Source organism: Lactuca saligna, chromosome 1 (genome assembly GCF_052625555.1).
Source record: "Lactuca saligna cultivar CGN05327 chromosome 1, ASM5262555v1, whole genome shotgun sequence".
Lineage (NCBI taxonomy): Eukaryota > Viridiplantae > Streptophyta > Magnoliopsida > Asterales > Asteraceae > Lactuca > Lactuca saligna.
The window spans coordinates 155964787-156253144 of record NC_136417.1 but is presented as its reverse complement, the minus strand read 5'-3'; the positions used below and the strand labels follow the sequence as shown (position 1 = coordinate 156253144).

Sequence of the window (288358 nt, the reverse complement as noted above, 5' to 3'; positions counted from 1 at the left end):
TAACATAAAGGATAGATAGAATAACTTACCTTGTTGTTGCTTGTGTTCCTTGAAACCTTGTGAGCCTAGCACCTCAAGTGGTGATGCCTCAAATGCTTCACACAACACCAAATGCTCTTGGAAGAACTTATGAGAGTATACTCACTTCTTCAAATCGGCCAAGCCCTCTATTTCTTTGTTGCAACCGATTTTGGTGGAGATTATGCTTCTTATATAGTGTTGACACATCTAGGGTTAAACCCTAATGTGTCATGACTCTTCATTTCCATGACCCATGGGTTTGTAACTCCCATGGAGCATCCATGGAGCATCCTATGGGTGGAACCCAACTTGATGATCCATGGAGCCTTTTAGCCCACTATACAAGATATGGATGATTTACTTAATCAACCCATATATTTAATTAGTTATCTTTTGATCACTTAATTAATTCTAAATTAATTCTTGATCAAACTAATCAAATAATATTATTAATATATTAGAACTTATAATATATTAATAATCTCCAAGCGTTATTTCTCTCATTTAGTTTATCCAATTGCATGGTGCCATGCAACCCAAATGGACCATGCCGGGTCGGGTCAAGTACATACCAGAAATAGTTATGGACTTAGACACCTTATCCAACAGTCTCCCACTTGGATAAGTCTAGTAACTATTACTGCAAGTATGACTTCAGGAACCGATCGGCAATCGTAGCTCTTTACAAGGTTTCTCGAAACTTGAGAATATGATGGTATGCCATTTAAGATAAGTGATCATATAATCCTCTGTTCTAGATATCAGTCGGACAAATACATGGAACAATGTCTTACTTATTGTCCAACATTTGTTTCCCGATTTCCGATTTGTTTGACAAAGAACTTTATTGAACACATCAATCTAGTTCTGACCGGGCCCGGTACATAGGTCAAAACAAAATCATCGAGGGGCCCAGATATCAGCTTCTAATCCAAGAAGGAACAGATAAACTTCGACTCATATGTTTGTTCTACTACTTATTGAATTACACATAAGAGCACGATTTTATAACATCGAGTTACCAATGCGTTTTTCGTACAATCAATGCATAACCAACTCGTAAGTAACAAATCATATCTCTAGGTTTAAAGACTTATATGATATTACCGTCTCACGATCACTCGAGATAGAATTCCATGAAGTGATTCCAGTGAGCGTGGGTTGAGTCCAATGCTCAGAACTTATGAGCACTCATGATTGTTGTAGCCTTGTCCCAGACCTCTACAACCAAACATGACAGTCTTGATTCATACCTACTTCCGACATATGACCGACTGTGGAGGTTTGAATAATATGTTATACCAAACAAAATTATTCTGGAAGTCAAAACATGCAAAAGAAATATAGTAAACGATTGACAAAAGATAGCAACACTTTACTCATAAATAAACACTTTTATTCATCATCAAATGTCAATTACACTTTACAAATTTCGAGATTATCTAACTACTAAATCTAATATCATCCTTCAGCCCTATGCTCCGAGCATGCTGGAGATGCTTAACCCGAGTCAGTCCCTTCGTGAGGGGATCTGCTGGGTTCTTATCCGATGATACCCTCTTTGCCACGAGGAGTCCTTCTTCGATCCGATGTCTGATGAAATGGTATTTTCTGTCGATGTGTCTGGATCTCCCGTGATCCCTTGGTTCCTTGGCTAAGGCAACAGCACTTTCACTATCACAGAAAATTTCCATCGGCTCTTTAATAGCTGGTACAACTCCAAGGTCTCCAATGAAGTTCCTCAGCCATAACGCCTCCTTTGCTGCTTCGCTAGCTGCAATATACTCTGATTCACAAGTAGAATCTGCCACTGTCTCTTGCTTGGAACTCTTCCAAGAAATTGCTCCTCCATTTAGGGTAAAGACCCAGCCCGACTGAGAGCGGAAGTTATCCCTATCAGTCTGGAAGCTAGCATCACTATACCCTACAACTTTCAAGTCATCACTCCCACCGAGGGTAAGGACCCAGTCCTTAGTCCTTCGTAGGTACTTGAGAATATTCTTTACCGCAATCCAGTGTGCCTTGCCAGGGTTCCCCTGAAACCTGATAACCATGCTCAAGGCAAAGGCTACATCAGGTCGAGTACACGTCATAGCATACATGATCGAACCTACAGCCGAAGCATAAGGTATTCGACTCATTTCTGCTATCTCAGCCTCAGTACTAGGGCTTTGTGTCTTACTCAGCTTGGCGCTACTCTGGATGGGCAACTCTCCTTTCTTGGAGTTTTGCATTCTGAATCTCTTCAGAATCTTCTCCAAGTAGGTACTTTGACTAAGTCCAATTAGTCTTTTACTCCGATCTCTCAAGATTCTTATCCCCAGAATATAGGCAGCTTCACCAAGGTCCTTCATAGCGAAACACTTTCCAAGCCAGGACTTTACTTCCTGCAAGGTTGGAATGTCGTTTCCTATGAGTAGTATGTCATCCACATACAATACCAAAAAGCTAACTATACTCCCACTAGCCTTGACATATACACAAGATTCATCTTCACTCCTAGAAAAGCCAAATTCCTTGACCTTTTCATCAAAGCAAAGATTCCATCTGCGAGGTGCTTGCTTTAATCCATAAATGGATTTCTCAAGCTTACACACTCTATTAGGGTACTCGTTACTGACAAAACCCTCTGGCTGACTCATGTAAACATCTTCAGCCAACTTTCCATTAAGGAAAGCGGTTTTGACATCCATTTGCCAAATTTCATAGTCATGAAATGCGGCTATGGATAACAGAACCCGAATAGACTTAATCTTGGCTACCGGAGAAAAGGTCTCATCATAGTCCACTCCAGGAATTTGAGAGAAGCCCTTTGCAACCAGTCTAGCCTTATAAGTGTGTACTTTACCATCCATGTCGGTCTTCTTCTTGAAGACCCATTTGCACCCTACAGTCTTTCGACCTGGTACATTCTCAACCAAGTTCCAAACTTGATTGTCATACATGGATTGTATCTCGCTATCCATAGCCTCTTTCCATTTGGCAGACTCGGGGCCCGCCATGGCTTCCTCGTAGCTGTTAGGGTCATCTTGACTTACTAGTGTCTCATCACTAATAAGTGTCTCACCTTCTGCAGTAATATGGAATCCATAGTAATGCTCAGGTGCACTCCTAACTCTCGTGGAACGCCTCAGAGGTACAGATTCGTCAATTGGCTCAACAGGAGTTTCCTCCTCAAGTTGAGGGCTAGAGTTTGAAGTTCCTTCACCACTTGACTCTTGAATTTCTTCAAGATCAACTTGCCTCCCACTGTCTCCTTGGCTTATAAACTCTCTCTCTCGAAAGACTCCTCTTCTTGCTACAAAGACCACATTGTCACTAGGTCTGTAGAAGAGGTAACCAAAGGATTGCTGTGGGTAGCCGATGAAAATACACCTCTCGCTTCGGGGTTCGAGCTTATCATGAGTCTCGCATCTCATGAAAGCCTCGCAGCCCCAAATCTTGATGTGGTCTAGTTTAGGTACTTTACCAGTCCACATCTCGTGAGGAGTTTTGGCAACTTTCTTTGTAGGGACTAGATTAAGGATATGGGCGGCAGTCTCTAAGGCATACCCCCAGAATGAGATTGGTAGCGAAGCTCGACTCATCATGGAACGAACCATGTCCAACAAGGTTCGATTACGCCTCTCAGCCACACCATTCAACTGCGGTGTCCTGGGAGGTGTCAATTGTGAGACAATCCCACATTCCTTTAGATAGTCGAGGAACTCTGAACTAAGATACTCACCACCTCGATCGGATCGAAGCATCTTAATGTTCCTGCCCAATTGATTCTCGACTTCCTGTTTAAATTCCTTAAACTTCTCGAAAGTCTCTGACTTATGCTTGATTAAGTAGACATATCCATATCTACTGTAATCATCGGTAAAAGTCAAATAATAACGATTAGCATCTTTTGTGGCATGTTTGAATGGTCCACACACATCCGTGTGTATAAGGTCCAACAAACCTTCACCCCTTTCACATGAGCCTGTGAAGGGTGACTTTGTCATTTTTCCAAGTAAGCATGATTCGCAACTATCATTTGACTTTAGGTCAAATGACTCCAAGACTCCATCCTTTTGGAGTTGGCCTATGCGTTTCTTGCTTATATGTCCAAGACGACAATGCCATAACGATGCTTTATCCAAGTTATTATTATTAGTAGAATTAATACACAAAACATTATTTCCTAAGTTATCTACAATAGATACAGCTTCATACACACCATCACAAGGTAATGCTTTAAAATAAAGTACATTATTAAAGAAAGCATTAATCGAACCAACTTCATTATCAAACGAAAAGGTGAAACCTTGTTTGTACAATGCATGAAAGGAAATAATATTTCTTGCCATTTCTGGCGAATAACAACACTTATTCAAATCTAAATTTAACCCACTACTTAGCGATAAAGTATAAACTCCAATCTTGGTGACAGGTGTAACTTTCCTATTCCCCATGATTAAGTTTATTCTTCCTTGCTCCACATTCTCACTTCTTCCTAGTCCCTGCAAGTCACAGCAAATATGAATTCCGCAACCTGTATCAAGGACCCAAGATTTCGAATGGGTGAGTTATTAGAAATGATAGTGTAAATACCTGCATGGTTGGGTTTGACTTTCCCATCCTTTACATCTTGCTGGTACTTTGGGCAGTTCCGCTTCCAATGAGCTTTTTCGTGGCAATAGAAGCGTTCAGCCTCTTTTGGGTCAGAAGAAGGAGTAATGAAACCTTTCTTGGTTCCACTTGAAGAAGAGCCATCAAGGGTCCGAGCCTTGGTACCCTTTGAAGATCTCTTTCTCTTCCTCCCTCGACTTTGCCCGATTGCCAAGACCGGATTTGTTTCTGGAGTAGGAGTGATAGCAACCGACTTCCCCTTAAGACCTGTTTCTGCGGTCTTGAGAAGTCCCTGAAGTTTGCTGAGGGTGACTTCTTCCTTGTTCATGTGATATGTCATGCGGAATTGATCATAGCACGATGGTAAGGAGTGCAAAATGATATCTATTGCAAGCTCCTCAGGGAAGTTCACATTGAGCTTCAGCAACCGATCCACATACCTTTGCATTTTCTGCATGTGGCTCGTGACGGACTCTCCGTCCTTCATCATGGTTGTTATCATGGAGCAGATGACTTCGTACCTCTCTTGTCGTGCACTTTGATGGTATCTTTCCATCAAATCTTGGTGCATTTCATAAGGGTAGAAGTCTTCGTAAGACTTTTGGAGTTCAGCTGTCATGGTGGCTAACATGATGCAAGCCACCTTGGTTGCATCTCTTTCATGAGTATGAAAGTCAGCGATCTCCTGGGGAGTTGCAGTGGACTCGTCAATTTCCTTAAGCTCCTCTTCAAGGACATATTCTTTGTCCTCGTAGCGGGTAATCATCCTGATGTTTCTGATCCACTTATTGAAGTTGGATCCATCAAAGGTGACTTTCCCACACAGACTCATAAGAGTAAAGGAGCCATTAGGATTCGAGCCAGAAGCATTAGTTGAAGACATCTGAAAAGAAGAACAAGTTTAGTTTAGATTTAAGAGAGTCCTTAATAAACACCCAAATGTAATATTAAGGCTAGGACCCAATCACAATATAATATAACTTAGAAGAGGTATGCCGTAATCTAAGCTATACCATATTTGAAAGGTAGGTGAATGACGATTCACCAATTTCCACCACGAAAACCGAAATATTAAATATTTAGTTTTTATTGGTTTTAGAAATTCCTAGATTCTTTGAGATCCAATGAACTTTTCAAAGGCATGTTTCGATCTCGGGAGTGCCCTCCAGGTTTTGTGACTGGGATGCCGAGGATCACAAAACGAGGTGTGAAGTAACCATGCAAATCACTTGGTACCCTTAAAGTTTATCACTCAATCGATGTGCCGGTAAACCACACACACTCCACCGATACTATAATAAACCTTAAGTCACCCTTTACCTACCTTGTTAAGTCCAAGTTAGTGTGCCGGTTAACCACACACGCTCCACCAACGACTCAGACAAAGTGTAAAGTGTAATTTCATGGATTAGCACCTTATTCACATTTTTCCTAAAGTAACTAAGATTGGGAATTTAATAAAACGTTTAGTTACTTTATATATTCATCATACTTTGAATGAGAATTTATAAGTCCTTGTCTTACCCGTTCGGCTAACGACCCTCCACCAGTCAAGCAAGCGGTGGGTGAGAATATACAGCCATTAAGTCACCATTTTATAGGCAACAACCTTATACCCACCTTATAGACCGGCTTCGTGAATGAGGCGTACTAGCGGTAAGACGACTTGTTCTTATACATATATATATAATTATTAAATCATCATAATATAAGTATAAGGGTTGAATTTTAACTTTTAAAATTCTAGGGGTTGGAACTAAAGTTTTAACTTAACTTTACTTGTTCCAAAACTTGAGGGCAAGTTTTGTAACTTTCAAAACTTTTCATTTCTTGTAACTTATGAGTTTAATAGAGTCATAAAATGAAGACTCTTCATTTTTATAACTCTTGTGTTTTCTTAATGGTTTTAACTCAAGTGTGACTCTTGGTTTTTCATAACTTAAGGATAAGTTATGGACTCCATTAAAACACATTATGATCAAGAATTAAACTACCAAATAGGTTACAAATAATTCCTATGATCATCTAAAACATCATAAGAACAAGAACATGAATATGAACATAATCAAAAATTACATAAAACTTTGTAATTTTGATAACTAGTTGTTGTAAATGAATTAGCAAGACATTACACCACCAAAAACAAGTTTACAATTACTAAAACAGTTTAGGGTAATGTTTCTAATTCATTTTCCAGCAACTGAATCGAAATTCTGCACTCATTCGACCCTACTCGCCGAGTGCATGAACATGACTCGCCGAGTTGGTTGAAGATACACATGGACTCGGCGAGTCCCCCCAATGGACTCGGCGAGTCCGATCGCAGACAGCAAATTTTCGATTCTGTTTTCAACTTTTAAGAACAAATAAGAACAAACAAGCCTAGGCTCTGATACCACTGATGGGTTTTGAGCATTCTAACACTTCCTAAGTGTACATGCAACCCTAATAACCTTGGATCTATGTTTGTCTAATTTGTCATGCAAAGTTGAATTCCAAGGTTATATTCCTATCTAGCATACATGGGGAACAATTTTAACATAAAGGATAGATAGAATAACTTACCTTGTTGTTGCTTGTGTTCCTTGAAACCTTGTGAGCCTAGCACCTCAAGTGGTGATGCCTCAAATGCTTCACACAACACCAAATGCTCTTGGAAGAACTTATGAGAGTATACTCACTTCTTCAAATCGGCCAAGCCCTCTATTTCTTTGTTGCAACCGATTTTGGTGGAGATTATGCTTCTTATATAGTGTTGACACATCTAGGGTTAAACCCTAATGTGTCATGACTCTTCATTTCCATGACCCATGGGTTTGTAACTCCCATGGAGCATCCATGGAGCATCCTATGGGTGGAACCCAACTTGATGATCCATGGAGCCTTTTAGCCCACTATACAAGATATGGATGATTTACTTAATCAACCCATATATTTAATTAGTTATCTTTTGATCACTTAATTAATTCTAAATTAATTCTTGATCAAACTAATCAAATAATATTATTAATATATTAGAACTTATAATATATTAATAATCTCCAAGCGTTATTTCTCTCATTTAGTTTATCCAATTGCATGGTGCCATGCAACCCAAATGGACCATGCCGGGTTGGGTCAAGTACATACCAGAAATAGTTATGGACTTAGACACCTTATCCAACATTATCCTCACATCTGCATGAGTTGTTGGGAAAGGTGAGTTCTAATCCTTTTTGTCAAGAAAAAGGATGGTTCACACCGAATGTGCATCGACTACCCGGAGTTGAACAAGTTGACGATCAAGAACCATTATCCACTATCGAAGATGGACGATTTGTTTGATCAATTGCAGGGGTCGTCTTGGTTTTCCAAGATTGATTTGAGATATGGGTATCATCAGATGAGGTTCTGCGAGGAGGATATCCAGAAGATGGCCTTTCGTACTCGCTATGGACATTACATGTTTGTGGTGATTCCTTTCGGGCTCACCAATGCACTGACAACATTCATGGACCTCATGAACCAAGTGTGTAGGATCATATTGGAACGGTCGGTGATCGTGTTCATCAATGATAATTTGGTGTACTCAAGATCTAGGGAACATCACGAGGAGCATCTTTGGGAGATTCTTAGGCTGTTGAGGATGGAGAGGCTTTATGCCAAATTCTCCAAGTGTGATTTTTGGTTACGAGAGGTCTAGTTCTTGGGACACCTCGTTAACCAGAATGGGATTTTGGTCGACCCAGCCAAGATAGACGAAGTTATGCGGTGGAAGGTGCCGAGATCCCTATCCGAGATCAGGAGTTTTCTAGGTCTGGCAGGTTTCTATCGGAGGTTTATTATAGATTTCTCCAAGGTTGTTTTTCCTCTCACTAGATTGACCTAGGAAGGGATTACCTTAGTTTGGGGGCCTGAGTAGCAGGCTTCATTCGAGACTTTTCGCCAGACATTGTGCAAAGCACCCATGCTAGCCCTATCAGAGGGTGTAGAGGACTTTGTAGTCGTGATGCACCTATATCGAGAATGGATACCATGTTGACACAGAGAGGGCACGTGATAGCATATGCGTTGAGACAACTGAAGCCTCTCGAGACAAGGTATCCTACCCATGATTTGGAATTGGGGGCGGTGATATTCGCCCTCAATATTTGGTGCCACTATCTTTATGGTGTCCGGAGTACCATATACACAGATCATAAGAGCCTGAAATAACTTATGGATCAGCCCAACCTTAATATGAGACAAAGAAGGTGGTTGGATGTAGTGATAGACTATGACTGTGAGATTTTGTATCACCCTGCAAGGCTAATGTGGTAGTCGATGCCCGGAGTCGTAGAGCAGCGAGTGATCGGATCCAAGATGTGTGTATGAGGATGACAGTGATGACTCCGGTCTTAGATACCATCCGAGAGACCGAAGAAGTGGCCATGAGACCAGAGAACTGTAAGAGAGAGTGGGTGATTGGGCAGATTTTTGAGTTTGAGATTGATAGTCGCGGGCTTATGACCTTCCATGAGCTGATATGGGTGCCATTTACAGGTGGGGCTTGACATATTTTGATGTAGGAGGCCCATAGGTCAAAATTCTCGATCCATCCTGGGGTCACCAAGATGTCTTTGGACTTGAAAAAGGATTATTGGTGGCCATGTGTGAAGATAGATGTTGTTGGGTTTTGTACAAACAATCCTATGTGTGCATGTAACCCTAGAATTGGATCTATGTTTTCACTATTAGATACACAACATTATGAACACATAAAGAAACCATAATACTAGCATATAAGTAATCAATATTAACATATGAATGGGTTTAAGAACATACCTTGATTGTTATATAGCAATAACAATTCTAATTCCACCTTGAATTGACTTTAGAATGCTTAGAGTCACAAGTGTCACTCCTCTAATGGCTTACAAACACCAAGAGCAAATGGAGAAGGTATAAAGAGAGAGGAGAGAGGTTAGAATTCGTCCTTAGATGCTCTAGGGATCAAGTACACGAATTCTAAGGCCTTAGGGGTCTTTTTATAGGGTGTGTATTAGGGTTTTAGTCCTTATCCTTATCTAGTTGCTTGTCCACCAAGCAACCATAAGATAAGTCTTAGAAACCCTTATCCTAGTCGAATTCTAAGGCATTATCACCTTAAATTCGTTCACCATATATTTAAGATAATCCTTACCTTATTTTGTAACTATCACATAATTACAATTCAGCCCCTCTAGTTTAATTAATTACACTTGATCACAAAATTAATTCTTAATTAATTATTGACCAATATTAATTCAACAAATATGATTTCTCCTTTAATATATTATTCTTATAACATATTAATAAATCATAATAACCTCTCTCTTTATTTATTTCTCCAATCAAGTTGCTTTGGTGAAGGCAACCCAAAAGGACCATGCACCATTGGGTCAAGTACATACCAAAATAGTTATGGACTTAGACACTAATCCAACAGTCTCCCACTTGGATAAGTCTAATAACTATTCAACATATGACTTCAGATCCTGATCTGCAATCGTAGCTTTCCAAAGCCGCTGTCAACTCTGATCCTATCAGATACGCGTGTCCTTAGATAAGGGATCATATATTCCTCCATTCTATATATCATATGAGATATGATTTCTAATCATTCTCTTTGTACTACTTCTCGATTTCTACTTTATGATGACAGACTAATTGAACAAATCAAATTAGCCCTAGCCCGGCCGAGCATTTACGTATGTCATCACTAAACCATCGAGAGCCCCAAAAGATATCGCTTTTATCCTTCTTTGGATAAAAGGAACGGATAAACTTTGATACAATGCTTGCTTGCACTCACTAACCAAATCACACACAACAATATGTTTTATAACACCAAGTTACTAGTGCGTTTTCATATTATCAATGTGCAACCGATTAGCAAGATACAACTCACACATCTCGGTTTCAAGAATATAAGATGTTATCGTCTCACCAATCACTGGTGATACAATTCATGGAGTGATCCAAGTGAGCGTGGGTTTAATCCAATGCTCAAATCATATTCATAAGCACTCATGAACATTGCAGCAAACATTTTCTTATGTCTAATACTTTTCTAGACAATCCACACACCAATTCATGACAGTCTTCATTCATATCTACTTCCCACATATGAACGACTGTGGCCCGTTTGAATAATTCGATTATTCTTAATAAACTCAATTATTCTAGAAGTCAAAACATGCAAGGTGAAACACAAGAATAATACTAATCCCATATGGCCTCAAACCTTTGAGTATAAACAAAACACGTTTTATTTATCACCATATCGATTACTCATTATCTGTCGTTTTGGGTAATCAACTTCTTACTTGAATTCCAACACTTGTCCCATGCTCCTAGCATGCACACAATGTTTACCTATGGTTCTTACTTTTGTGAAATAGACAAATTGAACACGTTTCCAATCCTTCTCATTTTACAACTCCAAATCCATTTTCTTAAGTGTAAGAATATCGAATTCTCGCTACTTATAGAATATGCTAGATTCTAACACTTTATGCAACGATCCTTTCGTAATGTCACTGCACCAAGGTCACAAAGACTATTGCCAATGATATTACAAAGTCCTCTATCGGAGATTGTTACAAGACAATTCCTTAGATACGATGTCTCTCACTCAAACTACATTCCTTTGAACATCCTTTTGCATAAAGGTTTCTAATATAGACATAGATTTTCAATGTTTACTTCCCAATATGGACACGCTTCCATATTTTCCATATGACAACTCATTCTTAATAGAATCTTATCTATTTGTAATTATGTCGATATTGTCCATCCAATATGGAAACATTTCCATATTTTCCAATACTATACTTCCAACTACTCACAAGTAACCAATCCTCGTCGAACTTTGGATTGTCCTTTGATAGTTGTTTAATTATTTTAGTCAAAACCAATTCTAGTCCCTTTTCCCTCTAAATGCACTAGACATTTGGAAAATTTTAGAATGGTCAAACATTAAAGCATTTTCAATCGATCCTATACCCGAAGCGTATGGGACACGACGCACAATGTTTTATTTTCTATGTTCTCAAATTCGAATAGTGAAGAGGGATGCCGTAATCATAATCGAAATTTTAAGAACACACTATGTACCTTTGACTAAATTTATTAACATTCCACAACCTAATCCTTTAGATTTGAAATGAAGCATAATATTCTCTCCCTTAATTATAGCAAAACACCCTTTCAACTCTTACAACTTTGCAAAGTATGACTCTTGTTTTCTATAATTAATATTGCCAACTTTGCAATACGTGCCTTAATAATCATACAATCATAACATTTATGCTCCCACTATCATGATGATTATTATAAAACATAACACTTATGCTCCCACTAGCTTCGACATGTATTCATAAACATCTTAACTTTCAGAAAAACAATACTTATTGAATTTCTTAAGTTCATGTTTCTAATACTTAGTGCTTTGATAATCTTTTATCAAGGCTTCTTGAACTTATACACTTTTGCCTTAGATAGTTCATATGTGTGTCTTAACAATTAAGATTAATTGCCAAACCTCACAATTCAAATTATGGAAAGGGATGCCGTAACCATGATCGAATTTGAGAATGCAATTTTACAATCACTATCTTTTAAAATCTTTCTTAGTGAAAGCATTTTCTCACAATCATTTTCATGAAGGAGGAAATCTTATGACACTTAGATTTAAACAGTGTATGTGTTCCTATCCATGTGAATTTGTTAAAAACCAAAGTTTACGACAAATTCAAACTCATATGGATCGAACTTCCTTAATCTTGATTTCTTGCCTTATGGTAGCACAGCTGCCCACCACGTTTTCCAAGTAGTTAAGCAACTCACCTTTTCCTATCAATGTACTTTCCATTGATCAAGGTCCTTGCCTTTTATGCATTCAAATGAGAACTCATAGGACTCACATGCATAATTAACTCGATTGGATTGGCACAGAAACAAAATAATGTCTTCACGATAGGTTGTAAACCTCAACTCGTGTGCTAGTGATGATCGATAAGGTTTATTTGATTTGTTCTTGAAGCTTTTCAAGACTATTAAGACTCCCACTGACTCCTTGACATATAAGATTCTTTTGTCAATAACCATCTCTTGACAAACAAATATTCAAGAGTTAGTGTAGCTTTTATCAAAACACTTCATAAATTGGTACTAGTTGGCCTTTGTCTTATTCAAGACATCACAACTTTCCACATTTGATGAATGTTATAAACCTTTAATACTTTTCACTCAATGTCACAATCTTGACTTTAAGACTTGTTTTGGAACGAAGTATGATTGACTTCTTGATTTGACCATTTCTCCAATCTTTGATTCCTCTTCTTGGACATACAATTGTACCAAGACTTACTTAGAGGATCAATTGAGATATGGTTCTTAATCATTAAGACCTATCATAAAGCATAAAATCTACTCTCCCTTCTTCTTAGAATGGAGAAACTCTTATATTTCTGCCTATTTGATTCTTCTTATTCGTTTTGCTATTGATCTAAACCCTTTAATCAATTCAAAATTACACTTAATCTTGTAAGTATAATCATATTTACTAAACCTTTAGTAAATCATGACGAATATCTTTGTTACTCTTATGGTGAACTTGATCAACACACAACTTTGTGTACTCGATCTCCTAGTCCTTCACTTGACACTTTGTCAATGAATTAGTCTAATTTCCAAATATGAAATTTCTCAGTCATCATGCAACCAAGTTGCGTGATTCCAAGTTTCTGTCCAATTGAAACTTGGGCGATGAGAAACTCTCCCTATTTGGTAAATTTTTGACATTTCCATAAATAACATAACTAAGAATCATATCCATTCGTTGTAGAAATATGCAAACATCAATTTTCATAATGATTTCATTGTAAGGAAATAAACAAATAAATAAATAAGTCAAACAAAAATTCATTTTATTTATAAACGCAGCGGAAAAACATTTGTCCTTACAATGTAAAATCCATTGAAAACTATGTAAAAAATGAAAATTTCTAACAACTTTATCATAACTATCTAAGCTCAAAATCTAATCTTCAAGTCCATGCGATCGAGATCCATCTCTCGGTGATTAGATTCATCTTGCTTTCTCAACAAGCTTCCTTTCTTTTCACCGATCCTGCTAAACACTCAAATGCAATCTTATTACATCATGTATTAAGAATCAATGAATAGGAGCTTAACGGAGTTATATAGTGGATTTTACCTAAATTGGAGCCATACATTTTGACTCTCGCATCTCTTAGATCTCTTAGGTAATTAGGGCAACTTAGTCTCCTATGCCCCTTCTCTTGGCAATAAAAGCAAATTGAGTCTTTTGGAACAACACATGGAACTACTTCAAACATCGCCTTTCTCTTATGATCAAACTTTTCGATCATTGCATGTCTTTCATTGCCATTGTCTATATCCATAGAGGTCTTGAAGGCAGATTCACCAATCAACTTTGCTTTTCTATTGCGCCAAACCATTGCTGATTCAGCAGCAATAAGCAAGTAGGTGAGATCTATAAGTGTCACGTCGTGGTTCATCATATAGTACTACGAGTTGGGAAGTGACTGAGGAACCCAATCAACAGCCATCACTTCACTAACAACGGATCCCATCATTCTTAGTCTTTCAATGTGCGACTTCATCCCTAGGACGTGTGCACACACCGACTTTTCTTCTTTATGTTTACTTGCCAAAAGGGCTTGAGTGATATTGAACCTTTCAATTTTACAATTTTGTGGGTTAGGGAGAATAATTGGAGGAGGAGGAGGAAGTGAAACATGATTTCTTGTTCCTCGATCGAATCGTGGAATATCATCTTCATGTGGAATACTTGTTCCACGGGATTCGGGAAGACCATAGTTGTCGAACTTTGACATCTACAAAACGGGAGAAAAATGAATTCAAGTTAGTTGATTGATTGAGTCCTTGGTAAATCACCCAAATGCAATTCCAAGGCTAGGACCCAACACAATATGCTACAACCTAGAAAAGGGATGCCGTAATCTAGTTGCAGAATATTTGAAGGTAAGTGAATGACGATTCACTAATTTCCACCATGAAAAACGAAAAATAAATTTAAGTTTTAAATCTATGAAAACTCCTAGATCCTTTGAGATTCATTGAACATTTCAATGGCATGTTTAAATCTCGATATGCCCCTCTAGTTTGTGACTGGGATGCCGAGGATCACAAAGCGGGTGTGAATAACCATGCAAACTACATGGTGCCCTCACATGTTACAGTCACCTATTCGATGTGCCGGTAAACCACACACGTTCCACCGAACTATGACAAACATTGAGTCACCCTTTGCTACCTTTGCTTAGAACCATTTAGTGTGCTGGTAAACCACACACGCTCCACTAATGTCTTCGCAAGGGCACAAAGTGTAATTTCATGGAATTGCATCAATTCACTTTTGCCTAAGTAGCTAAGATTGGGAATTTGAAAAACATTTAGTTACTTTTGTACTTCATTATACTTATAATAGAAGGTTTCGTCCTATCCTACCCGTTTGGCTAACGACCCTCCAATAGTCAAGAGTGCGGTGGGTAAGAGTGGATACCCATTCAATCGCCATTTTATAGGCAATTTCCTTAAACACCCCTTATAGACTAGCTTCGTGAATGAGGCCTACTAACGGTAAGACTAGCAGTTTAAGTTATACATATATAATATTAGACTTTTAATGTTATACATAGTATAAGGGTGTATTTTATGCTTTTAAAATACTAGGTGGTTTAATTTTATAAATTACACTTTTAATTTAATTAAATGTAAACCATAACATTATGGATTTATTAACTCTCTCTTAATTATACATTTAATCAATTTGAATAAAACCATAAGGGTGAAATTTGAACTTTTCAAAACTAGGGTTTTAGAATTTAACATTTTAAAATTAAACTTTTAATCTAAATTTAAATTCCAAAACTTGAGGGCAAGTTTTTGAAACTTTCCAAAACAATTAGGTTTCAATCTCACTTTAAAATTTTTGAAATTTAATACCATTTAAATTAAAATTTCAAATATTAAAACTCTTGATTTAATAATTATCTTAAACTATTAATTTAAATTATTAAATCATAAGGGATTATCTAAATCATAAAGGATAATTACCAATTAAACAATTAAGATATCCTAATCCCCTAAATATCTCTATAGATTTCGAAAATCATGGGATAGGATAATTCATAATCTTTAATTACCATATATAACCATTAAAGGATAATTACAAGATATGGGATAATCCAAATCCCTAAAAATTAGGATCTTATCTTGGGGAGGAGGCTAATCTCGAAAATCAAGGGTTGGATAACCCTAGAATTCGAAAAATTTGGTGGCTAAGGAAAGGGTTTAGGAAACCCTAACCAATTTCGAAAATCAGGGTTCAAGAACCCTAATTTCGAAAATCCAAGCTTCCTAGGGTTTATTGGCCATAAACCCTAATTTTTCAAGTTCATACATTTGTATCATGCTAATTGAAAACAAAACCTGGCTCTGATACCACTGTTGGTTTTTATACAAACAATCCTATGTGTGCATGCAACCCTAGAATTGGATCTATGTTTTCACTATTAGATACACAACATTATGAACACATAAAGAAACCCTAATACTAGCATATAAGTAATCAATATTAACATATGAATGGGTTTAAGAACATACCTTGATTGTTATATAGCAATAACAATCCTAATTCCACCTTGAATTGACTTTAGAATGCTTAGAGTCACAAGTGTCACTCCTCTAATGACTTACAAACACCAAGAGCAAATGGAGAAGGTATAAAGATAGAGGAGAGAGGTTAGAATTCGTCCTTAGATGCTCTAGGGATCAAGTACACGAATTCTAAGGCCTTAGGGGTCTTTATATAGGGTTAGGATTAGGGTTTTAGTCCTTATCCTTATCTAGTTGCTTGTCCACCAAGCAACCATAAGATAAGTCTTAGAAACCCTTATCCTAGTCGAATTCTAAGGCATTATCACCTTAAATTCGTTCACCATATATTTAAGATAATCCTTACCTTATTTTGTAACTATCACATAATTACAATTCAGCCCCTCTAGTTTAATTAATTACACTTAATTATTGACCAATATTAATTCAACAAATATGATTTCTCCTTTAATATATTATTCTTATAACATATTAATAAATCATAATAACCTCTCTCTCTTTATTTATTTCTCCAATCAAGTTGCTTTGGTAAAGGCAACCCAAAAGGACCATGCACCATCGGGTCAAGTACATACCAAAATAGTTATGGACTTAGACACTAATCCAACAGATGTGGCATGGGTAGTCGAGAGATGTTTGACCTGTCGGCAGGTCAAGGCGGAGCACCAACGTCCCCATAGCCAGTTGCAGCCTTTGGAGATTCCCCTGTGGAAGTGGGAACAGATCTCCATGGATTTTATTACCAAGTTACCGAGGACTGCTCGAGGTGTTGATGCAATATGGGTGATTACATATTGGTTGAGGAAGAGTGATCACTTCCTGGCTATAAGTGAGAGCTCTTCTACAGAGAAATTGGTCGAGGTCTACATTCAAGAGGTGGTGGCATGGCATGAGGTGCCAACATCGATGGTGTCAGATTGTGATGTGTGTTTTACTTCCATGTTCTAGAAGAAATTTCATGAGGAGTTGGGTACCCTTTTGCATTTTATCACCGCACACCACCCACAGACGGACGGGCAGAGCGAGCGGACGATTCATACACCAAGGACATGCTACACACATGTGTTATGGATTTCGGTGGGAGTTGGGACACTTATTTTCCCTTGGCTGACTTTTCATACAACAACAACCATCACTCCAGTATGGGTATGCCTCCCTTTGAGCTTTTATACGGGAGGAGGTGTCAAACTCCTATCTGTTGGGGAGAGGTAAGGTAGAGAGTGATGGGGAGCACTGAGATAGTACTCAAGACGACATAGCAAATCTAACAGGTTAGACAGAGACTGTTGATGACCCAGAGTCATCAGAAGATTTATGTAGACTGGAGACATTCCAAGCTAGAATTTCAGGTCGGTGATTTTGTCCTCCTAAAATTATCCACATGGAAAGGGGTGATCCGATTCAGGAAGCGGGAAAGATGGGCACTAGATACATTGGTCCTTTCAGAGTGATTTCTCGAGTGGGTAAGGTAGCTGATCGGTCTGAGCTGCCTTCGGAGTTGATCCAGATCCATAACACCTTCCATGTATCCCATTTGAGGAAGTGTGTAGCCGACGAGACGACAGTGGTCCCTTCAGAGGTCATTCGGGTTGGTAATAGCTTAAACTACATTGAGAATCCAATGGTGATTTTGGATAAGAAAGTGAAGGTCTTGAGGAATAAGGAGTTGCCCTTGCTGAAAGTTCAGTGGCAACATCAGAGGGGATCCAATTGGACTTGGGAGCCCGAGTCCGAGATGCATGAGCAGTTCGAAAGCTATTTCTAGAAAATGACTTCAAGGGCGAACTCTGATTCTAGTGGATGAGAATTGTAACATCCCGACTCCCAGGTATAAATTTAATGGTTTGTATTCATTTTGACAGGGAAACTCGACGAGTTGGATAACACAACTCATTGACTAGAGACTGAGAGGGCCACATGAATTTTAAAATCAACTCGATAAGTTGGAGGACCTCAACTCGACGAGTAGGAGCTGAGTGTGAATTGCACCCTATTTAAAGAACTTATAATCCATTGTAGTCTCCCTCCTTGTCATTTCAATAAGAGAAAACCCTAGATCGAGTTCAGTACCCTCTTGGGTGTGTTTGAGAGCTTAAAAGTTGACGTTTGGGGAGTTTTGGAAGGAGACTTGAGGATTGAGAAGCTTGGATCAAGAAGAAGGCTGCATATCCATCACCTCCTGTGTATCGACGATGAAACTGAGGTATAATGTTAATACCTTGACTTCTTAATATTTAGATCTTCTTTTGGGAGTGTTTATGGCCATTTTTGGGGCATAATGGAGTCACACTTGGATTTGAGCTTGTCACAAGGACATGGTTTCACATCTAGACTCCTCTAGGTCCCCATAGTCATAAAGTCATCAACTTTATCGAGCATCGGCCCTTCTCCATGCCCTAAATCCCTTCTTGAGCTTAGTTTTGAGTGTTTTAGACTTGTGAGGCCTTGCATGCACGTAAAGTTAGCAACTTTAAGTGGTAACTTCATTCTAGGAGGTTAGATCTGAAGTTTGGAGCACTGGAATCAACTGAAATGAGTTTAATGTGTAATGGATGAAGAACTCAACGAGTTGGCCGGCAACTCGACGAGTTGAGTTGAATTTTCCTGATTTTCTGAGAACAGAATGAACTCGACGAGTGGCATAGATGCACTCGACGAGTTGGGTCAACATGTACTGTTGACTTGAGTGTTGACTTCCATTGATTTTTAGGGTTTAATCAAGTGGAGGACTTTAGAGGCCATGGAGGGGTAAAATGGTCTTTCACCCTTTCTGAGAGTTAGTAAAAGAGTTAGCTTAATGTCTTTAGAGGTGTTGTTATAAATTGTTAACTAGAGATAATTATGATATGTAGGTGGAGTCTAGACCGACCGTTAATTACGATACCTAGTTTCTTTACTTACGAGGTGAGTATTCTCACTATACTTAACTGAGTGGTAATATTGTGTGACCGAAGGGTCTTATTTGAGTTACTGATCGAAGGGTCTTACGTGCTTAAACTGATTATGTGATACTATTCATTTTCTCTTTGTGATTTATGTTGTATATTATTATGTGCCTTATTGAGTTAGGACCAGAGGGTCCAAACTGAGTTGTGAAACCAGAAGGTCTTTACTGAGATACCGGACTCGAGGGCCCATTCTGAGTTGTGAGACCGGAGGGTCTTCACTGAGACACATGACTGGAGGGTCCTTATCGAGTATAGCCATGAGAGGATAATTCTTTGTGTGTGGTATTTTGAGGAACTCACTAAGCTTTGTGCTTACAGTGTTGTGTGAAATGTGTTTCAGGTATATCTCAGGATGGTGGGAAGGCGTCAACATAGTTCTACACACATGCTAGTTTATTTGTGTTTTGAGGATTTAGGGGTATTGAGAAACAATTGATTGTCTTGGCTTTGAAACAAATTACAAATTTGGTTTGAGGAATGTTAAAAATGTGTTTTTGTGTGGATTTAAAAATGAAAATTTAATTTGAAAATTTAGAGTGTTACAGCAGCTAATGGCAGGGTGAGGTCGGGAACCTAGGAGAGCCTAAGAAGTGTTTTAGTGGGTATGGATGCACTATTTAGCAAGTATTTAGTGTATTGTTTTGAGAAGGTGACCTGGAGGAATTTGGATAATTCTTGAGGAAAGTTTGGATAGATGTGAAAGGTAGTATTGGGCTCGTAATATAGAAAGCATAGGATCCATACTCGAATCGAGGAGAGTCACGAGGAATCTTGGAAGCCTTTGGGTTGAGTTTTCTTGAGTATGTTATAATCACTTGTATGATTACTTTGCTGAATGGTAATGAGAACGTGTGGAGGAGGCTCAAGTTCTGGTTCTGGTGAAGGTACTGAGTCGATTGATGAACAGATGTAGGAGTTCATCTCATCGGAGATCACCCGCGATATTTCAGAGTAGACTCCTATGATATTCAGATCAGTCAAGGAGGGGATTATGGAGATTTTGGATGAGTGTTTGGGCGCGTTCCGCATTGAAATTATTACTATTATGGGAGATTGCACTCTTTCCTTCCACGACTTTCGTGCTTTTGGAGCTCCCGAGTTCTTTGGGGAGAAGGACCATATTGCTAGGAGGTAGCAGATATGGTGAACAATTTCCAGACAAGTTTCTTCCCCGAAGGGTCGAAGGTCAGATTTGCATCCCATCTTTTGAGGAGATGAAGAAAACAAGGTACCATGATATGTTACGAGACAATATCAGGGAGTTTGTGAGCTTTTCATCTTGTCGGACTTTAGAGGACATGATTGCTAGAGCCTGAGAGCAAGATATTGATTTGGAGCACATGGGGAAGAGGAATACGGAGCAGGGCAGGCAGCTGTGGGTCCTGCGAAAAGACCCAAGACTTTTTATCAGCGGTTGAGGGGTCAACATGGACGAGGTCAGTGCAACACGTGTGGTAAGTCGCATGATAGGGTTTTTCGATCTAGGGGTATGGTTTGCTACAAGTGTGGCAGGTTTGGTCACGTCAGTAGAGATTGTACCCAGGGGACGAGCTCGTTATGTTTTCACTGCAACCAAGTGGACCACAAGAAGACCGACTATCCAGAGTTAGGAGAGGAGAGGGCACCTACTCAACCACTTTGAGGATTACTGATGGTTACGACGATAGAGTGGAGGTTCCTGTGATGAGGAGCCGAGCATTGTAGTCACAGTTCGAAGGGATCCAAGTTTCATCAGTTGACATCGCAGCTATGTGATGTATTCAATTCCTTCATGCTCTTATTAACTGTGTTTATGGTTATATGTTTGTGTTTGAGACACTATGTGTGGTTTATCTACGTCTCCAACTAGAAATTAGAGTTTTCTTCATGATGGTCTAGACATTTTATCAAGAGAATATTCATATGCCATTTTGCATATCGAGAGCCATATTTAGGGGATATTTGGGTGATCCGGTTTTGGGTTTCGATGTGGGAGGCACTGGGCATCATCAGATCAAGCTTAAAATGTGAAAAGATCAGCAATCTATTTAATATTTGGTGGTATCAACAAGAATTCAATGAATCCATGAGGTGGGCATGTCGGGAATGAATGCAGGATATGTAGGAGTTCTTCATGGTTTTGAGGCAATGAGGAACTGGTTTGATATTGGTTGTAGGATCGATAGTTCTCAAGTTCATACCTTCGTATTTTGGTCAGTTGTAGGTTCACATAGGATATGGTCTAAGTGCAAGTAGGTCATGGAATCAGTTGGATACTCATTTCAATAATTAAGATATTGTTCTTCATCATCCGATAAGTAGCCAAGGAATTATAGTGGATTTAGTGGAAGGTGCTTGGGGATGTGAGTTCCTTGACATGTTGGGGTGTATTCATATAATTTTGGAGTGTTATGTGTATGTATGTTTACTAGAATTGGCTGGTTATGGAATGTTGGTTCTTGTAAGCTTAGGTTGTTGACAACTTCGGGTAGTAAGGTTGCGGGATGGTTTGGAAATCCACCAATCTTGTGGGTAGGAAAGCGTAGTTGGATCCAAGTGGGAGAGAATCGTTTCGACTAGGGGTTGATCAATAATGGATATTCAGGTTACCTTACGCATCAGTAGTGACACATGGTGGGTATGTGATCAGGAAGGGGTCATGGGTTGTGTTAGAGCCTCTCTGTGTAACATCCCAAAAATTCAGATAAAATTTTTATTTTTAAATTCATTCCATTTGTATGATAATCACATCAATCAGTCGAAAGTATATCATAATAGAATATTATTAGAGTATAAAATCCCAAAATCACGAGTTGCAGAAAACATAGGTGGATACAGTGCGATCAGGAAGGGCCCTTCCCTTTCGAGCTGGAAGTACCTAAAACATAAAACGAAAACTATAGGCACAAAGCTCAGTGAGATCCCCTAAAATACTCCATACCATACATATATAACAATAAAAGCATATTGGGTCTATTTCACCCCCTTCGGTATCTTTCAACCGATACTAGGTCTATTTCACACCCTTCAGTAGTTTTCAACTAGTACTAGGTCTATTTCACCCCCTTCAGTATCTTTCAATTGGTACTGGATCTATTTCTCCCTTTGGTATCTTTCAACCAGTATCCGATCTATTTCACCCCTACCACTACACATATAATCATAACAATAAGAGTCATAGAGACATTAAGCAAATATAGGCACAACAAGTAAATGTCACAAAGACAAGCATCATACTACAAACATAATCTAGTGGGCCAACATTAGTGTCTCACATCCATGGCCACAGTGAAGGAAAATCACCTCAGAATGAAGATATCAAATCACACTTGAGCTACTGACTCATGAAATCCTCTCACTCTACATCACAAGTAATAAAACCCTAATTTGAAATTAGGTCAATAACCCATCCTGAGAGTCCAAACCCTAAATCTTGGCTTTAAGGGGAAATGATTACTTAACCCTTGTTTTACTAGACCTAACCCACCAAGGCCCAAATACACTTAGTCCCAAAGCCCAAAGATATACCATTTCTAATATGGGCCTAATTCTAAAGGCCCAACACATAAACTTTCACGGCCCAACAAGGGCCCAAAGTCCTTAAGTCCCCAAAATGGCCCAAAATAAAGCCCAAGTTCCTACTGATGAGTATGCTAAGCGTACCATCAGTATACTCGGCATACTCGGATGCTTTGCATCGACGGGACCCTAAGCGCGTATGCTTAGCGTACAGATGCGTACGCCCTACGTACACCCTAAATGTCTAAATTCTTTTTTGAGGTCGTAATCAGTTAAGACCTAATGTCCAACTTCATATCTAGGCTCCTTAAAATGTATTAAACCATAAAGTTGCAAACTTTATGCATTTGTATATCTTAAGGGGGTCAAATGTTGGACTTTATTACACTAACTTCATGAAACCACCTTCAACCCTTGCGTGGTTTAACTTAACCCATCAAGACTCCATTTTTATGCTCAAGGAATACTAAAAACCCTACGATCTATCATTATAACATTCTAGAGTAGCTCATATTCTCAAGAAACACTTTAACGACCATTTAATGAAGAAATAAGTCCTAAACTAGAACTAACACATGGAGTCATCAAGGTAGGAGCTTTTTACCTCTAAAAAGCTTGAAATAGTGAATAACTTTTGGATCTACCAGCTTTCCCATGTCTAATGCTTCTCCATTAGTCTTCTTATTCTTCTTCATTAAGCACCACACACCCAAAACACACGCACATGCTCAATCTCTTTAGAAAAATGGATTAGTGTTTCGAGCTTAGCTAAAAAAGGCATGGGAGGTTGAGTTGGTGAATGACTTGAGGGGATTAATGAGATTAAAGAGGGTGCAAACCTTAAAATGTAGGGTTTTCCGCTGGCGTGCATTTTCCCTATGTACACATGGGTACAACCAACGTATGTAGGGGACACCCCGCTTCGCGTATGTGTCAGAGTGTGTCGTACATAACTTGTGTATGCCCAACATACTCAATTTTGGACCATAAATAATTGAATAATTAGCCAAGGTTTTTACCTAGCAATTCGAGTGTTACAATTCTCCCCCACTTGAATTAGACTTCATCCTCGACGCCCACTACCGCAAATAACCTAGGGTAATGTTCCTCATCTCTTCTTTAGGCTCCCATGTTCACTTAGAGCCCTTCCAGTGTTGCCACTACACCTTTACGAAACCCACAACCTTGTTCCTCAGGGTTTTCATCTTCTGGTTAAGGATTTTCATCGGTCTCTTAATGTAGTTCAGGTGGTCATCCACCTGAATTCCACTAATGGAACCACCACAGAATCATCAACCAAACACTTCCATAGCTGAGAGACATGGAAAGTGTTGTGAATCTGAATGAGCTCCTCCAGGAGATCCAAAAAATGTGCCACCCTACCCACCTGGGCTACAACCCTGAAAGGACCAATATATATGGGGCCTATCTTACCCCGCTGACACCTTTAACAACACCATATCCCTGAGCTGGAACTCCAAGTCTGACCGGTGTTCGTCTTCGTAGCTTTTCTTCCGACTCTGTGTTGTCTGAAGTCTTCCATGAACCCGATGAATCATGTCGGTCATCTTGAGTACTACCTCGGTACTCCCTATGACTAACTGACCGACCTCACCCAACCATATCGGGGTCCTACACTTCTTCCTGTAGAGCATCTCAAAAGGAGGTCGATCAATGCTAGCATGATAACTGCTTTTAAATGAAAATACCACTAATGGAAGATACGTATCCTAATTACCACCGAAATCTAGAACACATGCCCGTAGCATATCCTCCAATGTCTTGATGTTCGGCTCACTCTTCCCATCCATCTGTGGGTGAAAAGCCGTGTTGAAGTGTAGAATAGCACCCAACTCCTCATGGAATCTCTTCCAGAACCTAGAGGTGAACCGAAAATCCCTATCTGAGACCACAGAAACTGAAGCCCCATAGCGTGCCAAAACCTCCCAAATGTAGATGTCTGCCAACTTCTTCGCTAAGATACTCTCTTGGATCAGGATAAAATGATCGCTCTTTGTCAATCGATCCATGATAACCCATACTGAATCCACTCTGTGCACCGTCCGAGGCAATTTAGTGATAAAATCCATCGTAATCTCTTGCCATTTCCAAACGGGAATATCCAATTGCTCTATTTTTCCATGGGGTTGTTGATGCTCGTCCTTGACTTTCTTGCAAGTCAAGCACCTCTCCACATACTATGCAACATATTGCTTCATACATGGCCACCAGTAATCAGACTGGAGATCTCTATATATCTTTGTCGCTCAAGGAGGAATTGAGAATCTTGTCTTGTGAACCTATTCCATCAAAATCTTCTGCGCACCACCCAATTATGGAAACCACACCCTCTGATGAAGGGTCAATTGCCGTCGGATATCATAACCGAATGAAGCCAACTATCCCAAAATGCACTCACTCTTTCATTGCTTTTTCCTTCATAGCCTCAATATGAGCTTCTAAAATCTGCTCTAATAAAGGGGTAATCACTATTGTGAGAACAAGTAATCAATGTACGCTTAATGTAAGGTTCCAATCAAATTTGCTAATACTAGCTAAGACTTGAATGAGATATTTAACAAAGTATTTAAGATAATAAATGAAGAAAACTTAAATTATAATCAATTCAAAGATATTTAAGGAACAAGAAGAATGTCGTGAAAGAACTTTCACTTGAAGGAAAAGTGAAAAAGACGTGAAGAGAATATTTGCTATTTTGTGTATAAAGCTTTAAATCTTTCACTTGTCATTAACTAAAGAAACAATTACTCCTCTTATAGTGCAAGGAGGAACATACTACAAACCATGAAACATTCCTAGGACTGGATAATACTCAGTGTTTGACAAATTGATATCCAAAAATACATAAAAGTAAGTCCTATGAACTGTTACATCATTAATAAGACAAAATGGATTAAATGCTAAAGCAAGATTTTGATCTTGGAATTGCCCTTTATCTTGGAATGATCTTCATCTTGGAATTTCTACTCATCTCACACTTAGCTGGCATCAACACTTGAGTGATTACTAGAGGTTCACTTTTCATGATTCAACAATACCCCCTAAGTGAAATTAGCAATCATGTCAATTTAGATGGCTTCTTCTTTGATAAACACATAAGCTCTGTATAACTAGTTCCGGACTTCAAGATACCATTGAAGTTGATTGATGAATTTTTTCTTTACATGATCAAGAGCATCAGAATTGGCTACATTTGAGATAAACTTTTGAAGAATCCTGGAGGAAATGAGATGATTGTCCTGGACTTGGGAGAAATCATTTTGGTTGGTCTTCCTTTGTAAGTAGACGTAACCCAACACTGGTTCATCAATTAGCCCTTCTGCTAGAATTTCTACTTCAGGCAGCTTGTAGTTAATTTTGGCCAAAAAGTTCTCTGTTCCGAACAAGCGTGCAAGCTCGAGGTAACATCAACTGAACTCAGCAACATAGTCCTTAAGATAGTTTATTGCAGTACTGTAAGTGGCAATGCTCATCTGATCATTCTAGCGAGTTCAGAAGTGAGCAACAATCGTCAAAATTTCATTTGGATTGATTGAGGGGAGGTCTGCATCTGTGATGATGATCTCTTTTGATTTGTTCCAAAAGATTTAGTACATGTCAAGCAAGCAGTTGAAGTCAAATTTGCTCAAGACTTTTCTTCCCGAACCCATTAATTTTTGTGATTCCTTTCTGAGACCACTCTTCCTTTTGAGGTTGTGCGATCACGGAGTATAATGTTTGCAGTCTTTCTTTCTCAGTTTTGACAATCCTTTGAGGACCATCTTCTGGGTGGAGTGGAGAAAACTATATGTAATATCTTCTATATGGAGAAATTGGAAGATCGAGTTGGTCCGCATCTTGCATTGGTAGATCATAACACATGAATGGAACAATATCCAGATCATGAATTATCCTTACATGAAAAAGTGGTGATAATCCCAACATTGGATTAGGATTGTCTTTAAGAGCTTGAATCTGAATGCTCTCTTCTAGGGCTTGATCTATTTTGGCTTGTGACCATCTTTCGAACTTCTTGTATGTCCGATCAGGGCTATTAGTTTCCGAGATGGGCTTCTTTCCTTTGTCTTGTTGTTTGTTCAAGTCATCAATGACTTGTTGAATGTTCTCAGTGATTGTGAACTTAGGAGTTGGAAGAATCAAGGGCTTTTCCATGATGTTATCAGGCTTCCAAAAAGGAGAACCTTCATTGATGGGAACTATTCTTGGAGAGGGGATGGGAGGCAGCATGGACTGGGTAGCTCTGAATTAATTGATTGTGAGCTTTGTATTTTCCCTAGACAATTCATAGCCTCTTTTAAGAACATCTGCTAAGGATGATGGTTAGGTGACGGCGGACCATATCCTTATCTCTTCCTATGAAAGAATTTTCACTAGAAATTTTCTTGGAGCTTGAATTCCAAATACGACATTGATTATATATTCGACTTCTTTGTAATTATCATCAGAAGGGATAAATGTGGATAAAATTTGAAGTTTATCATCATCTGATTCATCTTTGAGACTTAACTCCTCGGCAGGCTTTTATGAAATGGTATTACCCCTTTTGCTTCCTTCTCCCCCTCTTGAATTGGATGACCCAACTTTCGAGGCCAGTCTAGCATCTTCTTTGACTTCGGAGAGCCTATCAAATACCTTTTGGAAGCCATGTTTATTTGCATCGTCAAGTCATCATAGGCTTTTATTGTAGGTGCTTGAGATTTTAAGTGATCGAATGGGGAGGCAAGGATAGACATCATCTCATCGAACTTGTTGTTTGGAACATTAACTATGTTCCAATAGGGTTGAAGGAGTTTGAGGATAAGCTGTTGTATGATAAGATTCATTTCTTCCTTCTTTTTAATTTCCTTCTCCAACCTCTGAATTTGCTTCTCATGCCTGACATGGGTTTGCTTGATCAGTTCGTTCATGGCATTGATCATGTCTTCATGGATTTTTAGCATTTTTGAGGTGATGTTAATGTGGTGATCTAGGCTAGAGTTATACTTTTATTCCACCTCTTCGAAGGTATGCTTGAACCTCATGGAGATAAGTTGATGTAGTTGTTCGACCATTTCTGTATCTGTGGGCCCAACTTTCTTAACTTCGGACAAGGACTAGAGGATAGCATCAAGTTTGGTTTCGAGGCTAGAGACTTTGGCGTCGATTTTGGAATCAAGCATTGTAAATAATTTGTCTAGGGACTCCACCTTGGAAATTATAGCAGAAATTTTGTCTCAAAGTTCCAACACGGAAAATGGATCAACAAGGTTTTCGGCTGATGCTTCATTGTCCGAGGTGGAACTCTCAGACTTAGACTTTTTACCACGTTTGTTGATTAGAGGTTCTAAAGGAGTATGATTTTTTTCTAATGTTTTATTTGGAGGGTTTGATTCGATTGCACCTCCAAGTGTGTTCTGGACTTGGTTGTCAATGTGGAATTCTTCATCAACAAGATCCGAAGAGGTTGAGAAAAGTACAAAATCGTAGATGAGTCTTGATGATGATAGCTTCTGTAGAGCATGAAATGAAGAGAAGACTGGAGAGATAACCTTTCCACACTACATCAGTACACAACCTAACCCCTGATTGGAAGCGTCACAATATACTACAAAGTCCTTCGTTCCTTCTGGGAGAGATAATACCGGAGCACTGCAAATAGCTTGTTTCAAAGTTTGAAAATCAGCCTCTTGTTTCTTCTACCAGATGAAAGGTACACCCTTCATAGTTAAGGTGGTGAGTGGCTTGGCGATCTTGGAGAAATTCTGGATGAACCTCCTGTAATAACCAGTGAGGCCTAAGAATTGCCTGATCTCTATTGGGGTTCTTGGAGTTTCCGAGCCTTCAATTTCCTTAACCTTTGAGAGATCCACGTGTATTCCCTCTTCACTGACCACATGACCCAGAAAATCCACTTTGTAGATCCAGAACTCACACTTGGAGAATTTTGCGTACAACTTCTCCGCCCTTATTGTTTCCAAAACTTGCCGCAGATGTTGGCTGGGTTCTTCTTTACTTCGTGAATAAACGGGTTTATCTTCAATGAATATAATCACGAAGTTGTCAAGATAGGGTTGGAAGACTTGGTTCATCAGGTCCATAAATGCTACAGGCGCATTCGTTAGACCAAAGGGCATTACTACAAACTCATAGTGACTGTATTGGGTTCGGAAAGCAGTTTTGGGGATGTCTTCTTCTCGGACCCGTAGTTGGTGGTATCTGGATATTAGATCTATATTTGAAAAGTAACTCGCGCCTTGTAGTTGGTCAAATATATCATCGATCTGTGGAAGAGGTTACCGATTCTTAATGGTGAGCATGTTAAGCTCACAGTAATCAATACATATGCGAAACGAACCATCCTTCTTTTTAACAAACAAGGTTGGAGCTCCCCATGGAGAGAAACTTGGCCTTATAAACCCCTTGTCCAGTAACTCGCTCAATTGACTGGAAAGCTCTTGCATTTCTACAGGAGCTAGTCTAAATGGGGATTTGGCAATCGATGTGGATCCAAGTATCAAGTTTATTCGAAATTCGACTTGCCATTCATGAGGTATTCCTGGAAGGTCTTCAGGAAACACGTCGGGAAAATCATGCACCTCCGAGATGTCCTTGATGTTCTTTTCTTCTTTCTTTTTATCCACCACGTGGGCTAGAAAGGCATGATTCTTCTTGTGTAAGTACTTTTATGCCTTGATACACGAGATGAGACAAATATCATCACGGTGGGGGCTTAACCAATCTATGTCGATGAACACATCAAAACTCCTTATGGTAACCGACATTAAGCCAATTGGGTAGGAGTAGCTATTTAAGGTTGGTGTGCACCCTACGAATATGTTGTTTATGTTAGGTTTTGAGCATTCTAACACTCCTAAGTGTACATGCAACCCTAAATACCTTGGATATATGTTTTCTCTATTATACATGCAATTATGAACATCCAAGGTATTATCCTAATCTAGCATACAAAATAACGAATATAACAAGATAGAATACATACCTCTTTGATGTAGAATGTCTTCATGAAGCTTGAGTGCCTAGTGCCTCAAGTGTGACACCTCAAATGGTTCACACAATACCAATACACTTAAAATAACTTGAGAGAATTCTACTACTTATGAAATCGGCTAGCCCTTCTTTTTCACACACTAGTGGCCGATTTTGGTGAATAATATGATACTTATATAGTGTGTTACAATTAGGGTTACACCATGTAAGCCCTAATTGTCATGACCTTTCATTTCCATGACCCATGGGTTATGTAACCTCAATGGAGCATCCATGGAGTATCCTATGGGTTCAACCCAACTAGATAATCCATGGAGCATTAGCACACTATATAAGTATGGATGATTTACACAATCAACCCATATATTTAATTAGTCTTCTTTTGATCACATAATTAATTCTAAATTAATTCTTGATCAATACTAATTAAATATTATTATTCTTATTATTAATATACTAGAACTTATAATATATTAATAACCATAAGTGTCTTATTTCTCTCACTTAGTCAATCCTAGTGCATGATGCCATGCAACCCAAATGGACCATGTCGGGTCGGGTCAAGTCTTACCAATTATAGTTATGGACTTAGAAATTAATCCAATAGTCTCCCACTTGGATAATGCTAAAACTATTATTGCGAATGACTTCAAGAATCGACCGACAATCGTAGCTCTCAAAAGCTTCTGTCGAACTCTAACCTTGCCGATGATCTCTGAACTTTGTCAATGACTTGTCCATTAGATAAGTGATCATACATTCCTCCATTATAAATATCATATGGACTGAGACATGGATTGTTAATCATTCTCTCTGTCCATCTATTGTTTTCCGATTTCCGATTCATGATGACTGACTGACTGAACAAATCAAATCAGTCCTGGCTTGGCCAAGCACTCCCATTTATCATCATCAAATCATCGAGGGGCCCACAGATATTGCTTTTATCCCGAAGGTAAAAGGAATGGATAAACTTTGACTCATATGGCTTGTTCTACTACTTGTTGAATTATACATAAAGACACGTTTTATAACATCGAGTTACCAATGTGTTTTCGTGAAATCAATGTACTATCAACTCATAGTAACAACTCATATCTACAGATCGGTTGTAATATAACTTGGAGTAAAGTGAACTTGGTGGTTGCATATACATGTGGTTGGTTGAGATAGCTCTGTTGGATTGAACGCCTGGGGTTATGCTTGGGCTTGTGGCCATGTCTTTCAAGTTTTCGGGCGCGTAAGGGATGGTGAGGAAAGATTTCGAGGACGAAATCTAATTTAAGTGGGGGAGAGTTATAACATCCCGTTTATTAAATAAATAAATAGATGGGGGTTGATATGAATAGAAGCCCTAAAATCATTAATGATTTAGCAAGGTGTTGGTTTCGAGGAGTTAACCGCTATAATTTTAGAAGTTTGGGGATTAAAAGTGTAAGTCCCAGATTGGCTTTGTAAATATTATGAAGATAGGGGCTGCATGGTAATTATTGGAACTTAATTTGAAAAGATTTTGAAGGCTAAAGGGTTGGTTGGTAATATATGGACTGCAGTTTAAAATAATTTATAGAGAAGGGGCTGATTGGTAATTATTTGGGATTATTTTGAAGAGAATTATAAGAATAGGGGTACAATGGGTAAATTATGGGATTCATTTGAAAAGGGTTCTATAGGGAGGGATTGGTCTTGTAATTATGCAATAGATTTTGAAATGGTCGGGTTTTATAACCCGCCACCATCACCATACTAACCCTAACCCTAAAAGTGCACCATCCGCCACTCATAGCTCCAGCTGCCACCATCTATGCCGTTGCCGGACATCGGGTATTGTCAGGGAGAACCACCGAGGCGATGCTGTCATTGGGGAGGACCGATAAAGGGTGCTAAGTTGGGTCTCATCGTTGCCATGCGGTTGCATCATCGAGTGTTGCTGCCGTCGCCACCATTGTAGAGGTTACTAACCAACCACTGGGGATCGTTGCGACTCCGACGACGAACAAGATTGATTCCACGGTTTTTGTTGCTATTCTAATCGCCATTATTATTCTCCTTCTACTCATTCTTCCGGCTACCACCTCGTGAGTTTATGAGCTCATGACGTTTCTGTTATCACTAGAGAATGGTGGCATGGTTTCGGGGTTGCGACGTGGGTGGGCTTGTGTGACATCCCCATTTTCACGGCCAGAAAAGACCGATTTTTTTATGCCTTATAAAAATCCGAGTACCTCTTTTAATAAAATTTTATGGAATTTTTTCCTAGTAAAACATGATAAATAAGCATTTCCGAAGAAAAGTATTTTTATTCACTTTAAAACATTCGGGATTTCATTGTCAATACAGAAACGTAAGCATAAATAGAACTTACATTCATTATCACTAGTGATTTATATCTCCTCAATCTCTCAGTGTAATATGATTTCATATCAACACCTGTGATATAAATAAATTGACTGGGTCAGATTGGGAAACCTGGTGAGTACATAGGGTTTTCAACCCACAATAATATAATTATTATGTTTAATCATCAAATAGTTAACCCAATTACCCATCCCCATTATCTTCTTTACTCTTAAGGATCTACCCTAAGAATCAGCTATTTCTCATTCATTCGTTCCTAAGGATTATCCTAAGGAATGGATATGAAGTCCATCGTTGTCAATGACACAACTGTCAAGCACAACTACTAGTTATAACACTTACGCGTAGCTACCAGAATTATGACATTCTATATGTGGCACAGCTGCTAGTATTGTCCTTCGAGCACAGCTACTAGGGTTATCTCATTTATTGATAGTATTGTTTTCGAGATTCTACTCGCAATACATGTCAATGGGTTTTTAGAGTACACCGGTGAAGACATCATTCACAACACCTACAGGCTGCGAGCCAGCTAGTGTTCCACTGGACTGTCTAGAATAGTCTGTGGTTGTCATCCATACTCTGCTAGATAACAGGGCAAACATTTGGGAACAAGGCTTATCACATCGTCCACCACTCACCCTTACCTCATGGTCTATATCATCTCTCAACTCATCATCCATCTCATATTTCATCTACCCATGTTTTACCCAACATATTATGAAGATATAATTCCATATACAATTTAAATCATATAAAACTTGTATAAAATCGTTCATCCAGCATAGATAGCAAGTATACAGATAATATGCACACATAGCACGTAATTTATATAAAATACTTCATATCTATGTGTAAGATGAAAGTGACCATGCACTCACTTGAAAAGGTGGTGACTCGGCACTCAGACAACACTTCATTACTCTTAACACAATTTTCCTTTGAAAAAACCTAATATCATTGCGACTAGAGTTTAGTCTATTATTCACCGAGACTAACTAATAGTCTAGCTATTATTACTATTATATAAGCGTTAAACAATTACTTATATAACCCATAATAATAGCCCAAGTATTTATTATAAGGTCCTAATAACATTACAATATTGAATCATAAGCTATACTAAAGATAGGTTAGGCAGAGCTCACTTACAGTGGGTTTTTCTCAAAACCGGGCGCCACTGGAGCAGCATTCCCGAGCCGAAAGACTCTTCTTCTCGGAGCCGTCAGGCACTTCGGGGCTTCTGCCTCGTGCTAGCAGGTTCCTTAGAGATTTCTGGGGGGGGGGGGGGGGGGTTCGGGGATAGAGAGAAGTTCTAGAGAGAGGGGGAAGTGATGGGAGGTGTGAGGAATGAAGAGGGATTCACCTCTTATTTATAGGGGCTAGAGGGTCACTCACGTCGTGAGTTTCTTGGTGCTCACGTCATGAGCCAACTAGAGACAACCAGACACAGCCTGGTGCTGACACATGGCATCGCACACAGGGTGGATGTAACATTGAAAATTATGGTATGCCTTGGAAACCCAAAGGAATGTCAAGTTTGCATATTTGGTCCCTTAAGTATGTTGCGCATACCTAAGAGTACACTTAGCGTACTGCATCAATGTGGTCGCGGGTGAATCAGGGTACGTGGGGCGTACCTTGATTTACATTGGGCATTCGCGCCAGGGATACAAAACCCTAATGTGCGGACTTTCCCCTTATTTAAACATCTCTAAGCCATTGGTATGAACCTTTTTTGACCTTAGAGCCTCATTTCCATCCCTTATCACCTGATATTCTTTATGAGAAAGAGTTTGAGCCTAAGGAGTGGGTTTTGTGGCTTTTGTGAAGTTCATTCAAGAAGAAGGGGATCCTAAGCAAGCTTGGAATGGCTTGGATTTTCAAGATTCTACACTTAGTTCACCTTGGGAGGCTTCTGGAGGTATAAAGTCATGACCTTTCCATCTTGTTATTTAGATCTTGCTAGGGTTTCCATTTTGTCCCCTTTTGTTGAATCTAGACCTTCCATTGGATGTGAAGCAGCTCTAGGTACTGAGATGTCATGATCTGAGCTTTGTATGCATGCTAAATGCGTAAAGTTACGAGCTTGGTGGGTGCTAAGACTCCATGCATGATTTGAGAGCTCTTATTTAAGGTCTTGAGTGAGAAATGAGGTTCTGTGGTCCTTCAAAGCATTCAAGGTCATAAAGTTGCCAACTTTATGACCTAGGATGTTAAGATGTGCTCAGATCTAACTTTGGGACGTGGATCTATCGAGAAATAAGTACTTAATGGAAAAAGTGCTTAATCTGTTCCTACATTGGGCGTAGCTTAGAGAACGGTGCGCGTAATGTGCAAAAGCTCGGTACGCTATGCATACCATGGTGGTACGCATGGTGTACGTACATCTAATGGACTTGGACTTGTTTTGGGCCGATAAGCCTTTTGGGCCTTAATCTATCTTTAGGCCTGACCATATTTCGAGTAATGGATCAACGGATAAGTCTTGGACTGGAAATATTATAGTTGGACCTTGATGGGCCATGTGGCCCATTAATAAATTTTGAGCACGGACTTTGGGGCCCATTAGCCAAGGAAGACTTTTGGGCCATTAGGGAGGGACTTTGGGGTTGATTTTTCAGTTTAGCCATGATCGAACCCTAATCTTAGGTTAATATTGTTATTATACAACACTAGTTGTTTCGGTCTGTAAAGAGAACATCTATTTTTATTCAGCAGTTGGAGGTGAGTCTTCTCACCATACCTATGGGTCTAGAGCACCAAGGTCGGCCCATTATGTGATCATGTTATGTGTGTGTTATTCGTTTATGAATTGATATGTTATGTGATACTATGTTGGTATGGAAGACCTCGGGGGGAGCCTGTGGCATTATATATAAGACCATGTGGGGTAGCCCATGGAATTCCTAGGTAAAGACCATGTGGGGTAGCCCATGGCATGAGATGTAAGACCATGTGGGGTAGCCCATGGTAGTCCTAGGTAAAGACCGTGTGGGGTAGCCCATGGCTTTCTTGCTGGATTATATTTCATGATTTCTGTGGCATGTTATAGTCTTATTAGCTAACAGGATATGTGTATGTGAATGTGTGTGGTATGCTCTGGGAAACTCAATAAGCATTTCACTTACAGCTTGTTGATTTGTTTCTAGTACTTCTAAGCCCAAGGGCAAGGGCATGGTGTGATGATATGGCACGCACTCTATCTCTCTCTTTTAATGTAATTGGGACCCTATGATGTTTTAAAAGGGAAAACAATAATGTAATGAATGTTATTTAAAAACATATGTTTGGAAAACTATGGTTTATGATACTGGTTTTGATTAACTTAAAAATGAAAATTTTTCTTGGTAAAATTGGGTCGTTACAAGTTGGTATCAGAGCCTTGGTTTGAGGGATCCGGGCACACCCTTGGGTGTGTCAGGACTCAAACTAAGGAGATGATAAATGTTTTCAAAAGTAACCTAAAAAGGAATATAAAAAGAAGCCCAAAAGATGAGAGTGTGACACACGTGATCAGCCGAGCCAAGTAAGTAGTTTCCGAATTTGAATAACCATGCAATACTGATATTGAGCTGTGTTGATTATATGGAACCTGCTAAGTGTATGTTATTAAAATTTTATATGGTTAGGAGCTTATAGCCTCAGAATGATTGATTTGGCCTTATTTTCTTTTCCTCGTTGGATAGAGTCTTAAGGTAGAATCTCTTATTCGAAAGTCTATTTGATCCTTTCTGTGTATAATTTGCATGCATAAGAGCAACATGTCATGATTAGTTTGCTTTATATGAGTAGAGAAAGCCTTAGAACAGCCTGAGGTTGATGTATTTGGTAAATGTGGGATGAATTGAAGTTGTCAGGTAGAGTAGTGGGGAAAGGCACAGGTAGGTGTGGAAGGTAGTATTGGGCCCGTACTACTGAAAGCACAGGACCTGTACCCGAAGCAATGCTAGACCTGACAACCTCGAGGAGGACCAGTGTGGGAAGATCCTATATAAATAGAAATCATGATCAATTTAATTTATGGTATTTCAGTTCAACATGGTGGTGACACGGCTGGGAACAGGGGGATTAGGATCGGGATCTAGATCCGGGGCTGGGTCAGGCGATACTACTGATGGTATTGATGAGGCTGCGAGAGTTGACTACAATCGAGGTTACGAGAGGCGTTATTGATGCTACTCCAGTCATCTTTGGGACGTTCAAGGAGGGTATGATGGAGATCATGGAGGAGAGACTTAGGGAATTCAGAGTTGATGTTGTTGGGGGTCAGGGTGGAACTCGAGCTCCCTCATTTTGGGAGTTCAAGGCATGTGGAGCTCTAGAGTTCTCCGGGGTCAGGGACCCCATTGTGAGCAAACACTGGGTAGCGGACATTGAGAATGCCCAGCGCACGAGTTCTTACTTAGAGGAGGAAAAGGTTGGATTTGCTTCCTGTATGATGAAGGAAAGGGCACGGGATTGGTGGGGAGAGGTTACTAGCCAAGTGGGAGCAGCCGGTGTGGCTGAGATGTCGTGGGCTAAGTTTGTTCGACGTTTTGATGCGGAGTTTGCAACACCTATTGAGGTTCAACGGTTGGTGAGGGAGTTCCATGTGTTACAACAGACCACCAAGACTATGGCGGAGATCACCGCGAGGTTTCAAGAGCGAGCTTTGTTGATTCCTCGGTATGCTACGGATGAGGAGATGAGGTGGAATCGATATCATGCTATGTTGAGGGACGATATTCAGGAGTTTGAGAGCTTTACAGGGTGCAAAACCCTGAACGAGATGGTGGAGAAGGCTCGTGAGAGGGAGATGGAGTTGGAGTCCCACACGAAGTGGAAGACTGAGCAGGTACAAGCAGCAGGGGCTCAGACTAAGATGCCTAAGACCTCTGATTCTTTAGGTAGGGGCCAGCAGGGCCAGGTCCAGTGTGCCAAGTGCGGAAGGTTTCATAGAGGGGCTTGTCGGATAGTCGGGATATCAGGATGTTACTCTTATGGCAAGCAGGGCCATATGAGTAAGGATTGCCCCAAGAAGGGCTTGATATGTTTTCACTACAACCAGACAGGCCATAAAAAGGTCGATTGTCTGAGGTTGCAGGGAGGGGGAGTAGGATCAGTGGCAGTGCCTGTGGTCGCCACTATGAGGATTGCTAACGACTGTCAAGGCGGAAGCTCCAGCGATGAGAATTGAGAAGCCGCGCTTTTCAACTGACTACCGAGGAGGCCAGGGCAGCACCGGACATCGTGGCTGGGACCTTTTTGGTCAATGGTATGTTGGCTCATGTTTTGTTTGATTTGGGTACTACCTGATCGTTCGTGTCTCTTGCGCTCAGCAAGAAGTTCCGACATGCGTCGGGGACTCTGGACACCCCGCTCGAGATGGAGATTGCAAATGATCGCACTGTGAGTGTTGCGAGGGTACTTCAGGGCTGCATCCTGAATGTGCATGGTGAGAGCTTTCGTGTGGATTTAGTCCTTATACCGTTGCGAGGACTGAAGGTGATCATTGGGATGGACTGGTTGGGGGCCAATGGGGCCATGATCGATTGTGAAAAACAGTTGGTCCGGGTTGGTACCCCAAGTGGGGGAGAGCTGGTCATTCATGGTGAAAGGGCCTCGCAGGGACTGACCCTCTGTTCAGCTGTGAGGGCAAGGAAGTTTCTACAACAGGGTTGCTCATGATTTCTGGCTTACGTTTCGGATACGAGAGTAGAGGTTGTAGCAGATTTGGGCAGTGTGTCGGTTGTGCAAGAATTTCGGGACGTATTCCCCAAAGGATTGACGGGAGTGCCTCCGGTGTGACATCCCCATTTTCACGGCCAGAGAACACCGATTTTTTTTATGATTTATAAAAATCAGAGTTCTTCTTTTAATAAAAATGTTGCAGAATTCGTTCCAAGAAAAACACGATAAATACGTTATTAAAACATTTTCGAAGAAATGTATTTTATTCATTTTAAAACGTTTGGGATGTCATCGTCAATACAGGAACATAAGCATAAACAGAACTTATATTTATTTACACTAGTGATCTACATCTCTTTAATCTCTCAGTGTAATGTGACTTCATATCAACACCTGTGATATAAATAAACTGAGTGGGTTAGGTTGGGAAACCTGGTGAGTACATAGGGTTTTCAACCCACAATAATATAATTATTATGTTTAAACAATCAAGCAATTAAAACCAATTACCCATCCCCATTATCTTTTTTACTCTTAAGGATCTACCCTAAGAATCAGCTATTTCTCGTTCATTCATTCCTAAGGATTATCGTAAGGAATCGGCACAAAGTCCATCATTTCCACGGTTTACACAACGGGCACTAAGTCTGCATAGTCGTCAGGGTTTAGGCATCAAGTCTGCATGATCACCAAGGTTTAGGCATCAAGTCTGCATGTTCACCAGGGTTTAGGCATCAAGTCTGCATGTACATCGGGTGAACACGTCGTTCACAACACCTACAGGTTGCGAGCCTGCTAGTGTTCCACTGGACTGTCTAGAATAGTCTGTGGTTGTCATCCATACTCTGCTGAATGACGGGGCCATCATTTGGGAAAAAGGCTTCTCACATCGTCCACCTCTCATCCCCACCTCACGGTCTATTTCACCTCTCAACTCATCATCCAAATCATACTCCATCTATTACATCTACCCATGTCTTACCCCAACATTATCGTAGATATAAAATACATATACAGTTTAAATCATTTAAAACATGTATAAAATCGTTCATCCAGCATAGACAACAAGTATTCAGATAATATGCACACATAGCACGTAATTTATATAACCGTTAAATAATACTTATATAACCCATAATAATAGCCTAATTACTTATTATATGTTCTTAATAATGTTAATATAATTAAATAAAAACTATATTAAAAATAGCGTAGGCGTAGCTCACTTACAGCGGGTTTTATAGAAAACCAGGCTTTACTTGGAGTAGCATTCCCATGCTGAAAAGCTCTTCTTCTCGGAGCCGTCGAGCACTCTGGGGCTTCCGCCTCGTGCTAGGGAGGTTCCCTAGGCTTTTCGGGGGATTTCGGGGCTAGAGAGAGAGAGAGTAAAGAGAAGAAAGAATGGGAAAGACGTGAAGAAAATGAGGGTATGAGAGGTGGTATTTATAGGGTGAAAATGGCTGAACTTGGTGACACATGTCACCATCTAGTGGCAAGACTTGGGGAGAAAGCAATGGCCAAGATTGTGCCATATCACCCATTTTCGCACAGCACACTTCCGACTTCTAAAATCCATAACTTCCACATACAACATCCGTTTTTGACGTTCTTCATATCCACGCGTAGGTAAAAATAATATCTACAACTTTCATTTTGACTCCATCGGCTAATTCTCGACCGATCTTAAATTTAACAGTACGAGGCGTTTAGACTGTTAAATGACCGCGAAGAATTCGTAACTCCTTCATACGGACTCCGTTTTCGTCTGTCTTTTTACCGTTGAGTTCCTATTAATGAGATCTTCAACTCTCATTATGTCGCATAAGCCAAAAACCGCTCGAACTAAAATTCGAGTTTCGGGCTTTACACTGCTAAGCCGAATCTTAGAAAAATCATAACTTCTTCATACAAAGTCAGATTTGGGCGTTCTATTTATGGATTTTCTCGGCTTAACATATTCTATGACTTTCATTTAGATCACTAAGGCTAAATCTCGCTCTATCGTAAATTCACTTTTTACGCTTCCCGGTGTCGTGCCGGTTCCGTCGCGAAACTTCGACGAGTCATAACTTCTTCGTTATACCTCGGATTTCGGCGTTCTTTATATGTACGGACACCTTGTGACATATACTACAACTTGGTTCAAATTATTTATTCTAAATAATATTTTGTCAAAAAGTCATTTTCGACTCCTATTATCTCTAAATTAACTAGCCCGGATCTACGGGCGTTACAATTATCTCCCCCTTAGGATGATTACGTCCCGAAATCATCAACGAAATAGGGCAGTATAATGATTTCATACATTATCTCTTCATCCTAGGTAGTAACTGTAACTTCTATGTTGCTTCGAACGGGTATCTACCTCTTGGACTCCTTGATTGCAGGCGGTGCTTGGTCTTGCACCTGCTCGTTAGACTTTCAGTCATGACTTTCGTGTCACAAGCTCATTCTTTATTAGAGACACCTTCTTCTTCTTAGGACAAGTTAATCTGATTGCTACAATTGATCGAGGTGTCATATTCTAATGACCTATTATCGTACGTAACAACGCTTAGACTCAGGTCTCTTAGAGTCAAATTCCATAATGAAATATGCCTTCCTTCATGGTCTAATGTGATATAATCACATTTTAACATGTAGCATTTCTAGCTACCAACTTTTTTTAACAACAAGCGCGATACTTCTATTGATCGCTTTGATTTCAATCGTTTGGTTTAAGTCGGACGCTACATCAAACTTGGTTCTCTGAACCACGTAACCTACTCATCGTAGTCGGACTCAATGTGATATGACCACTAGGGTCGGGATAACAACAATTTTCTTAGTCATTACCAAAACAATGGTAACGACATACTTGAATAAAATGAAATCAATTACTAGCTTCTTGGTAACCTTGTGACTTTCCCTGATCCAAGCGTGAGTCCTGTGCTTCCGGTAGTATATGCATCTACTACCTTTCACACCTACTCATACTCGTCCCAAGTATTGTTTCGCAGTTTTCCAAGTCACCATTCAAGAAAATCACATAACAGTTTAACACACCAGATAACAAAACGAAGATTTTATTATTTCTTGAAACTATTACATAGGTGTTCAAGTTCACTCTAGATTATGCCTCTAATATGCTACATCATATGGTTCTATCTCTTTGGCTACCTCTTAGCTAGATCTTCGGGTATGAATTCCTCATCCTTGGTTCCTCGCATTGTTTTCTGCTTCGTCGAGGATCATGTGGAATGCCCTTGGCCTTGGTGGCATGTTTGGCCTTGCTGCCTCGTTTTTCTTTGGACAATCCCTAGAAATATGCCCTTCTTTGTTACATCCATAGCACACCTTCTTGTTGGACGCACACTTGCTGGCGTAATGCCCTATCTTTCCACATTTGTAGCAAGTCACCTCCTTGCTACACTTCCCGTAGTGCTTCTTTTTACACTTTTCGCACCACTTGGCTTCACCTCCTCCTCCTTCGTCATTCTTTGAGAATTTCCTTTCTTTGTTGGATTTTGAAGATCCTTCATGCTTCCTTTTCTCGCCAACTTCAGCTCTCTCCAGACTCTTATCTCGTATCTGGGTCTCCACATTCTTAGCAGCCCAGATGGTGGCTTTCAAGGTGGTAGTTTGCTTGACCATTGGACCGAAGTCCGCTGGTAATCCAAGGGCAAATTTGTTAACCTTAGAGAGTTCAGTTGGGATGAGGTAAGGAACAAGCTTCATTTTCTCCGTAAAACTTGCAGCATACTCGATAACACTCATCCTTACCTTCTTTAGATTCTGAAACTCGTTGTTGATCTCCAGAAGATCCTGCTCAGAGCAGTACTGCATTTTTAACTGCACCAGAAAATCCATCCATGACATCTTGCTCGCTTCTCCTTTGGGCATCGAATCAGCTAGTAGCTTCCACCAGCTTAGTACTCCAGATTTCAACAAAGGAACCGCGAGAGCGGTCTTCTACCTGTTGCTACACTCGCAACTCTCAAACATCGTCTCCATCTCAGAGATCCAGTTCATGACTTCCACCGGCGTCGGGCTTCCAGATAGACTCGGTGGTTTGTACGCCATGAAATCCTTGTATTTGCATCCACGTCCATCATTTCCTCCATCCTGGTAGTTTTGCCTAACTATTGGTGGGTTGGCTTGAAAACACTCCCACCGTAGTTTCCCTTTGCAGTCTGCCCTTCATTCAACTCGGGCTGTTCAATCTGTATGGTCGCTTCCTCTCGATTTTGCTGGAGCAAACATCTGGTTTCCTCCATTTGACGATCCAACATTGCCTGGATCATCGCTTGCACTCCGGCCATCGTTATTGGCTCAGCAGTGGCCACCACAACCGGTATTTGCTCAATCACTGGGGATTGGTTTCGGTTCCCATTTGCATTCATGTTTCTGCTACAGGTCCTTGCCATCTTGATCTAAACACCGAATAAGGTGAATCTAGATCTTTATTTAGGATTAACGTTTAAATCATCCTTATCACTCCTAAATGTTTATATGCTAGTTCTAATATCGTATTCGTACGTTTAGAATCCTAAACACATAAGGTTTCCAGATCCGTTCGGCAACAGTGTCACACCCCAAAACCGATAACGGCGGAATACGTTTCGGGGTGGAGGACGTAGTGTACAGTATCATCCCAATTGCATAATAGTAAAAGCAAGAAACATACAACCATTTCATTTACGTAGTGAGTGTATTTACAAGTGTGTTTTGTAATGTTCAACAAACACCAAAAGTAAAAAAAAATAAGAGTTGGGTCTTGCATGCTCCATCCTCTCCAAAAATGTTGCAGTCGTACCTGTCTATCTTTGACCTGAAGATACAAGTTATTTTAAAAAGAATATCAGCATAGAGTTGGTGAGTTCATACGAGTTTAGTGTGAGTTCTTATATAAAAAGCATTAGAACCGATAGTATGAAAGCTGAAATTTACAGTCATAAGTAGTAGTAAAACCTAGAAAATCCTATATTTTCCAGAAATGTATAGTAAGTGAAAACGTTTAAGAAATATGTCATTTTCATCTTTGAAAACCATTTATCGTGGAAGTATAATAGTGACTCACCAATAAGTAAAGCAGTATGGTAAGTTATACTTGAAGTAAATAATAGTGGTGCAACTTCCTTTAGTATTAGATACTTGTTTACTTCGGGATATTAACTTTACCTTTTGTTTAGTATTTTAGTGCGGTTATAGTGTATTTCTTGTATGTTACCAATAGTGTGAGTAATAGCGGACCCCATGACCTTCCCGGTCATGTACAGTGTAGTGGAGTAAAGGCATCCCTGGACCTGTGCGGCTCGGACTGAAATTAACAGTCGGGATGTAATAGCGTCTGCCCCGTATAGATCTATACATATAGTGTCGTCTTCCTATCGGAAAACTTCGGGCGTAGTGCGTAGCGAATAGAGTATCTCGTAGTGGGTTAATGAGTTATCTCATGATTAGTACTTTCTCTTGTATTATAGTGTAGTAGTCTTTTGTATGACCCGTATTGTATTCTGTTATTAGTGTATAGTTTCATAATAGAGAGAATTATAGTGGTGTAGAGTAGTAGTTAAAACGAGTAATAGAGGCCTTAACTATACCTATTATAGTTAACTTAGTGTGTATGATTCTGGTCAGGTTAGTGATTTAGGCATCTAATGAAATAAGAAATACTCGTAATCTGTACTAATATACAAGATATATATAACTAAGAAATCAACAACAGTCGGACGGATAACCACTACCCTAATCCCACAATCAAACAAGAATAAGAAATAAGGCGAGCTATCGGTCCTAAGTCGTTCAAGTCTTACTTATATAAATATATCAGTGTGGTTACATTTTATAAGAAGATTTATTAAATAAAAGTATTGTACAAAAGAAACATTTAAAAACTTGTTTGTTTATCCAAAATAGTATTGAAAACAAATAATTTATTTATAAGGCACAGTGATAAATCACATGTGATTTGAACTACGGGTAGTGAATCACATGTGATTAATTCTGTAACATGAATAATTGTCTTGTATAACTTTTCAGAAACATGTATAATCAACTTGTATCCCCCCCCCCCCTAAAACATATAAAACATTTGAAAGGTTCATTAAAGGGGTATGAACTCACCTGAATTCGCGTAAATCGGGTGAATCGGGTAAATTGGGTAAAAGTGTCGGTTGAGCGTTTTGTTCCAAATAATGACTTGTGCACCTTTTAGGACCCTAATGTCATATGAAATATGCATTTTACAAGAAATTAATCATTTTATGCTTTCCATTTAAGTATTTAGGCATTCTAGCATCAATTCGGGGTTTGAGGGCCTAGAAGGGGTTCCCGGGAGTGGTACAAGGCCAAGAGAGGTTTACGGAGAAGCCCATGAGTTCACTCCCATGGAGTTTACGGCCTAAAGGCCACTCCTTGGGAGTTTATGGCCGTAATCCCCCTAGGCTTGGCCGTAAACTCATGTGGTCCTCCAAAATTGCAAGTTAAGGCCTTTAATCACTCCCCTAATTTCCTAGCAAGTGTCTTGAACTAATTTGGAGGGTTTAAACCCTCATTTAGGGACATTTTAGGGAGTTTACGGCCAAGGCTTGTGCTTAGGGTGTAAACTCCATTTTGTTCTTCAAAATGTATGTTTAAATGGTCCAAAACACACTCCAACATCTTAGATAAATTTATGAAGGCCTTATGTGGAGTTTTGGTGCATTTTGGCATAAAAATTGGGGAGTTTACGGCCCAAGTATAGTCTTGGCCATAAACTCTTCTTTTGGCTTCAAAATGAGATGCTTAATGGTACAACACACTTCCCTTCACCTTAGATAAATACTAGATGACCTTAGGTGAAGTTTTAGGGGCATATTGGCATATTTATTGGGTGTTTACGGCCAAAGCATAAGCTTGGCCATAAACTCCTCTTTTTTCCTCTAAATGGTGTTGTTTAATGTACTAAAACATTTCCAAGGTTCATAGCTAATTTACTCCATGCCCTAGATGAGTTTTTGGGACATTTATCAAGGGTTTTTGGGTGTTTACGGCCTAAGCATAAGCTTGGGCCGTAAACTCCTTTTTAGGCCTCAATTTCTTATGATTTCATGTCTAAACTCTCCTAGGTATATCCCTTAATTAGTACACAAGCTTAAAGGAAGGAAAAATGGGACTTTTGGCAAGGTTTTAGGTGTTTACGGCCTAAGGGGATTCCTAGGCCATAAACTCCTTTTTATCCACTAAATTCTTTGATTGATGGCCTCTAAATGTTATGGACAATGATTAGAACAAGATAGGGAAGAAACCCTTACGTTTGGGAGCCGGAATTCGCGGTTTTGGAGTTGGTTTCGGGTCTAGAGAGAGAAAGTAGTGAGAGAGAGTGAAGAAGTGGTAAAAGGCTTAAAAGTAGTGTTCATTTTCTTATATATGTCTCGGGTATTGCACCCGGTACACGGCTACCCGATGCTAAAGTTTAACGGGGTTAAAACTTTTTACCCGGGTGAAGTGGTTGAAAAGTAATATAGCTCTATTTAGTTAAACGGGGTTAACATTTACAAGTTATAATTACTTATGATAATATCTGGACATATAAATAAATAGATATTTGTTTATTGACGACTCCAAACATTACAGAAAATGACATATAGTGACGCATTCCATTAGTGATGATGGGATTTGTAACGGCAATATATTTGGGGTTGTCACATCATCCCCCCGTTAGGGGAATTTCGTCCCGAAATTTAGAATTCATACAGATAAGAATTACAGTGCTACTAAGCGAAGAGATGGGGGTATTTGAGTTTCATTTGGTCTTCGCGCTCCCAAGTGAATTCCGGTCCTCGTTTGGCGTTCCACCGAACTTTCACAATTGGGATACGGATTTGTTTCGTTCGTTTTACTTCCCAATCCATAATCTCCGCAGTCTCTTCCACGAAGTTGAGGCTCTCATTGACTTCAATGTCGTCGAGGGGAATTATGAGAGTCTCGTCTGACAGGCAGTTCTTCAAGTTTGAGACGTGGAAGGTAGGGTGTATGTTGCTTAGCTCGTGAGGTAGGTTGAGTTTATAAGCTACGGGGCCGATTCTGGTGAGAATCTCAAAAGTCCCTATGTACCTTGGGTTCAGCTTTCCACGCTTTCCAAAGCGTATCGTGCCCTTCTAGGGCGAGACCTTCAACAGGACTTGATCTCCCACCTGGAATTCCAAGGGTTTTCTTCGTTTGTCGGCGTAGCTTTTCTGTCGATCCCTAGCGGCTTTTAGTCGTTCACGTATTTGTACAATTTTCTCGGTCGTCTCTCGAATGATCTCCGGACCAGTGAGGGCACTGTCAGGAACTCTTCCTTTAGCTAGCTGAGTGTCACCCACCTCAGCCCAGCACAAAGGGGATCTGCACTTCCGGCCGTAGAGGGCTTCGAATGGAGCTGCCTTGATGCTCGTATGATAACTATTATTGTAAGAAAACTCCACAAGAGGTAAGTGTGTGTCCCATGATTTGCCGAAGTCAATCACACAAGCTCGCAGCATATCTTCTAAGGTTTGGATCGTCCTCTCACTTTGTCCGTCGGTCTGCGGATGGTAGGCTGTACTCATGTCCAGCCTCATCCCTAGTGCCTTTTGCAATGATTGCCAAAACCTAGAGGTGAATCTACTATCTATGTCTAAAATAATAGATATAGGGACGCCATGCAGTCGTACTATTTCTTTGAGGTATGTTCTAGTGAGTTTCTCCATCTTGTCTGTTTCTTTGATGGGTAGGAAGTGTGCGGACTTGGTCAACCTGTCAACGATGACCCAAATGGTATCTAATCCACCCGTTGTCTTGGGCAGTTTGGTTATAAAGTCCATTGTGATCCGCTCCCACTTCCATTCTGGTATCTCAGGTTGCTGGAGGAGTCCTGATGGCTTTTGATATTCAACCTTGACCTTCGCGCAAGTAAGGCACTTACTCACAAAGTTGGCGATCTCCGCCTTCATGTTCGGCCACCAGTATAGCTTTTTGAGATCCAGATACATCTTATCTGAACCCGGGTGGACGGAGTAGCGAGTGTTATGTGCTTCCCTCATAACCAAGTCTCTAAAACCTCCATGGCGTGGAGTCCAGATTCGGTCCATGAAGTAGTAGGCTCCGTCACCCTTAACCTCCAGATTTTTATCCATTCCGCGCAGGGATTCTCTCGTCACGTTCTCAGGCTTTAAGGCTTCCAGTTGAGCCTCTTTGATCTGTGTGGATAGATGCGAATGGATAGTCATCGTCAACAACTTGGTCTTTCGTCCAGTATACTCCTTCCTACTCAGTGCGTCTGCTACTACGTTGGCTTTTCCCAGGTGATATCTAATTTCACAGTCGTAATCGTTAAGTAGCTCGACCCATCGACGCTGCCTCATGTTGAGTTCTTTTTGGTTCAGTATGTGTTGAAGGCTTTTATGATCAATGTACACCACGCTCTTCGTCCCGTACAAGTAGTGCCTCCAGATTTTTAGTGCGAAGACAACCGCTCCTAACTCGAGGTTGTGAGCAGTGTAGTTCGTCTCACGGGTCTTTAGCTGCCTCGAGGCATAGGCGATAACCTTACCTCGTTGCATCAAGACACAACCGAGCCCCTGATTGGATGCATCACAGTATACAACAAAATCTTCTGTCCCTTCAGGAAGGGATAATACTGGTGCGGTGCATAGGGCTCGCTTCAGGGTCTGGAATGCCTTCTCCTGTTTCTCTTCCCAGTCGAATGATACACCCTTCTGTCTCAGCATAGTGAGGGGCTTCGCAATCCGAGAGAAGTTTTGGATGAATCTACGGTAGTAGCCAGCGAGGCCTAGAAATTGACGAATTTCCGTAGGCGTCTTCGGTGCTGACCAGTTCTCAATAGCTTTAATTTTGGAGGGATCCACGTGGATTCCCTCTTCACTAACTACGTGACCTAGGAATTTGACTCTTCGGATCCAAAATTCGCACTTAGAGAACTTTGCATATAACTTTTCGGATCGCAACGTTTCCAGGACTCGTCGTAAATGATCCCTGTGTTCTTCCTTGCTCCGAGAGTAGACGAGGATATCGTCAATGAAGACGATGACGAACTGATCCAGATATAGACGGCACACCCTATTTATCAAGTCCATGAATACTACGGGGGCGTTAGTCAGTCCAAAGGGCATCACTACGAACTCAAAATGCCCGTAGCGGGTTCGGAAGGCTGTCTTCGGAACATCTTCCTCAAGCACCCGTAACTGATGATACCCAGATCTCAGATCAATCTTGGAAAAGTAACTTGCTCCTTGTAGTTGGTCGAATAGATCGTCGATACGAGGGAGAGGATAGCGATTTTTGACCGTGAGTTTATTGAGTTCCCTATAATCGATGCACATTTGAAACGATCCATCCTTCTTCTTCACGAACAAGACCAGAGCTCCCCAAGGTGAGAAGCTCGGTCTTATAAAACCCTTGCTGAGCAGTTCGTTGAGTTGACCGGATAGTTCTTGCATTTCGGTGGGCGCTAGGCGGTAGGGAGACTTAGCTACGGGGGTAGCTCCTGGGACTAGATCGATTCTGAACTCAATCTGACGTTTGGGAGGTAGGCCGGGAAGATCCTCTAGGAAGACATCAGGGAAATCGCATACTACGGGAATGTCTTTTGGATCTTTCGATTTCTGGTTAGTATCGACGACGTGAACAAGAAAGGCGCGACATTCCTTGCGTAAGTATTTCTGAGCCTGAATACTGGAGATGATACGAAGACTCGTACTTAGCTTATCTCCATATATCAATAGGGTTTCGTGATTCGGAAGGTTCGGGCGAATGGCTTTGTCGGAGCATAGGATATCGGAGCGATGAAGGCTCAACCAATCCATACCAACAATGACATCGAAATTTTTGATTGAGACTGGTATAAGATCGATTGGAAATGAGTGATCGTCTAACATGAGAGTGCAACCTATGTAGATTTCGCTAGAGCTTTCTGTTTTCCCATTAGCCATTTCTACGACGAATGTTTCTTTTAGTGGTTGAGGGGTTTGTTTGAGTAAGTGTTTAAAGTTATGATTTACGAAGCTTCTTTCTGCACCACTATCAAATAAGACATAGGCATAGGAGTTGTTGAGAAGAAACGTACCCGTGACTACCGTGGGATCCGCTACCGCTTCATTGTGACCGATAGCGAGTAACCTTCCATTTCCCCCAGCATTTGTAGCCTTCGGACAGTTCTTCTTGAAATGACTAGCTTCGCCGCAGCCATAACACGTCGGGGTCACTCCCGAACCCGGAACTTGGGAAATAGGTTTGGGAGGGGCTTTGCAGAATCGGACAGTATGGCCCTTTCGGCCGCAGTTGGAACACTGCAATTCACGGCAGGGGCCGTTGTGGTGGAAAGGGAACTTGGGACACTTGGGTAGATTCCTGCTATAAGCTTTTGGCGGGGTTGGTGCGGATGGAGTGGCTGGGATGGTGGCAGCATGGACCGCCATGATTTGCTGGTCCTTTGAGGAGGTTTGAGTTTTCTTGCCCTTCTTCTTATCCCATCGCTTCCTCTTCCTATCAGATGAAACGGGTGGTGCAGTGGTTGTTGTGGTTGCTGTTGCTGGAGTGGAGGAGATTTCGTGGTTGATCAGACTCTGGGCCAATTCCTTGGCGCTGTCAAAAGTGGTTGGGCGTGAGGCTAGAACATTTCCCCGATACGGGGGCACTAAACCCCAGATGTACCGTTCAATCTTCTTGCTTTCGGACGGGATCATGTTGGGACACATAGCCGCCAAGTCGCAAAACCTAGCCGTGTAAGCTGTTATGTCAGTCCCTTTCATCTTGAGGTTCCAGAGTTCTTCCTCAAGTTTCTAAACTTCGCCCCTAGGGCAGTACTCCCCTCTCATGAGGTCTTTTAGAGTATCCCAGCCCATGGCATTGGCTGTGACCAAGAAGAGTGGACTGACATGTCCATTCCACCATGTCAAGGCCCTGTTAGTGAGGGTAGCAGTAGCGAATTTGATTTTGCTCTCCTCGGGGCAAGAGCACATTTCAAATACAGCTTCGGTTCTTTCTAACCATTGGGATAATGCCAGAATTCCTCCAGTACCGTCGAAGGAGGTAGGTTTACAGTTCATGAAATCCTTATAAGTGCATCCTTGCACCCTTTGATGGACTTCACCGAACCTGGAGTTACCAGCGCTCGCGTCCCCAGAGTTCATTTGGGCCATGGCTGCTGTTACAGCCGCGGTCACCGCTGTTTGGAACAACACCGGGTCGATCTGCGGAGGAGGAGGTGGTGGAGGAGGAGTTTGAGTTGCTGGTCTTCCTCTGCTTGGATGCTTTCGTGGAGGCATCCTTTACTGGAAGATCATATAAATGATAGCAATAGTAAGAGCCTATTGCGAATATGAATAAAGTGTCTCATGGATTGAATCACATAATTCAAGATTAGAATGAGATTCATAGCAATAGAGTAGTTAACTGCCAATATACTGGTATTAATGATGTAATACAGGTTCATGAAAATTGACCTAACAGTAGGTCTTACATCAAACCATAGAGAAAATGTTGGCAAGTTAGAGGTTTAACTAGAGTACTTTTAAGTTAGGAATGTTTACAGACAGGAGATCTACGGAACATAGAGAGAAAAAGGCTAGTCCTTTAAACAAAAGGGTGAGATAACTAGACGTCTTCTACTGGCGATGGTTACTTGTTGGACAAATCCTCAGATCCGCTAGTTGACGCATAACTTCTTGAAGGTGTCGATCATGAATCCTTTGGCGTGCTCGAAGTTCCCCAACTTCGGCTCGGGATGCAACCAGCTGATGCTGCAGAGCCTCGTTGGTCCTCCTTGTCTTGTCCATGGCTTCTTCGAGTTGATGGATGCGAACCGTGTTGAGATTCGAGTTGGCATCCACTTCTACAACTCAACCTATAGCAGCTTGACCTTGCTCGACATTCCTGGCAATCCTTCGGATCATGATGGGCAGAACCCGATCTGCTGATCCTCCTTCGCTTATGTTGTAGAAGCTTCGGTCTCCATTGTATGGCATGGGCTGACCCTGCTCCTCGCTCCATCTGTGCAAGGATATGGCCCACATAGGAGTGGGACCCTGAAATGTCAGACGAGGGTTGGGGTTCGGAGCTCTGGAAGGTAGGTTATTAACTTCTGGCTCGGAGTCGGAGTTATCCGAAAAGCCTTCTGCTCGGTGGTCATCCAGAGGGATTGGGTGATCATCGTCCGACTCTTCGCTGAGCCATCCTCCATTGCCCTGGTTTGGGTAGTACGGGTCGCTAGGAGGGTGGAAGCCAGCCATGATATCTATGCGAGAAAAGGGAAAAGAAGATTAATAGGCGCACTAACCTAAATTACTTATAAGATGATCGTCACGAGTTAGACCAATACTTGCATAATGCATACTAATTACATGTGACTGGGGCAGGATAGTCCGTCGAATAAGTGATCCTAACTCTAAATCCACAACCAAAAAAGGAACAGGAAGTAAAGCAAAGATCACAGATTCTAAGTCTATAACGCCCTAGTCACATGTATCCGGAAAGTATCCATTTAGCAACTATTGCTTTATCAGTAACGACCCTTTTTAGTTCTCACACATGTATATTTTAGAGGTATAGAATACTCCTATAGTATTCTTATGCTAATGTTATTGTGGTAGTGTTGGTAAGTTTTAGACTTATTGTAACACCACAACCAAGCTTAGGCACATGCTAGTCACCCCCAGGAAAACGTAGTTGATCAAGCTACATCCCCCTAAATGTGACTATATGTCTCTAAGCCCAATTGTGCTATCCAACAATCTTAATACTTTTGTTTTATTCTTGGGCGATACAGACTTCTATGTTTTATAGTGATGTGTGTATGTATATATATATACTTAGTTAAATCCTTTAGATACTTAACAGTATATATTTTTGGTCAGAGTGTTTTAGTCCCGAAGTGTTTATAGTTCGTATATCTTTTATAGGTTGATATACTTGATTCACTATAAACAATGCTCTGATACCAATCTGTCACACCCCAAAACCGATAACGGCGGAATACGTTTCGGGGTGGAGGACGTAGTGTACAGTATCATCCCAATTGCATAATAGTAAAAGCAAGAAACATACAACCATTTCATTTACGTAGTGAGTGTATTTACAAGTGTGTTTTGTAATGTTCAACAAACACCAAAAGTAAAAAAAAAAAATAAGAGTTGGGTCTTGCATGCTCCATCCTCTCCAAAAATGTTGCAGTCGTACCTGTCTATCTTTGACCTGAAGATACAAGTTATTTTGAAAAGAATATCAGCATAAAGTTGGTGAGTTCATAAGAGTTTAGTGTGAGTTCTTATATAAAAAGCATTAGAACCGATAGTATGAAAGCTGAAATTTACAGTCATAAGTAGTAGTAAAACCTAGAAAATCCTATATTTTCCAGAAATGTATAGTAAGTGAAAACGTTTAAGAAATATGTCATTTTCATCTTTGAAAACCATTTATCGTGGAAGTATAATAGTGACTCACCAATAAGTAAAGCAGTATGGTAAGTTATACTTGAAGTAAATAATAGTGGTGCAACTTCCTTTAGTATTAGATACTTGTTTACTTCGGGATATTAACTTTACCTTTTGTTTAGTATTTTAGTGCGGTTATAGTGTATTTCTTGTATGTTACCAATAGTGTGAGTAATAGCGGACCCCATGACCTTCCCGGTCATGTACAGTGTAGTGGGGTAAAGGCATCCCTGGACCTGTGCGGCTCGGACTGAAATTAACAGTCGGGATGTAATAGCGTCTGCCCCGTATAGATCTATACATATAGTGTCGTCTTCCTATCGGAAAACTTCGAGCGTAGTGCGTAGCGAATAGAGTATCTCGTAGTGGGTTAATGAGTTATCTCATGATTAGTACTTTCTCTTGTATTATAGTGTAGTAGTCTTTTGTATGACCCGTATTGTATTCTGTTATTAGTGTATAGTTTCATAATAGAGAGAATTATAGTGGTGTAGAGTAGTAGTTAAAACGAGTAATAGAGGCCTTAACTATACCTATTATAGTTAACTTAGTGTGTATGATTCTGGTCAGGTTAGTGATTTAGGCATCTAATGAAATAAGAAATACTCGTAATCTGTACTAATATACAAGATATATATAACTAAGAAATCAACAACAGTCGGACGGATAACCACTACCCTAATCCCACAATCAAACAAGAACAGTAAATAAGGCGAGCTATCGGTCCTAAGTCGTTCAAGTCTTACTTATATAAATATATCAGTGTGGTTACATTTTATAAGAAGATTTATTAAATAAAAGTATTGTACAAAAGAAACATTTAAAAACTTGTTTGTTTATCCAAAATAGTATTGAAAACAAATAATTTATTTATAAGGCACAGTGATAAATCACATGTGATTTGAACTACGGGTAGTGAATCACATGTGATTAATTCTGTAACATGAATAATTGTCTTGTATAACTTTTCAAAAACATGTATAATCAACTTGTATCCCCCCCTAAAACATATAAAACATTTGAAAGGTTCATTAAAGGGGTATGAACTCACCTGAATTCGCGTAAATCGGGTGAATCGGGTAAATCGGGTAAAAGTGTCGGTTGAGCGTTTTGTTCCAAATAATGACTTGTGCACCTTTTAGGACCCTAATGTCATATGAAATATGCATTTTACAAGAAATTAATCATTTTATGCTTTCCATTTAAGTATTTAGGCATTCTAGCATCAATTCGGGGTTTGAGGGCCTAGAAGGGGTTCCCGGGAGTGGTACAAGGCCAAGAGTGGTTTACGGAGAAGCCCATGAGTTCACTCCCTTGGAGTTTACGGCCTAAAGGCCACTCCTTGGGAGTTTACGGCCGTAATCCCCCTAGGCTTGGCCGTAAACTCATGTGGTCCTCCAAAATTGCAAGTTAAGGCCTTTAATCACTCCCCTAATTTCCTAGCAAGTGTCTTGAACTAATTTGGAGGGTTTAAACCCTCATTTAGGGACATTTTAGGGAGTTTACGGCCAAGGCTTGTGCTTAGGGTGTAAACTCCATTTTGTTCTTCAAAATGTATGTTTAAATGGTCCAAAACACACTCCAACATCTTAGATAAATTTATGAAGGCCTTATGTGGAGTTTTGGTGCATTTTGGCATAAAAATTGGGCAGTTTACGGCCCAAGTATAGTCTTGGCCATAAACTCTTCTTTTGGCTTCAAAATGAGATGCTTAATGGTACAACACACTTCCCTTCACCTTAGATAAATACTAGATGACCTTAGGTGAAGTTTTAGGGGCATATTGGCATATTTATTGGGTGTTTACGGCCAAAGCATAAAATTGGCCGTAAACTCCTCTTTTTTCCTCTAAATGGTGTTGTTTAATGTACTAAAACATTTCCAAGGTTCATAGCTAATTTACTCCATGCCCTAGATGAGTTTTTGGGACATTTATCAAGGGTTTTTGGGTGTTTACGGCCTAAGCAAAAGCTTGGGCCGTAAACTCCTTTTTAGGCCTCAATTTCTTATGATTTCATGTCTAAACTCTCCTAGGTATATCCCTTAATTAGTACACAAGCTTAAAGGAAGGAAAAATGGGACTTTTGGCAAGGTTTTAGGTGTTTACGGCCTAAGGGGATTCCTAGGCCATAAACTCCTTTTTATCCACTAAATTCTTTGATTGATGGCCTCTAAATGTTATGGACAATGATTAGAACAAGATAGGGAAGAAACCCTTACGTTTGGGAGCCGGAATTCGCGGTTTTGGAGTTGGTTTCGGGTCTAGAGAGAGAAAGTAGTGAGAGAGAGTGAAGAAGTGGTAAAAGGCTTAAAAGTAGTGTTCATTTTCTTATATATGTCTCGGGTATTGCACCCGGTACACGGCTACCCGATGCTAAAGTTTAACGGGGTTAAAACTTTTTACCCGGGTGAAGTGGTTGAAAAGTAATATAGCTCTATTTAGTTAAACGGGGTTAACATTTACAAGTTATAATTACTTATGATAATATATGGACATATAAATAAATAGATATTTGTTTATTGACGACTCCAAACATTACAGAAAATAACATATAGTGACGCATTCCGTTAGTGAAGATGGGATTTGTAACGACAATATATTTGGGGTTGTCACAAACAGACCATAGATCCTATCAAACTATAGCATAACAAATCATTTAGCACATAAAAGCAATTTTGGCATCATTCCTAAATTAAGCTAGTGCTCACACCTCACAATCATCGCTTAGCATTCTAAGTTTAAGTCTAGAAATAAATCCATATTCCTAGTTCGCTTAAACTAATGCTCTGATACCAACTGTGACATCCCCATTTTCACGGCCAGAAAACACCGATTTTGTTTATGCTTTATAAAAATCAGAGTTCTTCTTTTAATAAAAATGTTGCGGAATTCGTTCCAAGAAAAACACGATAAATACGTTATTAAAACATTTTCAAAGAAACGTATTTTATTCATTTTAAAACGTTTGGGATGTCATCGTCAATACAGGAACATAAGCATAAACAAAACTTACATTTATTTACACTAGTGATCTACATCTCTTTAATCTCTCAGTGTAATGTGACTTCATATCAACACCTGTGATATAAATAAACTGAGTGGATCAGGTTGGGAAACCTGGTGAGTACATAGGGTTTTCAACCCACAATAATATAATTATTATGTTTAAACAATCAAGAAATTAAACCCGATTACCCATCCCCATTATCTTTTTTACTCTTAAGGATCTACCCTAAGAATCAACTATTTCTCGTTCATTCATTCCTAAGGAATCGGCACAAAGGCCATCATTGCCACGGTTTACACAACGGGCACTAAGTCTGCATAGTCGCCAGGGTTTAGGCATCAAGTCTGCATGATCACCAAGGTTTAGGCATCAAGTCTGCATGATCACCAGGGTTTAGACATCAAGTCTGCATGTACACCGGGTGAACACGTCGTTCACAACACCTACAGGTTGCGAGCCTGCTAGTGTTCCACTGGACTGTCTATAATAGTATGTGGTTGTCATCCATACTCTGCTGAATGACGGGGCCATCATTTGGGAAAAAGGCTTCTCACATCTTCCACCTCTCATCCCCACCTCACGGTCTATTTCACCTCTCAACTCATCATCCAAATCATACTCCATCTATTACATCTACCCATGTCTTACCCCAACATTATCGTAGATATAAAATACATATACAGTTTAAATCATTTAAAACATGTATAAAATCGTTCATCCAGCATAGACAACAAGTATTCAGATAATATGCACACATAGCACGTAATTTATATAGAATACTTCATATCTATGTGTAAGATGAAAGTAATTATGCATTTACTTGAAAAGGTGATGATTCCGAACTCAGACAGCGCTTCACTTCTTGAAAAAAATAATTTCCTTCGACGAGACCTAGTATTATTACCACTAGAGTTTAGTCTATTATTCATCGAGACTAATTAATAGTCTAGCTATTATTACTATTATATAACCGTTAAATAATACTTATATAACCCATAATAATAGCCCAATTACTTATTATATGTTCTTAATAACGTTAATATAATTAAATAAAAACTATATTAAAAATAGTGTAGGCATAGTTCACTTACAACGGGTTTTATAGAAAACCAGGCTTTGCTTGGAGCAGCATTCCCATGCTGAAAAGCTCTTCTTCTCAGAGCCGTCGAGCACTTTGTGGCTTCCGCCTCGTGCTAGGGAGGTTCCCTAGGCTTTTCGGGGGATTTCGAGGCTAGAGAGAGTAAAGAGAAGAAAGAATGGGAAAGGCGTGAAGAAAATGAGGGTGTGAGAGGTGGTATTTATAGGGTGAAAATGGCTGAACTTGATGACACATGTGACCATCTAGTGGCAAGACTTGGGGAGAAAGCAATGGCCAAGATTGTGCCATATCACCCATTTTCGCACAACACACTTCCGACTTCTAAAATCCGTAACTTTCACATACGACTTCCGTTTTTGACGTTCTTTATATCCATGCGTAGGTAAAAATAATATCTACAACTTTTATTTTGACTCTATCGGATAATTCTCGACCGATCTTAAATTTAACAGTACGAGGCGTTAGATTGTTAAATGACCGCGAAGAATTCGTAACTCCTTCATACGGACTCTGTTTTCATCTGTCTTTTTACCGTTGAGTTCCTATTAATGAGATCTTCAACTCTCATTTAGGTCGCTTAAGCCAAAAACCAATCGAACTAAAATTCGAGTTTCGGGTTGTACACTACTAAGCCAAATCTTAGAAAAATCATAACTTCTTCATACGAAGTCAGATTTGGGCGTTCTTTTTATGGATTTTCTCGGTTTAACATATTCTACGACTTTTGTTTAGATCACTAAGGCTAAATCTCGCTCTATCGTATATTCACTTTTTACGCTTCCTGGTGTCGTATCGGTTCCGTCGCGAAACTTCGACGAGTCATAACTTCTTCGTTATAACTCAGATTTCGGCATTCTTTATATGTACGGACACCTTGTGACATATACTACAACTTGGTTCAAATTATTTATTCTAAATAATATTTTGTCGAAAAGTCATTTTCGACCCCTATTATCTCTAAATTGACTAGCCCGGATCTACAGGCGTTACAATTATCTCCCCCTTAGGATGATTACGTCCCGGAATCATTAACGAAACAGGTCAGTATAATGACTCCATACATTATCTCTTCATCCTAGGTAGTAACTGTAACTTCTATGTTGCTTCGAACGGGTATCTAACTCTTGGACTCCTTGATTGCAGGCGGTGCTTGGTCTTGCACCTGCTCGTTAGACTTTCAGTCATGACTTTCGTGTCACAAGCTCATTCTTTATCAGAGACACCTTCTTCTTCTTAGGACAAGTTAATTAGATTGCTACAATTGATCGAGGTGTCATATTTTAATGACCTATTAGCGTACGTAACAACGCTTAGACTCAGGTCTCTTAGAGTCAAATTCCGGAATGGAATATGCCTTCCTTCATGGTCTAATGTGATATAATCACATTTTAACATGTAGCATTTCTAGCTACCAACTTTTTTTAACAACGAGCGCGATACTTCTATTGATTGCTTTGATTTCAATCGTTTGGTTTAAGTCGGACGCTACATCGAACTTGGTTCTCTGAACCACGTAACCTACTTATCGTAGTCGGACTCAATGTGATATAACCACTAGGGTCGGGATAACAACAATTTTCTTAGTCATTACCGAAACAGTGGTAACGACATACTTGGATAAAACGAAATCAATTACTAGCTTCTTGGTAACCTTGTGACTTTCCCTGATCCAAGCGTGAGTCCTGTGCTTCCGGTAGTATATGCATCTACTACCTTTCACACCTAATCATACTCGTCCCAAGTATTGTCTTGCAGTTTTCCAAGTCACCATTCAAGAAAATCACATAACATTTAACACACCAGATAACAAAACGAAGATTTTATTATTTCTTGAAACTATTACATAGGTGTTCAAGTTCACTCTAGACTATGCCTCTAATAGGCTACATCATATGGTTCTATCTCTTAGGCTACCTCATAGCTTGATCTTCGGGTATGAATTCCTCATCCTTGGTTCCTCGCATTGTTTTCTGCTTCGTCGAGGATCATGTGGAATGCCCTTGGCCTTGGTGGCGTGTTTGGCCTTGCTGCCTCGTTTTTCTTTGGGCAATCCCTAGAAATATGCCCTTCTTTGTTACATCCATAGCACACCTTCTTGTTGGATGCACACTTGCTGGTGTAATGCCCTATCTTTCCACATTTGTAGCAAGTCACCTCCGCGCTACACTTCCCACAGTGCTTCTTTTTACACTTTTCGCACCACTTGGCTTCACCTCCTCCTCCTTCGTCAATCTTTGAGAATTTCCTTTCTTTGTTGGATTTTGAAGATCCTTCATGCTTCCTTTTCTCACCAACTTCAGATCTCTCCAGACACTTATCTCATATCTGGGTCTCCACATTCTTAGCAGCCCAGATGGTGGCTTTCAAAGTGGTAGTTTGCTTGACCATTGGACCGAAGTCCGCTGGTAATCCAAGGGCAAATTTGTTAAGCTTAGAGAGTTCAGTTGGGATGAGGTAAGGAACAAGCTTCATTTTCTCCGTAAAACTTGCAGCATACTCGATGATACTCATCCTTCCCTTCTTTAGATTTTGAAACTCGTTGTTGATCTCCAGAAGATCCTGCTTAGAGCAGTACTGCATTTTTAACTGCACCAGAAAATCCACCCTTGACATCTTGCTCGCTTCTCCTTTGGGCATTGAATCGGCTAGTAGCTTCCACCAGCTTAGTACTCCATATTTCAACAAAGGAACCGCGAGAGCGGTCTTCTACCTGTTGCTACACTTGCAACTCTCAAACATCGTCTCCATCTAAGAGATCCAGTTCATGACTTCCACCGGCTTCGGGCTTCCAGATAGACTCGGTGGTTTGGATGCCATGAAATCCTTGTATTTGCATCCACGTCCATCATTTCCTCCATCCTGGTGGTTTTGCCTAATTATTGGTGGGTTGGCTTGACCAACAGTCCCGCTGTAGTTTCCCTCCTCAGTCTGCCCTTCTTTCAACTCGGGCTGTTCAATATGTATGGTCGCTTCCTCTCGATTTTGCTGGAGCAAACGTCTGGTTTCCTCCATTTGACGATCCAACATTGCCTGGATCATCGTTTGTACTCCGGCCATCGTTATTGGCTCAGCAGTGGCCACCACAACCGGTATTTGCTCAATCACTGGGGATTGGTTTCAGTTCCCATTTGCATTCACGTTTCCGCTACGGGTTCTTGCCATCTTGATCTATACACCAAATAAGGTGAATCTAGATCTTTATTTAGGATTGACGTTTAAATCATCCTTATCACTCCGAAACGTTTATATGCTAGTTCTAATATCGTATTCGTACATTTAGAATCCTAAACACATATGGTTTCCAGATCTGGTCGGCAACAGACCATAGATCCGATCAAACTATAGCATAACAAATCATTTAGCACATAAAAGCAATTTTGGCATCATTCCTAAATTAAGCTAGTGCTCACACCTCACAATCATCGCTTAGCATTCTAAGTTTAAGTCTAGAAATAAATCCATATTCCTAGTTCGCTTAAACTAATGCTCTGATACCAACTGTGACATCCCCATTTTCACGGCCAGAAAACACCGATTTTGTTTATGCTTTATAAAAATCAGAGTTCTTCTTTTAATAAAAATGTTGCGGAATTCGTTCCAAGAAAAACACGATAAATACGTTATTAAAACATTTTCAAAGAAACGTATTTTATTCATTTTAAAACGTTTGGGATGTCATCGTCAATACAGGAACATAAGCATAAACAGAACTTACATTTATTTACACTAGTGATCTACATCTCTTTAATCTCTAAGTGTAATGTGACTTCATATCAACACCTGTGATATAAATAAATTGAGTGGGTCAGGTTGGGAAACCTGGTGAGTACATAGGGTTTTCAACCCACAATAATATAATTATTATGTTTAAACAATCAAGCAATTAAACCCGATTACCCATCCCCATTATCTTTTTTACTCTTAAGGATCTACCCTAAGAATCAGCTATTTCTCGTTCATTCATTCCTAAGGATTATCCTAAGGAATCGGCACAAAGGCCATCATTGCCACGGTTTACACAACGGGCACTAAGTCTGCATAGTTGCCAGGGTTTAGGCATCAAGTCTGCATGATCACCAAGGTTTAGGCATCAAGTCTGCATGATCACCAGGGTTTAGGCATCAAGTCTGCATGTACACCGGGTGAACACGTCGTTCACAATACCTACAGGTTGCGAGCCTGCTAGTGTTCCACTGGACTGTCTATAATAGTATGTGGTTGTCATCCATACTCTGCTGAATGACGGGGCCATCATTTGGGAAAAAGGCTTCTCACATCGTCCACCTCTCATCCCCACCTCACGGTCTATTTCACCTCTCAACTCATCATCCAAATCATACTCCATCTATTACATCTACCCATGTCTTACCCCAACATTATCGTAGATATAAAATACATATACAGTTTAAATCATATAAAACATGTATCAAATCGTTCATCCAGCATAGACAACAAGTATTCAGATAATATGCACACATAGCACGTAATTTATATAAAATACTTCATATCTATGTGTAAGATGAAAGTAATTATGCACTCACTTGAAAAGGTGATGATTCCGAACTCAGACAGCGCTTCACTTCTTGAAAAAAATAATTTCCTTCGACGAAACCTAGTATTATTACCACTAGAGTTTAGTCTATTATTCATCGAGACTAATTAATAGTCTAGCTATTATTACTATTATATAACCATTAAATAATACTTATATAACCCATAATAATAGCCCAATTACTTATTATATGTTCTTAATAACGTTAATATAATTAAATAAAAACTATATTAAAAATAGCGTAGGCGTAGCTCACTTACAGCGGGTTTTATAGAAAACCAGGATTTGCTTGGAGCAGCATTCCCATGCTGAAAAGCTCTTCTTCTCGGAGCCGTCGAGTACTCCGGGGCTTCCGCCTCGTGCTAGGGAGGTTCCCTAGGCTTTTCGGGGGATTTCGGGGCTAGAGAGAGGTTCTAGAGAGAGAGTAAAGAGAAGAAAGAATGAGAAAGGCATGAAGAAAATGAGGGTGTGAGAGGTGGTATTTATAGGGTGAAAATGGTTGAACTTGGTGACACATGTCACCATCTAGTGGCAAGACTTGGGGAGAAAGCAATGGCCAAGATTGTGCCATATCACCCATTTTCGCACAGCACACTTCCGACTTCTAAAATCCATAACTTTCACATACGACTTCCGTTTTTGACGTTATTTATATCCATGCTTAGGTAAAAATAATATCTACAACTTTCATTTTGACTCCATCGGCTAATTCTCGACCGATCTTAAATTTAACAGTACGAGGCGTTTAGATTGTTAAATGACCGCGAAGAATTCGTAACTCCTTCATACGGACTCCGTTTTCGTCTTTCTTTTTACCGTTGAGTTCCTATTAATGATATCTTCAACTCTCATTTAGGTCGCATAAGCCAAAAACCGCTTGAACTAAAATTCGAGTTTCGGGCTGTACACTGCTAAGCCGAATCTTAGAAAAATCATAACTTCTTCATACGAAGTCAAATTTGGGCGTTCTTTTTATGGATTTTCTCGGTTTAATATATTCTACAACTTTCATTTAGATCACTAAGGCTAAATCTCGCTCTATCGTAAATTCACTTTTTACGCTTCCCGGTATCGTGCCGGTTCCGTCGCGAAACTTCGACGAGCCATAACTTCTTCGTTATAACTCGGATTTCAGCGTTCTTTATATGTATGGACACCTTGTGACATATACTACAACTTTGTTCAAATTATTTATTCTAAATAATATTTTGTCGAAAAGTCATTTTCGACCCCTATTATCTCTAAATTGACTAGCCCGGATCTACGGGCGTTACATCCGGAGAGGCAAGTGGAGTTTCATATTGACTTGGTACCGGGTGCCGCTACGGTCACGAGGGCACCATATCGGTTAGCACCATCCGAGATGCAGGAGTTATCTACGCAGCTTCAGGAGCTGCTAGACCGAGGGTTCATACGTCCGAGTAGTTCCCCGTGGGGTGCACCAATTCTTTTTGTGAAAAAGAAGGACGGATCTCACAGGATGTTCATTGATTATAGGGAGCTGAACAAGCTAACGGTGAAGAACCGCTATCCTTTGCCAAGGATCAACGATTTATTTGATCAGCTTCAAGGTGCATCTTGGCTCTCTAAGATTGATCTTCGGTCCGAGTATCATCAGATGAGGATTAGGGATGAGGATATACTAAAGACAACTTTCAGGACTCGTTATGGGCATTATGAATTTGTGGTGATGCCATTTGGGCTCACCAATTCCCCGGCAACATTCATGGATCTCATGAATCGGGTATGCAAACTGATGTTGGATTGGTAGGTGATTGTTTTTATTGATGATATCCTAGTTTACTCCAAAACCAGATAACAGTACGAGCAGCACTTAAGAGAGGTGCTGGAGACTTTGAGGGCGGAGAAGCTTTATGCAAAGTTCTCAAAATGTGATTTATGGCTGTAGGAAGTGCAATTTTTGGGGCAAGTCATCAACCAAGTAGGTATTTCGGTTGACCCAACGAAGGTGGAGGCTGTGATGCGATGGGAGGTACCGAGGAATGCCTCGGAGATTCGTAGCTTCTTGGGTTTCGCGGGTTACTATCGGAGATTTGTCCAGGATTTCTCCAAGATTGCGATGCCATTGACCCGTTTGACCAAGAAGAATGTGACTTTCCGGTGGGATGAGGATCAGCAGAGGGCTTTTGAGACTCTAAGGCAGAGATTATGTGAGGCTCCGGTCCTAGTACTGCCTGAGGGGTTGGATGATTTAGTGGTATATTGCGATGCATCGATTGTAGGGTTGGGTGCAGTATTCATGCTATGGGGGCATGTGATTGCTTATGCCTTGAGGCAGTTGAAGCATCACAAGGAAAACCACCCCACACATGACCTAGAATTCAGGGTAGTGGTGTTCGCCCTCAAGATTTGGAGGCATTCTCTGTATGGGGTGCGGTTTATTATCTATACCGATCATAAGAGTCTAAAGTATGTGATGGATCAGCAGAACCTTAATATGCGACAGAGGAGATGGTTGGTTGTACTCAAGGATTATGATTGCAAGATCCTGTACCATCCAGGGAAGGCCAACGTGGTGGCCGATGCTTTGAGTCGCAAGGAGGCTGGGTCCCGGATTAGGGACATTTGTTTGAGGATGACAATGATTTCGCCTTTGTTGGACATGATCAGAGAGGCTCAGGTTGAGGGGGGTGAAGAAGGAGAAATGAAAACAGAGAAAATTCGAGGTCAGTATCCATTGTTTGTCAAGGATAGTCACGACCTTTAGACTCAGTGTGGCCGAGTGTGGGTACCACTGGCAGGGGGAGTGAGGCAGAGACTGTTAGAGGAGGCTCATAAATCCAAGTTTTCTATACATCCAAGGGCAACAAAAATGTACAGGGACTTGAGACTTAGTTATTGGTGGCCCTACATGATGCGGGAAATTGTTTGGTTTGTAGAGCGGTGCATGACCTGTAGGAAGGTCAAGGTCGAGCATCAGTGACCTCATGGAACGGTTCAACCGTTACCCATTCCCATGTGGAAGTGGGAAGAGATCACTATGGACTTCATCACGAAGCTACCAAGGACAACGAGGGGGGTGGATGCCATATAGGTCATCGTAGACAGACTAACAAATAGTGACCACTTCATTCCGATTTCCGAGAGTATATCCGCAGAAAAGTTGGCAGACATCTATGTTCGAGAAGTGGTGGCTAGGAACGGGGTGCTAGTGTCGGTGGTTTTGGATAGGGATGTTTGGTTTACATCCGGGTTTTGGGGAAAGTTCCATGAGGAACTGGGTACATAGCTACACTTCAGTACAACATATCACCCCCAGACGGACGGTCAGAGTGAGAGAACGATCCAGACATTGGAGAACATGATGCGAGCCTGCGTGCTAGATTTTGGAGGAATTTGGGATGCGTACCTTCCACTGGCAGAGTTCTTGTACAACAATAGTTATCATGCTAGTATCGATAGAGCTCCTTTTGAGATGTTATATGGACGGAGGTGCAGAACCCCAGTATGCTAGGACGAGGTTAGTCATCGGGTGATGGGAAGCACGAAGGTGGTACTCAAGACCACCGGTTTGATCCAGCAAGTGCGCGATCGGTTGTGAGTCGCGCAGAGCCATCATAAGAGTTATGCTAATCGATGACGATCGGACCTTGAGTTCCAGATTGGATATTTCATTTTGCTAAAGGTGTCACCCTCGAAGGGGATTATCAGGTTTCGTAAGAGAGGCAAGTTGGGGCCTCGGTTCATAGGCTCGTTTAGGATCACAGCCCAAGTGGGCAAGGTAGCCTATCGTTTAGAGCTTCCAGAGGAGCTTAGTCAGACTCAGAACACCTTCCACGTCTCTACACTTCGAAAGTGTCTTGCTAACGAGTCCGCAGTTATATCCTTGAATGATATCCAGGTGGATGCGGCCTGAATTATGTCGAGAGACTGATGTGTGTAAATTCAACTAGTTTTATCCTTACTTTTTATTGATAATTTGAGCACACAAAGGCAGTGAACCTGTCTTTAAGTGGTATAGATTGATAAGTAAGGTATCGAACTCAGGGAACAACAATTAAACTAATAGCTAATTTTCACTAAAACAAATAATAAAAGTAAAGGGTTTTTCTCTAGTTTTGCAAGACTAGAAACTTAGACAAACTAAATTAACTAATTAACTAAAGCAACAACTATTCACCAAATTTGATAAAGATGTTTCTATTTAGGTTCAACCAATTCACTCCTATGGTTATTTAAGTTAAGGTAGATTAATTGCTATTGGTTACCAATGATAATAGTTAGGTTCATATTCATTACTCCTAACCCTTAGACAATTAACTAATTTAAGCGTTGATCAAGTGTTTAAACTAATTAATTCCCTAGATTAATTATTTGGATTAAATAAGATTTGTAATGGTTAATTAAGTTATCAATTCAATTAACCTCTTGGTGATGGTTTCTCAAACAAGCTCACACATTAATCTTCCTAGTTTCTTATTAATCTTAGTTTCATACTCATTACTTCCAAGCATACGTTTTAGCATTCACATAGACATATGAGGTTAACAATTAAGTGATGTTCATGCAACCTAATTGCCTTCCAATTAACAGAAAATAGTAGTGATTAATACATAAGGTTCTTTAACAAACTTGATTTAATAAATCACCAATAGACAATTAAGCAAGAATTAATAATTAAACAATAGGAGTTCTTTGGTATTCCCCAAACAGAAACAAAAATGAGTTTAGCTCATAGTTGCAGTAGAAACAAACACAAAAACAAAGTTTATGAAAGCAAACATGTTTAATTCCTAAGTCTAAGTGATAGAATTAACCTAATTGCTTGAATTCTTCCAACTCTTGAAGCTTAGGGTTCCTTAGCGCCTTCTGAACCTTTTAGTCGCAGCTAATCCTTCAAAAATCGCCATGAATTCTATCCCATGGGATAAAGATTCGTCTTTTAAAGATATCCCAAAACAGAGGGTACTCGGCGAGTAGCAGAATAAACTCGCCGAGTAGGTGCATACTTATCTGTCTTGAATTAGCAGTCGTATTTATCTTCTGGCATATCGTCGTGTACTCGCCGAGTAGGGTCGATCTACTCGCCGAGTAGGTCCTTCTTTCACTCTTTAATCTTCACTTGCTTTCCTTTTCTCCTTTTTGCCTCCAAGCATATCCTTTGGACTGAAAACACAATTCAAAGCATTTTAAGTACCTTTTGTCCACATTATTCTCATAATTAACCAAAAATAACTAAGAATAATTAACTAATTATGCACATATCAAAATACCCCACACTTGACTTTTTCTTTCCCCCAAGCAAAACTAAATTTTAAACACATTAAAATCATATTAATAACTCCAATCCAACCCAGCCATTATGCCAAGACCGCAACACATGCATTTGTGTCTAAAATTCCTAAAAACCCCCCATACTTCAAATACTCACAATCCTCATAAACAATCGCCCACTCACCCCGAACTATGCTCATTTTATGCAACCCTCCGAATCCATCCTCAGAAAATCTCTTTACCCTCAAGGTATTTTTAATTGAGCAACCCAAGCATACATAATCTAGAATTACAACTTTTCGATACCACTACGGAATTCTTTGAATTCTTCACTTTCTTGATAATTTGATCTTGGATATCTTTGAATTCACCAACTTGTATTGACTTTTGGTATCTTCAACTTTTTTATTTTCTTGGAATTTTGATCTTCAGATCTTCACTTCATTTGCTCCAAAATTCCTATAACTTTTCTAGTAATTTTTTTTTCTTTTTTCATGTATTTCTCAATTTTTTTTCACTCAAATCCCTACATGCTTAAGCAGGCGCGCTCAATCTCAACCTTTATTGGCTAATGATAAAAACTTTCCTGGATACATTTTAGGTTTAGGCTGCTAAACATATTGCATCCCTCAGGCTGAGCAAGGTCGTGTTTTTGTCTCATGATTTCACTGAAATAAGGAAGCCACAAATGCACTAGAACGTATATAGGCTCAACTAAACATTTGGGTTCTCATGCAATTATTAACACAATTCTAATATGGAATCCTAATTTTTACAAAAAATTTCTAATTTAAGACCTAAGCATTTTTGGTATGCAACAAATTTTTTTAAAAAAATTAGCCTAAATTAAGATTCTAAGTGTTCTAAGATGTGACTAACCCCCTACCCCACACTTATTTTATGCAATGCCCTCATTGCATATTATAACAACTAAAAAAAATGCAAATAGAGAGAAAGTTAGAACAAACTCCCCTGGGGTAGCAGTCGCTAGGTTGACACTCTCTTCTTCAACTCCTTCTTCTAGTGACTTTAACCATGGGAACAGCTCATCAATGGCACGGGTGTCATACGTCTCGTGTGGTTGATAGCTCGAAAACTCCAAGGAAAAAGGGTTGTTGCACAATCCTCAGTAGTAATTCATAAAGAATGTATGAATGGCACAGAAAAAAGTAGCCAGAACAAATCAGAAACTCCTCCTGCAGCAGGCTACTCGGCGAGTAGGCGATCAAACTCGGCGAGTAGAACTCGTTGGCAAAGTAGGTCGTGCAGAAGCAGATGTACTCGCCGAGTAGTATTAGTGCACTCGGCGAGTAGAGCGTATAGTTCCAGAATTATTTTGAACCGCTGTCTCTCTTTACTCTAGTGTTGACATGTAAATATAAATGTACTCTCCAGTAAACTCCCTAAGCAGTAACACTTCAATAAACTCTCGATTCGTACGGACTCGATCCTAGGAACAAGACTCCATAAGCACTCATAAAGATTCTCATTCCTCTCTTGACCATTCCTAAATAGCATGCTTCCTAGATTTAATACCTGAAAAGAAAACTAAAAGTAACACTAATATTCCAACCACATAGCCAAATTCAACATGTCCACAATTGTCTTAAAACAAACATCATAATCAAACAAAACAAAAGCAAATAAAATCTTCATTCTTCCTCTTCCATCCCGGCTCCTCCAGCTCCACTACCTCCTTCTCCACCCCTTCTTTGCATCCTTTCGTCCCAATCCATAATGTAAGGATAGTCGGGTCCCGGTCGCGGGGCAATATGCATTTGTTGGAAAAGATAGTCGAAGGATTGATTGGTGTAATTAACCCATCGCCCTATATCATCCAAGTAGCGTCGATACTCCACTTGGTTCCATCCCTCATTATCCTCCACCGGAATAACCGGTGGGTCTTCTCGTACCCGCTCGTTTCTCGGCCTAACCCACCTTCCCGGCTCCTCGGGGACCGCCGGCTCATCCTCATTCGGGATAGTAAAAGAATCACCAAATTTTTCCACTATCCGAGCCCTCCTATAAAGTGCAGTGTTGACCGGAGGAGGGTGGATAATCGTTAGCATTTGAGCTTGTGGCAATTCCAAGATCCCAAATGATCTTGCAAGCCGAGTAATGAACATGCCCCCATTGATCTTCGAGTTTATTTTCTCCTTAACCGCTCCCTCCGCAAGAAATTTAGCAATGCAATATGGAAGGTTGCAGAAGACATCGGGAGTGATAATACTCCACAAGTAAAAGATATCAAGGGTGGGCACTTTATCCCCATCCTTCCGCATGTTGATCGTGCTTGCAACAAATCGGTGAATGAGTCGATGGATTGGAGAACGGATATGACCTTCTTGAGCAGTGGAAGGTATGTAGACCCGGTTAGCAATTGTACTCCACCATGCCGACGCCGCCACCCCCTCGGGAAGTTCTTTGTGGGTATTTTCCAAGAAGGCTTCAAAGTATTCCGTCATCGACATGTCTTGATCGTAGATGCCCAACCGCCAAGAGAACTCAACCATGCTGCATTGTCGCAGCTCTCCTCCCAAAGAAAACGAGATCGTGTTTGGATTGTAATACTCACTACCACCTCGGAATGAAATGGTAGCAAAGAATTCCCAACACAACTCCGCGTAGACTGGCTCTTGGATTTTAAACAATCGCAACCAACCATCACAAGTGATGTTGGCATAACCCAAGTTACAATCTTTCACCAAATATGGAGTAAGTTCCTCTTCCAAGCCGACATTGCCCATCCATCCCCAATCCACTGCAGTGGGCAGGTGGATTTCTTTCTGTCGCAGTGCTTCCAACCTATTTAGGGCTCGAGTTTTGGAGGATTTGGAGGTGATTTGTTGAAAGGCTAACCATGGCATATCACCATGGCCTCCTCCACGTGATGACTGTCCTCTCCTTGCCATTCTATCTTGTTGCTTGAATGAAGAGAAAGAAGAAGAAAATTGAAGAAATCTTGAAGAACCCTTGAGATGCGGCTGAGAGGAGATGCTCGGCGAGTGTGGAGATGAAATGATGAATAATAATAATTTTTACAGGTTTTAATTTACTAGGTTTGAACCGGCTACTCGCCGAGTAGAATGGATCTACTCGCCGAGTAGACACGCGTGTTATCGACTTTTGGCTGTAAGTGAACATTTACTCGCCGAGTATAGCCGATATACTCGCCGAGTAGATGTCTCAGGTTGAAAAAAAAATTAAATTTTGCCAATTTTACTATATGAATTCCTTTGTTTAGCCTTTCCACCCCACACTTTCAGTAGAGCTTGTCCTCAAGCACTTAGAGAAGTAGAATAAATGAAGAAGAATGAAAAAAAAAAACAATATATGAAAAATAAAGAAAAGGAAAGAAAATGCAAACGTGAAACTCGGGTTGCCTCCCGAGAAGTGCTTCTTTTTGTGCGAGTCTTTAGCTGGACTCTCAACTTAATAAACTTCTAATAAATTGGATGCCCATCCATCCATTGCATTAAATATTTTCTTTGGACCAATTTGTAAAATTCGACTCTTTGCTTCAAAAATTGGCCAAACGAGCTTGAATTGATAAAACCCAAGAATATTGACAAGGGTTGGAACCGGTTGGATACTAATCACAAATGGATCGTGATTTAGAACTTTCTCCAAAGTTGGAATCGTCACCCCATGCTTCGAAACGCAAACCAAAAATACAGGGGGCCATGTCGTGGTAATGGTCAAACCACAACTTGGTTCCTGCAATTTAGCTTGTTCTTCATCTGACCCCTCTGCTAGCAATCTTTCTAGTTTCTCCAAATCTCTTTCTGGATTAAATTCTTCATCTTTTAACTCTAGCTCTTGTGACTCAGATTGTTCTTGTGTGTTGGGCAAGATGTTATCTAACCATCTATCAAATTTCTTCAAATCTTCATCACATCCACACTCCTCATCTTCTTGCTCAATTTCCTGTACTACTTCCTCAAGAAAAGCATCAAAAGCATCGAGATTTGGAAAATACATAATAAATAAAAATAAAAATAAACTAATTAAACTAAATAAAAAAATTAATCAACAAATTAAAAAAACAATTAACAAATAAAATTGACTATTTAGAACCGTTCCCCGGCAACGGCGCCAAAAACTTGATGTGTGTAAATTCAACTAGTTTTATCCCTACTTTTTATTAATAATTTGAGCACACAAAGGCAGTGAACCTGTCTTTAAGTGGTATAGATTGATAAGTAAGGTATCGAACTCAGGGAACGGCAATTAAACTAATAGCTAATTTTCACTAAAACAAATAATAAAAGTAAAGGGTTTTTCTCTAGTTTTGCAAGACTAGAAACTTAGACAAACTAAATTAACTAATTAACTAAAGCAACAACTATTCACCAAATTTGATAAAGATGTTTCTATTTAGGTTCAACCAATTCACTCCTATGGTTATTTAAGTTAAGGTAGATTAATTGCTATTGGTTACCAATGATAATAGTTAGGTTCATATTCATTACTCCTAACCCTTAGACAATTAACTAATTTAAGTGTTGATCAAGTGTTTAAACTAATTAATTCCCTAGATTAATTATTTGGATTAAATAAGATTTGTAATGGTTAATTAAGTTATCAATTCAATTAACCTCTTGTTGATGGTTTCTCAAACAAGCTCACACATTAATCTTCCTATTTTCTTATTAATCTTAGTTTCATACTTATTACTTCCAAGCATACGTTTTAGCATTCACATAGACATATGAGGTTAACAATTAAGTGATGTTCATGCAACCTAATTGCCTTCCAATTAACAGAAAATAGTAGTGATTAATACATAAGGTTCTTTAACAAACTTGATTTAATAAATCACCAATAGACAATTAAGCAAGAATTAATAATTAAACCATAGGAGTTCTTTGGTATTCCCCAAACAGAAACAAAAACGATTTTAGCTCATAGTTGCAGTAGAAACAAACACAAAAACAAAGTTTATGAAAGCAAACATGTTTAATTCCTAAGTCTAAGTGATAGAATTAACCTAATTGCTTGAATTCTTCCAACTCTTGAAGCTTAGGGTTCCTTAGCGCCTTCTGAACCTTTTAGTCGCAGCTAATCCTTCAAAAATCGCCAGGAATTCTATCCCATGGGATAAATATTCGTCTTTTAAAGATATCCCAAAACAGAGGGTACTCGGCGAGTAGCAGAATAAACTCGCCGAGTAGGTGCATACTTATCCGTCTTGAATTAGCAGTCGTATTTATCTTCTGGCATATCGTCGTGTACTCGCCGAGTAGGGTCGATCTACTCGCCGAGTAGGTCCTTCTTTCACTCTTTAATCTTCACTTGCTTTCCTTTTCTCCTTTTTGCCTCCAAGCATATCCTTTGGACTGAAAACACAATTCAAAGCATTTTAAGTACCTTTTGTCCACATTATTCTCATAATTAACCAAAAATAACTAAGAATAATTAACTAATTATGGACATATCAGAGACCGATTGCCATACTAGACAGGAAGACGAAGGGACTCAGGAACAAGGAAGTTAAGTTGGTAAAGGTGCAATGGCAACACAGAAGGGAATCCGAATGTACTTGGGAGCATTACCCTAAACTATTTTCAACCACGGACTTCGAGGGCGAAGTCTAGTTCAAGTGGGGGAGAGTTGTAACATCCAAAATTCTAGTATGCCTTGAAAACCCTAAGGAATGTTAAGTTTGCATATTTGGAACCTTAAGTACGTTGGGCGTACCTAATAGTATGCTTAGCGTCCTTCATGAATGTGGTCACAGGTGAATCAGGGTACGCGGGGCGTACCTTGATTTACGTTGGGCGTTCGCGCCAGGGATGCAAAACCCTAATGTGCGGACGTGCCCCCTATTTAAACATCTCTAAGCCTTTGGTCTGGACCTTATTCCCCCCTAGAGCCTCATTTTCGTCCCTCATCACCTGAGATTCTTTGTGAGAAAGATTTTGAGACTAAGGAGTGGGTTTTGTGGCCTTTGTGAAGTTCATTCAAGAAGAAGGGGATCCTCAACAAGCTTGGAGTGGCTTGGAGCTTCAAGATTCTGCACTTAGTTCACCTTGGGAGGCTTCTAGAGGTATAAAGTCATGACCTTTTCATCTTGTTATGTAGATCTAGCTAGGGTTTCCATTGTGTCACCTTTTGTTTAATCTAGACCTTCTCTTGGATGTGAAGCAACTCCAGGGAGTGAGATTTCCATATTTGAGCTTTATATGCATCCTAAATGCATAAAGCTATGAGCTCGGTGGGTGCTAAGACTCCATGCATGATTTGAGAGCTCTTATTTAAGGTCTTGAGTGAGAAATGAGGTTTTGAGGTCCTATAAAGCATGAAAGGTCATAAAGTTGCCAACTTTATGACCTAGGATGTTAAGATGTGCTCAGATCTAACTTTGGGACGTGGATCTATCGAGAAATAAGCACTTAATGGAAAAAGTGCTTAATCTGTTCCTATGTTGGGCGTAGCTTACAGAACACCACACATAATGTGTAGAAGCCCGGTACGTTGCACGTACCATGGTGGTACGCATGTCGTACGTACCCCTGATGGACTTGGACTTGTTTTGGGCCCATCAGCCTTTTGGGCCTTAATCTATCTTTGCGCCTGACCATATTTCAATTAATGGATCAACGGATAAGTCTTGGACTGGAAATATTATAGTTGGACCTTGATGGGCCATGTGGCCCATTAATAAATTTTGAGCATGGATTTTGGGGCCCATTAGCCAAGGAAGACTTTTGGGCCATTGGGGAGGCACTTTGGGGTTGAGTTTTCAGTTTAGCCATGATCAAACCCTAATCTTGGGTTAATATTGTTATTGTACAGCACTAGTGATTTCGGTCTGTTAAGATAGCAACTATTTTTATTCAGCAGTTGGTGGTGAGTCTTCTCACCATACTTATGGGTCTATTGCACCAAGGTCGACCCATTATGTGATCATGTTATGTGTGTGTTATTCGTTTATGAATTGATATGCTATGTGATATTATGTTGGTATGGAAGACCCCGGGGGGATCCTGTGGCATTATATATAAGACCATGTGGGGTAGCCCATGAAATTCCTAGGTAAAGACCATGTACGGTAGCCCATGGCATGAGGTGTAAGACCATGTGGGGTAGCCCATGGTAGTCCTAGGTAAAGACCATGTGGGGTAGCCCATGGCATTCTTGCTAGATTATATTGCATGGTTTCTGTGACATGTTATAGCTTTATTAGCTAACAATATATGTGTATGTGAATGGGTGTGGTATGCTCTGGGAAACTCACTAAGCATTTCGCTTACAGGTTGTTGATTTGTTTCAAGTACTTCTGAGCCCAAGGGAAAGGGAAAGGTGTGATGATGTGGGATGCACTTTATCTCTCTCTCTTTATCTCTCTCTCTCTCTCTTTTAATGTAATTGGGACCCTTTGATGTTTTAAAAGGGAAAACAATGATGTAATGAATGTTATTTGAAAACATATGTTTGGAAATCTATGGTTTATGAGACTGGTTTTGATTAACTTAAAAATGAAAAAATTTTCTTGGTAAAATTGGGTCATTACAGTGTAAATCAGTCGATTTTCAAAAATTCATAACTTTCATATACGAGCTCTGTTTTCGACATTCTTTATATCCACGCGTAGGTAAAAAGATCTAAAACTTTCTATTAGACTCTATCGGCTAATTCTCGACCCATCTTAAATTTAATAGTAGGAGGAGATTATATTGTTAAATATCATTGAGTTCCAATTAGTGAGATCTTCAACTCTCATTTATGTCGTGTAGGCCAAAAACCGCTCGAACTAAAATTCGAGTTTCAAGCCTTGCACAGTTATGTCAAATCTTAGAAAAATCATAACTTCCTCATATGAAGTCAGATTTGGGCGTTCTTTTTATGGACGATCACAGTTTAACGTATACTACAAATTTTGTTTATATTACTAAGGCTAAAAATTCCGTTATCAAAAATTCACTATTTATGTCTCCCGGTGCTGTGCCGGTTTTGCCGTAAAACTTCGACGGGTCATAACTTCTTCGTTATAACTCGAATTTCGGCGCTCTTTATATGTACGGAACCCTTGTAACATATACTACCACTTGTAAAAGATAAATCCTTCTAAATAATCTTCCATAAAAAACTTATTTTTGATGCTTATTGTCTCTAACTTGACTAGCCCATATTTGCGGGAGTTACAGCTTGTGTGTGAGCGTTCAATCGAGTTAGAGTCGCGAAGAAACACCATGGCAACCGGCCATGGTAGATGTTGAAATTAACACCGCTATTAGTTGTTGCTTCCCGCCATCGCGTGCCACCATCGCCTCCATACGCCACCAGGTGGGTAGCTGGGTCCGTTGAGCAAACTGGAGCATATGTGTGTGTGTGTGTTTATTGCATGTGAAGCAATGTTTGAGGGTTTATTCAGTCGGGAATCCATCACCACCACCGTTAGGTGGTGGCTGCCACCCTCTACCACTGTCGTCCACCACAAGGGTGACTGTGTGGGTGTGTTTATCCTTTTGTGTGTGGGTTAATTCGAGTTATTGGATGATGTAATTGTAATTAGTGACAAGTTTATCAAAGAAACTCTTAACCACCACCATGAGGTGGTGGCTACCGCTTCCTACCGCCGTGTTGGGTGGCGATGTGCTTATGCTTTTGGTTAGCTTGTTTTTGGATGCTTGGACATAGTGGGGCTAGAATCATAACCACAACCGTGAGATAGTGGCCATCACCATGAGCTGTGGTTGACCACCACTACCCGAGGTGGTAGTGGGTGGTGCCTGCCTAATGAAACCCTAATTTTAGAATGGGCCTTCTTGTTGGACTTGGTAATTGGGCTATTATTAAGCCATCCAAGAATAACCATATGGACTAGAATATCTAGATGGGCTTTAGGGTAAGGCCCATATGAAGGGTAGGGCCTAATTTGGAAAATTAGGCCATAGATGGGCCATAATTTGGGATTTGATGATTATAAGATAGTGGACCATAGTGGGCCATTAGTGCACCTTTGTGGACCCTTTTGGTCTTGGGCCTTGGCGGGCTCAATAAGTTGGGTCAGTAGTGGGCCTGTTTGATGGGCCATCTATTGAGCATATTGTTAAGATATAACCTGGTATAGGTTCTGATTATAGTGTTGGGTTGTTTTGACTCAGTTCAGAAACCAGTGAGCTGCAGCAGTGACAGTGTAGGGTTTCTCGCATACAAGTTGAGGTGAGTCTTCTCACTATACTTATCTGTGTGGTAATTTAGGTGTGACCGGAGGGTCTTATTTACACTATTTACCGTAGGGTCTTAGTACATTATGGACCGGAGGGTCTTAGTACATTATGGACCGGAGGGTCTCAGTACAATATTGACTGGAGGGTCATATCTGTTTGTAATGTGATATGTGTTATCGTGCTTACTGTCTTTGTGACTTATGTTGTTATAGTAATCTGTTTATATGTTGATCTTATGTGTTTAAATTGAGATATGTGATATCATGCTTTCTGTTTTTTGATTTATGTTGTGTATTATCCTCTGCATCATTGGGATAGGACCAGAGTGTCCACTCGAGTTGTGGAACCAGAGGGTTCCACTGAGGCACATTGACCGGAGGGTCTTATTCGAGATATAGCCATGAGAGGCTAATGAGATGTGTGTGGTACTTTGGGGAACTCACTAAGCTTCGTGCTTATCGTGTTATGTGTTTCAGGTACTTCTCAGAATCACGAAAAGGCGCTGGCTTGATTGTACACACGACATGAAGTCGTGTTTTTGAGGATCCTTGATTTTATTCAAACCACTATGAACTTGTGTTTTGATAATTTGATATTTTGGTTATTTTGTGACATGTGTTGATGAGACTTATGTGATTTTAAAATGAAAATTTGGTTTGACAATTTACGGTGTTACAAGCTTGAGGGCAAACAAAGAATAAGTGTGGGGTATTTGATATTGCCATATCTATGCATGTTTTTAGGGAATATTTACTTAGATTTTTATACATATTTTGGTTATTTGCATTGAATAATGATACTTATAAGTTTAAATTATACTTTACAGCCAAATAGAAGCATTCTTGAAGAAAAGGGACTAAAAACGACAAAGCTTAGAACTTTGGAGGCTTGGAGAATAAAAGAAGAAGAAACCCACGTAAGAAGCTAAACTCACGACGTGAGGGTTGACTACTCACAACGTGATTTAGAATATTCCAGAAGATTAGTATCGCGTAGAGGAATCCTTATCAAACACGGATACTTACGAATTCATGTCGTGAGACATGCTTGCTCACAACGTGAGTACGGTTAATTCATATATATATATATATATATATATATATATATATATATATATATATATATATATATATATATATATATATATATATATATATCCTTGAGTATTACGTTTTAAAGAGCTTTTGGCTAACTTGAAGAGTAGCTGGAGACGAATATTACAAAGTTCAATGGCCTGGAAGTTGGTTTATATACCTAGGGAAAAGGAGAAATTAATAATTAGCTTTATAGTTTGGTACATTTAAATATGTCTTTGAATATGATTTGTGTTAGTTTGTTTGTTAGCATTTCCAGCTAAATCTAGTTGCTTATGTTAGCTAGATGAAGGTGGAACTCATGGTTTTAATACTTTAGCTTTGGTTTACATGTTGGTTATGACTTGTGTTTGATTTATTGAACCTAGCATGTTTGATTTAATATTTGATTGCTTTAAATTCTTGTTCTGTGTAGTTAGTGAATATGAATCTGCATGAATTAGAATACCTAATAATTCAGTGACCACTAGTTTATTAGAGCTAAGATCAAACCAATCTTAGATAAGTAATTGAACTATTGAATTAAGTTCTGGTAGAGAACTCATATTATGACCATAAGTGTGTTTTTCAAATCAATCTTACATGGATCCAATTCCATTTAATAATTCATTATGTGTTAACTATTGTGTGACCATACATAGATTTACATGAATTAATTAATGTTAGTAAATTTAGAACTGAATTGTTAATACTATCTTAATTGGTAACCAATAGTAACTGTCATAGCTAATTTATAAACCATTGATGGAAAGTGGATTTAAACTAACAAAACTGTTTTGTTTATTGATTGAATTTGTGTTAAAGAATTAAGTTCTTCTAAACTTTCAAAATCAGATAAACCCTTTTTCCTTTATTAGAAATTAGGTTAATTTAATAGTAGGTAGATTAATTAGTTAAAACCGTTCCCTGTGATCGACACCCGACTTACCCAACCTATTCTATAATTTGACTAGGTACACTACCTAGGTGCATTTTAGTTAGTTAAGTAGTTAGGTTATAAATATAAAATTAGGTGTAGCTAATTGCACGCATCATATATATATATATATATATATAGAGAGAGAGAGAGAGAGGTAAAATATCAAATGAAAACCACAAAAGGTTAATAACCTTTTGTGGTTTTCATTTGATATTTTACCTCTCTCTCTCTCTCTCTCTCTCTCTCTATATATATATATATATATATATATATATATATATATATATATATATATATATATATATATATATATATATATATATATATATATATATATATATATAGAGAGAGAGAGAGAGAGAGGTAAAATATCAAATGAAAACCACAAAAGGTTAATAACCATTTAAGAAACATTTCATTAAAGGTATTTTTATAAATTCAACATTAACACTATAAACACACATATTTTTCATTTTTAGAATCAAATCTATCTTTTAAAGTTTCAAACTCTCTCCAACTGTTTAACCATTTTTGAAGAATACACAAACCCAAATAACACCACCACCACCCACCACCGTCAACACCACCATCGCCGACAGAGTACCGCTGCCAAAAGACCGTCAACACCTTCTTCCCACCGATGTTCTCCTACATTGATCTGATCCACAACTTCATCAACTTCGATGATGTTAGCTTTTCCGACAACTTCACCGTTGTCATCCTACGCCTCAACTTCTCCATATCTACAAACTCATCTATCTTTTTCTCTCTTTCTCTCTGGTGAACCACCAGATATGTATTAGATCTCATTAGATTTGGATAAGATATCATCAAATATGTATCAAGTCTCTTCAGATCTAATGTGTTTGTGCACTTTCAGATTAGATCTGATATCGTTGCATCCCTATTGTTGGAGTTTGTTTTCTTTTTCTGATCTATATTTAACATCTATTGCAACGACGTTACCTTTTCCAATGACTTCACCTTCATCATTCTCACCTCCACTTTGCCAGATCTACCACCAAATCCATTTATTTATCTCTTTCTCTCTAGTGAACCACCAGATCTGCATCATATCTCACCAGATCTGATGTTTTTGTGTATTTTCATGTTAGATCTCACCCTACATTGTCATTTTTCCGCCGCCCTCTATCATTCTTGACATCCAGATCTGTACTTTTTTGGTATCCTCTAGATCTACAACTTTTCGGTAACCTCCAGATTGACAATTTTCTGATCATCACGACACTAGTTCTTTCAGATCTGCCATTTTCTGACCGTCGTTGTGCTAGATATTCCACATCTGCGATTTTCCGACCATCATTGTACTAGATTTTCTAGATATGTATTTTTTTCGACTACAACGACCTCATTTCAGTCCTCTCGCTTCTAGTCCACCACAAACATCACCACTAGCACCTCCACGTATCAGATTTGTTCCACCACTGCCACCTCCTCCTACTTTCGCTTGAGCTCCACCAAAGTCATCATTTTCTGCTCAAAATATTGAGTTCATGATGCTTCCTTCGACGATGATCTATAAGAGACTCTAAGGAATACGTCAATCTCAGGTTTGTGAACCCCATCAGATCTGAAAACAATATGTACACAAAATGTTTGATAAAATGTCTCAACGAGATCTGTAAGTTTTGAAATTATGAATAAGTGTTTAAAATTTGGTTTTAAGCTGTGAAAAAAAAATCTGATATTCATTCTTTTAGATAAAAATAAACTTAAATAGTGAAAAAAAACAACAAAACAAAGTGTGTTTTTTTTCGAGAAAAAATGTTTTTTATATATTAATATGGATCTCTTCGAAAGAGGACGAAAAATCGTGAACAAATGTTTATTTTTTTCCAATAAAAAATGTGATCTTAAAAAATTAAATTAAAAAATAGGTGTGTTTTTTTTGGTAAAGATATGACTTTTTTGGTATACTCTGGTATGTACAAATGTATATCCATTTTCTTGATCGCTGATCCTTATAATTTAGGATGCTCACAATTAGTTCTTTAGTTACTTGTGTGTGTGTGTGTGTGTGTGTGTGTGTGTGTGTGTGTGTGTGTGTGTGTGTGTGTGTGTGTGTGTGTGTGTATATATATATATATATATATATATATAAGTCTAAATATTTAAGAACTTTGAATTTATAAGAAAATAAGAGAAATAATGAATTATTATAATGAAAATACTTTTTTTCTTTTAAATTTAAATAAATAAACAGAAACACTAATGAACTTTAATTTTGAGAATTTTAAAATTAAAATGTAACTTTATTAATGATATTGGTATACATTTATTACTATATTTATTGCAACAATTACATTAAAGTACTAGGTGTAAGACTCATGTATTATATAAGTTCATTTTAAAGAAAAAAAAAATATAAAATTCTAAATATTTGAGAAGTTTGAATTTATAAAAAAAATAGAAAATTATTGAATTATTAAAATTAAATTGTTTTTTTCTATAAAAAATTAAACAAATAATTTAGATAAATAAACAAATGAAACTATAATTTAAAAAATTTGAAATTAGAAAGAAGTCAATTAATGAAATTGATATGTATTTATTATTATATTTATTGTAATTAGTACATTTAAATACTATGTGAAAATTAATAAAATGAAGAAAAAAAAAAAAAAAAAAAAAAAACACACACACACACACACAAAATGTCATGTGGAAAAAATTAATTGAAAATAACCACAAAATGACATTTGACCAAATCAATAAGAATATGACATGTGACAAAAAAAAAATCTTTATTTATTGAGGGGGATTATATGTAATTTAATAAAATAAAAAACTTATAAAATGACATGTCGAAAAAAAAATTAATTCAAAATTAGCATAAAATAAAATTTGTCAAATTGAATGAGAGTGTGACAAGTGATAAAAAAACCTTCATTTATTAGAGATATATATATATATATATATATATATATATATATATATATATATATATATATATATATATATATATATATACTAGCAGACTACCCGCGCAAAGCGGCGGGGTGTGTAAATTCTTTCGGTGATATGTTTCCTCTAAAAAAATGTTATGTTAGAAAAGAAAGTACATGTCGAAGACAAAATAATCAAACTATGGTGTTATTTGGGATATGAAATCATTTTTTGTTCCTGGACGGTGGGCTTTATAGCAGAGGAGGGAACAAAGAGGTATATGTGATTGGAGGGATATTTGAATCAACATGCTAAATTTAAGGATATCTAAAAGGGTTCAAAATTTGAATGAATCCGGGATTTGAGGGAACCATATCAAATTGCTGAGAAATATAAGGAGATTTGATGATAAATTTTTGAATTCAAAATGTGGTTAAAATTTAATATTATTTTATTAATGGTTACTTGTACTATCAGCTTGATTATTTAGACGTCTTAAAAAATATTATTATTATAATCAATCTATTTTTAGAAATAGTTAAATTTCTTTTATAAGATAGTATATATATATATATATATATATATATATATATATATATATATATATATATATATATATATATATATATAGGTTCAGGTTCATTTGAGACCATTCTAATTTTGTGAGACCGTGAGACCAAATCTAAAAATAATTTTAAAATGCAAAATAAATGGAAAAATCCAAAAATTGTTTTTTTAAATATTATTTTCGGAACTTTAATTAACTAAAAAAAAAAATTTTAAAAATAATAAAAAAAAATATCGTTTTTTTTTTTGAAAAATACGTGAAATATTCTAAATAGAATATTACACTGACATATTCTAAAAAATAACTTTAAAATGCAAAATAATGGAAAAATCTAAAAATTCTTTTTTTAAATATTATTTTCGTAACTTGAATTAACTAAAAAAAAATCCTATTTTTTTGAAAAATACGTGAAATATTCTAAATAGAATATTACAGTGTACATATTCTAAAAATAATTTTAAAATGCAAAATAAATGAAAAAATCAAAAAATTCTTTTTTTAAATATTATTTTCGGAACTTGAATTAACTAAAAAAAAATTTAAAAAAATTAAAAAAAAAAAAAAAAAAAAAAAATGCGTCTTACGGTCTCACAAAATTAAGCCGTCTCACATGAACCTAACCCTATATATATATATATATATATATATATATATATATATATATATATATATATATATATATATATATATATATATATATATATATATATATATATATATATATATATATATATATATATATATATATATATATATATATATATATACACTTTTTAGTGGAACAAAAAAATCCTCACCAAATAAAATATAAAAAAAATATTTCTATATTTTATCATAAAAATGGATTTTAATGTCGACCTAGTATCATATTTTATAGGTCGCATGAAACAAGGATATAAAAACAAGTTTTTTAAACTCAAATAAGTTGTCCACTAATTTATCCACTCGGTTAGTGTTGTCAACTGAAATATTTGTTTTCTACATATAATCTCTACGTACTAATGTTAAGGGTGTGTTTTGATAACTTTCTCGCGTATAGGGGTTTCATGTAAGTAAACAAAGAACTAAGAAGTATAGATAAGATTTCGTTAGTTACAAGTTACGTCAAAAGACTAGGACTACGTTATAAACATGTTTTTTAATAACCAAACTTTAGGTGCGTTTGGTTCATGTCGTGTTATGTCCTTAAAATGATAAATTTAATTTATATCAAAATTATTATATTCCACTAAAATATTTTATCAATTTAGGGTGGTAGGTGTGGGCAACATGTTAAGTCATATTATCATACCCAGAATTTGCCAACTCGTATGTCATGTAGTGGCGGATCCAGAACCAAATATAACCGGGGTCCAAAAATACAAAAATATATAAAATTCTGTAAATTTAACGTATTTTTGGGTTTTGAAGTAAATTTTTTTTTTCAAAGATGAGATTTTTCGTAAAAATTAGATTTTTAGAGGGCTATTTAGTAGTAAAAATTATGGGGCCCACCTCCGAGTGGGGTCCATGCACCCCACTTAAAGGGCTTAGATCCGTTAGTGGTGTCATGTCATCTTTAACATCATTTGATTTATGTAGGAAATGATGTGTAAATTTTATAACATGTTAAGAGATACAAAAAGAGTTAGAGAGAGAGTGAGATAATGGCTTTTGATTGGGTGATTCTTACGTTACTTCCCGTGATAATGGTAATATTTCTTAACATAACACCAAATAACATGAGAATGAGAGGTGTTTCGGTGTTATGACGCTGTTATGGGAGCTGCCAAATCAGTATAACGCCTTATGGCGTTGCCCATACCAAGTAGATTTATGAAATTGAATACACTTTATATATATATATTAAGTGTATTCAATTTCATAAATCTACTCGGTATGGGCAACGTCATAAGGCGTTATACTAGGTAAATGTTCAAATGTGAACCACAAAAGAATAACAACTCTAACTACTTTTAATTTTAGCTTGTTAAAATAAAATAGTGACATTATTGTAAATAACAACACATTTGAGTCTAGTTACAAAAACAATATATTAGATGTTGCAAACTAGATCTAAAAGCTAAATCTGATTCTTTCTTTCATAGTTTTTAAAAAATCAACCATCAATTATCTCCCTCATTCCACCGGTGGCAGGAACCTCTAGCTGCCGCCATTGCTGCTTGTCACACCCAAAAACCGAGAACAGCGGAAACGTTCTGGGGCGGAGGACGTCATGTAATGTATCACAACAATGTAAAGTAGTAAACAAGCAACAACATCATCCATTGCATTAATAGTATAATTTTAAATACATGTGTGTTCTTTCAAAGTATAAAACAACATAATGAATGTTAAAAATAAAAGATGAGTCTTGACTGCTCCATTTTCACAAACCTGGTCGTCGTACCTGTCTATTTGTGACCTGAGAATACAAATTATTTTGAAAGCGAGTATCAGCAATAAAGCTGGTGAATTCATAAGTATTTATGTGTCTTTGATTTGTAAAACTGTAAAGAAAGACTTGTAAATGTCTGAAAAAAAGTTTGTATCAATGAACATGTTTGTAAAGTAATTGTAAGCGTTTGACAACCCTAGAAAATCTCATATTTCCTACTAGTATAAAAAGTAGTCTTCTACCAAGACCTAACTGTTTTGAAAGTAACCTTCTACCAAGACCCGACTGTTTTGAAAGTAAGCATCACTGTAAATGTGACGGTTTTTCCCATGTATAACTATTATTATTATAAAACTATAGTCTACCTCATCGTTTATGTGTATGTGTCACAATATAAAGGTAATAAGGAAAATAGTCTATCTATATCAAATATATTCTACCTCGTCGTTCATGTGAATGTGTCACAAAGTAAAGGTAATAAGGAAAATAATATAATAACTGAAATTGTATCCTTTTGTACTAGGATATTCACAGCGTGGTAATTCGCCGAATAGTACAACCGTAGACACCCGTCGATGAGCATTTTCTCTACTGTAGCTAACAGCCTTGGGTGTGGAATGGTAAGTCCCGACACGTATATATGTAATAGTATCTATGTAAACGTATCTATGTAAACATATTTATGTAAACGTAGTCATGTAAACGTATCTATGTAAACGTATTTATGTAAACGTATCTATGTAAATGTATTTATGTAAACATGTTCATGTAAACGTATCTATGTAAACGTATCTATGTAAACATATTTATGTAAACGTATTTATGTAAACATAATTTTATGTTTTGTATCTCTTCATATAGTATGTAATGTATTAGTATAGACTCATGAATGAACTGACTCTTGTGTGATTCCTTGTACTTAGAATAGTAAGTAGTATCTCCTACCTATACCTATTATAGTTACTATTAATGTATGTGTATAACCGAAAGTATGCCTTTGCTACCCAAAGGTACTGAACTGACTGATGGAACTTTTATGTCTATATATGTATACATGATATATAACTAATATTTAGACGATATTCGGACGAGTAACCGATGCCCTAAGGCCACATCCCAACAAGGAAAAGGAAATAAAGCAAGCTAGTCGTCCTAAGTCCTTTAAACATTACTTATATAACTATATACATCTAGGCATGCATTTGACAATATAAAAGTATAAAAGAAGTTTTGGTCAAACCTTTGAAAAGTTTAATAACTAAGAAATGATGACTTGACGTCAGTTTATAAAACGATTTGAAAGTATTTTGTTTGATAAGACAGTGTGATAAAGAGTTTTAACATGTAAAAACATTTGAGAAAGTCATTTGAAGTAATATGTTTGGTAAAACAGATAAAAGTATAGTAAATCCATTTATATGCTCGTTATTAATCACATGTGATTGATATAATAACTAGCATGATTCAACTTGTATTCCCCCCATAAATCATTTATAAACATTTAAAAACATTTAAAGGTTAATTAAGGGGTATGAACTCACCTACAGTGAGTGGATCGTATGGAAGTGTCGGACAAGTGCTTGGTGTCAAGTGAAGACTTAAACACACACAATGATCCTAATAACATATAAGGACATATGTATATATACAATTAGTGATTATAACACTAATTAGACAAGTATAAACATTCTGAGGCGTGGAAAACACTTTGGTCAAAGTGTTAGGAGGCCATTGGGTTGCAACAAAGGAGTGCAAGGCATTGTAAGTGAGTTTATGGTCAATGGACCATACTTATTGGAGTTTACGGCCCAGGGGAGTTTACTCTTGGCCGTAAACTCTCAAATGGGTCTCCAATTGAGGCTTAAAGCTATGATGTCTTAAGTGGTTAAGTGTTCCAAGGCTTAAACAAGAGGCTAGGTAAGTTTAAGGTCCAGAAATCACCTCAACTTGAGTTTACGGTCTGGGGACCACTTCCCCATGAGTTTACGGCCTTAAACTCATGGTATGAAGTACTAAATCGATTTTTGAAGTCCCTAGTTCAATGGTGTATGGTTCTAGACTAAGACCCAAGGCTTGGTAAGGGACTAGGGTGCAATTTGCCCCACTTATAGAGGTTTACGGCCCAAGAACATGTCTTGGCCGTAAACTCCTTTGGTCTTGTGTTTCTTTGTGATTTCTAAGCTCTAAATATGTTAAACCTAGTGTACAACGAGTTAAAACAAGAGTACTTACGATCTAGGAGCTTGAATGGTCAGTTTTGGCCAAGAACACTAGTGTGTGTTCTTGATGAAACTTGAAGATCTACACAAATGGAATGATTTCACGGATGAAATCATGTAAGATCACTAGTTCATGTAAGATATCAACTAGTTAGGACAAGGAACTTACGAGATTTGAAGATCGGGGACGAAGATTGGGATGGTACTTGAGAGGATTTCAGCCAAGGAAGTGAAAGAATGGAACAAATGGCCAAAATATCAACATATAGGGTGGGGTTTACGGCCCATATGGAGTTTACGGCTGTAAACTCCCATGTGATGGCTGTGAACTCCTTGTAAAGGTGTTTAAGGCTGGTTCTTTGTGTTGGATTAGTGTCTAAGTCCATAACTATTTTGGTATGTACTTGACCCGATTATGAGCATGATCCTTTTGGGTTGCCTTCACCATAGCAATATGTAGGATGATTTAAGGAGAGAGAGGTTTAAATATGATTTATTAATATATTATGAGAATAATATATTAAAGGAGAAATCATATTGTTTAATTAATATTAGTCAAGAATTAATTGATAATTAATTTTGTGGCTAAAAGAGATTAATTAAATATAGGGGACTGGACTGAAATTATTGGATAATTGAGTTATTGGGCTAAGGAATGCTAAAGGAATAAGGGGTGAACGAAATTATGATGGAATCCCATCATATTTTCGTCCATAGCCTTGTCCAGAAGGTTCCATGGGCTGCTTAGAGTTTAAGCTGTCCATTAGGGTTTTGATTGAAACCCTATCAGCCCACACAAGTATATAAAGGACCCCTTAGGCCCCAAAAACGTGAACAACTGATTCTCTAGGGTTTTTAGTCGTTTTTGGGCAGCCTCTCTTCTTTTCCTCTTCATCCAAGTTGCATATGGTGTTTGTGATTCCATTAGAGGTGCAGCACTTGAGGCACTAAGCTTTTGAAGCCAATCCAAGAAAGGAATTGATTGTTATTGCTATATAACAATCAAAGGTAATTCTATAAACCCTAATTCAGTTTATAATATGTTAGATCTAAGTTTATTAGTCTTGGATTCAAAGCATGTACAATAGAGAAACCTAGATCCAAGCATTAGGGTTTGTATGAGCACATAGGATTGTTCTTATGCATAAAACCCATCAGTGGTATCAGATCCTTGATTTGTTTCTATTATATGTGATGCTATGTTGAATTATTTACTGAAAATCGAGTTTCTTGCCTTTGCCTGACTCAACTCGGCGAGTCAGTATCTGGACTCGGCGAGTTGGCCCTACTCAGCGAGTCCAGGTCTGACTCGGCGAGTCAGTGCGTCAGGCAGAGGGTATTTCGGGATTTAGCTGCTTTTTTGACTTGGATTTGATGCTTAAATTGTTTTATGAAGTTAAAATCCGAATTTTATCTTAATTATATGTTTATCCTTGCCAAAACAATAGATAATTTCAAATCTTCTAAATATTGGTTGTTTATGTGATAAATATGGATTATTTAAAGTTATTTGGTAATTATCTAATGACTAAAATAAGATTAGGTCAAATATAGATAATTATGAAATTAATTGTTTAATTTGAATTATTTGTTGTTTGATCCCTAATGTTTTGAAATGTTTCAAAACTTGCCCTCAAGTTTTGGAATCTAAAAGTTGATTAAAAGTTTAATTTTGAAATGTTAAATTCTAAAACCCTAGTAATTTGAAAAGTTCAAATCATACCCTTATGGTTTTATTAATTAATTAAAGTGTGTAATTAAAAGTGATTTAATAAACCCATAAAATTTTGGTTTACATTTAATTAAGTTAAAAGTATAATTTACTAAGTTAAACCACCTAATATTTTAAAAGTGTAAAATACACCCTATACTATATATAACATTAAAAGTCTAATATTATATATGTGTATGAGTAAACAGTCAGTCTTACCATTAGTAGGCCTCATTCACGAAGCTAGTCTATAAGGGGTGTTTAAGGAAATTGCCTATAAAATGACGATTGAATGGGTATCCACTCTTACCCACCGCACTCTTGACTAGTGGAGGGTCGTTAGCCGAACGGGTACGATAGGACAGAAACCTTCCATTATAATTATAATGAAGTACAAAGTAACTAAATGCTTATACAAATTCCCAAATCATAGTTACTTTAGGCAAAATGTGAAATTGTATGCTAACCCATGGAATTACACTTCGTACCCTTGTCAAACGTTAGTGGAGCGTGTGTGGTTAACCGGCACACTAATTTGGGGATGACATTGGTAGCGAAGGGTGACTCGATGTTTGTCATAGATCAATGGAGCGTGTGTAGCTAACCGGCACATTGATTAGGTGATAGTAGCATTGGGCGCACCACGTGATTCGTATGGTTATTCACACCTTGTTTGTGATCCTCGGCATCCCAGTCACAAATAGTAGGGTATAATCGAGATTAAACATGCCATTGAAAAGTTCAATGAATCTCAAAAGATCTAGGAGTTTCATTCATTTAAAACTTAAACTTCTTTTTCGTTTTTCAAGGTGGAAATTGGTAAATCGTCATTTACCTACCTTCAGATATTTTGCAACTAGATTACGGCATCCCTCTTCTAGGTTGTAGAGTATTGTGTTGGATCCTAGCTTGATGTTTCATTTGGGTGTTACATCAAGAATTCTAATCAACATAACTTGAATTTTCTCCCGTTTTGTAGATGTCTGAATCTTACAATGGTCTTCCCAAATCCTTTGGAACAAGCTTTCCAAATGAAGATGACGTTCCGAGATACGATCAAGGAAATGAGAGTCACGCTTCACTTCCTCCACCTCCTCCAATTATTCTCCCTGACCCACAAGTTCAAAGGCTTGAAAAGTTCAAGCTCACTCAATCCCTTTTGGCGAGTAAACACAAAGATGGGAAACCTGTGTGTGCACACGTCTTAGAGATGAAGTCACACATTGATAGGTTAAGCATGTTGGGTGTCGAGATTTCAAGCGAGTTGGCTGTTGACTGGGTTCTTCAGTCACTTCTTGAATCATATAATGAGTTCGTTAGAGAGTACTATATGATGGACCACGACGTGACCCTAATTGATCTCACCTATTTGCTTATAGCTGCTGAATCAGCAATGATTCGGCGTGCTGGTCAAGCAAATTTGTCAAGTGAATCAAACTCCCAAACTTTAATGGACACTGGCAACGATGGAAGTCCAGAAAGAACTAAGTATGTGATTGTCTGATGTGCTGTGCCAAAGGAGTCCATTTGCTTTTATTGCCAAGAGAAGGGGCATTGGAGACGAAGCTGCCCCAACTACCTGAAAGATCTAAGAGATGGGAGAGTCAGGACGTATGGCTCTACTTCAGGTAAAATCCATTATCTAACTCTTTTGAGTTCTTATTCTAGATTCTTAATACATGATGTGATAAGATTACATTTTGATGTTTTGTAGGATCGAAGAAAAGAGAGGAAGCTTGAGAAAAGAAGTGAGCTGAATCTAATCATGAAGAAATGGATTTCGATCGCATTACTTGAAGAATGGATTCTTGAGCTACTGCTTGGAGTTAGAATAGATTGTTAAGAAATATGTAATAACATAGTTTTTTCAATTGAATTGCATTGTAAGGACAAATTTTTTCCGCAATAAAATGAATTTTGATTTTATCTTATTTATTTATCCTTGCAATGGCATGTATGAAAAATTGATGTTTGAAGGTTTCTATTATTAGCAATAATGGATTTGATTCTTAATTATATTATTTGTGGAAATATCAAAAGTTTACCAAATAGGGAGAGTTTCTCATCACCCAAGTTTCAATTGGCAGAAACTTGGAATCATGCAATGTGTATTGTATGATGAATGAAAAACTTTCACGTTTGGGAAACTTAGATTAATTCTTTGACAAAGTGTCAATTGAAGGACTAGGAGATCAAGTACACTAGGTTGTGTGTTGATCAAGTCCACCACAAGAGTGACAAAGATATTCGTCATGATTTACTAAAGCTTAGTAAATATGATTATACTTATAAGATTAAGTATAATTCTGAGTTGATTGAAAAAGTTTCAATGAATAGTAGAACGAATAAAGAAGAATCAAGTAGGCAAAAAGATAAAAGTTTCTCTATTCTAAGAAGAAGGGAGAGTACCTTTTATTGTGTTTTATGATAAGTCTTAAAGATTAAGAACCGTGTCTCAATAGATCCTCTAAGTGAGTCTTAGTGCAATTGCATGTCTAAGAAGAGGTATCAAGTATTGTAGAAATGGTTAAATCAATAAGTCAATCATACTTCATTCCAATATCAAGTCTTAGAGTCAAGATTGTGACATTGAGTGAAAAGTCTTAAGTAGGTTTATAACACTCATCAAATGTGGAATTTGGAAAAGTTTTCTTATTCTTGCACATTTGAAATTGGTAAGTTGTGCTGTCTTGGATAAGACAAAGACCAACTAGGACCAATTGTGTGAAGTGTTTTGTCTTGATAAGAACTACACTAAATCTTGAATATTTGGTTTGTCAAGAAATGTTTCTTGACAAGAGAATCTTATATGTCAAGGAGTCAGTGGGAGTCTTAATGGTCTTGAAAGGTTTCAAGAACAAATCAAGAATAAACCTTATCGATCATCACTAGCACACGACTTGAGGTTTACAATCTATCGTGCTGACATTATTTTGTTTCTGTGCCATTCCAATTGAGTTAATTGTGTATATGAGTTCTATGAGTTCTCATTTGAATACATACTAAAGCCTTATTCAATGGAAAGTACATTGATATGTAAGGATAAGTTACTAAACTACTTGGAAGACATGGTGGCCACTCGTGTTACCATAGGGCAAGAAATCAAGATTAAGAAAGTTCAGTCCATATGAGTTTGGATTTGTTGCGAACCTTGGTTTTGGCAAATTCACATGGATAGGAACTCATACACCATAAAATCTAAGTGTCATAAGATTCCCTCCTTCATGAAAATGACTGTGAGGAAATGCTTTCACTAAGAGAGATTTTAAGAAGATAGCGATTGTGAAAATTGTATTCTCAAATTCAATTATGGTTACGGCATCCCTTTCCATAGTTCGAATTGTGAGATTTGGCAATTAGTTTCAACATTTGGAACTTAGTAACATAAGCTATGAATTGTTTAAACACACATATGAGCTATCTAAGGCAAAGGTGTATAAGGTTAAGAAGCTTAGATAAAGGCTTATCGAAGCATCTGGTATTAGAAATATGAATTTCAGAAATTCAATAGGCATTGTTTTCTGGAAGGTCATTTGTTTTCTAAATACATGTCAAAGCTAGTGGGAGCATAAATGTTATGCTTATATGATAATCATCATGCTAGTGGGAGCATAAGTGTTATGCTTGTATGATTATTATGGCGAGTATTGCAAGTTAGCAATATTAATTATAGAAAAACAAAGATTCCATTTGCAAATTTGCATGGGTTGAAAAGTTGTTTTGCTATAATTAAGGGAGAGAATATTATACTCTGTTTCAAAATCTAAAGCTTAGATTAATAAATTTTAATATTTTCAATCAAAGGATACATTGTGTGTTCTTAAAATTCGATTATGATTACGACATCCCTCTTCATAGTTCGAATTGTGAGAACATGACACATAAAATATTATGGCAAAAGATTGGTAAAGTATCATATCTCTATGTAAGACATTATGCATCGTGTCCCATACGCTTCGGGTATAGGATCGATTGTAAATGCTATAGTATTTTACCGTTCTAAAATTTCCAAATGTCTAACACATTAAGAGGGAAAAAGGACTAGAATTGGTTTTGACTAAAATAATTAAACAACTATCAAAGGACGATCCAAAGTTCGCTGAGGATTGGTTGCTTGTGAGTAGTTGGGAGTATGGTATTAGATGGACCATATCGACATTATTATGAATAGATAAGAATCTATTAAGAATGAGTTGTCATGTGGCAAATGTGGAAATGTTTCCATATTGGGAGTTGGATATTGGGAATCTATGTCTAGATTAGAAACTTTATGCAAGAAGGATGTTCAAAGGAATGTACTTTGAATATGAGACTTCACGTCTATGGAATTGTCTTGTAACAATTTCTAAGAAAGTACTTTGTGATTTCATTAGCCAAGTCTTGGTGACTTTTGTGCTATGACTTTACGAAAGGATCGTTGCGTAAAATGTTAGAATCTAGCATATTCTAGTAGTGGCAAGAACCTTGTGTTCTTACACTAATAATTAGGATTAAGGAATTGTGAAATGAGAATCATTGGAAAAGTTTTGAATTGATCTATGTCACAAAGCATGGACCATAGGAAACAAAGTGTGCATGTTTAGAGCATGGGACAATTGTTATTGTAATTCAAGTAATAAGTTGACTATCCGAAACATTAAACGATAATAATGAGTAATCAATATGGTGGATAAATAGATGTGTTTTATTTACTCTCACAAGTTTGGGGCCATATAGGATTAAGTATTATTATTATGTTTCAGTTTGCATGTTTTGACTTCCAGAATAACTAGGTTATTCAAACATCCACAGTCGGTCATACATTGGTAGTAGGTATGAATAGAGACTGTCATGAATCTGTCTTTAGATTGTCTGAAGTGTTTAGACATGGCACAAGTTTGCTGCAGAGTTCATGAGTGCTTTGATAAGATTAGAGTATTGGATTAAACCCACGCTCACTTGGATCACTTCACGGTTTTATCACGAATGATTAGTGAGATGATAATATTGTATATTCTTGAAGCCGAGACGTGTGAGTTGTTATTTGTTGGTCAGTTACACATTAATAATAAGTAAACGCACCAGTAACTTGGTGTTATAAAACTTATTGTTGTGTGTGATCCGATCAGTAAATGCAAGCGAGCATTTGAGTCAAAGTTTATCCATTCCTTTTACCCAAGGTAGGATAAAAGCGATATCTGTGGGACTCTCGATGATTTAGTGATGACACCTAAGCGCTTGGCCAAGCCGGGACTAAGTTGATGTGTTCAATTGTAGTCTGTTATCAGTCGTCATAAATCGGAAGTAGGGAAAAAGTATAGAGAGAATGATTAAAATTCATGTCTTTTGTCTATACGATATCTTGAGAATGGAGGAATATATAATCCCTTATCTAGAGGACACGCTATTTGATAAGATCAGAGTTGACAGCGGCTTTTGAAAGCTACGATTGCTGATCAGGTTTTGAAGTCATACGGAAAATAGTTATTAGACTTATCCAAGTGGGAGACTGTTGGATTAGTGTCTAAGTCCATAACTATTTTGGTATGTACTTGACCCGATTATGAGCATGGTCCTTTTGGGTTGCCTTCTCCATAGCAATATGTAGGATGATTTAAGGAGAGAGAGGTTTAAATATGATTTATTAATATATTATGAGAATAATATATTAAAGGAGAAATCATATTGTTTAATTAATATTAGTCAAGAATTAATTGATAATTAATTTTGTGGCTAAAAGAGATTAATTAAATATAGGGGACTGGACTGCAATTATTGGATAATTGAGTTATTGGGCTAAGGAATGCTAAAGGAATAAGGGGTGAACGAAATTATGATGGAAGCCCATCATATTTTCGTCCATAGCCTTGTCCAGAAGGTTCCATGGGCTGCTTAGAGTTTAAGCTGTCCATTAGGGTTTTGACTGAAACCCTAGCAGCCCACACAAGTATATAAAGGACCCCTTAGGCCCCAAAAACGTGAACAACTGATTCTCTAGGGTTTTTAGTCGTTTTTGGGCAGCCTCTCTTCTTCTCCTCTTCATCCAAGTTGCATATGGTGTTTGTGATTCCATTAGAGGTGCAGCACTTGAGGCACTAAGCTTTTGAAGCCAATCCAACAAAGGAATTGATTGTTATTGCTATATAACAATCAAAGGTAATTCTATAAACCCTAATTCAGTTTATAATACATTAGAACTAAGTTTATTAGTCTTGGATTCAAAGCATGTACAATAGAGAAACCTAGATCCAAGCATTAGGGTTTGTATGAGCACATAGGATTGTTCTTATGCATAAAACCCATCACTTTGAGCTATAACTTCAACAGATAAACCCCAACACTTATCCCTTAAGTGTATAAGGCTTAGAACATTCAAACAGACTCCAAATTATGCTAAATGATATTAGAAATGAGTTTGACTTTCAATGAAATGTTTGACTGTACAGGATAGAAAATTTCGGGTTGTCACACTGCTGCCGATGTCCACCTCGCTGGAATCCAAGTTTGCACCATCGTCATCATCTAGATGTGTGATTTCTACCCGAGATCCACCAGATACATCGCTAGCTTCGTCCTCCTCCACCTTTAGAGCTATGATTTTTTCCAGTAGCCGCCACCATCGACGACATACCTCCTCTAAAGACATCATCCTCGTCATCCTCCACCGTCACTCCACCAGATCTACTACTATATCCATCATTTTCTCTCCCATTTCTTGTGAGCCAATAGATCTACATCAGATCTCTCTAGATCTGGATCAGACCTGTATCAAATATCACCAGATCTGATGTGTTTGTGCATTTTAAATTCAGATCAGATCTGGTCAACGCAACAGATCTCGAGATTAATGAAGTTTTGAACGATATATCTACTACCTAACACCAGATCTTCATCAAATCTGATGTGTACGATGCATTTCATGTATGGATTAGGTGTATCTAGTGCATTTCATGTTGGCTTGCACCATATTTGATTTTTGAAGATAAATCTTAAAAAAAAAAAAAAAATCAGGTATGTCGATTTTTATAGATAAATATCCTTTGAGTTTTGTTTTCTACTTGCATTTGTTGTAGATCTCTATGATATAGTTTTTTTTCTATTAAAGTGTGAATTTGATGTTTTAATCTCTCATTTGTCGTATAATTTTGTTAATCTTCGTTTTAATTGCTATTAAGTTGTGAATGTATAATTTTTTTTAATTAAAGTTTGAATTTATTATACTAGTTCGTGAATTTTCTATATTAAATTGTGTATTAATTGTAATAAGTGTTTTAAGTTGATAATATGGGTTTAATACTACTTTTTGTGTATTAAAATGTGAATTTAGTGTACTAAGCTATGATTTTTGTGTTTTAAATTGTGAATTGATTGCATTAAGCTTTGAATTACCTTTTTAAGATACGAACTGACTGCATTAAGTTGTGAATTTTCTGTTTGAACTGTAAATTGACTAGATTAAGTTGTGAATCATACATACTTATAACGCTAGCATTTTTTCTTGAATATCCTGCATTTGAAACCCCCATAAAAATTTGCCAACACCTCGTGCATTTGAAACCCCCACACCCTTTTCACCTTCAGAGTAATTAATCACACATAAACTCATTCCAAGAAAATCACACACTCTATAAGTTCAACACCTCATGAATTTAAACCCCACACACTTTCACCTTCATTATATATGTAGTTATATTAGTAAATTTTTCTTACAAAAAGTCGTCATTTGGTTGAAGATATTATGATTCAAAAGTTTTCATATAGTTGAAGCATTCACGATCCAAATATGATGATTTGAAGAAATGGGTTATGTCTCATCGATGGTAATTGTAATATGATTTTTTCTTTCAACAAAAACAAATGAAGCTTTTCTATTCTTTCTTTATATTCAATTTCTTATTTGAGCTTTATATGTGATTTGTATGTATTACTAAATCTTGAATGTGACTCTCGAAACATCAATGTTTTGCTTGGAATATCTTTCTCATTCTTCTTTTTCATGAAAAACATTTTCATTACAGGTTAGTGAAGAATTGTCATCAAGTTTCTATGGTTGAATGGTGTTCAATAAAGAAAGAAGATTCAAAAAACGGATATAGGTTTTTTTTGTTTGAGCAAAGTAGACGAATGCTAATTTTTTCTTTTGATTTAAATATATATTTATGTAACATTTTTATTTATATATTCAACCACTCAATGTTCTTATTTATTTTATTGTAGTTTTTCTATTTTGATTATGTTTATTTTCTATTATTTTTTTGTTGGGTTATCCTACACAACATATTTAGAAGACAATATTTAAAAAATAACATAATTTTTAACATTTGATATGAAATTATGATGACTTATCATGATATGTTCTTTATATGAAATTAATTTATCCATATTACTACGACAAGAATTACATATGACATTTATGAAAATATATATTATATGTCATTTGTTTAACATATATATGCACCTATGTATGTTATAAACTTATAATTAAATATCTTTATGTTTAATAATTGAAGGGATTAAAATGATACATCAAAACCAATTATTTAGACGAATATAATAATAATAATAATAATAATAATAATAATAATAATAATAATAATAATAATACTAATAATAATAATAATAATAATAATAATAATAATAATAATAATAATAATAATAATAATAAATACACATTTCCAAGTACTATATTCATTTGAAATTCACACTACAACTCAAGAGTTTTCTAATTTATGTATATTTATTAGTCACAACTCACGAGTTTTTAACTTATAATTATTAATTAGTAATCACTAATAACTTTTTATTTTCCTTTCTTTTATAAGGTTGTAAAGTTTTACTCATCAAAAACATTAATGTGTTTGAAGAGATTTGTGATTTAAATATGAAAAGTTAATATAAATATTATAATAAATGTTTTAGTGTTTTTATGTTATTAAAAGTTGTAGTGTTTATTTTTCATATTTTTTATTATTCGTTGTGTGAGTGTGTGTGTGTGTGTGTATATATATATATATATATATATATATATATATATATATCTTTTTTTAATACAAATGTTGTAATAGATGTTTTTGTATTTTTATGTTACTGAAAGTTGTAGTTCATATTTTTGTTGATACATTTTGTTGTCCGTTATATATAGATTATCATATAATTTACAAAATTTAAACGGTTTATAAAATTATCAAATAATTGTATATATCACAATGACTTAAATATTCAAACTATAATCATCATATCATACTATATTATAAAGGAAACATTTTTTCGTTCACCACATTCATTTGAAACACCTAACTTTTCATATTTTCATACAATATACTTAATTTATTAACTTAAATATGCTTTTAGGTTTAAACATTATCGTAAATGGAAGAATTTGACTTATCAATATGATATACTTAATTTTTTAACTTCAATATATAGTTAAATAAATAACATACATTAATATATCAAATAAGCTTAAAAATTTAGTGTAAAATTTAAAACGTAAAGTAAAATATCAAATAATGTTTAAAAAAAATCAATATATATATTTTAACATAGTTAAAAGGAAAACATTAAATATAATAATAATAAAAGAACCTAAATTGATGAATCGAATTAACAAAAAGGTGTCTGAAAACTATATTCTAACAATATATTTTTAACTTGCGCCACGCCATACGCAAGAATTCGTCTAATCTATGTATCTTATAAAGCTAGCATTTTTCCTTGGACCTCATGCATTTGAAACTCCTAAGGCTATTCAACTTATATTTTTACTCAAACCATATTCATTTGAAACCCTTATTTAAATGAATATCACTCAAAAGTCTCTTAATAATGATTAACTATTCAAAAGTTTTATAATGTATATAATATGTTTAATAAACAGTTAATGTATAGTCTACTATAAAAGGCAAATCTCACTTAAGTAGAAACACAAAAACAAATCACATACAAAATTCAGAAAGAAAACAAGCTTAAAGGTTTTTTGTGTTGGTTTGAGGGATTTTGACCATTTTCGAGCCATGTTATTATGTTAAAGTTTTTAATTTGTAAGATTGTTATATACTAATCCTTATATATATATATATATATATATATATATATATATATATATATATATATATATATATATATTGGTTTAAATATTCTTTTAAGACAATCATTGTTGTTGTGCTTGAAATTTAAATGTAAGAAAAGTTTTTGGGCTCTGATACCATTTATGAACCATTTTATGAACGAAATTATCTACAAATATATTTTATGGATGAAATTATCAATTAGAGGTAATATATCAATTTTGGAACTAGAAAACAAATAGTTTTGTTTTTAGATAACGTATTTATTTGTAACGAATTTTAATACTTGCTCTTATGAACCGTCTAACATCATGAATATGATTATTGTTTAAAATTGTACCTTGATTATTAGGTTTATAAGAATCTTTAAGATTTTGTTCAAAGTTATTTATAGATTCTTGTATTTACTGTATTTTTAAAAGAATATTTCTATTAGGAATACAATTCATCAAGATTTTGTTAGACATAATTAAATGATTTAAGCATGAATTTGATTAATTTGATTATTAAAAATGAGTACTATTTTAACAAAAAATTCAAATCTTGTAGAATTAATAGTTAGAATAACTCGAAATGAAATTATCATAGAGAAATAAAAACAACACAACGATAAATATTTTAGATAATACCTTCTTGAATTAGGCTTGAATTACAATCAGTACATACTTCTGGAGAAAGAATTAATTGAAAATCTAAAGACTTTGACCATCTACTAGTAGAAAGAGAGACTCTTGGAGATTTTTTAGACATGGGATGAACATTTTTTAGAGAATGAACTTTTTCTTGTGTCTTCAACTAAAGGATAGTCTCTATTTATAATCATCTTGGAGTCTTCAAAGTCTTGAAATCATCTAGTGATATTTTTTGCCGTAAGAACCCATGGCCAATCAATAGAAATAATTACTTGTAAGTGGTTGTCATTCATCTTTTGAAACAATTGTCGTTTGTAATCAATGACCATCTTCTTTTGATAAAGCAAGCCATTATAGAGCATCTTCTAAAGTTTTTTGTCTTCATATCATCATTGATTATAGATTTGATAATAATTTTGATAAAAATTGTTTATACATAAATACATGAATACGTACATAGTATACATGTATTCATATTTGAAAAACAAAATTTTGATAATAGAAGAAACGAAATATCCTACATTTAAAGTATAACATCAAATTTACGGATAATGATTTCTTATTCTTCATAAGGATCATCTAAAGGGTCTTGAGCGTCTTCAAATAAATCATTCTTTATAGATTTTGGAGAATCGTCAGAAACTGATGAAGTTTGGCGAATTTCTTGAAGTAATTTTTGAAGTTCTTCAGGATAAGAGGTAGCGGCATCTTTAATTCTTGCAATTAGATCCACATCACTTTTGGGAAGACTGTTGATAAAAGTGGCTTCGACTTCTGGTTTTTGAATATATATTTCTTGATAATGTTTAATTACTGCTTGTTCACTGGCTTGAGAAATCTTCATTTTATCCCACCATTTTGAGCGAAATTGGCGATTAAGCCAGGGAGGAGAGGAATCCTTTGCTTCTTGATAATGAAAAGTCCAAGACATTGTCCATGGAACTTTAAATATCATGGTGAATTGTAACATGTATTCAAATTCTGGAATTTGTTGAATAAACAATTCTTTAAATTTGAGATATCCAGCATAAATTTCTTTTGGTAAACAATTTGGAAGAATACCCATATATTTGTACTAATTGATAAACCATCTTGGATATTCACAATTGAAGTTCAAATCAAAGAAGATAAACCATGAATGTGAATAATTTCGAATAAAGAATGCCTTAGTCCAGTCGTCTTGATAATCATAGTAAGAAAATCTGGGATAAGCAGGATAACTTATAAGAGGTTTTTCAGAGTGAAGGTTTGGAACCCAACTTTCTGGAGAAATGATTTTGATAATATGAGCTTTGCTAAAATCAATGTTTCCCTCTTTAGAATTAGAACAATGAAAAAAATTAACTGAACCAGATTCTTACCGAATAGCTTGATAATATTCTCGGGTTTTATATGAATCAACATAAAAGGTTTTCACTTGTCCAAAGAGATGATTTCTGAGAATATGAAAACCTTGGTGTAACTTATGGATTTGAAAATCTTCAAGAATTTGAACTTCTAGGAAATTCGGATTAAGAACATAAGGAGTTTTTGTAGAAGGGCTAAGAGTAACAGATTTTTGAGTGTGAGGAGTGATAGGTTTTGCAAAAGGGCTTATTGTGTCGATTGAAGTAACTTTTGGAGTAACAAACTTTGACTGAAGGATATTAGAATAAAGTTGTGAATTCTTAGAAGTAGGTGTTAAAGGAGAAAAACGATTTTGATTTTGAAATGGAACTAGCTTTTGAGAGGCTGGAACAAGATTTTGAGAGACTGGCTTCTTGTCATCATATTTGGAAGAGGATGATGAACTCATTTTCCCTGCAAAAAATCTCGAGAAAGAAAGTCAGGAAGCGAGTTATTTTCTCCCTTTATAAATTCTATTTCGAAATCAAAGTTACCTAAGAGGGCTTGCCAACGAGCAAAAATTTTCTTGGAAATAATATTTTTTACATCTTTTTCCAAAATACTTTTTGCAGATTGACAATCTATTCTTAATAAAAAAAACTTTTCATAAATAAATCATCTTCAAATTTCTTAATACATAAAACAATGCTTAAAATTTCCTTTTTGACATTTGAATAATTTTTCTGTGTATCATTCCATGCACCAGAGTAATATCGAACCAATTGCTCTTCAGTTGAGTTAAAAAATTTTTGTTTTAAAATTCCTCCGAATCCAATATAACTAGCATCGGTTTCAACTATGATTTTGGCATCGGGATGAGGTAAATTTAAACATGGCAAAGTAGGGACCTTTTGTTTTATATATTTAATTATATCTGTATGTTTTTGAGTCCATGGTTCAGGATTGTCTTTTAATCGATTATAAAGCGGTTTACATATGATCCCCAAATCTTTGAAAAAATCATGGATATAATTTAAGCATCCTAAAAATCTTTGAAGTTGTTTTTTTATCTTTAATTTCATCAGGAAATTTAGTAGAAAATTGCAAGCTTCTTGTTCTAGGTCTAATAGTGTTTTTGACAGTATCATGTCCTAAAAAACGAATTTCATTTTTAAATAAATGCATTTTTGTTGTAGAGACAGCTAAACCATTTTGATAAATTAAATCATGAAATTGATTTAAATGTTTAAAATGTTGATCAATTGATTTTGAAAAAATTAGGACATCGTCAATATAAGCAATAGCAAAACTACTTATAGGAGTTATGATATCATTCATAATATTTTGGAATTTAGAAGGAGCATTTTTTAATCCAAAAGGTATTACATTCCATTCAAAATGCCAACCAGTTTTGTATTTATCTTCTTCATGAAGTTGTATTTGCCAAAATCCTGATTTCATATCAAACTTTGAAAATATTTTTGAATCATAAAGCTTTTTTAGCAAATTTCGTTTATTAGGAATATGATAACGAATCCATTCTAAAACTTTGTTTAAAGGTTTATAATTGATAACTAATCTTGGTGATCCTCTTTCTAATTCTGCGGCATTCATGACATAAAATGCTGAACAAAACCATGGTGATTTAGAAGGTCTTATGAGTTTTTTATTTATTAAATCCCGAATTTCATTTTTACGATGACTTTCTAATTCATTATTCATGTGAATAGCTCTAGATTTTGAAGTGATATCCTTTTCATTAATTTTTTTTTATATATGGTAGTTTTACAATATGTTGCTTTCTATTCCAAAAGGCATTAGGAATATTAGAACAAACATTTTTTTTCAAATTTTAATTTTAAACCTGTTATTTTATTTTGAATATTATTATCACTTAATTGATTAGTTATTCGAACATTATTTATTTCGTTAATAAGATATTTGGCTTGTTGCGTTTTATAATTAAGGACATTAATCGTTGAATATAGAGGAGGTTCACAAAATTTAAATATAATTTCCTTTCCAAAAACATTGGTTCTTATACCATCATCATGAACCATAAAAGGATATAGTTTTGTAATGAAAGGTGTTCCTAGAATTAAAGGAGAAGAGATATCTTTTACTAAAATTAGGAGAGTTTTATAACAGTAATCTTAGTCATTACAAATATGAACATCATAATTTACAATTAATTTTGTACATCCGGCACCAGTAAGTCTAGATGTAGTTTTTTCATAAATTCCTTCTTGAAGATGATTTATTTATGAAAAGTATTTTATTAAGAATAGATTGTCAATCTGCAAAAAGTATTTTGGAAAAAGATGTAAAAAATATTATTTCCAAGCAAATTTTTGCTCGTTAGCAAGCCCTCTTAGGTAACTTTGATTTCGAAATAGAATTTTTAAAGGGAGAAAATAACTTGCTTCCTGACTTTCTTTCTCGAGAATTTTTGCAGGGAAAATGAGTTCATCATCCTCTTCCAAACATGATGACAAGAAGCCAGTCTCTCAAAATCTTGTTCCAGCCTCTCAAAAGCTAGTTCCATTTCAAAATCAAAATCGTTTTTCTCTTTTAACACCTACTTCTAAGAATTCACAACTTTATTCTAATATCCTTCAGTCAAAGTTTGTTACTCCAAAAGTTACTTCAATCGACACAATAAGCCCTTTTGCAAAACCTATCACTCCTCACACTCAAAAATCTGTTACTCCTAGCCCTTCTACAAAAACTCCTTATGTTCTTAATCCGAATTTCCTAGGAGTTCAAATTCTTGAAGATTTTCAAATCCATAAGCTACACCAAGGTTTTCATATTCTCAGAAATCATCTCTTTGGACAAGTGAAAACCTTTTATGTTGATTCATATAAAACCCGAGAATATTATCAAGCTATTCGGTAAGAATCTGGTTCAGTTAATTTTGTTCATCGTTCTAATTCTAAAGAGGGAAACATTGATTTTTGCAAAGCTCATATTATCAAAATCATTTCTCCAGAAAGTTGGGTTCCAAACCTTCACTCTGAAAAACCTCTTATAAGTTATCATGCTTATCCCAGATTTTCTTACTATGATTATCAAGACGACTGGACTAAGGCATTCTTTATTCAAAATTATTCACATTCATGGTTTATCTTCTTTGATTTGAACTTCAATTGTGAATATCCAAGATGGTTTATCAATTAGTACAAGTATATGGGTATTCTTCCAAATTATTTACCAAAAGAAATTTATGCTGGATATCTCAAATTTAAAGAATTGTTTATTCAACAAATTCCAGAATTTGAATACATGTTACAATTCACCATGATATTTAAAGTTCCATGGATACTGTCTTGGACTTTTCATTATCAAGAAGCAAAGGATTCCTCTCCTCCCTGGCTTAATCGCCAATTTCGCTCAAAATGGTGGGATAAAATGAAGATTTCTCAAGCCAGTGAACAAGCAGTAATTAAACATTATCAAGAAATATATATTCAAAAACCAGAAGTCGAAGCCACTTTTATCAACAGTCTTCCCAAAAGTGATGTGGATCTAATTGCAAGAATTAAAGATGCTGCTACCACTTCTCCTGAAGAACTTCAAAAATTACTACAAGAAATTCGCCAAACTCCATCAGTTTCTGAAGATTCTCCAAAATCTATAAAGAATGATTTATTTAAAGACGCTCAAGACCCTTTAGATGATCCTTATGAAGAATAAGAAATCATTATCCATAAATTTGATTTAATACTTTAAATGTAGGATATTTCGTTTCTTCTATTATCAAATTTTCGTTTTTCAAATACGAATACATGTATACTATGTACGTATTCATGTATTTATGTATAAACAATTTTTATCAAAATTATTATCAAATCTATAATCAATGATGATATGAAGACAAAAAACTTTATAAGATGCTCTATAATGGCTTGCTTTATCAAAAGAAGATGGTCATTGATTACAAACGACAATTGTTTCAAAAGATGAATGACAACCACTTTCAAGGACAACCACTTACAAGTAATTATTTCTATTGATTGGCCATGGGTTCTTACGGCCAAAAATATCACTAGATGATTTCAAGACTTTGAAGACTCCAAGATGATTATAAATAGAGACTATCCTTTAGTTGAAGACACAAGAAAAAATTCATTCTCTAAAAAATGTTCATCCCATGACTAAAAAATCTCAAGAGTCTCTCTTTCTACTAGTAGATGTTCAAAGTCTTTAGATTTTCAAATAATTCTTTCTCCAGAAGTATGTATTGATTGCAATTCAAGCCTAATTCAAGAAGGTATTATCTAAAATATTTTATCGTTGTGTTGTTTTTATTTCTCTATGATAATTTCATTTCGAGTTATTCTAACTATTAATTCTACAAGATTTGAAATTTTTGTTAAAATAGTACTCGTTTTTAATAATTAAATAGAATCTATAAATAACTCTGAGCAAAATCTGAAAGATTCTTATAAACCTAATAATCAAGGTACAATTTTAAACAATAATCATATTCATGATGTTAGACGGTTCATAAGAGCAAGTATTAAATTCGTTACAAACAGATACGTTATCTAAAAACAAAACTATTTGTTTTCTAGTTCCAAAATTGATATATTACCTCTAATTAATAATTTCGTCCATAAAATATATCTGCAGATAATTTGGTTCATAAAATGGTTCATAAAATGGTATCAAAGCCCAAAACCTTTTCTTGGGGTGGTTATGCATGATATATTTACTTCAAATTTATTTAATTTTGGTTTAATCATTGTTGTTGTGCTTGAAATTTAAATGTAAATTAAATTAGATTCATATTATCAATCATATGTTATGGAATTTGATATAAATAGTATTTAATTAGATATTTGATATATATATATATATATATATATATATATATATATATATATATATATATATATATATATATATATATGTTTGTATATTTGTGTTGTTTCAAAAAAATAATTAATTAATAATAATAGATATGTTATATTATCCATGTAAGTCTATTTTAAAATGCAAATTGTCTATCTTATCACTTTATATATTAGTATATGTTTAACATTTTAATTATAATAGTATGTGCTTTTTAAAACTTTTCTTTCACTTAATAATAATAATAATAATAATAATAATAATAATAATTGGTAAATTAGAAAAATCATGGATATTTTATATTATCCATGAAAGTCTCTTTTGAAATGTAATTGTTAATCTTATCATTTTATTATTTAGTATATGTTTCATATTTGAGTAATAATATTTAGTGTTTCGTAAAAGTTTTCTTTGAATTATTATTAATAATAAGTTGTTTAAGTTAATAAACAATAATTTTAATTGATAATAACATCAAATTAAAACTTATGTAACGTTAGCTACAAATAAATTGTATTCTAATGACCATCATTATTGAAATTAAAAAATAATCGCATAAGTAAAAACTTTAAATTAATCAATCATAATATTTTTTTTTTATAAATAATACTAAATAGATAATTATATTTAATTTTATTAATGAGTAATGTGGGTTGATGTCAGTGAATAATATTGTTCAAAATAGTTGAGATTATATATATATAATTTAGTCTAAAAATATTACGTCAAAGTTAATGTTAATAAATAACCATTTTAAATATATATTTTTCAATAGTTTAACAATCTATTTGTAATCTGCGCCGCACAACGCGCGAGAATTCGTCTAGTTATGTGTATGAAGCCATGAAGTTACTTGTATTAAGTTAAGCTATGAATTTTGTGTATAAACTTTGAATTAACTATATAAAAAATGTTAAGTTGAAAATATGGTTATGGATGCTTACTTTTTGTGTATTAAGCTTTGAATTTTGTATATTAAATTGTGATTTTTATGTTTTAAACTGTGAATTAACTAAATTAAACTGTGAACTTTCTTCTTAGTTTATGAATTGACTATATTAAACTATGATTTTTGTATTTTAAACTGTGAATTGACTGCATTAAACTGTAAATTTTCTTCTTAGACTATGAACTGACTACATTAAGCTGTGGATTTTATGTATTAAATTATGAATTGATTGTATTAAGCTGTAAATGAACTGACATTAAGTTATTATTATTTTATAATTTTTTTTTGTTTGTTTTTGAAATAATGTAAATTTTATTCACGGCTTAATACATTAAATTCACAATTTAAAATTTGAATGATTTATGTATAAATTTTTTTGTTAATTTTCTTTTGAATATATTTATTTTTTGTATTATATAAATATTTAAGAATACATTAGTTTTAATAATAGTTTTGCATTAAATTCAAATTGAGTGAAATAAATGGTTTGATTAGACTGTGAATTTAGTATTTAAGTTATTAATGCATGATTTTATTTACAGACCTAATTTAGAAGAAAATGATCGTTATGACGCAAGTACAAGTGGTTAGTGGTAGTGTGGTGGTGGCGGCAGTAGAGTTTGAAAAACAGAAACCCTAAATATCATAAAAATGCATAAAAAAAATACTTAGATATCACAATATTTTTTTTGATTTTATATACCAAAAAATCGCAGATTTTTTCAAAAATTAACTCAAACCGTCCTTAAAATGTTTAAAAGTTCCACCTTTCATCCCTAATTTCGTTCCTTTCACCTAAAAAGACAAATTTACTCTTTTTTTTAAATTTTATTTATATTCTTAAATATTTATTTATGTTATTATAAAAGCTTATGGGTCCCACTCTAACTCCTTCCCCTCTCTCGAACAGGAGAAGACTCTCCTTCAAGCCAATGGAGTTTCAAATATGAGTTTCAGATTGGAGTTTCTGATCTGGGTTTGGAGGCAGAGCAACATCGTCGTTTCAGAACGGACAACTCAAAAAGCATATCGTTTCTTCTTTTTGTTGTTAACCTCTCTGGTGAACAGAATAACCACGTTGGAGGTGAATTCGACCATACCTTCTTGTTGTTATCTTCTCCGGTGAACGAAATAGATGCAAATTTGATGATCTGGTGGTGTTTAGAGGGGTTTCTGAAAAAAAAAAACAATCATCCATCTTTCTCTTCTAAACCCACTGATCGGAGAAGACGAGATGACGACATGGTCGACTTCTTCGATGTGCATCTGGGAGAGACACCGTCTCCATTGTTGGTCCATGGTTACTCGATTTCTGGTTCATCATGATACAAGAACTTCAAGACGATTTATGGAACACGTTTGAATCTGAATATGGGTTTCATTCTTTGTTCATTCTAGAAGAGACATCGTCTCTATTATTTGTCAATGGTTACTTGATTTCTGATTCATCTATGATTCTTACTGGAGATGGCATCTTCATCACTACCGATGCCATCATCTCTTGTCCCACCCCTATTATCCATCCTTCATCATCCCTTTCCCCTCTATCACCAGATCTCCAACACCATAACCCTAAGATTTGTTATTCACTGTGACAACGATTGAGCATCTGTAAATTTAAAATCAACAAATCAAACAAAGGAAATGAGAGATCAGGGAGGTTGAGGTGTCCCAAACCACAAATAGAACATATCGTTGTCATGAGGGCGATTTCCAAGCGATTTACTAAGAAATCGATTTAACGAAGTGATTTAGAGTTTGTTCCAGATGGGGGTTATAAACTGACGGGAAATCAGATGTGAGTTCATGTTTTACTGGTGCAATATCGATAGAGAGGGAAAGAGAGATTGAGAGATATAGGGTGGTCGTAGAAGATGACCAGAGTTGGATTAGAGGAAGGAGAAGAAGAGTGCCGATCGAAAGAGAAGGATAACTTGTGGGTGTGGCATGATGTGGGGGGTGGTGGTTTCGAACGCAGATGGAGGCGGTGATGGTTGGTATGACGATGACAGAAAAAGAAAGCGTATTTTGTTTTTTGTTTTTTTTTTTAATCTAAAAAAAATGATAAATAGATATTAAAAATACAAAAAAATAAATTAGTAAGGGTAAAAGGGTTGTTCTACGTCTACGCAGATGGTCCGAATTAATTTTTGAAAATAAGGATTAAACGTGCGTTTTGGTATCTGGGTGATGGATTCGTGGAATTTTTTCTCTCTCTCTATTATTCTAAAAATAGATTTATGATGTCTAATTGTTTAACTTAAAGTAAACCAAATTTCAACTCTCTCTATTATTCTAAAAATAGATTTATGATGTCTAATTGTTTAACTTAAAGTAAACCAAATTTCAATAAAATAGTTGTTAAACTTTAAATTGTCCAAGTTTATAAGTTAAAAATATAATCAAGCAATGCAATCAGGAGCGGTTAAACTAGTCTGGGGGTTTTAAACGAACCAAAATTTTTGAAGCATTGTGGCATTTACTATTCGAACTTGATTCCAAATTCCAACTTGATACAACGAGTAGTAAAACAAAACACAAATTAAGCCTTATGAACCCTAATAGATAATCTAAAAATTAAATATTCAGATAATGAAATGTCCAGAAGGAAAACTGATATACATATAGCAATATCAAACTATGTAGTTGATATAATTTAGAAATCACAATAAAAATATGTAGGTACTCAAGAACCATTTGCTAAAAGAATTTCAAAGCATGCAGCCTATTGATAATTACTAACATTTTTTTTACAAATCTAGTTTCACATATAATCTATATGGCTTCATTTGTAAAAAATTTATAATCTATCAAAACATGTAGATTTAGTAATGCAACAAACCTAATAGTTGATTTTAAGTTAGTATTAAGAAATATATTCAATATTTTGTAACGTTCCAAAAATTAAGATCAAAATTTTTAATATTTATATTAATAAAACCATTATCCAAAACAGTATCATAAAACCATAGTGAAATCAGAGTATGTCAATAAACATCCAATTTTGTCAGAGTCATGTAAATTGCGGAACAATATGGTGTGTGCAGTGCATTCATCCCGAGCTCTTCCTCTTCAAACCATGAGTAACTAAAACATAAATTGAAAACCCTAAGCACAAAGCTTAGTGAGTTTTCCAAAATACCACGTACCATACATATCAAACATACAATGGGCCCCGCTCGTCAATGGGCCCTACTCAGAACAAATTTGTCAGTCATCAGGCCCCGTCCGGTATACATACAACATATAAACACATGTATAAAAATCACAAAGATAAATAGCATACAATATAATCATCATACCCAACCCGAGATCGGGTCCCACCTGGTATACATATAAACACATAACACATGTAAGAGTCACACAGACAATTAGCATCCTAAAAATAATAAACCACGGGCCAATATTTGTGCCTTCGACCCATTAAGCACAGTGAGGAAACTCACCTCAAGCTGTTGAATCTCTCAGATAATATCTCGGTCCGTTGATCCGGAAAATCCCCACGCTAACATCATCAAATAATATCCAACTACTAATTGGACCTCGACCCATAATCAAGAATATAATTTACTTGTCCAACATCCAGGGTAAAAGACCATTTTACCCTTTTCATACTTGACCCAAAACCGAGGCCCAACCTATTTACTCAAAAAGCCCAAATTCCTAAATGACATCCCAAGGTCCAATACGGCCTAACTTCCTAATTTGGCCCCAAAACCCATCATGGACCTAATTCCAAGAAAGCCCATAGTGTATTCATGACCCAAAGTCAGAAATCTAATGGTCCAATAAGGCCTAGACCTGAAAAGTCCAAAAAGTCAACCAGCCGAGGATGTCAACACTGACTGAGTACACCTTGCGTACTCAGTAAGTACACCCAGTGTACTCCGAGTCTTGACCAATCAACGTGGTGTTGACCCAGTACGCGTTACGTACACTGAGGTACACCCCACATACACTCTCATCCTTATTCCATCCAGAAAAGGTCTTAAACCTTTAAGCCCAAACATTTATTACTCAGAAGCAGATCCAAAACATGTCTTAATCAATAAAGTCGAGAACTTTGAGCTTTTGCATGGCACAATGGGTCCCAAATCTAAGTCCTAGCTCTACAACTTCATCAAAGGAGCTAATACCCATGCATGAGAAGATATCAACCATTAAGATGACATTTTTATGCATTTGGGACCTCTAAAACGTCCAAATTTAGAGACTAGCTTCCTAGAGTAACTTTTACTCATAAGGACAAACCAAAGGAACTAAAATGAGACAACCACCAATTTATGGTCAAGTCAAAGTCAAACAAAGTCAACGAGTTAAACTGGTAAAATCAATTAGTGCTTGTATGATAGGGCTTACTCTATGTTTACTAATGTACAACTCTCTATCTTAATACAAAGTATCACTCGAAAGTTTCATATGTTTAGAAATTCTAAACCCTAACCAGGGTGAGTGATGTAATGAATCTATAGAGCACTTATATGTACCCTATGGGGGCTTAAGACACTCATAACAAGGCATAATGAGGTTTATGAACCTTGCATTATGGGGCCAAACACTACCAAAGGCTACAAGCAAAGTCTCTATAAATCTCTCTCATTCTATCTCTATCTCTCCCAAAACCTCTCCTAATCTCTCTCAAACCTCTTAGTAATAAAAACCACATTTGCAACGTTTATATGAGCATCCATGTCATCTTGAACCTTCCCTTAGTCGAGAACATCTCAAAACGGAAGAAAGAAGCCCAAAAGAGGCCTGGAGGTTCGCAGGTTACTATTCACCTGCAAACTCTCGTAGGGTCTCACATCCTTCTATCCCACTTTCGTTTCTAGTAGAGATTCGCTTCTAGCCAGGAGATTTCGCTTCTGACCCTCGCACAACTGAAACAGGGAAGATTCACACCATAGCCCTTAGACCGAAGCTTTCTCTCGCGTCAAACACTTTCGCTTCTACCCGAGAAGGTTCGCTTCTGATCGACCAAGTTTGCTTCCTTGTCTCTTGAACCGAGGACTCTCGCATCACCCCTAACCTTCGCCCCTTCAGTCAGGCTTGTTTTTTCGGTCCAAGGCTCGCTTTAGAAGCCTCGCTACGAACCCTCCCTTCGTGTCCAACCCTCTCACCTTCGCATATTCACTTCTCAAGTCTGGTTTTTGACCACTTTTGCATTTTAAGCCCGTTTTTGATGATTTTAACGTGCAAATTTCACCAAATTTGTATTTTCATCATTTTAAACTCCCAAGATTCATATTTTATTCCCATATTGAAGATTTATTATTTATAAATCGTATCTTTTGTTCAAGATATTATATAAAGGCTTGTTGACTTTTCCATAAAGTTATGATACCAAGCCATCCCCATACCCACTTTATGTCACTATTCACACTCTACCTAGTCAAATGATTGTCCTTTTTCTACTCTCCCCAACACTCCACCATATTTTCGTTAATCAAATCCACTCAAGAAATTCTATATTCTTCATATTTCCAAAATCGCATTTGCCTTTATCCAAAGAAAACTTTCTCTCTCTCTCTCTCTCTCTCTCTCTCTCTCTCTCTCTCCCCTCTCTTCTTCTTCTTCTTCTTCTTCTTCTTCTTTTTCTTCTTCTTCTTCTTCTCTATGGAACTCGAAAATCCCCATGAGGACTTTAGTTTTTCCTCCATTCTTGGTAAGTTCTTCATTCTTGATGCAGCGCAAAAAACAACACAAAGATAAACAAGAATGAACCTGTTGATTCTAAAAGAATAGTCAGGACAATCTCTTCAAAACCACGTTGATTCTACGAATACCGTGGGATTGACTTCAAATTTGGATTAACACACAGAATTTGGGAGAAAATCGAAAGTTCATAAAATTGATGATCGACCATCCAAATTACATCAAAAACAGTTAAATAAGAAGCAGAAATTAAAATGAAACCCTAAAAGTCCATGGGCCAAATACAAACCCAAAAACAAAACCCAAAAATTAAGGAAAAATAACAAAATTGTTCATAACTCCATTTAGAAAGCGATTTCTGGACTCAAAAATGGGTAAGTCCCCTTTAGGTACTTATCTAGACGTGCTCCTTGCTCCAAGCTTCGATTTGACTGGTCGTAGGCCTGAAACGGAGATTCGTAGCCAAAGTTATGGCCATTTCCAAGAATCCCCTTTAGTCACACGATCGTGGGCCTCTAGGAACGCAAGCGCCCGATCCTCCACACTAGGGCCTGCATCAATTCTAATTCTAAATATTCTACATTTTTTCATACAAATCATGGATTATTTACACAAATATTCTCATATTTGTTCTTAAGATCTTCAAATCTTCAAGCATCCTTCAAGTGTTCTTGACTTGAAACTCTTCACCTTTAACCTTCCATTCTTCAAGAAATCACATAAGGTGAGTTCATACCCCTACATTTTCATTTTTTCTTCATTTTTTTATTGGGGGGGGGGGGGGGATACAAGTTGCAACACCCAAAACATATTTTAAACTCAAACAACACCTTTCAATAGAAAAGTTAGGGTCTATTCACGAACTCTTTTGACCACATTAAACATAATATTTTTCAAAACTGTTCAATATTAAAATAGTTCAGGTTGATACCTTTCTAATGACTACTTGAAAACGTTCATATGATTTTTATACAATTTATGGTGATTTTTTTCGAAACGGCCTATCATTTCAGAAATGATTTCGGACCAGTCTATGAAGATGGATATTTTCACACTGGTTAGAGACCACTAAAAATCATAATAAAAATTATGTACAAATTAGACACACTTTCTGAACTTCCAGAGTTTACGGATTTATTTTTTGAATTTCGGTGATTTTTCTGTGATTTTTATAAAAGCAGTGACAGGAAAGTTAAAACTAGTAAAACAAGTTTACAAGTTTATTAACACTTTGTAACATGTCGAGCAAAATGTATAAGAATAATAACTACATGTTGATTGTGTTTTCTATTAAGTTTACGTTTATGCAATATAAATAATCATTCATCAAAAATGGTTTTCATTCACTAAAGACATATATGATAAACTATAATAGGTATAGTTTATGGTACATTAACACTACGAACATACTAAGGAATGTTCCATTTACACTACAAAAAGGGTTTTTCATTCACACTATACGTAAACTCGTTAAATCAAGTTGTGAGGCACCACTTCATTGTACTCTTAGAGTACTGGTTAAAATCATGTAGTTAGTAGGGAGAGCATGATACTTGTATATAGATTTATATTAGGATTGACAACCCACACTTAAGCTGCTTGCAACAGCTAGACCGGCAGGTCTAGGGTGATAAATCTCAAAACATTCCGACGCTTGAAGAAGTTCTTAACAAGTTACTAGGTCAATTGTATGGTTATAATTACTCACATAGGGAAATAACGACACATATGGATTACGTGAAGTTCTACATTCAAAAGGGTTTTATTTATTTAAAACTGCTTACACTATTATAAGTATGGAAAAATACATGTACATTCCGGTCTTTGAGTCTTAAGACTGCAACTTATTTTATAAGGAAAATATTGGTTTTTTCTTGAGCATACATTAAATTTACAAAGAAAGGTTTGCAACTCTATATACAAAAGCTTATGCAATCACCAAGTTAATTGCTCACGCTCTTTCAATTTCTTGTATTCTTAGGTAATAAATAAAAACATGCAACTATTAAGCTTTTGAGGATGGAACTCTACGGTGTCAGACAAACCATTTTATCATTATATTATAATCAATTTTGAAACATGTAATTATGAAACCATATAACTTTCTCAATTATATTTATGATGGTTGTATTTACTTCAATCACTATTATACTCATTGTTATGATACTATACATGAAGTCCTCCACCCCAGACGTTTCCGCCATCCTTGGTTTGGGGGTGTGACAGATTGGTATCAGAGCATTGTTTATAGTGAACTAAGTATATCGAACCACGTAAGATATACACACTATAAACACAATAGGACTAAGACTCTCTGACTAAATATTTTTCACACAACTATACTTCTAAAAATAAAATGGTATTTTTTTTTATGAAAAGTACAGGAACATGCATACATGTCGGTATAGTGTCGTAACTAGGAACACACAAAAAGTAAAATGGATGAGTTGTACACTATAAGTATACCTTGGGATACGTAATCAATATAGCCTGATCAACTATATTCATCCGAGAAGTGACTAGCATATGCCGGGGGATAGTCGTAATGGGCAACAAATCTAGCAACCTACCATCATCCATATAAGAAATACGCTAAGAACCAAAAACAATCTTTAAAATACTATAGGAGTATTTTATGTTGCTATAGCACAATATTTCTAGATTCATTATGTGCCTGTTACACCCCTATTCTTGCACATACATGTGACAACTCGAAATTTCTATCTTATAACAATCCCTGCATTCAATCAAAGTCAAAATTTCAATTGCCAAATTTTAGCAGTTTTGGAGTCAGTTTGAGTGTTTTAAAGCCTATTACTGCAAGAGATAATTGGAGAGAGGATACTTTAGGTTAAAGTATGCAACATTTAAGTTCCAAAACTCCAAGATTTTGGATTTTACGGCCCAAATGGTATTGGGGTCGTAAACCCTAAGGCCTATATAAGTGACACTTAGCCACTTTTGTCATTTTCAACCATTTTCAAGTCCTTAACCTCATTCTCTCTCAAGTATCATCACTAGATCTTCAACTTAGTAAGTATTTTCTTCCTTGATTTGTTAGTAAACTTCATTATCTACTGTTTGTGAATGATTTCATCCATGAAATCTCTTCATTTGATAGATAATCAAGTGTTCTTCATTTCACCAAAAACACACACTAGTGTTCTTGAGCCTTAAGCACCCTTTCTAGATTCTAAACAATAAGTACTCTTGTCTTAGCTTGTTCTATGCTTAAATCAACTAGATTACACTTAAAAATCATGAAGAAATCATAATCAAAAGGGATTTTACGGCCAAGGAACCTTCTTGGGCCGTAAATTCTATTTAAGGGTCCAAATGAGCCCTAATATCTTCTCAAGCCTTAGGATCAAGTCTAGAACACTTTTATCATAAGCTAGGGACCTTAAAATTTGATTTGGTACATGGTACCATGAGTTTACGGCCGTAAACTCATGGGGAAATGGTCCTTAGGCTGTGAACACTAGTTAGTGGTGCAATGATGCCACCATTCCTTCCTAGGGCTTAGACTTGATCATAAAACACTTCATATTGACATAAAAGACCTTAAATCACAACTTGACACTTAGTACCATGAGTTTATGGTGGTAAACTCATGATGAAATAGTCTTTGGGCCGTAAACTCATGTGGTTCTTACCATATGGGCCATAAACTCCCAAGTGAGGCCCTACACCCCCTTATGTGCAAGCCAATCTGGTTTAACACTTCAGTACAAGTGTTTCCTAGTCCTTAAGGTTGTTCAATTACCTAATTAGTTGTTATAAACACTAATTGTAAGCATATACGTGTCTTTATATGTTAAATAGGATCTGTGTGTGCTCAAGTCCTCACTTGACACACACTCAGCCCTTGTGGCCATGGAGGTTCGCCTGCAGTGACTCCAGGGCATGAAGCAAAGCTTTATGTTTGCAGCGGGGGATTAGTCGGTGCACGAAAGCTGGCCGGAAACCCTCGTTAGGGAAGTTCCCTTTCCAAAAAAAAAAAGTCCTCACTTGACACTTAACATCCTTTACCTATTCTACTATCACATCACTGATTTCAGGTGAGTTCATACCCCTTAACCAACATTTTTAATGCTTTTGCATGCTTTTATGTGGGGGTGGGGGTGGGGGAATACAAGTTAAATATCATAGTTATTATATCAATAACATGTGATTTATAACTATCAAACATACGAAATTACTATGCTTTCAAACTGTCTTATCAAGCAAACTACTTTTAAATCGTTTTATAAACTGAATATGAGACTTCATAGATTAGAAACTTTATGCAAGAAGGATGTTCAAAGGAATGTACTTTGAATATGAGACTTCACGTCTATGGAATTGTCTTGTAACAATTTTTTAAGAAAGTACTTTGTGATTTCATTAGCCAAGTCTTGGTGACTTTTGTGCTATGACTTTACGAAAGGATCGTTGCGTAAAATGTTAGAATCTAGCATATTCTAGTAGTGGCAAGAACCTTGTGTTCTTACACTAATAATTAGGATTAAGGAATTGTGAAATGAGAATCATTGGAAAAGTTTTGAATTGATCTATGTCACAAAGCATGGACCATAGGAAACAAAGTGTGCATGTTTAGAGCATGGGACAATTGTTATTGTAATTCAAGTAATAAGTTGACTATCCGAAACATTAAACGATAATAATGAAGCAAGAGGTGAGAGACATCAAGGAAATTCTAGAGGTCTGTAACTTCTATGACGTGTTTCTAGAAGACCTTCCCGGAGTTCCTCCTGTACGACAAGTCGAATTCCGAATCGACCTAATCCCTGGGGCTACCCCTATAGCCAAAGTGCCATACCGCCTAGCGCCAGCCGAGATACAAGAATTATCCAGCCAACTAAACGAACTGCAAAGCAAAGGGTTCATTAGACCGAGCTTCTTGCCTTGGGGAGCATCGGTCATGTTCGTGAAAAGAAGGATGGATCGTTCCGCCTGTGCATCAACTATCTCGAACTGAATAAGCTTACCATCAAAAACCGATACCCTCTATCCCGAATCGACGACCTATTCGACCAACTACAAGGGGCAACTTACTTCTCAAAAATCAATCTAAGGTCAGGATACCACCAACTATGGGTCTAGGAGGAGGATGTTCCTAAAACAACGTTCAGAACATGGTATGGTCACTATGAGTTTGTAGTGATGCCTTTCATATTAACAAACGCACCCGCGGTGTTCATGGATCTAATGAACCGAGTGTGTCGGCCTTACTTATACAAGTTCGTGATTGTCTTCATAGACGACATTCTGGTTTATTCAAGGAGTAAGGAAGAGCATAGCCAACACCTACGACAAGTATTGGGAACATTAAGGGCAGAGAAATTATATGCAAAATTCTCAAAATATGAATTTTGGATCCGAGATGTGGGTTTCCTTGGTCATGTGGTTAGCAAGGAAGGGATACACGTGAATCCTTCCAAAATCAAGGAGATCAAAAATTGTTCAACACCAAGGATGCCTACAGAAATCCGTCAATTCTTAGACTTGGAAGGATTACGGGGAAGCAACCCAATACGCCCAACATACCCTTCAAAAGATCAAACTCTCTATTAAGGTCTTAATGACTAAAGACCTTTCGTCCAAAAATTAGATCTAAAAATAATAAATGTATAAAGCCGTAAATTTGCAACATTTATGCCTTTGCATGGCTACAATGAACTAAAAACTAAAACCATAACTTATATAACCATCTAATACGCCATAACTCTTGCATGGAAGAATACAAAGGACCAAACTTGCATTTTATGTCACCAAACACTTAGAAAAGCTTGAAAGGATAGCTCAAATGGTATGGAGTAGACCATTCTCATAAGACCAAGGTTTTTGGGACAAAAAGGCCATAATTTGCTACCTAACAAGATATAGCAAGGAAATCATCAAGATTTGAACTTTATACCAAATGAAGATGCACAAAGATGTGAAAAATTTGGATCCAAAATCTTGAGAGCAACACCACAACTTCAAATGTTTCCCTTTACCACCATGAACACCAAAATATAACTAAAAAGCTTCAACACTTACACATAAGAATTAGGGTTTTGAGATGAGGGCTACGAGGGATGGAGGTTGGAGGTAAGTAAGGGTTTGAGGCCATACAGTCCTTTAAATAGGGTCCAAACCCTACAACTTAGGGTTTTCCCTCTGTATGAGTTCTCCTAGCGTATGTATGCGTACGCCCATCGTACGAGAGGAAAACTTGCGATCCTTTTAGTGACCTACTCTCGACGTACCTATCTTGTATTCCCAGTATAGGGACCAAATTTGCAATCTTTTAATGAATCATGTTCACTATGAAAATACCCGGAACACTAGCGTTACACGTGGAAAAGAGAATACATAAGTGGTCATCATGGACCGACTTTTTTGGTATTAAAGGTTGTTGCTTCCCAAGACTTATGGATTTGGCATGCTTTTTTAGGGTTGCGGGTTCCAACAACGACATAAATGTTCTTGAATAATAACCAATATCCGAGGATCTTATATTAGGAAAGTGTTGGTTCACTCAATTATATAGATTTGATGATGAAAAATATATACACCATAGTTATATTTAGTTAGTTAATATGAAGATATGCTAATGGAAGTTCCTATGTCGAAGACTGAAGAACATCCCCTGATGACTAAAAGACCATGAAGACTCTATCATCACCAAAGGAATGAAGACACCATCTATTGAAGACTGATCAGTGTGTCCAGACACTGATGGTTATACACTGATCAGATGATACATTGATGACACTCGTTGATGGTCATTCACTATCTGTTGAAGTTGAAGTTGATCGGCTTGACCCTGATACTATGATTGAAGCTGAAGCGGATCTCCAAATGTTAATGTTGATGCCCTTGATTATAAATATTTTTCTAGATTAGATAAGTATATATACCACATTAGGGTGAAACCCTAATTTGTGGCTTGGTGTCATCATTGGCTTTGTGTTAATTGTCTTTGTGACAACCCGTTTTCTTAGTGAAAACAAACCCTTTCTTGGTGAAAGAAAATTTGATGATACTTCTAGGCTCTTCATTATACTTTCTTGTTTATGTTTGACATATGAATCTACAAATGGTTTGGGACTTTTAATTGCTATCAAAGTAGGCTAGAACATTTGTTCTAGGATCTGTTAAAGATTAAGAAGTTCATTCACTATTCAGAAACTGAAAAATCAGAAGGAGAAGAAGAAAAAGAAGATATGAAGAGTATTTCAGATGTTTAAAAGAGAGTATGGTATGTTTTCTTATCTTTGGTATTATCTAACTATATCCATTATATTTGGTCATTATGATGTTTCTCAAATGAGAGAATAATTCATAACTTGAAGGATCAATAAAGATACAAACATTCTTGATGATGAAGAAAAACATAATAGTTTGAAAAATAAAAGAGTAATCGATGCAAGCCCTTTATCATTTTTTCCATACCTGATGTACGATCCAAAAGCTCCTGTATCTATGTTCTTCATTGCTAAACTTGATCTGAAAGACAAAATCATCAATAAGAATCAAGAAGATAGAGAAGACTTAAAGAAAATTATGGTTCAAAGGGAGAAAGAGATGTTAGATCTAAAAGAAAATATCAAAGAAAAGGATGTGAAGAAAAGTTTTTCACTTGTAAGTTTTCAAATAAAAGATGTACCTATGGAATGTTCATCAAGAAACTCTTGTTTTCACTCTGATGAACATCACACCAGCTCTGGTTCCAATAAGCCTCATGCTAAAGAGCTTCAAGCTGAGTGTTCGCATTATCAAGACTTCACATGCTGACAAATCAGTTCACACTGATAAGTTTGTTCAAGCTGACAAGACTTTTGACATTGGCATGTAACATCTTATTCTTCCAGGTATTTATCCTTTCTCCCCTTAGTAAGTGATTATTGTGGAAAGTGGACCTTTATGGCATTTTGTAATTTAGGAGGATCATGGGTACATTGGCCGTACCTGGTCTTGCGTGCGTACGTTGAGCGTATGCTGGTACATAGGGTGTATGCAGTTTGGACCAAACCCTAATATTTAGGGTTTGTGCACTTTATAAGCAGCGTTATAGCCCCAAAAACCTTCTTCTTATCAGTCTCCATCCCTAAAATCGACCCTCCTTGAAAACCCTAACCTATTTTGAGCATTTTGAACGTTTAAGTGAATTATGGGCGTTCTTGTTTGTGAAGGTATCTCATCAAAGAATTGGCTTTGCTCTCAAGAACTTCAATCCAACATTTTCTCTTCATTGTGCACAATTTGGAGGTATAAAGCTCCAAACATGACTCATGTTTCTCTAGATCTTGGTTAAACTTAGATTTTCATCCCTTTTGTCTCAAAATCTAGGTCTTTGCGAATATGAGGTACTCAAAAGACTTTAAGATGACCTTTTATACATTTTAGGGTATTTAAGTCATAAAATGCAAGCATGTATCTTGGTTTGTCCCTATGCAAGAGTTATGGTGTAGAAAATGATTGAATAAGTGAGGTTGTTAGTGTTAGGCTCTTTGTAGCCATGCAAAAGCATAAAGATTGCAACTTTATGGAATTAGAGGTTTTAATAAGATCAAATCTGAAGATTAGACGTAAGGTCTTAAGGCATTAAGACCTTAATGGAATTTTTGGACTTAGGATGCGTACGTCGGGCTTAAAAGCGTGTTTTGCTGCATGTACTGCACCTCGAACCTAATTCCCTCTTGCATCAGATGTTGTACGCGGGGAGTACAAGGTGATACACAGGGCGTTCGGCCCAATTCCACCGTTTAGGCCATTATTTTGGGCTTTGGATCATTAGTTGTTGGGCTTTTCAGGATTGGACTGAATGGAATGAAAAAATGACCTTTTTACCCATAATTTAGGATATGGGGTTTTGTTGTACCATTTATTATGGGATAAAAACTCGGATTATTAATTAGGGTTATTTTCTTTGCAATATCATTAATGTGAGGAGCCTTGTTAGCAGCAGCTCGAGTGTGTAGCTCGGTTATCTTCTTTTGGAGGTGATTCTTCTTAATGTATCTATAGGTTGAAGGCACCAATGTCGACCTATTATTTTATTATTTAGGATGATAGTTGTTATGTGGCTTATATGTGATTGTATGTTGGGTTGAAATACACCCTACATAGGGGCCCACTATTGTATGTTCGGGTTAAATAGACCCTATGGTAGGGCCTACTACTATATGATTGGGTTGAAAGATACCCCAGGGTGAGGCCCCAAGGCAGGTCCCATATGTGTTGACCGGGTTGAAATACACCCCAGGGAGAGGCCCCAGGACGGGGCCCATATGTGTATATTGGTTGGACAATACCCTAGTGTTGACCCCAGTTGTATAATTGGTATGAGGTACTTTGGGGAACTCACTAAGCTTTATGTTTATAGTTTATGTTTATGGTTTCAAGTACCTCCGGTTCGAAAGGGAAGGGCCCGACATGATGGCACAACATCCTCCCTTCATGATTTTTGCATTATGAATAATTGTACTCTGATGTTTTGAATATTATGACTTGGTTTTGATTATGAACAATTGATGAATGATTGCTAGACTCAAAAATGAAAAATTATATTACTGTTTTTGGGACGTTACATGTCAAGCCATATCAAGTTGTGAAGACTTCATGTCACCCTATATCAAGACTCAAACTCCAAACATTGGAAGAGCTTAAGCTAGTAAGCTTTTTAATGTATGCTCTTGGTTCACTAACTCTTCTTACAGGAAAATACAATCAAAGAAAAGAAAGCAGAGGCATCAAACAAAGAAGATGTGGGTTAAAAATAATGCATCTCCAAAACCAAGGAAGATGCAGCAACTTTGGGTTCCAAAGAGTACATATTGTGTACCTGAAACAAAGTCAATGGAGTTAGAAAGAAACACCGAGTCAGAAGTCTCCAGGAAAGAAGAAGAGGGTTCTGAAACCTTAAGTTTTTTGTTTTTTATCTGATCAGAATCTTTCAAAAGTGAGGTATGTTTTGAAACCCATCCTCAAATGGGTTTCTAAAGTTGTTTGTTAATTTTAGAGGATGTGAGAGAGTCTGAACTTTTGAAATATTATATTTGTTGTCTCTCTCTCTCTAAAGAAATGTGTGTATATATATTATTTTCATTTCTAGTGTTAAAAAGAGTTTTGGATGCTGTCCTATATTGATTTGTAGAAAAAGTAATGTCTTTGTCATTAAACAGACTTTGTAATTGTCTAGTGACTAGAGTGAACCAAGATGAAATCAATAGGATCAAGGTCTATTTTTGTGTTTGATTTGTGGAAGATGCAAGTATATTTCATGGGAAACCAAATGAAAAAGAGCATGGCTTTATTATTTCATTCAAAAGGGTTTCTTTACTTGTCAAGGGTTATCAATTCAAGAAAAGAACAACATAGAATAAGCTCTCAAGTATGTTATGGTTGTTCTTATCCCCATTTTAGGTTAATGCTCCATTCCAAAAGTCAAAGTTATTGATAAATGTCAGATTATGACATGTCACTACAAGAGTTATGGTAAGTGTAGGGGCAGTTTGGTAACTTCACTACAAGTCTTGGGGATCAACAATACGATCTGCAAAAGTCAAATTTATAGTAGAGCAAGTGAGTTCATCTTTTAAATAAGATTGAAAAGTCAAAACATCGATGGTCCATCTTGTTGATAAATAACTTGAGCTTTTCACAACTTCACCAATAGCATGATCAGGTGTATTTTGGTCAAACATGATGTTTCATCAAAATAAAAGGTGTAAAGGTGGTTCAAGGATCACAATACACAGTAGGGGGGTTTCTCTTTGTTTACTTTATCGAGAATTTAAGTTCAAGAAAGAAAGAAAGAATTCCTTTTGGCTAAAACCACCTCTATAATCCAAAAAGTTATTTATTTATTTATTTATTTTTGGCAATTTCGTCTCATCAAAGGAATGTAAGTGCAGATTTTTTTTTTGTTTCTGTGATGCTGCAGCTGTCAGCCAAGGGAAAAAAACGTATGCATGGCACATTTTTTTAAGAAATCAATTTGAAGACAAACAAAAGGATGTAAATTTCAAAGACTTGTGTGTTAAAGAAAAGCTACAGGGAAGATGTTTGTTTGAATGTATGACATGTGCATGGATGCTTTTGACTATTGTCTTTCACATATAGAAAAAGGAAATGAGGAAATCACAAGATTGTAGCAGCAAGTTTGATGCACGAAAAAGCATGGGTAGTTTGGTCATTATGGGCTGGAAAAGAAGTATCCAAACACTATCAAGCAAATTTTTTTATCTCCATCAAAGTGAATAGTCTCAGTCTAGTAGGATAGTCAAACTCAGAAGCTACTCTTTTCAAAAGGAAATACTATATTCTCATCGGCGTATGAAGTAAACGAAGTTGGAAGGAATTTAGTGTGGAATGCCAAAATTCATAGCAAATGGGCGAATGTTGGAACTCGGTGGTGATTGATCCTATGAGTTTGTTAAAAGACAAGAAGAACAAAGCTAAGGGTGCTGCAAATGATGGAATTTCTACCTTTAATGTTGCTGTTGTAGAGCATGGTGGTAGTGAGTTAGCAAATTCGACCAAAGTTGACGTTGGAGAGTGTGTGGCAGCTGTAATCACGTGAGATATTTGTATAGATGTAGTAGAGGAAAATGCCAATAGCAACAAAGAGGATACCAATACAAATGGTTCGTTCGTGATTGAGAATGATAAAGACGGAAATGACAATAAAATGAAATTATTGAAAGAGAGGAAATGATGGCGGATGTTAAGAGTGATGGTGATGAAATTGTTTTAGGAGATGTAGCAATCACATAGAGTCAGGTTGATGTCTAAGAAGTGGCTGCAGAAGTTGTTGCAGATGAAGAGGAAGGTCATGAGGAAGAAAACATGGTAGACGAAGAGGATGTTGCTGGTGCTGCAGAAAACGAGGATCAATGAAGAACAAGAATAAGCTTGAGAGTAGAACAAGAGAGGATATAAGTCATTCAGAAAAATGAAAATTAAAAGATTGCTCGTCAATAATTGTCGCATGAGCTCCACCACCATTGAAATCATCTGATATTAGGGTTCCTACGAAAACTTTGTTGGGTGAAGGACCCATGGGCTATATGATGTCGATTGCGTTCTTGGTTTAGCAGCATATTCAATTTATCAATTGGCATGTTTGGTCACTTTAATGGGTTGATCAAAGGCCCTTCAATAATACACAGACCTGAAGTTTTTCCTAGAAAATTTATCAAAAACTTATTGGTCCAATTTATAAAGATAAAATGAATATAGCTACATGATAAAAATAAGATATTGTTTTATAAACTCATTTTTAGTTAATTTAATAATAATAATAATAATAATAATAATAACTAGAAAGGTTACCCTCGCTATGCGGGGGCCAGAAGTTTTCAATGTTGTTTCCGAATCGGTAAATATGACAGACATACAAAGTGCAATGATGAAAAGCTCGGGTTTTGCCCCGAACCGTTTTTTTTCATGTTTTTTATGAAAAAATATAAAAGTTTTGACTGCAAATACCAGAAGTGTCAAAATGGCTAAAGAACTAAAAGGGTAGTATTAACAACTTTTTAGAAAATATATCAAAGTTGTCAAACCGTTAAAGTTCTGTGGCCAAACTTTAAATATTAAAAGGTTCCTAAAAATTGTAAAAATATTGATTGTAAGGACCAAAAATGTCAAAATGGCTAAAAAATGAAAAACAAAGTTGTCAAAAAACATCCAAATTTACTACTCCTAACTTTGAAGCCCAACAATAGTACAGGGACCAATTCTGCAAAAAAAAATGCAAGTTTACTATTCCTAAGATTTATTTCTTTAATGTGTATATATATATATATACACTAATAATAATAATAATAATAATAATAATAATAATAATAATAATAATAATAATAAGTAAATATATAACTATTTTCTAAAGTTTTAATTAATTTCCTTTTAGTTAAAAAAAAATCATTTTTTCAAAAGTTTTAATCATTCTTATCTTGTTTAAACCAACACGGTGTGTCTAGATTTGAAGAAGCACGTCTTTCATTAAGGCCAACACGGCGTGTTAGCAGCTAGTGGAGAAACCCCTAATTTTTAGCGTACGACACCCTATATAAAGCTTTAAGTCTTCATGGTTGGCCTCCTTTCCAGCCTCTATTGCCACTAAAACCCTAAAATCGATCTTTAAGTCTCTTGGTGGTGTTCTTGATCTAGTAAGAAGTTATTGGTGCTTAGTTTTGGTCTTTGTGAAGGAAGAGTAGATCTTGAAGTTGTTGTTGGTTTTTATACAAACAATCCTATGTGTGCATGCAACCCTAGAATTGGATCTATGTTTTCACTATTAGATACACAACATTATGAACACATAAAGAAACCCTAATACTAGCATATAAGTAATCATATTAACATATGAATGAGTTTAAGAACATACCTTGATTGTTATATAGCAATAACAATCCTAATTCCACCTTGAATTGACTTTGGAATGCTTAGAGTCACAAATGTCACTCCTCCAATGGCTTACAAACACCAAGAGCAAATGGAGAAGGTATAAAGAGAGAGGAGAGAGGTTAGAATTCGTTCGTCCTTAGGACTTCTTGGGAACAAGTACACGAATTCTAAGGCCTTAGGGTCTTTATATAGGTGTAGAGATAGGGTTTCAGTTATTATCCTTATCTAGTTGGTTATCCACAAAGCAACCATAAGATAAGCCTTGAAAACCCTTATCCTTTATCCTTTGGATGATTTCAAGGATCCTTATCTCCTTGAATTCGTTCAACCCATATTTAGGATAACCATTACCATATTTTGTAACTATCACATAATTACAATTCAGCCCCTTTAGTTTAATTAATTACACTTGATCACAAAATTAATTCCTAATTAATTATTGACCAATATTAATTAAGCAAATATGATTTCTCCTTTAATATATTATTCTTATAACATATTAATAAATCATAATAACCTCTCTCTCTTTATTTATTTCTCCAATCAAGTTGCTTTGGTGAAGACAACCCAAAAGGACCATGCACCATCGGGTCAAGTACATACAAAAATAGTTATGGACTTAGACACTAATCCAACAGTCTCCCACTTGGATAAGTCTAATAACTATTCTGCGTATGACTTCAGATCCTGATCTGCAATCGTAGCTTTCCAAAGCCGCTGTCAACTCTGATCATATCAGATACGCGTGTCCTTAGATAAGGGATCATATATTCCTCCATTCTAGATATCATATGAGATATGATTTCTAATCATTCTCTTGGTACTACTTCTCGATTTCTGATTTATGACGACAGACTAATTGAACAAATCAAATTAGCCTTAGCCCGACCGAGCATTTACGTATGTCATCACTAAACCATCGAGGGGCCCAAAGATATCACTTTTATCCTACTTTGGATAAAAGGAACGGATAAACTTTGATACAATGCTCGCTTGCACTCACTCACCGAATTACACACAACAATATGTTTTATAACACCAAGTTACTAGTGCGTTTACATATTATCAATGTGCAACCGATTCGCAAGATACAACTCACACATCTCGGTTTCAAGAATATAAGATGTTATCGTCTCACAAATCACTCGTGATACAATTCATGGAGCGATCCAAGTGAGCGTGGGTTTAATCCAATGCTCAAATCATATTCGTAAGCACTCATGAACGTTGCAGCAAACATTTGCTTATGTCTAATACTCTTTTAGACAATCCACACACCAATTCACGACAGTCTTCATTCATATCTACTTCCAACATATGAACGACTGTGGCCCGTTTGAATAATTCGATTATTCTTAATAAACTCAATTATTCTGGAAGTGAAAACATGCAAAGTGAAACACAAGAATAATACTAATCCCATATGGCCTCAACCCTTTGAGCATAAATAAAACACGTTTTATTTATCACCATATCGATTACTCATTATTTGTCGTTTCGGGTAATCAACTTCTTACGTGAATTATTACACTTGTCCCATGCTCTTAGCATGCACACAATGTTTACCTATGGTTCTTACTTTTGTGAAATAGACAAATTGAACACATTTCCAATCATTCTCATTTTACAACTCCAAATCCTTTTTCATAAGTGTAAGAATATCAAATTCTTGCTACTTACAGAATATGCTAGATTCTAACATTCTATGCAACGATCCTTTCGTAATGTCATTGCACCAAAGTCACAAAGACTATTGCCAATGATATTACAAAGTTCTCTAACGGAGATTGTTACAAGACAATTCCTTAGATATGATGTCTCTCACTCAAAGTACATTCCTTTGAACATCCTTTTTCATAAAAGTTTCTAATCTAGTCATAGATTTTCAATATTTACTTCCCAATATAGACACGCTTCCATATGTTCCATATGACAACTTATTCTTAATAGAATCTTTTCTATTCATAATAAGGTCGATATGGTCCATCCTATATGGAAACATTTCCACATTTTCCATATGACAACTCATTCTTAATAGAATCTTTTCTATTCATCATAATGTCAATATGGTCCATTAATACCATTCTTCCAACTACTCACAAGCAACCATTCCTCATCGAACTTTGGATTGTCCTTTATTAGTTGTTTAATTATTTTAGTCAAAACCAATTCTAGTCCCTTTTTCCTTTAAATGCGCTAGACATTTGGAAAATTTTTAGAATGGTCAAACATTAAAACATTTGCAATCGATCCTATACCCGAAGCGTATGGAACACGACGCATAATGTTTTTTTGCTATGTTCTCAAAATTCGAATTGTGAAGAGGAATGCCGTAATCATAATCAAAATTTTAAGAACACACTATGTACCTTTGTCTAAATTTATTAACATTCCACAACTTAATCCTTTAGATTTGAAATGAAGCATAATATTCTCTCCCTTAATTATAGCAAAACAACTTTACAACCCTTACGACTTTGCAAGGTATAACTCTTGTTTTCTATAATTAATATTGCCAACTTGCAATACTTTCCATAATAATCATACAATCATAACTTTTATGCTCCCACTATCATGATGATTACTATAAAACATAACACTTATGCTCCCACTAGCTTCGACATGTATTCAAAACATCTTAACTTCCAGAAAAACAATACCTATTGAATTTCTTAAGTTCATGTTTCTAATACTTAATGCTTTGATAATCTTTTATCAAGGCTTCTTGAACTTATACACCTTTTCCTTAGATAGTTTATATGTGTGTCTTAACGATTAAGACTAATTGCCAAACCTCACAATTCGAATCATGGAAAGGGATACCGTAACCATAATCAAATTTGAGAATGCAATTTTACAATCACTATCTTCTTAAAATCTTTCTTAGTGAAAGCATTTCCTCACAACCATTTTCATGAAGGATGAAATCTTATGACACTTAGATTTTAAACGGTGTATGTGTTCCTATCCATGTGAATTTGTTAAAACCAAAGTTTACGACAAGTTCAGACTCATATGGACTGAACTTTCTTAATCTTGATTTCTTGCCTCATGGTAGCACAGCTGCCCACCACGTCTTCTAAGTAGTTAAGCATCTCATCTTTTCCTATCAATGTACTTTTCATTGATTAAGGTGCTTTGCCTTTTATGTGTTCAAATGAGAACTCATAGAACTCACATGCATAATTAACTCAATTTAAATGTCATAGAAACAAAATAACGTCAACACGATAGGTCGTGAACCTCAACTCGTGTGCTAGTGTTGATTGATAAGGTTTATTTGATTTGTTCTTGAAACTTTTCAAGACCATTAAGACTCCCACTGACTCCTTGACATATAAGCTTCTTTTGTCAATAAACATTTCTTGACAAACAAATATTCAAGAGTTAGTGTAGTTTTTATCAAAACACTTCATAAATTGGTCGTAGTTGGTCTTTGTCTTATCCAAGACATCACAACTTTCCACATTTGATGAATGTTATAAACCTTTAAAACCTTTCAGTTATTGTCACAATCTTAACTTTAAGACTTGTTATTGGAACGAAGTATGATAGAATTCTTGATTTAACCATTTCTTCAATCCTTGATTCCTCTTCTTAAACATACAATTGTACTAAGACTCACTTAGAGGATCAATTGAGATATGGTTCTTAATCATTAAGACCTATCATAAAGTATAAAAGCTACTCTCCCTTCTTCCTAGAATGGAGAAACTTTTATCTTTTTGCCTACTTGATTCTTCTTATTCGTTTTGCTATTGATTTAAACCTTTTCAATCAATTCAAAATTACACTTAATCCTATAAGTATAATCATATTTACTAAACCTTTAGTAAATCATGACGAAAGTCTTTGTTACTGTTATGGTGCACTTAATCAACACGCAACTTTGTGTCCTTGATTTCCTAGTTCTTCACTTGACACTTTGTCAACGAATTAGTCTAATTTCCAAATATGAAATTTCTCATTCATCATGCAACCAAGTTGCATGATTCCAAATTTCTATCCAATTGAAACTTTGGGCGATGAGAAACTCCCCCTATTTGGTAAATTCTCGACATTTCCATAAATAACATAACTAAGAATCATATCCATTCGTTGTAGAAATATGCTAACATCAATTTTCATAATGATTTCATTGCAAGGAAATAAACAAATAAATAAATAAATAAGTCAAACAAAAATTTATTTTATTTATAAATGCAGCGGAAAAACATTTGTCCTTACAATGCAAAATCCATTGAAAACTATGTAAAAAATGAAAATTTCTAACAACTCTATCATAACTATCTAAGCTCAAAATCGAATCTTCAAGTCCATGCGATTGAGATCCATCTCTTGGTGATTAGATTCATCTTGCTTTCTCAACAAGCTTCCTTTCTTTTCACCGATCCTGCTAAACACTCAAATGCAATCTTATTACATCATGTATTAAGAATCAATGAATAGGAACTTAACGGAGTTATATAGTGGATTTTACCTAAAGTGGAGCCATACGTTTTGACTCTCCCATCTCTTAGATCTCTTAGGTAATTAGGGCAACTTCGTCTCCAATGCCCCTTCTCTTGGCAATAAAAGCAAATTGACTCTTTTGGAACAACACATGGAACTACTTCAGACATCGTCTTTCTCTTATGATCAAACTTTTCGATCATTGCATGTCTTTCATTGCCATTGTCTATATCCATAGAGGTCTTGAAGGCAGATTCACCAATCAACTTTGCTTTTCTATTGCGCCAAACCTTTGCTGATTCAGCAGCAATAAGCATGTAGGTGAGATCTATAAGTTTCACGTCGTGGTTCATCATATAGTACTCTCTTACGAACTCACTATATGAGTTGGGAAGTGACTGAAGAACCCAATCAACAGCCATCACTTCACTAACAACGGATCCCATCATTCTTAGTCTATCAATGTGTGACTTCATCCCTAGGACGTGTGCACACACCGACTTTCCTTCTTTATGTTTACTTGCCAAAAGGGCTTGAGTGATATTGAACATTTCAATTTTACAATTTTGTGGGTTAGGGAGAATAATTGGAGGAGGAGGAGGAAGTGAAGCATGATTTCTTGTTCCTCGATCAAATCGTGGAATATCATCTTCATGTGGAATACTTGTTCCACGGGATTCAGGAAGACCATAGTTGTCGAACTTTGACATCTACAAAACGGGAGAAAAACGAATTCAAGTTAGGTGATTGATTGAGTCCTTGGTAAATCACCCAAATGAAATTCCAAGGCTAGGACCCAACACAATATGCTACAACCTAGAAAAGGGATGCCGTAATCTAGTTGCAGAATATTTGAAGGTAAGTGAATGACGATTCACTAATTTCCACCATGAAAAACGAAAAATAAATTTAAGTTTTAAATCTATGAAAACTCCTAGATCCTTTGAGATTCATTGAACATTTCAATGGCATGTTTAAATCTCGATATGCCCCTCTAGTTTGTGACTGGGATGCCGAGGATCACAAAGCGGGTGTGAATAATCATGCAAACTACATGGTGCCCTCACATGTTACAGTCACCTATTCGATGTGCCGGTAAACCACACACGCTCCACCGAACTATGACAAACATTGAGTCACCCTTTGCTACCTTTGCTTAGAACCATTTAGTGTGCCGGTAAACCACACGCGCTCCACTAACGTCTTCGCAAGGGCACAAAGTGTAATTTTATGGAATTGCATCAATTCACTTTTTCCTAAGTAACTAAGATTGGTAATTTGAAAAACATTTAGTTACTTTTGTACTTCATTATACTTATAATAGAAGGTTTCATCATATCCTACCCGTTCGGCTAACGACCCTCCACTAGTCAAGAGTGCGGTGGGTAAGAGTGGATACCCATTCAATCGCCATTTTATAGACAATTTCCTTAAACACCCGTTATAGACTAGCTTCGTGAATGAGGCCTACTAACGGTAAGACTAGCAGTTTAAGTTATACATATATAATATTAGACTTTTAATGTTATACATAGTATAAGGGTGTATTTTATGCTTTTAAAATACTAGGTGGTTTAATTTTATAAATTACACTTTTAATTTAATTAAATGTAAACCATAACATTATGGATTTATTAACTCTCTTAATTATACATTTAATCAATTTTAATAAAACCATAAGGGTGAAATTTGAACTTTTCAAAACTAGGGTTTTAGAATTTAACATTTTAAAATTAAACTTTTAATCTAAATTTAAATTCTAAAACTTGAGGGTAAGTTTTTGAAACTTTTCAAAACAATTAGGTTTCAATCTCACTTTAAAATTTTCGAAATTTAATACCATTTAAATTAAAATTTCAAATCTTAAAACTCTTGATTTAATAATTATCTTAAACTATTAATTTAAATTATTAAATCATAAGGGATTATCTAAATCATAAAGGATAATTACCAATTAAACAATTAAGATATCCTAATCCCTTAAATATCTCTGTAGATTTCGAAAATCATGGGATAGGATAATTCATAATCTTTAATTACGATATATAACCATTAAAGGATAATTACAAGATATGGGATAATCCAAATCCCTAAAAATTAGGATCTTATCTTGGGGAGGAGGCTAATCTCGAAAATCAAGGGTTGGATAACCCTAGAATTCGAAAACATGGTGGCTAAGGAAAGGGTTTAGGAAACCCTAACCAATTTCGAAAATCATGGTTCAAGAACCCTAATTTCGAAAATCCAAGCTTCCTAGGGTTTATTGGCCATAAACTCTAATTTTTCAAGTTCATACATTTGTATCATGCTAATTGAAAACAAAGCCAATGGCTCTGATACCACTGTTGGTTTTTATACAAACAATCCTATGTGTGCATGCAACCCTAGAATTGGATCTATGTTTTCACTATTAGATACACAACATTATGAACACATAAAGAAACCCTAATACTAGCATATAAGTAATCATATTAACATATGAATGAGTTTAAGAACATACCTTGATTGTTATATAGCAATAACAATCCTAATTCCACCTTGAATTGACTTTGGAATGCTTAGAGTCACAAGTGTCACTCCTCTAATGGCTTACAAACACCAATAGCAAATGGAGAAGGTATAAAGAGAGAGGAGAGAGGTTATAATTCGTCCTTAGGACTTCTTGGGAATAAGTACACAAATTATAAGGCCTTAGGGTCTTTATATAGGTGTAGAGATAGGGTTTCAGTCATTATCCTTATCTAGTTGTTTATCCACAAAGCAACCATAAGATAAGCCTTGAAAACCCTTATCCTTTATCCTTTGGACGATTTCAAGGATCCTTATCTCCTTGAATTCGTTCAACCCATATTTAGGATAACCATTACCATATTTTGTAACTATCACATAATTACAATTCAACGCCTCTAGTGTAATTAATTACACTTGATCACAAAATTAATTCCTAATTAATTATTGACCAATATTAATTAAGCAAATATGATTTCTCCTTTAATATATTATTCTTATAACATATTAATAAATCATAATAACCTCTCTCCCTTTATTTATTTCTCCAATCAAGTTGCTTTGGTGAAGGCAACCCAAAAGGACCATGCACCATCGGGTCAAGTACATACCAAAATAGTTATGGACTTAGACACTAATCCAACAGTTGTCTTGCTTTGTGGAAAGGTTTTAGATCCAGAATCATCTTCTTTTGTGGAAGCTTTCTAAGCGAGGGGATTCTTGCGGGCTAGTAGCCAGAGATTCTTTCTGTAAGATTCGGCAGTGCGAGGTGAGTCTCCTCATTGGGTTTAGTGGGTCAAAAGCACCAATGCTAGCCCATGGTTTATATGTTAGGATGCTAGATGTCTGTTCAACTCTTGCACTTGTTATATGATCGTATGCTCATCGGGAAAGGCCCGATGCCAGGCAAGGCCAATTGAGGATATCGAATGCTAGTATCCATATGTGTTTTTATGCTTGGCGAGCGAGGCACGATGTCGGGCGGGGCTCGATGACCGTATAGGATGTTAAGTCTTTTTTATTATTACATGTACAAGTAAGGTTATGTTTATATGATTATTTGGTTATATGATTATGAGTGTATCGGGTGGCGCCCAATGTTAGGCGGGGCCTGGTGGTTGAGAGATTTGGAAGGCCGAGTGGGACTCGATACCAGGCGAGGCCCGATGGAGAGCGGTGGCCCAATATGTGATTTATGTATATGTGGTATGTGGTATCTTAGGGAACTCATTAAACTTTGTGCTTATGGTTTTTATCTTATGTTTCAGGTGTTTCGATTCCCAAATAGAAGAGATCGGGATGATTGCAGGGCACACACCACATTTTCTGCATTCTGTGATTTACTCTAATTTAATGATGTTTCGATAAATCTTGTTTATCTTGGTTTATGGAAATGATATGTGGTAATGAATTATTAATCTAAAAAATAAAATTTTATGTCATTATTATTTTGGGGCGTTAAGGGCAAAGCAAGTTTTCTAATACAAGAAAGGGTGTGGTACATGCAATCGACCGAGCTCAAATAAGTTTCTCCCAAAATACCCATACATGTTATTTGGCATAATTTGATTTATGAATCTAAATCTCGTATGCTAATTAGGGATAAGGATTTGCTCAGGTTTTGCAAGGTATAATGCTAGGAGAGATTCATATGTTTGCCTGTTGTCTGAGCTTGTAGACTTGCATGCTAGTTCTAATTAGCCAGTGATAAGTTGGCCTGATATGTGATGATCGGTAGCCTAGGAAGCATGGGATGCTAGTTTGGGTATAATTTGTATGCATATGGGAATCAGTGGCGGGAGTGGGAGCTTCTAGTTTGGGTTGTAGTATGTGGGATTGGATGCTTGTGATTATTCAGTGGATTGGAGTGCTACTGCACGAATGCTGCTTGCTTTGTGATTGTGGAACTATTAGGTGATGGGAGTTAGCTACTAAGTTAATATGTCAATTCACATGTTACAAGGGTTGAATAATCTCAGAGTGATGTAATTGTCCCTATTACACAGCTCTTGTCTGAGTACAATCATTGTAGGGATAAGTCTGTTACTAGAAGGATTATCTAATCTTTGTTGCATGTAATTATATTCACGAGGTGGGTGACTGACATTATGAGGAGTTCTTCAGCAGTTGATGACAGAGTGAGGTCGGGAAACTAGGAAAGCCTAGGGATTGCTTCGGTGGGTTTTGTTGTGTTGGGTAGTGAATGTTTGATGAATGGAATTTGAGAAGGTGACTTAGAGGATTGAGGAGGATTCTTGAGGAAAGTATGGATAGGTGCGGAGGTAGTATTGGGCTCGTACTACTAAAATCACAGGATCCATACTCGAATCGGGGAGAGTCTAGGAGAATCTAAGAAGCCTGTAGGATAAGGATTCTTGGGTATATTCGGATCTTTTGCATGTTGTTTTCGGTATGGTGTTGAGTACTCAGGAATGGGGTTCAGGTTATGGTTCCAGATTAGGTGTCGGTACTGAGTCGATCAATGCACAGATGTAGGAATTCATCTCATCAGAGGTTACGCGTCGTATTTTGGAATGGACCCCATTGGTCTTGGGTTCATTTAAGGAAGGGATTTTGAAGCTCTTGAATGATCATCTCGAGTCCTTTTGGGACGAGATTGTAGTAGGGCAGTTGGGGGCTCATCTGGAGCCCAAAGCTTGTGGATCCCTAGAATCCTTCAAGGAGGATCCTATTGTTAGTTCTTGTCATTGGGATCGGAGGGGAGTTTTGCACCATGTCCTCAGGATGGTTGGGGTAACTCAGGAGGAGGTGGTCAGGATTCCTTCACATGATTTTGCGGGGATGTTATCTTCTGTTTTCTTTTAGGTTGTTGTCAGAAATTTGTATTGCATTGGAATTTGCTTGGGTCTGGGTAAGCAATATCTCAGGTTGATTTTCTATTATCGTCTGGGTTATATTATTAAGGATTATGATATGTCATTCTGCATGTCGGGGGTCTTCAATGAATTTTTAGAGGGTCATATCCTGTTGAGCGGGTTTCAGCGTGTTCATTTGTTGATCTGGGTCTTTTTCGGGATCAATTCAGGGGTATTGATTGTAGGATCTTTGGTTAAGGTAGTGGGTTAGTTCTCTAGTAAATTTAAGGTTCAGTGGTTTTATCATTTGTCCTGGTATGATTGACGGTTGCCTATGGAAGAACTTGTGGGTTTAAACACTACCGTTGCTAGGAGAGGAGCGGTAGCAGGATGATGGTGGTGTCAGTTGCATGAGTTGTTTGGTCATTGGAAATGTCAGGGGAGTTTTATATTCACTCAGGTTGCAGTCGATTAGGATTCAATGATTCTTTGAGAATAGAAGTTGGGATGAAGATTCGTCAGTTCAGGGCAAGGGTTATCGTTTTTACTCACCAACATAAGAACTTAAGGAATTCATATGGTATCATGGGAGGTGATTTGGATTATCAGAATGGCTAAGATTTCAAGAGTATTCTTCAGGGTTTTAGGAGTTGAGTGATCATTGAGTTCGGCTAACAATGGAACGCTAGTATTGATTAGCGCAAGTTTCCAACGGATTTAAGAGTTGAGAGAGCTTTTTCGAATCCAAGTGGGGGAGAATCGATCCAGATTTCTGGGAGTTAGGAAGGGTGTGGAACTAGTGCAAGTTTCATATCCTGGTCAGGAGGAGAGACGACACAATTGGCTATTTAAATCGAGGTTCTGTAGGTGGGAGCTCATGAAACTTCCAACTGTTGGTCGGCGTCTCCTTTATTATGCATAGCAGACTTGGGGTTGAGTCCAGGTTGAGGGATTAGGAATTTGAAGTATGACCCGAACACTTGATTGGATGTAGTTGGATGCAGGTTTTAGCTTAAGATGCGTGGGGTTGTGATGGTTTGGGTGTGGTAAGGCTATTGGTGGTAACCATGGTTGGTTAAAAGTGTTGTAACACTTCGATGGGATCGTAGCATTCTCCATTTCGAGGTAGACTATCGTTGGACATGGCCATGAGCGTAAAGGGATATCAGTTCGTGCCTTGGGCATGCCGGTCTGGATTGTCGAGAAATATTTCTTTGTTTTAGATTGAGGACCATTGGGGTTTGAGGTGGAGTCGGGTATGTGTAGCTCTAGTTAGGTGGGACCAGTGGGCGAGGCCCATGTGACAATGGCAATATAGGTGGGACCTGGTTGAGACCGTTGGGTCAGGATTTTGGATCTTGAGTTGCAGGGCTTAGTGGATGGTCAGCGTGTGGCATATCAGGATTTATAAGTTAGGTAGCCTTGTCATTTGGACTCTTGGGAACCTGGTGGCTGGACTAGGTGCGATACGGGTAGTCTCAGAGATGGTTTGGGAATCTCTATACCCTTGATCAGCGAGGGGTGGCTGTGAATAAGAAAGTTTCGGGTGAAATGCAATTGTAAATACTTTGATCCCAGGTTATAAGTTGGGTACCGAGATGGTTCTTGGTGGGAACTTGCATTGGGAATCGCGGGTGTTTATGTGTAATTCCTTCTCTTCTGTAGCATATGATTTAAGGTATATGAATGTAAGGGTTCATGGTTAAGGGTTGGTTTCAATCTTGTGGGTAGATCAAACTCTTGTGTTTTGGTTTGGTTCTATCTATGTGGGGGTCAGATAAGTATGGGGTTTCAGAATTTTAGATGGATTTCATTATATGATTGGTCATGGATTTCTTTAGAGGGATTAGACCAGGGTGGGTCAGTTCGAAGGCTGTGGGAAAACCACAACATGCATGGAATCAGGAAATGGTAGGTTAATGGAGGCCAGTTGTGATAAGACTATAGTTGGTCTTGTAGCATTCACTTTTAGCATTGGATTTGGTGGTGTCAAGTTTGTCGAGCTGTTATGATCAGTTGGGCCATAAGTGGCGAGATTGCATGGGCAATTATTTCTAGATGAGGCTTCTATTCAGAGTCGTGTGGGGCGATTGTGTGTTTCTTTTAACTCAGCAACTAAGAGGGAAACTGGTGTTTCAGTTAGTGGCAGACAAATGGGAACCAGGGAGGTCTCAAATGCTTTTGGAAAGTAGCTAAGGGGCATCAAGATAAGTCAAGTTGATATAAGATATTTAGGACTCGTGTGTGGAGTCGCTTAGTATTCGGAAATAGGGTAAGACATTTGCAGCCTGGATTAGATAATCTCAGAGTAAATGATTTGACCTTGTTGTGCAACTCTCGTCTAAGTTTAACCGTTGCAGGGAAGAATCATCTACTCAAAGGATTATCTAAGTCCTATATCAAGTAAAAGTGTTATGAAGCAATAATGGTCAGGGATTCTGTTTCCATTGGAAGCATCAAGTCAACCAAGGGTTGGAAGTATTATGAGTAAGCATGGACTCCAATGAGAATTTGGCCTGGTAGTGGTTCAATATGGGCGGTCTGTTAGGGAGTCAGACCAATTCGAGATTTCAGGTTTCAGGTAAAGTAGGGCTGGTTTTCTGCATGGGATTATGGATTCATCTTCTTCGGGTTTGGAGAGTTCTGCTAAGGTTGGGTTCGATAGCCTTGGGAAAGCAGTTGTATGACGGGGCTGTGGTTGTGTTCTTCACGTTGTATGGCGTGTCTGGGATGGTAAGGAATGATTTTGAGGATGAAATCTAATTTAAGTGGCAGCCAGTTGTAACACCCGGAATCTTGAAGAGTAATTGTTGGGAATAAATCCCCTCTTCAGGATTGCACATGACGTGTCAAGATTTGAAGAAGCATGACTTTTAATAAGGTCAACACGGCGTGTTTGTAACATCCGGGCATCCATGCATATTTTTTATTTAAGTTTTTGGAAAGGACTATTAAGCGACTCGACGAGTTGGTGCTACAACTCGTTGAGTAAGGTCATGATATGCCACGTGGATTAATGATCTACTGGACAAGTCCGAAGACCCAACTCGTCGAGTAGATGCTGTGAAGAGAAACCCTAAATCCCTGAGTTTGGGGCTTATTTAAGGGCACTTATAGACTCATTTGATGCTCACCTTCACTGAGAGTAAACTCTAATCGGCCATTGATCTTAAAGAGAGAGTTTGAGCGAACTTTGAGTGTTTGGTGCATCTTTTGAAGATAAAGGAAGGATTCCAAGCCAAGGGACGATATTGAGCTGTTAGATTCGTGGTTATTTCACCTTACAGCTTCTTGGAAAGGTATAAAGTTTTCCCCTTTCTTATTTTGTTGAGTAGATCTCATGATTTTCGGAGTTTAGGACTTTTTATCCATCTATTATGAGGACCTTGAGTGTTTTGAGTTCATATAGAGGTTTGAATTTAGATCTGGACCATGTGAGGTCCCTAGAGTCCAAAAGTCCCTACTTTATTCAGCCATAATAATGCTCTTGAGTGAAAAAACCTTATTAATGTATGTTTTTGGCATTTCAATCCCTAAGTGCCATGCATGGACGTAAAGCTTGTGAGTTTACGTGATAAATGAGCCTTAAGAGTGTAGATATAGAGTTTGGGAAGGTTTTATGCATCAAAATTGTCTGATTGAGAAAAGAGTCTGAATGGACTCGCCGAGTCGAGGAGCCGAATCGACAAGTCGTTTAGGATTTGTTCTGATGAGCTGGCTATGCTATAACTCAGCGAGTTAGGGGTTAACTCGACGATCTGAACCTTCACGAAGATTTTGAGGGACGACTGGACTCTACGAGTCACATGAGTGCACTCGGCGAGTCAGGTCAAACTTAGATTGTTGACTCGAGTTGACTTCTCTTGACTATAAGGTTGGCCAACATGATTGATAAGGACTGTGGAGGGGTAAAATGGTCTTTTACCCATTCCAAGAATGTGAGAGAAAGAGAGAGCAACCTTGGTGTAATTGAGTACGAATAGAGTATTAATTAGAGATGATTAACCTATGTATTAGGCGGAGGCTAGTTCGAGATTTCCGAGCACGAGACTTGTACTTACTAGCTTACGAGGTGAGTCTTCTCACTATACTTACCATGAGTGGTATCCTTGTGTGACTGAGATGCCTTATGTGACTAATGTGATATGTATGGTATTTTGGGGAACTCACTAAGCTGTGTGCTTACCGTGTTATATGTTATGTGTTTCAGGTACTTCTACGGATCACAGGAAGGTGTCGGCCTGATTGTACACACATCTGCGATTGCGTTGTGATTTAGAAGATCCTGGAGTTTTGAAATATAAACAGTTTTTGATATGGGACATCATGATTTGACATTGCGACATTTTGTATTTATTGAGAAAAATGTGTTTTTAAATTGAAAAAAATAGGTTTGAATTTCACGTTGTTACAAGTTGGTATCAGTGCCTTGGTTTGAGGGATTCTGATGCACCTTCGGGTGCGTTTAGACTCAAACTGAGGATTTTAGAGAATTTTTCAAAAGAAATGATTTTTCTAAAATGAGAAAGAGTTTAAGAGAAAACAAGTTCTAGCGGTGTGTATAATCAACTAGAGCCCGAACGGTGATTTCCCAAAATACCTTACTTTGTGTTATGCAATACTTATGAGATAGTTTACTAGAATTGCATGCTAGAGGGTAGGCTACGTATTTCATATTCTAGGGCTAGAGTTGCCTAATTTATGATGCCTTAGCCTAGGTAATGCTTTTGATTAGTGTTATATTTTGTTTGCTTGAGTATGTGTTGAGTTCTGAGTCAGGAGATCATCTAGGAAGAGATGCTTAGATGAGTTTAATAGGGGTCTTCAGAGAGAGTCATTTGTGATCTGTGAGATATAGAGTATTTGTGAATTAGAATCCTAGGAGGAGGACTTGGGTGACTACAGATAAGGTATGGAAGGTAATATTGGGCCTGTACTACTGAAAGCACCCGGTTTGCAGGCAATCCATGTAAGAATCCTTAGGATGCTAAGTAGCAAGTAGGGATGATTAGTCGAGTGTGAGTATGCTCGACCGAGTCTCTGATGATTTTTGTGTTGTGTTTCAGAGACATCATGGTAGGTACGCGCCACACCCCAGGGAGCAATGGAGTTAGCAATGATGAGATTCATGGATTATTCATGATGAGGTGGCTGCAGCCATATGAGAGGCTATTCCGGAGATGTTTGGGTCTATCAAGACCACTTTGATTGAGACATTTGACAAGCAATATGCTGTGGTTTTTGAGGTGGTTGTTGCTGCATCCACCGCAGTCGCTGCTGCCAGGCCACAGGGGGTGATTCGTTGCTGTACCGGAAGTTGAGTAACACGAAGCCACTAGAGTTTGATTGGACACAGGATCCGATTGTTGTGATGAGATGGATTTCTGATATCGAGGGGTGTTTCTACACGTGTTCATGCCCAAAGCATTTGAGGGTATGGTTCGCGCTAAACCAGCTTCACTTGGGAGAGAAGGACTGGTGGAAGTTTGTGACGGCCAGTTTTTCTCCTGCAGAGCACGCTGCAGTGACTTGGGAGAGGCTCATTGTGATGTTTTGAGATGACTATGTTCCCCCAATGGAGAGGGAACGGTTAGCCCAGGAGTTTCTGTCTCTCAAGCAGAAGACAGAGTCTGTGACTGAGATGACACGGATGTTTCATGAATGGGCAATGTTTTGCCCCCAGCATGTGTTGATAGAGTAGGCGCGTATGAGTCAGTATTTGAGCATTTTAAGGAGGGATATTCATGAGTTCATGGAGAACTCGTTATATCGAACATTTGTTGAGCTTCAGGCAAATGCCAGGAGGAGGGAGATCGAGTTGGAGACTCGGGCTAGGGAGGATATGGATTCTCAAGGGAGAGATCGGAGGCCGGCAAAGTCACAGTCGGTAGCTAAGCGGGCTAAGCCCACTGATTCGAGGGATGGGGGCCAGAAGGGCTGCACTTTTGGAAAGTGCGGCAAGTGTCACGAGGGTTCATGCCGAGCGGGGATTTGCTACAAGTGTGGCAAGGAGGGGCATATGGTTGGGTGCCCCCAGCTTCATCATGGATCAACACAGGGATCTACACCTACTGCTTTGCGTGCTGCTGATAGTTGGCCAGTGAAGGCCGAGCTTCCGAGGGCTAGTGATAGAGCTTTTCAGCTGATAGTGGAGGAGGTCCGTGCAACACCTGATGTCATGGCTGGTACGTATGTTTCCTTTTTATCTAATTATTTTGCAATTTATTGTGCTTATTATGTGTTTGGTTTAGGTACATTTCTTGTGGGTTCTTGTCACACCCCCGAACCAGACGACGGACACGTACGAGGGCTATTGTGACTCAATTGAATACCATCACAATGATTATACATGAATCATAACATCATTCATCACCATGCATTGAAATATAACAAAAGATATTGCTTACATTCAGTACATTGTTTTGAACATTACATTTCCATAACTTAAACCGTTCGATACTAATTTAAACAAAACACCATGACATCACTGGATACCTATTCCTTGATTTACCTGTTACATGAGAATACAAGTATTTTGGAAAACATCAACATATGAAATGTTGGTGAGTTCATAAGTCATGTTTGAAAAATAATGATTTTTGTGAAGTTTGAAAACACAGAAAATCCGATATTTTCTGAAACAAGTATTGTATATAAGAAAAAAGTGTGGAGATACGTAGTATGCTTGTCGATTTTGTAAGCGTGTATAATTGTTCAACCTTGTAGACATCACATAGTTAAAAGTGTTGATTTCCCAGGAAAACCCCATGTTTTCCCAATACATAGAATTACATGTCTTATTTATTGTTATACCGATACGACGATTGTTTATGATTACCCAGGTGACATTGGATTAATTATGGGTTGTGAGTCGTTATAATCACGCATTAACGAAAATGAGTAGTTTATAACTACCAATTACAAACGATCCTTTAGGCATCGTCCATAAGACTCACTTAATCCAACCACCCTGACTTCTCATAGCCCCACAACTGAGGAGAAAGGAAGGTACGAAGCCCCCATTATTTCCACAAGTCGTTCAAGGCTACCGTGAATGCGAAAGGCACTTGGCCTGAATCGCATTTGATTTCTCGACTTTGCTAGCAGTACCAATGGACCCTTGGGGCCCAACAGCACAATAAAGGCTATTGAAAGTCCTTTTACATGGAATTAGGTCATAGAAGGCCCAATAACATGTAAGCGCGTTCCCTTCGGGCCTAAAGATCATGTCATTGGGCTAGCTAGGCCCAACAAGCACGATTTGAAACTTTCAAGACCAAAGATTGAGAATTGACTTCTTGTAAATTTCCCGTGTTTTATTGAAGTACTAATGTTTATTGATTTTTGTTTTGTAATTGATTCGAGACCGAATCAAATCGTTTGGTAACGATATTAGTGTTGAAGGTGTATTTGATATTACATTTCACTGGTAGTCGTAGTGCTCGTATGTTATCTAATGGGATTTATTTATTTATAAGTAAAAGTTTACCTTTTTATGACCCTACTTGGATAAAATTTACACTTTTAATCCTTTATATAAAAGAATTTCCATTTTAGTCCCTAAACCATTTTTCTTGACACTTTAGCATCAAAACTTATTGAAAAGACATTTTCAACCAAGATTTACTTAATAAACAGCTTAAGTCCTTCAAAATGAGGTTTTCTTGGTTGGAACCCCGATTTTTCGCAATCTTTACAATTTTGACCCAAAATGGAAATTTTTTGCATTTTTGATCCCTTTTGAATTTGAAAAGCATTTTTGACCTTTAAAATAGTTTCAATACACTTGTAATCCCCTGTTTTATGGAAACTTGCATTTTCAACCCCTCTATTCCACAAATTTCGCAATTTGGGGCTTACTGGGCCGAAAAGCCCATTTTTAGCCCATTGTGTTTAAAATTTACATTTTAAGCCCCTCAAAAGTGTTGTTATTCAGAAAATTATATTAAAAACTGTTTGGACTCTTTTCAACCTCAAGAAATTTTCATTTGTCATTTTCGGCCAGTAGTTTTTGTATTTTTGACAATTTGAGCCTAAAATTGGGTTTTATGTTTAAAAATGTCCATCCTAATCAAATAAATTATTTTTCTTGACTTGATTAGTGTAAAATGGTATAAGTTAAGTTTATTTCATTCCTCTTGTTGTAGATCTCGGTTTTTAGGTATTTTTAGCCAACATATTCATGACATAACACATAAAATCATACATACAAGTATAAAAATCACACAAGGCATACATTTACTCATAGATCTACACATTTGCTTGTATTCTCCCCCATAAAAGCCCATAAAAACCGAAAAAGAGGGGGTATGAAGCTCACCTTGGGTGTGGTTTCGGTTTTGGAAGGAAATGATGAGAAGAATTCAATCCTAGCAACCTTCCTTGGAAGATCTCGAACTTGGATGCTTCTTAGGTGCTAGATCATGAGTTTGAATGAATTAAGAGGTGATTTTTGGATGAAATGAAGTAGTTATATTATGGATCTAAGAGATTTCTCACCTTAGATGATGATTTTTATGGAAGAAGCCCTTGAACTCTTCTTTGATCTTCGAAAATATGGAGGAGAAATGAGGGAGTTTCTTGAGAGAATGGTGAGTGAAATGTGTGTGTGTGCTTGAAGTCGGCCGAGAGCAAGAGAGAGAGAGGGAGAAGAAGAGAGTGTTGCATGGAGGTATAGGAAATGCATGGAAATCCCTTGAATAATTGTGAGGTGGCACACACAAAGTCAACTCTTTCCTCTTTGTGGGCTTGGGCCGAGAATGGAGAGGGAAAGAGGAGATTTTTGGGCCTTAAAGCCTTAAGCCCACTTTCATAGTTATGTTGAGTGAGTTTTGGTCCTAATAAATATAAGTGTGATTTTTATGACCTATTAGGGCTCAATTGGATAAATTATGCCCCAAAATGGCTCATATAATTAATTTATTTCTAACTAGGCCCAATATGGCCGAAAATATTGAAATACATGGAAGTGGGTCCAATTAGAGCCAATTTAAGAGTTCTAAGCCCAAGATAGTCAAATTGGAAGATTATTGGTCCATTGGGCCCAATAAGGAAGTCCTTAGTCCAAAATGGACTTAAACAAGAACTCCTAGGGTTTCCAATTGCTTGTTGACTACTTGAAATGCTTGCATGGGGTGTTTGTTTGAAATTTTGTTGTCATAGAGTATGCATCATACATGCTCTTATGTCTTTGATTCACAACTTGACTTAAGTGTTGTAGTTACAAGGCACAAAATTTATAGCTGTGACATCATCCCCTCGTTAGAGGGAATTTCGTCCCGAAATTCTTTTGAAGGCTAGATTTGAGAATGCTAGAATAGGTGAGGGTACTTTTGCTTCATTTGGTCTTCGCGCTCCCACGTGAATTCTGGTCCACGCTTCGCGTTGCACTGTACTTTCACGATCTGGATGCGACTTTGTTTAGTACGCTTCACCTCCATGTCCATGATTTCGACTGGTTCCTCAATGAACAGGAGATTCTCGTTGATTTCAATATCTTTAAGGGGAATGACGAGAGTTTCATCTGACAGGCACTTCTTTAGATTGGAAACATGGAACACAATCTCGAAAGGTCCAATGTATCGTGGGTTCAGTTTTCCCCGTTTTCCGAAACGAATGACCCCTTTCCAGGGTGAAACTTTTAACAGTACTCGATCCCCGACCTGAAACTCTAAGGGTTTTCGTCATTTATCAGTGTAGCTCTTTTGTCGGTCGCGCGATGCTTGTAGTCGAGCTCTGATTTGAACTATCTTTTCTGTTGTTTCACGTATGATCTCCGGTCCCGTTAACGCCTTATCTGATGCTAGTTCCTTTTCTAGCTGGGTGTCTCCCACCTCAACCCAACACAACGGTGATCTACACTTACGTCCATATAGTGCTTCAAAAGGAGCGACTTTGATGCTCGAATGATAACTGTTGTTATACGAGAATTCAACTAAGGGTAAGTGGGCATCCCAAGACTTCCCAAAGTCTATCATACATGCGCGAAGCATGTCTTCAAGTGTCTAGATGGTTCGATCGCTTTGACCGTCCGTTTGTGGGTGGTAAGCGGTGCTCATGTCGAGATGGGTTCCAAGTGCTTTCTGAAGTGGTTGCCAAAAACGTGAAGTGAATCTACTGTCTCTATCTGAGATGATAGACACTGGTACTCCGTGAAGTCTCACGATTTCTCGAATGTATAATCGTATCAGTCTCTCCATCTTGTAGGATTCTTTTATTGGTAGGAAATGGGCGGATTTCGTCAGTCAGTCAACTATTACCCATATAGTGTCTAATCCGTCCGACGTCTTGGGTAGCTTGGTCACAAAGTCCATGGAAATCCCTTCCCATTTCCACTCGGGGATCACCGGTTGCTGTAATAACCCCGAGGGCTTCTGGTACTCCACCTATACTTTGGCGCAAGTGAGACATTTGCTGACATAGGTGACAATTTATGCCTTCATGTTAGGCCACCAATAATGTTGTTTAATATCCAAGTACATCTTGTCCGAACCTAGATGGATGGAGTATCGCGTCTTGTGAGCTTCATTCATGACTACCTCCCTAAATCCTCCGAGTTTAGGGACCCAAATACGGTTCATGAAATAGTATACTCCGTTCTCCTTTACCTCTAGATTCTTCTCCATTCCGCGTAATGCTTCGCTTGCTCTGTTTTCCGTTTTCATGGAATCTAACTAGGCTACCCCGATCTGAGTGGTTAGGTGAGATTTGATGGTTATTGAGAGAGTTTTCACACGACGATTAGAGTACTCCTTCCGGCTCAAGGCATCAGCTACCACGTTGGCCTTGCCTGGGTGGTATTTGATTTCACACTCGTAATCGTTTAATAGTTCAACCCATCATCATTGCCTTATATTCAACTCTTTTTGATTCAAGATGTGCTGGAGGATTTTGTGGTCTGTGAAGATGGTGCACTTTGTACCATAAAGGTAATGCCTCCAAATCTTCAGAGCAAAGACCACTACTCCCAATTCCAGATTATGGGTTGTATAATTCACTTCGTGTGTCTTTAGTTGGCGGGATGCGTAAGCTATCACTCTTCCACGCTGCATGAGAACGCAACCTAAACCCTGATTTGACGCGTCACAGTAGACCACGAAATCTTCCATCCCCTCCGGTTGAGATAGTACCGGGGACCTGCAGAGGGCTTGCTTAAGGGTTCGGAATGCAATTTCTTGTTTGTCTGTCCATTTGAATGGTGCGCCCTTTTGTGTAAGCGATGTAAGTGGCTTAGCGGTCTGAGAGAAGTTTTGAATGAACCTCCTATAGTAGCCTGCTAGGCCTAAGAATTGGAGAATTTATGTGGGTGTCGTCGGGACTACCCATCCTTCGATGGCTTTGACCTTAGAAGGATCTACATGAATTCCTTCCTGACTAACAACATGACCTAGGAAGTTCACGCTACGGAGCCAGAACTCACACTTGGAGAGTTTTGCATACAACTTTTCCATTCGCAAGGCTTCTAGGATTTGTCGGAGATGTTGGCCATGCTCTTCTTCGCTTCGGGAATAGACTAGGATGTCGTCAATGAAGATGATAACAAAGTTGTCGAGGAATGGTTGACAGATTCGGTTCATCAGGTCCATAAATGCGGCGGGGGCATTTGTTAGACCAAAGGGCATTACGACAAATTCATAATGTCCGTAACGAGTTCGGAAAGCGGTTTTGGGAATATCCTCTTCCCGGACCTTGAGCTGATGGTACCCGGACCGTAGATCTATCTTAGAGAAGTAACTAGCCCCTTGGAGCTGGTCAAATAGATCGTCGATTCGTGGGAGTGGGTAGCGATTCTTGACAGTGAGTTTGTTTAGCTCCCTGTAATCGATACACATCCTAAAATATCCGACCTTCTTTTTGACAAAGAGGACCGGAGCTCCCCATGGTGAGTAGTTGGGTCGGATGAATCCCTTGCCCAGGAGTTCGCTGAGTTGGCTGGACAATTCCTGCATTTCAGCAGGAGCTAGCCGGTAAGGCGATTTAGCAAGTGGAGTTGCTCCTGGAAGGAGGTCAAATCGGAACTCAACTTGTCTCTCTGGGGGTACTCCAGGGAGATCTTCAGGAAATACGTCTGGAAATTCACGTGCTACTGGAATGTCTTGAATGCTAACCTCTTCCTTGGTTTTATCCACTATGTGAGCCAAGAACGTCAGAATTTTCTTTCGTAGATGCTTCTGTGCCTGGACGCACGAGATGATGCGAAGGTTCGTGCTAGGTTTGTCTCCGTAAATAACTAGGGCTTCGTGATTGGGAAGATGAAGGCGAATGGCCTTCTCGTGACACATAATTTCAGCATGGTGGGGGCTTAACCAATCCATGCCAATAATCACATCGAAACTCCTAATGGAAACAGACATCAAGTCTATTCGAAATACGTGTTGATTTAGAGTTAGGGTACATCCGATGTAGATTTCCCCAGTGGATTCGGTTTTCCCATTGGCCATTTCCACCGTAAAGGTTTCATTGAGCTTCTAGGGTTGTTGTTTTAACAAAATTTTAAACTTATTGCTCATAAAACTTCGCTCTGCTCCGGTGTCAAATAGGATGCATGCATAAGTGTAGTTTAGGGGAAAGGTACCGGTAATAACAGCGGGATCCTGAATCGCCTCCCCCTGACCCATGGTCAGCACTCTTCCGGTTCCTCCATTTTCAGGATTGTTGTTGTTGGGGAAATTTCAACAGAAATGCCCAGTCCTTCCACAACCATAGCAGGTGTGGCTTGGTCCTGCATTGTTTCCGCCGGTGTTGGTGTTGTTGTTGCGATTGTTGTTGTTGTTGCTCCCATGTTGTTGATTTTGAGGAGGGTAAGTCCTGTAGTACCTTGCCGTGTGCCCCTTCCGATTGCAACTGGTGCACTGTATCTCCTTGCATTCTCCATTGTGATGGAAACCGCACTTGTTGCACTTGGGAAGATTACCAGAATAAGGTCTAAGAGCACTTGGAGCACCTGAGGCTGGAGCATGTAGTGTGGATGGAGCTTGCGTGGTCGCAGCATTAACTGCAACTATTTTCTGCTTCTTGGACGATTCGGAGCCTTGACGCCCCTTTCTCTTGTTGTTCTTCCCCTTCTTCCTATCATTTTCCTTCTTAACTTCAGTCTCCACTGGCTTCTCAACCTTCTTGTTGTTGTGGTCATATAGCTTCTTGGCCAATCTCTTGACACTGTCGAAAGTTTCAAGATTTGCAGCTATCATGTTTCCTTGGATCGGGGAGGTTAGTCCCTAGATGAATCGCTCGATCTTCTTATCCTCTAAGGTAATCATGCCTGGGCATAACAGAGATAGTTCGCTAAATCTGGATATGTAGGCATCTATGTCGGCATTCCGGACAGTGAGATTCCACAACTCTTGTTCCATTTTCTGAATTTCACCACGAGGACAATATTTGGCCATCAGCATTTCTTTCATTTCTGTCCATGGCATGGAATTGGCTACGGGGAGTTTCATGGCTTCCACGTGTCCGTTCCACCAAGTGAGCACTTGGTCAACAAAAGTGCATGCAACAAACTTCACCTTCATCTCTTCAGGGCAGTCGCATATCTCGAACACCGATTCCACCTTCTCGATCCATCGTTTCAGGGTGATCACTCCTCCAGTTCCGTTAAAGGTTCGTAGTTTGGTGTTGGTGAAGTCTTTGTAAGAGCATGTTTTGGTGGGTCCTTGATTCATTTCGTTGTTCGAACTTCCAGCCCCTTGCCCGTTGACTCCTCCATTGTTCCCTTGGTGAATTTGTGCCATTGTTGCGGTGACCGCAGCAGATACAGCTGCCTGGAATGCGGCTGAGTCAACTTTGGGTGGGGTTGGTCCTGGGTTTCCGCAAGTGGGTCGTGGAGGCATCTTTCTTTCATAGAACGGAAAGATGTTGAGTGTATGTGGTTTTTGTGAGGTTGTGATCATATAGACTAGGTACGTGGCACAACTTAAGTACTTCTACAATTTAGCATATAATCATGGATACATAACACATAGCAGATTATAACGTCATAATAAAACATATAAAATCTTTCATTACTATTATCCGCACTTTGATACATGAAAATTTTTCTCGAAAGAGCATACATAAGCGGTACTAGTTCAACACATAACGGCTCTATGAGTAGTGTAGTCACTTAAACATAGAGTCGCGGTACATAACATAGATCCTAATGACCTAGTAAGATAAGTCTATCCCTAGCACTCCATGCTGTGTCCTAAGATAGTGGTGAGATCATATGCCGAAGTGTTGAGTCAACAATTGAGCCATCTCAGTCATGTCTCCGATGACCTCATCCCTCTCATGCTCAGCTTGCACTGCACGTGCTTCCATGGTGAACAGCTGTTGCCACAGGGTGGCTATCTCAGCTTTGGGAGAGCGATTCTCTCTTGCTGGGTTCACTGGTGGGGCGGGGTGGTCCGGTTGCGCCTCACCGACAAATGACGTGGTGTTATCCTTGCCCGAGTCTTGTCCTTTCTCCATGTCATCATCGGTCTGCTCAAACTCGTAGTCAGTGTCCGTGTACTCGTCAGGTCCGACGTCGTGTGCTTCCCCCTGATTCCCTTCAAGTTCATCTTCAAGCATCCCGTGAGCCACTAGGACTTGATGAAACTGAATGCCCTGCTGCTCTCCTTCCATGAAGACTGGGAGAAGGTATACGAATAAACTATCATTATCCTATGACTCTACAACTATTGTAAAGACTAAATGGATGTTCTCTTTTTGGTGATAAAGAGGTATATTCTTAGGTTCCTTAGCTATCAGGAGATCTCCTCAGAACGTGTGATAGTTATACCTTGGAGGGAATGTAGTTGATCAGACTACATCCACTTCTTGATATGACTAGAACAGTTCTGGCTTAACCGAGATACTAGTATTATCTTGTTTGGTTCGGTATTATGTTCTTTTTCCTAATACAGGCAAGGACGTTTTTATTGTTGTGTTTTACTTGTTTTGTTTAGAGTTGTGTTAGTCCCTCTTTTTGGTTTATAGTTGCATATCAATGTGTGCTTAGATATGCTAGTTCAATATAAACAGAGCTCTGATACCAACCTGTCACACCCCCGAACCAGACGGCGGAAACGTCCGAGGACTATTGTGACTCAATTGAATACCATCACAATGATTATACATGAATCATAACATCATTCATCACCATGCATTGAAATATAACAACATATATTGCCTACATTCAGTACATTGTTTTGAACGTTACATTTTCATAACTTAAACCGTTCGATAATAATTTAAACAAAACACCATGGCATCACTGGATACCTATTCCTTGATTTACCTGTTACCTGAGAATACAAGAATTTTGGAAAACGTCAACATATGAAATGTTGGTGAGTTCATAAGTCATGTTTGAAAAATAATGATTTTTGTGAAGTTTGAAAACACAGAAAATCCGATATTTTCTGAAACAAGTATTGTATATAAGAAAAAAGTGTGGAGATACGTAGTATGCTTGTCGATTTTGTAAGCGTGTATAATTGTTAAACCTTGTAGACATCACATAGTTAAAAGTGTTGATTTCCCAGGAAAACCCGATGTTTTCCCAATACATAGAATTACATGTCTTATTTATTGTTATACTGATACGACGATTGTTTATGATTACCCAGGTGACATTGGATTAATTATGGGTTGTGAGTCGTTATAATCACGCATTAACGAAAATGACTAGTTTATAACTACCAATTACAAACGATCCTTTAGGCGTCGTCCATAAGACTCACTTAATCCAACCACCCTGACTTCTCATAGCCCCACAACTGAGGAGAAAGGAAGGTACGAAGCCCCGTTATTTCCATAAGTTGTTCAAGGATATCATGAATGCAAAAGGCACTTGGACCGACTCGCATCTGACTTCTTGACTTTGCTAGCAATACCAATGGACCCTTGGGGCCCAACAGCACAATAAAGCTATTGAAAGTCCTTTTACATGGAATTAGGTCATAAAAGGCCCAATAACATGTAAGCGCGTTCCCTTCGGGCCTAAACATCATGTCATTGGGCTAGCTAGGCCCAACAAGCACGATTTGAAACTTTCAAGCCCAAATATTGAGTATTGACTTCTCCTAAATTTCGCATGTTTTATTGAAGTACTAATGTTTATTGATTTTTGTTTTGTAATTGATTCGAGACCGAATCAAATCGTTTGGTAATGATATTGGTGTTGAAGGTGTATTTGATATTACGTTTCGCCAGTAGTTGTAGTGCTCGTATTTTATCTAATGGGATTTATTTGTTTATAAGTAAAAGTTTACCTTTTTGTGACCCTACTTGGATAAAATTTACACCTTTAATCCTTTATATAAATGAATTTCCATTTAGTCCCTAAACCATTTTTCTTGACACTTTAGCATCAAAACTTATTGAAAAGACATTTTCAGCCAAGATTTACTTAATAAACAGCTTAAGTCCTTCAAAATGAGGTTTTCTCGGTTGGAACCCCCATTTTTCGCAATCTTTACAATTTTGGCCCAAAATGGAAAAAATTTTGCATTTTTGATCCCTTTTGAATTTGAAAAGCATTTTTGACCTTTAAAATAGTTTCAATACACTTTTAATCCCCTGTTTTACTGAAACTTGCATTTTCAGCCCCTCTCTTCCACAAATTTTGCAATGTGGGGCTTATTGGGCCGAAAAGCCCATTTTTAGCCCATTGTGTTTAAAATTTACATTTTAAGCCCCTTAAAACTGTTGTTATTCAGAAAAATTATATTACAAACTGTTTGGACTCTTTTCAACCTCCAGAAAATTTCATTTGTCATTTTGGGCCCTTAGTTTTTGTGTTTTTGACAATTTGAGCCCAAAATTGGGTTTTATGTCTAAAAATGTCCATCCGAATCAAATAAACTATTTTTCTTGACTTGATTAGTGTGAAATGGTATAAGTTAAGTTTATTTCATTCATCTTGTTGTAGATCTCAGTTTTTAGGTATTTTTAGCCAACATATTCATCACATAACACATAAAATCATACATACAAGTATAAAAATCACACAAGGAAATGATGAGAAGAATTCGATCCTAGCAACCTTCCTTGGAAGATCTCAAAGTTGGATGCTTCTTAGGTGCTAGATCATGAGTTTGAATGAATTAAGAGGTGATTTTTGGATGGAATGAAGTAGTTAGATTATGGATCTAAGAGATTTCTTACGTTAGATGATGATTTTTATGGAAGAAGCCCTTTAACTCTTCTTAGATCTTCGAAAATATGGAGGAGAAATGAGGGAGTTTCTTGAGAGAATGGTGAGTGAAATGTGTGTGTGTGTGTGTGAGCTTGAAGTCGGTCGAGAGCAAGAGAGAGAGGGAGAAGAAGAGAGTGTTGCATGGAAGTATGGGAAATACATGGAAATCCCTTGAATAATTGTGAGGTGGCACACACAAAGTCAACTCTTTCCTCTTTGTAGGCTTGGGTCGAGAATGGAGAGGGAAAGAGGAGATTTTTGGGCCTTAAAGCCTTAAGCCCACTTTCATAGTTATGTTGAGTGATTTTTGGTCCTAATAAATATAAGTGTGATTTTTATGACCTATTAGGGCTCCATTGGATTAATTATGCCCCAAAATGGCTCATATAATTAATTTATTTCATTCTAGGCCCAATATGGCCGAAAATATTGAAATACATGGAAGTGGGTCCAATTAGAGCCCATTTAAGAGTTCTAAGCCCAAGATAGTCAAATTGGAAGATTATTGGTCCATTGGGCCCAATAAGGAAGTCCTAGTCCAAAATGGACTTAAACAAGAACTCCTAGGGTTTCCAATTGCTTGTTGACTACATGAAATGCTTGCATGGGGTGTTTGTTTGAAATTTTGTTGTCATAGAGTATGCATCATACATACTCTTATGTATTTGATTCACAATTTGACTTAAGTGTTGTAGTTACAAGGCACAAAATTTCTATCTGTGATAGTTCTGTATCTACTTTAGTGTTATTCGACTCGGGTGCAATTCGATCCTTCATGTCCTTAGCTTTTAGTCATCACATTAGTATCCAACGTGAGGCATTAAGTCGACCTTTGAGGGTTTCTATAGATGACGAGCATGTGGTTTTCGCTACTGATGTGTATCGAGGGTGTATATGGAAGATTTTTGGTGTCAAGTTTCCGATTGATCTAGAAACGATTGCGATGGGGGGATGGATGTGTCATCATGGGCATGGACTGGTTGAGTCATTTTGGAGTCGTGGTCGACTGCGAGCGTCAATTGGTGACTATACGAGACCCTAGTGGGGGAGTGCTGACAGTGTATGGTGAGTGTACTAGATCTGGGTTGGGCTTCTGCTCTGCTACCAGGGCGAGGCAGGGTCTTCAGCAGTGTTGTATGGGTTTTCTAGCATATGTGTCAGATATGCGGGTTGCTACCGAGAGACCGAGTTCTTCTGCTGAGGTTCCGATAGTGCGAGAGTTTCCGAATGTTTTTCCCGAGGAGTTACCAGCATGCCTCCTGGGAGGAAAGTGGAGTTCTGGATTGATTTGGTTCCGGGAGCGGCGGCTATCGCCAGGGCACCTTATCTCCTTGCACTGCCAGAGATGCAAGAGTTATCCTCGCAACTCTAGGAGCTGCTGGGGAAGGGGTTTATCAGACCGAGTAGCTTGTCATGGGGAGCACCGATCCTTTTTGTCAAGAAAAAGGATAGTTCACACCGGATGTGCATTGATTACCGGGAGTTGAACAAGTTGATGGTCAAGAACCGTTATCCACTTCCAAGGATCGATGATTCGTTTGATCTGTTGCAGGGGGCGTCTTGGTTCTCCAATATCGATTTGAGGTTTGGATATCATCAGATTAGAGTCCGTGAGGAGGATATCCAGAAGACGGCCTTTAGGACTCCTTATGGGCACTACGAGTTCGTGGTAATGCCTTTTGGATTGACCAATGCACTGATGGTGTTCATGGATCTTATGAACCGGGTGTGCATACCTATGTTGGATCAATCGGTGATCGTGTTCATTGATGATATCTTGGTGTATTCAAGATCTAGAGAGCAGCATGAGGAGCATTTGAGAGAGATTCTTGGGATTTTGAGGTCGAAGAGGCTATATGCCAAATTCTCCAAGTGTGGATTTTGGTTACGAGAGGTCCAGTTCCTAGGACACATCGTTAATCATAATAGGATATTAGTCGACCCGGCCAAGATTGAGGCAGCTATGTGATGGGAGGTGTTGAGATCCCCATCCGATATCTGGAGTTTTCTGGGATTGGCTGGCTACTCTCGGAGATTTATCAAAGATTTCTCCAAGATTGTCGTCCCCCTCACCAGGTTGACCCAGAAGGGTGTTACTTTTATTTGGGGTCCCGAGCAGCAGACCTCATTTGACACACTTCACCAGAGATTGTGTGAAGCCCCGGTGTTAGTCCTTCCTGAGGGGGTGGAGGACTTCGTGGTATAATGTGATGCATCTATATCAGGGATGGGCGTGGTGCTGATGCGGAGGGGGCACATGATAACATATGCGTTGAAGCAGTTCAAGCCTCATGAGAGAAGATATCCCACCCACGATCTAGAGCTGGGGGCGGTGGTGTTCGCCCTCAAGATCTGGCGTCATTATTTGTACGGAGTTCGTTGCACCATATTTATGAACCACAAAAGCTTGAAGTATCTCATGGATCAGCCCAACCTAAACATGAGACAGAGGAGATGGTTGGATGTGGTGAAAGACTATGACTGCGAGATCCTATATCATCCGGGCAAGGCTAATGTGGTAGCCGACGCCTTGAGCCGTAGAGCTAAGGGTGCTCTGATCCATGATATGTGTATGAGGATGACGGTGATGACTCCAGTATTGGATACCATTTGAGAGGCCCACGTAGAGGTCGTGAGACCAGAGAACAGGAAGAGGGAGCAGGAAATTGGGCAGGTGTCTGAGTTTGTGACAGACAGTCATGGGCTTATGACCTTACAAGGGTGGATTTGGGTGCCCTATATATGCAGAGCTCGGTGCTTACTGATGGAGGAGGCGCATAGGTCGAGATTCTCAATCCATCATGGGGCCACCAAGATGTATTTGGACCTGAAAAGGGATTACTAGTGGCCCTATATGAAGAGGGATGTGGCTTGGGTAGTCGAGAGGTGGTTGACTTGCCGCCAAGTTAAGGAAAAGCACCAGCATCCGCATGGTCCATTGCAGCCTTTGGAAATTCCCCAGTGGAAGTGGGAACAAATTTCTATGGACTTTATCACCAAGTTACTGAGGACTGCGCATGAAGTTGATGCGATTTGGGTGATTGTGGACCGGCTGAAAAACAACACCCATTTCCTCGCCATTAGTGAGAGTTCTTCTACAGAGATATTGGCCAAGATTTATGTGAGGGAAGTGGTAGCTCGACATGGAGTGCCGACCTCGATAGTGTCAGATCAAGACATGCACTTTACTTCCAGATTCTAGAAGAACTTTCATGAGGAGTTGGGTACCCGGATACACTTCAATACTGCATACCATCTGCAGACCGATGGGTAGAGCGAGCAGACGATTCAGACACTTGAGGACATGTTGCGTGCACGTCTTATGGATTTTGGAGGAAGTTGGGACACTTATCTGCCTTTGGCTGAATTTTCTTACAACAAAAGCTATCATTCGAGCATTGGTATGCCTCCCTTTGAGCTTCTTTATAGGAGAAGATGGCGGACTCCCATCTGTTGGGGAGAGGTTGGGCAGCGCATGATGGGTGGCACTAAGATAGTGCTGAAGACGACTTAGCAGATTCAAAAGGTAAGACAGAGGTTATTAATGGCCCAGACTCGCCAAAAGAGTTATGCGAATAGGCGACGATCCGAGCTGGAGTTCCAGGTTGAAGATTTTGTACTCTTAAATGTGTCTCCTTGGAAAGGGGTGATCCGATTCAGAAAACAAGGCAAGCTGGGGCCCTGCTTCAATGGTCCTTTCAGAGTGACTGCCAGAGTGGGTAGGGTAGCTTACCGGCTAGAGCTACATGCAGAGTTGAGTCAGATCCATAACACTTTCCACGTGACTAATCTGAGGAAGTGTGTAGTCGATGAGACGACAGTGGTTGTGACATCCCCATTTTCATGGCAAGAAAAGACCGATTTTGTTTATGCTTTATAAAAATCAGAGTACCTCTTTTAATAAAAATGTTGCGGAATTTGTTCCCAGTAAAACACGATAAATACGTTATCAAAGCACTTCCGAAGAAAAGTATTTTTATTCATTTTAAAACATTTGGGATGTCATCGTTAATACAGAAACATAAGCATAAACATAACTTACATTCATTATCACTAGTGATTTATATCTCCTTAATCTCTCAGTGTAATGTAACTTCATATCAACACCTATGATATAAATAAACTGAGTGGGTCAGGTTGGGAAACCCGGTGAGTACATAGGGATTTCAATCCCACTATGTTATACCATATATATAGTTTAAAACTCACAAAATATACAATTTCACCATGTATATAAACAACTCTTATCCCACCCCGTCGATCCTCACAATGAGACTATCCATACTCTCGGATCTAAGATTAGCCGTTTTACCTAATCCATACTCCTAGATCAGAAATCAACGACTTTACCTAATCCATACTGTCGGACTAGGGACGAATGACTAATCCATACTTTCAGATTAATGATGAATGATTATGCCTAATCCATACTCTCGGACTAGGGGCAATGACTATGTCTAATCCATGCTCCCGGATCAATGACATATACTAAGGTTTTCATTCTCTGAGTATAATTCACTCATACTCGTATGAAAACACTACCCAATATTCCTCATAATTAATTTAGGTTTACTCTTTATCCTAAATCAGCATATATAATCAGGTATGTTCTTTAACAAGTATCTCAGGCAACATCAAATAATTCACACATAAACATATATTTAATACTTCAATCGATACTTGTATTAAAATCATGTTCATGAAAGGGACTATGCACTCACTTGAAAAGGTGGTGATTCCGAACTCAGACAGCGTTTCGCTTCTTAAAAATAATTTCCTTCGACGAAACCTAGTATTATTACCATTAGAGTTTAGTCTATTATTTGTCGAGACTAATTAATAGTCTAGCTATTATTACTATTATATAAGCATTAAACAATACTTATATAACCCATAATAATAGCCCAAGTACTTATTATAAGTTCCTAATAACATTATTATAATTAAATAAACGATATATTAAAAATAGCGTAGGCGTAACGCATTTACAACGAGTTTTATAGAAAACCGGTCCTTGCTTGGAGCAGCGTTCCCGAACTGAAAAGATCTTCTTCTTGGAGTCGTCAAGCACTCTGGGGCTTCTGCCTCGTGCTAGGGAGTTTCCCTAGCCTTTTCAGGGGGTTTCGGGGCTAGAGAGAGGTTCTAGAAAGAGAGTAAAGAGAAGAAAGAATGGGAAAGGTGTGAAGAAAATGAAGGTGAGAGAGGTTCTATTTATAGGGTGAAAATGGTTGAACTTGGTGCCACATGTCACCATCTAGTGGCAAGACTTGGGGAGAAAGCAATGGCCAAGATTGTGTCACATCACCCATTTTCGCACATCACACTTCCGACTTCTAAAATCCGTAACTTTCACATACGACCTCTGTTTTTGACGTTCTTTATATCCACGCGTAGCTAAAAATAATATCTACAACTTTAATTTTGACTCTGTCGGCTAATTCTCGACCGATCTTAAATTTAACAGTACGAGGAGATTATACTGTTAAATGTCCGCGTAAAATTTATAACTTCTACATACGGACTCTGTTTTCGTCTGTCTTTTTACCGTTGAGTTCCTATTAATAAGATCTTCAATTCTCATTTAGGTTGTGTATGCCAAAAACCGCTCAAACTAAATTCGAGTTTCGGACCGTGCACTGCTATGCCAAATCTTAGAAAATTCATAACTTCCTCATACGAAGTTAGATTTGGGCGTTCTTTTTTTTTATGTTCTCAATTCAACATAAACTACAACTTTTATTTGGATTGATAAGGCTAAAAAGTCCTTTATCAAAAGTTCACTATCTACGTCTCCCGGTGCCGTGCTTGTTTTGCAGTAAAACTACGACGGACCATAACTTCTTCGTTATAACTCGGATTTCAACGTTCTTTATATGTACGAAACCCTTGAGATGTATTCTAAACCTTGGGTAAGATTATTTATTCTAAATAATCTTTTGTCAAAAATTCGTTTTTGACCCCTATTATCTCTAATTTGACTAGCCCGGATGTACGGGCGTTACAGTGGTGCCATTAGAGGACATTCAGGTGGATGCGAGCCTGAATTACGTTAAGAGACTGATTGCAATTGTGGATCGAAAGGTGAAGGTTCTGAGGAACAAAGAGCTGCCCCAGGTTCAGGTCCGGTAGCAGCATCATAGAGGGTCTGAGTTGACATGGGAGCCGGAGTCCGAGATGCAGAAGCAGTACCGTTATTTTCAAAGCATGGCTTCGAGGGTGAAGTTTGATTCTTATGGGGGAGAATTGTAACATCCGGACTTCCAGGTATATTATTTATTTAAGTTTTTGGGAAGGACTATTAAGCGACTCGACGAGTTGGTGCTACAACTCGTCGAGTAGGGTCGTGATATGCCAAGTGGATTAATGACCTACTCGACGAGTCTAAAGAGCCGACTCGCCGAGTAGACGCTGTGAAGAGAAACCCTAAATCGCCAAGTTTAAGGCTAATTTAAAGGCACTTATAGCCTCATTTGTGGCTCACCTTCATTGAGATTAAACCCTAATCGGCCATTGATCTTAGAGAGAGAGTTTTGAGCGAACTTTAAGTGTTTAGTGCATCTTTTGAAGAGAAAGGAAGGATTCCAAGCCAAGGGACGAGAAGGAGCTGTTAGATTCGTGGTTATTTCACCTTAGAGCTTCTGGGAAAGGTTTAAAGCTTGCACCTTTCTTATTTTGTTGAGTAGATCTCATAATTTTTGGAGTTTAGGGCTCTTTATCCATCTATTATGAGGACCTTGAGTGTTTTTGAGTTCATACAGAGGTTTAGACTTTAGATAAGGACCATGTGAGGTCCCTAGAGTCCAAAATTCCTTGCTTTATTCAGCCATAATAATGATCTTAAGTGAAAACCCCTTATTAATGTATGTTTTTGGCATTTCAAGCCCTAAGTGCCATGCATAGACGTAAAGCTTGTGACTTTATGAGATAAATGAGCCTTAAGAGTGTAGATATAGAGTTTGGGAAGGTTTTCTGCATTGAAATCATCTTAATGAGAAAAGAGTCTGATTGGACTCACCGAGTCGAGGAGCCGACTCGACGAGTCGGTTAGGGTTTGTTCTGATGAGTTGGCTATGCTATAAATCAGCGAGTTAGGGATTAACTCGACAAGCTGAACCTTCACGAAGATTCTGAGGGATGACTGGACTCTACGAGTCACATGAGTGCACTCGGCGAGTCAGGTCAAACTTAGACTGTTGACTCGAGTTGACTTCTCTTGACTATAGGGTTGGCCAACATGAGTGATAAGGACCGTGGAGGGGTAAAATGGTCTTTTACCCATTCCAAGAATGTGATAGAAAGAGAGAGCAACCTTGGTGTAATTGAGTACGAATAGAGTATTAATTAGAGACGATTAACCTATGTATTAGGCGGAGGCTAGTTCGAGATTTCAGAGCATGAGACTTGTACTTGCTAGCTTACGAGGTGAGTCTTCTCACTATACTTACCATGAGTGGTATCCTTGTGTGACTGAGATGCCTTATGTGCTTATTTGTGTTATTATGCTACTTTGTATGCTGTTATTGTGATTTATGCTTATTTTTGTGAACTTATTGAGTTAGGGTCGGAGGGTTCTCCTTGAGTAGTGGGACCGGAGGGTCTCCATTGGAATAATTGACCAGAGGGTCGTATTGAGTTAGCCTCGAGTGGCTAATGTGATATGTGTGGTATTTTGGAGAATTCTCTAAGATTTGTGCTTACCATGTTATGTGTTATGTGTTTTAGGTACTTCTACGGAACACGGGAAGGCGTCGGCCTCATTGTACACACATCATCGATTGAGTTGTGATTTACAGGATCCTGGAGTTTTGAAATATAAATAGTTTTTGTTATGGGATATCATGATTTGACATTGTGACATTTTGTATTTATTGAGACAAATGTGTTTTTAAATTGAAAAAAATGGGTTTGAATTTCACATTGTTACAGTGTTTATGCCATTACATGGTGTGTTAGCGGCTGGTGGAGAAAATCCTAATTTTTAGGGTGTGGCACCCTATGTAAAGGCCTTAAGTCCTCATGGTTGGTATCCTTTCCATCCTCTATTGCCACTAAAACCCTAAAGCCGATCTTTAAGTCTCTTGGTGGTGTTCTTGAGCTAGTAAGAAGTTCTTGGTGCTCATTTTTGGTATTTGTGAAGGAAGAGGAGATTTTGAAGTTGTCTTACTTGGTGTAAAGGTTTTTGATCCAGAATCATCTTCTTTTGTGCAGGCTTTCTAAGAACGGTGATTCTTGTGGATCAGCGGCCATAAATTATTTATGTAAGATTTGACAGTGCGAGGTGAGTCTCCTCATTGGGTTTAGTGGGTCGAAGGCACCAATGCCGGCCCATGGTTTATATGTTAGGATGCTAAATCTTTGTTTGACTCTTACACTTGTTATATGATGGTATTCTTACCGAGCAAGGCCCGATGCCAGGCGAAGCCTGATGTGGATATCGTATGCTAGTTATCAGTATGTGTTTTTATGCTTGTCGACGAGGCTCGATGACCGTATGAGATGTTATAGTCTTTGTGATTATTAAATGTGCTAGTAAGGTTATATGTTTATATGATTATTTGGTTATATGATTATGAGTGTATCGGGTGGGGCCCAATGTCAGGCGAGGCCTGGTGATTGATAGATCTGTAATCCGAGCGGGGCCCGAGGCTGAGTGGGACTCAATACCGGACGAGGAGTGATGGAGGGTGGGGGCTAGTATGTGATTTATGTATGTGTGGTATCTGTTATTTTGGGGAACTCACTAAGCTTTGTGTTTACAATTTTTAGTTTATATTTCAGGTGTTTCGGTTCCCAGATAGAATAACTCGGGATGATTGCAGGGCACACACCAGATGTTTCCGCATTCTGTGATTTACTCTGATTTAATGATGTTTCGATAAATATTGTTTACCTTGGTTTATGGAAATGATATGTAGTAATGAATTATTAATCTAAAAACGAAAATTTTATGTCATTATTATTTTGGGATGTTACAATATTCGCCTACAGAACCTAAACATATACAATTTCAACCGAGGATAACAAAATATTTACATAGAGTCGTTGATATTCAATACCAACGAAAACACAAGCAACTTTGAGAATACTTGGCAGATTATATATACGATGGTAACGAAGATAAATAATTTAGGGAAAATATGTAATATTTTTTTTGTCTTGTAATGTTTTCTTTTTTAATTTTTAAATGTTTGACCTTTGTTGTATTTTAAAAAAATAGAATGTGTAATTTAGGATTTATTAAAATATCAGGTTTTATTAATTGATTTGATTTTTAAAATTATTCATAAAAACGAAAAAAAAAACAAAAAATAAATCGTGATATGGAATTAGATGTTATTATAAAATGTTATCTTATGTTGTCTATTTTAATACTTGGTGTTATAATCATACATACTTATAAAGCTAGTATTTTTCCTTGAACCTCATGCATTTGAAACCCCCATATAAATTTGCAAACACCTCATGCATTTGAAATCTCCTATTTTAATGAATACCAATCAAAACTCTCTTAATAATGATTAACAATTCAAAGGTTTTATAACTTATATAGTATATTTAATAAACAATTAATGTATACTCTAGTATAAAAAGGTCAATTTTTTTTAATAGACACACAAATATAAATCACATACAAAATTCACAAAGAAAACAAGTTTAAAGTTTTTTGTGTTGGTGTGAGGGCTTTGAATAATTTTTCGAGCCATGTTATTGTGTTGAAGTTTTTAATTTGTAAGTTTGTTATATACTAATTCTTTTTTGTATTTTCTTGATTTAAGTATTCTTTTAAGAATATCATTATATGTTGTGGTTGAAATTTTAATGTAATTAGATTAGATTCATGTTATCGATTATATGTTATGGAAGATGATATATATATATATATATATATATATATATATATATATATATATATATATATATATATATATATAATATTTAATTAACTATTGTATACATGTTTGTATGTTCATGTTGCTTCTACACAATAATTAATTAAATCTCATGGATATGTCATATTATCCATATTATCATGTAAGTTTTTTTTTTAAAATGCAAATTCTCTATCTTATCACTTTATATTTTAGTATATGTTTAACATTTTAATTATAACAATAAGTGTTTTTTAAAAGTTTTTTTCACTTATTAATAATAACAAGTGGTTTTAAAATTAATAAACAATAATTATAAATATTAAAATTAAATTACATGGATATATCATATTATCCATGCAAGTCTCTTTTCAACTTATCACTTTATTATTTACTGTATATTTCACATTTTAATAATAATATTAAGCGTTTCTTAAAAGTCTTCTTTAACTTATTATTAATAATAAGTGGTTTAAAACTAATGAATAACAATTTTAAATGATAATAACATCAAAATATAAATTATATTTAGCTATAAATAAACTGTATTTTAAATAAACATCATTATTGAAATTAGAAAATGATCGCATAAGTAGAAATATAATTGATCAATAATAATAATTGTTAAAAATAATACTAAATAGATGATTATATTTGATTTTATTAATGAGGAATGCATTGTTCAAAATAATAGAGGTTATATATATATATATATATATATATATATATATATATATATATATATATATATATATATATATTAGTGTAAAAATATTATCTTAAAGTTAATGTCAATAACATAACCATTTTAAACATATAATTTTCAATATTTTAACTATATGTTTTTAATCTTCGCTGCGCAACGCGCGGAAATTCGTCTAGAATCATATATAACTAGCATGATGAGGTGTCAACATTTGGGTGTGATAACATGTAGCCCAGACCCACCAGCCTTAAAGAATACATTATTGGTCGAAAAAATAATATCAAATCTTTGTATTTAAAATTGATGTTTAGTTATACGTTTCAATACATTGTGTAATATTTATAATATGACATGTTTCCTAAGACAAACTAATAGCTGAACTGAAACAAAATATTGTCCGTTGAAAAGAAATTAATTGTCGAAACAAATTATTCGCCGGCCGCCGTTTTGCATGGGTAACGACTAGTATTATTTTGCATAAATTTTAATTTTTATGACGTTTATTTTTTTTCATTTTTTAATCATTGAAACTTAAAATAAAACTCCGAATATCAAGAGATAACATTTTAATACGTAAGTAATTTGAGTACGTAATAATATATACTTTAGTATTCATATTATTTACAAATATAAGTTCTTTATTGTGACATCCTCATTTTTACGGTCAGAAAAGACCGATTTTGTTTATGCTTGTTTAAAAATCAAAATAACATTTTAAAGAAAAGTGTTGCAGAATTTGTTCCCAAAAGAAATATGATAAAGATTTATCAAAGCATTTCCGAAAAAATGTATTCCATTATAAACCTCGGGATGTCATGTTCGATACAGATCAAAAGCATAAATAGTACAATATAAGCCTTACTACATTATTTCATATTTACAGGCCTATAATCTGTAATCTCTCATCCCAACACCATATCTATGTTCGTGTACCACTACCTGTAATACAAGAAACTGAGTGGGTTAGGCTTGGAAGCCTGGTAAGCACATAGGATTTTCAACCCACAATAAATAAATTGATTAACTTTATCAAACCAAGCAAACCCAATTACCCATTCCCGTTATCCTCACTTTACGTCCCTAAAACATCTAACACAAGGGACCTAGTTTAAGGACTTTCATCGGGGTGACAACACTGCTTCGGGGATTCCTCAGCAATTTATGTCAAATAAGGCAACCATGTGGGGGATGGAATACTACTGGTGAGCACACACTTGAAATAAACACCTACAGGTTGCGAGCCTGCTAGCATTCCACTGGACTGTCTAGAATAGTCCGTGGTCGTCATCTATACTCTGCTAGATTACTAAATCATTAATAACATCGAGGCCTCTCATCATTTTATTTAATCACACCCAACTATTACATCTACCCATTTTTACCCAACACATTTTGTAGATATAAAATACATATACTGTAACAACTCAAATTTTCAAATAAAATTTTCATTTAAAATAAAACATCATTATTCGACAAAAGAGTTTATTCCAAGTTTATTGCAAGAATATAAATAACGAATCCTCAAGATCTTCAACAATGGCAGTGTGTACGTGTCACGCCGGCGCCTTCCCACGGTCATCACTAGTGCCTGAAAAACATAAACACAACTAGTAAGCATAAATGCTTAGTGAGTTCCCCAGTATACGACTTACCCACATACGCCTTCCGGCCCGGACCTTTCGGTCCACATAACATTGCCTTCCGGCCCGTAACATAATCGCCTTCCGGCCCATAACATATCGCCTTCCGGCCCATAGTATTTTGCCTTCCGGCCCATAATAGTATAAAACGTAACACATAAACCATATCACACATAACACAAAAGTCATACATCATACCGTTCTTTCTATCACATAAAGTCACGCCTTCCGGCCCGTATAAGCATACATCACATATAAGCATACATCACATATAAAGCATCTACCTCTCTAGACATAGCATAAATATAACACATACAACCTTCCGGTCACGCAGTCAAACCCTTACGGGTGAAGTATAGTGAGAAGACTCACCTCGTAGTATGCAAGCTATAAACCCTTCGAGCTACTCGCACTCGATCCGCTAATCTGCAGGCTTCCTATAATACCACATACCTTTATTAATGATCTTATCAAACAAGACAACTGACCCTACTAAATTACATACAGGTCAACGGTCAACTTGACCGGACTCGTCGAGTGCAAAGGCAACTCGGCGAGTCTAGACACCCCGACTCCACTCGCCGAGTCTAAAGAACGACTCGACGAGTTCCAGTAGGTCTTCAAGCTACTCGCCGAGTCTGAAGAACAACTCGGCGAGTCCTAGTAAATCTTCAAGCTACTCGCCGAGTCTGATCATTGGACTCGGCGAGTCCTCGCCATGCAATCAATCAACTGCCTCCTGTACTTCGCATGATTCCATAATATATAGATATGGGGCTTCCTGGACCTTCACGTATACTATTACAGGGGTTCAAACACTTGTAACAACACTATAATCTATCAAATCCTTAAATGGGTTTCCTAAACCCTAGATTCGCATACAACGTAAAAGCTACAGACATGATCCGAGGATTACCTGGAAAACGTGTTCCCTGTGTCCCCAACCTTCAGAACTCGACCTCTTGAATCTCCTTTGATCACCACCTTGCCTCTCCTTGTCTAACGACCTCTTCAAGCTTCCACTAGCCCTCACCCTTGTTCCAGATGCCCACAGACTCCTAAGTTATCTTCAATCGGCCAAAAGACGAGACATGACGGCCCTAAAGACATTATATACGATTCAGAATCAAAACGGCTAGGGTTTCAGCTGAACAGCGTCGACTCGCCGAGTCCCTAATGGACTCGTCGAGTCCAGTCGCGAATCTGTGACCAAGACTGTGGTCCTACTCGGCGAGTCAGGCACCAACTCGCCGAGTCCCCTCCTAAATATGCCCCAAAAATAATTTAAAGAAATACCTGAAATTTCGGGCTGTTACAACTCTCCCCCACTAGAACTAGACTTCGCCCTCGAAGTCTCATTCTGCGAATAACTCCGGATGTTGCTCCCGCATTTCACTCTCCGGCTCCCAAGTCATCTCCGATCCCTTCCGATGTTGCCACTGAACCAACACCAGAGGTATCTCCTTGTTCCGTAGAACCTTGATCTTTCGATCCCTGATAGCTACTGGTCTCTCAGCGTAATTCAGGCTCGCATCCACCTGAATATCCTCTAACGGAACCACTGCCGCTTCATCGGCTATACACTTCCTCAACTGTGATACGTGAAAGGTATTGTGAATCTGACTCAGCTCCGCTGGCAACTCCAACCGATAAGCTACCCGACCTACCCTTGCAATTACCCGAAATGGACCTATGAACCGAGGCCCCAATTTGCCCCTCTTTCTGAACCGAATCACTCCTTTCCAAGGAGAAACCTTTAGGAGAACGAAGTCGCCAACCTGGAATTCGAGCTCGGACCGGCGTCTGTCCGCGTAACTCTTCTTTCGGCTCTGGGCGGTCAATAACCTCTGCCTCACCTGTTGAATCTGTTCGGTTGTTTGAAGTACAATCTCTGTACTGCCCATCACTCTCTGTCCCACTTCTCCCCAGCAAATGGGAGTCCGACACCTCCTACCATACAACAACTCAAAAGGTGGCATACCAATGCTCGAATGATGGCTGTTGTTGTAGGAGAACTCAGCTAACGACAGATGCGCATCCCAGCTACCCCCGAAGTCTAATACACACGCTCTAAGCATGTCTTCCAATGTTTGAATTGTCCGCTCACTCTGACCGTCGGTCTGGGGATGGTATGCGGTACTAAAATGCAGTTTAGTACCCAACTCCTCATGAAATTTCTTCCAGAACCTGGAAGTGAAACGTACGTCGCGATCTGAAACAATCGAAATCGGTACCCCATGCCGAGACACTATCTCTCTCACGTATAACTCTGCCAGCTTCTCTACTGATGAACTTTCGCTAATGGCAAGGAAGTGTGCACTCTTTGTTAGCCTATCCACAATCACCCAAATCGCATCGACTCCCCTGGCAGTTCTCGGCAGTTTAGTGATGAAATCCATCGTGATCTGTTCCCACTTCCACTCAGGAATCTCCAAGGGTTGCAACTTACCGTGCGGTCTCTGGTGCTCGGCCTTAACCTTACGGCAGGTCAAACACCTCTCAACGAACCAGGCGACGTCTCTCTTCATGCAAGGCCACCAGTACTCCTTTCTCAAATCCAAATACATTTTCGTAGCACCGGGATGGATCGAGAATTTCGATCTATGTGCCTCCTCCATCAAAGTAACACGCGTACCGCCCACGAATGGTACCCAGATCCGACCCTGAAACGTCAGAAGTCTCCGTCCATCCATAACGAACTCTGAAATCAACCCGACGACCCGCTCCTGTTTCTGCATCCCAGATTTCACAACCTCGGCCTGTGCCCCACGAATAGCATCTAATACCGGAGTCATCACCGTCAATCTCAAACATACGTCTCGCAATGGAGTGCTCTCCGCCCTACGACTCAATGCATCGGCTACCACATTAGCCTTGCCTGGGTGGTATAGGATCTCACAGTCATAATCCTTAACCACGTCTAACCATCTCCTCTGACGCATATTTAGGTTGGGTTGATCCATCAAATACTTCAAACTCTTATGGTCCGTGTATATGGTACAACGAACTCCGTACAGGTAGTGACGCCAAATTTTGAGGGCGAACACTACTGCCCCCAACTCTAAGTCATGCGTGGGATATCTCACTTCGTGAGGCTTCAACTGCCTCGATGCATAGGCTATCACATGGCCCCTCTGCATCAACACTGCACCCAGTCCTGAAATCGATGCGTCGCAATATACGACAAAGTCCTCCATCTCTTCCGGGAGAGCTAATACTGGGGCTTCGCACAGTCTCTGACGAAGTGTCTCGAAGGAAGTCTGCTGCTCGGGTCCCCATGAAAATGTAACACCCTTCCGAGTCAATCTGGTGAGCGGCACCGCGATCTTGGAGAAATCCCTAATAAACCTCCGATAGTACCCCGCCAACCCAAGGAAACTCCTGATCTCAGAAGGTGACTTCGGTGCCTCCCAACTCATCACCGCTTCCACCTTGGCCGGATCGACCAATATCCCTGCCTGATTTACAACGTGCCCCAGAAATTGGACCTCCCGTAACCAGAAGTCACATTTGGAGAATTTTGCATAAAGCTTCTCCGACCTCAGTACCTCAAGAACCTCCCTCAAATGCCCCTCATGCTGCTCTCTAGACCGCGAATACACCAGGATATCGTCGATAAATACAATCACAGACCGATCCAGCATCGGCCTGCATACCCTGTTCATGAGGTCCATGAACACTGCTGGAGCATTGGTGAGCCCAAAAGGCATCACCACGAACTCGTAATGCCCATACCGCATCCTAAATGCTGTCTTCTGGACGTCCTCATCCCGCACTCTTACTTGATGGTACCCTGATCTCAAATCAATCTTGGAAAACCAAGATGCCCCTTGCAACTGATCGAATAGATCATCGATCCTCGGTAACGGATAGCGGTTCTTGACCGTCACCTTATTCAGCTCCCGGTAGTCGATACACATCCGGTGTGAACCGTCCTTCTTCTTGACGAGCAGAATCGGTGCTCCCCACGGCGAGCTACTCGGCCGAATAAATCCCTTTCCCAGCAACTCTTGAAGTTGCGAGGATAACTCTTGCATCTCTGGAGGTGCAAGACGATAAGGCACCTTCGCAATAGGCGCAGCCCCTGGAACTAGATCGATACCAAACTCCACTTGCCTCGCAGGAGGTACTCCCGGCAAATCCTCGGGAAAAACATCTGGAAACTCGCGCACCACTGGAACCTCCTTCACTGTCTTCGGTCTCTCGGAAATCTCTCGCGTATCCATCACATACGCCACAAAACCGTTACATCCCCGCTGTAGGCATTGCCTCGCCCTAGCGGCCGAATAAAAAGCTGATCCCGACCGGGTACCCTCGCCGTATACCGTAAGAACTCCCCCACTAGGGTCTCGTATAGTCACCAGCTGACGCTCGCAGTCGATGACAACGCTGAATCGGCTCAACCAGTCCATGCCTACGATGACACAGACATCCCCCATCGCAATAGGAATTAGGTCAATCGGAAACGCGACCCCGAAGATCTTTAGCACACATCCCCGAAGAACCTCCGTAGCACAAATCACCCTCTCAGCCGCAATAGAAACGCTCAAAGGCCGACTTAACGACTCACGACTAATGCCGATGTGCTGACTAAAAGCTAACGATACAAACGATCTACTCGCACCCGAATCAAATAACACTAGAGCAGGCATAGAGTTCACAAGGAAAGTACCTACACATACATTAACATAAGCATAGCATTTCGACCTTTAAGTAAATACGTGAATGATAACATACCTGCCACAACATCGGGCGCAGCGCGGACCTCCTCCGCAGTCAGCTGGAAGGCTCTCCCGCGAGCCCTCGGGGCCTCGACCTTCGCCGGTCGGGTCTCAGTAGTCCTAGTAGTAGGTGTAGCTCCCTGACGAAGCTGCGGACACTCGGCCTTCCGATGGCCTGTCTGGTTGCAGTGAAAGCAAACCATAAACCCCTTAGGGCAATCCCTGGCAATATGTCCCTCCTTTCCACACTTGTAGCAACCACCAGCTCGACACACCCCCTCGTGACTCTTGCCGCACTTCGCGCAAGTCCGACCCTTCGGACCTCCCATCCTCGAATCAGCGAACTTAGTCCGCTTGGCTGCCGGCTGAGACTGAGTCGGCCGCCGATCCACCTGCCGAGACTCAGCCTCCTCCCTCGCCTGAGTCTCCAACTCGATCTCGCGCTTCCTGGCGTTCGCCTGAAGCTCAGTGAAAGTACGATAGTTGGAGTTTGACACAAACTCCCGGATCTCCCTCTTCAAAACGCCCAAGTACCGGCTCATCCGCGACTGCTCCGTAGATACCAGCTCGGGGCAGAACATTGCCCTCTCATGAAACTTCCGCGTGATCACCGCCACGGAATCAGTACCCTGCTTAAGCGTCAAGAACTCTTGAATCAGTCGCTCCCTCTCCACCGGGGGAACGTACTCATCCCTGAACATCTCCGTAAACCTCTCCCATGTTACCGCTGAAATCTCCGCCTGAGTGAAGTTCGCCGTCACGAACTTCCACCAATCCTTCGCTCCCAGACGGAGCTGGTTCAAGGCGAACCGTACCCTCAAGTGCTCCGGGCATGAGCAAGTATAGAAGCACCCCTCAATGTCGGCGATCCACCTCATAGCCGCAATCGGATCCTGCGTCCCATCGAACTCAGGGGGTTTCGTGTTGCTGAATTCCCTGAATAACAACGAATCACCCCCTTGCGGCCTGGCAGCAGCCACAGCTGCGGTAGCGGCAGCGACTGCAGCTTCAGTAAGTGCGGCGTACCGCTCCTCAAACTCCTCCATCAGGGTGGTCTTAATAGACCCAAACATCTCCGGGATCTCAGCCCGAACCGCAGCAGCTACCTCTTCTTGAATAATCTGACGAATCTCCTCGTCACTTGCACCGCTCGAACTCGCCCCATTGCGTGTGATGACCATGATGTCTCTGAAATACAACATAAAATCATCAGAGACTCCACCAAGTACAATTGTACTCGATACGCGCCCTACTCAGTCTCCGATTTCCAGGGATTCTTACTTGGGTCTTCCACTAATCCGGTGCCTTCGGTAGTACGGGCCCAATACTACCGACCACACCGTATCAGTATTCGTCCCAAATCTTCCTCCCCAAATCCCGAATAATGAGTACTCTACCTCTAGTATGCACTATCTACTTGCACGCTACCAAATATCTCATATAAGCAATCTCCCTAGACTAAGGCATCACAAAACAGGCAATTCTAGTCCTATTATGTATACCTAGTCTTCTAGCATGCATAACAATTCATAATTCAGTGCATAACATAACATTGTAAGGTATTCTGGGGATCTTTACCGTTCGGGCGCTGGCTGATCGTACACACTGCTCCATTCTTGTTTTACCGCCTTACCATTTATGAAATGTTGTGTCCTTATTATTTTAAAAAGGTTTTTCCTCAAATCCCCGGTCTGAGTTCAGTTGCACCCGAAAGTACACCCGAATCCCTCAAACCAAGGCTCTGATACCAATTGTAACAACTCAAATTTTCAAATAAATTTTTCATTTAAAATAAAACATCATTATTCGACAAAAGAGTTTATTCCAAGTTTATTGCAAGAATATAAATAACGAATCCTCAAGATCTTCAACAATGGCAGTGTGTACGTGTCACGCCGGCGCCTTCCCACGGTCATCACTAGTGCCTGAAAAACATAAACACAACTAGTAAGCATAAATGCTTAGTGAGTTCCCCAGTATACGACTTACCCACATACGCCTTCCGGCCTGGACCTTTCGGTCCACATAACATTGCCTTCCGGCCCGTAACATAATCGCCTTCCGGCCCATAACATATCGCCATCCGGCCCGTATTACATTGCCTTCCGGCCCATAGTATTTTGCCTTCCGGCCCATAATAGTATAAAACGTAACACATAAACCATATCACACATAACACAAAAGTCATACATCATACCGTTCTTTCTATCACATAAAGTCACGCCTTCCGGCCCGTATAAGCATACATCACATATAAGCATACATCACATATAAAGCATCTACCTCTCTAGACATAGCATAAATATAACACATACAACCTTCCGGTCACGCAGTCAAACCCTTACGGGTGAAGTATAGTGAGAAGACTCACCTCGTAGTATGCAAGCTATAAACCCTTCGAGCTACTCGCACTCGATCCGCTAATCTGCAGGCTTCCTATAATACCACATACCTTTATTAATGATCTTATCAAACAAGACAACTGACCCTACTAAATTACATACAGGTCAACGGTCAACTTGACCGGACTCGTCGAGTGCAAAGGCAACTCGGCGAGTCTAGACACCCCGACTCCACTCGCCGAGTCTAAAGAACGACTCGACGAGTTCCAGTAGGTCTTCAAGCTACTCGCCGAGTCTGAAGAACAACTCGGCGAGTCCTAGTAAATCTTCAAGCTACTCGCCGAGTCTGATCATTGGACTCGGCGAGTCCTCGCCATGCAATCAATCAACTGCCTCCTGTACTTCGCATGATTCCATAATATATAGATATGGGGCTTCCTGGACCTTCACGTATACTATTACAGGGGTTCAAACACTTGTAACAACACTATAATCTATCAAATCCTTAAATGGGTTTCCTAAACCCTAGATTCGCATACAACGTAAAAGCTACAGACATGATCCGAGGATTACCTGGAAAACGTGTTCCCTGTGTCCCCAACCTTCAGAACTCGACCTCTTGAATCTCCTTTGATCACCACCTTGCCTCTCCTTGTCTAACGACCTCTTCAAGCTTCCACTAGCCCTCACCCTTGTTCCAGATGCCCACAGACTCCTAAGTTATCTTCAATCGGCCAAAAGACGAGACATGACGGCCCTAAAGACATTATATACGATTCAGAATCAAAACGGCTAGGGTTTCAGCTGAACAGCGTCGACTCGCCGAGTCCCTAATGGACTCGTCGAGTCCAGTCGCGAATCTGTGACCAAGACCGTGGTCCTACTCGGCGAGTCAGGCACCAACTCGCCGAGTCCCCTCCTAAATATGCCCCAAAAATAATTTAAAGAAATACCTGAAATTCCGGGCTGTTACATATACAGTTTAAATCATTTAAAATATGTATAAAATCTTTCATCTAGCATAGACAGCAAGTATTCAGAAAATATGCACACATAGCACGTGATTTATATAAAATACTTCATATCTATGTGTAAGATGGAAGTAACTATGCACTCACTTGTTAAGGTGGTAATTCCGAACTTAGACAACACTTCGCTTCTATTAATTTATTTTCTTTCGACGAAACCTAGTATCATTACCGCTAGATTTTAGTTTAATATTCATTGCGACTAATTATTAATCTAGATTCATCATTAACTCAAAGTCTACTTCATGATCTATCAAGTAAGGAACAACCAGGTAGAATCGTATCGGAGGTAGGGTGTGTTTGGTATACGAAGTATACTGTTTGGAAATCCCACTTTAAACACCTCACTAAATCACAGCCTAGACATCATCCCCGTAAGTAGATCAATAAATATAACGACTTAGAATCACTGATAAATCTTGTTTATAATTTCATAATAACGATAATGAACTTAAACATAAGTTATACTCAAAGTAGGGTAAACATAACTCACTTACAACGAGTTTTTCTCAAAACCGGGCTTCGTTAGAGCAGCGTTCCCGAGCCGAAAAGCACTTTTTCTCGAGTCTATGGAAGCCTCGGGGCTTCCTTCGGGTGCTAGGGGGTTTACCTAGACATTAGGGGGCTTAAGGGAGGCTAGAGAGAGAAAGTGAAGTCGGGAGGTGTGAAGAAATGGCAATGCCCGACACCTCTATTTATAGGCTGCCAGACAGCTGGATTCGTCGAGTTGGGTCATTGACTCGCCGAGTCAGTGCCATGTGTCATCTTCTGGTGGCTTTTCTTGGGGAGAAAGCAACGGTTGTGATCGCGCCACGTCACCCAAACTCGCACAACACCCTCTCGACTTAGAAAAATCATAACTCTCGCATACGAGTTTCGTTTTCGATGTTATTTTTATCCACACGTAGGTAAAAACAAAATCTACAACTTTCATTTAGGTGTTGTTCGTTTTTTCTGAGGCAAAATGTCTGTAGTCTGCGGACCGCATCTGTAGACATCATCAGTAGAAGAGGTGGATCAAACGTCTGCAGTATGAAAAAAGAAGACTGTTTGTTTTTTTAACATCTGCAGGCTACTAAAATAAACTGAAATCTAAATAAACTAATTTTTTTTAAACTTCAAAGTGATTTTTTTAATATTTTTATGACTTTGTTATAAATAATTGACGAATCTATATCAACTTTTATTTATTATTGTATAAAAAATATAAATAAAAATAGTATGAATTAACGTATATATTTGATAAAAACCAATAACTTTGGTTGCAAAGTTATAACTAAACATTATAATTAGTGATCAAAGAATTTGATATATAAATGGATGGAAATAAACTTCGATTTTTTCAATTAAATCCATTAAAAAGTACCATAAACATTTTGTTGAGAAATTGACAATGCTATATTAAATAATGTTTTATAAAATTTGGCAGAAAAATATAAGAATATATTATGATTATTTTTCATATTTATATAAATAACTTCAACGACTATTATTGTAATAAATCTTTATTTATAAATTTTTCAAAAATATCATGTTTGTATCATCGAACGTTTTTTTTTTAAGTTTTGTAATTTTTTTTTCAAATTGTTTATCATTAATAAAGTTAGAAAAATTATAAATTAAAGAAAAAACTTAAGAAAAATAAATATATATGTTTTTTTAGGCTAGAAGATGTCTGAAGATATTAGAAGACTCTGGTCTACATCTACGCCAAGAAAAGGGCGCGCAGATATTTTTAGGTCTGTAGTTTTCAAAAAAACAAACAGTTTGCGAAGGCTAATGTCAGTGTGTGGTCTGCGCGACGCTGGCATAAGAAGTCACGCAGATCTGCATACAAAAAACAAACACTACCTTAGACTCTGTCAGCTAATTCTCGATCGATCTTAAGTTTAACATTAAGAGGAGATTATATTGTTAAATGTCCGCGTAAAATTCATAACTTCTACATATTGACTCTATTTTCGTCTGTCTTTTTATCGTTGGGTTTCTATTAATGAGATCTTCAACTCTTATTTAGGTCGCATAGGCCAAAAGCCACTCAAACTAAAATTTAAGTTTCGAGTCGTGCACTGTATGTCAAATCTTAGAAAAATCATAACCTTTTCATACGAAATCAGGTTTTGGTGTTCTTTTATTTGTACGTTCTCGGTTTGACATATACTACAGCTTTTGTTTAGATCACTAAGGTTAAAAAGTTCTTTATCTTAAATTCACTATTTACATCTCCCGGTGCCGTGTTGGTTTTGCCGTAAAATTTCGACGAGCCATAACTTCTTCGTTATAACTCAGATTTCGATGTTCTTTATATACCCAGAATCCTTGTTTCGACGTCTACAACTTTATGTATAGATATCGAGTTTATCTCAAACTTTAATTTTGACACTTATTTTTATCTTTTATTTATTCTATCTTTATAATTAAGTATAAAGCACATAAATTCACATAATACTCAAATAATTTATCTTTATTATTTCAAAATGAATTACATTAGTTGACCTATAGTATTACATCTTCTACTAATGCTTAGCCCAGAAACACAGCGTTACATTTATATATCTTTTTTACTTGATTTTTTAGATACCTTCAAGACAAATATTAATTCAAAATTATATGAATTTGAATTTTTTTAAACACGATAAACTTTTAATTAATTTACTTTGAATACAAACTCTTTAAATTTCAATTAATATACTTAATTCGTATGTTTAACTTTTATATCGAATAACAAATAACATAAAAATATCTAAAAGCTATTTTTAAGATTACTAGTACAACCCTCCGCGCCATTGGCATAGGTTCGGATAAGTTTAACGAAATCTGTGGATGCTTGATTGAAAATTGTAAATGTCGTGATGTTTCTAAGTGAGTTTAATCAATAATAATAATAATGTTTAAATGCAAGAAATAAAAGGCATACAAGAAATCTGGAAACAAACTTTTAAGACCGACTATATACTAGCAATGTACTTCTCATTGTTATTAGGGGGTGTGTAATTTACAATTGACTTACTAAAACATGTTTTAAACGGAGTGGAGATCAAACTGTTGGTGCTTCACTGATATGTAATAAGTCCAATTGACAAAAAAAAACTCGGATTTGTTTTATCCAATCCAATTAATGAATTGAAGCACACACAAATCAAACATGTTGCCACCAACAGATTCAAAAACAATATCAATGCCTTTTCCAAATTCCTTCTTAAGAACCTGGTATTTTATGGATAAATAGAAATTCTTTATTATGTGTATATGTAATAAGAAAAAGCTTTTTGAAAATATTTTGTGAAAGGAAACATTAAATATTAAATAAACATACATTTTTAATTGATTCTTCTTTGAAGTCAATGACTCAGTCAAACTCACAAATTCCTTAGAAGCTTAGCCTTATCATGATTGCTTCTCGAGTGTCAAGTTTTAAATTTTTAACCCCTTCACTAATTACAGCAGTTAGTCTTACACCCTATAATTTTATACGAATTAACAAAAAATCCAAAATATCATTAAAATCAAGGAAAAAATCTAGAAATACCACTATAGATTGCGTTTTTTTATTTTTTTTTTTTATTTTTTTTTATTTTTTATTATTATTTAACCACCGAAAGGAATGATTTTTGGTTCAACCACACTACAGTTTCTTTTAAAAAAAATTGGAAGAATATTTTTGTACTTAAAATTGATTTTTTTTTCCCTAAAACCCTAAGTTTTTATAGTTAAATCATAACAAAATTCTTCAAACAGATTACAAAACTATACAGATTTTTATAGAATTCAAATTTCAGAGAAATATTCTTTTGTTGGTTAAAACGAAAATAAAATCAAAGTACAGTGGTTTTTACAGAATATGACCTAAAAAGAAATTTTCAAAAAGTATTAATATATATACCTCAAATCCAGCATCAAATGGAAGCCTAAAACCGATTTCTTATTTGGTTAAACTAAGGGAGTGTTTGGATAGGAAAAAAAGAAGTGCTTATTGCTTATTCCCACAATAAGATAATTTAAGTGTTTGGATAAAATCCAGCTTATTAAGCTAAATAAACTAATTTTAATAAGCATCCCTCCCCATGCTTATTGCTTATTGTTTATTCCCACCACAAATAAGCTATAAGCAATAAGCTAAAAATCTAATCCAAACACCCCCTAAAATAACTACCAGAACTAAAATTCACCCGACATTTTATACAAAAATGAGTAAATATTCCCACAATTGGAACCGCTAGTGCGCATAAACAAAGATGCCAATGGTTAAACAAAGAACTATATATATATAAATATATATATATATATATATATATATATATATATATATATATATATATGTTGATTTAAAGAAGCGCCAAAATAGCTAATGGTTTATTTGAACCTTTGGTAACTTTCAGCACCTTTTAAAAGAAGGACGAAAATTGTATTATGTAAATAATGTCTCACATTATCAGCTTGTTTCTGTATTTCTTGGAGAACTTGTGCTACAGTGTGTTGTGTTTGTTGGAGGTATAACTATTCATGTATTTAAATTGGCAAAAAGACGTTAATATCCTCATCTTCATTATAAAAAATCGATCTAGAAAATCTATCCAAGCTTGTAACATTTTTTTACCTGAAGTAAAGTGCTAAACGGATAAAAGATGTAAGTAGTAAGTGTTGTTTAATCACATATTTTCTTTTTTGGATTGAATTAACAACTTAAATATGAGAAAATGACCAATTTTCCCGTCTGTTGAGAATTAAAGTTTGAATTGTTATAAATTAAAGTTTTAAATGACCACAATAAATAAAAAAGTAACATGATTAATACATTAAATTTGACAAAATAATACTAATAAGCTCTATTACAAAAGTTAAATCCAAATTTTAACATGAATAAATAAGTTTCGTCTGTTTATATTAAATAAAAAAAAACACCATCTTATATCTGTCCAACTCCCTGCTCCATTGAATCATTTAACTCGAAAAGAAACAACACTTAAAAAAACTAAGACAAACTTAAAATAATTTGTGCATAAGGTGCAGCAATCTTGATGAAAGAAAATTTTGGATAAAGTGTATAACCAAAATCCCTAAAAGTTACACCGTTATGGCCACTTTAGTTTATAAATAGTTTGATGAGGGGTGTAAATAGCTTAAAGATTCAACCTTCAAGGGTTGAAAATGTCCTCGTTACAAAGATGAAGGTGGCTGGAAATCTAAAACGTTGATCTGCTGCTATAGGCCTATAGCAAATAACATGTGTTTGGCATTTAACTGAAAAATACGATCATATATTGGCAAAAAGATCGTTAATATCCTCATCTTCATTATAAAAAATCGATCGTATATTGCAAATTTTTTTATAAAATGCTTATCTCACTTATAGCAGCTAAATTCACGTGCTTATTTGGCATTTAACTGAAAAATACGGATTACATACTGCTAACATTTAGGGTTCGGATATGGTCGAATCGCCACCATTACATAAAAAGGAACCAACCTACCACCTGAAAATTTCAAAAAATGATGAATTCGCTATACGATTAAACCCCAATATCTCAAAACCTTGGAACAAAAAAGGTAAATTAAAACTCTTACGCTTTGGTGTTTTTCGACAAGTATGAAACCGAGAAACTTGTTTCATCGGAATCAACACTAACCCCGTCGATCAATAGCAGCAGCAGCAGCAACGCCGACACTGCTTCTTTCTGCTTTGAAGAAGAAAAAAACAATAAAAGCAGAAGAATGGTGACCCTAATCGACGATTGGATTGAAAGGGAAACGGTTGGAAGAATGGTGTCCTCCGATCGCCATTCCTGCTCTCCGGCGACGCCGTCATTGACCACCAACATCACCGACATAGCTGTTGCATCGCCTTCTTCTCTCAACATTTCTCTCTTCGATTTTCACCGATTGACGCAACTTCTTTGGTGGTGCCGACGAAGGGGAGCTGGCGAGAGTTCGTGCTTCGGTTCTTCCTCAGTCTCTGAAATCCAAAATGCTAAAATGTTACTCAAACCACGAAAAAAAAAAGTTTTTTTATCAAACCCAATGAACTCAATCATATAGGAACTTCAAATGTTACTCAAACCACAAAAATGCTAAAATAATTTTTACTCAAGTTCAACAACAATTAAATAGTGAAATTTATGTATTGAAAAAAAGGAACTAAATCCACTTGCATGCATATAATTTTCCATAAAAATATCACTTCTGAAGTCAAAACTATGAGTTTACTTCCTACCTCATTATTCATTTTATTACCATCCTATCAAGTCATTTCTTAACAAATATCAAACAAAAATGATGATCAATACAGAGTACAAATAGTGTCATATTAGTTCTTAATACAAAAATAGTCGTCTAAGTTCCTGTATATACATATATGGAGTTTAATTCATATGCAATAGTCCATAAAAGAATACTACGCTTCATGTCCAATAATGGTACTAATCTCTTCATCAGTTCTAAAGTCCTCTAATATATGATTTCATAAACTGTAACACAACAATCTTTTCACCAAGCAAACAAAAACAATTTACAGCATCATATTTACTGAATCTTATATATGATTTCATAAACTGTCATATGATAAATTTTTTAAATAAAGAAATTTATTAGAATACAGACATTTGGTTAGGCCTACACACAATTTAGTTAACATCAAGGAGCTCAACATAGTGAGTTCTTTGTATATGGTACGGATGAAAGATGCAGGTTGATGTCATGTGAGCAGTGTAACACATGGGTTAAAGTTTGATGATTTTCTTGTAAATGGTCGTATTTAGGTTGATTTAACACCAATCCTAAGCGTATGACGAAAGATAAGTTGAACAAGTGTGTCTATAAAGCAGAAGAATTCATAACGTTTAGGAATGGCAACGGGGCGGGGCATGGTTTCTCAAACCCGACCCGATATCTTTCAGGTATCTTATCGGGGCGTTCCATTGGGTTTCGGGTTTTCCCATCGGGTTTTCAGATATTTTATCGGGTTTACAACAATTCATAAGGAAATCTTTATTCCGTTTTAGGTACCTTAATATATTATAAAAATACAAGTTTTAGCATCTCTTTTAAATTAAAAATATGATGTATCAATTTAATAAAATAAATTGGACGTTATATTAAAAATTATTTGATTTAAGTTTATTGTACTACATCAAATTATATAAAAAAAAGATCATTCATTCCAAATCGTTAATAACTAAAAAGATTTTCCACAATAAGTGTTCTATCTTTGAATATGTGCAATTAACATCAAAAAAGTTTTGAATATATATATATATATATATATATATATATATATATATATATATATATATATATATATATATATAGGGACGGGGATAACCAACTTCCTGCCCTGAACCCGATAACGACCCGTTACCCGATCCGAAATGTTCGGGTTTCAGGTTTCCCCGTCGGGTTCGGGTTTTTTGCCATCCCTAATAACGTTATATAAAAAAGTTAAAAGGCAAACAAAGCACTTTCAATGAAGAAAACAAATCTTTATTTGGGTACTGCATCAAATTGATTTAAGATAATTAAATTTAAAGAGTGAATCAAAAAGGTGATGAAAATTACTAAAGTATTTAATATGGCCTTGTTACTCAACTGAAGAGCCCACCACCTATCTTGCCTCCCTCGTAATCAAACAACACAAATTTATGATATACCTACCTTTGCCATGGTTTCCCCATAACTTTGAACAGCCATATGTCGTTTTCAATTTATGCTAACAAAAAAAAATAATAAAGACATTTCTAGCAAGGCGATTACAATTACTTAACATGTAAATTTACAATAATCGATATTATCCAAATAGAAATTTGGCATCGAAGAAAATAACGACTCTAAAGTATTTTCAATTTCAACCTTAAAAAAATGAAGTTTAGATTGATCTACAACCCAGCTGGAAATTTAAGTGTAACGATCAAAAATTTCAATAAAATTTAACTTTTCAAAAACAACTCATTTTAATCACGTTCTTACAAAAAGGTTTTCAATACATTTATTATCAGAGTATTCCCAGGTCCATGTCATAAAACATAAACATGAGGAGCGGTACGATCACGCCTTTGCCTTGCTACAGTCTCCTGAAAAACCTGAAAAACATTAAACCATAACTGTAAGCCCGAAAGCTTAGTCAGATACCCCCAAAATACAAACCACATATACCACACACATAACATGCTATATCATATCAAATCACAGAACAACCATGCATATCGGGTCTACGGTGTGACTGGTCCGCCGCACCGGCCAACTGTCCACCTGGTCCACCCTCCGCGTTTAGCCATATACACCGAGTATGCAGGGTGGTTGGTCCGCCCGCACCGGACCTTCAATCCACCTGGTCCACTCTCTGAGTCTACAGTATGACTGGTCCGCTCGCACCGGGCCTTCAGTCGGCCTGGTCTACTCTCCGAGCCTCGGCACGTCTGGTCCACCCTCGTGGGGCCTACAGCCTATCCGGACCGCTCGCTAGGCCTTCGGAATAACCGGTTCGCCCTGGGTATGTTAGCCTACAACACAAAGCAGGTCCCGCCTCAACCCAACCCTAGTCAAACAACCATGTGCACATAAACATACAATCATATAACGATTCATATTCAATCAAACCGATCTAGCAGATCACGTAACACAACATACTGTAAGCAGGATACCGACCTAAACCAGGTCTCTAACGAATACCATCCTAACTACCAGGATGCCGACCTTAACCAAGTCTCTAATTAATACCATCCTAACTATCGGGATGCAAACATAGTAAAACAGCAACATAACAACAATACCCGGATTACAATCCGATAAAGGGCCGGCCTTGGTGCCTTAGACCCTGTTGATATAGTGAGGATAACTCACCTCACAACTGCTGACTGAAAAGATAGATCACGTTGCTCCAACCTCCGACACGAACTTCACCACTGATAATACCAAAAGACTGAACTCAATAAATACCAATAATTACCAAAATACCCCTGGAAGTCAACTGGTCAACTCTTGGTCAAAGTCAAAGTCAAAGTCAACCTTCTGACTGACTTTACTTGCCGAGTCAGTCCGCTGACTCGCTGAGTCCCCCAATACTGAAAAGGACCCCCTTCCAACTCACTGAGTCATCCCTTGACTCACTTATTCTTAGCTTAACCAGGAAAGGATAAGACCTCAAGAACAGACTCGCTGAGTCCAAGAACATCTTCAACCAACTCGCCGAGTTGTTCTTCAAACTCGTCGAGTTCCTACGCGCCTTCAAGCAACTCGCCGAGTACACCCTTGTGACTCGCCGAGTACCACTTGTTCTTAACCCATACAGAAACCTTTCAGGCCATGCAATTGATCCAAAACGTAGATCTACCCTCCTACAATCCTTCCATCACGTAAAGTGGCAAACTTTACGTGAATCCAAAGAGATCTAGGCATTTTTCACTCTAGGGCTAGGTTTGGGACAAGATGGCTTCACCAATCACTCAATAACAGGGACTTTAATGCACTATAGACCTTCTCCATTCCAGATCTGAGGTAGCAACCTCAGATCTAACCTTCAAACTCCATATACCACAAGCCAAACTTTCATACAATCCAAAAATGATGAATCTACATGAATAGCAGCCCAAAAACGAGATAATACCTCAAAGAGAAGCCCCCAACGGCAAGGAAATCCGAATCTAAGCAAAGCCCCTTGCTCCAAGCCTCCTAACTCTCCAAGATCTTCCTCCAACTTTCTTCTCCAAGGCTCAAATGCACTCAAATCATTCACAATCACGTTTCTAGGGTTTTCTGGACTTCAAGGGAAGGTAAGGAGGCTGGGGAGAGGGTATAATGTCCTTATATAGGGCTCATTCCCCGAAATTAGGGTTTTCTTCGCATAACGCCTACTCGCCGAGTTGGCCACTTAACACGCGACCTGAGTCGCGACCCTACTCGCCGAGTCCACCCATGGACTCGCCGAGTTGCCCTTCAAATTTACACTTTGAACCCTAAACTTACACTCCTGGACTCGGGATGTTACAATTCTCCCCCACTTAACTTAGGCTTCGTCCTCGAAGCCTACGGCAACACAACTTCAGAACTACTCTAGCAATGCAACTGCTGACATTAACCAGACCAGATTCTTCAAACACAACCATCGAAACCCGAAACCCAACTTTCTCTCTTGCGGTTTCCTGACCACCGCTTCAAGCTGGCCACCGGCCTCATCCTTTGATAACCACACCTAACCACCGAGTACCAATCCCTGATACTTCGCTCGCTCCAATTCACAACAATCATTTGAGTCATGCGAGCTAGAGATAACCCCTAAACCACTAGAATCCCGGTCTGAATTCAACTTTACCCACTCCATGCTGACAGGATGATACATCACTTAATCTCATAGCAACTCTCTTGAGTTCCCCTCCGCAATCTCTTACCCCATGTTGAAAGGGCTCTAGCACCCTCAGGTTGGAAAACCCGATACACTGACAATACCTCCAAACATCCCCCAGGATGAATTACCACTACATACCCAATTTTTTAACCGAAATCGAGCTGGGAATCCGAAACTCCATCTCTGCATCTCTTACAAGCCTCTTGACTTTACACCCTCGGAATTTCCTTCCGTGACCTCGGCAGACATCCAAACCGGATGTGATTCCATATCACAGCCGCACACACTGCGCAATAATCATAATTGAAACACTTCAATCATAACTTCGCACTACTGACTTCACTTCCGTGACTTACACTCCCTCTCGGAGCTACATTCCTTTCCTTTTTTCCTTACCAAGGAGATCCACTTAGCTGCCTTCACATTACCACAAGTGCCACGGTGCTCACCGAACACTACACCATTACCTTATGGCATAACCGCTATCCCATGCACCATACATACTCTGAATCCACTCGCGAAATCTCTCAAGTCCATACACTACCTCCACTAATCGTGATCAATATCCGGGGCCAGACCTTACAACGCTAACATATCGCGACATACTTAATCCATTTCCTCGCACCAATCTAACAACACATGCAAAGTCTTCAGCATGACTAGACCACCTTACATGGCCTTCAGCCAATTGGACCACTCACATAACCTTCAGCAGACCTGGACCGCCCTCCAGGGACTTCAGTCTAGCTGGACCGTTCTCCGAGCCTTCGGCCTAACTGGCATGCCGACCGGCCTTCAGTCTATCCGGACCGCTCAACTAGTACTTCAACATTCCGAGTTACGCCTTCTGGAAAACTCCTCCCATGCAAACTGTTCTAGCCATCTAGGGGTTCCGAACTCTACCTCCATCCCATATACTCAGTCCCGGCCCGATCCTAGGCCTTCCACAATCAATGTCTGCATCCCACCCCGCACGCCTGCCATTTACTCATACCAGCCTACGCCTTTGGCTAACCGAGACACTACTGAATCCCATGCAGCTAAACGACCTTTCATACTCATCGATTTTTCTGGAGAATTCCCCAATTCTCCCCCATTTAGAGCACTGACTATCAACCACCGGTCGCCATTGCCGACCTTCTTCAACAACCTTCCCGACACAAACACTTATACGTGAACCGATTCCCACTAACACGAGCAACCTTCACAAATCCCACATCAACACTGATCACCCCGGACTCGAAAGAAACTCGATCTTCAGCTAACCACTCCGCAGACTGCAGATGCTACCCGACATCCAGACCAATACCCGATTCCCACGAACAACCCTCATGAATGATAATCAACGAAATTTCTAACACTAAGCCCATAACCATGCTATAACCCTCAAAATCAAAGAATACAATACCGAGAACCACGTAACGAGACTAGCAGATAAACAATACTCCACAATAATCATGAAATAATAAGACAACAAGAAGAAACATACCCGCAGCTGCATCCGGCACTACCCTGACCTCCTCCGCTGTAAGCTGAAAAGCAGGACCCTGAGCCCTTGGGGGCTCCGCTCCACCCTAACCTCCACCTGTGATCCTCAACGTGGCCGGTGCTGGAGCCTGCACCGGTCCTGCAGTAAGTTGTGGACAGTTGACCCTCAAGTGCCCAACCTGATGATAATGATAACAGATCCTCAAATCCCGACTCGGGACTGACTGCCGACAATCCCTCGCATAGTGCCCCTCCCTTCCGCACTTGCGGCATGCACCACCGGAACGACAAACTCCGGTGTGACCCTTCCCACACTACCCACAAGTGTGGCTGCTCTGAGCTCCCAATCTAGAATCAACGGTCTTAGACCGTTTCGGCACCGACTGCGACTGCACCGGAGCCTACGTCTCCTCTCGCAACTGCAATTCAATATCCAACTCACGCTGCCTGGCGACCTCTTGCAACTCCAACAAGGTCTCGCACCTCTACGTAGACATGAACTATCTGATATCCCTCTTGAGCTTACTCAGATATCGGGACATCTGAGCCTGCTCCGAAGCAAACTCGGGGCAAAACATCGCCCTATCAGTGAGCATCCTGGTGATCTCCGTCACCGACTCCGAATCCTGCTTCAGATCAAGGACCTCCTGAGCCAATATCTCCCTCTCAACCTGCGGAACATAACGAGTGCTAAACATCTCTCGGAACTGATCCCATGAAACTGCAGCCCTATGTGCATCCGAATATGACCCCGTGGTTAATCTCCACCAATCCTTCACCCCAAGCCTCAACAGGTTCAGAGCACACCTCACCCTCTGATCAGTAGGGCATGAACATGTGAAGAAACACCCTTCCACGTCTGACAACCATCTCATAGCAACAATCGGGTCCTGAACTCCATCAAAGGTAGGGGGCTTCGTATTATCGGAGTCCCGATACCGGAAACCTCTACCAGCTCTTCCCCCTGCCGCTGCTACAGCCGTTGTAGCCGCCGCGGCAGCCGTCTCTGCGAGAGCCGCATAACGCTCATTAAAATACTCCACCATGGAGGTCTTGATCGACCCAAAAAGTTCCGGCAGCTCGGCCCGGAACAACGCAGCAACCTCATCATGCAGGATCGCACGTATCCTAGCATCCAACTCGCCTGTGCTTATCTGACCAACAACCTCGGGTGGTACAGACCCACCCTAACCTCCCTCTCCAGCTCCCTATCCCGACCCGAATCCGCTCCCAGCATGCCTTGTGACCACCGTACTGAAAAACATCACAAAATCCCAAATACTTCCCACTATCCCGGGAACCAACTCCCAACCCAACCCTAGAGGTCATGGTTTCCCTGATATGCATATGGGTCCTGTGCTTTCAGTAGTACGGGCCCATACTACCTTCCACACCTACCCATATTTGTATGAAGTACTACCACAACACCTTAGTGACAAATATACATAGCAAGCGCTCAATCCTCACTCCCAGAGGAACACTGAAAATCTCATACATAAGGAAACCCTAGGCTAGCAGGCATCATAAAACAAGCAACATTATCATGAAATCATGAAGATCCCTAGCCTAGTACTAGCATGCTGTTCTATCAAAGCTCGAAAACAATTATCATGCATGGTATTTTGGGGTTACTTATTGGCTCCGGCTGATCGTACCTCCGCGTCCTCCTTTTACATAATTTGAAAACCATTTTAAATTCTCTTTTAGAAACTCTCCCTGATTTGAGACTGGATTCACACGAATGTTCCTCCAATTCACTCAAACCAAGGCTCTGATACCAACTTGTAACGACCAAAAATTTCAACAAAATTTAACTTTTCAAAGACAACCCATTTTAATCACGTTCTTACAAAAGGTTTTCAATACATTTATTATCAGAGTATTCCCAGGTCCATATCATAAAACATAAACACGAGGAGCGGTACGATCACGCATTTTCCTTGCCACGGTCTCCTGAAGAACCTTAAAAACATTAAACCACAACTGTAAGCCCGAAAGCTTAGTGAGATACCCCCAAAATACCAACCACATATACCACACACATAACATGCTATATCATATCGAATCACAGAACAACCATGCATATCGGGTCTACTGTGTGACTGGTCCGCCGCACCGGCCAACAGTCCACCTGGTCCACCCTCTGCATTTAGCCATATACATCGAGTCTGCAGGGTGGTTGGTCCGCCCGCATTGGGCCTTCAATCCACCTGGTCTACTCTCTGAGTCTACAGTATGACTGGTCCGCCCGCACCGGGCCTACAATCGGCCTGGTCCACTCTTCGAGCCTCAGCACGTCTGGTCCACCCTCGTGGGGCCTACAACCTATCTGGACCGCTCGTTGGGCCATCGGAATAACCGGTCCGCCCTGGGTATGTTGGCCTACAGCACAAAGCAGGTCCCGACTCAACCCAACCTCAGTCAAACAACCATGTGCACATAAACATACAATCATATAACGATTCATATTCAATCAAACCGATCTAGCAGATCACGTAACACGACATACTCTAAGCGGGATACCGACCTAAACCAGGTCTCTAACGAATACCATCGTAACTACCAGGATGCCGACCTTAACCAGGTCTCTAACGAATACCATCCTAACTACCAGGATGCAAACATAGTAAAACAGCAACATAACAACAATACCCGGATTCCGATAAAGGGCTGACCTTGGTCCCTTAGACCCTGTTGATATAGTGATGATAACTCACCTCACAACTGTTAACTAAAAAGATAGATCACGCTGCTCCAACCTCCGACACGAACTTCACCACTGATAATACAAAAAGACTGAACTCAATAAATACCAATAATTACCAAAATACCCCTGGAAGTCAACTGATCAACTCTTGGTCAAAGTCGAAGTCAAAGTCAACCTTCATGCTAACTCTACTCGCCGAGTCAGTCCGCTGACTCGCTGAGTCCCCCAATACTGAAAAGGACCCCCTTCTAACTCACTGAGTCATCCCTTGACTCACCGATTCTTAGCTTAACTAGGAAAGGCTAAGACCTCAAGAATAGACTCGCCGAGTCCTAGAAAAGACTCGCCGAGTCCAAGGCTATCTTCAACCAACTCGCTGAGTTGTTCTTCAAACTCATCGAGTTCCTACGTACCTTCAAGCAACTCGCCGAGTACACCCTTGTGACTCACCGAGTACCACTTGTTCTTAACCCATACAGAAGCCTTTCAGGCCATGCAATTGATCCAAAACGTAGATCTACCCTTCTACAATCCTTCCATCATGTAAAGTGGCAAACTTTACGTGAATCCAAAGAGATCTAGGCATTTTTCACTCTAGGGCTAGGTTTGGCCGTTTGGGACAAGATGGCTTCACCAATCACTCAATAACTGGGACTTTAATGCACTCTAGACCTTCTCCATTCCAGATCTAAGGTAGCAACCTCAGATCTAACCTTCAAACTCCATATACCACAAGCCAAACTTTCCATACAACCCAAAAATGATGAATCTACATGAATAGTAGCCCAAAAACGAGATACTACCTCAAAGAGAAGCCCCCAACAGCAAGGAAATCTGAATCTAAGCAAAGCCCCTTGCTCCAAGCCTCCTAACTCTCCAAGATCTTCCTCCAACATTCTTCTCCAAGGCTCAAATGCACTCAAATCCTTCACAACCACGTTTCTAGGGTTTTCTGGACTTCAAGGGAAGGTAAGGAGGCTGGGGAGAGGGTATAATGTCCTTATATAGGGCTCATTCCCCGAAATTAGGGTTTTCTTCGCATAACGCCTACTCGCCGAGTTGGCCACTTAACACGCGACCTGAGTCGCGACCCTACTCGCCGAGTCCAACTTTGGACTCGCCGAGTTGGCCACTTAACACGCGACCTGAGTCGTGATCCTACTCGCCGAGTCCACCCATGGACTCACCGAGTTGCCCTTCAAATTTACACTTTGAACCCCGAACTTGCACTCCTGGACTCGGGATGTTACAATTCTCCCCCACTTAATTTAGGCTTCGTCCTCGAAGCCTACGACAACACAACTTCAGAACTACTCTTGCAATGCAACTGCTGGCATTAACCAGACCACATTCTTCAAACACAGCCATCGAAACCCGAAACCCAACCTTCCCTCTTGCGGTGTCCTGACCACTACTTCAAGCCGGCCAGTGGCCTCATCCTTTGATAACCACACCTAACCACCGAGTACCACTCCCTGATAGTTCGCTCGCTCCAATTCAGAAAAATCATTTGACTTTTGCGAGCTGGAGATAACCTCTGAACCACCAGAATCCCGGTCTGAATTTAACTTTACCCACTCCATGCTGACAGGATGATACATCACTTAATATCATAGCAACTCTCATGAGTTCCCCTCTGCAATCTCTTACCCCATGTTGAACGGGTTCCAACACCCTCGGGTTGGAAAACCCGGTACACTGACAATACCTCCAAACATCCCCCAGGATGAATTTGATGGGTTTTGAGCATTCTAACACTTCCTAAGTGTACATGCAACCCTAATAACCTTGGATCTATGTTTGTCTAATTTGTCATGCAAAGTTGATTTCCAAGGTTATATTCCTATCTAGCATACATGGGGAACAATTTTAACATAAAGTATAGATAGGATAACTTACCTTGTTGTTGCTTGTGTTCCTTGAAACCTTGTGAGCCTAGCACCCCAAGTGTGATGCCTCAAATGCTTCACACAACACCAAATGCTCTTGGAAGAACTTATGAGAGAATACTCACTTCACAAAATCGGCCAAGCCCTCTCTATTCTTAGTGTAACCGATTTGGGAGGAGATCATGTTACTTATATAGTGTTGACACACCTAGGGTTAAACCCTAATGTGTCATGACTCTTCATTTCCATGACCCATGGGTTTGTAACTCCCATGGAGCATCCATGGAGCATCCTATGGGTGGAACCCAACTTGATGATCCATGGAGCCTTTTAGCCCACTATACAAGATATGGATGATTTACTTAATCAACCCATATATTTAATTAGTTATCTTTTGATCACTTAATTAATTCTAAATTAATTCTTGATCAAACTAATCAAATAATATTATTAATATATTAGAACTTATAATATATTAATAATCTCCAAGTGTTATTTCTCTCATTTAGTCTATCCAATTGCATGGTGCCATGCAACCAAAATGGACCATGCCGGGTCGGGTCAAGTACATACCAGAAATAGTTATGGACTTAGACACCTTATCCAACTGTCTCCCACTTGGATAAGTCTAATAACTATTACTGCAAGTATGACTTCAGGAACCGATCGGCAATCGTAGCTCTTTTCAAGGTTTCTCGAAACTGAGAAGATGATGGTACGCCATTTAAGATAAGTGATCATATAATCCTCTGTTCTAGATATCAGTTGGACAAATACATGGAACAATGTCTTACTTATTGTCCAACATTTGTTTCCCGATTTCCGATTTGTTTGAGAAAGAACTTTATTGAACACATCAATTTAGTTCTGACCGGGCCCGGTACATAGGTCAAAACAAAATCATCGAGGGGCCCAGATATCAGCTTCTAATCCAAGAAGGAACAGATAAACTTCGACTCATATGTTTGTTCTACTACTCATTGAATTACACACAAGAGCACGATTTTATAACATCGAGTTACCAATGCGTTTTTCGTACAATCAATGCATAACCAACTTGTAAGTAACAAATCATATCTCTAGGTTTAAAGACTTATATGATATTACCGTCTCACGATCACTCGAGATAGAATTCCATGAAGTGATTCCAGTGAGCGTGGGTTGAGTCCAATGCTTAGAACTTATGAGCACTCATGATTGTTGTAGCCTTGTCCCAGACCTCTACAACCAAACATGACAGTCTTGATTCATACCTACTTCCGACATATGACCGACTGTGGAGGTTTGAATAATATGTTATACCAAACAAAATTATTCTGGAAGTCAAAACATGCAAAAGTAATATAGTAAACGATCGACAAGAGATAGCAACACTTTACTCATAAATAAAACACTTTTATTCATCATCAAATGTCAATTACACTTTACAAATTTCGAGGTTATCTAACTACTAAATCTAATATCATCCTTCAGCCCTATGCTCCGAGCATGCTGGAGATGCTTAACCCGAGTCAGTCCCTTCGTGAGGGGATCTGCTGGGTTCTCATCCGATGATACCCTCTTTGCCACGAGGAGTCCTTCTTCGATCCGATGTCTGATGAAATGGTATTTTCTGTCGATGTGTCTGGATCTCCCGTGATCCCTTGGTTCCTTGGCTAAGGCAACAGCACTTTCACTATCACAGAAAATTTCCATCGGCTCTTTAATAGCTGGTACAACTCCAAGATCTCCAATGAAGTTCCTCAGCCATAACGCCTCCTTTGCCGCTTCGCTAGCTGCAATATACTCTGATTCACAAGTAGAATCTGCCACTGTCTCTTGCTTGGAACTCTTCCAAGAAATTGCTCCTCCATTTAGGGTAAAGACCCAGCCCGACTGAGAGCAGAAGTTATCCCTATCAGTCTGGAAGCTAGCATCACTATACCCTACAACTCTCAAGTCATCACTCCCACCGAGGGTAAGGACCCAGTCCTTAGTCCTTCGTAGGTACTTGAGAATAGTCTTTACCGCAGTCCAGTGTGCCTTGCCAGGGTTCCCCTGAAACCTGCTAACCATGCTCAAGGCAAAGGCTACATCAGGTCGAGTACACGTCATAGCATACATGATCGAACCTATAGCCGAAGCATAAGGTATTCGACTCATTTCTGCTATCTCAGCCTCAGTGCTAGGGCTTTTGTGTCTTACTCAGTTTGGCGTTACTCTGGATGGGCAACTCTCCTTTCTTGGAGTCTTGCATTCTGAATCTCTTCAGAATCTTCTCCAAGTAGGTACTTTGACTAAGTCCAATTAGTCTTTTACTCCGATCTCTCAAGATCCTTATCCCCAAAATATAGGCAGCTTCACCAAGGTCCTTCATAGCGAAACACTTTCCAAGCCAGGACTTTACTTCCTGCAGGGTTGGAATGTCGTTTCCTATGAGTAGTATGTCATCCACATACAATACCAAAAAGCTAACTATACTCCCACTAGCCTTGACATATACACAAGATTCATCTTCACTCCTAGAAAAGCCAAATTCCTTGACCTTTTCATCAAAGCAAAGATTCCATCTGCGAGGTGCTTGCTTTAATCCATAAATGGATTTCTCAAGCTTACACACTCTATTAGGGTACTCGTTACTGACAAAACCCTCTGGCTGACTCATGTAAACATCTTCAGCCAACTTCCCATTAAGGAAAGCGGTTTTGACATCCATTTGCCAAATTTCATAGTCATGAAATGCGGCTATGGCTAACAGAACCCGAATAGACTTAATCTTGGCTACCGGAGAAAAGGTCTCATCATAGTCCACTCCAGGAATTTGAGAGAAGCCCTTTGCAACCAGTCTAGCCTTATAAGTGTGTACTTTACCATCCATGTCGGTCTTCTTCTTGAAGACCCATTTGCACCCTACAGTCTTTCGACCTGGTACATTCTCAACCAAGTTCCAAACTTGATTGTCATACATGGATTGTATCTGGTTATCCATAGCCTCTTTCCATTTAGCAGACTCGGGGCCCGCCATGGCTTCCTCGTAGCTGTTAGGGTCATCTTGACTTACTAGTGTCTCATCACTAATAAGTGTCTCACCTTCTGCAGTAATATGGAATCCATAGTAATGCTCAGGTGCACTCCTAACTCTCGTGGAACGCCTCAGAGGTACAGATTCGTCAATTGGCTCAACAGGAATTTCCTCCTCAAGTTGAGGGCTAGAGTTTAAAGTTCCTTCACCACTTGACTCTTGAATTTCTTCAAGATCAACTTGCCTCCCACTGTCTCCTTGGCTTATAAACTCTCTTTCTCGAAAGACTCCTCTTCTTGCTACAAAGACCACATTGTCACTAGGTCTGTAGAAGAGGTAACCAAAGGATTGTTGTGGGTAGCCGATGAAAATACACCTCTCGCTTCGGGGTTCGAGCTTATCATGAGTCTCGCGTCTCACGAAAGCCTCGCAGCCCCAAATCTTGATGTGGTCTAGTTTAGGTACTTTACCAGTCCACATCTCGTGAGGAGTTTTGGCAACTTTCTTTGTAGGGACTAGATTAAGGATATGGGCGGCAGTCTCTAAGGCATACCCCCAGAATGAGATTGGTAGCGAAGCTCGACTCATCATGGAACGAACCATGTCCAACAAGGTTCGATTACGCCTCTCAGCCACACCATTCAACTGCGGTGTCCTGGGAGGTGTCAATTGTGAGACAATCCCACATTCCTTTAGATAGTCGAGGAACTCTAAACTAAGATACTCACCACCCCGATCGGATCGAAGCATCTTAATGTTCCTGCCCAATTGATTCTCAACTTCCTGTTTAAATTCCTTAAACTTCTCGAAAGTCTCTGACTTATGCTTGATTAAGTAGACATATCCATATCTACTGTAATCATCAGTAAAAGTCAAATAATAACGATTAGCATCTCTTGTGGCATGTTTGAATGGTCCACACACATCCGTGTGTATAAGGTCCAACAAACCTTCACCCCTTTCACACGAGCCTGTGAAGGGTGACTTTTTCATTTTTCCAAGTAAGCATGATTCGCAACTATCATTTGACTTTAGGTCAAACGACTCCAAGACTCCATCCTTTTGGAGTTGGCCTATGCGTTTCTTGCTTATATGTCCAAGATGACAATGCCATAATGATGCTTTATCCAAGTTATTATTATTAGAATCAATACACAAAACATTATTTCCTAAGTTATCTACAATAGATACAGCTTCATACACACCATCACAAGGTAATGCTTTAAAATAAAGTACATTATTAAAGAAAGCATTAATCGAACCAACTTCATTATCAAACGAAAAGGTGAAACCTTGTTTGTACAATGCATGAAAGGAAATAATATTTCTTGCCATTTCTGGCGAATAACAACATTTATTCAAATCTAAATTTAACCCACTACTTAGCGATAAAGTATAAACTCCAATCTTGGTGACAGGTGTAACTTTCCTATTCCCCATGATTAAGTTTATTCTTCCTTGCTCCATATTCTCACTTCTTCCTAGTCCCTGCAAGTCACAACAAATATGAATACCGCAACCTGTATCAAGGACCCAAGATTTCGAATGGGGTGAGTTATTAGAAATGATAGTGTAAATACCTGCATGGTTGGGTTTGACTTTCCCATCCTTCACATCCTGCTGGTACTTTGGGCAGTTCCGCTTCCAATGAGCTTTTTCATGGCAATAGAAGCATTCAGCCTCTTTTGGGTTAGAAGAAGGAGTAATGAAACCTTTCTTGGTTCCACTTGAAGAAGAGCCGTCAAGGGTCCGAGCCTTGGTACCCTTTGAAGATCTCTTTCTCTTCCTCCCTCGACTTTTCCCGATTGCCAAGACCGGAGTTGAGTCTGGAGTAGGAGTGATAGCAACCGACTTCCCCTTAAGACCTGTTTCTGCGGTCTTGAGAAGTCCCTGAAGTTTGCTGAGGGTGACCTCTTCCTTGTTCATGTGATATGTCATGCGGAATTGATCATAGCACGATGGTAAGGAGTACAAAATGATATCTATTGCAAGCTCCTCAGGGAAGTTCACATTGAGCTTCAGCAAACGATCCACATACCTTTGCATTTTCTGCATGTGGCTCGTGACGGACTCTCCGTCCTTCATCATGGTTGTTATCATGGAGCAGATGACTTCGTACCTCTCTTGTCGTGCACTTTGATGGTATCTTTCCATCAAATCTTGGTGCATTTCATAAGGGTAGAAATCTTCATAAGACTTTTGGAGTTCAGCTGTCATGGTGGCCAACATGATGCAAGCCACCTTGGTTGCATCTCTTTCATGAGTATGAAAGGCAGCGATCTCCTGGGGAGTTGCAGTGGACTCGTCAATTTCCTTAAGCTCCTTGTCAAGGACATATTCTTTGTCCTCGTAGCGGGTAATCATCCTGATGTTTCTGATCCACTTATTGAAGTTGGATCCATCAAAGGTGACTTTCCCACACAGACTCATAAGAGTAAAGGAGCCATTAGGATTCGAGCCAGAAGCATTATTTGAAGACATCTGAAAAAGAAGAACAAGTTTAGTTTAGATTTAAGAGAGTCCTTAATAAAACACCCAAATGTAATATTAAGGCTAGGATCCAATCACAATATAATATAACTTAGAAGAGGTATGCCGTAATCTAAGCTATACCATATTTGAAAGGTAGGTGAATGACGATTCACCAATTTCCACCACGAAAACCGAAATATTAAATATTTAGTTTTTATTGGTTTTAGAAATTCCTAGATTCTTTGAGATCCAATGAACTTTTCAAAGGCATGTTTCAATCTCGGGAGTGCCCTCCAGGTTTTGTGACTGGGATGCCGAGGATCAGAAAACGAGGTGTGAAGTAACCATGCAAATCACTTGGTACCCTTAAAGTTTATCACTCAATCGATGTGCCGGTAAACCACACACGCTCCACCGATACTATAATAAACCTTAAGTCACCCTTTACCAACTTTTTAAGTCCAAGTTAGTGTGCCGGTTAACCACACACGCTCCACCAACGACTCAAACAAAGTGTAAAGTGTAATTTCATGGATTAGCACCTTATTCACATTTTTCCTAAAGTAACTAAGATTGGGAATTTAATAAACATTTAGTTACTTTATTATATTCATCATACTTTGAATGAGAATTTATAAGTCCTTGTCTTACCCGTTCGGCTAACGACCCTCCACCAGTCAAGCAAGCGGTGGGTGAGAATATTCACCCATTAAGTCACCATTTTATAGGCAACAACCTTATACCCACCTTATAGACCGGCTTCGTGAATGAGGCGTACTAGCGGTAAGACGACTTTATTTTTATACATATATATATAATTATTAAATTATCATAATATAAGTATAAGGGTTGAATTTTAACTTTTAAAATTCTAGGGGTTGGAACTAAAGTTTTAACTTAACTTTACTTGTTCCAAAACTTGAGGGCAAGTTTTGTAACTTTCAAAACTTTTCATTTCTTGTAACTTATGAGTTTAATAGAGTAATAAAATGAAGACTCTTCATTTTTATAACTCTTGTGTTTTCTTAATGGTTTTAACTCAAGTGTGACTCTTGGTTTTCCATAACTTAAGGATAAGTTATGGACTCCATTAAAACACATTATGATCAAGAATTAAACTACCAAATAGGTTACAAATAATTCCTATGATCATCTAAAACATCATAAGAACAAGAACATGAATATTAACACAATCAAAAATTACATAAAACTTTGTAATTTTGATAACTAGTTGTTGTAAATGAATTAGCAAAGACATTACACCATCAAAAAACAAGTTTACAATTACCAAAACAGTTTAAGGTAATGTTTCTAATTCATTTTCCAGCAACTGAATCGAAATTCTGCACTCATTCGACCCTACTCGCCGATTGCATGAACATGACTCGCCGAGTTGGTTGAAGATACTCATGGACTCGACGAGTCCCCCCTATAGACTCGACGAGTCCATTCGCAGACAGCAAATTTCCGATTCTGTTTTCAACTTTTAAGCACAAATAAGAACAAACAAGCCTAGGCTCTGATACCACTGATGGGTTTTGAGCATTCTAACACTTCCTAAGTGTACATGCAACCCTAATAACCTTGGATCTATGTTTGTCTAATTTGTCATGCAAAGTTGATTTCCAAGGTTATATTCCTATCTAGCATACATGGGGAACAATTTTAACATAAAGTATAGATAGGATAACTTACCTTGTTGTTGCTTGTGTTCCTTGAAACCTTGTGAGCCTAGCACCCCAAGTGTGATGCCTCAAATGCTTCACACAACACCAAATGCTCTTGGAAGAACTTATGAGAGAATACTCACTTCACAAAATCGGCCAAGCCCTCTCTATTCTTAGTGTAACCGATTTGGGAGGAGATCATGTTACTTATATAGTGTCGACACACCTAGGGTTAAACCCTAATGTGTCATGACTCTTCATTTCCATGACCCATGGGTTTGTAACTCCCATGGAGCATCCGTGGAGCATCCTATGGGTGGAACCCAACTTGATGATCCATGGAGCCTTTTAGCCCACTATACAAGATATGGATGATTTACTTAATCAACCCATATATTTAATTAGTTATCTTTTGATCACTTAATTAATTCTAAATTAATTCTTGATCAAACTAATCAAATAATATTATTAATAAATTAGAACTTATAATATATTAATAATCTCCAAGTGTTATTTCTCTCATTTAGTCTATCCAATTGCATGGTGCCATGCAACCCAAATGGACCATGCCGGGTCGGGTCAAGTACATACCAGAAATAGTTATGGACTTAGACACCTTATCCAACAGAATTACCACTACATACCCAATTTCTTAACCGAAATTGAGCTGGGAATTCGAAACTTCATCTATGCATCTCGAACAAGCCTCTTGACTTTACACCCTCGGAATTTCCTTCCGTGACCTCGGCAAACAACCAAACCGGATGTGATTCCATATCACCGCCGCACACACTGCGCAATAATCATAATTGAAACACTTTAATCATAACTCTACACTACTGACTTCACTTCCGTGACTTACTCTCCCTCTCGGAGCTACATTCCTTTCCTTTTTTCCTTACCAAGGAGATCCACTTGGCTGCCTTGACACTACCACAAGTGCCACGGTGCTCACCCAACACTACGCCATTTCCTTATGGCATAACCGCTATCCCATGCACCATACATACTCTGAATCCACTTGCGAAAGCTCTCAAGTCCATGCACTACCTCCACTAATCGTGATCAATATCCGGGGCCAGACCTTACAACGCTAACATATCGCGACATACTCAATCCATTTCCTCGCACCGATCTAACAACACATGCAGAGTCTTCAGCATTACTGGACCACGTTACATGGCCTTCAGCCAATTGGACCACTCACATGACCTTCGGCAGACCTGGACCGCCCTCCAGGGACTTCAGTCTAGTTGGACCGTTCTTCGAGCCTTCGGCCTGACTGGCACGCCGACCGGCCTTCAGTCTATCTGGACCGCTCAACTAGCACTTCAACATTCCGAGTTACTCCTTCAGGAAAACTCCTCCCATGCAAACTGTTCTAGCCCTCTAGGGGTTCCGAACTCTACCTCCATCCCATATACTCAGTCCCGACCCGATCCTATGCCTTCCACAATCAATCGCTCTTGGTCTGCATCCCACCCCGCACGCCTGCCATTTACTCATACCAGCCTACGCCTTTGGCTGGCCGAGACACTACTGAATCCGATGCAGCTAAACGACCTTTCATACTCATCGATTTTTCCGGAGAATTCCCCAATTCTTCCCCACTTAGAGCACTAACTATCAACCACCGGTCGCCATTGCCGACCTTCTTCAACAACCTTCCCGACACAAACACTTATACGCGAACCGATTCCCATGAACACGAGCAACCTTCACAAATCCCACATCAACACTGATCACCCCATACTCGAAAGAAACTCGATCTTCAGCTAACCACTCCACAGACTGCAGATGCTACTTGACATCCAGACCAATACCCAATTCCCACGAACAACCCTCATGAATGATAATCAACGAAATTTCTAACACTAAGCCCATAACCATCCTATAACCCTGAAAATCAATGAATACAATACCAAAAACCACACAATGAGACTAGCAGATAAATAATACTCCACAATAATCATGAAATAATAAGACAACAAGAAGAAACATACCCGCAGCTACATCCGGCACTGCCCTGACCTCCTCCGCTGTAAGCTGAAAAGCACGACCCTGAGCCCTTGGGGGCTCTGCTCCACCCTGACCTCCACCCGTGATCCTCAACGTGGCCGGGGCTGGAGCCTGCACCGGTCCTGCAGTAAGGTGTGGACAATTGACCCTCAAGTGCCCAACCTGATAATAATGATAACAGATCCTCAAATCCCGACACGGGACTGCCTGCCGACAATCCCTCACATAGTGCCCCTCCCTTCCGCACTTGCGGCATGCACCACCAGACCGAAAAACTCTGGTGTGACCCTTCCCACACTTCCTACAAGTGTGGCTGCTCTGATCTCCCAATCTAGAATCAACGGTCTTAGACCGTTTCGGCACCGGCTGGGACTGCACCGTAGCCTGCCTCTGCTCTCGCAACTGCAATTCAATCTCCAACTCACGCCGCCTGGCGGCCTCCTGTAACTCTAACAAGGTCTCGCACCTCTGCGTAGACACGAACTGTCTGATATTCCTCATGAGCATACTCATATATCAGCATATCTGAGCCTGCTCCGATGCAAACTCGGGGCAAAACATCGCCCTCTCAGTGAACATCCTGGTGATCTCCATCACCGACTCCGAATCCTACTTCAGCTCAAGGACCTCCTAAAGCAATTTCTCCCTCTCAACTCGCGGAACATAACGAGTGCTAAACATCTCTCAGAACTGATCCCATGAAACTGCATCCCTCTGTGCATCTGAATATGAACCCATGGTTAATCTCCACCAATCCTTCGCCCCAAGCCTCAACAGGTTCAAAGCACACCTCACCCTCTGATCAGCAGGGCATGAACACGTGAAGAAACACCCTTCCACCTTTGACAACCATCTCATAACAACAATTGGGTCCTGAACTCCATCAAAGGTAGGGGGCTTCGTATTATCGCAGTCCCGATACTGGATACCTCTACCAGCTCCTCCCCCTGCCGTTGCTACAACAGTTGTAGCCGCCGCGGCAGCCGTCTCTGCGAGAGCCGCATAACGCTCATCAAAATACTCCACCATGGTGGTCTTGATCGACCCAAACAGTTCCGGCAGCTCGAACCGGAACAACGCAGCAACCTCATCATGTAGGATCGCACGTATCCTAGCATCCAACTCGCCTGTACTGATCTGACCAACAACCTCGGGCGGTACAGACCCTCCCTGACCTCCCTCTCCAGCTCCCGATCCCGACCCGGATCCGCTCCCAGCATGCCTCGTGACCACCATACTGAAAAACATCACAAAATCCCAGATACTTCTCACTATCCCGGGAACCAACTCCCAACCCAAACCTAGAGGTCATGGTTTCCCTGATACACGTATGGGTATTATGCTTTCAGTAGTACGGGCCCATACTACCTTCCACACCTAACCATATTTGTATGAAGTACTACCACAACACCCTAGTGACAAATATACATAGCAAGCGCTCAATATTGACTCCTAGAGGGACACTGAAAATCTCGCAGGCATCGTAAAGCAGGCAACATTATCATGAAATCCTGAAGATCCCTAGCCTAGTAGTAGCATGCTGTTCTATCAAAGCTCGAAAACAATTATTATGCATGGTATTTTGGGGTTACTTACTGGCTCCGGCTGATCGTACCTCCGCGTCCTCCATTTACTTAATTTGAAAACCATTTTAAATTCTCTTTTAAAAACTCTCCCTGATTTGAGACTGGATTCAAACGAATGTTCCTCCAATTCACTCAAACCAAGGCTCTGATACCAACTTGTAACGACCAAAAATTTCAACAAAGTTTAACTTTTCAAAAACAACCATTTTAATCACGTTCTTACAAAAGGTTTTCAATAGATTTATTATCAGAGTATTCCCAGGTCCATATCATAAAACATAAACATGAGGAGCGGTACGATCATGCATTTTCCTTGCCACGGTCTCCTGAAGAACCTGAAAAACATTAAACCACAATTGTAAGCCCGAAAGCTTAGTGAGATACCCCCAAAATACCAACCACATATACCACACACATAACATGCTATATCATATCGAATCACAGAACAACCATGCATCTCGGGTCTACTGTGTGACTGGTCCGCCGCACCGGCCAACTGTCCACCTGGTCCACCCTCCGCGTTTAGCCATATATACCGAGTCTGCAGGGTGGTTGGTCCGCCCGCACCGGACCTTCAATCCACCTGGTCCACTCTCTGAGTCTACAGTATGACTGGTCCGATCGCACCGAGCCTTCAGTCGGCCTGGTCTACTCTCCGAGCCTCGGCACGTCTGGTCCGCCCTCGTGGGGCCTACAGCCTATCCGGACTGCTCGCTGGGACTTCGGAATAACCGGTCCGCCGTGGGTATGTTAGCCTACAACACAAAGCAGGTCCCGCCTCAACCCAACCCTAGTCAAACAACCATGTGCACATAAACATACAATCATATAACGATTCATATTCAATCAAAATGATCTAGCAGATCACGTAACACAACATACTCTAAGCGGGATACCGACCTAAACCAGGTGTCTAACGAATACCATCCTAACTACCAGGATGCCGACCTTAACCAGGTCTCTAACGAATACCATCCTAACTACCAGGATGCAAACATAGTAAAACAACAACATAACAACAATACCCGGATTCCGATAAAGGGCCGACCTTGGTCCCTTAGACCTTGTTGATATAGTGATGATAACTCACCTCGCAACTGCTGACTGAAAAGATAGATCACGCTGCTCCAACCTCCGACACGAACTTCACCACTGATAATACCAAAAGATTAAACTCAATAAATACCAATAATTACCAAAATACCCCTTGAACTCAACTGGTCAACTCTTGGTCAAAGTCAAAGTCAAAGTCAACCTTCTGGCTGACTCTACTCGCCGAGTCAGTCCGTTGACTTGCCGGGTCCCCCAATACTGAAAAGGACCCCCTTCCAACTCACTGAGGCATCCCTTGACTCACCGATTCTTAGCTTAACCAGAAAAGGCTAAGACGTAAAGAACAAACTTGCCGAGTCCAAGGCTATCTTCAACCAACTCGCCGAGTTGTTCTTCAAACTTGTCGAGTTCCTACACGCCTTCAAGCAACTCGCCGATTACACCCTTGTGACTCGCCAAGTACCACTTGTTCTTAACCCATACATAAGCCTTTCAAGCCATGCAATTGATCCAAAACGTAGATCTACCCTTCTACAATCCTTCCATCACGTAAAGTGGCAAACTTTACGTGAATCCAAAGAGATCTAGGCATTTTTCACTCTGGGGCTAGGTTTGGGACAAGATGGCTTCACCAATCACTCAATAACAGGGACTTTAATGCACTCTGGACCTTCTCCATTCCAGATCTGAGGTAGCAACCTCAGATCTAACCTTCAAACTCCATATACCACAAGCCAAACTTTCCATACAACCCAAAAATGATGAATCTACATGAATAGCAGCCCAAAAACGAGATAATACCTCAAAGAGAAGCCCCTAACAGCAAGGAAATCCGAATCTAAGCAAATGCCCTTGCTCCAAGCCTCCTATCTCTCCAAGATCTTCCTCCAAATTTCTTCTCCAAGGCTCAAACGCACTCAAATCCTTCACAATCACGTTTCTAGGGTTTTCTGGACTTCAAGGGAAGGTAAGGAGGCTGGGGAGAGGGCATAATGTCCTTTATATAGGGCTCATTCCCCGAAATTAGGGTTTTCTTCTCACAACGCCTACTCGCCGAGTCCAGCTTTGGACTCGCCGAGTTAGCCACTTAACACGCGACCTGAGTCGCGACCCTACTCGTCGAGTCCACCCATGGACTCGCCGAGTTGCCCTTCAAATTTACACTTTGAACCCCGAACTTGCACTCCTGGACTCGGGATGTTACATTAAGGTAATTATGTGAAAGATAAAACAATAAAAGCAAACCTGACCATGCTTAGAATTAAACAACAATTACTTATAGTTACTAAAAGGAAATGAAAAAGCAAGCAAATCAATACATATCTAAATTCTTTTCAAATGAAAACCATAACATACAACAACAATTAATTTAAATGGAACCAAGCAAAGGCCGTTTGCTACAATTGGTCCAAATTTCGGCCAAAGCAAACGATGGCGTGTTTTATTGAAAATACAAAGCTAGCATCTATAAGGCAGTGACATCAACGAAGCTAATGTGCATATAAGTTATCAATAGGGGGAGTAGCAACTTGCTTACAAAAACATCAGTTAAACATCAGCACCCAATTATTAGATTGAAGCAGTTCATGGAAGAGGACCAAATTCCATTTGTTCATGCATGCTCACTATTTAGATAAGACCGAATCATTCAACTGGACAACTTGGATCAGACTATTTGGTTTGGATATTCAGATTCTTGGAATCAGTTGGATTTTGGTGTTGACATGAGCTGTCAATATCAGATGTATTTTTAGAGTTTTATTGTATTACTCATAATAGTCCTTAATTGCCCTTGATTGTAGGTTGTATTATAGGAAGCTGGTTGTATATATATTCTAATTGTTGTACATTGAAGATATATAGAAAATCATAATACAATTTTCTCATTGTCAAGTTCCATGATTTACATGGTATTAGAGCATCCTTGCTCATACTGTTGAAAATCCGTAACATTCTTGTAACCATGGGAGAGTCATCGAACCCACAACAAGTGATCGTACAGAATGTCCAAGACGCACCTTTCCCATCTGGAGTTATTCTTGACAAGACAAGTTACCCGCTATGGTCCCGATTAATGGAGATGCGAATCGGAGCTCAAAACAAATCCGGTTTCATCATTGGGGACACTCTGAAACCCAAGACAGACGAGAAGAAGATCGAAGCATGGATCATTGACAACCATTGGGTGAAAAGTTGATTGACCGACTCGATGAGTCCACCTCTGATGCGCCACTTTATACGTCTTCAAACAGCAGCGGGAATTTGGGAAGCTGTCAGCAAGACGTTCTATGATGGAACAGACGAGACGCAACTGTTTGAATTGAATCGGAGGTCGTTCACTACTTGGCAAAATGGACGATCTCTTTCGACGTATTACAGTGAACTGGTAAGTATCTTTCAAGAAATAGATACTCGATTGACTTCACAGGAAGATACAAATACTGTAGCCCAAACCGTATCACTCAACAAAACCATAGCACGCCTTAGGGTTCATATTTTTCTTGCCGGACTGACCCCGAATTTAATCAAGTCCGAAGCAAAATCTTGAGAAAGGATCCTGTCCTTGATCTGGATTCTTGTTAAGTTGTTATGCGTATCTTCGCAAGGACCAAAATTAAAGACAAACTACGGATGAAGTGAAACACGAACCAAATAGTATGGTCCACTTGGCTTGTTGAAATCGCCCCATGAAAGAGAAACATTCTGAAGGGAAAGGAACTACTTTCACATGTACACATTGTGGGGAAGAGGGGCATTCTAGACTTCGCTTCTATGACATAAGCGGGTACCCGGATTGGTGGGACTTCACAAAAAAACCACGAAAGAAAATAAGCCAAGCTGCTATGGCAATTTCCTCTGATCCACAAGAACCTGTCACGCCAATGGCTACTCACACGGTCACTGACTCTGGTATGTTACATAAAAAATCCACTCATAATTGTAAATGGATAATCGATATAGGTGCAACCAACCATATGACAAATAATAAGGACCACATGACAACGTATTCTCCAAAACAAATAAATATACAGACGACAAATGGGAGTGTAGGTCACGGGTGAAGGATCAATTAAAATTTCGAACTCCATGGACCTTGACTCTGTCCTTGTAGTTCCTTCTTTATCTTCAAATTTATTATCCGTTGGCCAAATTACAGAGACTCTGAACTGCTATGTAACTTTTTGGCCAAATGAATGTACGTTTCAGGATATGGCGACACATCGGACTCTTGGTTATGGTACTAGGCGGGGGCGGTTGTACTACCTCGAAGAGAACCATCGAAGTGAAGCTCATCATACGGGATTAATGACTCAAGCAAATAAGTCTGTGGCGTGGTTATGGCATCGTCGACTCAGACATCTATATTTTAGTTATCTTAGGAAGCTTAAACCTAATTTATTTCTGAATGTAAAAGACAATGATTTTAAGTGTGGTACGTGTGAGTTAGCTAAAAACAAAAAAAAAAATTCTTATGGTCCAAGCTTGAATAAAACAGCAGTTCCCTTTATGATTATCCACTCAGATGTATGTGGTCCTGCTCAAGTAGCCACGCCTAATGGGGCACGTTCCTTTGTCACTTTTGTTGATGAATGCACACGAATGGTTTGGGTATCTTTGCTGAAAAATAAAAATGAAGTTTGCAATGCTTTCAAGGAATTACACTATTTGATAAAGTCTTTATATAGGAAAGAAATTCAAATACTTCAGTCTGATAATGGTGGGGAATACATAAATGATGAGATGAAAAATTTTTGTAGAGAAAACTCAATCATACAGCAAACATCATGTGTCGAAACACCCCAACAAAACGGATTGGTTGAAAGAAGGAATAGGCAAATCCTTGAAATAGTCAGGGCTTCATTGTTTGACATGAATGTCCAGCAAAAATTCTGGGGTGAAGCAGTTAGGTCGGCTGTATATCTTATGAATAGAACACCATCTCGTGTGATTGAGTTCAAAAATCCCTTGCAAAGACTTCATGAAATTGTAAGCCAACCGAAGAACTATGGTCTTGAACCTAAATTTTTTGGATGCACGGCATATGTGCATCAAAATGTAGGAAAGCTTGAGCCAAGAGTAGTTAAATGTATCTTCTTAGGATATGCATATCAAAAAAAGGATTATAGATGCTATAACCCAACTATAAATAAGATGTATGTGACTCGGGATGTAGTTTTTCATGAGTCAGTACCATATTTCAAGCCCACATGTTCGCTTCAAGGGGAGAGGAACGATGAAGCGAAGTCCCATATTCCTTAAATAGAAGTATTTGAAACTCATGTTGACAAAAACGAAGAAACTAATGAAGTGGGAAATAATGATGAAGGTTAGGCAACAACGGTATATGATAGTACAATAGCCGCCGCCGCTGAACCTGATACCACTACCTCCGTTAAAGCTGATACCGTCGATGCCATACCACCACCACCATTGAATTTGATACCGCCGATGTCGGTTTCGATACCAATTCCATGCCAAGTTTAGAAACCACTAACCTAACTGACGCATTTGATATACCAGATTATGCATCTGGTTATGTTTTGTAGGAAACGGAGAACCCAACTGAATCCAGGTACCCAGATGTTTAAAATGGTGAAGATGAGGGTCATTTGTTGATTTCTTTCATTTCCTTGGCCCAAATCCTCTCAAGTACCATCCCGATCTTCGTCCCCGATCTTCAAAACTCGTAAGTTTCTTACCCTAATGAGTTGATATCTTAGATGATCTAGAAATCTTACATGATTTCATCAGTGAAATCATTCCATTTTGTTGATTTTCAAGATCCACTAAGAACACACACTCGTGTTCTTGGCCAATATCGACCATTTGAGCTCGTAGATTGTAAGTACACTTGATCCAACTCATTGTATACCATGTTTATCATATCTAGAGATTAAAAAACATAAAAAATCATGAGATTCAAGGAGTTTATGGCCAAGACATATTCTTGGGCCGTAAACCCCTTTTAAGGGTGCAAATGTCACCCTAACACTTTAGTAAGCTTTGGATTTTAGCATAGAACATTACCCCATGGGCCTAAGGACCAAGATGCACGAAATGGTACTCCTTACCATGAGTTTACGGCCGTAAACTCAAGGGGGAGTGGTCCCAGGGCCATGAACTCCAAGCAAGTCCATTTTATGACCTTAAACCCACCCGAACACTTGGTTAAAGCTTTGGAACACTTAACCACTTAAGCCCTGTTAGAACAATGTTCTATCAGGATCGTATGATTCTAAGAAAAATATAAATAAGAACGTAATGAAGAACACAAATATTGCACTGAATATGTCGAATGATTAATGCAAAGATACCCCAGAAGAGCTCGATAAATAACTTCAATCTGTAGAGGTATATTAGGGTTACAAGAATCAACGTAATCGACTATTCTATCTTATACGCATACATGCATGCATATATTTATAATAAAACCCTAACAACTTATCTAGATAAATGGAAACTATTCTAGATAACTACGGATTGACAAGCCGAATCCGATTACATAACAAAAAGCCCAAGACGCAACACTCAAATACTTAACAATCTCCCCCTTTGCGTCTTTGGAGCAGAAACTTCATTCTCTTTTCACAACAGAGGGCTTTTTCACCGTTTCAAATATCCTCGGTATAATGGCTAGAATGTGATGTCTAAACGTTATGTACCACCGAAGCATATCTGTGAAGTTCTTTTTGTCTGCTGTTGAGTTCTGCTTGCATCGATGAATGATATTGATTATATGCTCCAGACAGTCTGTTGAAAACAGATGCTTGTCAACCAATGCAAACAGAAACTTGTGCCTTTCACCCTTAGTGAACATGACAATCAAGTTTGTTGAATCAATCTGCCCCAACTTCATTTTATTCACATCACCGGGCTTAGACGTTGGTTTGACTGTCGGTTTCTTGTTCATCACCTTTGCTATCTCTTGATCCACACTGGCAAGCTCATGAACATAGGAGGCCCACATTCTCTTCAGATGTTTCAGAATCGGCTCATACTCCCTTTGATTTGAGAGCAGAATGTTGTATAGCAAAATCCAATCATGTGGATTTAGATTGGGAAGATCTGCCAGAGAAATGAAATATTCTGTGTTTGCTGTACCACTGTTGATCTTGAAGTTTACATTCACAAATCTCCCAGCAGGTGATGATTTCAATACCTTGACACTTGTAATTTTTTGTGCACTCCAAGTCAAGTACTATGGTTGACCATTCTTCAAATAAAAATCGACTAACTCTCTGTCAACCTTCAGATTGGGATAAGGAACCTCAGCAGTGACCTCAAAGCAATGAAAGGTAAATGCTCTTTTTGTGATTGGCATGTCAAACTGCGAGTCCTTTGAATTGTCACAATCAAAAGAAGCAATCGGTTCCAACCAATACATAGAAGGAAACTCAATCGCCTGATTGATGAGTGTGTCTCTGTCCCACTCTGGAAACAGAGTCTTCTTGCATTGCAAGACATCCTCCTCTTCCTTATTCTTTCTCTCTTTCTCTTCTGCCTCTTTTGCCACCTTCAAAGTATCATCAAGCTCTTTGTCCCTCTTCTTTCTTTTAAGAGCTTCAACGATAGTCTCTTCCGTATCAGAGTCACTATCAGCTTGAATTTTCTTTCCAGAAACCGAAGCTAAATTAACCTTCGGTTCTGTTTTGGCTGTACTCTCTTCTCCCCCTTATTTCGGAAGAAAGACTTTCTCCGAGACACCTTTCATTTCACTAAGAATTGTAATTGCAGGAAGGAGTTTGGTCTGGAGATGCTTCCGGATGGTTAAGGTCAAGATGGGATCATGAGCTTCAAGAAGAGTAGTCAATATATTTTTCACATCACCAGCATAACTTTGATAAACTGCCCTTTGAGTCTTTAACAGAGAGATCTCTTTTTCAGCCTGGGCCAGTTGAAATTTTTGTAGATCAATTGTTGCTAGGTGTTTGATCAGGTCCTCCTTCAACGTACTTTCTGCAGTAAGAGAAGCAAAACGAGAATCCAAAGATTGAAGAAAAGATGTGGATTTTGTTTTGAGATCAGTACGAAGGGCTTCAAACTTTGTAGTTTCATCTTGAAGAGTTTTAGAAAATGAGTCCACTGAAGCTTGATATGTGGCCGCATTTGTATCAGCATGAGCTTTAATTGAATCAAGGAAAATCTGAGTTGTGTGAACAACCTCAGTAACTTCCTGTGTGGCCTTTGAACAAGAAGTGGTTGATTTATCAACTGCTGCTGTTGATTTATCAATGGCTTCTGTGTATTGCTGAATGGTAGTCTCCACGAAAGCTTTTAAAACAACACTGCCATAAGCTTTGCTATCTGCAAGCAGTCGGTCCAACTTTTCATTGATGTCCTGGATATGTTGACTGGTGACAGGAGCATCAACATCATTATCAGTTGGAAGCCGGTAAGGACTGTAATACAACGAATCATAATCCTCATCATCTCCACCAAGAGTAGCACCAGAGGTAGAGGATGGGGTTGGGGATGGTGGTATGTTGATAACAAGAGTATGAATCACAGTAGTAGCCCCTGTATCAGATACATTGACTTCTACTGGGATTTTGGAAATGGTGGTGGTGATGGATTCGGTTGTAAGAGGATTTGAGATAGGTGTAGTTGAGATAGGAATAGAGGTAATGATGGTTGAAGTTGGTAGAGAAGTTGGTTCACTATGAATGGGTGGTATATCGGTAGGAACATAAAGTGGAGCTTTCTGTTTTGGTGATGGAGGTGGGGATGGAATTTTAGTGAGTTTAGGAGATGGTGGAGGAGTTGGAATTGTAATAGTTTTGGGAGAGGCTGGTGGAGTTGGAATTTGGGTATTTTTAGGAGATGGAGGTGGGGTTGGAGGTCTTCGAGGTGTGGGCTCTCTGGTGGAAACCTGAGGATTCTCGGCTTCTGCTTCTTGATCTTCAACTGTATCAGGTCCAGGAGAAAGGTTCCCCATGGGTCTGTTAGCCATCTTCTTTATCTTCTTCGGCTTTGATTGAGAAGCATCTCCTTCAGCAGACTTTCGTTTTGAAGATTTTGGCTTACGCTCCTTAGTTTCTTCTTTTTCTTTCTTTACGACCCGTTTTCCTCTGTTAGCAGGCTGATCCAAGGCATCCTGTGCGGCTTGTGTTCTTCAGACATAACCCATGGACCAACAGGAGAGAGTTTTCGGTAATCTTCCATCACTTTGCTTTGTGCTGAAACACACCAGTACATAAATTCTGGAATCGATCCATAGTGGAGAAACTTACGTGGATCGGATAAGATGGTCTTCTTTGTGTGGAATGAGGCAATAGAGGCAAGAAGGGCATCCTTCATGACAGGTATCTCTAAGGAATCCATGGCCTTCCTTGTAATCAGGGTCGAGAAACGACCACAAGAGATCTCTGAATGACCGGTCGTTGTATTTAAACTCTGCACCACTTGGGACCAGATTATAGTGCCATAATCTAGGTTGATCCCGTTGTATAAACCATAACGAATGGTAAGAAATCCTTTGCTTGTTGTGTATGAACCACCACTTCTTTCCGCCAAACCCTTGATTAGCAATGTCAGCAACCCATTCCACTGCGATGGTAAACATGATTTCTTGACCTTTGCAATCGATGTAAGCACATCCGTGTATCCCATCTCATACATCATTGTAAAGAGTTGTGTTGTAGTGATGAAATCAGGCGAGATGATTGAAGAATCAACTGCAAGCCCTAGAAGTGAACAAAACTTCGTCCTAGAGATCGAGGATTTCTTATCGTGAATGGTGAAGTAGATGCGATCTTTATTCTTGTCATAAGTCGCTGATGAGTAGACTTGAGATAGCAGCGACATTGGAACCGCTTCGACTTGGGTTAGGGCCAATAACAGGGGGGAATACTTTAGACACTCGACGACATGCAACATATATGAGTCATATAGGAATGGACTCATTTCGATTATCATGTTTTGGTTGGGTTTGATTGTAAGCAAGGAGGATGTTGCAGTTTGATCATGTGCAGAAGATGAAGTCGCCATTGATGAACGAAGAAGAAGATGAACAGTGTGAACTTGTATGAGAGAGATAATCCGTGATTGGTAAATGACAAATAAAACGATCACCCCTATTTATACCGTTGCCTGGAGAGAGAAAAACGTGATGATGATGTTGCTCAAACGTCGCCTGAAAAAGTGCGATTTGATAGGGTGGTTAATCCCAGGAAAACGTCAGCACGCGTGGGTTTGAAACGGATCAAATTCACGCGCCTAAATCTTATCTTCTTACCATTTGAAATTCCCTATATCCCCTTGTTTGGTCACAACCGATAACCAAAAATTATACCAAACAGCAACAAGAATGTTGGAAAATACTAATTTTCGTGCATAAGAGTGTGAAAGATAAAGAAATAAAGCAAGTGTGTATTGGGCGTGAGTGATGTCTTTTTAGAAGACAGAAAGCAGAGGATTCCGGGCAAGAATCACTTCCTTCAAAATCAAGAGAGACTTGAAGTGCTTGTGTGGTTTCCCGAAAAATACGATCAACTGTTTGTTAATAAAAATTGAAAGGCTTCTTTTGATCATAGGCATTTGGTGGCTTTCCTTCAACCGAACATCGAGTTTTAACATAAAACCGATCGTTGGTAGAGGTACCTGTGAGACCGATGTGATCTATTGAACAGGTAGGTGGGATTTATTATGTTAATGATTTATAGGAAGCAGAAATCTCAAAAAAAAAAAAAAAAAAAAAAAAAAAAAAAAAAAACTAGACCTCTTTGGGAAGAAATGTCTTAGCTGTAGAAGATTTCATAAAAGATCACGCAAAATAAAAAGAGATTTCCTTAGGTAACCAGTAAATGCTTGAGTATATCACTCACCATCAATTCATTTTTAGTGTCGGATTTTGGGTTTCACTTAAAACGTGCTAATCGTATCCAAGATCATAAACACAGATGTTGTGTAACCATAAACCTCAGTGGTAAAGACCGAAAGTCTCAAGGGTTACGTTAGTGAATCGAAGGTAGATGGAGAATATAACGAGGTGGTTAAGGAACCGAATGTACCTTCTGCTAGATAAGCGTGACAAAGCAGAGAAACTCTTAACTTAAATGAGAAGAGTAAGGTAGCTCTAGACCGAGTGAGGTAAAATAGCCTGATTTGGAAGAAACGATGGGTATTGATCGAATCATTAAGGCTTACTCGAGATCATAGAGGCTTTATGACAACATACAACATCATGCTTCTAAGGACCGTTAACTAGATTGTCTGAAAGTTGAAACATACCTGCTTTAGATCTATCGACGGTTATACTTGTGTTTACCTATTAATGACAGACACCAAACAAAACAAACAAGCAATTGAAACAAATAAAATATTTTTAAGTAATTTTCTGAAAAAGAATAAAAACAGAAAGAACAAATATTTTTGGATTTTTGAAATTTTCCGAAAAAGAATAAAAACAGAAAGATAAAATATTTTTGGATTTTTGAAATTTTCTGAAAAAGAATAAAAACAGAAAGAAAAACTATTTTTGGATTTTTGAAATTTTCTGAAAAAGAATAAAAACAGAAAGATAAAATATACAACCGAAACCTTATCTTATTAATGAGAGTAGTGAAATAAATCGATCATTCAATTTTCCTCTGTTCTGGAGAATTACGGAGCCGAGATAGACAGAGTGGTCTGTCCATGTCGGTTCCCTAAAAATCTAGAGCAGAGATAGACCGAGCGGTCTGTCTATCTCGGTTATCTTAATTTTAAAGAGAGATTTGAGGATTCGGTACCGACTCTCCTTCCATCATACCCAAACCTTGTAAGATTTTATTGAAGGTTGTTTCTGGTAAGGCTTTAGTAAAGATGTCAGCCAGTTGATCAGCAGAACGAACAAAATGTACTTCTACGTTCCCGTCTTCTACATGATCCTTGATGAAATGATACCTAAGTGCAATGTGCTTGGTTTTCGAATGTTGCACTGGATTATGAAAAATCCTGATTGCACTTTCAGAGTCACAATAGAGAGGGATCTTTTTCATACTCAGCCCATAATCTCTTAACTGACTTTGAATCCAAACAACCTGAGAGGTATGTGATGTGGCAGCAATGTATTCTGCTTTTGCTGTGGATAAGGAAACACAGGTTTGTTTCTTTGATTGCCAACTGACAAGTTTTCCGTCAAGGAATTGACATCCTCCGGTAGTGCTTTTCCTGTCCAGTCCACACCCTCCAAGATCAGCATCTGAAAAGGCTTGTATGAAGAATCCATATCTTGAAGGATACCAGAGACCAAGAGATGAAGTCTTCTTCAGATATCGAAAAATATTCTTCACAGCAAGCATGTGGGGTTCTCTTGGATTAGCTTGAAATCTGGCACAATAACAAACAGAGAACATGATATCTGGTCTACTAGTTGTTAGATACATAAGGGGTCCTATCATTTGTCGATAAAGAGTTATGTCCACAGCCAGTTTCTCCAGAGATGGAGTTAGCTTGGTGCCGAATGCCATAGGAACCTTTACTTTTGAATCACCCTTCATTCCAAATTTAGTCAGTAGATTTTTGGTGTATGCTTCCTGGTTTATAAAGATACCTTCTGGTCCCTGTCTAATATTCAAACCAAGGAAAAAGTTAATTGGACCCATTATGCTCATCTCAAATTTGGTCTGCATCAACTTTCTGAATTCAGCGGTTAAGCTAGGATTCGTGGAGCCGAAGATGATATCATCGACATAAATCTGAACAATCATCAAATGTTTGCCTTCCTTCTTTCGAAAGAAGGTTGGTTCAACCGAACCTTGTTTAAACTTTGACATTTTTAGAAAGCAAGTAAGAGTTTCATACCAGGCTCTTGGTGCTTGCTTTAGCCCATAGACAACTTTATCCAGTACATAGCAATGATCCGGGTACTTTTCATTCACAAAACCAGGTGGTTGCTCAACATAGACAGTTTCTTCTAATTCTCCATTCAAGAATGCACATTTGACATCCATTTGGAAAACTTCGAAGTTCTTGTGAGCGAGATATGCTAGAAAAATTCGAACAGACTCTAACCTTGCCACAGGGGAAAAAGTTTCTTCATAATCAATCCCTTCTTCTTGAGAATAGCCTTTTACAACCAACCGAGCCTTGTTACGAATGACATTTCCTTCTTTTTCCAGCTTATTCCTAAACACCCATTTCAAGCCGACAACTGAGGCATATTTTGGTGTAAGAATCAATCTCCAAACTCTGTTTCGTTCGAATTCATTGAGCTCATCTTGCATTGCTTGAACCCAATCAAAATGATCAAGTGCAACATTTACGGTTTTCGGCTCTATTTTGGAGATAAAAGAGTTAAACATACAAAATTCCACTTTAGAGAATAATGTTGTTTGTTTCGCCTTCAGTTGAGATCTAATAAGAACACTTTCGGAGGATTCACCAATAATTTGCTCTTTGGGATGGTCTTATGTCCATTTTACTAGCGGAGGATAGCTTGGATCATATTCTGGATTTAGTTCTGCTTCAACTTCAACTTCAAGATCTGACTGATCCCGTTCACCTTCGTCAGTAGAACTATCACTTGTTTTCTCCTTCTCCCCCTCGACTGGCGAAGTGAAGCCTTTGTCTTCAGCAGAATCGGCAGTGGGTATCTCCCCCTCGATTGGACTATCACTTGTTAATTTTGGTTCAGTTATTTGAGTATCAGTTGAACTATTAGATTTTGGGGTGGAATTGTGATTCTCCCCCTCAATAGGAACTCCAGATGGTTTGCAAGTGGTAGAGTTCTCCCCCTGGAACGTTGAATCGGTGTTTGAAGTACTAGGTGATGGTTTAGGAGTAGGTGTTTTGGTTTCGATTGATTTGGCAACTTCGTCTATTACTTTCTTCAGATTATCTACCTTGTTGTCTGCTGCTGTTGCCTCCGAATGTATTGCCTTTTCTAATTCATCAAATAACCGAATGTATTCATCAAACAAATTGGATATTGGAACCGAGACCTGTCCAGATGCTGGAAATATGTCTCCTGAAGCATCTTCTGTTCTTTGAACCTTCTTCATGTAATTGTCGTCAAAGGTGACATAATAAGTCTCTTCTATTCTTTTGGAACGCTTGTTCAACACCCAGTATGCTTTTGATGACAGAGAGTAACCCAGAAAGATCCCCTCATCGGTTTTAACATCAAACTTATTTCGGTTTTCTTTAGAATTAAAGATAAAGCACCTGGAACCGAAAATGTGGAAAAACTTGATGTTTGGTTTCCGATTGTTTAAGATCTCATAAGGAGTTACCGACAATCTCTTGTTGAGTAAGGACCGATTCTGAGTATAACAGGCAGCAGCAATGGCATCAGCCCAAAAGTATAGAGGTAGAGAGGCATAACTGAGCATGGTTCTAGCTGCTTCACACAACGATCGGTTTCGTCTTTCAACAATCCCGTTTTGCTATGGTGTATAAGGGGCCGAAAAATTGTGTGTTATCCCCTTATCAGCCAGAAAGTCTTTGAAATCCTTGTTTTTGAATTCCAGCCCATTGTCACTTCTGATGTTTCTCACTGTTTTCTTTAATTAAACTTCCACTTGCTTGATGAACATCTTCAGCTTGGGAGTTGCATCTGATTTCTATTTAAGAAAGAAAACCCACGTGAAGCGTGAAAAATCATCTACAATAACTAGAATGTACTTACTTCCACCGATACTCTCTATAGTAGATGGTCCACACAAATCGATATGTAACAGTTCAAGTGCTTCCACGATCTTGGTATTAATGCGTGTAGGGTGGCTTTTTCTGCTCTGCTTGCCCATTTCACATGCTGCACACAAATGCTCCTTATCGAACTTGAGAATAGGAAGACCTCGAACATGATCACCAATCACTAGTTTGTTGATATCTTTGAAGTTCAGGTGAGATAGACGTCGATGCCAAAGCCAACTTTCATCAGTGTTTGCCTTTGATAGCAGAAAGATAGCTGGTGTCCCTCGAATAGGATTAAGATTCAGAGGATACATTTCTCCTTTTCGTGCAGATTGCAGCAGAACTTTCTTGGTTTGTTTTTCTATTATCTCAGATCCTGCATCATCAAATGATACCTTCAAGCCTATGCCCACAACTAATTACGAGACACTGATGCGGTTGTGTTGCAATCCCTCTACATAAGCCACCTTTCTGATAGAGAAGTCTCCATTAGTTATCATCCCATATCCTTTGATTGTTCCATAGGAGTTGTTTCCAAACTTCACAGAACCACCATCCTTTAGAGACCGAAACTCCCTTAATTCCTCCTTTCTTCCTGTCATGTGACGCGAGAAGCCACTGTCTATATACCATGCGTCGTCAAACTGCTTGTCACTGATTACCTGCAAATTCAAGCATATTTAGGAACCCAAAGTTTCTTGGGTCTTGGTGAGTTTTTCACAGAGAAAGGAATAACAATAGAAGCATCAACAAAATAAGTTTGTTTAACAAGAGTTGTTTGATCTTTTCTTTTGATGGTAAACACCTTGATTTTTGTTTTATCTTCTTTAAATCTTAATTTATCTTCATTAGATGGTTTAGTGTTTTTCGTTTGATTCTTAGGTTTAGGAGAGGATCTCTTATGTTCATTCTCAGATTCTGATACCAGTTTGCATTTTCCTTTGATGTCTTTAGAGGAATTTGTTTCATCTTGGAAACTGGAGGATCCATGTCTAGAATTGTGACCGAAACTGGTGTTAGGACCGAATCTGGATCGAGAGCTAAATCTGGGTTTAGGACCGAACTTGGATCGAGGACCGAAACTGGGTTTAGGACCGAACTTGGGTCGAGGACCGAAACTGGGTTGATGACCGAAATTGGGTTGATGACCGAAATTGGGTTTAGAACCGAGACTTGACTTTCGGTTTTGGGATTTGGAATAATAGGAATTAGGACTGAAATATTCCTTTGACTTTTCCTTTCCTTTATTCGTGGATTTTTTCCTAGGAGGCTCATAGTTGGGATTTTGAGAATTCCGATGCCTTTTCCGGTCATTCAAATTCAAGGCATATCGTTGATTTCTGAGTCTTTTCTGTTCAGCTAGCTCCTTCTGAGTTTTGTGAACATTGAAGCTGGCCTTTGATTTCTCCTTATGAGTTGTAGTTGTCTTGTCTTCCATTCTGGTTTCGGTGCGTTCCTTAGTTTGAACTTCTGGTGCTTTCTGTCTCTTGAGTGGACCTTTCGGTTCTTTCCTCTCGATTGGAACATCAGGTTGCATTAATGGTTCTTTAGGAACATCTTTAGTTCCGCTTGTGCTGGGAATATCAAAACTGGAAGGTTTATTGATGGGTTCTGGTATGTATCGTCATTTGACTCTCCATGTGGTTTTCTCAAATAGACCCACAGTTTCATCAGCATTGTCAATGGGAGCAGACCAAAAATAGTCTTCACATCCTTCAACGTTATCCTCGTCAACTATTGTCCTTAATTCTGTTGTTTGTCTTTGAGTGACTCCAATCATAGCATAAACTTGGTTTGGTACGGTCTGTACCTTCCGATAGACCAAGGCCTTTTCTTTGAGTTTCGGTTTTTGTTCCTTTGATAGAGGAGCAAACTCAACTGAATTTTCTGAAATAAGAGGTTTTTCGCTCTTGGTTTCATTTTTCACAAACATAGAACAATCAACAACATCCTCTACTGAGATTTCACTCATTTCACTCTCCGTTTCAAATTCAGAAGAATTATCTATGTTTATTTTATTATCCTTGACAATTTTGGCATTTGATTCATCGAATGCTTGTATAGTTTCTGTTTTAATTTTCAGCCTATCATTTTCATCTAAGATATCTTTTAACATACTTTTATGTTCCTTAGAATCGATGAAAGTTTCTATCTTATCTAAACCTAGCCTATATGACATGGATGTTTCTTCAGAGGATACTTCTGATTCACACTCTGCTATAACATCATCTTCCTTAAATTCAAGAAAGGGCAAATCATTTTATGTATTTTCTTTCCAATTTCACAATTAAGATGTAATTGAGCAATATTAGTATAAAGACGCTTAGCAATTAAATAGAAAACATTTCTTTGTTTTAACAATTTTAAATTGTCTCTTTGCAAATAAATACTCTCATCCTTAATCCTAACTAACTCTGCTTCCTTCTGCTCGATCCAGATCCTTCGCTCCTCACTTTTTGAAGACACCCTGCCGAGTTGGTCAGTTAGGTTAGTGTTTGCTAAGCGGGTTTGCATGAGGCTACTACTTAGGTTGGAAAATTTAAAGTTTAGTTCATTTAATTCTTCTAGATATTCAGTTTTGGGAATTTTAAGAGATTCAAGGATAGAATGTACCTTTTTGATCAATCGATCGCAGTTGTTGATCTTCTCACTCACCGGCTTGGCTGCAAAACACTTGTTTTCAGTCATGTTCAGTTTTGTTTCCGCACTTTCGGTTGATGGACCAGTAGTGACAATAAAGCATTTTCCACCAGAACCTTAATTCTTTGCCACAAACGCCTTTCCATGAGTCGGTCTTCTAACCTCTTCGTCTTTAGAGTCTGTTGACCAGACTTCTACACCACCGAATTCATCTTCCCCTGCATTTTCTTGTACAATTAGAGCATTCATCGAGCTGTTGGAAGCCTTTTTCTTCTTGACTTCTTCAATTTTTCGCATGTAATACGCTTCATCATCTTCACCCTCTCTTTTCTCAACCATCTTTCTTAACATGCAATCTTTGGCAAATTGGTTCTTGCCGTGACAATACATGCAGTCGTATCCAGAGTCTCCTGCAAGCTTGTTTTCCTTTTTCTCTTCCACCTTTTGAGAAGAGACTTTCGGTTCCTCTTTTGCTTTCTCAGAACTATAGCTTCCCTGCCAATTTCGGTTCTTATTGGTGGGAAATTTTCTTCTTGCGAATTTCTTTGGATTTGTTATCATTAGAGCATACTCCTCACTTGTAAGATCACATTCTGACATGTCTGACTCTTCTTCTTCCTCAACAGCACTTTTCCTTTAGAGACAAGAGCCAGCGATCCCATGCCAGAGACCACTTTCGCCTCCTTAGTTACAACACTTTCATGTGACTTTAGTATCCCGACTAGTTTCGCCCAGTGAGTAGGATTTGAACTGTTCATGCGCCTTCACAGTGGAAACCACAACCATCCATTCTGGTCTGAGCCCGTTCATGAATGTAACTTTCTGTTCGATCAGCTTCCTCTCAATTCCATGCTTGATCATTTAACTTAAAAGATGATTGAACCGATCAAAGGTCTGAATGAGCTTCTCTTCAGGTTTCTGTTCAAAAACTCCAAATTCTGACAGCAATAGAGTTTGAATGGAGTGTTCTAGATTTTCATTAGTTGAGTAGAGTTCCTTCAACCTATCCCAGATCTCCTTAACAGTTGTGCATGAGCCTACAAGCCGAAAGTTGTCAGATTGTAAGGCGAATCTTATCATTCGCATGGCTTTAACATTACATAGGATCTTGTCCTTCTCATCTTGTGGCATCTTCTGAACATCTGTCACCAACTTGTTGTAATCTTTCTGTCTTGACGATCGTGCTTGTTTTTTAATGCACAAACGGTCCAAGAACGATAGCTTCCCAGATGAGATAGCCATTATCTTCAGATCCAATCACGTAATCTTCAAAGTGATGAGCCCATACTTCGTAGTCTTGAGTGTAGAGTATGGGAACTCTAGTTGTAGATCCGATGTTGTTTGAGATGTTAATTGGGTTTGTATGCGTATCGTCATGAGACATGGTGAGCTACTAGAATCATACCTGTAAACTTGAGATTAGGATTTTATCAAAAGTTGAGTAGTCGTCGTTAAGAAGACGACGGCTTCGATAAAAGCAGAAACCCTAAATATTTGTGAATACATAAGTAAAGTGTATTGATCACACAATCTCTTACTCTGATACCAATTGTTAGAACAATGTTCTATCAGGATCGTATGATTCTAAGCAAAATATAAATAAGAACGTAATGAAGAACACAAATATTGCACTGAATATGTCGAATGATTAATGCAAAGATACCCCAAAAGAGCTCGATAAAGAACTTCAATCTGTAGAGGTATATTAGGGTTACAAGAATCAACGTAATCGACTATTCTATCTTATACGCATACATGCATGCCTATATTTATAATAAAACCCTAACAACTTATCTAGATAAAAGGAAACTATTCTCGATAACTACGGATTGACAAGCCCAATCCGATTACATAACAAAAAGCCCAAGACGCAACATTAAATACTTAACAAGCCCTAAGAGTTTTAAGCCACTTTTGGTGACCAATTGAGAGTTTACGGCCAGGAGTTTACTCCACTGGGCCGTAAACTCCAACACACATGGTCTTTGGACCATAAACTACCGTATGAGGCTTTACACTCCTTTGTTGCAACCCGATAGTCTCCTAGCACTTGACCAAAGTGTTTTCCTTGCAATAGGATGTTCATACATGTTTAATTAGTGTTATAATCATTAATTGTTTATATACATATGTCTTCATACGCTATTAGGATCATTGTGTGTGTCAAAGTCTTCACTTGACACCAAGCACTTGTCCGACACTTCCTTCCGATCCGCTCACTGCAGGTGAGTTCATACCCCTTGAATTAACCCTTTATGTGTTTTCAAATGTTTATAAATTCTTTATGGGGGGAATACAAGTTGAATCATGTTTATTTATTATATCAATCACATGTGATTAATAATTAACATGCAAATGGCTTTACTTTACGTTAACTGTTTTACCAATCAGATTTCTTCAAAATGTATCTTAAATGTTTTGAAGTGTTGAAAACACATTATTAAACACTGTATGTTTCATTTCAAACCCTGTTACATTTGTGGTTCAAACAAAGGTTCCTTTATACTTAAACTGTTTGTATCAAACAAATACTTTCAAATCGTTTTATAAATTGACATCAAGTTAATCTCTTCTTAGGTATTAATCTTTTTCAAAGGTTTTACGAAACTCCTTATATGCTTTTATATTGTCAATTGCATGTCGGTATATGTATAGTTATATAAATAATGTTTAAAGGACTTAGGAAGGCTAACCCGCTTTATTTCCTTTTCCCTGTTGGGATGTGGTCTGGTAGGGTATCGGGTATCCGCCCGAAGGTCGTTTAACTATCAAGTATATATCATGTATACATATAGAGACATAAAAGTTGTCCTCAGTCAGTTCAGTACCTTTGGGTAGCAAAGGCATTACTTCAAGTTATACACGTACAAGGTTAGTAACCATTATAGGTATAGTTAGGAGATACCACTTACCATTCCAAGTACAAAGAATCACACAAGAGTCAGTTCATTCATGAGTCTATACTAGTATATTACATGCTTACATGAGTACGTTTACATATGCTTACATGAGTGCATTTACATATATATGCTTACACAAGTACATTTACATAGATACGCTTACATGAGTACGTTTACATGAATACTTTTACATAGATATTATATGATGGGTTACTATTACATATTATATGTGTATATATTGTTATATATTCCTCCTTCTTATATTTATCTTGTGATTCAATCACATAATCAACGAGATAGAATGGACTTTATATCCTAGTACCAAAGGATACTTTGTGGGACTAACCATTCCTATCACCGCTGTTAGCTACAGAGGTTAATACACATCTACGGATGTCTTAGGTTGATACCATTACAGGTATACTTTAAGGGATTAACTATTCCTACACCCAACTGTTAGCAACAGAGGTAAATGTACATCTACGGATGTCTTAAGTTAACACTGTTAGTTATCCAAGTGCAAAAGGATAGTACTTAAGTTATTATGTTATTTTCTTTCTTTACTTTGTGACGCATTCACATGAACGACGAGGTAGGATATATTTAATATAGATAACTATTTTCCTTATTACCTTTATATTATGACTCATACACGTAAACGATGAGGTATACTATAGTTTTATACTAATAGTTAAACAGGGAAAACCCATCACATTTACAGAGATACTTACTATAAAAAACAGTCGGGTCTTGGTATAAGACTACTTTCAAAACAGTCGGGTCTTGGTAGAAGAGTACTTTCAAAACAGTCGGGTCTTGATAGAAGACTACTTTCAAAATAGTAGGGTCTTGGTAGAAGACTTCTTTTATAGGGATCATAAGGATTTCTACGGTTATTCAAACGCTTTCCATTACTTACAAACATTTACATACTTATATGATTTTTCTTTCAAAACAATGTCAAGACTTTCATTACAAGTTTTACACATCAAAGACACATTAATACTTATGAATTCACCAGCTTTTTGGTTGATACTCACTTTCAAAATAACTTGTATTCTTAGGTCACACATAGATAGGTATAACAACCAGGTTTGTTAAGACGGAGCAGTCCAGACTCGTCTTATTCTGATTATTCATTTTATTGTTGTATATTATGAAAGAACACACTTGTAATCAAAATTATACTATTAATGCAATGGATGATGTTGTTGCTTGTCTACTACTTTACATTGTTATGATACATTACATGATGTCCTCCGCCCTTGAACGTTTCTGCCGTTCTCGGTTTTGGGGTGTGATAGATTGGTATCAGAGCATTGTTTATAGTGAATATAGTATATCAACCCATAAAAGATATACTAACTATAAATACAGTGCGATTAAAACACTCTGTCTAAGAGTTTATACTTTTAAATACTAAAATATGTAACAAAGTATATGTGCCTGCATTCATACTAAAATCCGTGTCACAATGACAAGAACAAAAGTATTATGTTTGTTGAATATCACAGGTAAGCTCGGGGATGTATGGTCAGTCTTGGGAGTGGCATAGCCTGATCAACTATGCTCTTCCGAGGAGTGATTAGCACATGCCCAATAATGGTTGTGATGTGTCAACAAGTCTAAAAACTTACCAACACCACTACAATGAGAACATTATAATAGAACCTAAGTCTAAAATACCATATGGGTGTTTTGTGTTAGTATAATTACTTACTTGAGAACTAAAAAGGATCTTCATTACTAAGTTGATAGTTGCTAAGTGGATACACTAAGGCTATATGTAACTAGGATGGTATAGACTTAGAATCTGTGAAATTTTGCTTTACCCCTATTCCTTGTGAATTTGGAGTTAAGGTCACTTATTCGAAGGCATATCCTGTGTTGATTACATATGACTGGTATACACTTTAAAAATAGTGACGTAACTAATGAAGAAATTCTGATAATTATCTAGATAGTTCATCTAATAATTATTTCCTTACCCTAATTCTTGCATTGATAACATGGCTGGACTCCATCCCCACGGCAACCCGTACCTTCCGAATGAAGTCATTGCTGGATGGTTTGGAGAAGAACTAGAGAATGATCAGCCAATCCCTTTGAATGATCACAATGATGAAGACCTTTCGAATAGTGCTAACTCTGAACTCGAAGTTGAGAACCTACCCCGGTAGCTTCCATTCCAAATCCTAACCCTCGTCCGACTTTTCATGGCCCAACGCCCCCTTGGGTTGAATGTTTGGAAGCATGGAGCGAAGTGTTGGATAAGGTGTCTAAGTCCATAACTTATTTGGTATATACTTGACCCGACCGGCATGGTCCATTTGGGTTGCATCTCATCCAAACTATTATGGATAATTTTATGAGAGTTATACACATATGTTTATTAATATATTATGAGTTATAATATATTAATATGAAGTTATGTTATTTAATTAGTTTTAGTCTTAAATTAATCATGGATTAATTTAGAGATTAAAAGGAATACTAATTAAATTATGGGCTATTTGTTTTATATAGTGTGGGCTAATACTCATTTGTTAATGGGCTAGGCTTATGTGGAAGTCCATGGATGATCCATGGAGCTTTTAACCCATGGATCCTTGGAAAAGGGAAAGACATGGGTTATTAGGGTTTCACCCTAACCATGCATACTATATAAGCATGCTTATGGAGCATGAAATAAAGCCTAAGTGACACTAAGAGAAAGCTAGTGATCTAGTGTGTGTGTGCATGTGTGTGGCCGATTTATACAAGGTGTATATACTCTCTCAAAGTTTTCCAAGAGTTTGTGGTGTTTGTGATTCCATTTGAGGCATTCACACTATTGGTGCTTGGCCCTCAAACTCCTAAGAACCCAACACACCAAAAGGTATGTAATCTCTTCTAACTCTTTTATGTTGAAATGTTCCCCATGCCATGTTAGATAGGTTATAAACCTTGGAAAATTATTATTTTGCATGTATTTAGACAAACATAGATCCAAGGTTTATTAGGGTTGCATGCACACTTAGGAAGTGTTAGATTGCTCAAAACCCAACAGTGGTATCAGAGCCTAGGCTTGCTTGTTTGATACTTGATGCAAAATAGTGAAAAAAGTCGAAATCGTTGCTGTCTGCATGCTAGACTCGCCGAGTCCATTGGGGGGACTCGCCGAGTCCAAGGCAAACTTCAACCTACTCGACGAGTCCGTTCGTGCACTCGGCGAGTAGGATCGAAAGAATGCAGAATCTCGACTTTTGCTGCTGGAAATGGACTAGAAACGTTACCCTAAATTGTTTTGGTGTTGTAAAACTTATTTAGTTGGTGTAATGGTTGTTCTAATCCATTTACAATAGCATATATCAAAATTCCATGATTTTATGTGTTCATATATTTCTTGAATTTTGATGATCATGTTCATGTTCTTATGAATTTAGAAAATGATAGGAATTATTTGCTGAATTGTTTAGGATTAATTCTTTATCATTTATGTGTTTTAATGGAGTCCATAATTTGTCCTCAAGTTATGGATTACCAAAGGTCACTTTCATTTAACACACACTTAAAACACATAAGTTACATGAAAATGAAGAGTCTTCATTTTTATGAACCTTTAATTCATAAGTTATGAAATGAAGAGTTTTGCAAAGTTACAAAACTTGCCCTCAAGTTTTGGAATTTGTAAAGTTTCACACACTTTAATAAACTTTAATTCCAAACCTTAGAGTTTTAATAGTTAAAATTCAACCCTTATACTATTTATAACATTAATGGTTAATTATTATATATATGTATAAGAATAAGTCGTTTTACCGTTAGTAGGCCTCATTCACGAAACCGGTCTATAAGGTGGGTATAAGGTTGTTGCCTATAAAATGGCGACTTAATGGGTGTATACTCTCACCCACCGCTTGCTTGATCGGTGGAGGGTCGTTAGCCGAACGGGTAGGACAATGACTTTAAATTCTCCCTTCATTAAAAGTATTAATGATAAATACTAAAGTAACTAAAATCTTAATAATTCCCAATCTTAGTTACTTTAGGAAAAATGTGAATTTGGTGCTAACCCATGGAATTCACACTTTGTACCTTACCAAGTCGTTGGTGGAGCGTGTGTGGTTAACCGGCACACTAACTTGGACTAGTAAGGACCACAAAGGGTGACTTAATGTTTTTCATAGATCAATGGAGCGTGTGTGGTTAACCGGCACATTGATTAGGTGATAATATTAAGGGTACCAAGTGAATTGGTATGGTTATTCACACCTTGTTTTGTGATCCTCGGCATCCCAGTCGCAAAACTTGAAGGGCACAATCGAGATTGAAACATGCCATTGAAAAGTTCAATGAATCTCAAAAGATCTAGGAATTTCAAATCCAATTAAAACCTAATAAATCATTTCGTTTTTCATGGTGGAAATTGGTGAATCGTCATTCACCTACCTTCAAATATTTTATAGCTTGGATTACGGCATCCCTCTTCTAAGTTATAAAATAGTTTGTTGGGTCCTAGCCTTAATATTTCATATTGGGTGTCATATTAAGGACTTTAAATCAACTATCTTGAATATCTCCCAAAACATGTCTGGTTTAGACATTTATGATCTTCCCAAATCTCTTGAAGATGATGTTCCTCAACATCATGCTTCACTTCCTTTATCTCCTCCAATTATTCTCCCTCACCCACAAGTTCTTGAAAAGTTTTAAAGTCACTCAAGCCCTATTGGCAAGTTAAGGTCTTGGTGTGGTCACATCTTGGAGATGTAGTCACATATTGACAAGACGGGAGAGTTGGGTGTCAAAGTCTCGTGAAAGTTGGATGTTCAATCACTTTCTTAGTAACATAGCGGGTCACTTTGGGACTACTATGAGACAGACTATGACACGAGCCTTAATGATCTTATCTATTTGCTTTGTGCTGTGGAATCAGCAATGATTTGGAACACTAGTAAAGCAAATTTTGTTAGAAGATCAACTTCCCAAACCTTAAATGGACATTGGCAATGGTAGCATTGGATATCTAGAAAAGCATTTCTCTTCCCAATGGAAAGGGATCGGCCATAGTCAACTCGGTTGACCAAATGGTAAAGAGAAAGGCTAAGTCTGAGATAGTCTCATGTGCCATTATAAAAGGGTCTACATGTGTTTTGTTGCCAAAGGAAGGGGCATTGGTTGCAAAGCTGCCATGATTTACCTAAGAATGTTAAAGTCGATAAGATTGACTCTACTTCAGGTAAAGTCCACTGTCTAACTCTATTAAGTTTCTATTATGAGATTCTTGATACATGATGTGACTGGGTCACATGGTGATGTTTTAAGAATCAAAGAAAAGATAGGAAGCTTAAAGTAAGTATATGCTGATTCTGATTGCGAAGATGGGTTTCGATCGCATGGTTCGGTAATCAGAATTTTGAGCTGTTGCTTAAGAGTTATAATATATTGCTTGTGAACAGATAACAACAAGGTTTTCATGTGGATTGTAAGGATAAGTTTTTCTGCAAAGTTTTAAAATAAAAGAAAAAAAGGTTTTAATTTTATTTATTTTAAAAATATCCTTACAATGGCATCGGTGGAAAATTGTTGCTTATATGTTTCCAGTAATAGCAATATTGGAAAGTGGATTTGATTCTTTCATTTGTGGTAGTGTCTGAATTTACCAAATGAAGAAAGTTTTTCATCACCCAAGTTTCAATTGGACAGAAACTTGGAATCATACAAGTTGTATTGTATGATGAATGAGAATTTTCATCTTTGAAAAATTAAGACTAATTCTTTGATCACATGTATATGTGAGTCAATTGAAGGACTAAGGAATTAGGTACACTGGGTGTGCGCTGGTCAAGGTCCACCACAAAGATTGATTTGTCATGATTTACTAAAGATTAGTAAATATGATTATACTTATAAGGTTAAGTATAATTTTGTAACATTGGAAAGGATACAATGTATGACAAAACGAATAAGAAGAATCAAATTAGGCAGAAAGATAAAAGTTTCTCAAATCTGAAAAGACGGGAGAGTACTTTAGTATCAGTTTTATGATCATCTTAATGATTTAGAAACCATATCACAAATTCATACTCCAAGGTTGCCTTAGTGCATTGTTATGGCTAAGAAGAGAAATCATGAATTGTTGGATTGGTTAAAATCAAGGAGATGAGTCATACTTCGTTCCAAAACAATTCTTAGAGTCACACTCCAAGATTGTAACATTGAGTGACATAAAGTAAGGTTTAAAACACTTATCAAATGTAGTGTGAAATGTTTCTACTCTTGTACATTTGAGATTGGTAAGTTGTGATGTCTTGGATGAGACAAAGACCAACTAAGACCAATTGTATGAAGTGGTAGTCTTGATAAGAATCTGCACTATCCCTTGAATATTTGTTTTGTTAAGGAATGGTTCTTGACTAAGAAAACTTATATGTCAAGAGGACAGTGGGAGCCTTAAAGATCCTGAAAGAGTTTCAAGATTTAATCAAGAGTAAAACCTGTAATTTATCACTAGCACACGACTTAAGGTTTGCAACCTATCGTGTTGACATAATTCTTATTTCTGTACTTACTTCAAATAAGTTGGATTTGCATGTGAGTTAAAAGAGTTCAACTTGGAAGCATTGGTGGGCCTTGTGTTACCAAGGTGACAAGAAACTAAGATTGAATAAGTTTAATCCATGTAGGGCTGAATTTGTCACTAACCTTATCTTGTGATTATGGTTTTGGCAAATTTGCATGGATAGGAACTCATACACTATAAAATCTAAGTGTCATAAGGTTTCTCTCCGATTCATGAAAATGATGGTGAGGAAACGCTTTCACTAAGTAGATTTTACGTAGATAGCAATTGTGTCATTTGCATTTTCAAAAGTCATTAGTGGAGCGCGTGTGGTTAACCGGCACACTAACATGGACTTGTGAGAAATGGCAAATGCCTAAGCAATTGAGACTATGATTACGGCATCCCTCTTCATAGTTCTGAAAATTGTTTAGACACACATGTGAGCTATCTAAGAAAGGGTGTATGAATCTAAATTTCAGAAGTTCAACAGATTTCTGGAAATGTGTCAGAGCTAGTGGGAGCATAAGTGTTATGCTGATAATCATCATGTTAGTGGGAGCATGATTATTATGATTAGTATTGCAAGCTAGCAATGTTAATTATAGAAAACAAAGTTTCAATCCGTGAAGTTGCAGGGGTTGAAAAGTTGTTTTGCTATAATTAAGGGAGAGGAAATTATACTTCATGTCAATTCTAAAGCTTAGATTGAGATTTTAATCATCTTTAGTCAAGAATATATATGAATTTTATGCCTGAATGGTTCGACGTAAGGAAATTCTATATATATTGTGTTTTCAAAATTCGATTATGATTACGGCATCCCTCTTCATAGTTAAATTTTGAAAACATGGCAAATGAAAAATATTGTAGCAAAAGACTGGTCTAGTGTCATGTCTTTATGTGAGACATCGTGAATCGTGTCCCATATGCTTCGGATATAGGATCGATTTCACGTGCTATAATATTCATCCTTTCTAAATTTTCCAAATGCTTAAGGCATTTAGAAGGGAAAAGGCTAGAACTGGATATGACTAAAGTGATTAAGCAATTGTCGAAGACAGTCTGAGGTTCGCCAAAGATTGGTTGCTCAGGGACATTTGGAAGTCTAGTGTTAATTTTGGTAGGACCATATTGACATTTTCTGAAAAGAGTTAACTCTTGTTCGGAAGTGATAGTCAAATGGGACTATGGAAATGTCTCCATAGGTGGAAGTTATTCAATCTATGTAAGATTAGGAAACTTAATGCAAGAAGGATGTTCCCAAGGAGCTGATCTCCTTTGGAATGCTCTGTAATGGTTGTTGTCAAGTCTTTCTGACTTTGTGCATAATCATTACAAGAGGATCAATGCATATAAGTTTAGAACCTAACATATTTCAGTAAATGACATAAATTTGGAATTCTTGCATTTACAATAAGGATTTGGGATTGTGAAATGAGCATCATTGGAATCATGTTCAATTGATCTACATCACAATGTAAGGATCATAGACAAACATAGTGTGCATACTTGGGGTATGGCATAACTATTGTTTAGAAAACAAAGTGTACATGCTAGGAGCATGGGACGACTGTTGTTTTTATTCAAGTCTTACGTTGATTATTTGAAACATTGAATAATGTGTAATCAATATGGTGATAAATAAAAGGTGGTTTTATTTATATTCAAAAGGGTTCTGAGACCATATTAGATTCGATTATTATTGTGTTTCACTTTGCATGTTTTGACTTCCAAAATAGCTAGGTTATTCTTTTCGAATGACTAAGTTATTTAAACACTCCACAGTCGTTCATATGTTGGAAGTAGGTATGAATCAAGACTGTCATGAATCGGGTTTGTAGATGGCTAAATGAGTTTAGACATGGCAATGGTTGCTGCAACATTCATGAGTACTCATAAGTTATGAGTATTGGTATAAACCCACGCTCACTTGTATCACTTCATGGAATTTATCTCGAGTGATCGTGAGACGATAACATCATATAAATCTTTAAACCTAGAGATATGAGTTGTTACCTATGAGTTGGTTGTGCATTGATTGCACGTAAACGCATCAGTAACTTGATGTTATAAAACGTGCCTTTGTGTACAATTCAATAAGTAGTAGAACAAGCATATCAGTCGAAGTTTATCTGTTCCTTCTAGAAATAGAAGCGATATCCGGGCCCCTCGATGATTTTGTTGTGACCTATGTACCGGCCGGTCAGAACTGAATTGATGTGTTCGATTAAGTTCTTTGTCAAACAAATCGAAAATCGGGAAACAAACTGCTGGACAATAAGTACGACGTTGTTCCATGTATTTGTCCGGCTGATATCATGAGAACAGAGGATTATGTGATCACTTATCTAAAATGGCGCTTCATAGTTCGACAGAGTCTTCATTGTTCGAGGGAGTTTTCGAGAGCTACGATTGTTGGTTGGTTCCTGAAGTTATAGGCAAATATAGTTATTAGACTTATCCAAGTAGGAGTCTGTTGGATAAGGTGTCTAAGTCCATAACTTATTTGGTATATACTTGACCCGACCGGCATGGTCCATTTGGGTTGCATCTCATCCAAACTATTATGGATAATTTTATGAGAGTTATACACATATGTTTATTAATATATTATGAGTTATAATATATTAATATGAAGTTACGTTATTTAATTAGTTTTAGTCTTAAATTAATCATGGATTAATTTAGAGATTAAAAGGAATACTAATTAAATTATGGGCTATTTGTTTTATATAGTGTGGGCTAATACTCATTTGTTAATGGGCTAGGCTTATGTGGAAGTCCATGGATGATCCATGGAGCTTTTAACCCATGGATCCTTGGAAAAGGGAAAGACATGGGTTATTAGGGTTTCACCCTAACCATGCATACTATATAAGCATTCTTATGGAGCATGAAATAAAGCCTAAGTGACACTAAGAGAAAGCTAGTGATCTAGTGTGTGTGTGCATGTGTGTGGCCGATTTATACAAGGTGTATATACTCTCTCAAAGTTTTCCAAGAGTTTGTGGTGTTTGTGATTCCATTTGAGGCATTCACACTATTGGTGCTTGGCCCTCAAACTCCTAAGAACCCAACACACCAAAAGGTATGTAATCTCTTCTAACTCTTTTATGTTGAAATGTTCCCCATGCCATGTTAGATAGGTTATAAACCTTGGAAAATTATTATTTTGCATGTATTTAGACAAACATAGATCCAAGGTTTATTAGGGTTGCATGCACACTTAGGAAGTGTTAGATTGCTCAAAACCCAACACGAAGATCAAGATCAACCTATGCCGTTTAATGGAGACCGAAGCTTCTACAACGTAAATGAAGGGAGCACAGCAGACAGACTTCTACCTATGCTAATCCGTAGAGTTGCCTGAAACGAAATTCAGAGCAGGACCGCTCTACATCGTATCACAGAAATTGAAACCAATGGAGGAATACATATCCTTCGCACCAACCACCTTGAACATGCTCGTGAGAGATCTGAGAGAGACAACGAAATACTGCTGCAAGCCCTGGCTGAATCATGAGCCGAAGTCATAGAACTCCGAGTACGCCACAGGGTGTACGAAAGACACCTGCTTGATGTGGAACACCAATTGGCTGAACTGAGAGTTCACCAGAGGGATCACCGTCGTTTGCAGGAGATACTTTACTTCCCTTATTGTTTTAAAGAACTGTGTTCTTGTCTATGTCCTATGTGGCATTTTCTATGAAACTGCCTTGTGCTGTAAGTACTTTTAGTTAGGCCTTTATGCGACCAAAACTTTGCTACTCAGTATATGATGTAAGACCTTCTATAAGGTCAAATTTTCCTAAACTTATTACATCGTAAACATCGATGATATTCATAGACGGCTAACGTTCGTGTCACTCTCTATTCAAAAACCTTCATCATACCTTCATTGGAGTCTACCTGAAATTTGCTTTAGTCAAAGTCTTTGGACTATAGTAATTTAACTCCAGAATCATTTTCAAGCCTCTTTCAAGGGTTGGATCATGTTATTCACCAACCAATGATGCCTTGGCTTGAACGAAAAACGTCTTGAGACCATTGTGCGAAATTACTTCCACTCTTTGCTAGGACTGCATCATAGGGATGTAGGTCAAAACCACGAGAACATACTTCTATTCTTTACATGAACGATCGAATTACGTCTAGATCCAAACATACTCACTCCCAAATTCATTTTCTTTCCTTGTAACAGAATCATGTCGCCAAAGAAAAACGATCAGCCCATCAACCAAACACCAACTCTTTGGATTGATGCAACTACCTTTCAAGCTGCAGTCTCGGCTGCCGTGTCAGCTATTCTGACCCACCTTAACACTAACAACACGAATGTTAGCGGGATCATTAACAACAATTCCAATCCAAGTAACAATCAAGTACCTCAACGAGCAACAAACTACCACAATACCCCGAGTTCCAAGACCAAGAGTAACAAAAGGAAGTTTTGGGCTAAAACTAATGACAAATCGCTTCGAGGGGCGAAAAAGAAACAATCACCGGTAACGACTTTCACAGCTACGACATCTATACCTCATACTACCATTCCTTCTGGTATCCCAATTGCCCCTAACCCAGGCAGACAGTATGCTGGAAATTTACCGAAGTGCGATAAGTGCATCTTCCATCATCTAGGAGGATGTCGTCTACCACACTACTTTAACTGCAACAAGCACGGGCATACTACCCGCTGCTACAGGATTCGGATCCAACACATTACTTCAACCACTAATGTTAAAACCTCTCGAATATGCCATCTACATGGCGTAATGGGAAACTTCAAGAGGGAATTCCCAGCAGAGCAGAACGACGATGGGAAAAGAGGAGTTTGACCTCATAATGGAAAGAGGCAGCGAAGGAACCTACTATAGTATAGGTTCACTTCCAATCGTCAGTATTTTGTATGCTTTTAAAACATGTTTAAAAACTAGTGCAACTTGAGTCTTATCTTTTGCAAGATCCTGTCAGTTAAGGGGCCCTCGTGCTGCGTATACTTGTCTTTTGTAGTATAGTTTATTCGCAGCAGCATTCATATAGTTACTTTGAAAGTACTGTAACCCTGTTAAAAGTTGCACCGTTGTGTTTTATCTGTAACGCTTTTATGATCAGATCTAATATCATTTACTTCTAAGTAATTCCAACATTATCATACATCTTGAGTCAAATTGATCCACACAGTAACAATTTCGTGCATACATCTCTTTCTCCGAAAACGCCTTTCTAGCGAAGCTATCATTCCAGAACTCCGAAGTACCCATGCCAGAAGTATCTTGCCTTCAGAGACCTTAACAGGACTTCCATTAGAAATCATTACTCTCTGCCTCACATAGATGAATTATTTTACAAACCGCAAGGAACGCTGTACCTTGCAGAAATGGGCCTAAGATCCGAATATCACCAGTTGCGAGTGTTAGTGAAGGATGTCCCAAGGACAATCCTCCAAACTTGACAAGGAAACTACGAGTCCGTAGTGATACCCCTCAGATAGGACCAATACGCTCGTAGTATTCATTAACTTAATGAATAGGGTACACCATTCTTATTGGGATCAGTTCGTCATTCTCTTTATAAATGACTTACTTATCTACTCTCGTAGTAAGAAGGAAATCATAAAGAGCATCTACAATAAACCCTGGAAACATTACGATCAGAGAAGCTTTACGCGAAGTTCTCTAAATGCGAGTTTTAGATTTGAAGAGTCAAATTCCTAATACACATTACCAGTAATCTGGGAATTCTTGAGGACCTTGTCAAAAATCAAAACCGTCGAAAATTTGTCAACACCGAGGATGCCGACAGGAATTCGCCAAATTCTAGGTCTCGCTGACCTACTGTCGAGAGTTCATTCGGAACTCCTCGCGGATTACGAAACCTCTTATGACTTTGACTCAGAAGGGAGTGGCCCTTGACTGGGAAGACAAGCAACAGGCAGAACACCTTGGAATTTCAGGTGAGAGGCCAAAGCCTTTTGGAAATCTCACTTTGGGAAGGCTTAATACGCTTCGGAAAGCTTGGTAAGCCACATCTAGAATAGTTAGGACCTCCGAGATTCTAGCCGGAATCGGTCATGTAACTCACAAACCCAACCAGCACCACGAACTCAGTGATGTAAATTTTACTCTTCATGTCTCAAACTTGAAAACGTACCTTTCCGTTAGGACTCTCGTAAGTCCACTCGATGAGATCGAGATCAATGAGGTCCTCGCCTTCGTGGAAGAACCGTCGTGAACCTCGACCGAGTGGTCAAGCGGACGAAGCAAACGCTGTCGCCCATTAGTGAAGGTTCGTTGGAATACCAATCGAGGACCCGGTTTCACTTATGAGCACGAGAACAAATCGACTAGGAAGTTTTCCCACCTCCTTGCTCGATTATTCATGCCTACTCATTTACCTAAATTCTAATTTCGGGATGAAATTCCCTCTAACGGGGGGATGATGTGACAACCTGAAATTTCCATTATGTACAACATACCAAGTCAATAGAAAGTCAAACTCATTTCTGCTACCATTCAGCACAATTTAGAGTCCGTTTGAGAGTTCTGAGCCTTATACACTTAAGGTAGAAGTGTCGGGGTTTATCTGCTAAATTTATAGCACAAAGACCGAGCCTTAAACACATTAACCATGAGTTCACGACCACCACATGGGAGTTTATGGCCGTAAACTCACCTTATATGGTGAAGATGAGGGTCATTTGTTCATTTCTTTCATTTCCTTGGCCCAAATCCTCTCAAGTACCATCCCGATCTTCATCCCCGATCTTCAAAACTCGTAAGTTTCTTGCCCTAACGAGTTGATATCTTAGATGATCTAGAAATCATACATGATTTCATCCATGAAATCATTCCATTTTGTAGATTTTCAAGATCCACCAAGAACACAAACTCGTGTTCTTGGCCAATATCGACCATTTGAGCTCGTAGATTGTAAGTACACTTGATCCAACTCATTGCACCCCATGTTTATCATATCTAGAGATTAAAAAACATAACAAATCATGAGATTCAAGGATTTTACAGCCAAGACATGTTCTTGGGCTGTAAACCCCTTTTAAGGGTGCAAATGTCACCCTAACACTTTAGTAAGCTTTAGATTTTAGCATAGAACATTACCCCATGGGCCTAAGGACCAAGATTCATGAAATGGTACTCCTTACCATGAGTTTACAGCCGTAAACTCATGGGGGAGTGCTCCCAGGGCCGTGAACTCCAAGCAAGTCCATTTTATGACCTTAAACCCACCCAAACACTTGGTTAAAGCTTTAGAACACTTAACCACTTAAGCCCTAAGAGTTTTAAGCCACTTTTGGTGAGCAATTGATAGTTTACGTCCAAGAGTTTACTCCCTTGGGCTGTAAACTCCAACACACATGGTCTTTGGACCATAAACTCCCGTATGAGGCTTTGCACTCCTTTGTTGCAACCTGATGGCCTCCTAGCACTTGACCAAAGTGTTTTCCTTGCAATAGGATGTTCATACATGTTTAATTAGTGTTATAATCACTAATTTTTTATATACATATGTCTTCATATGTAATTAGGATCATTGTGTGTGTCTAAGTCTTCACTTGTCACCAAGCACTTGTCCGACACTTCCTTCCGATCCGCCCACTGCAGGTGAGTTCATACCCCTTGAATTAACCTTTTAAATGTTTTCAAATGTTTATAAATGCTTTATGGGGGGAATACAAGTTGAATCATGTTTATTTATTATATCAATCACATTTGATTAATAATTAACATGCAAATGGCTTTACTTTACGTTAACTGTTTTACCAATTAGATTTCTTCAAAAGTTTATCTTAAACGTTTTTAAGTGTTTAAAACACTTTATTAAACTGTTTATTAAACACTGTATGTCTCATTTAAAACCCTGTTACATTTGTGGTTCAAACAAAGGTTCCTTTATACTTAAACTGATTTTATCAAACAAATACTTTCAAATCGTTTTATAAATTGACATCAAGTCGATCTCTTCTTAGGTATTAATCTTTTTCAAAGGTTTTACAAAAAACCTTATATGCTTTTATATTGTCAGTTGCATGGCGATATATGTATAGTTATATAACTAATGTTTAAAGGACTTAGGAAGGCTAACCCACTTTATTTCCTTTTTCCCGTTGGGATGTGGTCTGGTAGGGTATTGGATATCCGTCTTGTTTAACTATCAGTTATATATCATCTATACATGTAGAGACATAAAAGTTGTCCTCAGTCAGTTCAGTACCTTTGGGTAGCAAAGGCATTACTTCAGGTTATACACGAACACGGTTAGTGACTGTTATAGGTATAGTTAGGAGATACCACTTACCATTCCATGTACAAAGAATCACACAAGAGTCAGTTCATTCATAAGTCTATACTAGTACATTACATGCTTACATGAGTACGTTAACATATGCAAAAACTTGATGTGTGTGAATTCAACTAGTTTTATCCCTACTTTTTATTAATAATTTGAGCACACAAAGGCAGTGAACCTGTCTATACGTGGTATAGATTGATAAGTAAGGTATCGAACTCAGGGAACGGAAATTAAACTAATAGCTAATTTTTAACAAATAATAAAAGTAAATGGTTTTTCTCTAGTTTTGCAAGACTAGAAACTTAAACAAACTAAATTTAACTAATTAACTAAAGCAACAACTATTCACCAAATTTGATAAAGATGTTTCTATTTAGGTTCAACCAATTCACTCCTATGGTTATTTAAGTTAAGGTAGATTAATCGCTATTGGTTACCAATGATGGTAGTTAGGTTCATGTTCATTACTCCTAACCCTTAGACAATTAACTAATTTAAGTGTTGATCAAGTGTTTAAACTAATTAATTCCCTAGATTAATTATTTGGATTAAATAAGATTTGTAGTGGTCAATTAAGTTATTAATTCAATTAACCTCTTGTTGATGGTTTCTCAATAAGCTCACACATTAATCTTCCTATTTTCTTATTAATCTTAGTTTCATACTCATTACTTCCAAGCATATGTTTTAGCATTCACATAGACATATGAGGTCAACAATTAAGTGATGTTCATGCAACCTAATTGCCTTCCAATTAACATAAAATAGTAGTGATTAACACATAAGGTTCTTTAACAAACTTAATTTAATAAATCACCAATAGACAATTAAACAAAATTCAATAATTAAACCATAGGAGTTCTTTGGTATTCCCCAAATAGAAACAAAAACGGGTTTAGCTCATAGTTGCAGTAGAAACAAGCATAAAAACAAAGTTTATGGAAGCAAACATGTTTAATTCCTAAGTCTAAGTGGTAGAATCAACCTAATTACTTGAATTCTTCCAACTCTTGAAGCTTAGGGTTCTCCAGCGCCTTCTGAACCTTTTAGTCGCAGCTAATCCTTCAAAATTCGCCAGGGGTTCTGTCCCATGTGATAAGGATTCGTCTTTTAAAGATATCCCAAAACAGAGGGTACTCGGCGAGTAGCAGAATCAACTCGCCGAGTAGGTCAATACTTATCCGTCTCTAGATCAGCAGTCGTACATATCTCCTGGCAACTCATCGCGTACTCGCCGAGTAATGCCGACCTACTCGCCGAGTAAGTCTCTCTTTCCATTCTTTAACCTTCACTTGCTTTCCCTTTTCTCCTTTTTGCCTCCAAGCATATCTTTTGGACTGAAAACACAATTCAAAGCATTTTAAGTACCTTTTATCCATATTATTCTCATAACTAACCAAAAATAACCAAGAATATATGTTAAATAATTAACTAATTATGCACATATTAAAATACCCCACACTTGACTTTTGCTTGCCCCCAAGCAAAACTAAATTTTAAACACATTAAAATCACATTAATAACTCCAATCCTTCCCAGCCATTATGCCAAGACCGCAACGCATGCATTTGTGTCTAATTCCTAAAAACCCCCCATACTTCAAATACTCACAATCCTCATAAACATTCGCCCACTCACCCCGAACTATGCTCATTTTATGCAACCCTCCGAATCCATCCTCAGAAAACCTCTTTACCCTCAAGGTATTTTTAATTGAGCAACCCAAGCATACATAATCTAGACAATTACAATTTATGATACCACATTGGAGCTCTTTGGAATTCTTCACTTCTTTGATAATTTGATCTTGGATAACTTTGAATTCACCACCTTTGTTGTTTGATTTTTGGTATCTTCAACTTTTTGAATTTCTTCGGAATTTTCGATCTTCTAATTTCATACTTAACTTTGATGCTCCAAAAATTCTTCAAACTTTTTCTTGTAATTCTCTCTCTTTTGTTTTTACATGTATACCTCACTTTTTTTTCACTCAAATCCTACATGCTTAAGCAGGGGCGCTCAATCTCAACCTTTATTGGCTAATGATAAAAATCTTCCTGGATACATTTCAGGTTTAGGCTGCTAAACATATTGCATCCCTCAGGCTGAGCAAGGTCGTGTTTTTGTCTCATGATTTCACTGAAATAAGGAAGCCACAAATGCACTAGAACGTATATAGGCTCAACTAAACATTTGGGTTTTCATGCAATTATCAACATAATTCTAACATGGAATCCTAATTTTTTACCAAAATTTTCTAATTTAAGACCTAAGCATTTTGAATATTCAACAAATTTAAAAATAAGCCTAAATTAAGATTCTAAGTGTTCTAAGATGTGACTAACCCCCTACCCCACACTTATTTTATGCAATGCCCTCATTGCATATTATAACAACTAAAAAAAAATGCAAATAGAGAGAAAGTTGGAACAAACTCCCCTGGGGTAGCAGTCGCTAGGTTGACACCCTCGTCTTCAACTCCTTCTTCTAATGACTTTAACCATGGGAACAGCTCATCCATGGCACGGGTGTCATAAGTCTCGTGTGGTTGATATCTCGAAAACTCCAAGGAAAAAAATGGTTGTTGCACAAGCCTCAGTAATAGTGCATAAAGAATGTATGAATGGCGCATAAACAATAGCCAGAACAAATCAATTAACTCCTCCTGCAGCAGGCTACTCAGCGAGTAGGCGAATAAACTCGGCGAGTAGAAGGTGTCGGACAAGCAGATCGCACAAAAGCAGATGTACCCGCCGAGTAGTATTAGTGCACTCGGCGAGTAGAGCATATAATTCCAGAAATTTTCTAAACGCTGGCTCTCTTTATTCTAGTGTTGACATGCAAATAAAAATGCACTCTCCAAGAAACTTTCTAAACAGCAACACTTTAATAACTCTCGATTCGTACGGACTCGATCCTAGGAACAAAACTCCATAAGCACTCTTAAAGGCCCTCATTCCTCGCTTGACCATTCCTAAATAGCATGCATCCTAGCTTCAACACCTGAAAAGAAAACTAAAAGTAACACTAAAATTCTTACCACTTAACCAAGTTTACATGTCCACAATTGTCTTTAAAACAAACATCATAATCAAACAAAATAAAATCTTCATTCCTCCTCGTCCATCCCGGCTCCTCCAGCTCCACTTCCTCCTTCTCCACCCCGTCTTCGCATCCTCTCATCCCAATCCATAATATACGGGTAGCCGGGTCCAGGCCTCGGGGTAATGTGCATTTGTTGGAAAAGATAATCGAAGGATTGATTGGTGTAATTAACCCCTCGGCCAATGTCATCCAAGTATTGTCGATACTCCACTTGGTTCCAACTCTCGTTATCCTCCACCGGGATAACCGGTGGGTCGTCCCGTACCCGCTCACTCCTTTGCCTAACCCGCCTTCCCGGTTCCTCGGGAACCGCCGGCTCATCCTCATTTGGGATAGTAAAGGAATCACCAAATTTCTCCACTATCCGAGCCCTCCTATAAAGTGCAGTGTTAAACGGAGGAGGGTGGATAATCGTCAATGCTTGAGCTTGCGGCAAATCCAAGATCCCAAACGACTTCGCAAGCCGAGTAATGAACATGCCCCCATTTATCTTCGAGTTTATCTTCTCCTTAACCGCCCCCTCCGCAAGAAATTTGGCAATGCAATACGGGAGGTTGCAGAAGACGTCGGGAGTGATGATACTCCACAAGTAAAAAATATCAAGGGTGGGAACTTTGTCCCCATCCTTCCGCATGTTGATCGTGCTTGCAATGAACCGGTGAAGGAGTCGGTGGATCGGAGAACGGATATGACCTTCTTGAGCAGTAGAAGGTATGTAGACTCGGTTAGCAATTGTACTCCACCATGTCGATGCCACCACTTCCTCGGGAAGTTCTTTGTAGGTATTCTCCAAGAAGGCTTCAAAGTAATCCGTCATCACCATATCTTGATCGTAAATGCCCAACCGCCAAAAGAACTCAACCATGCTGCATTGACGCAGCTCCCCACCCAAAGAAAACGAGATCGTGTTTGGATTGTAAAACTCACTACCACCTCGGAATGAGATGGTAGCGAAGAACTCCCAGCACAACTCTGCGTATACTGGCTCTTGAATCTTGAACAATTGCAACCAACCATCACAAGTGATGTTGGCATAACCCAAGTTACAATATTTCACCAAATATGGGGTGAGTTCCTCTTCCAAGCCGACATTGCCCAACCATCCCCAATCCACTGCATTCGGTAGGTGGATTTCTTTCTGTCGAAGTGCTTCCAACCTGTTTAGCGCTCGAGTTTTGGAAGATTTGGAGGTAATTTGTTGAAAGGCTAACCATGGCATATCACCATGGCTTCCCCCGCGTGATGACTGACCTCTTCTTGCCATTCTAACTGCATGCACATATAAAAAACACAGCAACAAATATCACCCAGCAATTAAAACAGAAAAATTTATGGTCTGATTGTGACCTACTCGCCGAGTACGCGAGCATACTCGCCGAGTACGATGAACACTCGGACAGATCGAAACCGGATCTGTGGAATTAGTGTAATAGTCCAATTTGTTCATAGGGGTTTGTGGTAATTGTGTATCTAACCATATATCTTGAAGAATTTTTTACCAAATATCATCTAATTCATGATTAAATCAAAGCCCTAAAAATTGGGGAAAAGTCTCCAAATCCGAAAATATATACCAAATATGGAGAGATATGTGATAAAGATTGGACCTTTCATAAAATTAAAGAGCAAAGATGTTACCTTGGTGGTTGAATTAAGAGAAAGAGAAAGGAAATTGACTAGATGCTGAAGAACTCTTGAGAGGTGGCTGAGAGAAGATGCTCGGTGAGTGTGAGGGTGAAATGTTGAATAATAGTAGTTTTTACAGATTTTAATTTACTGGGTTTTAACCGTCTACTCGCTGAGTATAATGGATCTACTCGCCGAGTAGATGTCTCAGGTTGAAAAATTTTAAGTTTTTGCCAATGCTACTTTGTGAATTTCTTTATTTTATCCTTTCCACCCCACACTTTCAGTAGAGCTTGTCCTCAAGCACTTAGAGAAGTAGAATGAATGAAGAGGAATGAAAAAAAAACAATACGAAAAATAAAGAAAGGGAAAGAAAATGCAAACGTGAAACTCGGGTTGCCTCCCGAGAAGCGCTTCTTTTGATGGAGTCATTAGCTGGACTCCACCCCTTCTATGTTTTTGTAATTCCGCACAGCAGGAGCTCCTCCATTCCTTCATTGCGGGGGACTCCTTCTTCATATTTCTTCACTCGATGGCCATTAACTTTAAATGGCGTGCCATCTCTTGAGATCAATTCAATAGCCCCATGAGGAAACACCGTCTTAACCACAAATGGACCATCCCACCTTGATTTGAGCTTGCCCAAGAAAAGTTTTAGACGGGAATTGAAGAGTAGTACTTTTTGGCCTTCATGGATGTCTTTGCTTTTGATTCTTTGGTCATGCCATCTCTTGGTCTTTTATTTATAGAGCCACGAACTAGAATAGGCCTCATTTCGGAGTTCTTCAAGGGCATTCATTTGCATTAAACGATTGGTCTTCAATTCTTCCATGTCAAAGTTGCATCTCCTTAATGCCCAATAGGCCTTGTGCTCGATTTCAACCGGTAAATGGCATTGCTTCCATAAACTAACCTATATGGTGTAGTACCAATAGGTGTTTTGAAAGCGGTACGAAACGCCCATAGCGCGTCATCCAATTTATCCAACCATTCCTTGCGATTGCTTCCCACTGACTTCTCCAAGATACGCTTCAAAGCTCGATTGGTAACTTCCGTTTGCCCACTCGTTTGCGGGTGGTATGATGTGGAGAACTTATGGGTCACCCCATATTTCTTGAGCACCTTGTCCAATTGATCATTGGCAAAGTGTGTGCCACGGTCACTAATTAGGGCCTTTGGAACACCAAATCGGGAGAATAGTCTTTTCAAGAACCGTACCACTACCTGTCCGTCATTTGTAGGTAAAGCCTGCGCCTCCGCCCATTTTGACACATAATCCACCGCCACGAGGATGTACTTGTTTCCTTTGGATGTGGGGAATGGCCCCATGAAGTCTATGCCCCACACGTCGAACACCTCGCACACTTGAATGCTATGTTGAGGCATTTCATTACGGGAGGAAATGTTTCCCACCCTTTGGCAAGCATCGCATTCTTTGATATATTGGGCTGCATCTTTGAAGATTGTAGGCCAATAGAACCCAATGTCAAAGATCTTCTTCGCGGTATAGTGTGCTCCATGATGTCCTCCCATGGGCCCACTATGGCAGTGCTCTAGTATTTTTCGACTCTCCTTTCCGAACACACATCTTCTTATAATTCCATCCGCGCAGCTTCGGAAGAGGTATGGATCGTCCCAAAAGTAATATTTGATCTCCGAAAAGAAATTCTTCTTTTGCTGACTACTATAATCCTTCGGGACGTAATTGGTAGCTAAATAGTTAGCTATATCCGCGAACCATGGCTCCTCTCCCACGGACACCATAATGTATTCATCCGGAAAGTCGTCTCCATCCTTATCGTCTTGCAATGCCGGGTTCTCGAGCGTAGATAAATGATCGGCCGCTACGTTCTGCATTCCTTTCTTATCTCGTATCTCTGTATCGAATTCTTGAAGAAGCAGCACCCATCGTATTAGTCTTGGCTTGGCATCCTGTTTGGAAAACAAATACTTGATAGCCGAGTGGTCAGTAAAAACAGTGGTTTTAGATAAAACCAAATAAGGGCGAAATTTATCAAAAGCGTAAACTACGGCTAACAGTTCTTTTTTAGTAGTGGTATAATTCTCTTGGGCAGGATTCAAGGTCTTGCTTGCATAATAAATGGGTTGAAAATGCTTATCAACCCTTTGTCCAAGGACCGCTCCTAGTGCATAGTCACTAGCATCACACATGATTTCGAAGGGTAAATTCCAATTTGGTGCTATAATGATTGGGGCATTAGTTAATTTTTCTTTTAAAAAGTCGAATGCCTCTAAACACTCTTTAGTGAAATTAAAGGGTGCATCTTTTAATAATAATTGTGTTAGAGGTTTCGTAATTTTGGAAAAATCTTTAATAAAACGCCGGTAAAAACCTGCGTGTCCCAAAAAACTTCTAATGCCCTTCACATTAGTTGGTGGGGGAAATTTAGCAATGGTGTCTATCTTTGCCCGATCCACCTCAATTCCTTTTTAAGAGACTTTATGTCCCAATACTATACCCTCTTTGACCATGAAATGACACTTTTCCCAATTTAGGACCAAGTCGGTTTTCTCACATCTAGCCAGCATCGAGTCAAGATTTGTGAGGCAGTCATTGAAAGAAGATCCGAATACAGAAAAGTCATCCATAAAGACCTCCATGAATTTTTCCACCATATCATGGAATATGGCGGTCATGCACCTTTGAAATGTCGCAGGTGCATTGCATAGTCCAAATGGCATGCGTCTATAGGCGAAGGTCCCACTGGGGCATGTAAAGGTGGTCTTTTCTTGGTCCATTAGGTCTATGGGTATTTGGAAATACCCGGAAAACCCATCTAAGAAGCAATAGTAGCTATGGCCCGATAGTCTTTCTAACATTTGGTCTATGAAAGGAAGGGGAAAATGGTCTTTGCGAGTGGCATCGTTTAGCTTGCGATAATCGATGCACACTCGCCAACCGGTTACCGTTCGCGTTGGAATTAACTCATTCTTCTCGTTGGTAATGACCGTCATTCCTCCTTTCTTGGGCACCACCTGGACCGGACTCACACATGGGCTATCGGAGATGGAATAGATGATTCCTGCATCCAAAAGCTTGACCACCTCCTTCTTGACGACTTCTTGCATGTTCAGGTTTAATCTTCTTTGATGCTGCACCACCGGCCTGGCTCCTTCTTCTAAGTTGATTTTGTGAGAGCAGTAGGATGGACTTATTCCCTTTATGTCGGAGATGCTCCATGCGATGGCTCTTTTCCTTGTCTTCAATACCCGTACAAGCTCTTCCTTTTCCGTCTTGGAGAGATCTGAGGCTATAATCACTGGCTTCTGATTTCCTTCTTCCAGGAAGGCGTATTCCAGATGGTCAGGCAGTGTTTTGAGCTCCAATTTATTCTGCATAGTGGCGGACTCGCCGAGTGCAGGTGTGGTACTCGGCGAGTTGATGGCGGTATTCGCGACTGCTAACTTTTCTTCAGGTGAACTCGGCGAGTAGATCGGGTCTACTCGGCGAGTAGGGCTTTCAGCTTGGTTTTTTAGTTCTTCATACTCTGCTTCCTCCAACAGTCTTTCAATCTCTAATAAATCTTTTTCTGTATCAAATACTTCTTCCAAAGCTGCAAACTTGCTGGAATTTTCAGGTATGTCTTCTTCCAATAGCTCGTCAAGCATGTCGATTGAGAACGCCGTGTCGTCACTACTCCTTGAGTACTTCATGGCTTGGTCTACCCCGAATGTTACTGAGTCGTCCCCAACTCGCAATGTGAGCTTTGAATCTCTCATATCTACGATGGCGCTAGCGGTGTTGAGGAAGGGTCTTCCAAGGATGATTGGTACTTGCGGATCCGCCTCCATGTCGAGAATGATGAAGTCAGCCGGGAAGACAAATTTTTCTACTTTCACTAATAAATCTTCACATATGCCTCTTGGGAAAGTAACCGTCTTGTTTGCCAAATGAATTGCCATCCAAATTGGCCTTGGCTCCGGGAGGTTCAGCTTTTTGAAGAACGAGTATGGCATAAGGTTCACACTCGCTCCAGAATCAGCTAAAGCATGAATTGCTGCCAAGTTACCAAATTGGCATGGTAGAGTTAAGCTCCCCGGATCACCCTTCTTCTTTGGTAATTTGTTTAGCATGGCGGCGGAGCAATTCTCATTCAATACTACTTTCTGCACTTCTTCCATCTTTCTTCTATTAGTAAGGAGTTCCTTAAGGAACTTTGCATACTTGGGCATTTGCATAACGGCTTCAATGAAAGGAATGTTTATTTGAAGAGTTTTAATATGATCAAGGAACTTCTGATATTCCTCTTCCTGCTTCTCCTTCTTGGCTCGGGCTGGGTATGGCATTGGAGGCTGGTATGGTTTCAAGGGTGGCTGATCATTAGTTTTTTTTTCAGATGTACTCGCCGAGTCCATCGGTCCTACTCGGCGAGTAGGGCTCTCAGATTGTGAATGTTGGTTTTCAACTTGTACTTCCATTTCTTCCTTCTGTGAGTCCTTGTTCACTTCAGTTCGAATGGGGGCCAAGGGAGTAATAATCTTCCCACTTCTTGTGGTAACAATATTCACTTGCGTGCCTCGTGGGTTGTTCTCGGTTTTGCTAGGAAGCTCTCCCAGTGACCTTTGGTTTAGTTGTTGAGCGAGTTGCCCAAGCTGAGTTTCTATATTATGGATGGATGCTTGCTGGTTCCTGAGCATTGTTCTTGTTTCTTGGATAGCAGCATCGTGGACACTGTGTCTTTTCTCAGAAGCAGCCACAAATTTAGTTAGCATATCTTCCAAGCTTGGCTTCTTCTCTTGCACCGGCTCCTCCTTTTGGTAAAAGCCTCTCCCTTTTTGTCTATACTTCTCCTCTTTGGCCTTCTTGTACTCTTCGTAAGGCAGCCACTCCTTCTTTTGTTTTCGCCAGTCTTCATCATACCGGTCACCGCTCGAATAGCATACTTGTGCCTTTTTGTTGCCGTGCTCATCCAAATCACAATCCCTAGTGAGGTGAGGTCCATTGCAATTCTCGCAACCCACCCGTATGGCATGGATAGTTTGATCCATTTTGTCCATTCTTCTATCCATGGTTTTTAACATGGCCATAACCGCGGATAAATCTTCAGTAGCAGCGTATGCGGCTCCCCTCGTGACATCATTCCTAGGGTTGTGGTATTCTCTAGAGTGTTTAGAGAATTCTTCAATTAGTTCTTTGATCACCGGGGGTGGTTTCTTTGTAAGTGGGCCTTGTGAGTCTAGCAGCTGCCGGGTCGTGACATTGACTCCATCATAAAAGATGGAAACTTCTTGTTGGCTATTTAGATCATGGTGTGGGCAATTTCGTAGCTGACTTTTGTACCTCTCCCATGCCTCATATAACGACTCTCCAGCTTGTTGTTCAAAATTTTCAATGGCCTTCTTGAGCTTGGCTATCTTGGATGGTGGGCAAAAGTGATCAATAAACTCTTCCTTCATTCTGGCCCAAGTAGTGACTGACCCGGGAGGAAGTGATTTGAGCCAGTCTTTAGCAGCACCCTTGAAGGTTACCGGAAGCATCCGAAGCAGCTGAGTTTCGCGGGTGACATTTGGAACGTTGAAGTAATCAGCAACATCATTTACTTCATCCAAATGTTTGTAGGCATCTTCATGATCTTTCCCTTAGAAAGGTATTTCCTTGAGTGAAGCTAGGATATTACCTTTTAGCTCAAAGGTGGCAGTTGCGGGAATTGCGGGTTGCACAAGTCCCGGGCCATGGTCGTCGCGCATCCTCTTCTTCCATTCTCCCATGGGAATTTCATCAATGTTAGCCATAGTGAATGCTAACTCTTCCTCCGATTCGGTGTCTTGTTCGTAAGTTGCCTCGTCTTCTTCCTCGGTTTCGTATCTAATCTCTTCTTGAATTGGCTCTTCAATTATTAAGGAAGCGCTTGAAGCTCCTGATTTGCTGCTCTTCTTTTTCCCGAAAACAGTCTTCAAGTTGGAAAATGGTGATTTCTTTGGTGTGCTTGAACTCTCCACGTCCTTCCCTTTGTTTCTTTTCAATTCGGATTCGGGGTCTTCAAATGGGGGTACCAGTGGTGTGTTTGCTCCTCTGGTCATGAAAGTCCTGAAATTAATCAAATAAAAGCGTAAAAAGAACATAAAGATTGTAAACAAATAAAAGAAAATTTTTTCTAAATAAGCTGTTACTCGCCGAGTAGGTGCGAGTGCACTTGGCGAGTATCAGTGAGTTTTCAAAAAAAATTCTAAGTTTTTAACCTAACTAAAACAGATACTAAAACCTAATTACTAGTTACTAAATTGCAATAAATGAACTTTATGCAAGTAAACTCACACAAAGGATCGAAAAAATTAGGAATTAGCTTAATTATTTAGAACCGTTCCCCGGCAACGGCGCCAAAAACTTGATGTGTGTGAATTCAACTAGTTTTATCCCTTCTTTTTATTAATAATTTGAGCACACAAAGGCAGTGAACCTGTCTATACGTGGTATAGATTGATAAGTAAGGTATCGAACTCAGGGAACGGAAATTAAACTAATAGCTAATTTTTAACAAATAATAAAAGTAAATGGTTTTTCTCTAGTTTTGCAAGACTAGAAACTTAAACAAACTAAATTTAACTAATTAACTAAAGCAACAACTATTCACCAAATTTGATAAAGATGTTTCTATTTAGGTTCAACCAATTCACTCCTATGGTTATTTAAGTTAAGGTAGATTAATCGCTATTGGTTACCAATGATGGTAGTTAGGTTCATGTTCATTACTCCTAACCCTTAGACAATTAACTAATTTAAGCGTTGATCAAGTGTTTAAACTAATTAATTCCCTAGATTAATTATTTGGATTAAATAAGATTTGTAGTGGTCAATTAAGTTATTAATTCAATTAACCTCTTGTTGATGGTTTCTCAACAAGCTCACACATTAATCTTCCTATTTTCTTATTAATCTTAGTTTCATACTCATTACTTCCAAGCATATGTTTTAGCATTCACATAGACATATGAGGTCAACAATTAAGTGATGTTCATGCAACCTAATTGCCTTCCAATTAACAGAAAATAGTAGTGATTAACACATAAGGTTCTTTAACAAACTTAATTTAATAAATCACCAATAGACAATTAAACAAAATTCAATAATTAAACCATAGGAGTTCTTTGGTATTCCCCAAACAGAAACAAAAACGGGTTTAGCTCATAGTTGCAGTAGAAACAAGCATAAAAACAAAGTTTATGGAAGCAAACATGTTTAATTCCTAAGTCTAAGTGGTAGAATCAACCTAATTACTTGAATTCTTCCAACTCTTGAAGCTTAGGGTTCTCCAGCGCCTTCTGAACCTTTTAGTCGCAGCTAATCCTTCAAAATTCGCCAGGGGTTCTGTCCCATGTGATAAGGATTCGTCTTTTAAAGATATCCCAAAACAGAGGGTACTCGGCGAGTAGCAGAATCAACTCGCCGAGTAGGTCAATACTTATCCGTCTCTAGATCAGCAGTCGTACATATCTCCTGGCAACTCATCGTGTACTCGCCGAGTAATCCTGACCTACTCGCCGAGTAAGTCTCTCTTTCCATTCTTTAACCTTCACTTGCTTTCCCTTTTCTCCTTTTTGCCTCCAAGCATATCTTTTGGACTGAAAACACAATTCAAAGCATTTTAAGTACCTTTTGTCCATATTATTCTCATAACTAACCAAAAATAACCAAGAATATATGTTAAATAATTAACTAATTATGCACATATCAGCTTACATTAGTGCATTTACATAGATACGCTTACATGAGTACATTTACATAGATACGCTTACATGAATACTTTTACATAGATATTATATGATGGGTTACTATTACATATTATATGTGTAGATATTGTTATATATTCATCCTTCTTATCTTTATCTTGTGATTCAATCACATAATCGATGAGATAGATTGGAATTTATATCCTAGTACCAAAGGATACTTTGTGGGACTAACCATTCCTATCACCGCTGTTAGCTATAGAGGTTAATGCACATCTACGGATGTCTTAGGTTGATACCATTACAGGTATACTTTAAGGGATTAACTATTCCTACACCCAACTGTTAGCAACAGAGGTAAATGTACATCTACGGATGTCTTAAGTTAACATTGTTAGTTATCCAAGTGCAAAATGATAGTACTTAAGTTATTATGTTATTTTCTTTCTTTACTTTGTGACACATTCACATGAACGACGAGGTAGGATATATTTAATATAGATAACTATTTTCCTTATTACCTTTATATTATGACTCATACACGTAAACGATGAGGTATATTATAGTTTTATACTAATAGTTAAACAGGGAAAACCCATCACATTTACAGAGATACTTACTATCAAAAACAGTCGGGTCTTGGTATAAGACTACTTTCAAAACAGTCGGGTCTTGGTAGAAGACTACTTTCAAAACAGTCGGGTGTTGGTAGAAGACTTCTTTTATAGGGATCATAAGGATTTCTTGGGTTATTCAAACGCTTTCCATTACTTACAAACATTTACATACTTATATGATTTTTCTTTCAAAACAATGTCAAGACTTTCATTACAAGTTTTACACATCAAAGACACATTAATACTTATGAATTCACCAACTTTTTGGTTGATACTCGCTTTCAAAAAAACTTGTATTCTCAGGTCACACATAGATAGGTACGACGACCAGGTTTGTGAAGACGGAGCAGTCCAGACTCGTGTTATTTTGATTATTCATTTTATTGTTGTATATTATGAAAGAACACACTTGTAATCAAAATTATACTATTAATGCAATGGATGATGTTGTTGCTTGCTTACTACTTTACATTGTGGTGATACATTACATGATGTCCTCCTCCCCTGAACATTTCCGCCGTTCTCGGTTTTGGGGTGTGACATATGGTTTTGGTTCCCACATATTACTGTCATTAACAGGAAGGGTGTTAGACTTATAAGTTGCTAAAAACTTGTCCTTACCAAACCATGTGTTGATGAATCTAGTTGGATCCTGTTGTGTGTAAATTATGGTTGCTTGGGCATGGACACAGGGGATCACAGACAATTCCTAAAGTATGCATGTACAGTACATCCCTTATAAGTTCACTCCATATGAATGGAAGCCATTTCTCACTTCATAATCATTCAAACCACTATGATGAACATACCAACTCATGCAAACACATTAACAGATAAACTTAGTATACATATTAATATCAATACTAAACTCATACATTGTCTTAATTTTATAATACTTGATATCAAAACCAAACTAATCCGTTTTCTTATTAGGTCCTAGACACACATAATTAACCTATTTACGTACTTCTTGCTTCAAGTTAAATAACATTTTCCATCATATATAGTCTAATCTCCTCAAGCCTGGCCAACAAATACTTCTCTCTAGCACCAAGTACGATGGCATTAAAACACTCTGCCATTCCATTTTCAACATACTCACATGCCATTCCGCCTTTAAAAAATGACTTGCACCAAGATTTAGGCTCCCTTGCCATCAAATGATCATAAGCAGCAGGATTGACTTCTCTGATCTTCTCCATATTCAATTTGAAGTCTCCCTCAACAGTTGACTTGCAACTGTCCAAAACATATTCTTGAACTGTATACCAATGAATACCTTTCTGAAATTTGCATACACATGTCTTGCACATTCTATGTGCTCCACATGTCGTAGTACAACCTTTACAGCTTCCAAATGACCCTATCAATTACATTAAAAAATCATTAGTAACTACTTGATACATGTATAAATGAAATGAAAAAAAATATAATCAAAAGCATTACCTTGTGTTGATCAGAAATAACACACAAATCCAAGCCTCCTTGTAATTCCATGTCATCATGAAATAGTTCCAATAACTACTGCCAGTTGGGATTGTTCTCCGTTTCAATTATTGCCCAAGCAATGGGATGCACATGGTCATTTGCATCCTTCCCTATGGCAGTTACCAGCTCACCGTTACATTGTCCATTAAAAAAACTCCCTTCAAGCCCAATAACTCTTTGACAACCAAATTTCCATCCTTCTTTGATAGCCTTAAAACAAGTATACATCATATGGAAAATAGTAGTGCTATTAGGGTTTATAGTGACATATATTTGAATTGTACTCCTTGGATTGGACCTCTTCAACTCATGTCCATAATCTCATACTTTTGCATAGTGATGACTCAACATTCCATCTATTAAAGAAATTGCTCTACACCTTGCTCTATAACATTTTAACCATGAAACCTTGCAATGGAACCTGCTTTGAATAATAGCTTGCATTTCCTTACATTTTAGATTTGGCTTCCTAACCATCTCCTTCAAAAACTGCCTAGCTATCCATGTGGGATCCATAATATTAGCACTACGGAAATTCCTAACACATGTATGTTGCTCAACCGGTTTTTTGATTTGGAACGATCTTTTAGTGCTCATCCATGAGGCCCTTACAATAAAGGGACATTGAAATTTCTCAGGGTTACTCGCACATATAGCCACGAGCCTTACATTATCACATTTCTTGAACCTAATTAGATAACCCCTGCTTATAGAGTAATTTGTCAAACAAAGCTTTAGTTGGTGTGGTGATTCATACCTCTCCCTACGAAATGGCTTCATAGTATTCCATTTCACCTTCAGATCATGGGTTAAGTATTGAAACTGCAATTTGTCTTCATCGTCACCCTCACTATCACTCAGTTTCTCTTGTGGTGCTTCATCTTCTGACATTCCTTCAAAATCATTTAGGTTTATCTCAGGTATGGTGCATTTGTCAAGCGCTTCGTCTGTGAGAGTGTTTATGAAATCATCTTTGCATTGACCTCTTTGTTTGTGTTTGAACAACTCATCCAATTCCATGTCAATGGTATCCAAATCATCTATTATCCTCCATTATCACTACAAAACAAAAATTAATCAAATATTATAAGGGAAACAAGATATTTGAGGACCACATGGACATGGATTTTCTTACGTTTGATTCTTTTCAGGTAGAGTTTTGCTTCGATGGAGGGTAAGAAAGAGTTTTTACAAAAGAGAAGTGGATAACGGGGAGGCTAATGGAGGGTGATAAGCACAGTTAGTTGGGTTAACTAGCTAATACAAGGTTTACGAGTTCGAATGGCTAAACTGAGTGTAATAGCTGGTAACCTATCCTTTTTCATAAGTGAAAATTAATTTAGGACTAAATCATAAATTGAGACAAAACTTTGGGACTTTTTGCAGATTTCCCTAGGTCTTTAAATGTAGTATTTTTCTATTTTGATTTTTAAAAAGTTAATCTATTAATATTTATGCTTAGGTTTAAGTCTGTATGTAAATCCAATCATACGACTTAAACCTAAGCATAAATACTTAACATATTAGTTTTTGAAAAGTTCAAATAGAAAAATACTACATTTTAAGACCCAAAATTTAATCACCATTCAGATTCGATCAATGATTATCCCACGTATGATGACCTTACACACTTGTCATGCTTACTATAAGTGTTGGCATACCTATCTATCACTGCCTTGTATTCTGCTTCATTATTTATTTCTTTTAGCCTTCCTTTGAAGAGATTCTTATCTTTAGAGCAATGGCAATAGAATTACTGATAAGAAATACCAAACTTTTCTGAAAATAGATATAAGTAGATGTGAGATTAAATAGATTCTTATCTTTATCACAATGAATCTTCTTTATACTTATAGTTTTCAATGTTAATCTTTTTCTTATAAAGTGTATAGGGTTTTCAAACAAAGTTGCATGTATTACTTTTTTAATTCTCTGTAGTTATTCATCACATGCTCTTGCTTAGGAGAAAAGATCAAAAAGAATTGCAACATGTATGATTTATAATCTCCAATATTACCAAAGCTTAAATAATTTTTTTTGGTTTGCTTTTTCTTGTTGTGGGAAATTAGATGGGAAAGCTTAACAACGTTGAGGTTGAAGATGAAAACAAAAGTCGAGTAGTTAAATTAATTATCTAAGGAAGGCTAAAAGAAATAAATATTGATGCAGAATATGAGGCATTAATAGAGAGGTATGAGAACCAGGCTAAAAGTGGATGACAAGGGCATAAGGTTATCAATGGTCGGATAACCATCGATTGAATTCTAATTGTAATTAAATCTTGGGTCTTAGAATGTAGTATTTGTCTATTTTAACTTTTAAAAATCTAATATGTTAGGTATTTATACCTAAGTTAGCTTTTTAAAAGTCGTGATTGGACTTATATACTTAGGTTAGCTTTTTAAAAGTCATGATTGGACAGATACTACATTCATAGATTTTTCACACTGCTAATGTAGTATCTGTCCAATCATGACTGCCAGTTTCAAATAGTTGAACCAGTTTTGCTATTTCAATTCCATAACGCTTAGCCTCTGCCTAGAGATAAGAGATAAACAAAGTTTAAAAATTGAAAACAATGCTATATATATATATATATATATATATATATATATATATATATATATATATATATATATATAGAGAGAGAGAGAGAGAGAGCTAGGTTCAGGTATTTAAAGTAATTATTGTGTTATTATATTAATAAATGTAGGCCAATCATTTTATAAGGGTAAATATGTAATCATACATTTAGTTAATTTTTGTAAATATATAAATCAATTAATGTCCCTTTAATTTAGGAGTATCAGTTTTAAAACCCAATTTCGTATATATCATCACCTCCACCTCTTCCCTCTTCTTATTCTATTCATTGTTGCCCCCACCCTTGTCCCTACAACCATCATTACCCCTTTATTCCAGTCTGCCTCAAGTTCCAATTTCGACTCGGGGTCGGATGACTAAGCTCAAGCTACTCTCGAATTACAAACCCTAGAAACGAAGATCTCGACAATCCCAACCAACTACGATGCTCATGTTTAAGTATGTCTGATTATTTTTGCTTGTTTGGTGCTATGTGCTGAAATTGAGTGTATTTGATACGTATTGTTCTAATGTATGGTGTGTATGGGGATAAAAATCAAAGAAATGTTTATATTTTGGATCATGCTGATCCACCACGCTTAATTGGATTGCAATGATGTTGTAGCAGTGAAGCTTATCAACTCTTCAACAACCGTTGGGCAGCTGCTATCAATGCATATGAAAATCCCTCAACCGATTTATTCGATCCACGAGTTATGTATTCAGGAAGCAGTGCATCAGCATGGGGAAAATTGCGACTTCTTCATCAGATGATTTCTCAGACAGGCAGAGTTGGAGTTGGAGCTTCAGGGAGTTAGACTGATTTCTTGGGTGAACTCAGGCAAGCAATGCGAAGCCATAACTCAAACACCCATTTCTGAGTTCTGACAAGTAAAACACAGTCACAGTTGTTGGTTGTTTGGCCCATAATATCTTTCAGTTGCTGTTGTATGTGTTGTTAACTTGAATTTCTGTTGAATTCTATCCTAAAGAAGGATCATTTGTACTCTAGATTTTAATGCAATTGGGCAAATGACAAAATTTCTCTCACCTTATCTTCTGGGTAGGCTATTGTTTCCCCTTCTATGTATATTTTTTTCTTTTAATCTTTGAGTTGCATTAGGGAATGATTAAATTGATTGAATTCCATCTATCTTTAGATATTTTACAATAAAAGAAAAGCAAGTAAGAAATTATACTACAAATATTAATGAGAGTACAATCTCATTAGAGAGCATAAACACATTGAAAAATTTGACATATTCACATGTCTTGACAAGATAACACACAAAGACACATGAGCACAATCACACAACGACATAACCACAAAATGACATAAGAACAATTTCACAAGAACATTACAACCATCTCCAACCCTTAACACTATTTTTTACATTATACCTATAATTAGTGTAAAATATAATGTAAACACTAAAATCCTCCAAACCATTACAATATATTTAACACTAAAGTTCATATTCTAGCCATGTTATCTATGCGAGAATAGGGATATAAGAGACATCTGGTAGATTTGATAAGTCAAATAAACAATTTCAAGTGTACATATAAGAAATTTATAGTTAACAGTTAATGTATTTTATACTGTATGACTCATAATGGGTCCTTCTATAACCATAAAATGTATACTAATTATATATAACTTAGGTGGAATAGACCTTCGAATAAACGATCCTACTCTATATCCACATCCAAACAAGGAAAAGGAAGTAAAGCTAAATCATCCCTTCTAAGTCTATAAAACCTTAATTATATATAACTGTAATATATACTTAATACTTATAGCTTTACCAGTAATGATCCCTTGTTTTCACATGTTTGTTTCTAGTAAGGATGACTCTTTTATATCTTTTTGTTTATGTGTTATAGTATCATAAAATACTCCTATAGTATTTTATCTTTATGTTTGATTCTAAGTTATTCTAGTACTTAAGTAAGTTTTAGACTTGTTGCAACACCACAATCACTCCAAACACATGTTGGTCATATCTCAAATAAATATAGTTGATCGGGTTATATTGATCCCAGATATGATTACATAACTATCCAGGTTTAACTGTAGTGTCCAACATCCAAATACTTTTGTATAGTTCTTACTGTGACATTATTTCTTGTATGTATGCATGTTAGTATACTTCTTATAAAATACTTAGATTTCAAGAGTATACTTGTAGTCAAAGCACTTCAACTCCATAACATTTATAGTTTGTATATCTTTTATGGATTGATATAGTGAGTTCACTATAAACAATGCTCCGATACCAATTTGTCACACAATGCTCTGATACCAATCTGTGACACCCCCAAACCGGAATGGCGGAAATTTTTCAGGGGTGGACGATGTCATGTACAGTATCACAACAATGCATAATAGTAATCAAAGTACAACAACCATTTTATTTACATATTTATAAGTTTTACATCTATTTTCAAAACATAATGTATATGGCACCAAAAGTACAAGTTTTAAAGACATGAGTTTTATAGATCTCCGTCTTCACAAAAAGTTGTGGTTGTACTTGTATTAATGTTTCCCTAATAGTACAAGTAGTTTTGAAAAGGTGTCAACAATTAAGTTGGTGAGTTCATAAGTATGTTTTTAATTGAAATTTGTTTTCTTGTTCCTTGATACTATCAACATGTTTTTCCTAGAAAATCCTATATTTTCTGTTGTGGTATATTGTAACCAAAATGTGTGAAATTTATTATACTCTAAAGTAGTAAAATGTAGTTTAGTTCTCATAAAACCATGAAAAGTATGTTTCTCTATACTGAAATAGTATAATGTTCTTGTACTAGTATTCAATTCATGTATTTTCAATTAACTAGTATGACCAATTGTACTTGTAAAATATTGTGTTATAGTTTTATAATTAATTAAGACTATGTGAAGTTTACTTATTCATACACTAATCATTTTGTTCAATACCAAATTGTGAGTTATTATAACCATACTAGATGACATGTGATCGCTTGAACAGGACGTTCTTCAGGCGTCGCAATTGGTAGGACATTTGTCACCCCAGGCATGCCCGCCTAATTGTAGCTAGCTATTTATATGTGGGATTGTCAGTCTCATATAGATCTATATACAAGTGTTGCGCTCTACCTCCAAGAAGACTCTGGTAATAATTTCAGGAGTTATTGGGTACTTAGAAAAGCACATGAAGGTTGTCTCACAAATGTTATATTGATGATCATGCGTAGAATAATGAAAAGTTACTTTGTAATAAATACACTATAAGTAAGTTTCATAAACTATATAGAATATAGTTTATATGTTTGTTTTCAGTAAAGTATTCTATTTGTTTTCTAAAAAATGTTCTCTGCTTGTTTTCCGTTATCTACTCTGTTTGTTTTCTGTTATGTACTTTTAACCTTGAATCCAATGAATGAGTTCTCTAAACTATACCTATTATAGTTTACTGTTTGTTTTATTGTAATGAAAATCTTTGTTAACTTTTTTAAGAATCTGTAATACTATTGTTCCATGAAATCCACTGTTTGTACTCAAATAGTACTAAACAGTTTGAAAACCATTTTTATATTTATATAAATGTAATATTTATATAATTGTGATTAACTAGACCTTCGATTAAATAACTTTACCCCAAGCCGACAACTAAACAAGGAACAAGAAATGGGGTCAGATTACATATTCTAAATCTTCTTAATCTTAATTATATTTACACATATATAAATATGTAATTTTGATAATTATAAAAATTTAAAAACATTTTACATATTAACACAATTTTATTGTGTTTCACTTGTATCCCCCACCCCCCTGTTACAACCCGAAATTTTTTTGATTTTAAAGCCCAGTCAATCAACTCAACTGAGTGTCAAACTCTTTAGTACTGAGTTCTAGCCCGGTTAAAGGTCATTCTTGTAACAACGTAAATTTAAAACAAAATTTTCATTTTTGCAACATCAGAAACCATCGTTTAATATTCCAAATTCAAACGTGAACAATGTTATCATAACAAAATACATCCCATGATCAGAAAAACAGTTTCTCCGACAGCGTGTACAATCACACCGGTGCCTTCCCACGGTCCTCACTAGTACCTGAAACACATAACACAACAACTGTAAGCATAAATGCTTAGTGAGTTCCCCAAAATACAACTTACGCACATACGCCTTTCCAGGACCTGACCTTCCGATCCATGTGTCTCAGGGGACTTCCGTCCCGACTAGGTAAACCTTCCGGTCCTACCTGCAACAACCTTACGGTTCACATCACAACGCCTTCCGGCCCATAACATATACGCCTTCCGACCCATAACATATACGCATCCCGGCCCATAACATAATGCCTTCCGACCCATATCACGCATATCATACATGGCACATTTAAACGATTAACTTATCACATTCAATGCATATAACTCATAACATATCCGACCTTCCGCTCACACAATAATAACCCTTCCGGGTACAGTATACTGAGAAAACTCACCTCGTGGACAGTCTAAGATCTCGCGTACTCGCTATCTCCAAATCCCAACGACGACTCTACCTCGCCTAATCATAAAAATATCATTTCAATAATTAAAGACTTCCACAACTAAAATTTACCCCTTATCATCATTCCTCAAAGGGTAAAAGACCATTTTACCCTTCCTTGACCCAAAGTCTTCATGTTGACCAAAACCCTAAAAGTCAACAAAAGTCAACCCTTTTTAGTACGCAGGGCATACTGCTTGATGTATGCGGGGCGTACCTCGCCAACCTAAGGATCGGGGTTTCCACCTAGTACGCTGTGCGTACTGGGAGTTACGCCCAGCATAATCATCAGACTTCAACATACATCATTTCTAGTCTTAATCGGTTAAGCCATTACCCCAACTTCTAGATCCAACTCTGTTTATGCGTCTATACCCATAAAGTCGAGACCTTTAAGCCTTGGCATGGCTGTAAAGGCTCCAACACTACTTAACATCACTCTATTCCAACTCAAGGACCTAGATCTCATGCATGGTGCAACATTCACGTCCAAGATATCATTATTATGAGTCTAAAACTCCAACAGACCAGAAATATGATGGATCTAAGCTTATGGAGACCATTTGCACAAAAAGCCTCCACCTTTGGGACTAAAACCCTAGAAAATGGTACTTGAAGCATATAACATGAACCATATGACAAGATCCGTAATTTTTACCTGATAATGAAGCTTCAACCCTTGCAAAGCTCATATCCACACTTGAACACCACTTCTAGCCATCCCAATGAGCTCTTCTTTTCCTTTGCTACCTTGGAATGGCACCACCAAGCTTAGAATACTCACAAAATGGCCTAAGAACGAATGCACACTCTCTTTAGGGTTTCTCTCTGAGGGATGGTGGATGAGAAGTCCAGCCACACATTCCTTTTATAGCCCTCCAAATGAATTAGGGTTTTTAGGTCTGGACCGGTTACACCCAGCGTAACCTTGGGTACGCCCAACGTACCTGAGGGTGAACGCGTCAAAATGAAGTGCACGAGTACGTGCAGCGTACACCTTGTACGCCCAACGTACTAGCCTAACATGAAAACCCTAAATGACAACATATCAAAGATGCATGGCCAAAGAGAAGGATACCTGGATTTCGGGCTGTTACAATTCTGCCCCACTAGAACCATACTTCCTCCCCGAAGTCTCATACTGAAAACAACTCCGGATACTGATCCCGCATCTCAGACTCGGAGTCCCATGTCAGCTCGTACCCCTTCCGATGTTGCCACTGGACTTGTACCAAGGGTACTTTCTTATTCCTCAGAACCTTAACCTTCCGATCCTTGATCGCCACGGGTCTCTCCACATAGTTTAGGCCTGCATCCACCTGAATATCATCTATTGGCACCACTGCCGACTCATCGGCAATACATTTCCTCAACTGCGAGACATGAAAGGTGTTATGGATCTGTCCCAAGTCAGCAGGTAGATCCAAACGGGAGGCTACCCTGCCTACCCTAGCAATTACCCTGAAAGGTCCAATATACCGGGGTCCCAACTTGCCCCTCTTCCTGAATCATATCACTCCTTTCCAAGTAGACACCTTTAGGAGCACAAGGTCACCAACCTGAAACTCGAACTCGGACCGACGCCTGTCCGCATTACTCTTCTGGCGACTCTGCGCGGTCAACAATCTCTGCCTGACCTGCTAAATCTGCTCGGTCTTCTGGAGTACAATCTCCGTGCTACCCATCATCCGCTGCCCCACCTCTCCCCAACAGATGGGGGTGCGACACCTCCTCCCATACAACAGCTCAAAGGGTGGCATACCAATGCTCGAATGATGGTTGTTGTTGTACGAAAACTCTGCTAAGGGTAAATAGGTGTCCCAACTCCCTCCAAAATCCAAAACACATGCTGAGACAACCGTTAATTTCCGGTTAAGTCAAAGTTAACCGAAGTCAACAAGTCAAACCATTCGACTCATTTTGCACGTGGGTACTAGAGTTTATGTTAGGTAAATACTAAACAACTCGTTATTCTAATGAAAGATCATAAATCAAAAAGTGCGAACATCTAGATATCCTTAACCTAAAACTGTGGTACGTGGTGAGCCAAACCGATAAAACAATGTTGCATACTCATCGGGAGTGTGTAAGATCCTTAAACAAGGCTTAACAGGGTTTACGAACCTTGCATTGCGAAGTCGGACACTCACAGATGCCACACATGAAATCTCTCTCACATATCTCTCTGTATGAGAAATCTCTCCAAGAATTTCAAATCTCTCCAAGTATGTGAAATCTCTCGCAAATATCTCTTTGTATGAGAAATCTCTCCAAGAATGTCAAATCTCTCCCAAATCTCTCCAACTATGTGAAATCTCTCCCAAATCTCTCTCAAAAGTTCCCGTAACTTTTTAGAATCATTCGGGTCATTCCGACCCTTTACCGGGTCAAAATTGGCTCAAAACGGAGTGAAAACGAGTAAAATAGGCTTTAGGAACCGAAACCCTTCTTAGGAACCGAAACCAAGAAGAGAGGCCTCTCGGGCCGAAACTCGCGAGGACCGAGCCTCTTCTCTCGGTCTCCCCTCTCGGTCTCTGTCTTTGCTCGCATCTCGGTTCCATGCCCGCCTCTCTGTCTCTGCTCGCATCTCGGTCTCCTCCTGCCTCTCTGTCTCCTTCTCACCTCTCGGTCTTTGCTCTCTCTTCCCTTCTCGGCACTTCTTTCCCACCTCTCGGTCTATGCTCACCCTCTTATCTTCTCTCGGTTTCTTCTCCTCTCTCGGTTTCTTCCCTATCTCCTCTCGGTTCTAGCATCAGAAGATCGAAACTCGGCCAGATTTCGGAATTTTGTCACTTTTAGCCAATTTTTGATATTTTTAACATTTTAAGCCCGTTTTTCGTGATTTTAATGCGGGATTTTCTCCAGAAATTACATTTTTAACATAATAAACCCTAAATATTCATAATTTAAACATATTTTCATGAAAATCATTATCTAAATAATAAAAATCTAATGGGGGATTTATTTAAGGTGGAGTGTTGACCTTGACTTATCTTATGTCACAAGGAACCACCCCACACCCACTCTATGACCAGCCACACCTCCCCACCTTACCTAGGTCACTTCAATGTCCCTTACACTCAATTTCCACCCATTCCCAAGTTTTTAGAGCTGGAACAAAACATCCTCTCTCCTCATTTCTCTCATTTGCTCTCATTTCACAAAGAATCAAACACCACTTTTCTCTCAAACTTTTTCTCTACCAAATTCGAGATTCAAGGCTGATTTCCAAGTGTTCTTCCACTCTTAGTAAGTATAATTAATCCTCATTATGATTATTACACTTCATTCTACTCAAATCATTGATTGCTTACACAAACTCCATAACTATGATGTTAGATCTTCAAATCTTCAAGTGATTCTTCAAGTGTTCTTGGGTTGAACACTTCTCTTCTTCAACACTTATCTACTGAAATCACTCAAGGTGAGTTCATACCCCTGCATTTTCATGTTTTCTCAAGTTTTTAGGGGGGGGGGGGGGGGGAATACAAGTTAAAACACCAAGAACATAACTAAACTTTTCTAACAGCCTTCATTAGAAAAGTTCAACTCCATTCACGGACTGTTTTGGGCAACTTAAACATTTTTGTTTTCAAAACTGTATAAGGTGCAAATAGTTCAAGTTCTTATATTTAAAATGACTACTTGCACATCTCTATACGATTTTTCTACAATTTATGGTGATTTTTACAAAACTACCTATCATTTCAAACAACAATCCGGACCAGTCTGTGATTATGGACTTTTTCACCCAAGTTGGAGGTCATTAAAAATCGTAATAAAAATTATGAGTAAACTAGACACATTTTGGGAACTCTCAGAATTTACGGATCTAGTTTTCGACTTCGTATGATTTTTCTATGATTTTTCCGAAACAATGCAGAATGGTTAAAGTTAGCTAATTATTGAACAAAGTGTATGATCATAAGTCCTAATTATTGAATGTGTTTCCTTGTTGGTTTATCATCATAAACTGAAACTAAGTCATTTATGATAAGATTATCCATTCATTTAGAACACGTATATTAAACTATAAAAAACATTGTTTAATGGATTCATAACATTAATGCATTTCCATAAAAGAGTTCTTACATATTACAAACGTTTTAGATAAACTATAATAGGTATAGTTTATGATACATCTCACAACACACTCGTACAAAAAGAGTACGTTCATATAGAAAAGGTTTACATTCACACACATTTCACGTAAACTTGTTAACCTAAATTGTGAGACATTCTCTTCTCGTACGTCTGAGTGCGGGATATAATTCCTGGTAGTTATAATCAGCGTCTCCTGGAGGGAGAAAGTGATACTTGTATATAGATCTATATTGGGTTTGACGCCCTACTCCTTGCTGCTAGCTACAGTGGGACCTACAGGTCTACGGGTGACAAATGTGTGACAACCCGATATTTCAACTCTTTGTAATGGCCTAATAGGTCAAGTATTGTAAACATTTTTGAGTTAATCAAAATAAACGTTGATAATAAAATGTCCAAAAAGTTTCTATTTAACTAAAAAGAATGCCCAAACCCGGCTTTGTATACTGAAGTTAAGATTTTTTTCCAAATTCGGCTTAGGAACAGTCAACTGAAAACTCGAATCAGAGATCGAGCGACTTTTGGCCGGAATGACCTAAACGAGAATCGAAGGTCTCGACAATGGTTGTTCAGCGGTAAAAAGTCTGGCAAAAACCGACGTCAGATAAAGAAGTTATAAATTTTTAAAGAAATTCCTTAATCACGTCATTTTAATAAATAAATAATAAAAATAATTTCGGAATTTGCCAACGGAATCTAAATGAAAGTTGTAGATCGTAGTCTCACCTTCGCGTGGATATAAAGAACGTCGAAAATGGAGTTCGTATGAAGGAGATATGAATTTTAGAAGTTTATTTAAAATAAATATAAAAATAATTAAAAATTCTTGGTAATATCCGAAGGGGAGTCAGCAGATAGGACCGGAGTACGCGCTGCGTACTCTCGTACACCCCGCGTACTCGAATCAAGGGCCTCGGATCGTCCACGTCGCCCTATGCGAAGCTACCGACCCGTCCCATCCAACCCGCCCCATCTGACCCGTCCCGTCCGAAGTACGTAAGCGATGACGCACGGGTACGCGCTGCGTACGCCCATACGCCTCGCGTACGGAGGCGGTTCAGTGCCCCTATAAAAGGGGTGCGAGGGTTCCGAAAAATTTTGCTCATTCTCTCTCTTTCTCTCACAATCTTGCCTCATTTTCCGTGACCGTTCAAACCCGAAGCTATGGTATTTTTACTCAAGTCCCGAGGGTCGATTTTACTCTCGAGATTCCCGAGAATCCCGAGAAAAAAAAATCCATTTCCCAAGACGAAACTTTGCCCGGTTTTCCATCTCGCTATCTTCAAACTTCCAAGTGAGTTCATACCCCCTTAAATCAACCTTTGAAATAATTTTAAATGTTTAAATACTTTATGGGGGGAATACAAGTTAAATACTTATAGTTATTGCTCCAATCACATGTGATTGCATTAATCACATGTGATTAATAACTAGGAAACCAATGATTTTATCATTGTTCAAACTGTTTTACTTAAAAATGTTTTACAAACTCTTTTACTTATCAAATGCTTTTATTTAAACTTTGTTTTACTACTTATAAATTGCATGCCCATATATGTATAAATGTATAAATAATGTTTAAAGAGCTTAGGAAAGTCACCTGCCCTATTTCCTTTTCCTCGATTTGGATGTGGTCTGGTGGAATTTCGGGTGACCATCCGAAGGTCGTCCCATATTAATTATATATCAAATATACATATATAGACATAAAAGTACTTCCATATTCATACGTACTAGACACACCATTAGTAAGTTACCATCGGGGTAACACAGGATCATACTATTACAACTGCTAGACCAATGAGTCAGTTCATTCATGAGTCTATACTAGAAAGAGAACATATACAACTATACTAGAAAGAGAACATATACAACTATACTAGACAGAGAACATATACAACTATAATAGAGAAAGAACATATACAACTATACTAGAACAGTTCATTTCATATACAAGAATACGTTAACAATTGTGATCCACTGTATCGGAGCATGCCTTAAATGTCATGGCCCGAGTTGTAGCTAGAATTATCTTGGAGGGAGAGCATTGAGTTTGCGTATAGATCTATACTGGATTGACTATCCTACACCTTGCTGCTAGCTACAGCCGGACCTGCAGGTCTGCGGGTGCCAAACGTCATTCCGTTATTACGACCGTTCTTTATGTCGTTGTTATCAGTCGATAGTATGGTGCAATTATCACATTATACCTTAATATAAATCCGGTTTAAGGTAGTTAGTACAGCAGTAGTTCCTATAAAACAAAACTACAATACTACAATGATTTACCCATTACATTTTTAGTGATAACCTCACTTAAACTTTAATGTACAAACTATATTTTGTTAAGAGATAGTTACACTTGGGAAATTACACACTTTTACATCAAACGAGCATACAAAACAGTTAAGCCTTGGTAGAAGGCTACTTTAATAGAAAATATAGGTTTTTCTGAGAGATTCAAACTTTTACAAACACTTACATACATGTTACAACTCATACTTGCGACAGGTTCAAACGTTTTTAATAAACAAACACCGACACTAAAACACTTATGAACTCACCAGCTTAATGCTGATAAACTCTTTCAAAATAAATTGTATTCTCAGGTCATCAGTAGACAGGTACCGATGCCAGCTTTTGAGAAGATGGAGCGCATTCGAGACTCATCATATTATTTTGATTAACATTATATTGTTGGTGTCTAAAAACTGTACAGAACACGCTTGTATTAAAATTTTATACATTTAATGCAATGGATGATGTTGTTTGCTTATTTACATTTACTGTGTTGTGATACTTTACATGATGTCCTCCGCCCCAGAACGTTTCCGCCGTTCTTGGTTTTGGGGTGTGATAGATTGGTATCAGAGCATTGTTTATAGTGAATCAAGTATATCAACCCATAAAAGATATACTAAACTATAAACCCATTTGGGATTAAAACACTCTGACTAAGAGTCTATACTTTGAATTCTAAAATAGTTAATTAAGTATACTAGTCTGCATTCATACTAAAACCAGTATCACAACGACAGGAACAAAAGTTTTACGATTGTTAAATATCACAGGTAAGCTAGGGGATGTATAGACAGTCCTGGGAATGGCATAGCCTGATCAACTACGCTGGTCCAAGGAGTGATTAGCATATGCCCTAGAATGGTTGTGATGTGTTAACAAGTCTAAAAACTTACCAACAATGCCACAAAAAGATCAGTAGAACTTAAACTTTAAATACTATAGGTGTATTTTGTACTACTAGTTACACGTATACTATATTCTTATACGTCTCTTTTCACGTAGATCTAAATGGCTGGAGTCCATCACGGTGACCCGTACTTTCCAAATGAAGGCAATGCCGGGTTGATCGATGAAGAGCCCGAAGTTGAGCATCCAATCCCTTTGGATGATCACCTCGCAGAAGGCTTTTCTACTGGATCCGACTCCGAGCCTGAAGTCAACAACCTACCGCTCGTAGGTCAAGCCCCGAACAACAACCCTCGGCCAGCTTTTCTAGGTCCTACTCCCTTATGGGCAAACAACTTGAATCATTGGAGTGATGAACAGGGTCAACCCTTACCATACTTTAGGGACCGAAGCTTTTGTTGGGTTATGAGCATTCTAACACTCCTAAGTGTACATGCAACCCTAAATACCATGGATCTATGTTTTCTCTATTATACATGGAAATATGAACATCCAAGGTATTATCCTAATCTAGCATACAAAACTATCAATATAACAAGATAGAATACATACCTCTTTGATGTAGAATGTCTTCATGAAGCTTGAGTGCATAGTGCCCCAAGTGTGACACCTCAAATGGTTCACACAACACCAAATACACTTGGAATAACTTGAAAGGATTCTACACTTCATAAAATCGGCTAGCCCTCTCTAGAATAATCTAGTGGCCGATTTTGTCAAGAATAATATCTATATATAGTGTTACAATTAGGGCAAACCCTAATTGTCATGACTTTCCATTTCCTTGGATCCATGGGTTCAAATACACCATGGAGCATCCATGGATCATCATATGGGTTTTGGCCCAACTAGATAATCCATGGAGTATTAGCCCACTATATAAGTATGGATGATTTGCACAATTCAATCCATATATTTAATTAGTCTTCTTTTGATCACTTAATTAATCCTAGATTAATTCTTGATCAATACTAATTAAATAATCTCATTATTCTTATTATTAATATACTAGAACTTATAATATATTAATAACCATAAGTGTCTTATTTCTCTCATTTAGTCTATCCAAGTGCATGATGCCATGCAACCCAAATGGACCATGCCGGGTCGGGTCAAGTCTTACCAATTATAGTTATGGACTTAGACATTAATCCAACAGTCTCCCACTTGGATAAGTCTAAAACTATTTTTGCGTATGACTTCAGGAACCAACTGGCAATCGTAGCTCTCAAAAGCTTCTGTCGAACTCTGACCTTGTAGATGAACTCTGATCTTGTCAATGACTTGTCCATTAGATAAGGGATCATATATTCCTCCATTCTAGATATCATATGGACTGAGACATGGATTATAATCATTCTCTCTGTCCATTTGTTGTTTCCCGATTTCCGATTTATGACGACTGACTAATTGAACAAATCAAATCAGTCCTGGCCCGGCCGAGCACTTCCATTTGTCATCATCAAATCATCGAGGGGCCCACAGATATCGCTTTTATCCCGAAGGTAAAAGGAATGGATAAACTTCGACTCATATGGCTTGTTCTACTACTTGTTGAATCATACACAAAGACACGTTTTATAACATCGAGTTACCAATGCGTTTCGTGTAATCAATGTACTATCAACTCCTAGTAACAACTCATATCTCTAGGTTTGAAGAATATAAGATATTATCGTCTCATGATCACTCGTGATAAAAATCCATGAAGTGATTCCAATGAGCGCGGGTTGAATCCAATACTCAGAACTTATGAGCACTCATGAGTGTTGTAGCCATTTGTCCAACAACTTAGACCTCTACAAGCCAACCCATGACAGTCTTAATTCATATCTACTTCCAACATATGACCGACTGTGGATGGTTTGAATAACTTAGTCATTCCGGAAGAATAACCTAGTTTATTCGGGAAGTCAAAACATGCAAAGTGAAACACAATAATAATTGAATCCAATATGGTATCAAACTTATGAATATACATAAAACACCTTTTATTTATCAGCATATGATTACACATTATTCATTGTATACTGCTTCAGCTATCAACTTTTATTCTTGAATTTAAAACAATAGTTGTCCAATGCTCCAAGCATGTACACTATGTTTTCTAAACACTAGTCATGCCATACACCAAGTATGCATACTATGTTTGTCTATGATCTTTACTTTGTGAACTAGATCAATTGAACATAGCTTCAATGATTCTCTTTTCACACTCCCAAATCCTTACTGTAAATACAAGAATTCCAAATTCATGTCATTTACTGAAATCTGTTAGATTCTAAAATTATATGCATTGATTCTCTTGTAATGATTATGCACAAATTCACAAAGACTTGGCAACAATCATTACAGAGTATTCCAAAGGAGATCAACTCCTTGGAAACATCCTTCTTGCATTAAGTTTCCTAATCTTAAACAGATTGAAAATTCTAACTTTGAAACATTTCCAGATTCCATTTCGACTATCACTTCTGAACAAGAGTTGCCTCCTTACAGATTATGTCAATATGGTCCTTCCAGAATTATCACTATACTTCCAACTGTCCTTGAACAACCAATCTTTGGTAAACCTTAGATTTTCCTCGACAATTGTTTAATCCTTTTAGTCACATCCAGTTCTAAACCTTTTCCCTTCTTAATGCCCCAGGCATTTGGAAACTTTTAGAACGGATAACTATAGCACATGTAATCGATCCTATATCCGAAGCATATGGGACACGATTCATGATGTCTCACATAAAGACTAAACCAGTCTTTTGCTATAACATTTCCATTTCTATTTGCCAAGTTCTCATAATTCATATTATGAAAAGGGATGCCGTAATCATAATCGAATTTTAGAATGCAAATAATGGACCCATATACAGAATTTCCTTATGTTGAGCCATTCCAACATGAAATTCATATATATCCTTGACTAAATGATTAAAACCTCACGATCTAAGCTTATAGATTTGAGATGAAGTATAATTTCCTCTCCCTTAATTATAGCAAAACAACTCTTTCCCAGTTGAAACTTTTGTTTTCTATAATTAACATTGCTAGCTTGCAATACTTATCGTAATTATCATGCTCCCACTAACATGATGATTATTAGCATAACACTTATGCTCCCACTAGCTTTGACATATACTCAGAAAGCTCGACTTCTAGAAATCAATACTTTATTGACTTTCTTACCAAAGTTCAGATTTCTGATACTAGATTGTTTTGATAAGACTTTATCAAAAACATACACCTTCCCTTAGATAGCTCATGGGTGTGTCAAAACAATTTTAAGAACTATGAAATGGGATGCCGTAATCATAGTCTTGATCGTTTTGACCTTTGCCATTTCTCACAAGTCCAAGTTAGTGTGCCGGTAAACCACACACGCTCCACTAACGACTTTGAGAATGCAAACATCACAATTGCTATCTAGCTAAAATCTACTTAGTGGAAGTGTTTCCTCACCATCATTTTCATGAATCAGAGAGAAACCTTATGACACTTAGATTTATTGGTGTATGAGTTCCTACCCATATGAATTTGTCAAAACCATAATCACAAGACAAGGATAATGACAAATCCAAAACCATATGGATTGAACTCAATCTTAATTTCTTGCCACCTGGCAGCTCAAGGGCCTACCATTGCTTCCAAGTTGTTGTGCAACACATTGAGAACTCTAAGAACTCATATGCGAAGCCAACTTTAACTAGAATGGGCACAGAATATGTCAACACGATAGGTTATAAACCTCAAGTCGTGCGCTAGTGAAGAACTTCAGGTTTCATTCTTGATTAGTTCTTGAGAATTTCAAGACCTTTAAGACTCCCACTGTCCTCTTGACCTATAAGACTTCCTTGTCAAACATCCAAGAGATAGTGTGGATTCTAATCAAGACAAACACTTCACACAATTGGCCAAAGTTGGTCTTTGTTTTATCCAAAACATCACAACTTACCAATTTCAAATGTACAAGAGTAGAAAACTTTTACCCTTACATTTGTCAAGTGTTTTAAACCTTCTTTAAGACATGTCACTCATGTTACAATCTTGGAGTATGACTCTAAGACTTGTATTGGAACGAAGTATGACTCATCTTCTTGATTTAACCATTTCAACAATTTCAAGATCCCTTCTTCTTAGTCATAAGAATGCATTAAGACTTCCTTAGAGAACAAATTTTGATATGGTTTCTTAATCATTAAGATGATCACAAAGCTGATACTGAAGTACTCTCCCATCTTTTCAGATTTGAGAAACTTTTATCCTTTTGCCTAACTTGATCTTCCTTATTCGCTCTGCCTTATATTGGAACATTTTCCAATGTCTCAGAGTTACACTTAAGCTTGTAAGTATAATCATATTTACTGAGCTTTAGTAAACTATGACGAATAGCCTTATATCTTTTGTGGTGGACTTAATCAGTGCACATGACTATGTACTCGATCCCTTAGTCCATTACTTGACTCACACATCCATGTGAACAAATAATTAGTCTTAATTTTTTTTTCCAATACTTGAAAGTTCTCATCCATCATGCTATACAACTTGCATGATTCCAAGTCCCGGTCCAATTGAGACTTGGGTGATGAGAATCTTTCCTTATTTGGTAAATTTAGACATTACCACAAATGAAGGAATCAATTTCATATTTCCACTCTTGCTATTAATGGAATCATATAAGCAACAATTTTTCCTCAAATGCCATTGAAAGGATATTTTAAAATAAATAAAACCAATTTTTTTTTCTTTTATTTTAAAACTATGCGGAAAAACTTATCCTTACAACCCATATGAAAAACTTGTTGTTATCTATTCCTTAGCAATATCTCATAACTCCTAAGAATTAGCTCAAGAATCCGATTTTCAAACTACGCGATAGAAATCCATCTACGCGATCAGATTCAACATATTCTTTCTTTAAGTTCCTTTACTTTTCTTTGATTCTTAAAACATTACCATGTGACCCAGTCACATCATGCATCAAGAATCTCAAAATAGAAACTTAATAGAGTTAGAGTAGTGGACTTTACCTGAAGTAGAGTCAACCTTATTGACTTTAACACCCTTAGGTAAATTTGGCAGCTTCGCAAATAATGACCCTTTCTTTGGCAATATAAACATATGGACCCTTTGATAATGGTACACGGGACTATCACAGACTTAGTTTTTCTCTTTACCATTTGATCAACCGAGTTGACTATGGCCGATCCCTTTCCATTGGGAAGAGAATGCTTTTCTGGATTTCCTGTGTCACTATTGTCAATGTCCATCAAGTTTTTGAGGAAGTTGATCTTAACAAATAAATAAGATCATTAAGGGTCTTGTCATAGTCTGTTTCATAGGTGTTCAAAAAAGAACTCACTCTGTGACTTAGAAAGTAGTTGAACCACCAACTTTCTCAAGACTTTGACACCCAACTCTCCCGGCTTGTCAATATGTGACTACATCTCCAAGATGTGATCACACCTAGACCTTGCCTTGCCAATAGGGCTTGAGTAATCTTAAACTTTTCAAGAACTTGTGGGGTTGGGAGAATAATTGGAGGAGGTGAAAGAAGTATGATTTCCATGGGATATCATCTTCATTTAGGAAAGCTTGTTTCAAGAGATTTGGGAAGATCATAAATGTCTAAACCAGACATCTTTTGGGAGATATTCAAGATAGTTGATTTAAAGTCCTTAATATGACACCCAATATGAAATATTAAGGCTAGGACCCAACAGACTATTTTATAACTTAGAAGAGGTATGCCGTAATCCAAGCTATAAAACAATTTGAAGGTAGGTGAATGACGATTCACCAATTTCCACCAAGATAAACGAAATGTATTATTAGGTTTTAATTGGTTTTGAAACTCCTAGATCTTTTGAGATTCATTGAACTGTTCAATGGCATGTTTCAATCTCGAGTGTGCCCTTCAGGTTTTGTGACTGGGATGCCGAGGATCACAAAACAAGGTGTGAAGTAACCATGCAAATTACTTGGTACCCTTAAGTGTTTATCCCTCAATCGATGTGCCGGTTAACCACACACGCTCCATCGATACTATGATAAACATTAAGTTACCCTTTGCCTACCTTGTTAAATACGAGTTAGTGTGCCGGTTAACCACACACGCTCCACTAACCGACTTAAACAAAGTGCAAAGTGTAATTTCATGGATTAGCACCTTCTTCACATTTTTCCTAAGTAACTAAGATTGGGTATTTATAAGAGTTTAGTTAATTAGTATTTATCATTAATACTTTTAATGAAGGGAGAATTATAGTCATGTCAAACCCGTTCGGCTAACGGCCCTCCACCAGTCAAGCAAGCGGTGGGTGAGAGTGGACACCCATTAAGATGCCATTTTATAGACAACAACCTTATACCCACCTTATAGACCGGCTTCGTGAATGAGGCGTACTAGCGGTAAGACCGACTTTACTCTTATACATATATATATATATATATATATATATATATATATATATATATATATATATATTATTAACTTATAATATTATAAAGTATAAGGGTTGAATTTTAACTTTTAAAATTCTAAGGGCTAACTTGGAATTAAAGTATTCATAAGAGAAAACTTTACAAATTCCAAAACTTGAGGGCAAGTTTTGAAACTATTCAAAACTAATTAATTCCATAACTTATATGTTTAAAGTAGTTTTAATCCAAAAACTCTTCAAGTTCCATAACTTGAGGACAAATTATGGAAGACTTTAAACTAATAAAGAATTAACTTTTTCTTTATTTTATAACTTATGAAATTAATTAAGGTTACATTATATATATATATATATATATATATATATATATATATATATATATATTATTTAATGAAGAGACTCTTGGTCCTCCATAACTTGAGGACAAATTATGGAGTCATAACTCTAATTAATTAGAACTAGACTCTTCATTTTTGTAACCTTTGCCAACTTTATGAGTTTTATGAGTCTTTAATGTGACTCTTCATGTAACTTGAGGATAAGTTACACAAACACATTTTATACTCAACTCTTAGATTAAAATGGATTGAAAACAACTATTTCATTCAACTTTTCTATTAATCTAAGAAACTCATAAGAACAAGATAATTCAAATCAAAATTTTTCATGTAATTAGTCTAACCTTTAAACTAATACAAAACATGAATCTATTGACAATTATCTTTGAAAATGGATTAGCATGAACATTACCACATCAAAAAACAAGTTTATAAGTTCAAAAACAACTTAGGGTAATGTTCCTAGTCCATTTCTAGCCAAAAACCTCGAAAATATGCTGTATGGGGTCCAACTCGTCGAGTGCATGAACATAACTCGGCGAGTTGGATGCATTTTTCCTTGGACTCGTCGAGTCCCTTCATGGACTCGGCGAGTCTGCTGGGCTAACAACATCAATTTCGATTTTTCAGCTTCTATTGCAAGTATAACAAGAAAACAAGCCTAGGCTCTGATACCACTGTTGGGTTATGAGCATTCTAACACTCCTAAGTGTACATGCAACCCTAAATACCTTGGATCTATGTTTTCTCTATTATACATGCAAATATGAACATCCAAGGTATTATCCTAATCTAACATACAAAACTATCAATATAACAAGATAGAATACATACCTCTTTGATGTAGAATGTCTTCATGAAGCTTGAGTGCCTAGTGCCCCAAGTGTGACACCTCAAATGGTTCACACAACACCAAATACACTTGGAATAACTTGAAAGGATTCTACACTTCATAAAATCGGCTAGCCCTCTCTAGAATAATCTAGTGGCCGATTTTGTCAAGAATAATATCTATATATAGTGTTACAATTAGGGCAAACCCTAATTGTCATGACTTTCCATTTCCTTGGATCCATGGGTTCAAATACACCATGGAGCATCCATGGAGCATCATATGGGTTTTGGCCCAACTAGATAATCCATGGAGCATTAGCCCACTATATAAGTATGGATGATTTGCACAATTCAATCCATATATTTAATTAGTCTTCTTTTGATCACTTAATTAATCCTAGAGTAATTCTTGATCAATACTAATTAAATAATCTCATTATTCTTATTATTAATATACTAGAACTTATAATATATTAATAACCATAAGTGTCTTATTTCTCTCATTTAGTCTATCCAAGTGCATGATGCCATGCAACCCAAATGGACCATGCCGGGTCGGGTCAAGTCTTACCAATTATAGTTATGGACTTAGACATTAATCCAACAGCTTTTACAAAGTTAGCGATGGTGGCTCTGCTGACCAAGCTCTGCCTGTCATTGTCCGCAGAATAGCTCATAATGTCGAGCAAGGTCGAGCAGCCATCGACCGGGTCATGGAGATTGATGCCAACTCAGGTGTCAACACAGTCCACATCCACCGTCTTGAAGAAGACATGGAACGGACCCGGAGAACCAATGAAACCCTACAGCAACATCTGGTTGCCTATCAAGCAGACGTCATGGAACTCTGAGCTCATCAAAGGGCTCATGAGCGACACCTTCAAGAGGTGGTCCGTCAAATGAGAGACCTCAGGGTTCTCCCGGGGAATTCTCATCGCCGTTAGATGATGTCTAGTACATCATTATCTTTTGGTTTAAGGATTAGCCTTTAACATTTGTGCTCTAAGTAGCACTTATCTGTAAAATATTCCTAACTTTCAGTACTCTAATTAGGAATCTAAGAACTGCCAAGCTTTCCGTATGGTATGATGTAAGACCTACTGTTAGGTCAATTTTCCCTAAACTTATTACATCAGTAATACCAGTATTATTGAAATATATCTTATCTGTGGGAAAAATCTATACACTTGTGCTTTCCTACTAATATTCCTTATTGTGATTTCCAACACTCATTCAACTGTTGGGCTATGGTTAGTTAGTCCATGTGTCATTCTCACGTTGCTTACAAATTGATTCTTACCATTTTTCTTATCTTTATAAACTTATAGCTGAAAGATGCCTCCTTGCAAATCTCCCAGGAATAATCCTACACCACCACCTCCTCCGCCTCCGGTCATCGATACTGTAGCCCTGAATGCTGCCGTAGCTGCAGCAGTGGCAACTTCCATGGCTCAGTATCACTCTTCTGATGCCAGTAGAGGTGGAACCCCTGTGGAATCAACCCCGGTTGAAACCCCTATGCGCTCGAGAGAGTGCTCATACAAGGATTTCACAAATTGCAAACCGAAGCCTTTTTACGGCACTGGCGGAGTCATTGCCCTCTCGCAATGGCTCGAGTAGACTGAATCAGTCTTTGGAATCTGTTCATGCCTTGCGGCGAGTAAAGTCAAGTACGCCGCATGCACCTTTGAAGGAAAGGCCTTGACATGGTGGAACGGCCATGTTAAGGCACTAACTCTCGTTGTAGCCAACAACATAGGCTGGGAAACAATGAAAGACCTCATGACTGAGGAATACTGCCTGAGGGGCGAGATCCAGAAACTGGAGCAGGAACTTTGGAACCTGACGATGAAGGGCACCAACGTGGTTGCTTATACTGCCCGATTCAGCGAACTGGTGGCCCTCTGCCCCAATATGGTTCCCACCGAGGGGAAGAAGATTGAGAGGTACATATGGGGGCTAGTCCCTCCATATCAGGGGAATGTTCTCACGTCAAACCCCGCTACCTTCGACAGTGCCAAACGATTGGCACAACGACTCATTGACCATGGAGTCAAAACCCCTGCAACCACAACCACCCTAGCCATCCCAGAACCCTCCAAACCCACTGATACTAAGTGGAAATTCTGTGATGAAAAGAAGAAGCAACAGGCTGCCAAAAAGCAGCAAATTGTGGCAATACATGCCGCAATAACCCCTGCTGCTGCTACTACTGCTCCGGTGGGTGGGTATGCTGGAAGTTCGCCCAAGTGAAACAAATGCAACTACCACCACAACGGCCCCTGCCGTGAAATGCAGTGCTCTAACTGCAACAGGAAAGGACACACCATCCGTTTCTGTAAGTTCCTGGCACTACCTATCAATCAAGTCCCTGGTTCTGGCGCGAGCCCGACCTGCTATGGATGTGGCGAAGCAGGACACTATAAGAGGGACTGCCCCAAAGCAAAGAATGCTAGTGGAGCGGGAAGGGTACTAGCTATAGGCCACGGGGAAGCAGTTGCTGACCCGACAGTGGTGACTGGTACGTTCCTCCTCGATAACTCCTATGCATGCATTCTATTCGATAGTGGAGCGGAGCGAAGCTTCGTAAACCATAAATTTGCTCGCATGCTTAATCAACCACCGCACGCACTCAAAGAACTATTCACAGTAGAAATGGCTAATGGAAAAACTGAAAGTACGAGTAGCATATACTTAGGTTGTACCCTAACTCTAGATAACCATTCATTCCCAATCGACCTCATGCCAGTCTCAATAAAAAGTTTCGACGTAATCATTGGCATGGATTGGTTAAGCCTTCATCGCACCGACATCATGTGCTACGAGAAAGCAGTCCGTCTAAACCTTCCGTCTAACAAAACTGTTATAGTCTACGGCGACAAACCCGGTGCAAGTCTTCACATCATATCAAGTATTCAAGCACAGAAGTATCTGCGTAAGGAATACTATGCATTCCTTGCTCACGTTGTCGACACGAGCCTCGAAACGAAAGAACTAAAGAACATCCCTGTAGTGAGCGACTTCCCTGACATTTTCCCAGAAGAACTACCCGGGTTACCTCCGCAACGACAGGTCGAGTTCATAATCAACTTAGTCCCAGGAGCTACCCCAGTAGCCAAGTCGCCCTACCGCTTAGCACTAGCTGAGATGCAGGAACTCTCTGGTCAACTTAACGAACTGCTCAGCAAGGGCTTTATAAGACCGAGTTTCTCACCTTGGGGAGCACCGGTCTTGTTCGTTAAGAAGAAAGACGGATCATTCCGTATGTGTATTGAGTACAGAGAACTCAACAAACTGACGGTCAAGAATCATTACCCTCTGCCTCGCATAGATGATCTATTCGACCAACTGCAAGGGGCGAAATATTTTTCTAAGATTGATCTGAGATCCGGATATCACCAGTTACGAGTGCTAGAGGAGGATGTGCCGAAGACAGCCTTCCGAACTCGTTACGGACATTACGAGTTCGTGGCGATGCCATTCGGATTGACCAATGCGCCCGCAGTCTACATGGATCTGATGAATAGAGTATGCCGACCTTACTTGGATCAGTTCATCATCGTTTTCATTGACGACATCCTAATCTACTCCCGAAGTAAGAAAGAGCATGGCGATCACCTGCGACAAGTTCTAGAGACATTACGAAAAGAGAAGCTTTATGCGAAGTTCTCGAAATGTGAATTTTGGATCCGGAGAGTCGAATTCTTAGGACACGTGGTAAGCGAAGAGGGAATCCACCTCGACCCATCCAAAATTAAAGCCATTGAGAATTGGTCAGCACTTAAGACGCCTACAGAATTTCGTTAATTTCTAGGTCTCGCTGGCTACTACTGCAGATTCATTCAGAATTTCTATCGAATAGCGAAACCTCTTACAACCCTAACCCAGAAAGGCGTCGCCTTTGACTGGGAAGAGAAACAAGAAAGAGTGTTCCAAACACTCAAACGAGCCTTGTGCACCGCACCAATACTATCCCTTCCCGAAGGAATAGAAGACTTCATAGTCTATTGCGATGCATCGAATCAAGGGCTCGAATGTGTCCTGATGCAGCGAGGTAAGGTCATTGCCTACGCCTCGAGACAGCTGAAGACACATGAGGTTAACTACACGACCCACGATCTTGAACTAGGAGCAGTGGTGTTTGCTCTGAAGATCTGGAGACATTACTTGTATGGAACGAAGAGCACTATCTTTACCGACCACAAGAGTTTATAACACATTTTCGATCAAAAGGATCTCAACATGAGACAACGACGGTGGGTCGAGCTACTCAGTGATTACGAATGCGTTATTCGTTATCATCCGGGTAAAGCCAACGGAGTAGCAGATGCCCTAAGTCGGAAGGAATATTCTGGTCGCAAAATCAAGTCATTGTCAATAACCATCCATTCACACTTGTCTAAGCAAATTCAGGAGGCTCAACTTCAAGCCATGAAACCTGAAAATGTGACGAATGAATCCCTAGAGGAATGGACAAGAATTTAGAAGCCAAGGGTGACGGAGCCTTATATTTCATGAACCGGATCTGGACACTGAAACACGGAAGTTTCCGAGACTTGGTCATGACCGAGGCACACAACACTCGGTATTCCGTCCACCCATTTTCAGATAAGATGTATCTGGATCTTAAAAAGCTATACTGGTGGCCTAATATGAAAGCAGAGATTGCTACCTTCGTGAGTAAATGCCTTACTTGCGCAAAGGTTAAGGTCGAGTACCAGAAGCCCTCTGGTTTATTGCAACAACCAGAGATCCCGGAATGGAAGTGGGAGCGGATCACTATGGATTTCATAACCAAGTTGCCCAAGACAACGGGTGGACTTGACACCATATGGGTCATCGTTGATAGATTGACTAAGTCTGCACACTTCCTGCCTATCAAAGAAACCGACAAGATGGAGAAACTTACGAGGACATACATTAGGGAAATCGTACGGGTACATGGTGTACCTATGTCCATTATCTCCGATAGAGATAGTAGGTTTACCTCAACATTTTGGTAATCACTACAACATTCCCTAGGAACAAGGCTGGACATGAGCACAGCCTACCATCCTTAGACCGACGGACAGAGTGAGAGGACCATCCAAACACTGGAAGATATGTTGCGAGCCTGCGTGATTGACTTTGGGAAGGCATGGGATACTCATTTACCCCTTGTCGAGTTTTCCTATAATAACAGTTATCACACGAGCATCAAGGCTGCTCCATTTGAAGCTCTCTACGGGCGAAAGTGCAGATCCCCTCTGTGCTGGGCTGAGATGGGTGATACCCAATTAGCCAGGGGGCAAGCTTCCGACAATACTCTCACCGGTCCGGAGATCATTCGGGAAATGACAGAGAAAATCGTTCAGATCCGTGAACGATTGAAAGCCTCTAGAGACTGACAGAAAAGCTACGCTGATAAACGAAGGAAACCTTTGGAATTTCAGGTGGGAGACCGAGTCCTTCTCAAAGTCTCACCCTGGAAGGGCTAGATACGCTTCGTCAAGCGTGGGAAGCTTAAACTGAGGTACATAGGGCCTTTCGAGATTCTTGCAAGAGTCGGCCCCGTGGCTTACAAACTCGACCTACCAGGCGCACTTCGTAACTTACATTCTACATTCCACGTATCTAACTTGAAAACGTGTCTATCCGACGAGACTCTTGTAATCCCACCCGACGAGATCGAGATCAACGAGAGCCTCAACTTTGTGGAAGAACCAGTAGAAATCATGGACCGAGAGGTCAAACAAACAAAACAAAGTCGCATACCCATCGTGAAGGTTCGCTGGAACGCCAAACGGGGAACAGAATTCACATGGGAACGCGAAGATCATATGAAACAAAAATATCCTCATCTCTTTCATGTTCACTAGTGTCTTTACTACTTTGAATTTCGGGACAAAATTCCCTCTAACGGGGGGATGATGTGACAACCCGATATTTCAACTCTTTGTAATGGCCTAATAGGTCAAGTATTGTAAACATTTTTGAGTTAATCAAAATAAACGTTGATAATAAAATGTCCAAAAAGTTTCTATTTAACTACCTACTATGTTTTGCATCATTAAACCGGGATCGTACGTAAAAAGAATACCCAAACCCGGCTTTGTATACTGAAGTTAAGATTTTTTTCCAAATTCGGCTTAGGAATAGTCAACTGAAAACTCGAATCAGAGATCGAGCGACCTTTGGCCGGAATGACCTAAACGAGAATCGAAGGTCTCGACAATGGTTGTTCAGCGGTAAAAAGTCTGGCAAAAACCGACGTCAGATAAAGAAGTTATAAATTTTTAAAGAAATTCCTTAATCACGTCATTTTAATAAATAAATAATAAAAATAATTTCGGAATTTGCCAACGGAATCCAAATGAAAGTTGTAGATCGTAGTCTCACCTTCGCGGGGATATAAAGAACGTTGAAAATGGAGTTCGTATGAAGGAGATATGAATTTTAGAAGTTTATTTAAAATAAATATAAAAATAATTAAAAATTCTTGGTAATATCCGAAGGGGAGTCAGCAGATAGGACCGGAGTACGCGCTGCGTACTCTCGTACACCCCGCGTACTCGAATCAAGGGCCTCGGATCGTCCACGTCGCCCTATGCGAAGCTACCGACCCGTCCCATCCAACCCGCCCCATCCGACCCGTCCCTTCCGAAGTACGTAAGCGATGACGCACGGGTACGCGCTGCGTACGCCCGTACGCCCCGCGTACGGAGGCGGTTCAGCGCCCCTATAAAAGGGGTGCGAGGGTTCTGAAAAATTTTGCTCGTTCTCTCTCTTTCTCTCACGATCTTGCCTCATTTTCCGTGCCCGTTCAAACCCGAAGCTCTGGTATTTTTACTCAAGTCCCGAGGGTCGAAGGGGAGTCAGCAGATAGGACCGGAGTACACGCTGCGTACTCTCGTATGCCCCGCGTACTCGAATCAAGGGCCTCGGATCGTCCACGTCGCCCTATGCGAAGCTACCGACCCGCCCCATCCGACCCGTTCCATCCAAAGTACGTAAGCGATGACGCACGGGTACGTAGACTTGCACACAAAAACCGGTTTGGGCTATAGGATCCGATCCGAAAACCAGATTTGGTCAAAACCGGTTTTGACCGAACCGGATCGGATTGAACCGGCCACCGGATTGAAACCGGATCGGGACTTCGGATGGCAATCAGATTAGACCCCCGGACGGATTTTTTTGTTACCGTTAAAAAACGGGAAATTTCGAAATTTTTTTTTTTTTTTTTTTTTAAAAAAAAGTAGCCGTTAGAACTTAAAAAAAACGGCTACTTTGACTTTTTTTTGACTTTTTGGCACTTCTAAACACCTATATATACCTTTCATTTGCTACATTTCAATTTTACACAAAAAATTTACTACTTATTCTCATAATACTCAAAAAAATGAGCTCAAGAAATTCAACCGCGGGTCAAGATTCGGATGCAACGGTGGTTAAAATCATACCAACCACTCGGAGTAAAGAAGTGTGGGAACATTACGATTTGTGTTTGTTGTCGAACGGGAAGGAAAAAGCGAGATGCAAGAAGTGCGGAATGTTTTTGGGAAAAGATGGCAATAGCACGTTAAGGAGTCATACAACAAAAACTTGTCCGGCTATAAAAGGTCAAAGCGATCCAAGTCAACCAAATATTACTCTCGACGGGTCGATCTTCATTTACAACAATGATGACCTTCGTGAAAGCTTTTGCAAGTTCGTGATTCAAGAGGGCTATCCTTTCAACCACTTCGACAACCCACGATTAACAAGGATTTTGCGGGAAAAAATGCAACCGCAATACCGGCAAGTAAGTCGCACTTCTCTTAGACGTGATGCTTTAAAGTATTGGGATATAGCCAAAAAAGATATGCAATTGGGATTTTTAAATATAAAAACCGGTGTTTCTTTAACCTGTGACGTTTGGTCCTCCGCCGGTAGTTGTCCCAAAAGCTATCTTTGTGTCACGGCACATTGGATAGATCCCTCTACTTGGGTAATGAACAAACGAGTTATTGCTTTTGAACTTTTTACGCATCCTTACACGGGGGCAAGATTATTTGCAATTTTAGTAAGCGTTATAGAGACTTATAATTTACGCCACAAAATCTTCTCTATTTCGTTTGACAATGCAAGTAACAATACCGCCGCGGAAAAAAGATTAATTGCAAAATATAAACCTATTTTGGATGGCTCGTTTTTTCATACTAGATGTGTTTGTCACATTATTAATCTTGCGGTACAAGATGGTTTAAAAATGATAGATTCGACGATTGAAAAATTCAAAACTGTGTTAACTAGAGTTTTTGGAAGACATAAAGCTACAACGGAAAAATATCGAAAGTTTGCCATTTCCATTAACGTAACTCCATATAGTCCTCATTGGGATTGTGACACTAGATGGAGTTCAACATGCATGATGTTTGAAAGTTTGACACGTCAAAGAATCGCTTTGCAATTATTTTACGACACAATTTCAAAAGGAAAAAACCCGGTTTCGGGTGTGTATTACCCTACAAGTCCGTTGTTACTAAATGAATTATGGTTGATGTCCGCACAATTGGAACGTTTTGAACAAAGAAGTGAAATATTTGTTTTGGTTACGAGACCAATGAGACAAAAACTAGTCAAATATTTCAAAGAAATGCCACCACTTTTTACTTGCGCCGCAGCATTAAACCCATGTATCAATGTTACGGGTGTAGAGGCTTTGATTACCAAAATTGCTATGTCTTTAAATTTGCACAAAGATAACTCAAACTACATCCGTAACCAAATAAACATTTTTAATGATACTTTTACTAATTTGTTTGACATTTACGCTACAAAATATGGCAATATGTCAAACACTTTTGCAAGTGTAACCGACTCTACTAGCGGTGCATCGGGTAGTGGTGGGGGTCGAACGGATTTTCATATCGACCTCTATAACTAACTTTTGGAGGAGCAAAACAAAAGAGCACGCACATTAACGCCTAGTAGCGAACTTGGAATTTACATGGGTTCGAACTTTTTAAAATTCATGAGTGCACCACAATTTAAAATTTTGGATCTTTTGGCTTGGTGGAGAGAAAAGGAAGCACAATTTCCTATTCTCTCCGTCATGGCCCGTGATTTACCAACCGTCCAAGCTTCCATGGTAGCTTCGGAATCCGCTTTTTCTTTTAGTGGAAGAGTTTTATCAAAGTTGAGGACGAATCTTACCCCGGTTGCGGTAGAGGTTTGCGTTTGCTTGAAGGATTACTTGGATTCTGTGGAACGTATACAACACTTGGCATCACTAGAAGGCCCACTATCACAAAATGTTGAACCGGAGATCATGGATGAAGAATATACACAAGGCTTATCAACACCTCCGGAAGACGAAGACGATGACGATGAAGTCGAAGATGAAGATGGGGATGAAGAATATGGCATTGATGAAACCCCTAGTTACTTGCGTGGCGGTTGAAGAATAATTAAATGAAGGCGACACGAAGTGGAAGACCACAAAAACTATTTCCATTTGGCTAAATGTTATAACGCCACTTTATTAATATTATTATTATTTAACTAGTTTAAAAACTCTTTCTAATTCGACGTTTGATGTATGTTTTACTATTTTAATGTACCCATGTTGCATTTTGTGTTATATTTGAAGTCCAAAAAATGTGTGTTTAAAAAAAAAATAGAGAAAATCAGATCGGATTTCGGATCGGATCGGATTACACCGAATCGGATGCGGGGCTCGGAAAACCGGTCAAAACCGGTTTGAAACCGGTTCGGATTAAATGCTGAATCGGATTGGGCGTGTCATAATCAAACCGGATCGGATCGGATCGGATCGGGTCTTTGTGCATGTCTACGGGTACGCGCTGCGTACGCCCGTACGCCCCGCGTACCGAGGCGGTTCAGCGCCCCTATAAAAGGGGTGCGAGGGTTCCGAAATTTTTTGCTCATTCTCTCTCTTTCTCTCATGATCTTGCCTCGTTTTCCGTGCCCGTTCAAACCCGAAGCTCTGGTCTTTTTGCTCAAGTCCCGAGGGTCGATTTTACTCCCGAGATTCCCGAGAATCCCGATAAAAAAAAATCCGTTTCCCAAGACGAAACTCTGCCCGGTTTTCCATCTCGCTATCTTCAAACTTCCAAGTGAGTTCATACCCCCTTAAATCAACCTTTGAAATAATTTTAAATGTTTAATTACTTTATGGGGGGAATACAAGTTAAATACTTATAGTTATTGCTCCAATCACATGTGATTGCATTAATCACATGTGATTGCATTAATCACATGTGATTAATAACTAGGAAACCAATGATTTTATCACTGTTCAAACTGTTTTACTTAAAAATGTTTTACAAACTCTTTTACTTATCAAATGCTTTTATTTAAACTTTGTTTTACTACTTATAAATTGCATGCCCATATATGTATAGATGTATAAATAATGTTTAAAGGGCTTAGGAAAGCCACCTGCCCTATTTCCTTTTCCTCGATTGGGATGTGGTCTGGTGGAATTTCGGGTGACCATCCGAAGGTCGTTCCCATATTAATTATATATCAAATATACATATATAGACATAAAAGTACTTCCATATTCATACGTACTAGACACACCATTAGTAAGTTACCATCGGGGTAACACATGATCATACTATTACAACTGCTAGACCAATGAGTCAGTTCATTCATGAGTCTATACTAGAAAGAGAACATATACAACTATACTAGAAAGAGAACATATACAACTATACTAGACAGAGAACATATACAACTATAATAGAGAAAGAACATATACAACTGTACTAGAACAGTTCATTTCATATACAAGAATACGTTAACAATTGTGATCCACTGTATCGGAGCATGCCTTAAATGTCATGGCCCGAGTTGTAGCCAGAATTCTCTTGGAGGGAGAGCGTTGAGTTTGCGTATAGATCTATACTGGATTGACTATCCTACACCTTGCTGCTAGCTACAGCCGGACCTGCAGGTGTGCGGGTGCCAAACGTCATTCCGTTATTACGACCGTTCTTTATGTCGTTGTTATCAGTCGATAGTATGGTGCAATTATCACATTATACCTTAATATAAATCCGGTTTAAGGTAGTTAGTACAGCAGTAGTTCCTATAAAACAAAACTACAATACTACAATGATTTACCCATTACATTTTTAGTGATAACCTCACTTAAACTTTAATGTACAAACTATATTTTGTTAAGAGATAGTTACACTTGGGAAATTACACACTTTTACATCAAACGAGCATACAAAACAGTTAAGCCTTGGTAGAAGGCTACTTTAATTGAAAATATAGGTTTTTCTGAGAGATTCAAACTTTTACAAACACTTACATACATGTTACAACTCATACTTGCGACAGGTTCAAACGTTTTTAATAAAAAAACACCGACACTAAAACACTTATGAACTCACCAGCTTAATGCTGATAAACTCTTTCAAAATAACTTGTATTCTTAGGTCATCAGTAGACAGGTACCGATGCCAGCTTTTGAGAAGATGGAGCGCATTCGAGACTCATCATATTATTTTGATTCACATTATATTTTTGGTGTCTAAAAACTGTATAGAACACGTTTGTATTAAAATTTTATATATTTAATGCAATGGATGATGTTGTTTGCTTATTTACATTTACTGTGTTGTGATACTTTACATGATGTCCTCCGCCCCAGAACGTTTCCACCGTTCTTAGTTTTGGGGTGTGACAAAATGTCATTTCAGTTTTGCGACGCCTGAGAAACGTCGTGGCAGGTTCATTTAGTCATAGTATGATTATAGCGACTCACATAGGGATATAACAATCCATAAAGTTTACGGGATTTTATTTATAAAACCTAAATGGGTTTTATGTCGATTTAAAATCACTTTTTATCTCAATGAGTACAGATATTACTGTACACTTTCGGTTTTGGTAATTATGACTACACATCATTTGAAACCACATTTATACCTTTAAGTATGGCCAATACTTGTTATTTCTCGGTCCTTGGATTTAGGACTACATATACATAAAGTATTAACAAACATAAGAATATATGGGAATTTCATTTAATTCAAACGCGTCCATGTCCATTTAAACATATAACATTTTCTATTAGTCAGAAAGGTTACTTATACATTTTGGTCTTCGGTCATAAGACTACATTACACAGATTTTAAAGAAAATATCGGATTTTCTGGATACATATTCTAACGATTTTACAAGGAAAACGGTTTACTTGTCTAACGAAATCTCTTATGAACTCACCAACCTTTGTGTTGACACTTTTTCAAAACTACTTGTATTCTCAGGAATTCAGTGAAAACAGGAAATCAACAACGTTTTGAGGATAGGACGATTAATCGTCAAACAGTTCATTTTGTATCATAATGTAATTGATGTGAATCATGTAAACATGTACTTTGATGTAACTTTTTCAATTATATTTGTGATGGTTGTATTTACTTTGAGCACTATTATACTCGTTGTTGTGATACTCTACATGAAGTCCTCCACCCCCGGACGTTTCTGCCATCCTTGGTTTCGGGGTGTGATAGATTGGTATCAGAGCATTGTTTATAGTGAACTTAGTATATCGAACCACATAAGATATACAAACTATAAATGCATTGGGACTAAGTTCTCTGATTTAAAGTTTCAAAACAACTATACTTTTAGAAATAAATAGTTTCGTATTAAAAGTATACATGCATACATACATACTAAGGTGAGCATCATTCTAGAACAAAACAAAAGTAACGATTGTTGGATATCATAGGTAAACTCGGGGATGTATGGTCAGTCTTGGGAGTGGCATAGCCTGATCAACTATGATGGTCCAAGGAGTGATTAGCACATACCCAAGAAGAGTTGTGATACGGCAACAAGTCTAAAAACTTACCAACACTACCACAATGAGAACATTAGAACAGAACATGAGTTTCATATACTATGGGAGTATTTTGTAATATCATAACTTATATGAAAATTAAATAGATCCTTAATAATAGGTCTATAGTCCCTAAGTGGATACTTTAAGGTTATATATAACTTAGAAATTATAGACTTAGAATTTGTGGTCATTACTTTACTTCCTTTTCCTTGTTTGGATGTGGACCTAGGGTGGGATCACTTGTTCGAAGGTCTATCCTATCTTGTTATATGTAATTAGTATGCACTATGTCATTATAGAAGTAACTAATAAGGATCATCCCCTATAAGTAATTGATGATAGAGTTAGACGCATAGTAATTATCTCTTCCACTCCTATTCTCGCAAATACAGCATAGCAAAATCCTACTTGCCGGACGACCCTTACTTTCATAATCCGAAGTCGAGGAATGGTGAATGGTTATGAGAAGAATCATAAGCGGAACCGGAGGTAATCAATCCTCCATGCATAGCAAGGGTTCCACGAACCGTTTCGACTATATCGAACCTCTACCCCGTTGGACAATCGTGATCGAGGGTTGAATGTCAACAATAATGACAACAACCACCATGTGGAGACCAACGAGGGTGCTATGACCTCAACCACGGGGGACTGACAGACAGAACCCTCACGGTGAATACTCGGCGGATCACGAACATCGGGGATTAAAACAAGAAGACTACAACCTGAGTTCAGAAAACTGCGCGCTACTACAGACCCTACCATCTCGTGTACCCGTGACTCAGAATTAAACTACTATTCCTGAGACCAACTCTCTTTTTAGGACTTTATCGCCGCTCGTGAAAAGGAAAGAGAGTGATAGGGTAGACACACGGCATTCAAAGGAAGGATGATTGCAGCCAAGTATCGATTGGCAAAGCTACAAAATGCATCGAACTAGCCTCAGGCATCATGAGGGATGGATCGTCGTGAGTAGAGTTCATACCGCTCACCAGACCTGGTAAATTAGGTTATGAGTATGCGTTGGTACTACTCTATTATAAGTAAAAGCACAACACTGCAAATTAAGTGGTCATACTAATCAAGAGATCTAGTTACTATCAAAACTCGTCCATGCACAAACGTGAGGTAGACCTGCAGCGAGGTCAAAATTTTCACTGAAACCATGATTTCTAGAGTCATATTAACAAGATGGGCTTAGGATGTACCTATCAGACTCGAATATCTGTTTAGCCTTAATTATATAACTAAGCATACATCAATAGGTCATGACAAGGACCTAGCTTGGGTCAAGTGTAAGGTTTCACTTGGATACAGAACTACTAAAATACATGAGTTTTCTATACAAAGAATCTCGTTATAAATTGTTTTCAGAGCACCCTAAACAACCGAATTACGTTACAAATCGATATGAGATAAACTTAGTTAGAAAACTCGCGACATATAGCCATTCTAAGAACTCATTATCATCTCACCTTTAAACATTTTGTTGAGAAGTTTCTTCTTCATAGACCTATGGGTGCGATCATACCAACACTAATGCACCGGATCCCACCGAAACTCCTCAGCCAAATGTGTTTGGACAAACATGATTCTAAGATGAGAAAAGCTTAACGCCCGTATGAAACCTACTCCTACCTATTGCCATAACTCCATCTCGGGAGCGTTAGCAGAAACACTAAGAATAGTACAATAATGTGCAAAAATTTATGTGCGCAAATATAAATCGTAAGGATGCACTTAAGATAATCATTTCCACTAATGAAGTCGTTTTCGTCATGAAACAAAGTTATGTATTCACCAAGAGCCAACAAACCAACTAGCAAGGTGCCAACACTGCAGATAGACACTGCTACTTTTCAAGCTGCAGTCACGGCAGCCGTAACAGCCGTCATGGCGCAATTCAATGCTAACAATGTCAGTAGGGGTGGAAGCGGTACTAACAATAAAAATTGTGGTAACGATCAGGAACACCAATGGGTACCTACCAACGAAAATACCTCAGGCCACGAACCTACAAACAAGAAGAGAAAGTTTTGGAACATGAAAGAGCGCCACCAATCTCAAGGATCCACTAAAAGACAACAATCTATGGCCTCCCCTACCATTACAACAACAGTCACGACACATGCCTCGACACTAGCCACGAGGTATGCCACCCAAACGCCAGCCAGACCATATGAGGGATCACTCCCAAAGTGCAACCAATGTGGCTTTCATCACTATGGGGCTTTCCGGGAGTTACACTGTAAAAACTGCAACAGGAAAGGGCATACCGTCCATTTCCGTAAGGCCCCGACCTAGCACCTCCCTTCAATGACCTGCACCAAGGTAGGCCCAGTATGCTACCTATGAGGTGAAATGGGACGCTTCAAGAGAGAATGTCCAACTGAGAAGAATGACAAAGGGACAGGAGGAGTGTGATGAACACACCAACAGGAGCAGCAAGGGAACCATGTTAGGACTTTTGTAATGTTCCCAACGACAAAAAATAAGTACTATATGTTGTAATGAAATTGGTACGCTTACTAAAGTAACCTTCCTTCTAAAAAGTAGCTAAAACATTCTCTCTCATACAAATCAACCCAAAGAGATTCATATATGCCCTTAGTATCATTACCTGTAAGTTGCGATAACCTTGTCCATACATCGGGGTTAATTAAAATCAAAATACTAAAGTCTTGAAATAGATAATTTCATCCTGACTCCGATTCCATGTCTAGTATTAGGGGTTGAGTGGGGTCACCCACTCGACGATTTCACGACATCAACTTGCATACGACGATCATATACCGCTCGATCGTAAGGAGACCTGTCAGGAATCATGATATCAAGTATCATTACTAGCTATCAAAAACACACCCACTACTAGTGCTAGACACTATGGTATGAATCATCTACCATAATCATAACATCAAACAAAACGGAACACACAGAAAAGAAATACAAGACACACTATCACTCTAGTGATCTCTTCTTACGAATACAACTTATCTCATGTTATCTAAAAAGATATTGTTGTCGTTATCCAATTTTGATTGTTATAGCCCTCATCTTCCCGATTTAACGACTACAAAAGGGCCCTTTGCCTAACCCTCCCGAATATCGAAACCTTCGTCTCTCATAAACATCCAGCACGGACCTTTGGGTAATCTCTCGCTATGAAACTCCAAAACACACACCAAAGGAGTGTTATACTTCCCAAAGCTTTATCACAAGTATTTACAGGAGACCTTTCGGGAATATCATGCATACAACAGAAAAAGTTCAAGCAAGGAAGCTTGGGATGGATACAACCAGGTGCGAATCTTGCCATGAACTTCGGGCCAAGGTTGCCTAGAAGGACGAGTGAATGTCCTACCATCCTAAAAGGCCTAGTCGCGTATGCCAAACCCTCATGCTTCCTATCGAGCTACAAGAACTGTCAGGTCAAACCTATCGAACCACTCAACAATGAAATTGAAGAACCAAGCTTCTCACCCTGGAAAGCTCTGGTCTTATTCTTCAAATAGAAAGGAAAATTGCTCGTAATTCCATCGACTTCAGAGGCCCCGATAATATCTCCAGTAGAAACCTTTACTATCAACCTCGCATAGACGAATAGGCCGACAAACCGCAAGGAACGAGGTACCCTTCAGGAATTGGACCTGAGATCTGAATATCACCAGTCACGAGTATTGAAGAAGGATGTCTAGAAACAATCCTCCAATTTCGATGCGGACGCTGGAAGTTCGTAGTGATACCCCTCGGATAGGACCAAACCCACTCGTAGAATTCATGAACGTAATAAATAGGATATGCCATTCTTACTAGGATCAGTTCGTCATTGTCATGACAAATGACTTGCTTATCTACCCTCGTAGTAAGAAGGAAACCAAGGAGAGTAGCTACAACAAACCACGGAAGCGATACGATCAGAGAAGTATTACCCGAAGTTCTCTAGATACGAGTTTTGGAATTAAGGAGTCCAATTCCTAAGACACGTCCTTATAAATGTGGAAATTCTTAAGGACCCTTTCAATTGATCAAAACCATTGAGAAACAGTCAGAACCAAAGACGATAGCTGGAATACGCCAAAATTTTGGGTCTCGCTGACCTACCGTCTTAGTTCCTTTGGAACTTCTCGTAAAATACGGACCCCCTCCCAACTTTGACCCTAAACGGGGCAACCCTTGATGGGAAGAGAAGCAAGAGAGAGAAACCATTAGAACTCTAGTATAACCGACCAAATTCCTCTGGAAACACTCACTCTGGGAAGGCTTAGTACGCTTCGGAAAGCATGGAAAGCCAATACCCCAGATAATTATGCCTTTCGAGATTCTTGTCAGAATCAGCCCTGTAACTCGCTACTTCAATCTACTCCTGCGAGCTTGGTAAAGTAACCTCTACCCGACACATCCCAAACTTACAAGAAGTATCTATCCGATGAGACTCTTGCAATTCCCCTCGACGAGATCGAGTTCCACAAGAGCCTGACCTTCTTGGAAGAACCATAGTGACCATGGATCGAGGTCAAGCGAATGAAACAACGCTGCTTCCCATTAGTGAAAGTTCACTGGAATTCTAACCAAGGACCTGGAGTCACTTGGGAGCACGAGAATTAGTCGATTAGGAAGTATCCCCACTTCTTGGCTTGATTATTCATGCCTACTCTTCGCCTAAATTCAAATTTCAGGACGAAATTCCCTCTAACGGGGGTATGATGTGACAACCATCAATTTCCGGTCAAGTCAAAGTTAATCGAAGTCAACAAGTCAAACCGTTCGACACATTTTGCACGTGGGTACTAGAGTTTATGTTAGGTAAATACTAAACAACTCGCTATTCTAATGAGAGATCATAAATCAAAAAGTGCGAACATCTAGATATCCTTAACCTAAAATTGTGGTACGTGGCGAGCCAAACCGATAAAACAATGTTGCATACTCATCGGGAGTGTGTAAGATCCTTAAACAAGGCTTAACAGGGTTTACGAACCTTGCATTGCGAAGTCGGACACTCACAAATGCCACACATGAAAGCTCTCTCAAATATCTCTCTGTATGGGAAATCTCTCCAAGAATGTTAAATCTCTCCAAGTATGTGAAATCTCTCGCAAATATATCTTTGTATGAGAAACCTCTTCAAGAATGTCAAACCTCTCCCAAATCTCTCCAAGTATGTGAAATCTCTCCAAAATCTCTCTCAAAAGTTCCTGTAACTTTTTAGAATCATTCGGGTCATTCCGACCCTTTACCGGGTCAAAAACGGCTCAAAACGGAGTGAAAACGAGTAAAATAGGCTTTAGGAATCGAAACCCTTCTTAGGAACCGAAACCAAGAAGAGAGGCCTCTCGGGCCGAAACTCGCGAGGACCGAGCCACTACTCTCGGTCTCCCCTCTCAGTCTCTGTCTCTGCTCGCATCTCGGTTCCATGCCCGCCTCTCTGTCTCTGCTCGCATCTCGGTCTCCTCCCGCCTCTCTGTCTCCTTCTCACCTCTCGATCTCTGCTCTCTCTTCCCTTATCGACACTTCTTTCC

General features: G+C 38.4%; 1 protein-coding gene and 1 non-coding gene across 2 annotated transcripts; one reads left to right on the top strand and one right to left on the bottom strand.

The window, feature by feature from the left end:
* Positions 1-243425: 243425 nt before the first annotated feature.
* On the top strand, positions 243426-243532 carry LOC145027975 (small nucleolar RNA R71). Its single transcript, XR_013675736.1, has one exon. It is a non-coding gene; the product is annotated as a small nucleolar RNA R71 (small nucleolar RNA).
* A 3916-nt stretch (positions 243533-247448) lies between these two features.
* LOC145012850 (uncharacterized) lies at positions 247449-248976 on the bottom strand. The gene is made up of 4 exons (XM_078971653.1): positions 248284-248976; positions 248080-248166; positions 247767-247831; positions 247449-247707 (listed from the first exon to the last, which is right to left on the bottom strand). The coding sequence occupies exons 1-4, from the start codon at positions 248974-248976 to the stop codon at positions 247449-247451; spliced, it is 1104 nt and encodes a 367-aa protein (XP_078827779.1).
* Positions 248977-288358: the final 39382 nt, after the last annotated feature.

Excerpts from the sequence above, each read along its gene's own strand:
- LOC145012850 (XM_078971653.1), bottom strand. The coding sequence starts at position 248,976 with ATGGAATTGGATGAGTTGTTCAAACACAAACAAAGAGGTCAATGCAAA. Across the intron at positions 247,832-248,079 it reads GACAATGTAACGGTGAGCTG|GGTCATTTGGAAGCTGTAAA; the intron begins GTAACTGCCATA and ends TGTAATTGATAG. Across the intron at positions 247,708-247,766 it reads ATAGAATGTGCAAGACATGT|TTGCAAGTCAACTGTTGAGG; the intron begins GTATGCAAATTT and ends TGTTTTGGACAG.